We start from the raw sequence: 288,358 nt of genomic DNA on the forward strand, positions 1-288,358 counted from the left end.
TGATTTGTCGCCTAGTTCAATTTCTTTGGAGAACCCCGTTTAACATGCAGGAGACAAAATTATCAGAAAGTCACAGTTTCAAATGTCTACTGCTATAGAATTTTCTATCATTTTGAACAATTTCTTCTTTTCTTCTCTTTTCCTTCTTTTAGTTCTATTTTTTAGGCCACATCTGGCAGTGGCTCAGGGATCACTCCTGGTCAGGCTTGAGAGACGTTATAATATGCCAAGGATCAAACCTGGATCAGCTGCATGCAAGGCAAGTGCCCTCTGTTGTACGATCACTCCAGCCCTGAGAAATTTTTTGAACCTCTATTGTAATGTAACTTATTCCTTTCCAATTTTCCAATTTGTTTTTATTTTATTTTATTTTTTAATTTTTAATTTTTTTATTGAATCACCATGAGAAGTCTGCGAGGGATGGGAATTGAGGGACATTATGCCGCATCCAAAGCTGAATCGTTCTGTGTGCTCTCTGCCACCCAATTCAGGTACCAGCCCGGGTCGGGGCTCCTGCCCAGGGCCATGTTTTTGCCCGGTTCCCAGGAAAGCCAGTTTTTATCCTTGGTCTGCGGGGGACGGGAATTGAGGGACACTGTGCCACATCCAAAGCTGAATGGTTCCGCCTGCTCTCTGCCACCCAATTCAGGTACCAGCCCGGGTCGGGGATCCTTCCATACTCCACAAGAACCAGAAGTTACCCGTTTAGCTAGAACTTTCACCAGGTCAGATTAAGCAACAGAAACACATTAGACAATATCTCATTAAGCCCACCTAAATTAATATTGCATCATAAACAGAATAGTATCAGTGAGTGTGAAGGGCTGAGCCACATAGGTCACAATGGTAAAGCAACGCAGATCCCCAACAAGCTTACTTGTTGAAGAGGCTAGTCCAGAAGACCCCAACAACAATGAAGTGCTATACAACCTCTCTGACAAGGAATTTAGAAAGGAGCTACTGAGAATGTTTAAGGAACTAAGAGAAACAATGGAAAGCAATACCAATAAAATACAAGAAGATTTGAAGGTAGAGATGCGGAAAATACAAACAGAAATGTCAGACGTGAAAAACCTGGTAGGAGAATTGAAAAACTCACTGGACAGCCTCAGCAGCAGAGTAACAGCTGCTGAGGACAGAATTAGTGAGCTCGAAGATGAAGTCCAGAGACTTTCTAGAAAACAACAGAAAATGAAAAAGAGACTGACAATCTGGGAACAGATGGCAAGAGAAGATCGTGATGAAGCCAAGAGGAGTAATATAAGAATTATTGGCGTCCCAGAGGGACAGGAAGAAAACCCTGATGAAGAAGAAACTGTCAAAGACATCATTGCTACAATGTTCCCAGAGCTGAAGAAAACATGTGACCACATTCAGGAGGCCTGAAGGGTACCAGCTAGAAGAAATCCAAATAAAAATACCCCAAGACACATCCTGATCAAAATGACCAAAACATTAGATAGATACAAAATCCTGAAAGCAGCAAGATCAAAGAAAGAAATTGCCTATAAAGGTTCACAGCCGACTTGTCTGATGAAACCCTCAGAGCCCGAAAACAGTGGTGGAATATAGTGAAAAAACTCAATGAAATAAATGCCTCACCAAAATACTTTACCCGGCTGGACTCTCATTCATAACAGAAGGGAAAACACACAGTTTCACAGATAAACAACAGCCCAGAAACTTCATAAACTCAAAACCATGGTTACAAGAACAAGTGAATGGGCTACTTTAAGACAAGACCCTCAAATACACTAAACTAGCAGAAAAATAGGACAAAACCCCATAACGATAATCTCTCTCAACGTCAATGGGTTAAACGCACCAATTAAAAGACACAGAGTGGCAGGATGGATTAGAAAATTGAACCCAACATTCTGCTGCCTGCAAGAAACACATCTCAACAGTCAGAGCAAACACAGGCTCAAAGTCAAAGGCTGGAAAACAATCCTACAGGCGAACAACACCCATAAAAAAGCTGGCGTAGCCATCTTAGTATCAGACCACATTGATTTCAGACTGAAGAAGGTCACAAGAGATAGTGAAGGTCATTTCTTATTGATAAAGGGATCTGTACAACAGGAAGAACTAACAATATTAAATATATATGCACCTAGTGGAAGACCAGCAAAGTACTTAAAACAACTACTCATAGACTTGAAGAAAGACATCGATAGCAACACAATACTAGTGGGAGACTTCAACACCGCTTTATCACCTCTTGATAGATCAACCAGACTCAAGCTTAGCAAGGACATATTTCATCTTAGGGAAGAAATGGAAGAAAGGGATTTAGTAGATATATACAGGATACTTCATCCTCAAAAAGCTGAATATACATTCTTCTCAAGTGTGCATGGAAAATTCTCCAAGATAGACCACATGCTGAGCCACAAATCATACCTCCATAAAATCAAGAAGATAGAGATTATATCAACGATCTCAGACCATGATGCGCTGAAATTAGATATAAATTACACACAAACAGAAAATAGAATCAAACACCTGGAAATTAAAGAGCTCACTATTGGACAATGAGTGGCTTAGAAAGGAAATCAAAGAGGACATCAAAAGATTCCTGGAAACGAACGACAATAAGGACACGAGTTACCAAAACCTATGAGACACAGCAAAAGCTCTGTTAAGAGGAAAATTCATAGCTCTTCAAGAATTCCTCAGGAAGGAGGAGCGAGCCCACATAAGTAACCTAACCTCACAGCTTAAAAGCTTGGAGAATGACCAATAAAAGGAGCCCAATTCGAACAGGAGGAAGAAATAATAAAACTCAGAGCAGAAATTAATGAGATGGAAATCAAAAAAACAAATCAAAAGATCAATGAATCCAAGAGCTGGTTCTTTGAGAAAATAAAAAAGATCGATAAACCTCTAGCAAGATTCACAAAAAAAGGGAGAGAGAAAACCCTAATAAACCAAATTAGAAATGAAAATGGGACATTATAACAGAAATTCAAAGGATTCTCAGAGATTTTTTTGAGAATCTTTATGCCACGAAACATGAAAACCTCGAGGAAATGTATAAATTCCTAGATTCCTATAGCCTCCCAAGGCTGAACCAAGAAGACCTGGAATACGTGAATAGACCTATCACCATCAAAGAAATTGAAACAGTAATGAAAAGTCTTCCCAAGCACAAAAGTCCAGGCCCAGATGGATTTACTAGTGAATTCTTCCAAACCTTTAAAGAGGAATTACTCCCAATATTCTTTAAGCTTTTCCAGGAAATAGAAGTATCAAAAATACTTCTGAACAGTTTCTATGAAGCAAATATTAACCTGATACCAAAAACAGACAAAGATACCACAAAGAAAGAGAATTACAGACCGATATACCTGATGAACACAGACTCAAAGATCCTCAACAAAATATTAGCAAATAGAATCCAAGACTCATCAAAAAGATCATACACCATGACCAAGTAGGATTCATCCCAGGGATGCAAGGATGGTTTAACATTCGCAAGTCAATCAACATAATTCATCATATTAATAAAAGAAATAATAAAAACCATATGATCATATCAATAGATGCAGAGAAAGCATTTGACAAGATTCAGCACCCGTTTATGATGAAAACTCTCAGCAGAATGGGCATTGAAGGAACTTTCCTCAATATAGTCAAAGCCATCTACCAAAAGCCCACGGCAAGTATCATTCTCAATGGGGAAAAACTGAAAGCTTTCCCTCTAAGATTGGGCACAAGGCAAGGTTGCCCGCTTTCACCACTTTTATTCAATATAATCCTGGAAGTCCTGGCCATAGCTGTTAGACAAGAAAAAGATAGGGCATGCAGATAGGAAAGGAAGAGATCAAGTTATCACTATTTGCAGATGATATGATACTATGCTTGGAAAACCCTAAAGACTCTACAGAAAAGCTCCTAGAAACAATAGGTCGATATAGTAAAGTGAAGGCTACAAAATCAACATCCAAAAGCCCATGGATTTCTTATATACAAATAATGAAAGGGAAGAAAGAGACATTAAAAAAACAATCCCTTTCACAATAGTACCTCAGAAAATCAAGTACCTTGGAATCAGCTTAACCAAAGAGGTGAAGGACCTATACAAGGAAAATTACAAAACACTACTTCAAGAAATAAAGGAGGACACTAGGAAATGGAGACACATCCCCTGCTCATGGATAAGAAGAATTAACATTATCAAAATGGCAATACTGCCCAAAGCACTATACAAATTTAATGCAGTCTCTATCAGGATACCCATGACATTTTATAAAGAAATAGACAAAACACTCCTGAAATTTATATGGAACAATTAACCCCCACGAATAGCTAAAGCAATCCTTGGAAAAAAGATGGGTGGTGTCACCTTCCCCAACTTCAAACTCTACTACAAAGCAGTAGTAATTAAAACAGCATGGTATTGGGATAAAAACAGACCTGCAGACCAATGGAACAGAGTTGAATATCCTGTCACAGACTCCCAAATATATGGCCACTTAATCTTTGACAAAGGAGCAATAAATGCAAAGTGGAACAAGGAAAGCTTCTTCAACAAGTGGTGCTGGGAAAACTGGATAGCTACATGCAAAAAATGAACTCTGACCTCTGTCTAATGCCAGGCACAAAAGTCAGATCAAAGTGGGTTAAAGACCTCAATATGAGACATGAATCTATAATTTACATAGAGGAAAATGTAGGCAGAAGTCTCCATGACATTGAAGCTAAAAGCATCTTTAAGGATGAAACAGCACTGACCATGCAAGTGGAAGCAAACATAAACAAATGGGACTCCATCAAACTAAGAAGCTTCTGCACTTCAAAAGAAAGAGTGACCAAAATACAGAAAGAGCCCACAGAATGGGAAAGAATATTTACCCGATACCCATTTGATAAGGGATTAATATCTAGGATATACAAGATACTTGTAGAATTGTATAAGAATCACCATGAGAACAGTTACAAACCTTTCAGAAACCCTTCCCCTCCCAGGGATGCATAGGGCTATAGCTTAGTGCACAGTCCAGGAGCATTTTTGCCAGCAGCTGCTGCGTTCCAAGATTGGTTTGTGTGCCTCTGGAATCATGGCAGTTCAGGGGCAAAGGAGCCATTCCTGGAGCGTTTTTTTTTTTTGTATACCAGGAAAAGAGAAATAGTCCTGGTCCTCGCATGCTGGAGCCATGTTAGTAGAAGTTCAGTGTCACCAGTATTCCATCTGGAGAAAGCCGGGAGACTGCACTTTCTCCACCTGGGGCACCTTGGTGTTATCGGCTTGGTCTGGGGTCCGGAGCATTGTGGTGCCCTCTGGTTAGGATTTTTCACTGCTGAGTGCGGCAAGATGGCGTCGGGGACGGGTTGAGGGCATTATTTCTGGGGTCAGGGGTGGGCTAGAAGCTGGGATGGCACTGCCCAGTTCCAGTGCCCCCATGAGGTTTGGAGAAACAGACCTGGTCCCCACATACCAGAGCCATGTTAGTAGAAACTCAGTCTCGCTGGGATTCCATCTGGAGAAGGCGGGGAGACTGCACCTGCTCCATCTGGGGCACCCCGGTGTTATCAGCTTGGTTTGGGGTCTGGAGCATTCTCCAGTGTGTGGTACCTGCCGGCCAGGATTCTTCACTGCTGAGTTGAGTTTTAAAAATAAAATTAGACTTAAAATGCCATAACTTTTATTTTAGTGTTTGATCTTCATTATACAACTATTGTTTGAGCTAAGTTAAAATTCTAGGTTAAAGACAACCCTAAAATTTATGGTTTGCAAAACCCATTTTCAAGCAAATGAAATTCCACTATGAACATAGTAAAGTCAAAGATTATTATGTCCAGAATCCTTTTTCATAAGGGGCTTAATTTATTTCTCCTTCGACTATAAACAAGACTGATGAAAACCTGTCATGGGAAGGAGCAGAGGGAGAGTCCCTGTCTGACAAGATCTGCCTTTCAACCATTAAAGCTTCTGATATATAAAATAAAACAATGAGAACCAAGAAAGCATCATCTCAAGAACTCTCACATTAAAGTCAAAGTTGATTGTTACAGCAATCAGCTGTCAGTGGTAGCAGTAGGTCATAAGGGGGGCTGGAGTGAGCAGTTACCTAGTGGAATCAGGATTTTCTCATTACTCAAAATTGTCTCTAATCACAGAGCCTATCATTTCAAGAGATTACTATAACATGCTGTAGTACTTAATTACAAGACAGTGATTGATATATTAGGTAATTGCTATCCTGAAAGTCATTTTACTAAAAGTGAAAAATAAGCATCAAAATGCTGCTAAGCTAGTAAGTTACTTCCCAGCATTATAGGAACAACTCAGTATATTACCTATATAGTTTTATGACTTTGTTGCTAATTACCAAATCATCAGTATAGCCTTATTTCTAAAACAAGTGGGAAACCCAGCCTCCAACAATGCTTTCATAAATTCTGTACTGCAGTAACAAAGTCTGAGATATAAATGCAAACCTTTTGTATTAGGGTGTTGAAAGGGTTATACTCTTTCCTCTTACACTATCTCTTTAGAAATAATAAAAATAATTGAAAAAGTATCTTCAACCCTTGGGCTGGAGAAATAGCGCAGCAGGTAAGGCATTTGCCTTGCACTTGGCCAACCTGGGTTTGATTCCCAGCATCCCATATGATCCCTTGAGCACCGTCAGGAGTAATTCCTGAGTGCAAAGTTAGGAGTGACCGCTGTGCAACGCTGGATGTGACCCTAAAAGAAAAAAATGCTGATCTCTGTTCCCAAATTCCCCGGATCAACAAAATTTGAAATTTTGGAAACCCTGCAATTGCTTAACCCCAGAAGTGACACCCAGGTGGCTGGGGAGAGGGGGGTGGTATTAGGGATCACTCAGGCCATCTTTGGAGAGCTCCACCTGCCGCCAACCTGCTGAACCAGAGGGAACATCGAGCTGCCAGCAGGTGGCAGCAGTGAAAAAGAGCAGTTAGCTCCAAGGCTGAACAGGGAAAGAGAACAGGAGAAATGGCCATCCTGAAACCTCCTGAACAAACTCCCTTTAGGAAACTAAAACTGTCAGTGGTCTTACTTTACCTATTCTAATTATTCATTTTTAACCTCTTTTTTGTCATTAGAGATGGTATAATGATGTAATTGAAGAATAAATTCTGTGTCATATCCCAATAAAACGTATGCACAACTGTTATCTTTCATAACTTAATCAATTAGAGAGTAATGATCCGCTTTAATGAATAAGAATTTTAATTTTTTCCAGGAATATTATGGTTATCTTAGCAGAACTTAATAGGAAACTTGGATATTCATGGATAGAAGAAAAGAGAAACTCTGTTTCTCACTTTGCTTATCTTTTTCCTTCTTTCTCTTTAAGTTTTTATGTCATACCTGGCATTGTCCAGGGGTTATTCCTGGCTCTGCACTCAGGAATAACTCCTGGCAGTGTTCCAGGAACCATATGGGATGCTGGGGATGGAACATGGCAGTGTGCAAGGCAAGTGCCCTACTCTCTGCACTATCTCTCCAGCCTAACTAGGCATATTTTTTTTTTTTTGCTTTTTGGGTCACACCGGGCGATGCACAGGGGTCACTCCTGGCTCATACACTCAGGAATCACCCCTGGCGGTGCTCAGGGGACCATAAGGGATGCTGGGATTCGAACCCTGGTCGGCCGCGTGCAAAGCAAACGCCCTACCCGCTGTGCTATCGCTCCAGCCCCTAGGCATATTTTTATTTTTAAAGCGAAGCCATACCTACTTTCATGGCTCCCGTTGCTTCCAAAACAATGTCTTTATATCTCTAGAGAGTTAATAAGTGTATATTTTTATATTTCTCCCATTTAATACTTAAGTGGACTGGAGCGATTGCCTTGCACGTGGCTGACCTGGGTTCGATTCCTCCATCCCTCTCGGAGATCCCGGCAAGCTATCAAGAGTATCCTGCCCACACACAGAACCTGGCAAACTTCCTATGGCTTATTCGATATGCCAAGAACAGTAACAACAAGTCTCTCAATGGAGACGTTACTGGTGCCCACTTGAGCAAATAGATGAATAACGGGATGACAGTGTACAGTGCAATACTTAACTGTAAGTTATTTCTTAATTGTAAGTTATTTTAAGAAATATGGAAACTACCAAAATTTTGGTGCTTATTTTCAATTTAATGTTTATTCAGTGTTTGCTGAAAAACTCATCAGATTATTCACTTTCTGTAAGTACCTCACTTTCACTTCAAATGCACTGAAAAGTTCTGCTAATTTTTATTTTTAATTATCAATCATTTAAGAAACAGATCAAAGTCCATAGCCTTGTTTTTTTCTTGAAAATTTATCTGTTCATCTGCATATAAAATTGGGGGGAGACAGAGTGAGAGAGAGAGAGAGAGAAGAAAAGAAGAAAAGTACTTTCCATAGAGACAGGATGAGGCAGGATGAGGGGCAAAGGAAACTGAGGACATTGGTAGTGGGAAATGTACACTGATGAAGGACAGAACAAGTGTTGGAACATTATATGACTGAGACCCAATCATAAACAACTTTGTAACTGTGTATCTCACTATAGTTCAATTAAGAAAATGTAAGAAAAAAATTTAAAGAATAAAATTCTGTATGTAATCAACAAAAAATAATTATATATATGTATGTATATATGTATCACTGTATCACTATCATCCCATTGCTCATCAATTTGCTCAAGCGGGCACCGGTAACATCTCCATTGTGAGAATTGTTGTTACTGGTTTGGCATAATCGAATATGCCATGGGTTGCTTGCCAAACTCTGCTATGCGCGCGAGATACTCTTGGTAGCTTGCTGGGCTCTCCAAGAGAGGCGGAGGAGTTGAACCCGGGTTGACCGCATGCAAAGCAAATGCCCTACCCACTGTGCTATCGCTCCAGCTCTGTATATATGTATATTTATTTAAATTAGAAATATACCATACTGGGTAAAATAAGAATCCAGCATTCAAAAATCTATATGTTTTTTGTGAGCTAATCCTCAGTATTGCGAGACAAAGAAATATATAGTATGGTTAAGACCTGCATTGCATTAGTCACCAAGAAATGTAATTGAAAAATAGTTGAAAGTGAAGCATTCATACTTTAACTGGGGATTTTGGGGGGAAGAAAAGCAAAAAACCCTTATAACTGTGAGTCCTGTCACAGTTTGAATCCTAGGGCTGTACGGTGGGCCCTGGGCACCTCCCTCCATGCTGTGTGCACTGTCTGCAGGCAGCGCAGTGGCAAGATTGGGCTTCTGACTTTCAGAAGGAGCACAGACTCTTATGGGGTAATAGAAAAATTAGTTGTGTGACAAGGAAGAGGATAAATAGGAGAAAACATGAAGGAGGTAATGGGAGAGGGGGATGGAGTGTGGGAAGTTGTTCCCCTCAGGAAAACACCAAGGCTCGGCAGAGCATGTGGAGAGCGGCCATGAGCATGATGGCAGTTGAGCTGTGGAAGTTTTTGGCTGTGAGTGGATCTGCAGAAAACCCAGATATGTGGGACTGATGACTTTAAAACTCCAGGTTCAAAGGAACCAGAAATGTGTTACCTCCCCCCATGTCCCCAAGTTTCCCGCAACTTGGCAGTCACGCCCACAAGCCGCTTCTGGCTGGTGCAAGATGATTTCATCAATGTCCATGACCTAGAGACTCATTATCCTTCTCTTCGAAGAGATCGCAAAACGACATAGCCATGCCGCCAGGTTGTTTCATTCAGAGCACCCTGTGTGTGTGTGGGGGGGGGTGGCAGGGGGAGGCCTCTCCCCACCCCAAGGGACCCAGCCCTGGCAGCCAAAAATCTCCAGAATTCAACTGCACCCCCTGATTATGACCACTCTCCACATGCTTGTATGAGCCTTACCCACAAGTGAACCTATTCCTGGACATCTCATGTCTCACATCTCGTGCCTACCCACACACATGAGGGATGTGTGTCCACGGGCTCTCCAGGCAGCTCTCTCACCTCCCACGTCTGGTGCTCTCAAGCCACTATGTATGAACAGGATCTGGATGGCTGCAGGCGATGGGCAGGTGAAGGAGAGGACCAGGCTGGCTGCTGATTAGTTACCGTTTATTCCATCTCTCATCTCTCTCTCTCATCTCAAGCACTCATCTTTCCTAGCTCCTTATTCCTCGATTCCTGCTCTCCAGATTCTGCCCTCTGGATTTAGACTCTCACTACTTCTCTTGATTCTGCCTCAACCCCAGCTGCTTCTTATGGATTCTGCCTCTCCTGCTTCTCTTGGATTCTGCTCTCCACTGCAGCTCTCTCCGCCCTACTTCTATCTCTCCACCTTGCCCTCTGGGCCCAAGTTCCACCTGGTCTGGAAGAAAAAAGCAACAGAAGGAAGCCCTTCCTGATGGCCCACTGTCAAAATACCACTTAAGGTGTTTTTCTCCTTTAGTTTAGAGAATCTTTTGGCCCTGCTCCTGCCTGGCTGTCTTCCCCAGGGCCCCTCGGATGGGTTGGGCTTCAGTTTCCTTCCCTGCTCCGAGCAGAGCTCCCGTGGCCAAAGACTTTTCTGAAGCCTAGCTACAGCCATGCTCAAGGCCCCTGTCCACACGTCTGGATGAACCTCACGCATGAAGGAACCGGCAGAGACACCCAGGTGTGTGGGACCCGGGGCTGAGACCTCCAAGTCTGCTCGGATTGGGCCTGGGCCTCTTCCGCCCAGATTTCCCATTTTCCAGTAGCTAGGCAGTCACACCTAGGGACAGCCCGTGGAGCCATGTAATCCCACCAATGGCCAACATCCAGAAATTATAAAACCCGGAAGCTCCCGGAAGACATCTTAGAGCCTAGTTTTCCCTCTGGGAGAATCTGGCAAGCTACAAAAAGTTTCCTGCCCACATAGGGGAGCCTAGCAAACTCCCCATGGTGTATTCATATGCCAAAACCAGTAACAATGATGAGTCTCATCCCCCTGACCCTGAAAGAGTCTCCAATGTGGCACCATTGGAAAGGACGAGTAAAGAGAGGCTTCTAAAACCTCAGGGCTAGGACGAATGGAGACGTTACTGAGACCACTCGAGAAATTTGACGATCAATGAGATGATGATGATGATGATGATGATGATGATGATGATGATGATGATGATGATGATGAAGAAACATTTTGGCTTGTAGGGTAGTTCTCCTGGGAACATCTTTTTTTTTCTTTTTGGGTCACACCTGGCTATGCACAGGGGTTACTCCTGGCTCCGCATTCAGGAATCACCCCTGGCGGTGCTCAGGGGATCATATGGGATGCTGGGAATCAAACCCAAGTTGGCCGTGTGCAAGGCAAATGCCCTACCTGCTGTGCTATCACTCCAGCCCGGTCTCCTGGAAACATCTTGCCACAGACTAGACTACAGAGCTCAGGCCAGATTAATCACTCCTAACCCTAGCAGGGTCCGAATCTAGTTATTACTTTTTGATCATGACAGAATCTATCCATGACCAAGCTCTTAACTTATATTTAAGCATTAGGCACTTTGGCCAGGCTCATCTCGATGCCAGGGTAGCACATAGCTCATTGCTTGCCCTGGACTCATTCAGTCCCTTGTCGGGACCCTGCTTTGGGGGTGTCTAGGAAGTAAAGGCAGCTGAGGCTTAGGTCGAGAGAACAGATGCCCAGGAGGAAAGTGTTATTTAGAGTCAAATGACTCCCACATAACAAAAGCATAGCATTTGCTACTGTCTTCCTGTGCCCATACAAAAAAGGACATTGCTCTGAATGTACTATACAGAGAACTTTAAGGAAAAGAGAAAAACAATATTTGTAAGCCAACCAAGTACAAAGAAAGAAGTTACAAATAAGCACAGAGGAAAGGGAGCACTGTGATGGGAACAACCCAATAAACCTAAACTACCTAAGGCTATGTTATCCTACATCATGCCACTCATAATCCAAGAGTAGTGCACCACATTTGATAGAGTTTAAAGTAGAAGGCAACCAATCTTAGAGGGAAATTTATTTTTACAGGTATATATATGTGTGTGTGTGTGTGTGTGTGTGTGTGTGTGTGTATGAGGCCTATTGTTACTGTTAATGTTACTGTTTTTGGCATATCAAATATGCCATAGGTAGCTTGCCAGGCTCTGCGCTGTAAGCAGGATACTCTCGGTAGCTTGCTGGGCTCTCTGAGAGGTATAGAGGCATTTAGGCCAGCCTCCAATCGCCCTTACAGGTGTTCCCATGGTTCACACTACATTTGAAGCACATCAAATATGGTGTGAAAATTATGGAAAATGTGTAGTAAGTGTTGTATGCTGGTTCGAAAAGCGGCCTGGAGCATGGTGGTGGCTGGGTAGTGGAGGTCTGCCGGTGAGGTATTTATCTGGCTCCAGTAGGGTGAGTCACTTGGGGTTGATCCCTGGGGCAGGGCTCCAGAGAGTGGAGGAGGTAGACAGAGGAATGTGTATGTATGACCCGAAAACCTGAAGAATCTGCCACCAGTACTTGTCAATACACTGGCCCGTCTCTTCACACACTACCTGTCTGAATGCAAGATTCTGTCCCAATGGAAAACCAGCAGGACCGTTCTATTGTACAAGAAGGGATACATCTAGAACATCAGCAACTACTGACCAAACTGCCTGTTGTCCATCGTCTACAGTTGTTCACTCGAGTCATCCTGAATAGAATAGTCAGAACACTAGACGAAAGACAACTATGCGAGTAAGCTGGGTTCTGAAAAGGACTCAGCATGATCGACCATATCCACATAATGACCAAGCTCATTGAAGTTTCACAAGAGTTCAAGATGCCGCCCCATCTAATGTTGATTGATTTAAATAAGGCCTTAGATTCTGTTGAGACTGAAGCAGTTATCGAAGCCCTAGACAAACAGGGCATTCAAACTCAGTACATCAAGATCCTCCAAGAGCTTTATTATGGATTCACCACCAGGATCTCACTGTTCTACAAGGAAATGATCGTTGACGTAAAGAGAGGGTTTCACCGAAACTCTTCAGTGCCACCCTTGAGAACATCATGGGACGACTGGAATGGAAAGGAATGGGAGTGAAGATAGATGTTAGGCAACTGCACCACCTCCGTGTCACTGATGACATTGTTCTCATAATACCGAACATTAGCCAAACAGCACAAATGCTGTCCGACTTCAACCGCGAGTGTGGAAAGGTCGAACTGTAGCTGAATCCCAGCAAAACAATGTTCATGAAAAACGAACTAGTCCATTCCATTTGCTCTCAATGGAACAAACATCTCCGAATGCAGCAGCTATGTGTACCTGGATCGAGAACTCAACATGAGGAACGACTTGGCACCAGAACTGCGCAGGAGGAAGAGAGCATCGTGGAACGCCTTCAAGAGCATCGAAGGAGTGGTTAAGAGGACAAAGAACCTCTAGCTCCAGGCACATATTTTCGACTCCACCATTCTTCCTGCACTAACATATGCCTCAGAGACCTGGGCCCTATGAAAACAGGATGAGAATGCTATTTGGGTCTCCCAAAGAGGAATCAAAAGAGCTATGCTTGGAGTATCATGTTTCACTCAAGTGAGAGAAGGAATCTGGAGTTCCGACCTCCGTTGACGGTCAAGAATCAGGGACGCTGTCTCATTTCCAAGGCATCAAAAAATCAGATGGGCCAGACAGGTAATGCGATTCAGAGATGACTGGTGGACTAGAACTGTTACTGACTGGATACCATGGGACATCAAAAGACCGCATGGCCGCCCACCAACGAGATGGTCAGACTTCTTCATCAAAACCCTGAATGAATGGTTTGAGGCTCTTTCTGTTCCTGGAGCAAGCAGATATAATTGTACTACACTAGTACATGAAAGGGACAAATGGAGACGTTACTGGCACCCGCTTGAGCAAATCAGAGATCAACGGATGACAAGTATGATACAAGTGTGATATATATATATATACACATATATGTATGTATAAATGCACACAAGGCTCAACTTTCAGGAACATATTAGTAATTTCTTATAGAAGAGTTTAAAGGCCCCTGGGTGAAATGCAACAATCTTCACACACTCTCCTCTAAGGAAAGATTTTTGGAGCATTTTCAATGGTTTATTTATAACAAACACTGTAGCACTGTAGCACTGTCATCCCATTGTTCATCGATTTGCTTGAGTGGGCACGAGTAACGTCTCCATTGTGGGACTTGTTGTTACTGTTTTTGGCTTATTGAATACACCATGGGTAGCTTGCCAGGCTCTGCCGTGTGAGCAGGATACTCTTGGTAGCTTGCAGGGCTCTCTGCAAGAGACGGAGGAATCAAACTCGGTTCGGCCACATGCAAGGCAAACACCCTACTCACTGTGCCCTGTGTGAATAGTGAACAATACAAAATAAATTATTTCAGTTCTACTTTGTGCTGGGAGTTGGGGTTAGGGGTGGAAACATCAAAAATATGGTAGTGGGAAGGTGTAATGGTGGGGGAACTGGTGTTCGAATATTAAATGTAATCAAATATTGTGAACTACTTTTTAAAAATAAAATTAAGTTTAAAAAAAATAAAAGATCAAGTTACAGATAGTGCCTTGGGCGAAACAAATTTAGTTCAGTTTAGAATTGAGAGCTACAATATGCACCCAGGCAAAAATAGAATAAAAATCACCATGATTAAATACTATAACGGTGCTTGCTATTTGGATAACACCCTATAGCCACAGGAACGTAAATCTCTCAGGCTTTGCTCCTTTTTGCTTGCTTTTTTTTTTTTCGGGGGGAGGGGACACACCTGGTGGCGCTTTGGATTACTCTTGGCTCTGCACTCAGGGATCACTCCTGCCAGGCTCATATGGGGTGGTGGGGATCGAACCCTGGTCAACCGCACGCAAAATGCACTCTGTACTATTGCTCTAGCCTTTACACCCGTGGAACCTGCTAACTGTCCTTGAAGCTCCTGTCCACAGATTCCCTTTTCCGTGCTCCTAGTCTGGCTTGCAACCTGGAAAAGTCAACTCTGTGACTGACCCTGCAGGACAGAGGTCAAAGTTGCCAATCCAAGTGGTTTTCTTGTGGCCACAGTGGAGGAGTTAAATATCAAGGGGAGGATATTATGCCTGTGCTGTGCCCAGCTGGTGTCACAAAGCAGAGAGGGGAGTGCTGACTCAGTTCCTGTCCAGCCCTATGCCGTTAGCCTTAACCCTGGCCCCCACCACTTGCAGGCTTCTCTGTAAACTCAGACAAATGACGAGACAAGGACTGAGTGAGAGTGAAGAAACTCACTTGAGGCATAAAGAGCCTGCATTAGAATTACCTCCATCAGGAAAGAACAGGCTATTAAAGCAACCAAAGAAAAACTAGACTTTGGACACTTTAGACTCCATCTGAGACTTGAAAGAAGAGTTTTTTTTTAATTAATAGTTTATTTTTAATTAGTGAGTCAACGTGAGGGTACAGTTACAGATTTATACATTTTTGTGCTCATGTTTCTCCCTTACAAAGTTTGATAACCCATCCCTTCACCAGTGCCCATTCTCCACCACCAGTAAACCCAACATCCCTCCCCCCCTCCCCAGTCCCGTCTCCCCCCACCCCACACTGCCACTATGGCAGGGTATTCCCTTTTGTTCTCTCTCTCTGATTAGGTGTTGTGGTTTGCAATAAAGGTGTTGAGTGGCCATTGTGTTCAGTCTCTAGTCTATATTTGGCCCGCATCATCTTTCCCCCACATGACCAACAACCACATTTTACTTGCTGTTCCCTTCTCTGAGTTGCCCTGAATGGGAGAACAGCCTCCAAGCCATGGTGACAACCTCCTGGTACTTATTTCTACTATTCTTGGGTGTTCGTCTTATAGTCTATTATTCTATATTCCACAGATGGGTGCAATCTTTCTATGTCTGTCTCTCTCTTTCTGACTCATTTCACTTAGCATGATACTTTCCATGTTGATCCACTTATATGCAAACGTCATGACCTCATTTTTTCTAACAGCTGCATAGTATTCCATTGCATAGATGTACCAGAGTTTCTTCAACCAGTCATCTGTTCTAGGGCACTCGGGTTTTTTCCAGATTCTGCCTATTGTAAACAGTGCTGCGGTGAACATATAAGTGCGTATGTCACTTCGACTATACTTTTTGGCTTTTCTAGGATATATTCCCAGCAGTGGTATTGCTGGGTCAAATGGGAGCTCAACCTCAAGTTTTTTGAGAATCGTCCATACTGTTTTCCAAAAGGGCTGAAGTAGCCGGCATTCCCACCAGCAGTGTAGAAGGGTCCCTTTCTCCCCACATCCTCTCCAACAGCGGTTGCTTTTGTTCTTTTGGATGTGTGCTAGCCTCTGTGGTGTGAGGTGGTATCTCAAGGTTGTTTTGATCTGCATCTCTCTGATGATTAGTGATGTAGAGCACTTTTTCATGTGTCTTTTGGCCATTCGTATCTCTTCCTTGGTAAAGTTTCTGTTCATTTCTTCGCCCCATTTTTTGATGGGGTTGGATGTTTTCTTCTTGTAGAGTTCAACCAGTGCTCTATATACCCTTGATATCAACCCCTTATCTGATGGTATTGTGTAAATATCCTTTCCCATTCTGTAGATAGTCTTTGTATTCTGGTCGCTGTTTCTTTTGCGGTGCAGAAGCTTTTTAGTTTGATGTAGTCCCATTTGTTGATCTCTGTTTTTACTAGATTGCTTAGTTCCGTGTCATCTTTGAAGATACCTTTATCTTCAATATCCTGGAGGGTTTTGCCTACCTTGTGTTCAATGTACCTTATGGTTTGTGGTCTGATGTTGAGGTCTTTAATCCATTTTGATCTGACTTTTGTGCATGGTGACAGATCGAGTTCTAAGCCCATTTTTTTGCATGTGGTTGTCCAGTTGTGCCAGCACCATTTGTTAAAGAAGCTTTCCTTGCTCCACTTCACATCTCTTGCACCTTTATCAAATATTAGATGATCATACATTTGAGGTTGTGTGTGGGGATATTCCACCCTGTTCCATTGGTCTGCAGTTCTGCTTTTGTTCCAGTACCATGCTGTTTTAATTGTTACCGCTTTGTAGTAGAGTTTAAGGTTGGGAAGGGTGATGCCTCCCATCATCTTTTTCCCAAGAATTGTTTTAGCTATCCGTGGGCGTTTATTGTTCCATATAAATTTCAGGATTGCTTGCTCCGTTTCTTTGAAGAATGCCATGGGTATCCCTATAGGGATTGCGTTAAATCTGTATAATGCTTTTGGGAGTATTGCCATTTTGACAATGTTTATTCTCCCTATCCATGAGCAGGGGATATTTTTCCATTTCCTCATGTCCTCTTTTATTTCATGAAGTAGCATTTTATAGTTTTCTTTGTAGAGGTCCTTTACTTATTTAGTTAAGCTGATTCCAAGGTATTTGATTTTCTGGGGCACAATTGTGAACGGGATTGCTTTTTTCATGTCCCTTTCCTCTGTCTCATTGTTTGCATATAGGAAGGCCATGGATTTTTGGGTATTGATTTTATAGCCTGCGACTTTACTGTATAGGTCAATTGTTTCTAAGAGTTTCTTACTAGAGCTTTTAGGTTTCTCTAGGTATAGTATCATATCGTCTGTGAATAGTGAGAGCTTGATTTCTTCCTTTCCAATCTGAATCCCCTTAATATCTTTTTCTTGCCTGATGGCTATTGCTAATACTTCCAGTACTATATTAAAGAGAAGTGGTGAGAGTGGACATCCTTGTCTTGTCCCCGATCTTAGAGGAAAAGCCCTTAGTTTTTCTCCATTGATGATAATGCTTGCCATAGGTTCATGATAGATGGCTTTGACTATCTTGAGAAAAGTTCCTCCAAAACCCATTTTGGTGAGAGTTTTTATCATGAATGGGTGTTGGATCTTGTCAAATGCTTTTTCTGCATCTATGGATATGATCATATGGTTTTTATCTTTACTTTTGTTGATGTGATGGATTATGTTGATTGATTTCCGAATGTTAAACCAACCTTGCATCCCTGGGATGAATCCCACTTGGTCATGGTGTATGATCTTTTTGATGAGTTGTTGGATTCTATTTGCTAGTATTTTGTTGAGAATCTTCGCATCGGTATTCATCAAGGATATTGGTCTATAGTTTTCTTTGTTAGTGGTGTCTTTGTTTGCTTTTGGTATTAGGGAGATATGTGCCTCATAGAAACTGTTCGGAAGGGTTCCTGTCTTTTCGATTTCCTGGAAAAGCTTAAGGAGAACTGGCAACAAGTCTTCTTTGAATGTTTGGAAGAATTCGCCAGTGAATCCGTCTGGACTTGGGCTTTTGTTTTTGGGGAGACTTTTGATTACCGTTTCGATTTCCTTGATATTTATGGGCCTATTCAGGTATTTCACGTCTTCTTGGCTCAGTCTTGGGAGGTTGTAGGAGTCAAGGAATTCATCCATTTCTTTTAGGTTCTCTTGTTTTGTGGCATACAGACTTTCAAAGTAGTCTCTGATGATCCTTTGAATCTCCTTGGTTTCTGTTGTGATGTCCCCCTTTTCATTTCTGATTCGGTTTATTAGGGTTTTCTCTCTTTCTTTCTTTGTGAGTCTTGCTAGCGGTTTATCAATCTTATTTATTTTCTCGAAGAACCAGCTCTTTGTTTCATTGATCTTATGGATTGTTTTTCGGGTTTCCATATCGTTAATTTCTGCTCTAAGTTTTATTATTTCTTTCCTTCGATCTGGTTTGGGTTCCTTTTGCTGGTCCTCTTCTAAGATCTTGAGCTGCGAAGTCAAACTATCTATATAGGCCCTTTCTTCCTTTCTGAGGAAGGCTTGCAGAGCTATAAATTTTCCCCTTAACACAGCTTTAGCTGCGTCCCATAGGTTCTGGTAGCTTGTGTCTTCATTCTCATTTGTTTCGAGGTATCTCTTAATTTCTTTCTTGATTTCCTCCGTGACCCACTCATTGTTCAATAGTGAGTTGTTTAATTTCCAAGTGTTTGATTTGGTTCTCCGCGTCTGTGCATGATTAACTTCCATCTTCAGTGCATCATGGTCTGAAAAGATAGTTGATACAATTTCTATCTTTCCAATTCTATTAAGGTATAACTTGTGGCCCAGAACATGGTCTATTTTGGAAAATGTTCCATGTGCACTGGAAAAGAATGTGTATTCTTTCTTTTGGGGGTATATAGCCCTGTATAGGTCTATTAGCCCTGTCTCCTCCATTTCTTCCTTCAGGGCCATCGTTTCCTTGCTGAGTGTTGTTTTTGTCGATCTATCCAGAGTTGATAAGGCAGTGTTGAAATCTCCAACTACTATCGTGGTGCTAGTTATGTCCTCCTTAAATTCTGTTAGGAGTTCTTTTAAGTATTTCGCTGGTCGTTCATTAGGTGCGTATACATTTAGGAGTGTGATTTCTTCCTGTTGCACATATCCCTTGATGAATATAAAATGACCTTTGCTGTCCCTTCTGATCTTTTTCAGCCTGAAATCAATGCTATCCGATACTAGTATGGCCACCCCCGCTTTTTTTTTTGAGGGGGCTGTTTGCTTGCAGGATTGTTTTCCATCCTTTGATTTTTAGTCTGTGTTTGTTCCGGCTATTCAGATGTGTTTCTTGTAGGCAGCAGAAAGTTGGGTTTAGTTTCCGAATCCATTTTGCCACTCTATGCCTCTTGATTGGTGCATTTAGCCCGTTAACATTAAGAGAGATTATTGTCATTGGATTTTGTGCCATTTTTCTGTAGGGTTTGCTGTTCTTATAGGTCTTTTTCCTTGTCTTATAGTAGCCCTTTGAGTCCTTCTTTTAAATTTGGTCTTAAGTGTATGAAGTTCCTGAGCTGTTGCTTGTCCATGAAATAATGTATGGTTCCTTCAAGTTTAACTGAGAGTTTAGCCGGGTAGAGTATTCTTGGTGAGGCATTCATTTCATGAAGTTTTTTCACTATATCCCACCATTGTCTTCGGGCTTGGAGGGTTTCTTCTTATAGGTCTGCTGTGAATCTAAGGGGTGCGCCTTTGTATATGATCTCCTTCTTTGATCTTGCTATTTGCAGTATTGTGTCTCTATCCACGGCATCCATCCTGACTATGATATGCCTTGGGGATTTTCTATTTGGGTCCCTTTTAGCTGGCACCCTTCGGACTCCTTGTATCTGGATGTCCACATTCTCTAGCTCTGGGAATTTTTTAGCAATGATATCTTTAATGGTGTTTTTTTCATTGGGATTGGTTCCGTGTGGTTCCGGCATTCCCATGATTCTTATGTTGTTTCTCCTGAGGTCGTCCCCTAGGACTCTAACTCGCTCTAGAGCCATTTTGAGGTCTTTTGCCATTATTTGCTGTTGTCTATATGCTTTGTGCAGCTCATCTTCAAGCTCACTGATTCTGTCTTCGGCTGTAGTCATTCTACTATTGAGGGCTCCTAGAGAGTTTTTCATTTCATCTACTGATTCTTTTAGTTGTGTGACTTCTGTTCGTAACTTTGAAATTTCTACTCTCATTTCTTCCTGGATTATCGTGGTGAAGCGTTCCAACGCGGCATCCATATCCTCCCTTAATTTATTGGATGTTCGTTCCATAGTTGTGTTGAGTTCATGAATCAGCCTCACAATTTCCTCTCTGAATTCTCTATCTGAGAGGAGGGTGTATTTCTGGGAGGTCGCTGCTGAGGTTAGTGAGATATTTTCTTGGCTCTCTCCTAGTGGTGGGGATTTTCTCAGTTTCTTCATGTTGTTATGGGCTTTACTATCTGGAGCTCTCGTTAACTTGGGAGGAACCTCGACTAAAGATTTTTGGCTATGCTCTTTTGACAAAGTACTTTTCTGTGCAAGTTGATGTGTTCATTGACAGTTTTTGTGAAGTTAGGATAGGCTAGGTTAGTTGAGTATCAACATATAGTAACTAAGATGATGAGGGAGTTCTTCGGAGGAATGGGTTCAATCAATTGTAGCCAAAGGACAATGCATGGAATGGTAAGAAAAATATCTGCGGCCGCATTAGCGGCCGCCTCTCCGGAAACAAGCCACGCCCACTTTTGAGGCCACGCCCCCAAATGACAGGACACGCCCCTAACCTGTTCGGACACGGGAGGGCGGGATCAGGCGCGGTGGGCGAATGACTGGGACCTGCCCGGCGGGGCGGGGGTGCTCCGAGCTGTCCCGCTGCCGCGGGCGGGCACGGGACGCGGGGGCTTGAAAGAAGAGTTTGATATGAAAAACAATCTCTAGGACTGGAGCAATGGTACACCAGGTAAGGCACGGCCTGACTTGCAGCCATCTTGGTAAGATCCCCAGCATCAAGCACTACTAGGTATGACCCTTGACTTCAGATCCAGGAGTAATCCCTGAGCAAAGCTGAGTATGACCCCAAACCAAAAACAAAAACATACTAAACGTAAACAGCTGGTCTAGATCAAGCCAAGAAAATGCCTTCCAGGTACTGAAACAACCCAAGAAACAAAACTGACAAACCACATCTCAGTTCAGGCCATAATGTAAGGACTGATGGACTGAAATTTTTGGAGGAAAAAGTTCACAAAGATTCCAAGAGAAGCAGGGGAATCAAGTTGGGAGCATAAAGAGAATAAACTCTAAGTTGGACAGGCATCTTTTGATATCCCAACTCAGAGACTAAAGATTGGATTTCTTTTACCTAAATGAAAGTTCATTTAAATTTCAGAATATGCTCTCTTTCTCTCTTTCTAATTTAAAAGTTGAACTATAAGCCTATATAAGATGCCATGGTTCTAAACTCAATGTTCATCTTGCTCCATTATCACTCTGTCTAGGACACATCTTCTAGTGCAGTAACATTGCAGGAGGATGGAGAGATAGCACAGCAAGCAGGGTGCTTGCCTTGCACATGATCGACTGGGATATTGATCCTTGGCATTCCATATGGTTTCGGAGCAACATCAGGTGTGATTCCTGAGTGTGGAGTCAGGAGTAAGTCCTGTACACCAGTGGGTGTGCCCCCTCCCCCCAAAAAAGCCAAAACAAACAAAAGTTACATTGCTGGCACCAGAGAGATAATACAATGGAAAAAACGCTTGCTTCTCATACAGCCAACCCACGTTTGAGCCTCAGTATCCCACATGGTCCCTGAAGCATTTCCAGGAATGATTCCTGAGTGTAGAGCCAAAAGTAACTCCTGAGAATGGCTGGCTATGATCCTAAAACAAAAACAAAAAGTAACATTGCATTACATTTAAAAAATAAAAACAACCAAAGAAATACAAAATAAAACAAAAATCAGACTGATATGCTTCATGCCTAGCTGAAGGAGATAGTTTATTGCCTACTTTTACAGTTAAGGAAATAATAATTTGAAAGTCTTATATGGAGGAGATAATAAGAAACGTCATACGATAGTTTTTTTCAGTTGTTCCATCTAAGTGTAAAATTCTATTTTAAAAGTTTGAGCTCCCCCTGGTGGTAAAACATTTTGACAGCGGAACTCAAATCCCAAGTTCTGTAAAAACAGGAAAAGCATCTATTTGACAGGAAAAGCGTCTATGCTTTTTTCAGCCAGGAAGGGGGTGGGGGTGGAGAATGCATTAAAGCATCCAACAGGTTGAAGATAGACCTTACCTTAAATAAATAAATATTTAATTATATCAAATTTATATTCAAGCAACCAAAGAAATGTAACACAAATAAAAAAACAGACTGATATGCTTTATGCTAAGCTAAAGGGAATAGTTTGTTGCCTATTTTTACAGTTAGTGGGATAATAATTTGAAATTCTTTGAACTACAGCCTTTGAACAGCATACAGATAGTGAGCAGTGTGTGAATTCTACTTGTGTTAATTATTAACATTTAAAATATGTGGGTATATGGCATTAAAACCCAGCAATCCTGGAGCTGGGGTTTGCGATAATTATATAGAACTGATACTCTCACATTCATAGAGATAGCGTGAGTACAATGTCACTATGTAGTCTACTAGACAAATTCATCTATCTTGTTAGTTTACTAGCAGCTTGTGTTATGATTCTTGTTGCATTATGAGATGCATAGCAGAGACTTCAATGTGATTGAAGGACACAAATATTGGGAAGTAGAATTCTTCTGGTTCTTATCTCTGCTGCTCCCTGGCTAGGTCGCCAGCCTAGCAGGAAATCTGTAGTGCCAAGAGCCTGCCATAAGATAGTGCTAAGGAAATAAGCTGCACCAGGCAATTAAAATTATGGAAATGATTTGTTTCAGCCAAATAGAGAAATAATCTCTCTAGAAATAATAGTATAGAAATAATCTCTATACTCTCAGCCAAACTTCAGCTTGGTGGCTGGAATATTGGAGATTTCTGTTAGGTAAATTACTGTCTCAATGGAAAGGACCTTATCATCTTATCTTTATGTATTCCCAATGCTGTAAAATTTAATAAGATTTCTAGTTGAATTCATCTCTTTTTTTTTGGTTTTTTTTGGGGGGGGGGCTTTTTTGGTCACACCCGGCGATGCACAGGGGTTACTCCTGGCTCTGCACTCAGGAATTACCCCTGGTAGTGCTCAGGGGACCATATGGGATGCTGGGAATAGAACCCAGGTCGGCTGCAGGCAAGGCAAATGCCCTCCCCGCTGTGCTATCACTCCAGTCCCCTAATTGAATTCATCTGACCATGATAAAATCAGTCCCGTCCACTTCAATCAATGATAAGAACTCTGATAGGAGTTGAGTTTTCCTATCCTGTGAACACAAGAGGGCTTAACTCCTTTGGGATAAAAACTGACCTCACTCTAAACGCTAAAGACTTCTAAAAAGCTAAACACCTTTTTTCCCAAGCAATAACTTTTTATAGCAGGCTATAAAAAAAATAGGAGCTCACTCTTCTTTTTGGAAAACTTGCCAGAATGCAAAAGAAAAGAACAAAAGCATATGCTCTGGCTATTATTTTTATATTTCCTTAAACACGGCCCTTCTTGGATCAGAGGAAGCATTTCTTCTCTAGGCCTTAGTAATATGTTTTTAAAATGCTGTCAAATCTATCTGCTTTATCTTCCACTCTGAAAAATCTGAAACACAGTAAACTATTACCTGGGCCTCAGTAATACCGAGTCAGCCTGAGATCTCACTCCCTTATTTAGGCAAGCCCATGCCCTTTGCCAGCAGAAAACAGTTATTGAAGACAGACCTTCACCTCTACCCCTTACAAATTTAAGGAGTTTCAACTCTTTAGTTGAAACTCTTTAGGGGAGAAAGTTGAAAATATTTAGGGGAGAAACTTGCAGACAGATATGGGGAAACCTGGCAATGAGTTTTGGTGAAATAATAGCACTGTAGCACTGTCGTCCGGTTGTTCATCAATTTGCTCAAGCGGGCACCAGTAACGTCTCCATTGTGAAACTTGATGTTACTGTTTTTGGCATATTGAATATGCCATGAGTAGCTTGCCAGGCTCTGCCGTGTGGGCAAGATACTCTTAATAGCTTGCCAGGCTCTCTGAACCTGGGTCAGTTGTGGGCAAGGCAAATGCCCTACCCACTGTGCTATAGCTCCAGTCCAATTAAATCACTCCAATTAAAACAAAACAAAACGAAAAACAGGTCCTAGGTGATCAAGGACTGGAGATTGACGAAAGCTGACAGAAATGAAAGAGGAGAGTTGTTCAGGAGGGTACAGCTGGGCCTGGGAGACGATCCAAAGAGCTGAGCACGGATTCTTCCAGGCAGGAGCCCCGGGTTCGATCCCTGGCACTGCATGGTCCCCTGAGCACCACTGGGATCAAACCTGAGTATGGCACAAAGTGGGCAGTTTGGGTATGGCGAGAAAGAAAGGGAACAAAGGAGAACGAGAATCCCACCGACCCCTGTCAACTGCAGGAGAGAAATGAGCAGGATGGAAGATGGCACAACCGCTCGGCAGAGGCCACCATTCCCCATTGCACCAGCCAACAGAACACAGGCGACGGCAGACAGAAGACAGGAGCACTGGGAGACGGGCAACGGGGCATCAGAGACATCGGACGGCAAGGAGCTGATGGCCACCTTCTAGACACAGCCGAGTGGGAACGGATTTCAATCAGATGCGGTGTGGGGCATTGGGGGAAGACTGGCGTTGGACCACAGCGCAACTGCAGCGAGGCTCCCTGCAGACAAGCCGTGGTCCCCAGGAGTGGACATCTGCACGCCCGCCTTGGGAACGGCCCTAGACGCGCGAAGCTGCATCCTGGCAGCTGGGCTTTCTGGGAGGGCGCCACCCAACAGCACAGCATGGCTGCGCACCTCGTGTGGATATGTAGGAAGATCGTTTTGTAGTTGTTAGAGCCAGAGTCTTGACTAGAATTTAATATGAGGGAGAGTGTGGAGCCATCGATAATGAGTCCGTATTCCTGGTGTTCTGTCCACCTCTGTGAAAGGAAAGCCATGCTGCGTTAGAGTCTGTGACATCCAATACATAGATACTTTTTTTTCTGACAGAAACAAGAGGGGCCAAGACAAAAGCCATCATTACTCTGATTCCTATATCTGAAAATTCTATTTTCCTTTACTTTGGGTTTGTGGGCCAGACCTGGTGGTGCTCAGGGCTTCTAGTCCGGGCTATGCACTCAGGAACACTCTTGGTGGTTCCAGGGGGACCAAATGGGGTGCTGGGGATCAAACCCATGTCGGTCCGTGCAAGGCAAACTCCCTGCCGGCTGTGTTTTCTCTCCAGCCCCTAAGCTACAGATTCTAACAAAGCCACTTTCCTAAAAATGACCCACAAAGTCTCTGCACTATATCTCAGCTGCCCATATAGATGGCAAGAACCTCTAAAGGTTCTGTAGGGTTCTGTAGAACTTCTAAAGGTTCTAAAGGGTCTAAAGAGAATGGAATAACTAGAACGGACTACACTAGAATGGACTAGACTAGAATGACTAGAATAAAAGAATGGAATGATCTCTGGATAAAAAATTCAACAAGATGGGGCAGAGACGCATGTGGGCAATTTCCAGAAAAGTGCCCATGCCCAAGGGCTAGCCACACATAAATCAGCATAGTTGGGGCAGGTCTTGTTTGTACGTAGGTATGGTTTTGTTTTTTTCATTTTGGTTTGGGGCCACACCTATCTGTGCTCAGGCTTACTCCTGACTCTGGGCTTAAGGGTCCAACCTGGTTATGCTTGGGGGATATTTTTTGGTTTCTGGGGATAGAAACTGGGGGGTTAGTAGCGTGCCAGGCAAGTGCTTACTCACTGCACTCTCTCTGGCCTCTTAGGTAGATTATGTTATTCCAAACTCTGCAGCTGGTACTCACGCAGAGCCAGGACCACGAGTTAGTAATAGGTGCTGGAAAGACCAAAGTAACAGGTGTCAACTTATTTCAGAACCACATACAGGGAAACACTGATAAGTGAGAAAAACTTACTAATTGGCAGTGCATATTTTTTGGCAATTATTAGGGGGGGGCAGTGATTATTTAATTTTTTTCTCCAGGAATCTTGGGTACCATTTTTTGAACCACTGTAGTGGAAGCATTAAACCCAGCAGGTCCACATATTATAATTCATTTGTCATTTTCTGCTTCTCAAAGTTTCATATTTGAAAGAATCTTGTTGAGATTCCTGGGGATCTTGTTCAACCAGTATCTGAATAAGGAGGCTTGGGGTTGGCCGTGAGAGTCTGCATTTCTAATAAACTTCCTCAGAAAACGGAGCTGTTGTTCTCCAGGCCAAACTACCTGTTGCGAGCCCCCAGTTCCTCACGCCTGCTTATTCCCTTTTTTTTTTTTTTTGGTGAACATGGCTGACACTACAGTATCTTCAATTTACCCATGTTTTACTTCCTAAATTTTTTTCTGCTGAAAGAGGTTAACGGGGGTAGCACACCGGCAGTGTTCAGGGGCTATTCCTGGCTCTGTGTTCAAAACTAAGCCCGTAGGAGGTACCTGTCTGGGGTCAGCCGCCTGCAAGGCAAGCATGAACCCTGTGGTCCTGCTTCCTAATAGCTCAGGGTGCCTTACTGGCTAATTATGGACAGGGGCCTCCAAGACTCCCAAAGGTCTAGAGCACATGGCTTGCACGGGGTGGCCCTAGTTTGATCCCTAGCACTGCAGGTCAACCTGCGCTTAGCAACAGCTGAGTGTGGCCCTGGTGACCTTTCCGCCCCAGCACTGCTGGGCCTGAGCCGCTGCACGCTCAGTGGCAAGCACCACTGAAGAGACGGAGCCACACTGCTGGACCTTGCTCACTGAGTCCTGCAGTCCTGCTGTCTGCCTCGCAGCCCTGCTGGAAAATTCCCTGAAGAATCAGGCATCGACTGAACTGGCCTTTGCTCTCCTAGCCTCCCTGACCCATCACTGCCCACACACTTATCTCCCCCTTTCTGCTGTCCTTCAAGTTTATTGGCAGGATCACCTCACCAGGAAGCCACTGGCCTTGCCCTAGGTGTGCGTGTCGTCCAGTCATTGTTGCGTTCAATAGAATGTTTGTGTGTGTGTGTGTGTGTGTGTGTGTGTGAGCGCGTGCATGCGTCTCTATTGTCTCTGTCACCCTAACGAGGTTTTCTTTATTCTAAGATGATTCCCTCCATTCTTCTGTATGACCCGAGGCTTGTGTATTCACAGAGATTGCTGGTTATTTGTTTTTGCTTTTTTGGTGCCACACCTGGCAATGCTCAGGGCTTCCTCCTGGCTCTGCACTCGGGAGTTACTCCTGGCGGTACTTGGGGGACCATATGGGAGGCAAATGCCTTCCCCGCTGTACTATTCAGCCCTGAGATTGCTGGTTATTGGGCCGCTGTTCTGTGCAGCCAAGTCTGGGAATAAGGTGGCAAAGAGGGTGAAATAATAAGACCAATTAAAAAAAAATTGCTTAGCCCGGAAGTAGCCTAAAGGCCTGAGAAACACATTCCTTTGAGATTCAAATATCCCTGACACATGAACTGAGGTATCTCCCAGAGGAGAATAGACACATTAGAAAAGCAGAAGCATCATTTTGGGTCATAGTAAGAATATGAAAAGATCAAGAGTCCAGGGCTTTCTGTGAAACAGCACCCCAGTTAACTTTCATGTATATAGTGAAGTCCAGGCTAGGACAATTTGGAGAAATTGCATATAACCTTTCTTACTACTTTAAAAAAGATATCTCAGTTACCTTGATTTAAAATACTGCCAATGATAGGTATTATCCTTGCATTCTACTAAATATTTTCCAGCACCACACCTTCCTTCACAGTGACAACTTCCCTCCACCATTGTCTCAGGATCCCTTCTTTAAATCTGTCTCCACTCTGGCTCTGCCCCCACCATCTCCCTGCCATGGTAAATTCAGTTCTGTAGACCAGTTCTCAGTTCTGTTGCCCTTAGCCACTTGTTACTCCTTTACTCTACTTCTTTATATTGTGCATATGAGATCATTCTGCACCTGCCCCTCTCCTTGTGACAAATTTCACTCAGATCAGTTCACAGAGCAACAAATTACATGGTTTTGTTTTCTCTTATAGCTCAGTGGTATTCCATTGTGCATGTATAGCATCATTTCTTTTCCAAGTCATCTGCTTTTGGACATGGGTTGTTTCCAGATTAGGGCTTTTGCGAATAGTGCTCCAATAATTACTGGAGTGCAAAAGTCTTTACTAGATAGTTTTTGGGCTCTTAAGGTAGATGCTCAGAAGTGGAATTGTTAAGTCATGTGGAAGCTCAATTCTTAAGTTTGTTTGTTTTTTTAATCAAAGCAATTTTTCCCCCTTCTGATTGATTCACTGTGAGGTACAGTTACAAAGATTTCATGTTGGAGTTTCGATCATACATCATCAAACACCCATCCCTTCACCAGTGCACATTTTTCACCACCAAAATCCCCAGTATCTCCCCCCACAACCACCCATTCCACACCTTCTCCTGCCTGTATCCCTGCCCGTGTGGCAGACAATTTGCACAATACTCTCTTTCTCTCTACTTTGGTTACCTTCAATATTTCGAGATCAGTCCCACCACCACTCATACCTGCCGAAAAGGCAATGCTAGACAATGTGTTTTGTATTGCTTGTTATGGATAAAATATAATGTTGCACAACTGTGAGAGAGGCCATGTGCTCTAAGAATTCTAAAATTTTAATAATTAAGGTCTAGAGAGATTGCTGCAGCAAGTTGCTTGGGTCCGAGATCTGTGTGTGTTTCTCTGGATCATGGCCATGTGGACAGTGGCTTAAGTAGACAGTGGCTGTATGTGGGCATCATCTCAGAGTCCCATTGGGGTGGGGGGAAGAAGGGCCGACTCCTCCCTTGTATGTGAGGCCCTGTGTTTGCCACCACCCAGTACCTGAGTTCTAGAAGATGGCAGCCACTGGGATTCCTAGGGGCCAGGCAGATGGACGGCACCTGCCCCGTCTGGAGTGGTCTGGTGAAAGTGGCCTATTGCAAAGTCCAGAGCCATCTCTGCAGCAAGTTGCTCAGTCCAAGATTCATTTGTGTGTCCTCAATTCTTAGTTTTTTAAAAAATGTCTATGTTTTCAAATGGCTGAACATGCAGACATTCACAGTAGCAGTGGATAAGGGTCCCTCTTCCACCCATGTCTGCACTATTACTGTCTGTCTTGCTCTTTGTTCATCCTAATGTGCCAGAGTCACTGGTGTGAGGTGATATCTCATTGTTGTTTTGATTTGCATCTCCCTTATGATAAGTATTGCAGAGAATTCTTTTTTAAAGCATTCCTTGAGGAAGTTTCTGCTCATCTGTCCTCTCGTATTTTGACAGGGTTGTCTGAGCTTTATTTTCTCATTAACAAGTGTTTTAAATAGCTTGTATATTAACCTTTGTCAGATAAGTAGTGGGCAAATATTCTCTTCTAGTCTGAAGGGCTTTCTTTGATTCTGGTTATTATTTTATTACTTTGCAGAAGTTTCTTAATTTAAAAAAAATTATTAGTGAATCACCATGAGGTACAGTTACAAACTTATGAACTTTTGTGTTTGCATTTTGTTTACATCCCTCCACCAGTGCCATTCTCCTCCATCAATGTTCCCAGTATCCCTCCTACCACCCCCACCCCAACCCCCACCACCCTGCCTCTGCAGCAGGGCAATCCCTTTTGTTCTCTCTCCTATTGGATGTTGTAGTTTGCAATAGAGGTATTGAGTGGCCTTCATGTTTGGTCTATAGTCTACTTTCGGCATGCAGTTTTCAACCCAAGTGGGTCCTCCCAACATCCTCTACTAGGTGTTCCCTTCTCTATCTCAGCTGCCTTTTCCCCCAGCATGTGAGGCCAGTTTCCATGCTGTGGGGCAGATCTCCTGGTTCTTATCTCTACTACTCTTGGGTGTTAGTCTCCCATTTATGTTACCTTATATTCCACAGATGAGTGTGATCTTTCTATGTCTGCCTCTTTCTTTCTGACTCATTTCACTCAACATGATACCTTTCATGTTAATCCACTTATATGCAAAGGTCATGACTTCATCTTTTTAACAGCTGCATAGTATTCCATTGTGTAGATGTACCAAAGTTTCTTTAACCAGTCATCTGTTTTTGGGCACTCCAGTTTTTTCCAGATTTTGGCTATTGTAAACAGTGCTGCAATGAACATATCGGATGGGTATTGGGTGAATATGCTTTCCCATTCTGTAGACTGTCTTTGTACTTAGATCACTGTTGCTTTTGAGGTGCAGAAGAGAAGCTTCTTAATTGTATATAGCCCCATTTGTTCATCTTTGTCTTTAGTTTTCACATCTATTTGTTGAGCTTATTTTCTGTTCCTCTCAGAAACATAAAAAGTGCAGTCTGCTTTTTGTTTGTTTGACTTCTAAATTTTCCCTGTGGCTTTAGGATGAGTTATGGAGATAATGACACTAAAATAAACAGTGACAGTCAGTGCTGCTCTGCAAGGCTATTCCGTATAATTTTATATTCTCATATAAAATAGCTTTAAGAGTGGTGCACAACTGTTTTAGAAGCTTCTATACACTGGTAGAGAAATATTAGAAGTTTTATGGAGACTAAAAAAATAAAATATTCCTAATGTGCTTAGTTTAAATTGGGTGAAAATTTAAGTGTCCTAAGAACTTATTTTCTAATGTATAGAGTGATTGAAATGTAGCAAATCATGTTCAAATGCTTATACTATGTGCCTTTGATCAAAAAATCCTGCTGCCTGAAGACTGTGTCATCTCCCATCATTTTCTTTATGAAATAGCTCAAGAGCAAGGAAATATTTTCTATATTATAAACTTGGCAACATACAAATCTTATTACTATGTGGTGATAAAGTGAGTCAAGTATAAATAAGCACTAGATTTTTCTTATTCATCTGAATTATAATTTAATGAGATAATAAACTTGGCTTATCAACAGATAATTCAATTTCCTACATCATAGTAACATTTATTGTAGATAAGACATTTTGTTTCACAGTGCAACTGCTGTATGTTAAATTGATTCAATTTAATTAACAAGCATTTATTTAGTGCCTATCCGTGCACAGCACTATACTAGGCATACAAAAAAGTTAAGAGATATGATCCCTACTGATAAAGAGTTTATAATTTAAGTACAAAAGATGATACATGCATATGCAAAGTAGTACATAACCATTACAAGTCATAAAACAATCTATATAAATAAGAGGCTGAATTAAGACATGAAAGTCCAAGGAAACATATCAAGAGAATGCTGTGGTTTGGAGAAAGTAATCTGTCAAGCAGAGTATACAACATTTGAATCTGGATGGCGGATGTGATAAGTGCATGGGTTGTCATGTGAACAGGACAATCGTAAAGCCAGGAGATTAAAAAGAAAATAAGAGAGTCAGACAGTAACAAATTATCATAGCAAGTCTATAGGGAAAAGCAGTTAAATTGACTGAGATCTGGAAAAGGACATTGTGATTTAGGGGATACAACGAAAGTCACACAAGACAAGCTGGGGACATTGAGTACTGCTACTCTAAGTCAATTCAAACTTTAATTAAATGATAATGCTTAAACACATCTACCAACTAATATTTCCCATAGGGTCTTTCCTTACCTTGCCAAAGAAGACAAAGAAACATAGAATAAAATTAAATTGTGAAATACAATAATCTAAATTCAGAAAATATCTCTGGATACCAAATTTATCAGAGTGTGATCAAATAGCAATCTTTATCAGGGCCTTATTTTTCTTTGTAACATTATAACTCATAGAGAAAGTTTAATACCTATGGCCCAGATATCCTTTTCAATATAAGAGAACTTCAACTCAATGCTGATCAGACCCTTAATTCGCTTAGGAATTTCATTCTAAAAAATACATTCCTTTTGACATTGAAATCAGCATCCCCTGGCCCCACTATCCAAATAAAGGTCTTGGCTATATATCCATTGGTGTCTGGATGGGGAAACAAAAAGAAAACCATGATATTGGTTTTAAAAACTGATTTAATGAATGATTAGAATGAATATTTTATGAAGTTGTTTTTCAACTTTGAATAGAAAAGATGATAAAAAGTTTCTGTTTTCAGACTGAGAAAATGCATATGAAAGGTATAAAATGTGAGTTTATATAAAAAAACAATTATTTAGCTATCTTTTGAGTCAATGAGTAGCTTGTGCTATTGAGTCATTCATATACTATTTGTTTTCTTTAATTTGGGGGCCACATCTGGAGGTACTCAGAGGATCCTATAACTTGCAGGAATCAAACAAGGGGCTGCTGCATGCAAGGCCAGCACCTTAACCTCTGTACTTTGTCTCTGGCCCTTGGATCATATTAACTTTTAAACTTTTAAACTCAGATTTTGGAGGGACAATGGCAGAGAAATGGTTCAACAGAACACATATGCAAACTAAAGTGAAGATCCTTTTTTGAACCAGGAATAATGAGGCTTTAGATGACCAGCATTGATAATCCATCATTATTAGGTGAGGGAGGTGCAACTCCACAGTATCTGTCCTTTAAACCTTCACCAAGCCAGTACTTTTTAAAAAGTGAGATGAGATGTACTTCTGAGGCCCCATGGATCTATGAAAGTTACTGGCCACCAGCAGCTGCAGCTGTTAAAAGAGAGAAAGAGAAAGAGAAAGAGAAAAAGGAAAAAGTTAAAAAAGCAAACAAAAATTTAACTCCAAGTGTAAAAGAGCAATTAAAATTTTGTATTTTCAAAATGTGTTCTATACTGATATAACGTTAAATGGTTTTTATAATTTTTAAGTCTATATTTATTATTGAACAAAATCATCACAAATTCTGTAGAAGAGAAAATGAAATTTATAATTTTGGGGGGTAACACTTTGTTAATGCTTATTTAATTGGTATAGGAATTTATTCCTTTCAAATTTTTTTAATTAAAAGATTCTCCATGGTCAGTTGATCTTTAGTTCTGTATGGAACTTTGAAGGAATACTATGAACAAAAACAGTCTTTGTTTCCTAGAAGTTGTAATTATTTAGGATGGTTATATTTATTTTTAAGGGAAATTATGGGGGAACATCAGGCAATAGCATGTTATAGCCTTGTAATACCATTATATAGCAAAGAAAGAATAGGACGTAACTAGAATTTACGTCCTATTCTTTGCTAGAATTTAGCTCTTAGAAGTCAAAACTTATTCACTTACCAGGGCTGGCTGGGGGGATAGCCCCAGGGTTGGAGTACCTGCCTGGCAGGCCAGGGTCCTGGGTTGGATTTTGACATTTCATAAACGCCCTTTCACCACCATCCCCAACTCACCCCTAAACTTAAAATTGCCTCAAGTAGTCATGTGGGATCAGAGTTACAGCACGACATCAATGGGCCAGAGGGCAAGTATCATCAGGATGGACCCCTGGACACCCTAGCACCATTGGAATTTTCTCCCCCCAAATAAAAACAAAATAAAACAAAGTAAAAATTTTACCTACCATTCTAAAATCTAACTGGTTAATGTTAAATTCTATCTACAACAAAGAGCAGAGACAGATGCAACATCGGCATTGAGTCATACATGAGTCTATGCCCACATCTTCTGCAATATGGTATTATCAAAGTCTCAATAATTAATTTAGACTCAATCCTGGAATTCATATTAACAAAATATCACAGCTAGCAAATATAGAATGGACAGACTTAAAATGGAGATAAAACCACAACTCCTCTTAGTAGAAAAGATACGGTGCTTCACTTGGGCTGAGTAGGAAAAACATAGGATTGAAAGCTTCCTCATAAAATAAGACGTTTAAGGAATTTGGGTGAACATAAACCTACAAGGACAGATATAAGGGAAGCTGCAACAATGGTAAATAGAATGAATCAAGATTATGCTAAGTGACATCATTTGCAACAACCTAGAATTTAAGCCTCCAGAAGGCAAAACTAGGAGACAAAGATAGAAAGTGATATAATTTGCACACCAAAGTCTCAAAAAAACTCAGAAATTGGCTCAGTGGCTAGCACTGTGGAATCACTGTATATCACTGTATCACTGTCATCCTGTTGCTCATTGATTTGCTTGAGTGGGCACCAGTAACATCTCCATTGTGTGACTTGTGGAATAGAGGAACCAATTTACAGAGGTTGTATCAGTTTTAAGCCCCGTTCTATTTCATTTGGCAAACAGTGCTACCTCCTCTGTTTAGCTAAAGATTGGAACAAAATTTCTGAAAGCATGAAATAGAAGTTAGTAGACTATCAACTACAAGAAGTAACAGTGAAAACAGGAGTTTTGGCCAGCATTACTCAGTTGAAAATGGAAGCGTTGCTCTCTTTCTCACTCAGGCTACAGACTGGTGGCAAGTCTTTACACTCTAGATAGAAACTTTTTTAAAAAAATTATTTATTTATGTATTTATTTATTTATTTTTAATATATATTTTTTTATTAAATCACCATGTGGAAAGTTACACTTTCCAGGCTTATCTCAGTTATACACTGCTCAAACACCCGTCCTTTCACCAGTGCCCATATCAAAAACCCCAGTATACCTCCCACCCCCCATCCCCGCTTGTGTAGCTGATAAATTTCACTTCATTTTCTCTTTACCTTGATTACATTCCGTATTTCAACACAATATTCACTATTGTTGTTGGAGTTTCCCCTCAAAAAAAAAAATAAACAAACAGCCCTGCTGACAGAGAAGCATTTGATAGTTTTCCATTGCTGAGAATGAAGAGATATGAAGTTGTGCGGCTGCAATAGAGGCCGCGCCGTTTAGGATTTCTGCATTTTAGTACTTTAGTAGTTAAGTCCAGTGAGATTTAGGTTAGAAATTGCATCATTTCCCTTCCTGAGGGAGCATGGGGCTCGGGCTTAGTTCACAGTCTAGAGACATTGGTGGAAGCAGTTGCTGGTACCAAAAGTAGTCTAGCTGTCCTCTGGATCATGGTCATCAGCAGCAGAGCAGCCGCACAAATAAACATGTGGCCACTCGAGAGTGGCATCTCAGCAGAGCGCGCACTGCTATCGCCCCAGCCTGAGACTGCCCACACACGCCCCGCTGTTTTAAATTCCAACCTCTCTCTCTCCCTTTTCTTTTTCTTTCCCGAGCCACCAAGTTCATACCTGTTTAAAAGTCCTCATAATATGGCAGACACCACACCGCTTTCCCCCGGCAGGGGAAAGCAAACCGAGAAAGATCTTTCTCCTCCTCGGCTGGCATGGGGCTCTGGCTTAGTTCACTGTTTAGAGACATTGGTGGATCCAGATATAAACTTGCATATAAGTTTTCTGCACACTCTGATAAGCCCAGTGGAAATAAACAAACTAAAATGCTGACAAGGACTCCTTGTAAGAACAGGCAGAGTCTTGATATGTGTCTACAGGTCTCCCACACATGCTTGGCCTTACGAGCACCCCTGCCTGTCTCGCCTTCTAGTGGAAGTGAGTGCCAAGCACTGCAATGCAACTGAGAAGAGGCTACAGCAGAGATCAAAGCCAAAAAGAAAGGGCAAAGTGACTTTTTGAAAAGAAAAGATTTTGAAGTCAAAGAAACTTTGAAAGGAGCTAGTGATACTCTCTTAAAGAGGAAACAAGCCCTGTGGAGCCGTTAGAGAAGACCAAGTGGCTACTTAAACAGTAAGTAATGAAGCAACTGTGGAAATGGAAATTATTATAGCAAAAGTGTGAAATCAAGGAAAGGCCAGCGAGATAGCTCAGCAAGTAGGGGGCTTGCCCTGTACTTGGCCAACCTGGGTTCAGTCCCAGCACCCTGACTTTCACCAGGAGTGATACCTGAGCACAAAGCCAAGAGTAAGATTTGAGCACCACCAGCTATGTCTAAAAACAAAACAGAAGACAAGAAGAGAAAGAAAAGAGAATATAAGAGGAAAAGGAAAGAAAAAGTCAAGAGAAATACAGAAAATTTAACAAAATGTTCATCAAAGAGAAGTTATAATTAAGAAAAGTGGGACTGGGGTGATAGTACAGAGGGTAGAGTGTATGTGACATATCTGGGTTCTGTTCCTCGTATCCCATGTGGTCCCCTGAGCACCAGTGGGAGTAATTACTAGTGCAGAGCCAGGAGTAACCCCTGAGCATAGCTGAGTGTGGTACAAAACCCAAAGATGAGAGAGAGAGCACAAGTGAGCAAGCGAGTGAGAGAGCAAGTGAGTGGGAGAGAATGAGGGAAAGAGTGAGAGTAAGAGAGCAAGAAAGGAGGGAGAGAATAAATCAAGGAAATCAATATCCAAATAAGAAGGTTCCATTTCATGGGGGGTGGGGAATAGATGGAAAGAGGTAATTTAGAAACTTTACAAAATTTCCTTCAAATAAAGCACATATGTTTTTTCAAGAAAGGGTGCATTTATGAGCAAACAAATAAGAATAGGTTCACTCTAAGGCATTATCATAAAATCTAATAAAATAAATGGTATACTCTGCAACTTTCCAGAGAGGTAAAACAGGGAATGGAAAATAGAAGTAACTTTAGTAAGAGAATGTAAACAGTAAAAGCAAACAAATAAAAACAAGAGATTTTTCTGGAACTGGTAGGAGGGAAAAAAGAAATAAGGAGAAGCTGGTCAAAGGGCATAAGTGTTTGATCATAATATGAATACTGTTTGTGTAGTTAATGTATAACATGGTGGCTATAATCAAAAAGTTTAATAACATTGTATTTATATAATGAAAAGTTCTAGAATAGTAGTTTCATAGTCTCACCAAAAATCAATCAATAAAATGTGAAGTGATGGAAGTGTTATTTAGCTCTATGGATTCATTTATAAATTATACATATATAAATCCATCATGTTATTATACACTATGAGGGTATTATAAGTTTTCCACTTATACCTTAATAAAGTTGAACAGGGATACGGATACAAAGAAGTAAGTAGCTTAATTGCCAAGAAAAGCACACTTATCTTTTCCTTTTTTAAAAAAAAAGTCGTATTCTACTTTCCTGTGTGTTGAGATCTGAGAATATGGCCTTGGAAGTAGCTACATCCATTTCTGCTGTCACAAAGGTCACCCAATACCCAAGGAGGGTGGACAGAAGTACAGAAACATTGGCTAAGCCTGAGTTCAAAGTAAACTTAGTGCAATATTTGGACCAAAACCACATAGACTGCTCTCCTGCTCATTTGTCAAATGCAGTAACTTTTCCTTTCTACACAAAAGCATTTGTTTACATTGAGTTTGTTATTACTTACAAGTATGAATGAGCCCTTTAATGTAAAGATTTTTTATAGGTATGGATGAAAAAAGTGCTGGAAAAGATTTTCACTGCACTCCTTAATTAGCACTTATCCATGTGGGACACAACTCAGCAGTTTTGGTAAGTAGGGTGTGCTGTAGTTTCATGTTTTCCAAATTAAGGAGGGGAAACAAAAAGAGATGAATGTAGTATAAGTCTGGCAATTAATGGCAATGATATCAAAGGATACCCTTCCAGTGTATTCTATGTAAAAAAATTCAAAATATACAAGGTAAATTATGCATCTATATCTGTTTTCTCTATTATTATATGGATATGTTTTTCATCTTTTATTAGTTTGCAAACTCATCTTTCTGCCCCTACTACTAAGAGTATATTCTTTGTTGTTTGTTTTTGCATCACACCTTGGGATACTCAGGGATTACTCCTGACTCTGCAATCAGGAATTATTCCCCGTGCTCCTCAGGAAACCATATGGGATGCCAGGGATTGAATTTGGGTCAGTTGCATGCAAGGCAAATGCTGTACTCACTGTACCATCATTCCACCCCCTACTAAACTTATATTTTTGATTTCTCTCTTTTTTTCTCTCCATTGGAAAACAACAACCTCCTTCTGGATAAGGTGCAGACAAGATCTCAAAATTTGAACAGTAGGACTTGCTTGCAGAAGTCATGCCAATCAGCATCAAATGTTCCATTTGGAGAAAAAATATATAAAGAATGTACAGTTTGTGGGAGGGATAAGCAAGCACAAAGTAATCTCCAACCTGCTCTTGCAGCTGCCATTTTCTTGTTCCGCATTTTGTTCTCCAAAGCTTGCTGTACAATAACCACAAAAAAAGAGAAGGGGGGAAGGGAGAAAATGAGATTGATTGGCACTTTCTACCACCTAAAATTTATTTAAAAACCATTTCTATGAAATACACTGTTGTCTACCTGCTTCATCTTCTTTTTCAGATCCAAATTTGCTGCCTTTTGCCCTTTTGCAGTAGCATTGAGATAATAGATGGTCAAGCTAAAAAATAATAATAATAATAATAACAACATATGGTGTTTACCTGTTCCTCAATATGTTTTCAAAATATACATTAAACTGTAGATTACTGTCAGTGCAGTACATTCTAATGTATTTTTAAATCGAACTTATTTCATTGATTAAAGACTGTGACATAGAGGACAGAATAGCCTACAGAATAAGATACTGATTAGGGGAACCCAGGAAGTTGGGATCCAAGGCTTTTAATCCAGGAACTAGAGCACTATTCACTGCATATCACGTCTAAATTTCTGCTGCTTCTTGTAAAGGCATTATTATTTCTTTAAGTGATCATTAAAAATAGCATGTTAAATTGATGTTAATAATAATTATTTTACTCTTAATAGTTACAGTTAATTAACATGAATTTTATTCCATGTGGTGTATTTTTCTTATTTCCTTTCCCCCAAGGAAAATATTTTACAAAACAATGGTCTTGGCTTTTAAATGACATTTACATTTCTAGAAAGAACAATTTCTGGCCAAACTACACAAAAATAGCTTGTTCATCTTCACTTAAAGCAAAAGAAACAAGAAGATGCAGTTAAAATCGTAATTAGCATTTCTCTTCATTGCAAATCATTGAATAGTGAACACATATTCTCTGCTTACCAATGTGCCATATTATATTAGGAGCCATCTGGTGCTAGCAACACAATTATTGATATGGTGTAGTTGGGTTTGTTTATCTCTTGTATGAGTGATGGGGAGTTTAAATGAAGTTATATGAAAGCATCTGGTACAATCTCTCGCACAAAGTATGTGTTCAATAAACGTGTGAATGTGTGTGTGTCTGTGTGTGAATGTGCCCCACATTATAAGGATTTTCTTAGAACCACTGTTGCATTGGGGAGAAAAATCAAAGATTTTTATAAGCCATTTATAATTCTGGACTTTTCTATTTATTCAATACATTTTTTCTGCCCCATGATGTACATGATATGAGTCATTATAAATCATTTCCTAAAGAAACGAGCTGCCTGCAGAGAACTAAACTGAATTCTACTCTTACCCCCAAACCATCCAAGCTGTTTTAATATGATCCATTGGGGAAATTAAATGTTTGCAACATGTACCACTTTCTAATTAAAGTCATAAAAAGCAAATCCAGTTGTACAGACACCAATAAAGTAGAAGATGAGATCTCAGAATCTTAAGATTAAATCAACAATAAACTTAAAATTTTTGCTTTAAATCAGAATCTCAAAACGATAATCAATCTTAAAGGACATCTCTTTGACCTTGACATGTTCTCCTGGATTTTTTTTCTAGACAGTCTATATAGGTTCTTGAACAACTTGAAACTTCAGTCAGTTTCAATATGGCTTATTAATTAAGAATACTTTTTACATTTTAACTGTCTACTTGATATAACTTCTTCAGTTTTCACTATTGACTCACGCAGTCTAAAATTTTACTAAATATTTTTAAAGGAAAAGTGTGACAACTCTGGATGTAGACCATTCTTAACAAGTGACTCGATTTCCACTAATCTTGAGTTCAGTGTATGCAGTGTGGTAAATGAGGGAAGGGGATGATAAAAGTCTGGAAATAACTGATGGGTACTTTTACTCTATTTAATAAACTAATAACATAATATCAAAATTATTATGAAGTTGTGTCTGTTGATTGAGATTTCATTTATACACTACTATAGGACCTTGATTCTAAGAGGTCACAAGACCTACAGGGTTCTCTCTGAAGTCTCTGAGTCAGAAAAATATAGATGACTCCAAGAGCCATCTGGTAGAACACACCACATCAAGCATGTCATGTTCTGACACGTGCAGCAAAGATTTTATAATCACTTTCATAACACGACACCACATTACAAATTCTGAAGTCACCTGTTTGATTGTTACCTTAGCTGTTTTGGCCTATTAGCTCCCACTCAAGGAATACCCAGCAGTGGAATGGGGCAGGCAGCATTGTGAATGTTGAAGTCCTACTCTCACCATTTCTCTATGTGGTGATCACTGAGGGAAAATCATTTCAACCATTAAGTAGTTTTTCAAACTCGATAAAAATGAGCAAAGTGACACCTGCCCTCTGTGGTATAGTGGGTGACCGTGACCTTAGCAATGATCATTCTTCCAGAGCTCAGCTCATTTATTTTAAATGTTGGGAGTTCTCCCCCTAACGTTGCCTATTTTTTTTATTTTACTGTTTAAAAAATTTTCAACCTTTTACACTTTCTAAAATACTACTAAAGGTGATTTACAGGCTTTCTGTGTAGGAGGGGCATGGAGATTAGAAAAAGGGGCTAAAGCATTTTTAGTAGTTGTTTCCTAGAAAGTGTGTAGTTGGGGTGTGTGCTTGTGTGTGTGTTTTTGTGTGTGTTTAGAATGTTAATGAATTTCTGATGGCCAAGAGCAGTCTAATGAACTATGAAAATAAAAGCCCTCCCAAATTTTGCTATAGCTGACTGATCTTTCCAAGACCCTTTTAATTATTGTGATGTTGTTATCACAGACACAAGGTTGTGATACAACAACACAAGGTTGTTGATGACCTTATTGGATAAGCCCTGGGTGATTTTTAAAGAACTTTTAAGTCCTTAACCCTAAAATAAAATCTATAGAAACCCCAAGGGGAATATCGACTTAGATGCTCATCATTTCTGTGTGTTCACAGCCATCTGTTCTATGAAATAAGAGTTGGGGGGTTGGGAAGTAGCGGGGAGCTCAGTGTGCTGATTAGATTCAGCAGTTAGCATTTATGTTTCCCTTGCTTTAGCTGTTTACTGATAATTATTTTCGTTACTTGGAGAACAAATCTTATAATCCTAGGCAAACAAAGACAGATGCAGATGGTTATGAATTACATCCAATAGGATCAGAACATGGTTTGTGATTTTAGCCTCTCATCACCATGTAATCAGCACTGAATTTGGATAGGTTACAGCTTAGTCCTTGGAGAGACTGTGAGAGTAGAAAATCCAAAATTTAAAAGTAGAAAGAAAGAGAGAAAGAAAGAAAGAAGGAAGGAAGGAAGGAAGGAAGGAAGGAAGGAAGGAAGGAAGGAAGGAAGGAAGGAAGGAAGGAAGGAAGGAAGGAAGGAAGGAAGGAAGGAAGGAAGAAATTTATGAAAGGGAATAAAAGAAAAGAGGTGCAGTAAAAGCATTAGTAAGTCTCTTTCTAAGAGGCAGCTATGCACATACACCATAACCAAAATGACAGCAATGACCAGTCCGGGGTTAGAAAGCTGTCTCAAGATTTTTGCCATCCAGCTTGGGAAATCATGTTCCAGTGTTTCTCCAATCACTTCAAACATCCTATTTTTGCCACTGGAATACAAAAGAGAAAAGTTTATTTAAAGCATATAGGAAAACCATGGTTACAAGCAAAAAAGTTGAAAAATTTTCTCAAACACTGTCTAGGTGTCCTTTCAGCATAGGAATCTTTTGTTTAGCTGTAATTCTTTATAGCCAAACCTTCTACTGTCTCTATATATGCATATATGTATATACACGTATATATATATATAACATGAGAAATGTTCTTCCTATATACACATGTGGTCAAAAAATTAAAAAATCAGTCACAACCATAGATATCTAAAGGCAGTCATTCGAAGATTATTTAATCCAATTTAAATATTTAAATATTCTTTGTCTATCCTTTAGCCAGCTAACCTTTGTAGGAGAATTCTCTTGGGGCTAAATAAACACTACACTTGGCTTTTTAATTATTCTTGGAAATGTGAATAATTGTTTAACAGAATCAAATCCACAAACAAACTTACATCTTTTTACGCAGAGCTTCTGTTTATACCAGACTATCTTTCCACCAGACTGAAACTATACCCAACTTACCCTTTATGTTCTTTAGTGATTAGTGCACAGTAAGTCATTAGCATTCACTCATTCACACAAATCTGGCTCATTAGATTCTACTGTGCATTGAGGTTTGTTTTTAACAGCCATACCTTGTACTTGAGGGGGCTGTGTGGTGCCTGGGATAGAACACTGAGCCATTTGAACTATTTTCTGCCATTCCTATGCTGTGTTCTAGCTTCACAGTAATAAAAACACCCTCAGGCTCTAGAAATCACCTATACTATTAAGAACAATTGATCTCAGCATCACTGAGTATGACACTAGGTCTCCAAATACCATATTGTGTAGCTCTTGTGAGAGGGCAATAAAGGAACTAAAATGGCTGGAGAGAGAGTGCAAAACCTGTCTTGCACACAAACAATCCCAGTTTAATCACCAGCGCTGAACATGGTCCCCTGAGCTGCATATAGAGTGATGTCTGAGCACAGAGCCAGAAATAAGCCCAGAACACCTCCAGGTGTAGATCCCACACAACAAAAACAACGACAACAAAAGGAAAAGAAAGAAAACTAGACACACAGAGAATGATAGAAATGAGTAATGGAATAGCAGTGTCACATTATAGATAATGTTTTTGTCACGGTTTTGTAACATCATCATGTGTGATCTCAGCTATATAAAAATTAGAATAAAATAAAACCAGAATATAAAATGCTGAGGGCTTTTATTTCAGGTCTTTGAAATTATGAGTAATATTAATTTTCATAAATTCCAAATTTTATAGGGTAAACCCATAATACCTTTGCAATTTAATGAAAATACATAAAAATACAACTGCCAAAGGTTAGCAAGGAGACTAGTGAGAATCTAAAGTATCTGTAAATTCACAGTTACTATTAAGAGACCAGATGAAAAATATCAGGTATCAGGAAATGGGGAAGAACATATATTCTTTTGCTCCAGGATGAAAGAAGTTACAGAAAAATAGTTTATCTAAATTTGAATTGATACTAAGATATAAATATGTAATTTTTTAGCTTAAGCTTGCCAATTAGAAAATGTTTCATCAAAATTGTCTAATGACTTAATACAGAATAATTTAATTTTTGTATGAAATCATTTTCATTCAACGGTACCAAGAGATGACAAATCCTTGGCCTGTATAATAAACTGAGTTTGCTAAACAGGAGTAAAGGGCCCATGGAGAAGCAAGCAAGGGGTTAAATAAGGACCATGGGGGGGGGGGGTTGGGGTACTTTGGGGGTGATCAACTCTGGTAATTGCATATACATTAAAACCATAAATGTTAACACAGATATAAACATGTTCTGTAATCCATTATTGTTATGCATAGATAAAATAAAATCTTAGAGAGTTGGTGTAATGTAACGTAAGAGGAGTTAGGACTAAGAAAGCTAAAGCTAGTCAGTCATTATACATATATAATTGAAAAATGAAAAATGCTATTATATTAATATACCTTTGTAACCACACCTCAGTTTTTTGATATTGTGAAGTTTTCCATTAGACAGTTAAATTCTTTGAATATCTTTTACTAAGAAGGACTGGCTTTCCATTAAAAGGTTGAAATATAATTTAAATTTATCAACATAGTTATGTGGATGATTTGCAATGAATAATGTTTTCGAATGGTTATCTGGCGAACTGTGCACCGTGAGATTTTTTAAGGGTTTATTAAAACCAGTACCTCTTTCAAGCATGCAATTTCATAGTTAGTCTCCAGATGTCACTGTATGCATTATTTATTTCACCCACTTGCTTGGGGGCTGGGGTTGAGGTGGGGCTAAATGAATGAGCAGGATCATCAGCTTGCTGATTATGATGAGCTCTAGCTGTTCTTGCCCTGTATGCTGATTTAACATGTTCTTTCTTTCTCTTCTGGTAGAGGAAAAGAAAAACCCTCAGACTACTGTTAGCATAGAAATGCCTCATTATACTTCTCTGTGGGAAACTCTAAACATTTGGCTCTGACAACACCAATGGGGAATTCTATGTGGCTATTGTCACTGTTGCTCATTGATTTGCTTGAGTGGGCACCAGTAACGTCTCCATTGTGAGACTTGTTGTTACTGTTTTTTGGCATATCGAATATGCCATGGGTATTTTTCTAGGCTCTGCCATACGGGCTAGATACTCTCGGGAGCTTGCTGGGCTCTCCTAGGGGGGCAGAGGAATCGAACCAGGGTCAGCTGTGTGCAAGGCAAATGCCCTACGTGCTGTGCTATCTCTCCAGCCCATATGTCTATTATTGTTTGATTTTAGTTTGGTTCTGGAGTCACACTAAGCACTATTTAGGGGAAACTAGGCACTACTTAGGGACAACCCCTGGTAGTGCTCAGGGGATAAGATGGTGCTGTCCATCCAAGCAGGGTATTCTACATGCAAAGGATTCACTCGGCCCACTGAGTTCTGTCTTTAGTCCTATGTTGCTATTATTGCCTCATGCTTGTCATTCACAAGGCATTTCACATTTGTGTTTCCTTCAAAGTGAAGGTTAAGTAACTCAAAAGCATGTTGACCTGTAATCCAATATGCAGATAATCTCAGGGGAAAATTTGTGGGAGATTCATTTTTTAAGGCTCGTTAGCAAATGAAATGTCAATACTCCAGATCCTAGAAAATTTAATTTCTTGATAGTTTCATAGAGGTAACTATCATAAGGATCAAAGTTTCAATTTGTATCATAACGTCTTCTTGACTAATATTGACATAATGATTTGTCTTCTTTGGAGAAAAAACAGAAACCATGAGGGACGTCTTTCACAAGTGCTAGCACATAGAATTTGGGATTATAAATTGTGTGTTCTTTATATTCAACCTAACCTAATGATTATCTCATTCGCTAATAGTAAAAGTAGCACTGTAGCACTGTCATCCCTTTGTTTATCGATTTTGCTCGAGCGGGCACTAGTAACGTCTCCATTGTGAGACTTGTTACTGCTTTTGGCATATTGAATACGCCACGGGTAGCTTGCTAGTCTCTGCCGTGCAGGCAGGATACTCTTGGTAACTTGCTGGGCTCTCTGAGAGGGAAGGAGAAATTGAACCCAGGTCCGCCGCGTGCAAGGCAAACGCCGTATTTGCTATGCTATCTCTCCAGTCCAATAGTAAAAGCAGTTAACATATTTTATTTCTTATTTTCATTTTCAATTTGGTGAGCTATATGAAAAGTAGGGCTAGAGCAATAGCACAGGGAGTAAGGCAAGCTACTGAGAGTATCTTGCTCCCATGGCAGAGCCTGGTAAGCTACCTGTGGCGTATTTGATATGCCAAAAACAGTAACAAGTCACACAATGGAGACATTACTGTTGCCTTCTCGAGTAAATTGATGAGCAACAGGATGACAGTGATAGTGACAGGAAAAGTAACAATTAATTTCTGATGTCTGGATATCAATGACAGTTTTAATTCCAAAAAACTTTTCTGCCAAACTGACATTATCAAAGCAGCTTATTGTTATATACTTATAATGGAAATAGTTCAAATTTTATCAATATTTTGCCTAGATTGACTATGGAACATTTATTTTTCCTTTTCATGAATCCCAAATAAGGAAATAGATGGAATTTCCCCAAGAATCTCTGTGTCTCATAATGAATCTGAATATCCTAAGTAATTCATACATATGTACTAAAATACCATAGTTTGGGAGAAAAAACAGCATGCCCAACTGGAATTTCAAATGTACGAACCTGAAGGGACCACAATCAAATGATGGAGGGAGGGAAACAATCATGTACAACACGGGCATGGTGGACAGAAAGAGAATGAGCAAGAGCATGCCCAAGTAGAAATTGTTCGATCTGGAAGCTTTGAAGACTCTGGCCTCAGGGACATTGCAACACATAACAGCCCAGCATTGGAAATACATGGATGTGTGGAGTCGAAGGATGTTGATTCCTGGGAGGCTGGGAGCAAAGAAGGAGCCCATCCTAAAACAAAAAACAGACATCTGTTCAGTGTAAGCCTTCTCCCCTTAGCAGAGTCACACAACACCTGTTTCTTTTACAATAGTTCCTTTGCCAAAAGTGAAAAATAGGTTGCTATCAGATCCAAATTTTTGGTTTTGTTTTTGGGCCACACCCAGTGATGCTCAGGGGTTACTCTTGGATATGGAATCAGAAATTACTGCTGGCAGTACTCAGGGGACCACATGGGATGCTGGGGTTTGAACCCAGGTCAGCGGTGGGCAAAGCAAGAACACTACCAGCTGTATTATAACTCTGGCCTCCAATCCAAAATATTTTATTTTTGCTTTTGGTTTTTGGGGGCAATAACAGTGGTGTTCAGAACTTATTTTGTCTTTGTGCTCAGTGTTTAGTCTTGTTAGCATTCAGGAGATTATATGTGGTACTGGGGATTAAATTGGAGTCCAATGAGGATAAGACAAATGCCTTAACCCTTTCACTATCACACCAGCTCTTCATGCAAACTATTTTTATAAATATGGTTGACCAGTCCATTTCCATCTACAATACATATTTTACCATAACCCCATGATTGTATGGATTGCATACATAATTCTTCCATGAAAATATGCTATCCACTAAACTCATCTTTTATCATTAGTAAATTTCAAGTATAATAATGTATTATATTTACTTCTACTTTCAAAATAAACTTCAGTTCCCTTACTGTTCTTAACATTGATTAATCCATATTGATTTTTAAAAGTAATTTGACCATTAAAACTACAAATTTTATTAAATGTGCTCTGTATCTTTATTTTTGTCCTTGCTAATAATTTTTGTTTAATGAAAAAGAAAATAAGTTTAAGTTTTTCTTTATCATTATTTTCTCTTTGTGACTGCTAAAAGTATTTTGGAATCGATAAGAATAATGTATTTGTGTATAATATACTATGTTTTATTGATAATCTCTAGCAAGTTTCATGTTTTTAAGATAAAAATTTAATGTGTTCATTTGGTGTAGGTTATATACTTATATACATTTCCATGACAACTTTAACTTGTCATGGAAATCCACAGCATTGTGCATCTGACTTTTGAAGAGCATTTTAAAAACCTGTTGCATACTAGAACCACTTAGGTGAGATTTCTTTTGCTTCTCTAAGCTGGTTGTCTGAACAAAGAAAATTAATTTCAATTTTCTTTGATGAGAAAGTTCATTATGTTCTCATTACCAAGGTTAATTGAAAGTTATTAGACCTGACCAAAAAGGGGTTAGTTGTAAACTTATGTTGGAGGTATAAACAAAGCCTTATCTCTTAAACATCCCAATTTAATAATTTAGTCATCAATTATAGTTACAAATAACAATTTATAATTTTTTGATATCTAGAGTAATTGCTTTAAGCATTCCAAATGTAAATGTGGTTTATGAGTGTGGAGGGTAGTGAGTTGCATGAACATATTGATTTCTACTATAATTGAGCTTATACAACCCCATTTCTTTTTTTTTTTCTTTTTGGATCACACCTGGCTCTGCACAGGGGTTACTCCTGGCTCTGCACTCAGGAATTACTCCTGGCATACAACCCCATTTCTATGAAATATACCAACTTATCAAAAGATCTGCCTTTGTGGCAGGATTCTGCAAATGTACATCTAAACGTTTTAACATACAGATTGATTCAGAGGCTTCGGAGGATGTTAAATTCTGAAAAATATTGATATGAACTTTGAGTGATAGTGATTGTACCCGTGAATTCATCAATTGTCACAAATGCAGTTTCCACTCAACTTTGCTATGAATTTAACAATTCTCTGAGATGTAAAGCTTATATTTTAGTAAACAACATAAAAGGCTAAGCTTTGCAATAAGACCGTACATCTCGCTTATAATATAGAAAAAGAAATTCTCAAAACCCAAAAATATGAGAAAATAAAAGTCACAGCTAAAGGGTTGGAAATACAGAGCAGCAGATAATATCTCCAAATGCCAGTACTAGCAAAATAATAGGGTTTGGGATTCTGCTACTCAGTATTGGTCACATGTGCTTTTTCAACCAGCAAAACAGAAATAAAAATGAGGTGCCTCACTGCAGGTTGGAAACTTGAAGGACTCAGATTTTTTGGTTCTCTCCTGCAACTTGGACAAATGGTGTTCCAAGTAGATCCTATGATGTCAATTTGAACACTATTGAAGGTAGCCTTGAAGAGCAGTGTTCCCTACAAACCTACATCAAACATATAGAGCAAATAAAAGTCTTTCTTTTCTATAAACCATTAATATTTAGGGGATTTGCTTCATTGCTGTGCAATCTAGTTCATCTTAAGACACAATCTGCATAATTCAAGACTTTTATCTGCATAAAGACATATTTGCAATAAAATAGGATTATTGCTTGTCTGGATGCATGTAACTTATATGTTATATGCACACACTTATATGTAGTCTATGTGTGGGTAGATAAATAAATTTCAAGATAGATTATCACCTTGGCATTTTGAACAAAAGATTCAAAAACACATTCTAGAACAAAAACAAATCCTGGTACACTTATATATGAACCTTAATTCTCATCCTTTCTTTTCTTGTGACTCACTAATTAGCTCCATTCACTAAATTCCTCACCCAGACAATCCACTCATGTCAGTTAAAGATGACTGTAAGGCATTAGCCAAATAAAACACTTTTCTTCCAAGATGATCAAAGGAAATGAAAACCTCTCTCTCCCACTCCTTTCTATGCCAGTGACATGGCCCACATCAGGTGAATTATTCACAAAGGATCAATTGAGAAATGAGGAATCAAGCAGTGAAAAGACTGACAGGAGTGTCCACAATGAGACAATCTTGGGAAATGTTTTAACCTGTCACCTTTATTGTATGCTCTCTGACACACCAGCCTGCTGTTATGGAGTATAGATATAATGTGCTTTAAAAGTATTACTATAAAAGTATAACTATACTTTAAAATGCATAATTACAAAGGTCTATACTTTCTATTTTTTCTATTCATGAAAGTACGTAAATAAGGGTTTATTGATCATCAATTTATAATTAAAAGGATTTTACCAATAAATATATGACTCTAAGAGTATCAGCAAAAATAATTTTCACTGGGCATAGAGAAATCATACAGTGGGTGAGGCACTTGCCTTGCAAGCAAGTGACCTGGATTTGATCCCTGGCACCACATAATTCCCTGAGCAATTTCAGGAGGGATCCCTGAGCTCACAGAGCAAGGAAAAATCTCTGAGCACAACCAAATGTGACCCCACCCTACCCCCTCCATAAAAGGACAAAGAAGTAGACACATGATATCTGTATGGGGTTTTTTTTTGTTCATTTTTAAATTTTTTATTAGAGAATCACTGTGATGTACAATTACAAGTTTATGAACTTTATGGTAATCAAGTAACACTCACAGAGCCTTAGGTTTATGGCACGTTGACTAAGAGTCAGGGAGTTTATGGCTGATAGGAAGTACTGGTTTCTCATTTTTCCACTAACAGCTATTTTCCATCATAGCAGCACAAGTCCCTTCAGAAAATGAAAAATTCAGACCAGTGAAATTGATCAATTTTGTTGGTCATCACTCATTAGGCTGCCTTGACTTTCTTCCTACCTTAGAGAATAAAGGACAGATTTGTTCCTTAATGAGCTATAACATGAAAAACTTACAAAGCAAGGGGGTAGTGGGACCAGAGAAATAGTACAGTAGGAAATGCTCTTGCCTTGCAAGTAGCTGATGTGGGTTGTATCCCTGGCAATTCATATAGTCTGCTGAGCCCACCAGAAGTGATCACTGAGCACAGAGCCAGTGTAGCCCAAAAACAAAAAAAAATTAAAAAACTAAAACAGAAAGCAAAGAGGCAGAAATATTATTTTAAAACATACCTGTTTTTAAAGCATGGAAAGGATGGATCTTTGTTTTTTTTCTAGCCCATTTCATGCTACTGAAGTGGAAATTTTATAAGACTCTGCTTAGAAGATGGGACCCTTGGTGATGACCTTTGTATTACTGAAACAAGATAACTTGGGCATTTTTAATAAGGGTCCAATCTTATAAACGTTTGATAATCCAGGCCAACTATGACAGAATGATTTAAGTAGTATGTGAAGCTTGTGGGAAAACCTATTATAATTACTAGTATGTGTGCTGGTGTAAGAATGAGTATGGAGTCACCACAATATTATATTAGACATGTCAGTAGAATAAAAATATTCAGTTTAACTACTTGTGGGTTTGGTAGTCCTAGTAAAGAGTGACAGATTGATGAGACACATGGTACCTTGATAAATTGCATGTTGTGATTGAATTTTTAAACTAAAAAATGTTCTCTGATATATCAGTTCCTCTTAACCTGTCAGGGTTTGCAGTGAAAATACTTTCACTTTATAAAAATAAATGACAATCTCTTTTACTCACCAAAAGAAATAATTTTTATGTGTAAATGATCCCATGAAAAAAATTATAAAATAATGATCATGTTTTAAACTTGACTTTCCTAAAACATGTTTTATTTTAATAAAGAATGGGGTTTTTAAAAAATATTTTAGTCCTCCCTTTTTTGTGATGTTGGGGATCAAACATAAGATCTCATGGATGCAAAGCTGCTGTTTTTTAAAACAGTTATAAGCTGTATTGTAAGGGCTGGAGCAGTAGCACAGTGCCTTGCATATGACTGATCTGGGTTCGATCCTCATTTTTGTGGTTTTCTCTAATATGATTCCCCAAGTCTCACAAAGAATGACTCCTGAACACAGTGGCAGGAGTAATCCCTGAGCATTGCCAGATATGGTTTCAAAATCAAACCAATAAAAAATTTCATTTTAAATATATTCAATTGTGAGAACTATAAACAACTTTCTTAGAAAGGTCTTAGATTATTCTATGCAAATTGTCTAGCAATAATTAATATTTTACTTTATCACATAGTGTTATATAACAAAATTAAAAGTGTTAAATAATATACCAAATAGAATATATGCTCCTACTATTTAATGTGCTCTGCAAAATAGGCAGATACCTCCATGACTGAGAGTTATAACATAAAAAAGCGAATACTTAGAGTCATCAACGTTATAAAGGTAAATGCTGGGCTAGATATAGGTTATTGTTTTCTCAAATACCAAAGTGGCATTTTTAAACTGTAATAATTCTGTAGACTTGACTGTAAGGGATAAAATGTCCAATCGTGGGCCTACCAGATCATGCCTTGGTTGAAGATCAGAGCCAGAACATTGCCACTGATGTCAAATTCTGTGTATGAAGGCTAAAGGAGACACAGATATTCATTGGGTCAGTATATCAAATGGTAAACATTGAAAAGCAAATGTCTTTTATTTCTACATCAGTATATAACAAGCTCCTCAACCACTTGTAGAACAACTGCAGAATCAATATAATGATTAGCAATAAAAATAATAAGAGTATACTCATTTAACATAGTAAACCACTTTTAAATTCAGTTATTCTTTGTTGTAAAAGTATGGAGAGAGGCACTTTCATTTACCACTGAGGAAAGCAACAATGCAAGCATCTTTTTTTTTTTCAGAGAAAAAAATAATGCTTTATTCACTACTGCATATATTTAGTGCATATTTAACATTATTTCCTCTGACTTTACTGAGTTATTAGACATGAATGAATACATGGATATCTGTAGGATAACATTGGGTTTGTTCTTTCAGTCTTGCCACAGGGAACTTAGGTTTCTCAGGTAACACCCATCACAGTGCTCCCAAGTCACTCCCAGTCCTTTGTTTATCTGTAAACTCTTCTCTGTGCTCTCTCCCCCAATCAGTTAAACCTTTTAACAATGGAAGCATCTTTAGAGTAATAATTTGAAAATACATATTAAAACAAACATTAACAATCCCACCGTCTTTGATCTTCTATAATTCTTTTAACAATGTATTTATAAAGGGCTGATTAATTTTGACAAGCAGAGATAAAGCCATGTAAATGTATGACATTAAAATGAAAGTAGTACCTTTATACTAGAACTTATATTGCAGTGAATTATAATTACTGTGTAAAGAATATTTATACACACAAGAGAAAACTACAGAAAATTGCACATTTTTGAAAAAATAAATGTAAAATTAGGCATTCATGATTGTGATCAGTTTTACCTGAAACTATAAAAGAGAACAGACTTAAAAGTAATCAGGGGGCTGGAGTGATAGCACAGCGGGTAGGGCGTTTGCCTTGCACATGGCCAACCTGGGTTTGAATCCTACCATCCCATATGGTCCCCTGAGCGCCGCCAGGGGTAATTCCTGCCTGCATGATCCAGGAGTGACCCCTGTGCATCGTCGGGTGTGACTCAAAAAGCAAAAAAAAAAAAAAAAAAAAAACCCAGTAATCAGAAAAATGAATCATTGTTCAATGTGGGTGACAGATTATAGATTTAATTTTTATCTTTAAATTTTTCATATTTTAAAGTATCTTTAAGCAAAATGTGAATTACCTACATAATTAAAAATAAGTGAGAAAGAAGTGCCACAAAAGTTTAAGAAATTATTACATTCAAAATGCAGTGTTTTGCTCCTGGATAATATCATCCTGCTAGGGCGGCAGGCCAGGCTGCTCTTTGTAAATTCAGCCACCAATAAGAAAAACATTTGTCCCTGGGTGTCCTCTCTAAAGACTCCTTGGTGACACAGCAATCTGGTAGGAAAACTGCTACTGATGGGAATAAAACTAATTATAAAAGAAAATACTATCTCTGGTTTCACTTGAAATGAAGACTAATCAGTCAGTAGCATAAGAAAAAAGAGTATAGCAAAAAAAAATTAAACATATATGTATACATATACATATATATATATATATTAGAGAGAGAGACAGAGAGAGAGAGAATGAGGACATGAAGGATACCAAGAAAATGACAGGACTCTGGCATTGCTCTAGGCTCTGACATGGTATGCTTTTAGATTCTATATATGATCATCTTACCAATTCCTTTCTCAACATGGGGGGGGGAGAGAGAGAGAGAGAGAAGAGAAAGTAGAAAGAGAAATTATGTTATTTGAAAATTTTTCCTCTTTAGTCATTATTTGCATATAGAAAAGTCATGGATTTCTGTACATTGATTTTGTAGCCAGCCAGTTTAATGAGCAAGTCTATTAATTATTAAGACACTCTATTAGGAGTGTTTTTTTTCTTTTCTTTTGGTGAATTCTTTAGAGTATCCTAAATATAGGAATCCAAAACATCATGGATTTTTATTTTCCCATCCGGATGTCCTTAATATTTCTTTCTTGCCTAACTGTTATGGCTAAAACTTACAGTACTATATTGAATAGTAGTGGTAAAATTTGGTAACCTTGTCCTGCACCTAATCTTAAGAGAAAGGTTTTCAATTTTTCTCTGTTGAGTAAGATGCTAACTGTGGGTTCATGGTAAATATTTTTTAACTATCTTGAGGAAAATTTCTTCTATGCATATTTTTATTAGGAGTTTAAAAAAACATGAATAGGTATTTGATCTTGTCAAATGTTTCCTCTGCATTTATTGATTGAATCATATTGCTTTATTTTTCCTTATACTGATATGGCATGTTATGTTGATTGGCTTGCTTATACTAAGCCATGCTTGCATCCTGAGGATGATTTATAGTTGGTTGTTGGTAAATGATCTTTATAATACATTTTTGCACTCAATTGGCTAAATTTTGTATATATATACATATATATACTTCCCTCAATGATTTTATGAAAAATGGGTAGGTAGTGTCTTATGAGGTGTCACATGGCTGAAAAACATAATAGAAGAAATTTTATTTTCTATGACTGTAACAGGAAGTTGTCTCTTATTGTATTTGGACTAGCCTAAGAGCGTGTCAGCACTAAGAAGATAATAAATCATAATAATTTAAGTGTAGCTTATATCCATGCAGATCATGTTATATTGACCTTATATATGAAGAAAAATTTTCTAGCACTGAAGAAGAAAGCAGTAAGGTATACACAACAATCAATGGCTTAGGAAAGAATGACATTTTATGTCTGCCTCATCAGAGCTGAATCAGGTCTGAAAAATAGGAATAAAACCAAGCCAGTCTAATACTTCATCATAAGGAATGAGAAAGCTGTGTGAGAGCTTCCTGTATCTATAACATTACATCATAGTTGTTCACCAAACAGCATTATGTCACTGCCTTGGCTCATCTGAGAGGCGCTTTCAGAGAAGGTGACTGAGATGGCTTAACAAAATACAATCTCAAAGTCAGACAAAGAAAGGGTCTGGCCTAGCATCCTTAAAATTGTTGTGAGTGCAGGACACTACAGACCAGAGGTCACAAATCAGTAAGAAGGCCATCAAATAATATATCTTTACTGGTAAGGAGAGAAGCATCGTTGGCTTGAGAATGTTAAAGGAATCGTAAGTGAGCCAGAGGTATAGTAGAGGGATTAAGGCACTTGTCTTGCTTGTGACAGACTCCAAGGTGGGATGGTCCTGAGAGCATCACCAGGAGTTATCCCTGAGCACAGAATTAGGAGTAAGCCCTAACTATCTGTGGGTATGGCCCTATGACAAAACAAAGAAAAACAAAAGATAAAACAAAAGTACAACTGACTTCCTGGGTCCAAGACTTGGAATCAGGCATAGTTTTATCTATAGATGTTGTTTGTATTATAGTGCTAAAATGTGAAGGTTCAACATTGAGTTAATAGTTAATACTCAATGTCTGCTATCTGACAAGCATGGTTCAAAGCCAAGAAGTCAGGTCTCTGTTTTAATAGGGATTTCATTTTAACAGAGGAGATGGATAATAAGCACATCTAAACATAGAAATGTCAATATGAAGAAAATAGAACAGGAGCTTAAATAACAAGATGCCTGGTGGACTATGTTAGATTGGATGATCAGATATCTAAAGAGGTGATATTTCACTGAGTCCTTAATATCAAGAAATCAGCCCTCTTAGAGGGAGGAACAGCCAAATCAAGTTTGAGGACCATCCTGTGTTTGAGCATAAGAACTCCAGATTGAACATGAATTTTATAAAGCAAGAGCAAAAGTGGAAGGTGGTTAGAACAGAGGAAAATCTATAAAATCATATAGAGAACTGGGATCCCACAAAGATGCTTAAAATTCATTCTAAGAACTCATGACATCACTGGACTATTTTAATCAAATGAGAACCAATAGCATCTTGAGTCTAATATTCAGAGATTGTTTCATTTGCAAAGAAGGGATATGAGAACTTACTGCAGAGTGATGCGTGTTCCTCTGCCTCTCTCAAGTTTTGTAGAGGGACCTAGGCTCATACATACAGGATGAACGGAAGATGGAATTAATACTAGTGGGTTTCCGAAAACTGTTTTGTGGGAAAGGAAGTCACCTTCTCAGAATTCAGTTTTTCAGACTTGAGCATCAAACTAAACTTTGAAACTTCCGCTTTCCATTTTTGTCTCAATCAAACTCTTATTAGACTGCATTCTATAATACCATAAATATAATTTGCTATTGAATATTTTTATCCCCAAAATATATGGCACACAGACTAGCAGATAGCAAATGTCCAAGAACTGGATATGACTCAAAGGATTGATAGAATGGCACGACACATCTGGCGTTGCTTCTAGAAATGTCAGCAAGATTCCCTAGAAGGTGGGTGATTAACTATGGTTCCAGATTTATTGTGTTATTATCCCATTTTAACACACAGGTTGAAATTTATTGCATTAGCCACACTGAGTTGATTTTACTAGAATGTTGTGAGTGATGACATTCAAATCTATCTGTCTCTGAATTAAAATTGTCCTCACTCATTTTCATTTTTTAGCATCTAAAAAGCAATCCTAGCCATGAATTTCTAATCTCTCTTACTCTTGCAGATGTGTTGAATGACACCACAATGAGTGATCTAATAAGAGAATAATCATGATCTTACTTACATATCCATATTCCAGGTCCCAGCACCAGCAGTAATTGCAGAACCTTACGAAACATGCTCGAAGAAAGTCCCCAATGAGAATTGTGACATAGGTGGTCAGGACATCAGAAACAGTCAGTCGCACGAATTCCTGTTGATATAGTATATGTATTACAATGCACAGTTTCTTCTTTAAATGGCTCTAGTGTCCTCATCAACTGTTTCATGATTCTACATAGTATTGGTTGGAAAACTTTGAGATCACATCCATTGATATTCAGGGGTTACTCCTGGCTCTGCACTCAGGAATAATTCCTGGAGGTGCATGGTAGCGGGACTGATAGGGGGTGCCAGGGGTTGAACTATACGCAAGGCAAGTACCTTACCCACAATACTATCTCTTCAGTCCTTGGAGGGAAAACTTTAAAGAAACTAATTAGCAATATCAAGAAAATGGAAAATGTTTCACTCCTAATTCTCTAGGCTAAAAGTATTCTTTGTCATTCCAAATGACTATATTACAGTCTTGTTACTGAGAAAATTTTCCTAAGATTGAGACAATAGAGTCAGGGAAATAGCTCAAAGAGCTGGATAGCTTGCTTTGTGTGTAGTGGTCTCCAGTTTCAAGCCAGCACTGTTGATGCCTGAGCACTGTTTTGGCGGCCTCGGTATAATTGGGTTTGGACAGCACAGCTTTGCTAGGCTGAGGATTGAACTGCATGGGTGGGTTTTGTATATCAGGAATGGCCCTGGCCCCTGCGCACTACATGGAAGACATTCTATTCCTTACTGACTCTGTGAGACCTGGAGATTTCCTTCACAAAGCCTGCATACTTGAGTTTTTCAACTGTAATTTTTCAACTACTGTGAATGAGGCTTATCTGAGTCTGTGGAGACCAGCCATGAGCATGGCAGCGATTGGGTTCTGATAGACTGCAGTTGCCTGCGCTCTGTTAGGGCAGGTGTTGGGATTCACCTGCCTCGCCAGGGTGCCCCAGATATGAGGTTCAACCTTGTGGGGGTCTGGAGGCATCTCTTTTTTCTATATTCTTAAACTCTCTTGTTTATTCCCCAGGCAATTTGAGTTCTTAATACTTTATTTAGATTTATTTAGATTTTAAATTCTAATAAGTAGCATCAATTAGAGATAGATTTTAAGGTGCTTAGATATATATATATATAAACATAGATACATTTTTATATCTTAAAATATTTTACTTATATATCATGATCACGATCACGATCATGAAATCTCGTAAATTGTTGATTTCTCGAGCTGGCTCAGTAACCTCTTCATTCATCCTTTCCCTGAGATCTTAGACGTCTCTCTTGATTCAGCCCTCCCAACGATGTCCCATTGGAGGCTCTTTCAGGGTTAGGGAAATGAGATCCAGCTTGTTACTGGCTTTAGCATATGAATACACCATGGGAAGCTTGCAAGGCTGTCCCATGTGGGCAGGAAACTCTCAGAAGCTTGCCAGGTTCTCCCAGAGGGAGAAGTAGGCTACAAGATATCGCTTCTCAGCCTTGCTTCTGGGAGCTTGCTTTTAAGTCTCTGGATGTAGGTCTTTGATGGGATTACACACACTTGGGTTCCTCTGTCGGTACCTTCATGCATGAGGCCTGTCCGAACATGTGGAGACGGGCCTCTCGCATGGCTGTGGCTAGGTTCTAGTGGTCATTGGCCGCCGGGAGCTCTGCTCTGGGCGGGGAGGGAAGCTGGATCCCATCCCCTCAGAGGGGCCCCGGGGAAGACAGCCAGGCATGTGGGCAAGACACTCAGTGGTTAAGTCACTTGCCTTGCATGAAACTGAGCTGGGTTTGATACCTGCCACTCCATAAAGCTACCAGGAGTGATCTCAGGTAGAGAGGCAAGATTAAGCCCTAAGCACTGTTGACTGTGGCCCTGTAATCAAAAGAGAAAGAAAAGAATAAGAGAGAGAAAAAAAGAAAGGAAAGGTGTAAGGAAAGATGGACAGAAGGAATGAAGGAGGGAGGGAGGAAGGATGGATGAAGGGATGGAGGAAGGGAAGAAGGGAGGAAGGCAATTGACAACCACCATACTATTTCTACATCTCTGAGCACTATATTTCAGCTATGTTATGTAAAGAAATATGTTACTTTAATCTATTTCATTTTAATCTAGTGTTGAAAGCTTTTCTGGTATGGGCCTCAAAACCATTTGCTGACCTGGCAGTAGAAACCAATGGTTTTATATGCCTATATATATGGAAAATATTTTAAGATATAAAAATATATATGGGCAGAGAGTCTCTTGCCCGCACGCCTGGCTGTATTCCCCAGGGCCCCTCAGAGGGGATGGGCTCCAGCTTCCCTCCCCACCCAGAGCAGAGCTCCTGGTGGTCGAAGACCTCCGGAACCTAGCCACAGCCATGGTCAAGGCCCCTATCTAGACGTTAGGACAATCCTCATGAACGAAGGTACCGGCAGAGGAACCCAGGTATAATGTGTGTAATCCCATCAATGGCCAACATCCAGAGACTTAAAAGCAAGCTCTCAGAAGATATCTTATAACCTACTTCTCCCTCTGGGAGAAACTAGCAAGCTACTGAGAGTTTCCTGCCCACATGGGACAGCCTCACAAGCTTCCCATGGTGTATTCATATGCCAAAGCCAGTAACAAGCTGGATCTCATTCCCCTGACCCTAAAAGAGCCTTCAATGCGGCATCGCTGGGAAGGCCAAGTGGAGAGAGGCTTCTAAAATCTCAGGGATAGGACGAATGGAGAGGGTATTGAGACCACCCAAGAAATTCAACAATCAACGGGATTTTGTGATATATCTCGATGTCTTCTTGTCTTGGTCAATCCAGTGATGTCAGGAGACATCACAAGAGACAACACTATAGTCATTCCCTGATGGGAATTTGGAAATTGATGCTAATGAAGCTTCAGAGGCTGATTCAGCATTATGAACAAGGACACAGACTCTGAGCTGACTCTGTAGGCTGAACTTGAACCCCTGTCTTATGAAATCTTGAACAAATTGCCTTACCTTTCATTATCACAGTCTCCATATCTATAAATTGGTATAAGAATATAACATCTCATCATACCAGAACCCAATACATCAATCTCCATATCATAAATTGCTCCTCACTGTGTACCATGTATGGATGATAAAGACTGCCTGGATGCAAAAATTCAATTTTAGATTTCTGGCATTATTTTTCTGTTTGTCAAGATCTTCCTTCAAGTGTGGTCTATTACAAACAAAAAATAGTTGATTACTAATAAAAGAATAAAGAATATAACATCTCTTGTAAATAACACTTCTTTAATTAAATTTAAAAATAAACTTTAAAATGTGTCTGTCACGTTAGCTGGAGGGGTGATGAGGAGAAGGCAGAAGCTTGGGAATGCTGGTGGAGGGAAGGAGAAACTGGTGGTGGGATGGGTGCTGGAACAGAATATGTCTAAAGCCCAACTATGAACAACTTTGCAAATCATGATGCTTTGATAAAATAAAATTTTAAAAAGTTATAAAAAGAAGATTACATTTCAGGAAGTCATATATAAATTCAGAGATAAATGGTTTTTTTCTTTTTAAAGACTTTTATTTTTTTTTTCTTTTTGGGTCACACCTGGTGATGCACAGGGGTTACTCCTGGCTCATGCAGGCAGGAATTATCCCTGGCGGTGCTCAGGGGACCATATGGGATGCTGGAAATTGAACTCGGGTTGGCCGCGTGCAAGGCAAACGCCCTACCCACTGTGCTATCGCTACAGCCCCTCAGAGATAAATGTTTGTAATATTAGAGGCATTAAGTAAATGCTAGCCATTTAGACTATTCCTTCTTCTTTCCCAGACTTTAATTCAGGAGTTGTTCTATTGCTTCATATAGCTATCTTCCAAGAGTGATTGTAATGTGCCTACAATGCTATTACAGAAGAGACTAAAGACTGCATCCTGAGAATCCCAGGAGAGATGAAAGAGTCACCAGATTATATCACATTCAAACTCAGAGTCTCATAACCTTGTTTAGGGGGAAAAAAGGCAGAGGGCATCCATACAGTAAAAAAAGCAATATTCAAAATGTTCTTACAGAACAATTTCTGAGTCTTTTGGATGAATCCCAAATATTAATTGCAAAAATATTTGTCTTTTTTTTCTGGAGTCACTTTTTAAAAAAATGGCTAAAATACATATTTCTAAGTAAATGGATATAGCCAATAACCACTTAAAGGCCAAAGTCAGACCAGAACTTCCCAGAACTCAGGATTTTAGGTGACTCGTATTCTCCTTGTCCTTAGGAATTTTACCTCCTTTATCAATATTCCAGTAAGAACCACAAATCCCTTCCCTATGACTGATCATTGCAAATACTCCCACAAGAATATAATACTCTTAGGGATGCAGTAAAGGGAAAGAGAAGGGGGGAAATCCAACTATAGATGGCATTAAGGTAAGATAATGTAAGGAGGAAAGGTACTAGAGACAAGATACTTTAAAGGCTGGAGAGTTAGTGTAGGGGTTAAGGTCTTGCTTGGCATGTGACTTACCCAGATTTAATCCCTGGTACTATATATGGCCCCACAAGCACTGTCAGAAGTAATTACTGAGTATCAGAAATAACAAGAATAAGTCAGGAATAAGCCCTGAGCACAGTTAGGTATCTTTCCCCACCCAACAAAAGTAAAATAGAAAATAGAATTTTTTAAAAGTCAATATAAGTCACTTTATCTGGATGGTTTTAAGAACAATAAAATAATATTTTACTTAGACATTAAAAGTAAAAACATGAAATAAAGAAAACATAGGCAAAATGGTCCATAATATTATCGTCAATAGTGATTTCAGAGATTCAACATATGTAAGAAAATGAAAAAATATACAATAAATAAGTAGCATTATGTCAAACTAAAATGCTAGAAGGACAGATACAGAATGATCTCTCTCATATGTGAGATATAAAAAACATAGTTAAGGGACAACAAAGGGTGAAAGGCAACTGAACCTGAGAAGTGGTCTACTGAACTGAGCTTACCATGATGGGGAAGGAGGGACAAGTCTGTAGATGGGGCATACACTCTGGTGGAGGGGCGGGCTGAAGCATGGTGTGCATAAAACCCTAACCTTTATAGTATTGTAAAGCACAGTGTCTAAAATTTAAAACATTAAAAAATAAAATGATCTTCATAGCAAAAGAAACTAAAATGAAAATTAATTGCATCAAATGGGAGAGTATAAAATATTGAATGGGAGAGAATAATTGAATAGATGCTTCTCAAAAAAGACAACTTGATGGAAACATGGACATTTTAAAAATATTCATTATCGGGCGGCGCGGCAGTGGTGGTGGCGGCACCCATGTGGTGACCGCCATCTTCTAGAACCCACTACCTAGAGGTACGAGCTTGCAGTTGGCGCGGAGGAGATCTTGGGATGGAAGTGTTACCAGCACGATCTCTGCCCAAACGAGCTCCGGAGCAGCCGCACACAAAAATGGCTCCTCTGCTCCTTACAGACTATGATTCTAGAGGGCTACTAACCACTTTTGGCACCCAGCGACTTCTTATAGAAATGCATCAAGACTGTGAACTGAGCTACAACTCTATGCCACCCCAGGAGGGGAAAGGTTTTTCTCTTTCCACATTCTCTTTCGGAGGGGGTGGCAGCAGCGGTGGCACCCACGTGGTGACCTTCATCTTCTAGAACCCACTACCTAGAGGTATGAGCTTGCAGTGATGTGGCGCACAGGAGATCTTGGGATGGGATGTTACCGGCACACTCTCCACCCAGACAAGATCTGGAGCAGCCACACACAAAACTGTGAACTGAGCTAAAATATTAGAAATCCATATCAGAGCTCATATATTCCTCATTCTCAGCAATGGAAAACAAATTATCAAATGATACCTTTTCAGCAGGTTTGATTATTGGGAGAAAATTCTAAATAATGATAGTTTTCTGTTGAAATATTGAATGTATTCAAAGTATATAGAGAGTAAAGTGAAGATCATTAGCCACAGAGGTGGGGGTGTCAGAGGGGGGGTATACTGGGGTTCTTGGTGGTGGAACATGTGCACTGGTGAAGGAATGGGTGACTGAGTGACTGAGACTTGAACCTGAAAGCTTCATAATTTTTTCTCACCGTGATTCAATAAAAAAAAATTTAAAAAAAATGTTCATTATCACATTAGCAGTGAGATACAAGCAATATGATAACCAAATAGTGCCTCAGACCCATGAGAATGGGCATGGAAAAAATACAAGTGTTGGTAGTAAATTTAGAGAGAAAAGGAACCCAAATATCTTATTGGTAGTAATGTAAATGAATTCAAATTTTATGGAAAATACTATAGAGATCTAGAAAAATAAATACAAAAAATGCTAACTACCAGGGCTGCAGAGATAGTATAGCAGCAGGTAGGGCTCTTAACTTGCATGTTTCCAGTCCAGGTTTGAGCCTAATATGGTCTGCCAGGATTCATTCCTGAGCCCAGAGCCAGGAGTAAGCCCAGAGCATCACCAGCTGTGTCCTCCTCCACACCCCCCCAATAAATTACCATAAAATTCACTTATTCTACTTCTATGTTCTCTTCAAAGAACAGCAACACATCATTTGAGAGTCTTCTGCATGTGCCTAGAAGCAGCCTAAGTGCCCCCTACTTTGCTCCTATGGGTCCATCTTGCACACCAGAAGCCCCATGAGCCTAAACCAAATGTACAACAACAGATCTAAACACAATGGAACACAATAAAGCCATATGAAAAGGTGAAATCATGCCGTCTGGTGCAATGTGGATGGAAGTGGAGGGAATCATGTTAAGTGAAATAAGTCAATGGGACAAAGACAAATCAGTTTGACCTCATTCATCAGTGGTATGTAAATAAATGAGACAAGGGATTGAAAGGTTGGAAGGATGTAAACTGTTGGCTCCAGAACACAGAACTGAGAATGCCAAATAAGTACCAGAGGGTCAGGGTAGTGAGTGACTGAGGAAATAATGAGCTGGACTGAATATAACATACAATCATTGGTGAAGTATCATGGGATCTTTGGTGGTAGAGTTAACATACAAGCATGAAAATCATGTCTAACATTATTGTAAACATGTGACCCAAGCTATAACAATAAAAATTGAGAAACTGAGCATTGTTGACTTGTGGCTGTGGAATTAGAACATAGTATGCGTGAAGCTCTGTTATTTATAATATTGTAAGCCATGGTGCCAAAATAAACATTGGAAGGAAAAAACCCATAATTTTCATTGAGTGTCACTGTTGAGAAAAACATTTCTTTATTCTGAGTTTAATTTTCTGTGTCCCCTTTGTAATTTCATTAAACTCACCCCTCATGATAATAAATCCTTTACTTAATCAAATCATCAAAATCCATTTACCATGTAAAGGAACATAGTCATAGGTTTTAGTGATTACCAAATAGACAACTTCTAAGGGCCATTATCCTGTTGCCCACACTGTAGATCAATACACCTCTATACTAAATGAAGGCAAATATTGTTTTATTATTTTCTTTATAATAGTTTCTTGCCCCATTTGATGAAGTATGCATGACTGAAAATTACATCTTTTATAGCATATAACTAGCTGGAGACTTTTCTCTGGTTCTTGGTAGCTTACAAAAGAAATTAAATCCTTAATTATACAATATTACTTTTAAGACTCATTCTTCATGATTTGTTCCTAATATAAAACATTCCCCCTACAGTTGAAACAGCAGTTGACTAGTTTAAGTCTACAGTAGCTGATTAAATGTGAAGGTAATTTGTCTAAATTACATTAATTTCATAAGACTAATACTAACTTTCAGTTTTCCTTTAATCTCATAGAAAATAAATATTCAGTAAAAAATTATTCAAATAATTTACAAAGACCACATTACTGCCGAAATTGAGTTGTCATCAAATAGAGGCACATATTTTTAAGCATAATAAAGCAGTGTGTTAAAACACAAATTATGATATGTATATAAAGCATATAAATTACAATGAAATAAAATTAAAGATTTTTCAAAATGTAAATTGGATCTTCAAAAAGATGGGCTAAATTAATTTTGTTTTGTTTTGATTTTGCTTTTAGTTTGTTTGACTTTCTATACAGGAAAGAAAGCCAGTAAGTGGCATTATTTCTTTTATCTAAAAAATACCTGTATGTGTAACCTAAAATAAAATTTTTAATGCTAAATGGACAACTTTTTGACAAAACTTGACACTTATGAAAGTACTATTAAAATATGCTCCCCAGTGTGATATAGTTACAAAATATATCACAGAGTTCCATCTTGGGCTGCATTTATTATGGATGCTTGATTATAACACAAATAGTAAAAATCTGAAATCATTTAAAAATAGTCTTCCTTTATATATAACTACAAAGTGGGTGTATATGTAGTATTTATCTTAATATATGTATTACATGAGTACATATATATGGAATTCATGCACAACACATGTTGTTTAATTTATTGAATATCCAAGTGTTCAATTTATTGAATACCCAATATTTTAAAACTCCTGAGTATATTTTGCTGATAAGAAAAAACTAGGACATACTTATCAAGAAATACTGACTCTGTATTTTTGAATCAATGAAATGAACCCTTGCACACTTCTGCTGTGTCATTACCTGCCCCACCATTGTTTCCCAGCACGGCCCTCGAGGTACATCTGCAGGATGCACAAAAAAGGGTGGCCCAGTAGTATTTCCAGTGAGGGATGCGTTGTAGGCTTTAATCATATTGGCTTCCCATAAGGTAATATTGGCTTTGACTAGCTTCTCCTCTTCAATCTAGAAGTGAAAATAATGAAAAATTGAAGTGAAGACAGAGTTCAATGCAGCCAATGCTAAAACTAGGAATGAAACATCCAGCTGATGGCAAGGGCAATTTTGACACCAGACTTACCTTGTTGTTAATCTCATCCATCAGAGCAAGAATAAATACATACAGGTTGCCTAAAAGAAGAGCAAAAATGCGTCCCAGTAGCCATTTCAGAGCAATGAGGGGATGGTAGTCTTCCAATTCAGCAAATAAATCAAACAGTGTTGGACAGAACATCCCCAGGAGGGACATTACCATGTTCATCTACAAGGACACACAAAGGATGAACTAGGTTAGTGACATTTAAAAATTATTATTATTTTCTTCCAATAGGTTGCAAGATTTCAGCTATGTTCCTTTGATCATAAAGCAGATTATTTTATGTATCTTAAAACTTTACTCTTAAGCTACAAATGCAATATTTAATTCACATTCTTGAGGTATATCTGTATATAATTTCACAAGATCTTATATGTGCCAGTGATAATATCCCTCTTGCTGACATGATAAGGGCTTAAATTACATCATTTTCTATTCAAAGAATATATATTACGCTATATACTAATCATTTTTGATATTATTATGCACTTCACAAGAAGATTTCCAAAGCAAATGGCATATGACCTTGAGTTATAAGGCCCAAACTGGATAACTAACTTAAGAATCATCACAAGAGCACATTAAATCAATTAGAATGGAAGAAATCTTTGAGATAGACTCAAGGCTTAATACAGAGTAGTGAAAATGTAAATTGTTAGTGACAAAATAAAATTCATTTTGTCAAAGAAAACAGAAGACCAATGAGAAGAAATCACATTAGTTAAAGATAAGATAGCAAAGTTCAGAAAATGAAGAACTGATTCATAAAGCCAAAGGTAAGAGAAAATGATGGTACAAAATGGGGTCTGCAGGGAGACAAAGAATGAGAGCACAAATATGAATATGGAAATTAAAAAGCAGTATGTGTTTTTATCTGTGGACTAACAATACTGTGTCCTCATTATTTTATTTATTTTTTGTTTGTTTGTTTTTTGTGTTTTGGGCCATACCTGGCTGTGCTCAGGGCTTACTCCTGGAAGACTCAGTGGACCATATGGAGCAACAGGGATTAACAGCTAGGCAGCATGCAAGGCAAGTACCCTACCCACTATACTATTTCTCCAGCCCATAGTGATTATTAAGAAAAAATAAGTCAAAGAAAGAACCCAAAGTGTGCACTGCTTTTATAATTAGGGAAAGGCCCTTTGAGCTAAAATCAAAAGTTTTCAGGTGACCCTAACAAATGTCTTCCCTAAATACCTGATCAAACTGTAACTACTAAGCATTTCATATATCCCCTTGAGAACTGCTAGGTTATACTTAGAAAATTTTTGTCTATATTTTTCCATTTTTATTCAGAGTCTTATATAAACATGTCCAGTAGAAGCTAACAAACAGGAATGGCATAATATAAACTTAGTAAGGTATAATTTCGGCCTTAAGAAAAACCTGGCAGATGCCCCCTTCTCACTTTGTCAATTGGATTTATGTCTTAAACTCAGGCATACTGGGCATTTGTCTTGTACCCTGAGAGAGCAAACAAGATGGGGGGAGGGATGAAAAAAAAACAACAGAAAAAACTGGCAGATTCTGTGTGATCCTATATTAAACAAACAAACCTAAATTCTATTTCATCAGATTTGTAAAGTTCTTTCTGAATCCCCATCATTGCCCGACATAGTCCTAGGATTCAAGAGTTTCCCAAATAGGGATACCTACTTCTTTTTTTCCTCATATTCTTTGATTTATATGTCGATATTTCTTTTAACTGCAACTTTCTATAATGTCACAAAAAGAAGAGCGCACAGCCAATAGGTAAATTTGAATAATAGAATGGAGTAAAAACTGTGACATCATCAATGATCTCTAATGAGAGGGTGGAGGGAATAAGTTAAGGTAAGTTTATTTAATATTCCAAAAGATTACAGAAGAATAACCAATATTTAATATTACAGAATATCACAAAAGATTAATAAAAGAAAGCCATAAACGTCAGGTTCTAAGCACATAAAAAACATGTACTTCATTTTTTTCCCACCACCCAAGGGAGTCAGGATCCATCTGAGCGAATTCCTGAGATCGCTTCACAGCCCAAAAGATGAGGTATCCACTGCCGCCAAGGGTTAGAAACACGAAGAAGTTAGCAAGAAATCTCAGGAATCTAATCAAATGTACGTTTTCTTCAACCTGAGCCGCTCTTTCTTCGATAATAGCTTCCTGTACCCGGACAACACAAAAAAGGAAGTATATAAGTAACAAAAACTATCATGAACTCAGGAACTATACTTGCAAATATCAGTATGTAAGAGATGAAAGAGTAACTTAATCTGAGTTTCTACAAACAAAGTGAAAATTCCTAAAAGTGATGGCAAATGAGAGAAGATAGAATTCTTCCAAACATATGCTTACCTGTTCCTAGGACAGTCTTCAGTCTAAATTCTCTACTAATACAGTAGGGGGAAACGAAAACTTACAATAATATTGAGCTGAACTTTAAATACTTAGTAAAATTTCTTTCATTAGTTAATGCCTGATACCTATTCCTAATGATTAACAGGTTCAATCCAATAGCTTGTTTAATTACTAATTTAGAAAGGAAATATTCCTTTCATGAATCATTAGGTAATTGTTAGGCAGAATCAGAACTCTGACAAAATCATGTTAAATAGGAATTATGTTACTTTCTTTTAGATTGGATAGTGAATAACTCTAATTTTACTTATAAATAAAATAAAAGCTTCTTAAGTTAACAACTTTACCTTAAAATTCATTGTGATAGAATTAAATTTGTTGTCTGCTGTTTCAGGATTACCAATTAAATAGTCCCAGCTGCAGAAAACTTTCCAGCTGAAGTTGAAAGTATTGTCATCACCACCTCCATCATCCCCAATATTTTTGGTCATCCTATAAAAACACAGTTTAACTGAGCAATCAGAGAATAAAAAGGGAGACTTTAGGAAGAGGCGAAGTATCCTAATTATAGGTAAGTTGAAGAAGCAATAGTTAAATGATGTACGTGCTTAACTAAGTTTCTTCTAGAACAGAAGGAACAGTATAGTGGATTGGGTGCATGCTTACTTTCATATAGTGAACTCCTTTGTCAAGAATCAGTTGACCACAGATCTGGGATTTGACTTTGGGTACTTGATTTGGATAGTCTTTGACCTATTGATCAGAGTGGTTCCTTAGCTCATTGCCATATTTTTTTTTTATTAAGTCACCATGTGGAAAATTACAATGCTTTCAGGCTTAAGTCTCAGTTATACAATGCTGAAACAACCATTCCTTCACCAGTGCACATATTCCACCACCAAAAAATCCCCAGTATACCTCCCATCCCTCCCCCCGCCCCTGCCTGTGTAGCTGATAAATTTCACTTTACTTTCTCTTTACTTTGGTTACATTCAATATTTCAACCAAAAACTCACTATTATTGTTAGGAGTTCCCCACTAGAGTCAGACCTGCTGTGAAGAGATATGAGGTTTTGAGGTTTTGGATTTCTGTATTTTAGCAACTAAGTCCAGGGAAATTTCTTCCAGAAATTGAATCATTGCAAGTTTTTATCTCTCATTAGTGGTCCTTATAATATGGCGGCCGCCACGCCCTTTCACACCGCCCCCCCCCCCCGCCCCAGCAAGGAAAAGGCGAGACAGAAAAACCTTTCCCCTCCTGGGCAGGCATGGGGCCACGGCTTAGTTCTGTCTGGAAACATTCTACAAGGAGCTGCCTATACCAAAAGTAGTTTAGCTGGCCTCTGGAATCATGCTCGTGCAGCTGCGGTGAGGCCACACACGTGCGGCCCCTGGGATCACATCTTGGTGGAGCCTCATTGCCATATTGTTTTGATTAAAATTAGTTTAAAATATAGTTTCAGATTAGATGAGATACCTCCTAACTTCATGTAGCACTGTAACACTATCGTCTTGTTGTTCATCAATTTGCTCAAGCAGGCACCAATAACATCCCCATTGTGAGACTTATTTTACTGTTTTTTGCATATCAAATATGCCATGGGTAGCTTGCCAGGCTCTGCTGTGCGGGCGGGATACTCTCAGTGGCTTGTTGGGCTCTCCAAGAGGGATGGAGAAATCGGACCCGGGTCGGCTGCGTGCAAGGCAAATGCCCTACCCGCTGTGCTATAGCTCCACTTCTCTCTATTCCTCAATATTATTTTAGCTATACTGAGTGTTTTATTATTCTATACCAAATTGGCTATTCCAAATCTTTGAAGAATATCATTGGAATTTGAATGGAAATTGCACTGAATCTATATAACAATTTAAGTATGATAATCAATTTAATGACGTTGATCCTTTCGATCAGTTAACATGTAATGTTTTACCTATTTCCTAATGTTTTCTTTATCTCTTTTCAAAGTGACTTACAGTTTTCATGGCATAGATGTTTCATATCTTTTAGTTGATTCTTAGCTGCTTGATATTTTTGGACACCAATTTGAAAGAAGTGGATGCTGATTTCTTTCTTTTCTCATTTTTTATCTGCATTTAGGAATGAAACAGATTATTGTACAGAAAATTTGAAACTGGCCACTTTGCTACAGTGGATAACTGTTATTAGGAGCTTTTTAGTGGACTTTAGGATCTTCTAATTATTTTATCTGTGTTCTGCAAATAGTATTTGACTTTTCTTTTCTATTTAGATCCATTTAATTTTTTTTTTTTGCCTGATTGCTATTGATGAACTTCTAACACTATGTTGAATGAAAGTAGACGGTAGATATCCTTATTTTATGCCTGATCTAATAAGGAATGCTTTCAGCTTTTCACTGTAGGGAATTAATGATATTGGCTCTGTTTTGTTATAGACAGCTATTACTATTTTGAGGGAGGTTCCTTACAACCTTGTATTAAAATTTTTTTATGATGAATGAATTTTGAATATTGTCAAAAGTATTCTCTGTATTTATGGACAAAGTCATATGAGTTTTATCTTCTCTTTTATATATGTGAAGTGATCTGCATATGTTAAACCATCCTTGTATCCCTGGAATAAATTCCACTTGATTGTGATTTGTAATCTTTTTAATGTGATGTTGGATTTGGTTTGCTAAGGTTTTATTACAAATTTGTATACCTATATCTATCAGAAAATTTGGTCTAAAACTTTTTTTTAACTGATATCTCTATCTGCTTGGGTATCACTTGTATCACTTGTAGTCCCATTAACCTTCGATTGCTCAAGCGGGTGCCAGCAACATCTCCATTTGTCCCTGTCTCGAGCTAGTGTAGCCCAATGATACCTGCTCACTCCAGGAACAGAAAGAGCCTCAAATTTGAGGCTCTGCTTGGGTATTAGTGTTATATAGTTTCATAGAAGCTGACAGTATTTCTGATTCTTCAATATTTTGGAAGAACTTAGAAAATAATGGTAGAAGTAATGGTAGAAGTAAATCTTAGGTTTGATAGGATTCACTGTTAAACCCATCTAAATCAGTGCTTTTGTTCTTGGGGAGATTTTTGATCGCTGTTTTAATTTCCTAGTTTATGATCAGTTCAAGTGCCCTATTTCTTCCTCACTCAGTTTTGAAAGATAACATTATTTCAAGGACCTATCAATTCTTTCAGAATCTGTCCACTGCTCCAGCTTAAAGCTAATCCTAGTGACCTTTAATTTTTGAGGGGTCTGTTTTATTTTTTCTTTTTTCATCTTTGATTTGATATATGTGAACATTTTCCCTCTTGAATCTAGACAAAGTTTCATCCATCTTGTTGATTCTCTTGAAGGATTGGTTTTGGTCTCATTGAATTTTTTGCATTGCTTTCTTGATTTCTAAAACATTAATTTCTGTTCTAGTTTTTGTTATTGCCATTTGTTCTTATTTTTTCTGCTGTTAAAACATGCATTTATGTTGTTGATTTGAGCTTTTTTCCTTCTTTCTTACTGTAGGCCTGTATTGCTATGAATTTCCTCCTTAGTATAGCTTTTCCTGTATCCCTTAGATTCTGGTGGTTTAGTTTCTCATTCCTGTTAGTTTCAAGGAATGGTTTTATTTCTTTTGATTTGTCTTAGACCATCCAGGATAACTCTGTGCGTATAGCCATGAGAATTGTTAGAAGTCCCCAGACTCCTCTCCAGCAGGGACATGAGAACTTCCCCTTCAGTCCTAGTTCTTCAGCTATCCATCATCTGTGATTGCCAGAACCTATTCATTCCCCAAACACTCAGTGGTAGAACTCTGCTCCCCACATTGCTTTTTGAGAAAAAGTCTGTTTCATACCTCACTGTGCTCGCTTTCTATTAAGTTAGACCATCTGGAAGAAACTCCAAATGATCTTATTTATGGCTGTTCCTATACTCTTCAACATTTCTTTTTATAAAATTTTAATTAATTAATTAATTTATACTTTTGAGGTCACACCCAACAATGCTCAGGGTTTACTCCTGGATCTGCACCCAGGAATTACTCTTGGTGGTACACTGGAGACCACATTAAATTCCAGGATTCAAACCTGGGCCGGTCACAGGCAAGGCAAATGCCTACCAAGGAAACTGTACTATGGTCCAGTCCCACTCTTCAATATTTCCGAGATGATCTGTCCCTGTGAGGGTACTGCTTCTCCCACTGTGTGGTTCTTTTTAATGGCCTATATCTCAGTTAATACATTATTTATTGATGATATGACCAAGAGGAGAATTCTGTGCCTTTATGTAGTTACCATGTTGCAAGAATTTTCACCATGGAAGTGGTAACAAGTTCATACAATACAAAGAAATATGACAACATGCAAGGACAATTTGAAAATAGAATCTCAAAGAGTACTCAGGTCAAAGAGAAATCTTTTAAGTCTAGAGTTAGTTTTTTTTACCTTTCCACCATAGGTGTATGCACTTCTGAGAGTAGGTCAGGAACAGAAATTAGAGGGCAATATTCAAGTCTCAGTTCTATAATTTATTGGTTATGCATAGTCAAGTCAGCAAACTCTATTGAACCTTAATTTCTTTATCTTTCTGAAAATAGATAATATTTTCCTCTATCAAGTATAGGAGGTAGTAGAAACAAATTTCATGTAAGAAAATAAAGAGCAATATAAAGAAATCACAGGAGCCATAGTGATAGTACAGCAGATAGGGCATTTGTCTTACATGCAGCCAACATGGATTTGATCCCCAACATTCCATATGGTTCACTGACCCTGCCAGGAGTAAATTCTGAGTTCAGAGCCAGAAGTAAACCCTGAGCTTGCCAGAGGTGGCCCCAAAACAAACAAATGAAAAATTCACAAAGTTTGTCAGGTAGAAAATACTTTTGAGTGGCTGGAGTGATGGTACAGGGAATAAGGCATTTGTCTTGCACTGGGCTGGCCCGGGTTCAATCCACAGCACCTCTAATCTGCTCTCACAAGGCCACCAGGAGTGATCCCTGAGTGCAGAGCCAGGAGAAAGCCCTGATAACCACCTGGTGTGGCCCCAAGCCTCTTCTGCCTTCCCTCCCAAAAAAAAACTTAAAGAAAAAACTAAAAGAAAATGCTTTTGAGTTGGAAAAAGCTAGGTTCAAATTAATTATACAATCAAGTGACTTTAACAAATGATTTAATATTTACTTATTGTATTATCTATAAAATAGTGAAACCACTACCCACTTTGAAATGTTCAAGACATAAAGAAAGTTTAAGCAGATATATGAAGATACTAAGCAAATTTAAATAATTATTAGTTTGAATATAATATAGTGTAGCAAGTAGGGTGTTTGCCTTGCACACAGCTGACCTGAGTTAGATTCCTTTGTCCCTCTCAGTGAACCCAGCAAGCTACTGAGAGTATCTCACTTGCATGGCAGAGGCTGGCAAGCTACCACTGGCGTATTCGATATGCAAAAAACAGTAACAACAAGTCTCACAATGGAGACGTTACTGGTGCCCGCTCCAGCAAATCGATGAGCAACGGGATGACAGTGATATAGTGATACAGTGATAGACCTATAAACTTATATTAACATTTCTCCCTTTTCAAGTGTAAAAATATAAATATGAATATGTTGAGTCTGGTTTGGGGTATGTATAGGCTCAAGATATTTGTAGAATATTCTTTGTCAACAAAATGTTTATGCCATTTAGATTTATACTTAACATATTATTTAGATATTCAATAGTGTTTGTGATTTTTATGAGTATTGTTATAGACAAATTTATAAACAGACAAGATCTATTTCTAGTCCTAAGACACCTACAACAGTAAACAAATCTTGGAAAAATATGTTGGAATGAACTAGACAGCAAAGTTTCTCATTAAAGCACACCTGTCCGAGTGAGTCAACTGTTTCCAGTAGTTTGCTGTTGCAGAAAATGCCAGAATTTTAGCTTAGAGAACTAATATTCATAGGAACGGTTGGGTCTTGAAATTAAACCAATTTTTCCTTTGGTTATACAAAGATTCAAACCAATGAGATCAATATATGAAACAATTGATGGTTTTCCTGCTGTATAATTTGACATTATACCAGATTAATCTGCCAGTAAACAGAACTATTTACAATGAAAATCTATAACTCTTTACCAATATTAGTAAAGTATACATGGAAAGAGTAAGAAGGAAGGATTTCAAACTAGGGCGACCAGTTATCTTGGTTTACCAGTAACTGAGTTTCCAGAATGCAGATTTTCAGTTCTAAGATTGAGGCAGTCATGGGTAACAAAGTTACTAATTCTGAATTAAAGCCTATTTTATTTTACCTTCCAATTTCCTGATTGAGGAATTTAAACTCAGTTATTTGCTTCTATTTTGTAGTCAAAAATGCTTAGATAAATAGTGTGAGCAAGAGGACAAAATTTGTCAATTGTGAGATTTTAGAACTAAGATTCTCTCGTACTTGATTTCATTGATAATGCAGGCCCAGAGAGATAGTGGAGCAGGTAAGGTGTTTGTCTTGCATGTGCTACACCCAGGTACAATGCCGGGCACCACACGTGGTCCCCAAGCTTTGTCAAGAGTGCACCCTAAATACAGAGTCAGGAGAAAGTCAAAAATACAGTCAGGTATGGCCCAAAAACAAAAACAAGACAAACAAAAAAAGATAATGTCACCATGTGGCCCATTCTTTTATTTCCAAGAATATATTCTTATGGCATCAGGAAGGGAAATAAATAATATGCCAGTCTGTTTAATGTGAATAATAATTTAATAGTTTACATTTTATTGCTTCTTCTTCTACCAAGGTGTATTCCCAGGTCTGGTGAATTGTTCCAGAATTGTCTTGCTATAGGTCAATGAGCTTATTAGATTGCAAGCACCCAAAAGTTTAAATCCAGAGAGAAGAATGAAGCTAGGCTGATTTGGCTGTTGTATTGTGAATCGATTTGAAGAGAAAATTGTGGAAGAAGTGACCAGTAGCCTTCTTAAATGGCATCTTTATCCAATTCAGAAAAGATGCTGTTTCCCCTAAATTTATAATATCTACTAATCACTGTGCTCATCCCAGTGGCATGTAGTATGGAGCACTGGAAATGTAAGTCATGCAAAATTCCTCAAAGATTTAGACCCTTAACAGGAGAAAAATATCTCAATAATTTTAGATTCCTTATGTGTTAAGTAAATATTTTTAAGAGAATTACTCTCTAGCATCCTCAAGGTACTGAATTTGGTCCTCAGCACTGTATGACTCCCAATCAACTCTGAGGGGGGCCACATTCTTCTGACAGCACCAAAGAACCAAACCATCGAGTGCACATTTGGCTAAACATCTAGGGAGTGACCCCAGTACCACTGCGTGTGTTTCCTAGTTAAAAAAAAAAATCAAAGAGCAAAAAACAAACATGCTTCTCCATCAGCTCTAATGAATGAAGGATTAACACACAGACACAGTGGTCACAAGCCCCTAATGTACCTGTTACTGTGCATATATGCTTATATGAGTGGGTAACGAGCACTCTAATCTTTAATTCTGCCAAATCAAAATGATTAAGTCTATAAATACTTGAGGTTTATAAATATACCTGCACTTTTACAGATAGACAGATTCATGCTTCAGAACTCTGATTATACTCGGGTAGGATATTAATAGTTTCAATGGGAGGTCTCTGTTTAGGCTTTCTTCAAGTCATGATTAGGTTGATTTAACAGAATATATAGCAGAACTGTGTTGACTTAACAGATCTGTGTTTGCTGGCACAATCAGTACATTTGACTGGTACAGGATTCACAAAGTTTCACATACACCCCAAAGAGTTTCCCACTAAAGATGGCTTAGACCGTGAGACAGATATCTTTCCTGGCAGTGAACAAAGTCCACTGTAAAGTCACATAAAAAGGTTAGGAAAATTTAGGAGTAGTTTCAAATAGTTCAGAAGACTGACTAAGCTGAAGCATGGGCTCTCCATAGCTCCAACACTCTGTTAGATTTATGCAGGGTTGTTAAGAAGAAAAATGAACTGCATTTTCATAGGTGTCCCAATGAAATTCTTCCTCATGCTGTTCTAATAGAACCTTCTCAGAGAAAAATCATGATTTCATGTTGGATTGCAATATTCTCACTGAGGTCCAATTATTTTTTTTACTGTCTTGCACAGTTAAAATTTGAGGGATGAATGATTCTTCTGTTCTGGGGAGGGGGAAGTAAAATTTTAAAGAAATCAGACATTCATCCTATTTGCACTGATTCAGCATTTCTTAAACCTCTTTGGAAGCAAAAAGTGGGATTAACAGATTTTTCCTGTAGCTCTTGTAACATTATCACACTAAAAACACAGAAACTTTGGTACACCTACACAGTGGAATACTATGCAGCTGTTAGGAGAGATGAAGTCATGAAATTTGCTAATAAATGGATCAACATGGAGAGTATCATGCTAAGTGAAACGAGTCAGAAAGAGAGAGACAGACATAGAAGGACTGCACTCATTTGTGGAGTGTAGAATAACATCACATGAGGCTGACACCCAAGGTCAGTAGATACAAGGGCCAGGAGGATTGCCCCATAGCTGGAAGACTGCTTCATGAGCTGAGGGGAGAAGGCAGCTGGAATAGAGAAGGGATCATTAAGAAAGTGATGGCCGGAGGAATCAGTCGGAATGGGAGATGGGTGCCGAAAGTAGATAATGGACCGAACATAATGACCTCTCAGTGTCTGTGTTGCAAGCCATAATGCCCCAAAGTAGAGAGAGAGTATGGGGAATATTGTCTGCCATGGAGGCAGGGGAGGGTGGGGAAGGGGGAGTATACCCGGGATATCCATAGTGGAAAATGTGCACTGATGGAGGGATGGGTGTTTGATCATTGTGAGATTGTAACCCAAACATGAAAGCTTGTAACTATCTCACAGTGATTCAATAAAATTTTAAAAAACACAGAAGGTACTTTTTACAAAATATAGAATTAAGCACATAATAGACATGGGACCAGGCATGGGACCCAGGAAGGTCAGTCCAAGGTCTGCACACATACTCATCCCCATTATTTGGGGGCTGCAATATTCTAACTAGTACCAATGTTAATAGTACATTGCTTACAAACTAAGATGAAACAGCAGGAAAAAATCTGATTTTAGTCAATTCCTTCATTCGATTCTCAAAATCATCATTTTCTCCCCAAGAGACCAATAAAACTTACGCTTTAAGGACAACAAGAAAGCTGTATCCAATGCACATGATCCCCACCAGAAAATAGGAGAGTGGCAGTCGGAAATTCAGCCATCCGATTGTTCGTTTGTTGTCGTAATAGCCATAAAACAAGACGGAATATTGCGCCAAACCCTAAAAATTGAAAAAGAAAGGTACTTAGCACATGCAAGGATAAGCAACTCAGAGACCAAGATTGAATCGTAAGGGGAAAAACAAAGTGACATTCACTTTCAAACTTGGGAGAAGGTTCTGACATGAATCTTGTAGTTTTGTTTCATATACAAAATGTTTCAGCTGACACAGTGATTGGCAGCTTCTTGGTTTACTTACTTGGTTTCAGGGACTTCTAATGGACCAAATTTTTTAACCAAATATAGACTTGCTCAGCAGTGGAGCCATTACCATGAAATTCCCATTGACTGAAACATCAAAACACACTTCATGGTGTTATTAGATTCACAAATTTAAGAGCTTGTGTAAGATTAGGAGGAAAGATCTGGAGCGTGCTTCTACAAAATACAGTGGCAGTTTCCATTTCTAGTTTCAATAAGATTGGTTTTCCTGAAGTCACAGAAGTTGAATCACAGCTGACAGCAAAAATGAGGAGCAGGTGAGGTGACATTGAAGCAATCTGTACAACCTTCTACTCATCCTGTCCATTACAGCATTCTCCCAAAACAAGCATGCTCATTCATGCAACTGCATACTTTTTGCTTAAAATTACTCATCAATGCTGGAATCACCATCTCTCACAAACACCTGAGTACCACTTCTCTCTAAGCAGAATATTGCCAGAATATTGTGAAACAGCTTTTTTTTAAAAAAAAAAAATAACAGTCTTTACCTCCTCTTTTTCTTGTATAATCTGTGGTTTTCACTTTCAACATTGAAGCATTGTTTCCATATTACCATATATCATTTCCCCAGCATCTCTCTAACTTCATTTATTTGGCAATAACTTAGAAACACTATGGTTTGTGAAGTAAGAAAATAATAGCTTGCCAATGTGGGATTTCTTCTAGATATGAAGCAAGTCACTCTTGAATCTTATAAAAAATCCAATTGGCTGCCTTTAACATAATTTATCCCATGCCAGGGGCTTGAAACTGACTACTGAAGAAGGGAAAATATATGGAAAGGGCTGTATGAGGAAAAAACAGATAATACAACTGCAAGCTAATTTCCAGTGGAAGAATTAAGTTAGAAAATTGCCTTAAACAAAGGCATATATAGCTCAAATCAGAGAAATCAGAGACCTAATGGGAAAGAGAGTTCTTTCATATTTTGCAGAAAATTTAGTTTTTAATATTATGAAGAGGGGCTGAGACATAGTACAATGAGTAGGATGCTTTCCTTGCACACAATTGACCAGGGTTCAATTCTTGCACCCCACCTAGTCCTTCAGGTTTGTCAGGAGTGATTTCTAGGTGCAGAGCCAGGAGTAACCCCTGAACACCGCCAAGTGTGCCCCCAAATAAACAACAGAAACAAACAAAAAGAACAAAGGAAAACAAAAACTCTAAAAAAATATTATAAATTTGTAGGCATAAGTAAGGATGGGACTGGAGGAAGAAGGGCAAAATCAAAATAGAAATGTTTCCTGACACCCTCTCTACCTGTATCTGCATTTTCAGTTCCAAAATATCTAAACTCAACACAAAGGAAATTCAAGACTACACAAACAGCAGAAATCACAATCAAGAGAAGTAAATGAACTTATCTCAAGTACATAACAAGAAAGCAAATCAACATGTATTACCAACAAACAAATACCTAGAAACCATCCCAGGAGAGGCACGACAGGGAGAATTTCAACACCCACCGCCAGGGCAATTTCTTATTTACATTTGTTTAGTTAAGGTCTCTGTTTTCTCTCAACTACCTTAAATCTAATATTGTTCTCTGTGCAGAACTTCAGATGAGACCTACTCTCTCAGAGCAACAAAAGCAGCATCTGGGACAGGCCCGGCACTTGGCCTCTAGTCTGGTTTAAAGTACTTCTAAAATGATTTTTTCCTGGGGTTGGGAGATAGTACAGAGACAAGTTTCCAACCAAATTCAATTTCCAACACCACATGGTCTCCTGAGTATCATCAGATGCAGTTCTGGAGAGCTTGACCTCTGCTTGCTGAGGCTCTGAAAGCCTCCAACGTCACAGGGATGACTTGGGTACCTCCAGCAAGGTGGACCAGGTAATCCCTGGCACTGCCACCATATTCTCAGGTCCTTGCATTAAGGTGCAAGATGATGGAGAGTCACTGACAAGGGTCCAAGTTCTCAAATCCCTATTGGGAAGGCTGCCCCTCCAAATTACCTTTTTATTTTCTGAGTATAACCTACCATTTCTCCAAACTACTCTCTTTTTTCCAGCAACAGATGATTTCCTCATTTCCTTGTCACCCTTCTGATACTTGGTGATACATCTATAATTTTACTGAGCACTTAGTGTTTACTGAACACCTTCATTTCACAGAATTACTCAAGAATTCCCAACGAGTTAGGCCTTTGGCTCAGATGACACATACTTACATGCCTGATGCTGTTGGATTCCAGAATGGAATATCCTGCCCTTATGCTCTAGATTACCACATAGAAGCCTCAAAACTCTGAGCAATGACACCGCACCTCACCTGAATAAAAAGGTGCTTAATAATAGGAATATTTTACTTCACTCTCCCATGTTTCTTTCTGCAAGAAGATCCATAAACATAGCCATCTCAACTTCTGAAAGGCCTCACTTGCCCTGGGGATGAGAAACTAACATGATAGCAATGCCTGGATGAAGAAATGTCTAGAAATAGAAATATCTTCTTAGACAGCTGTACTCTGATGGAGTAGGGGAAGACCTTCATGATAGAAAGGTTTGACTATGAAACCTACTTGTCATAAAAAACAATTGTCACATCCTGTTGTCACATTGAATTCCTGTGAAAAACAAGATGTAGATTTCTTTTTTATTATTTTTATTAGTGAATCACCATGAGGTACAGTTACAAACTTGTGAATTTTCATGTTTGCATTTCGTTTACATCCCTCCACCAGTGCCCATTCTCCTCCAACAATGGTCCCAGTATACCTCCCACCACCCCACCCCAACCCCCACCACTCCACCCTGCCTCTGCAGCAGGGCATTCCCTTTTGTTCTATATCCTGTTGGATGTTGTAGTTTGCAATAGAGGTATTGAGTGGCCTTCATGTTAGGTCTATAGTCTACTTTTGGCACGCAGCTTTCAACTTGTGTGGGTCCTCCCAACATTCTCTACTAGGTGTTCCTTTCTCTATCTCAGCTACCTTTCCCCCCAGCATGTGAAGCCAGTTTCCAAGCTGTGGGGCAGACCTCCTGGTTCTTAGCTATAGGAATGTAGATTTCTTATTAAAGTAAGAATTGATCTGCCATAAATTCCAGCAATTCCACTTCTGAGTATCTAATCCCAGGGCATTAAAACATTCATTCAAAGGGACATATGCACATCATTATTCATTGCTGAATTTATTACAGAAGGTAAAATATGGAATCAACCTAGGTGTCCAATAAAAGATAGGTGGATTATAAAGGTGTAGTATATTTGCCCAATGGAATACTATGCAACTGCAAAAAATGACAAAATCTTGCACTTAGCTGCAACTTGGATGGAACTGGGAGATATCATGAAGTTAGAAAAGAAGGAGAAATACAGGATAGGCTCACTTATCTATGATATAGAATAACTGAACAAGGAATTCAAGGTCCTAAAGGGGCACATACATGGATCATTCTTGACACCAGAGTATATGAAGGAAGGCATGGAAGGAGAGAAATTGAAGGGGGATGTAAGAAGAGGCAGGATGGAAAGAAATGGGGACAGGTGTCAAGGGGCTTGGGTATATCAAGAACATAGATGAATGGTATAGATCTATGCCCAAACCACAGAATCAAAAACACTAAAAGCAGAACATTCAAACTATAACAACCAAATTAAAAGTGTGCCTGTCAAGGAAACAGGTTGGGGGGTGGAGGGAGCCTGAGGGTACTGGTGGTGACACAGAAAGTTGATACTGGTGATTATTGTATGCTGAAATTAAACTATGAATCATTTTGTAAGTCATGGTGCCTTAATAAAAAAAAAAGCTTTTAAGAAATTCTGCATTCTTTAATATGAGCTTTAACAATAAGGAGGCAGATTGACCTCCACTTCTCTTAATGCTTTCTGTCATGGCCAGCACAAAGGCTACTTAGACATTTCCCTCCTGCCCCATGCCAGCAATGAGCCAATAGCTTTCAGTCCTGTAAGGCTTTACAAATGAATCAACTGAGCCTTGTAAATGTTACAAAACCTTGTCAAAGTTGACACAGCTCGTGAGAGTCTGAATTGAACTGAGTCTGTCAGATGCAAGTCCTATGCTTAACTACTGTCATGGACAGTTTCCCCAGTGTTTTCTTTGCCTTCCAAGTATTACCCAGAACCATTCTGTGCCATTAACACACAAAAATAAGAAAGCTACCAACCCCACAGGACCCTTTGATTTCTTGTAGTACCAAAGTCCTTTTCTGAAAAGATTTCAGAAAGTCTCATTTCCACATATAAAACCATTATTAACTGAACTACTTTTCCTGATTCATAAGAAGAGTTTTGGAATTCAGAGATACATACAAAATAACATGAAAAGGAAAAGAAGATAAACAACAAGCATCTGGTGCTTGTTAGGTTAGCACAGTAGCTACTGGGGCTACTAACTTCTCTGGCACATATACCACTCAGCATATGTTCAATGGCTGGAACTTCATAAATATTAGATCTCAGACAAAGGGCGTAAGACTTGTGTTTGGAGGGGTTGCTGATTATTTCATAGAAATTTCTTCAGTTTGGCTATTATGAAAATAAGTATATACATTAAAAGAATTGCTATGTGAGAGAGAGTGAGAGAGAGCAGAATTTTAAACATTTTTATCCAATTTGTCCTAAAGAATAGCTTTTAACATGAACCAAAAGGCATAAAAAAGGATCATGGCCTCCTGTGCCCAAAGGGCTCAGCACATATTTCTCTTCCCCGAAGAACTCCAATGGCAGACATCTGGAAATGACTAAAATAGCAATGACTCGTAATCTAGCCAAGGTTCTACTCACTTTCCATGTCAGTACACACAGCTCTCCCTGTGGGGATACTCTCCCTGCCCAAAATTTGTGACAGAGGAAACATAGTCAAAGCCAAATTCCAAATGAGCATAGAAAATCTCTATCTAGATTTTAATTCCATGGTTGCATTTCATCTAATAAGGTTTATTTTTGTAGAAATACTATAGCTGGTCACCACCAACAGATTTAACCAATAAAACAGTATGATTGGGGGCTGGTGCAAGAGTACAGTGAGTACTTGCATATGGTTAACACGAGTTTGATCCCTGTCATCCCATATAGTCCCTTATGTCTGAGTGCAGAGCCAGGAATATAAGCCCTGAGCACAGTCAGATGTGGCCACAAGGTCGGGGATGGGAGTGTGTTTTGATGATGTATGTGGTAGTGACAGAAATCAATTAATGTATTGATCTAACTTTTTTCTAGGGCTTACTACATTTTGAATACCATACACAAAGATGTTGTAGAGATTATATTATAGGACTTCTCAGAGAATTCTGTATGCAATATATTTTCTTAAGTATTTGTCATCTGGAATTATATCACAACTCTATTCTTTATAGTATTCCTGGATTACAAAAAAATATTGTAAAAGACGACACTCTCCTCAGGAGAGTGAATAATGTCATTATCTTTAGAAACTGTTTGAGTTTGTAGCTACTGTCAAATCATTACTTGAGAAGAAAAAGTGGATTCAAAAGTGGTGGGAATGGCAAGCATCATTCTCAATGGGGAGAAACTGAAAGCCTTGTCTCTAAGACTGGGCACAAGACAAGGTTGCTCGCTTTCGCCACTCCTATTCAGTATAGTACTGGAAGTTCTGGCCATAGCAGTTAGACAAGAAAAATGATACCAGGGCATATAGATGGGAAAGGGAGAGATCAATCTATCACTATTTGCAGATGATATGATATTTTACTTAGAAAATCCCAAAGACTCTACAGAAAAACTAGAAACAATAGGTTTATATAGTAAAGTATCAGGCTACAAAATCAACATCCAAAAGTCCATGGCTTTCCTATATACAAATAATGAAAGAGAAGAAAGAGACATTAAAAAAACAATCCCATTCACAACAGTACCTCAGAAAATCAAGTACCCCAGAATCACCTTAACCAAAGAGGTGAAGGACCTATACAAGGAAAATTACAAAACACTACTTCAAGAAATAAAAGAAGACACTAGGAAATGGAGACACATTCCCTGCTCATGGTTAGGGAGAATTAACTTATCAAAATGGGAATACTGCCCAAAGCACTATACAGATTTAATGCGGTACTTATCAGGATACCCATAACATTTTTCAAAGAAAAAGACAAAACACTCCTGAAATTTATATGGAACAATAAACCCCCACGAATAGCTAAAGCAATCCTTGGGGAAAAGAAGATGGTTGGAGTCACCTTCCTCAACTTCAAACTCTACTACAAAGCAGTAGTAATTAAAACAGCATGGTATTGGGCTAGAAACAGACCTGAAAACCAATGGAACAAAATTGAATATTCTGACACAGAGTCTCAAGTACATGATCACTTAATCTTTGACAAAGGAGCAAGAAATGTGAAGTGGAACAAGGAAAACCTCTTCAACAAGTGGTGCTGGGAAAACTTGATAGCTACCTGCAAAAAATGAACTCTGATCTTGTCTAATACCAAGCACAAAAATCAGGTCAAAGTGGATTAAAGACCTCAATATCAAACATGAATCCATAAGGTACCTGGAGGAAAATGTAGGCAGAACCCTCCAAGACATTGAAGCTAAAAGCATCTTTAGGGATGAAACACCACTGACCAAGCAAGTGGAAACAAACATAAACAAATGGGACTATATCAAACCAAGAAGCATCTGCACCTCAAAAGAAACAGTGGCCAAAATACAAAGAGAGCCCACAGAACGGGAAAGAATATTTATCTAATTCCCATCTGACAAGGGATTAATATCCAGGATATATGAGACACTAGTAGAATTGTACAAAAAAAAATTCCTCCAACACCATAAAAAAATGGGGAGAATTAATGAACAGAAGCGTCCTCAAAAAAAAAGAAATACAACTGGACAAAAGGCACATGAAAAAAATCCACATTGCTAATCATCAGGGAGGTGCAAACCCAAATAACAGCGTTATTATCATTTCATACTACAGAGACTGGCGCACATTCAAAAGAACAAAAGCAGCCAGCGCTGGCGTGGATGTTGGGGGAAAGGGACGCTTTCACTGTTGGCAGGAATGCCAACTGGTCCAGCCTTTCTGGAAAACAATATAGACAGATCTTCAAAAACTAGAAATTGATCTTCCATATGACCCCTCAATACCACTTCTGGGAATATATCCCGAGTGTACAAAAAAGCACAGTAAAAATGATATCTGCACCTATATGTTCATTGAAGTATTTTTCACAATAGCCGAAATCTGGAAACAACTCAAGTGCCGGAGAACAGATGAACAGTTAAAAGAAACTTTTAACAAAGTTAAGGAAACTTTGATACATATACACAATGTAATGCTATGCGGCTGTTAGGAGAGATGAAGTCATGAAATTCGCTTATGAGTGGATTGACATGGAGAGTATCATGCTAAGTGAAATGAGTCAGAAGAGAGGGACAGACATAAAAGGGCTGCAGTCATTTGTGGAATATAAAATAACATAATATGAGACTAACACTCAAGGACAGTAGACACAAGGGCCAGGAATATTTCCCCATAGTTGGAAGCCTGCCTCATGAGCCGGGGGAGAGGCAGCTGGAATAGAGAAGGGATCACGAAGACAATGATGGTTGGAGGTATCGTTGGGATGGAAGATACATCAAAAGTAGATAAAGAACCAAACATGATAACCTCTCAGATCTGTCTGGCAAACCATAATGCCCAAAAGTAGAGAGAGATAATGGAGAAAAGTGTCTGCCATGGAGACAAGAGGAGAGTGGGAAAGGTGGAGTATACTGGGGACATTGGTGGTGGAGAATGCACTGGTGGAGGGATGGGTGTTTGATCATTGTATGATTGTAACTCAAACAGGAAAGCTTTGTAATCATCTCACAATGATTCAATAGAAAAAAAAAAGTGGTGGGAAAGGAAGACGCAATCTGTGAATCATGTCTCTAAGGATAGGTGAGTGTAAATGGTTATACAACAATCAGTACATTTCTACCTTTCTCTGAGCTGATAAGTCATTTATACTTTTAGAAATTAAAAGAAATTCCTTTGAGAAGTCATAGGAAAAGTTCAGTGAGTGAAGCACTTGCCTTGAGCATGCCCAGCCTGGTGTTGATTCCTAACACCACATATGGTTCCCTAGATGATCACAGAAGTTATCACTGAGCACAGAGCCAGAAATAAGCCCTGAGAACTGTCAAGTACTCTCAATTGGCCTCCTCCACTATCTTAGCAGACCTACATCCATATTTCTTAACCACTAGCGAGCTCACTTGGCACCTCTACTTATCTGATCAGTGAGATCAGTGAGACCACCTCTCACTGATCACTTATACTTACTGTCACTGGATGAAGACAGGCAGGGCAGGAAAAGAGCAACAGTAATTCTAATCCTGTAGAGAGTCCCAGAGTTATAACTACAAAGATTCAACCTCCTCACAGCAAGAGAACATCAAACACAAGAAGGAGTCTCACCAAGCTCAACGAGTTAAATAATAACCAGGGAGGTTCTACAGTTTACAAACAGCTCTGTAAACTCTCCAAGAATGATCTGAGTCACACCATGTTGAGGATATTTAAAGAACTCAATGAGATGATGGCATGGGAGCACCTGAGAATAGATGACTTGTTAAAGAAACTATGATACATCTACACAGTGGAATACTATGTAGCAACCAAGAAAAATGATGTCATGAAATTCTTTTATAAATGGATGGGCACGGAGAGTATCATGCAGAGTGAAATGAGTCCGAAAGAGAGGGACAGACAAAGAATGATTGCACTCATTTGTGAGAGATAAATAAGAAACATATTATGATATTAATACCCAAGGATGGTAGAAACACGGGGCAGGAGGTTTGGTCCACCTTTGGAAAACTGCCTTTAAGTGCTGGAGGAGAAATCATTTGGGATAGAGAAGGGGCCGCTATGACAATAATAGTTGGAAATGATCACTCTGGATAAGAATTGCATGTTGAAAGTATGTAAAGGGACAAACATAATAACCATTCAGTACACATGTTGCAAATTATAATGCCCAAAAGGAGAAAGAGAAAGAGAAAGAGAAAAAGAGAAAGAGAAAGAGAAAGAGAAAGAGAAAGAGAAAGAGGAAGAGGAAGAGAAAGAGAAAGAGGAAGAGAAAGAGAAAGAGAAAGAGAAAGAGAAAGAGAAAGAGAAAGAGAAAGAGAAAGAGAAAGAGAAAGAGAAAGAGAAAGAGAGAAGGAAGAAAAGTCCCTTCCATAGAGGCAGGCTTGAGGGTGGGGAGTAGAAGAAAGGAAACTGGGCACATTGGAGGTGGGAAATGTACGGTGTTGAATGGATGGGTGTTGGAACATTGTATTACTGAAACTCAACCATGAAAAACAGGAGGAGGGGGAGGAAGAATTGATGGGTAGTTGAGCAAAACATAACATAGCATGAGAGTTTACATGAGAAAACTACAATGACAAGTGACTGAAATGAAGAGTATAGTGGCTACCCAAGATAAAGGGGGAAGAAATCAGGAGGAGTGGGATGAGGGGGCCACTTAACAGTGGGACAGCACTAGAACTTCGGTGGCTAAAATGTTTTACAGATAAGGTAGTATGTGGGCAGACCACAAGGTGGCTAAAATGTTTTACAGATAAGGTAGTATGTGGGCAGACCACAAGGGAATTTATACATCTTTCTGGATCCCACTGGTCTGCAACCTGCCCTTTGTAAAAATGTGCTTCCTTTATTCATTGTCTGTGAAGTTGCTTCTTATGACCATGCAGTTTTGGAGGATAAGAGTTCACATATTCCAACTGGCCAGTTTCTGCTAATAAAACTCTTTCTCAACTGGTCCGTTTGTTTCTCAATTGATTCATCTTTGAGTGGCTGCAAAAACCTGGTTTCTGAGGCCATGTTAGATTGACTTTGTATTTACAGCACCTAACATTCAGGTCGTGTTTGTAAAATAACTGAATGAACAGAAAAAGTACTTTGAGTGTTATTAAAATCCTTTGATTAAACTCGTTCAAATGGCAATGCAAAGCCTCCACATCTATTTTTCTGTTACTGCTCATTTTACTTCTTTTGTTGTTGTTGTTGAAGATGGGAGTTCTCTCAAGCAGTGCTCTAAGGGTCCCTCTCAGAAATTCTCAGCCAACTAGACCATCAGTTCAGAACGAGGGCTCAGGATACAGTACTCAGTTCCTTTGGTGCTGAGGATTAAGTGGCTACCTTAGAGGCCTCCAGAGCTGCACCCAGAAATGCTTGGGGGCCCATGTGGTACTGGGAATCAAACCAATACCAGCAGATATCAGAAGTGGGCAAGGCAAGAGGATTGACCCCTGTGCTACCTCCTCAACACACTGCTGCCCATTTTAATAAAAAGGCAAGTTGTTTTAGAAAAAACAACCAAAAAAAAAGTGTTGAGATTTAATGACTCACACCACCAAAAAAAGTATATGAAGACAATAAAGATGGCAATTTTTTTTACTATATTTTTATTCAAACTGTTAGGAACAATCTCAGTATAATAGATCAAACTGCTCTATATGATTCTTTCCTTGTTCTGGGGAAAAATTGTTTCATTTCACACAGTAAATATTAAAAGCATTATGTTGAATGAGGTTAGCAATTATTCTGTTGACCACTATATTTGCAAATAAACCTACTATTATATAGTAATGCAAAATGAAACATTGTGAATTCATACATGAAAACATGGGACTGGTCCTTCTAGACAGTTTAAATTGTTTAAGTACTACTTTTTGAACAAATAAAACTACAAAAGTGTTTTATTTTAACAATTTTAGCTTAGAAAATTTTAAAACCATTTTAACAGTTTTAACTTAGAAAATTTTCTTTGGCATAAGTCTATATTTTATTTAAAGCATTTAAAATTTAAAAATATAGCTATTTCTAAAATAATTTATAAGAAAATAATTTTCAGGGGAGATATGTGACAGTAAAATATAAAACATAATTTTGTGTGAATTGCTTCCAAATTTTTGTAATTTAAATAAACTGTCACAGCGTATGTAGTAGACTCATAATTTGGTGTTTCTTATTTTTAAATATAATTTAATAGGTCATGAAATTTTAATCTAACTCAATAGCTTAATCTATAAGGTTGGCTTTATGTATTTATTTATTTACCTATTTATTTATGTTAGGGTAAAATTGATTTAAAGAGCATAAATATTCATATCTTTTAGAGGGATACCATCTGCAGCACTGAATTGCCAATATCCCTCTCTCATAGGTTATTGAACCCTATCAGCTCACTTCCCCTGTCCTGTAGTCAGAGTCTAAGGTCTTGTTGTTATTGTTGAATATTGTTCATTTCCTTGCTTTGTATCTTCATATACATCATATAAGGGAGATCATTGACATTTGCCTTTTTCCTTCCAACTTATTTAACTTAGGATGGATGTACACCGCCAACTCCACCTACGTTGTAGCAAAAGGCAATATTTTATCTTTTCTCATGTCTTTATGTACTGCAACTTCTTTATCATTCATCCTTACTGGGCATTTGAGAGTTGTTTTAAATCTTGTCTACTGTTAATAGCACTATAATGAAAAAAATGTGCATATATCTCTTTGAATAAGCAGTTTCTGTTCTTTTGAGAGATACTTAGCAGTAAATGATATCCTAAATCACCTGATAATTCTATGTTTCACTTTTTGAGAAATCTCCATATCTTCCATCAAGGCTACACCAATTTATATTCACAGCACTAGTGAAAGAGAGTTCCATTTTTTTACATATGATCACCAGAACTTACTCTGCCTGACTTTTGTTTTTGACATAAACCATTCTCACGGGTGTGAGGTGCTATCTCTTCATCAGATTTACATCTCTGTGATATTAGATAAAAACTGAGCTATTTTCTCATGTGTCTAATTAACATCAAAATGTCTCAAACTTTTGGAGAAGTGTCTCTTCAGTTCTACTCTACTTTTGTTTCTTTTAAAATTTTTTGATGGAGTAGTTTGTTTTGTTGTTGTTGGATATTACACCTATTTTGGCTGTATGATGTTTTATATATTCTTTAATTGGCATGGCATATTGCATTAATTAATCTTTCCATGCCACTTCACATTCTAAATTTTAGTTTTGCAATCCTTAATTAGATTTCTTGAAAAAGACAGTTTTCTTCCACCATAGGGTCTTTGCTCTTGTCTTTATGAACTAGAACGCCTCTTCCTTTCCTCAACTTGGGAACTTGTAATGACTTCAAAGCTCAATTCAAAAGTCAGTTTTTCAGAAGCAGCTTCTGTGTTACCCCAAACCCCATCTATAATAGACCATGAATCAGACCAGGGGTCCTGCTACAGCCGAATAATACAGTATTCCTTTCTTTTATAACAGCAGAATTGAAATTACATTTGTAATTTTATTGCTCTACAAGATATACATTTCTGATGGCAGGGATCTCTTGAAATTTGTTCACCTTAGTTTGATGTCTTAAATCTTGCAATTACTCATTAAATATGTGCAATAGTAATGAAAAATTATTTATATAATCACATTTCAGGGAAGGATGCTGCTTTAGTTGCATAAGTATAGCATTAGGGATTATAGGTATTTTAATTTCATTTCTTCTATTTCTTTTTTTCCTTTATTTGCCAAAAAAAAGCTTATCTTTGATTTGGTCAGATGTGGTTTCGGGGAGGTTTTGAAAACTGAAATTTTTTACTGAATTAAAAAACAAGCAAACTTGGGGCAGAACAAACAGTACAGTGAGTAGGGTATTTGCCTTGCATGCAACTGAGTCAGGTTTGATCCCTGGCATTCCATATGGTCCTCTGAGCACTGCCAGATGTAATTCCTGAGTGGAGAGCGAGGAGTAACACCAGGTGAGGCCCAAAAGCAAAGAAATAAAAACAAAAAAAAAAACAAGCAAAAAATATAAATGCAGATCCTAAAGAATCAATCCCCCACAGTGAGGGGGAAAGAGATATTAATAGGGGTTGGGTGTTATGGGTCACAGGATGACAATTGCCTTTCATGTGTGCAGGCCTAGGTTTGAATTTAGCACCAAAAGGAAAACTAGGGATGACAATAAAGGTAACAGAAGATGCATAAAATTCTCCCATTACACACTTTAGGTGTGTTATAAATAAATCCAGGAATAGGTAATTAAGAAGCCTAAGAGGGACAAACACAGGATGACAGTAGTATTTAGAGCAACTGGATAAGGAAATACAATGGTTTAAAGGGAAGGAGGGGCAGAGGGTGTCTAGATCACCCTTGGACCCAAAGTATAGGGAGGAGAAGGAAAGACAATGAGGTGGAGGGGAGGAAAGTCAGATAAGAGGCAACAGGGTGGAAAGGGTCAATGCACTTCAGTGGTGTTAAGGAATGATAGTGCTAAATATCCAAACCACAGAGTCGGCAACACTGAAAACATGAGACCAAAATGAAAATAAAGTTAAAAATATGCCGGTTAAGATGGCAAGCTGAGGTGAGCGTGAAGAGAGAGAACCTGGGAACACTGGTGGAGGGAAGATAAATTTGGAGGCAGGATTGGTGACAGAGCATTGATGTCTAAAACCCAACTAAGAATAGCTTTGTAAATCATGAGTCTTTCACAAAATAAAATAAAGGAGAGAAAAGAATCCTGGGAAGAGAAAGGACCTAGAATAAAATACAAAATGCCTATTCTCTTAATCCAATCTAATGAATATTAAACAAAAGTGACCCATACTAGGTATTGATAAAGGGAAGAAAGTAGGGAATCAACAGATGAAAGATTGTAACGTATTTTCAATCCCAGTGCCACATGTCTGAGCACTACCCAACTCTTCTCAATAAAATCTCACTACAGGGCTTGGAAGCTGGCCTAACATGTGGGGGGGAAAGGCAGCTCAGATAGAGAAGGTAGCACCAAATAAATAAAGGGTGCTTAGAGGGCCTGTTCGGGATGGGGGATGCGTGCTGAAAATAGACCGAACGTGATGGCTACTCAATACTTATATTGCAAACCACAACACCCCAAAGGAGAGACAAAGAACAAAAGAGAATGCCCTGCAACAAAGGTGGAGTGGGGTGAGGGGGATGGTGTCGGGGTGGGTGGGAAGTACTGGGATAATTAGTGGTGGAAAATGGGCACTGGTGGAGGGATGGGTACTCCATCATTGTATGACTGAAATGTAAGCACAAAAGTTTGTAAGTCTGTAACTGTAGCTCATGGTGATTCATTTAAAAATTTTACAAAAGGTTTTTTTTAAGTCTCACTACCTTTGTAGATAAGAGGAGACCACACTCTAAATTTTTAATCTCTAATCAAGATAAAGTCATATCTCTGGGTACACTTGGAAATCTACAAGCCTACATTTGTTTACAAACAAATTATACATTTTCTATTACTAAAGGATAATTTAAGATTTAGGAGTTCAGTTTTCTGCTGAGTCAACCCTGAGATAGAATAAGACAATGACTAAGGCAAAGTGGTCACTTAAATTTGGATTGGCCAGAATTAACCATAAGGAGTCATGATCATTTGTAGGATAACATTGACACAGGTAGCTTAGGTTTATTTGGGTTACTCCCATCACAGTGCTCCCATTCCTCTGTGTTTATTTGTAACTTCTTTCTTTGTGCTCTGTTGACTTGTAAATATTGTTTTCCTTTTCTTAAGTCCTTTGCATAGTTTATTCAGAGCCATGTCCTTTTGTATGAGCACAGGAAGACAGTAGTAAATGCTATGCTTTTGTAACCTGGGAGTCATTTGATTCTACATTTGGGAAGGGCTTTGGAATACCTCTAGGTGGTGTTTCCTTTGAACCTGGTGGGCCCTCAGGAAAGGCTTTCTTATGTTGATTTTGCTACTGGACTGGGTATAGCATGGGCCCAGAAGAAAGGTGGAGAGAGACAAGTAGAGGTGGAAAGACTAGAATCCAGAGAGCTGGGATTGAGGAATGAGGAGCAAGGAAGGAGGAGTGCGTGAGATGGGAGAGAGGAGAGATTGAATAAATGTAACTAATCAGCAACCAGCTTGGTCCTCGTTTTTCCTTTGCCTGCCCATCACCAACAGTCATCCCGATCCAGTCCATACACAACGGCTCCTGAGTACCGAATGCAGGTGGTGAGATAGAGCCGCCCGGAAAGCCCGCAACACACACCCTTTCCGCGTGTGCAATTTTTTACAATCATGTTTACCCAAATGGCTACCAATCATTTTTGAGTACCCAGAGTATTACCAGAGTTAAATCATTCTTGAGTTACATGGACTTATCCTGCAAACATACCTTACCTGAAACTCAACAGTCAGGATTTTCAGTTCTATATGGCAACCAAGGGTTCTTTCTACACAACGATTCTCCCCTCTTTTCTTTCATGTGTCAAATCCATTTTGCTGTCTGGACTCTCCATTTCCTCCTGTTTCCTTTCCCCTTTGCCATTTATAGTATTTACCCCTCCTTACCTCTCAATTTCTTCTCTATCTGATGTTGTTTTGGTTTCTGCTTCTTGGTAACCCAAAATTAATTGCCCTTTCAAAAGGTTTCCTTGAAAATAGAAGATTCATTTGAACTACTAAAATATCATTGAAATGCTCTATCCCATGGATATTAAAAATACATAAATAAAAAATTACAATTAGAATACATAAATAATAAAATATTCTTGGAAGAAAAGATATGTTATTCCATGTGTGAACCACAAAAACATCTTTCCTAAATGTGGTCAGTATAATAAGAGACACAGGACTGAATAGAACTAAGATAAGTCTATTCTTAGGAAACACTTGTGCTTTGGAAGATCATCACTAAAAAGAGTTGAATTCAGTAAAAAAAAAAAGAAGAAGAAAAAAAGGAACTGAACTGCTGTTTGCTATTACTCAGTATGAGTGTGACATTCACTTCTGAGGACAACCTCATAGATGAGAGGTGTGAACGTGAGTACAACAGAGTTTGAATGCCAAAGGTGGAAGGATCAGCATAAAACAAGGCAGCATTAAAATCAGCCACACTGCAGCTTCAATTCCAGTGATTCCGAAGTCTCCTCTAGTTATATTATAGTCTTTCACAAACCAACTAGTCTTTTTGAATCCAAATATACTCAGCTTTAATATATATTATTAAATTTTATTTTATTTGTGTTTTATATTTGTATTATATATACATTATACTTTACTGCTGTGTAAGTTTTATGATTGTATATATATATATGTGTGTGTGTGTGTGTGTGTGTGTGTGTGTGTATATATATTTAACAAAATTATAGGTCGGTTCTTCTCTCCTGCTTTTCTAGGATTCCCTACCTTCCACATCCATGAGGACCTTAAGAAAAGAGGAAGCAAAGTTGAATTGCCATTTATTACTATGTAGCTATAAGATGCACTCAAGCTAGAAATTAAAATGTATCTTCTTTAATTCACAATTGTTTGCCCATTTTATCTCACCATCTGATATCAGCTAAAGTTCCTTTCAAATTCTACCTCAGTTTCCTTACCCATTATCTCAAAAATATTTTCTCTTCCTTTGTATCAATCCTGCATCCTTCATGTGTTTCCCTGAGAAACACGATACTATTCTAGCCTTGTTTTAAATAATATTATTCTTGATCATCTAATTCATAGATTATCCCTTCACTTTTTCCTATTTTAATTTATTAAAATGTCTTATTTTATATAATATTTTAAATAGAAAAAATTGCATTTAAAATTATACATTTAATTACATATTGAAATTATACATTTCAAGCATCTAAATTTTATATTTAAATTTTATTTAAAATTAAATTAGTTTAAAATACTTTATAAAATAAAATATCATTTTATTAAAATAAGTTCACGTCAGAAATATGGCACTTTGCAAATGGTAACTTTGAAAAGCCATCAGACTAACTGTCCTTGAATACAAATGATATTATCTACTGTTAAGGGAAATTGGATGAGTTGTTAGATATTCTGATGTGACATTGTACAAATTTCCAAGTAGAGAGATGGGGTCTCCAGATAAAGTTTCAAGGTTCCGACCTGGAACTATACTGTGAGAAAATACCCCTTACCTGCACCCCAGAGGTTTCTGATCCTCTCTGTTGTATAGGCTCCACCACAAGAGGTCATGCTTGTGTTCATATTTGACTGCTCCAGTAACTTTCCATTCTTTAGTTAGCTTGGCTAAACTAGCATATTAACCATCTTAGAGTCCCAGGGCACAATTAGACTATTCAGTCACTAGTCACCTCTGCATCTTTAATCTCGTTAAAATACAAGATTCTGAGTTTTCAGGGATCTCAAGGTCAATGGCTTCCTCCAGGATGCCGTGATGGATAGAATATTGGACTACTCACTTAGATAATGAAAAATGAGCCATTCTGTGAAGTATAGAACAGAGAATCAAGTTAAGAATTTAGGAGATTGTAAATACTAAATATGCCATTCTATTTTTGAAGTGAATTTGGAAATCGCATGTTTATTACAAAAGATAAAATATGGATTCCAATTGCTTTGCCTCTTCTTGTGAAATATATATATATATTATATGTATGTATGTACATATCTTTAAATAAAGATTAAGGAGAAGACATAAAAACTTGGAGTGCATGGTTTCATGAAAGAACCTTGAATTTAATTCCTGGTACCATACTTTATCCCTAGCACCAAAGGTATAACCTTTTAGCACCTCTAAGTACCACCTGAAATAGCCCAAAACTGGCATATCGAATATGCTACAGGTAGCTTACTAGGCTCTACCCTACAGACAGGATACTCTCAGTAGCTTGCTGGGCTCTCCGAGAGGGACAGAGGAATCAAACCTGGGTTGACCATGTGCAAGGCAAATGCCCTACCTGCTGTGCTATCGCTTTAGTCCATATTTATGTACATATATCTGAACTAATTAAGTTAGTCTATATTTGCGAAACAGAAAAAATTGTTGAAAATTATGATGGATATATTATATAGAGAGTCAAAAAACAATAGACTAAGAGCCATTATTACCATCAGACCCTAAACATTTTTTCCTCTAATTTTCCATAGCTTCATAACGGGATTTCAGCTATATGATTTCTATGGACACTTTCACTTATAAAACTTATTTTTGTGATAAATCCAAATAATTGAGTGGTCAAAGAATGCAAAAAATAATAGGAAAGGCTATAGTGAATAATACCAATTTAGAGACTTACTTGTTTTTTCTTGGCCTTAAGCTAGACTATAGTTGTCTTAAAATTGCTTTTGGACAGGCTAACATTACATGGAGAATGAATATGACAGGGTGCTCCAGTTTCTGTCTTCCTCCATCATCCATAATAGTATTTTATCACATTCGACAAGAAAGGTGTGTGTTAAAGGAAGTAACCCAAATCTTGGTGAGTCCAGTTATTAAACCCTTTCCCTGAGTTTCATCTTGTATTTCTCTCATATATGTTTCATCCATCCTATAGCAGGTCTGGACTTTCTCAAAAAGTGAAATTCTTTTGCATAGTCAATAGACATTTCTCAAAAAAACATTTTGAGTTAGTTGCAAGATTTATGAAGACTTAAGTTACAAGAATAGCAACTGCTTCCTCAGTGGTCCTAAATATTCCTACCCTTTTCAGTTTGATCTTGCACAACACATTATATACCAGTTGCCTAAGAATCTTTCTCCTACTCTATTTCTTGAGGTCAAGAATTATGACGTGGGGGTATGGTGCCTCCAACAGTTCAATCTGTACCTGTGGGGCGAGTGCATCAACAGCCTGATGGTATCTTCAGGCTTCCTGATACCCCAAATTGTCGCTGTGCCTTGACCAGACCCCAACAACTTGGGACCGAATTTACTAGGAAATTAAATAGCCAAAATCTAGGTATGTGGGAGTCACACACACAAACCACATCCAGTTCAGCTATACAAGTTTATTTATTGGCCTTATTTCAGAGATCCATAGATAAATCTTGAAAGAGATCAAAAGTTACAGTTAATCTTGGACCCGCACATGACTGAACAGACTGGGGTAAATTGGAGGGGGGCTGGTTGGTTAAGAAGAGCAGAGCCCCCAGCATCCGCTTGCTTCCACAATCCAAAATTGTTGCCATACCCCCTGCCTAGCTCCACCATCTCAGGACGGACCTCACCAAGATATAATCTACTGAAAATTCTTGTATAGGGGTTTTGTGACTGAAGTCTCCAGGCTTTCTCAGAGTTGGGGTGGGCTACCTTCCCCCACTTCCCAGTACACAGGAAAGCACTGGCAGTCATCCCCACGAACCAAATCCAGTGCCACCCTGTAAGCTCTACTACCGGCCTTGCTTCAGAGACCCCTAAATAAAACTCGAAAGAGATCAAAAGCTGCAGAAAAGCTCAGGCCCACACATGGCTGAACAGACCGGGGTAAATTGGAGGGGGGCGGGTTGGCCTGTGCCCATCCAAATAGAGCCCCTGGCAGCCACTTGCTTCCACAATCCAAAATGACCGACATACCGCCAGCCTGATTCCAGTCTCAGCATGGACCTCACCAGGATATAATCTGCTGAAAATTTTGTTATGTGGATCTTAGCGCACTAAGAGCCCTGGTCCAAAGACACAACAGCAAGTCCCGGAAGACACCACAGTGCTGGAGATCTCTCTGGGCCTCATACCAGGCCAATTTCACTGGGGTACCCCAGATGCAGCAGGTGCAGTCTCCCCACCTACTCAAGGTGAAATCCCAATGACCAAGAGCTTCCACAGCAAGCCCCTTCCCGCCACCCCCGTCACCATATGCGGGTTGCAGGACTAAATTTCCAGGCCACATGGTGGCAAAGGACCTGGACAATCCCTCCCTGGGTCCCCGCCCACCCAGCGGACTGGCTGTCACACACACAATTTGCCTACGGGTGCCATCTTAGTGCATCAACAACCCTGGCCCAGAGACTCCCAATTGAATCCCAAAATGGATTAGTGCCATACAGAGACATCTCTGGAACCCAACCATTTACAATCTAGAAAGTTACATTTACAATCAAGGCCACGTGAGCTCTCATGATATTCAAAATAAGCAATGGAAAATAAGTTATCTAGCCTCTGACCCTGGCAGGTAGGCTTGAATGGTGGTAGGAAATGTTGAGCAAAACATAATGCCCAAAATTAGAGAGAGAGTATTGAGGAAATTGTCTGCCATAGAGGTAGGGTGAGGACTGGGATGTGGGGGTGGAGGGATACTGGAGATATTGGTGATAGAAAATGTGCACTGGTGAAGAGATGAATCTCAAGCATGAAGTCTTTGTGGCTCTATCTCACGGTGATACAATAAAATAAAAAAAAATGTGGAGTTCATGCCCAATTCAATCAGTGTAATCAATGGCTAAACAAATAGCAGTGCTCTTACATTATTTTTAAAAAATGAAAATAAAAATAGAATTATGACACGTTCATCTTTGTCAAGTTTGAAGATTTTGTATTTAATAAATAATTGTTGAATTAAATTGAAAATTCTAACTGACAGTGGTGCCTAAAAGATATAAACTGCCACAAAGTGAAGACTATCTCTAGGCCTTATATTTACTCTGTGGTTGCTTTGTTTATCTGAAGTATGAGGACATTTAAAAAAAATTTATTAGTGAATCGCTGTGAGGTACAGTTACAAACTTGTGTTTGCATTTCAGTCATACATTGATCATTTACCCATCCCTCCACCAGTGCCCATTCTCCTCCACCAATGTTCCCAGTATCCTTCTCACCACACTCACCCCATCCCCCACCACCCCACCCTGCCTCTGTGGCAGGGCATTCCCTTTTGTTCCCTCTCCTTTTGGGTCTTGTAGTTGGCAACAGAGGTAATGAGTGGCCTTCATGTTGGGTCTATAGTCTACTTTCAGCACGCATATTTTAACCTGAATGGGTCCTCCCAACATCCTCTACTTAGTGTTCCCTTCTCTATCTCAGCTGCATTTCCCCCCAGCGTGTGAAGTCAATTTCCAAGCTGTGGGGCAGACCTCCGGTCCATATCTCTATTACTCTTGGGTGTTAGTCTCCCACTCTGTTACTTTACAGTCCACAGATGAGTGTGATCTTTCTATGTCTGTCTCTCTCTTTCTGACTTATTTCACTCAACATGATACTTTCCATGTTGATCCACATATATGCAAATTTCATGACTTCATCTTTTCTAACAGCTGCATAGTACTCCATTGTGTAGATGTACCAAAGTTTCAGGAAATCAGGTTTTTTTCCAGATTTTGGCTATTGTAAAGAGTGCTGCAATAAACATACAAATGCAAATGTCATTTCTACTATACCTTTCTGCCTCTCTGGGATATATTCCCAGGAGTGGTATTGCTGGGTCAAATAGGAGCTCAATTTCTAATTTTTTGAGAATCATCCATATTGTTTTCCAAAAGAGCTGAACCAGTCAGCATTCCCACCAGCAGTGAAGGAGAGTTCCTTTCTCCCCACATCCCCGCCAACACCAGTTGTTTTTGTTCTTTTGGATGTGGGCCAGTATCTGTGGTGTGAAATGATATCTCATTGTTGTTTTAATCTGCATCTCCCTGATGATTAGTGATGTAGAGCATTTTCTCATTTGTCTTTTAGCCATTCGGATTTCTTCTTTGAATAAATTTCTGCTAATTTCCACCCCCCATTTTCTGATTGGGTTGGATGTTTTCTTCTTGTAGAGTTCAACCAGTGCCTTGTATATCCATGATATCAACCCTGATCAGATGGGTATTGGGTGAATATCCTTTCCCATTCTATAGACTTTGTATTTTTGTCACTGTTTCTTCTGAGGTGCAGAAACTTCTTAGTTTAAGATAATCTCCTTTGTTTATCTCTGTTTTCACTTGCTTGGCCAGTGGCGTGTCATCTTTGAAAATACCTTTAGCATTAATGTAGTGGAAGATTTTTCCAACCTTGTCTTCCATGTACCTTATGGATTCCTGTCTGATGTTGAGATCTTTAACCCATTTTAACCTCACTTTTGTACATGGTGTTATGTCTGAGCCTTTTTTTTTTTGCATGTAACTGTCCAGTTCTGCCAGTACCATTTGTTAAAAAGGCTTTCCTTGCTCCACTTCACATTTCTTGTCCCTTATCAAAGATTAGATGATCATATATTTAAGGGTGTGTGTCAGGATATTCAACCCTGTTCCATTAGTCTGCGGCTCTGCCTTTGTTCCAGTACCATGCTGTTTTAATTATTACCGCTTTGTAGTAGAGATCGAGGTTTGGGAGGGTAATTCCTCCCATATTCTTTTTCTAAGAGTTATTTAGCTATTCGTGGGGCTTATTGTTCCATATGAATTGCAGGAATGTTTACTTCATTTCTTTTAAGGATGTCATGGGTATTCTTATAGGGATCGCATTGAATGTGTACAATGCTTTGGGGAGCATTTCCATTTTGACAATGTTAATTCTCCCAATTCATGAGCAGGTGATATCTATCCATTTCCTGTGCCCTCTTTTATTTCTTGGAGTATCGTTTTGTAGTTTTCTTTGTACAAGTCCTTTACCTCCTTAGTTAAGCTTATTCTGAGGTACTTGATTTTCTGAGGCACGATTGTGAACGGGATTGCTTTTTTCATGTCACTTTCTTCTCTCTCATTATTTGCGTATAGGAAAATCATGGACTTTTGGGTATTGATTTTATAGCCTGAAACTTTATTATACAAATCTATTGTTTTTAGGAGTTTCTTGGTAGAGATTTTAGGGTCCTCTAAATATAGTATCATATCATCTGCAAATAGTGAGAGCTAGATTACTTCCTTTCCTATCTGAATGCCTTAATATCTTTTTCTTGCCTAAGCACTGTTGCAAGTACTTCCAGTACTATGTTGAACAGAAATAGAGAGAGTGGGCATCCTTGTCTCATCCCTGGTCTTAGAGGGAAGGCGCTTATCTTTTCCCCATTGAGGATGATGCTTGCCGTAGGCTTGTAGTAGATGGCTTTGACTGTATTGAGGAAAATCCCTTCTATACCCATTTTGGTAAGAGTTTTCAGCATAAATGGGTGCTGGATCTTGTCAAGTGCTTTCTCTGCATCTACTGATATGATCATATGGTTCTTATCTTTACTTTTGTTGATATGATGGATTATGTTGATTGATTTCCAAATGTTGAACCACCCTTGCATCCCCAGGATGAATTCCATTTAGTTGTGATAAATGATTTTTTGATGAGTTGTTGAATTCTATTTGCTAATATTTTGATATCTTATAGCCTACTTCTCCCTCTGGGATAACCTGGCAAACTACCGGGAGTTTCCTGCCCACATGGGAGAACCTCGCAAGATCCCCATGGTGTATTAATATGCCAAAACCAGTAACAAGCTTGGTCTCATTCCCCTGACCCTGAAAGAGCCTTCAATGTGGAATCGTTGGGAAGGATGAGTAGAGAGAGGCTTCTAAAATCTCAGGGCTAGGAAGAATGGAGATATTACTGAGACTGCTTGAGAAATTTGATGATCAATGGGATGATGATGATGATGAATGTTTTGTTGAGAATCTTTGCATTTGTGTTCATCAGGGATCTTGTTCTGTAGTTTTCTATTTTTGTGTGATGTCTGTTTGCTTTTGGTATTAGGGAGATATGAGCCTCACAGAAACTCTTTGGGAGAGTTTCTGTTTCTTCAATTTCCTGGAAAAGCTTTAGAATAACTGGAAATAGGTCCTCTTTAAATTTTTGGAAAAATTCACTAGTGAATCCATCTAGACCTGAGCTTTTGTTTTGGGGAAGACTTTTAATTACAGTTTCAACATCCTTGATATTAATGGGTCTATTCAGGTATTCCAGGTCTTCTTGATTCAGCCTTGGAAGATTATAGGAATCCAGGAACTTATCCATTTCTTCTAGGTTCTTTTGTTTCATGGCCTACATATTTTCAAAGTAGTCTCTGATGATCTTTTGAATTTCTTTGGTTTCTGTTGTGATATTTCCCTTTTCATTTCTGATTTGGTTTATTAGGGTTCTCTCTCTCTCTTTCTTTGTGAGTCTTGCTAGTGTTTTATTAATCTTGTCTATTTTCTTGAAGAACCAGCTATTGGTTTCATTGATCTTTCAGATTGTTTTTTGGGTTTTCATGCCATTGATTTCTGCTCTAAGTATTACTATCTCTTTCCTTCTGCCTGGTTTGGGCTCTTGTTGGTCCTTTTCTAAAATCTTGAGCTGTGAAGTCAAGTTATTTATGTGGGCCCTTTCTTCCTTCCTGAGAAATGCTTGCAGGGCTATAAATTTTCTCCTTAACACAGCTTTAGCTGCATCCCACAGGTTCTGGGAGCTCGTGTCTTTATTCTTATTTGTTTCCAGGTACCTTTTGATTTATTCCTTGATTTCCTTCCTGACCCACTCATTGTTCAACATTGAATTATTTAATTTCCAGGTGTTTGATTTGGGTTTCTTTGTATGTGCATGATTAACTTCTATCTTTAGTGCATCATGGTCTAAAAAGATAGCTGATACAATGTCTATCTTCTTGATTCTTCTTGGTATGTTGTGTGGGCAAGCACATAGTCTATTCTGGAAAATATTCCATGTGCACTGGAAAAGAAGGTGTATTTTGAGGGGGGCGGATATAAAGTCCTGTATAGATCTACTAGCCCTCTCTCATCTATTTCTTCCTTCAAAGCCAGTATTTCCTTGGTGAGTTTTAATCTTCTTGATCTATCCAAAGGTGATAGGGTGGTGTTGAACTCTCCAACTACTATTGTGTTGCTCTCAATATCCTTAAGATCTGTCAGCAGTTGTAGGTATTTAGTTAGTCCCTCATTGGGTACATACACGTTTAGCAGTGTGATTTCTTCCAGCTGTACATATCTTTTGGTTAATAAAAATTGGCCTTCACTGTCCCTTCTAATCTTTTTCAACTTGAGGTCTATGTTGTCCGATACTAGTAAGGCTACCCCAGTTTTGGGGGGGAGTTGTTTGCTTACAGGATTGTTTTCCATCCTTTACTTTGAATCTGTATTTGTTCTGGCTGTTCAGATGTGTTTCTTGCAGGCAGCAGAATATTGGGTTCAGTCTCTGAATTCATTTTTGCCATTCTGTGTCTCTTAATTGGTGAATTTAGACCATTGACATTAAGAAAGATTATTATTATGGGGTTTTGTGCTATCTTTCTGTAAGGATTTGTTGTGCTTGTAGGGAGTTTTCTTGTCTTACAATACCCCCTTTGGTCCTTCATTTAAGTTAGTTTTGAGTTTATGAAGTTCCTAAGCTGTTGTTTATCCATGAAATAGTGTACTGTTCCTTTGAGTTTGATTGAGAGTTTAGCCGGATAAAGTATTCGTGGTGAGGCATTAATTTCATTGAGTTTTTTCACTATATCCCACCACTGCCTTTGGGCTTGGAGGGTTTCCTCTGAAAGGTCTGCCATGAATCTAAGGGGTGCTCCTTTGTATGTGATTTCCTTCTTTGACCTTGCTGCTTGCACTATTGTGTCTCTATCCATGACATCCATCATTCTAATTATAATATGTCTTAGGGTTTTTCTGTTAGGGTCTCTTTTAGCTGGCACCCTTCAGGCTCCTTGAATCTGGATGCCTACATTCTCCAGCTCTGGGAACTTTTCAGCAATTATTTCTTTGACTGTGGTTTTTTTGTTGGGGTTCTTCCCTGTCCTTCTGGTACTCCAATGATTCTAATGTTGTTCCACTTGAAATCATCCCCAATGACTCTGATTCACCCTAGAGCTATTTTGAGATCTCTTCCCATTGTTTATTGTTGCCTGTAGGCTTCCTGCAGCTCATCTTCAAGTTCACTGATTCTGTCTTCCACTGTAGCCTTTCTATTGTTGAGGGCACCCACTGAGTTTTTTATTTCATCTACTAAGTCCTTTATTCGTGACATTTCTTTTTGTAGCTTTTTTATTTCTGCTCTCATTTCTTCCTTATTTTCTTGGCTGTCAATTCCATTTCAGGTCCTCCTTTAATTTAATGGATACTTGTTCTATCTTTACATTGAGTTCACTGAACATCTTCAATATTTCATCTCTGAATTCTTTGTTGGAGAGTTCAAGTTTGTGGGAAATGCCAATTGAGGTTTCTGGACTCCTTTCATCCTCCTTTCCTTGTGGTGGGGATTTGCGCTGTTTCTTCATGTTGTTGTGGGGGTATGGAGGAGTGACCTTCAAGTTCACTATTTATATTCCCTCTTGTTGTGAAAAAGGATTCTAGATGGACTCGGTTAATGGTGGTCACCTTTTTATTTTCCCCTTCTAGAATATGTCCTTCCTCTCAGATGTTCCTCTAATCCTTATGTGAGGCCTCAAGTGAAGCTTTTGTAGAATGTGCTCTTTTACATTGGACTTGTACAGCTTCTTGTATTCATTGGTATTTTGGTGAAATTGGAATAGACTAGTGGCCTGTTGGCCTACTGGTTTTTGGATAGCTAGGATGCTACTCACGGACATAGGTAATGAAGACTGAGATGTAACAATAGCTGGGTCTGAGGGAAATAACTTCGGCCCCAAAATAGGCCATGCCCACTTCAGCAGAGGCCACGCCCCCTGAAAAATAGGCTATGCTCCCTGCCGCACTGTAGCTGAATTTGAGATGCTGACTGGGATTCGAGTAGGGGGGTCGGGGGATGTCACACACTTGGGCCAGAAGAGAAAATGGCTGCGGTGCTGGGGAACAGCATGCCGCTGGCCAGGGCAGCAGTCCTGAGTGAAGGGGGGAGGGGCTGGGACGGTCTGGTGAGAACATTTTTACGGGTGAAATTTTGGACTCTGTACACATAAATGATATTCTATGGTTCTTATCTCTATGCTCTACAAGTTCTTTCCCTTACTAAGGACAGCATTTAACAAGATCCATTAGTCCTCTACAGGTTAAGGACTGTATTAAAGGTCTCAGGGGAAATGTAGCAAATGGGATCTGCTCTTTAGACAGCTCACAACAAATTGTGAGGTTGATAGAATCAAGAGCATTTGTGAAATATTCATATTCATATTGACACTGTGAAAACGAAGACTTGCTTTTCTTCCCTCATTGCTCCAATATACCTGAAATATTGCTTATATTTGATTCTTTGAAGTTTCTTGAATTCCTCATCTCCCAATCTCCACCTTATGCTGTGTCTCCCTCTACACTTTTCAATCTCTAATCTTTTTCTAATCTTTTCAATGTTCTTAAAATAATATAAGAAATTAAATGACCTCTCTGTGCACAGCAATGAGTCCCTGCCAAGACAGTATTCCGTACTTAGTACAGGCCAAACGTTAACAGTCACGTTAGTACTACAATGAAGTACAATTTAGTACTACAGTTCATTTGCGTACTACATTAAAGTGTTAGCATTCTAGCACTAGTCAGAAGTTAAAATTCAGTATTTTTAGTATTTTGTGGCTTTTTCTGTATTGTCCACTCAATAGTGGTCAAAAGTGGTCACTTCCTAAACAAGCTTACTTGTTTAAGAAGTGAAGAGTTCAATATGAAATGCCAAGATTTTAATTCCTTCTGACCCCAACAAGATTGAAAAAAATACATTTGCAAAATGTTCTTCGACAAGTTCATTTTTCTTCCAATCTTTGAATTATCAGCTCACTTTCATCCAATAACTTGAGCAAACCATATTTCATTCAGCAAACCATACTATCATACTTAAACCCTACTTACTTTTATTCCATGTTCCCCTGTTTTATTTATCTTTCTTCCTTTTGAAAACTATTTCATATCTTTCATTTAACCTCAGAAGAGAAAGTGAAGTGGTGTCAGAAGATTGAAGACACTTACATTGAAGTCGTACAACACACCAAAATTTGCTGCAGATGCTTCTTCGGCTCTGGGAACGGTTTTCCTAGGTAAACTGCCATATGGTAAACCCCAGAGGTACTATGGAAAAAAGGCAATGAAATCAGTTAACAATTGGAAATAAAGTCTGAGCTACAGATGTGACTGCAGATGGTCTTGTTCCAGTAATTGTTTTATGGGAACTCTTTGGGTTTCCAGTTGGGATCCCATTTTCTGGGAACTGACAGTCAAGCTCAGAGTTAAGAACTAAGGTGAGTGCTAGGAAACAATATTCTGAATTCAGTGAACAAACCACTAGGAGATCACTTAGAAAAAAATCATAGTTTGAGGATGTCAACAAGATTATGTATCATTATGATCATGACTTACCACCAATGCATATTTATTGCCCTGATCTGTGCCACCAAATTAGAGAGAAGTGATTAGCAGTGGAGTCAGCCAGTGAGTGGCAAGATTAGTTCACAGAACTGGAACAGTACCATCACCCCCGTGCCAAGTAGCAGGCATGAGCTTGTTAAGCAGATGCAGCTGTTTCTGTAAGAAGTGATTTTCAGTCCTGGCACTAGAGGTTGGGTATTAATGTGGTCAGAAGTCTGGAGCAGAGTTTTAGTAGTAAAAAGTTAGAAGGCAGCCTTTATGCCCTTCTAGCACACAAACTGGCTGCCTTCCATGGAGGCCCTGCCATCCCTCTGGAATCCTGGGACAGAACAGGACCAGAACAGAACAAGAACCAGAACAGACCTGGACAGAACCAAGACAAAATAGAACAGAACGGAATAGATCAGAGGCTGGATTCTATCCATGCTATCTCACCTCAAAGATGAATGCTAAACCAGACAGTGAAAATTTGTTTTCAGTCTTGCCCAGGAACAGAGGAAATTTGGGCCCAATGGACACATGGAGCATAGGAAAGATGAGTGAGGCCACTGAGATCAGAGTAGCACTTAGAAATGTTGCTTGTGTAGAAGAGGTCAGCCTGACCTCTGATGGTTCTGAAAGTTACAAAACTTCCTCTTTGGTTCTTTTGCTGAACTTGGTAGTCAATAGCCAGAAAACAAGAAGTCCTTCAGACATAAAACACACTAAAAGAACACAAAAACCAATTTTCTTCCTAGTTCTAATGGAACACATATTAGCTCTCTCCTCTGCATATTAGGTATTCTACAATTTCTTCCTTTTATAATTTCCCAATCTTTTTTGGCTTGGGAGAAATCTTGAAGTCCTATTCAGTCCCTGTCTCCCCCCCAAAACTAAGAGACAAAAAAGGATTTACCCTGAATCAGAACTTTTCTGCATGATCAGAACAGGAAGTGAAAATAAGCTTCCTATTGAAATGAATGATTGCAGCCGACTCAGGTTCCATTCCTCCGCCCCTCTCGGAGAGGTGGCAAGCTACTGAGAGTATCTCACCTACATGGCAGAGCCTGGCAAGTTACCCATGGCATATTCGATATGCCAAAAACAGTAAGAAAAAGTCTCACAATGGAGGCTTTACTGGTGTCCACTGGAGCAAATTGATGAGCACGGGATGACAGTGATACAGTGATACAATTTCCAAAGAATATGCTGCATTGTTCACTGCCTCCACAAAGAGGCAGTAGTGAGGATGGAGTGGAGAAAGTACATATACACACAAATAAAATTCTATGTGTAACCTGTATCTGACATTAAGGAATATCATGGTAGCTGTTGATGGGGTTTCAAGTTTTCTTAGGAAATAAGCAAAAGTAAAGCCAGGACTAAGCGGAAAGAAAATAGATTCATGCATTCTATTTCATTTCCTAAAGGTTTATTATTGAGAAATGAACTACACAGAATTTCTAATCTATATGAGAAATATAGATTTTTAGTCTTCCAAGACCCAAATATTCATAAATTCCCAAATTATTTCAGCGTTTAATATACTAATAAATCAAGGTGAAAAAATAGAATTATGTAGAATGATGATCGTTATCCTAGATCAGCTTAAAAAAAATTCACTGTGAGATGTAAAGTAAGTCTAATAAGAATTTCATGAGTCCATTTTCACATTCTTACATAAGAAGAGAAAACCTCATCAATAACCTACCTTATAAATTTGTATTGAGGTTCAGTAAGTAAAAGAAGAAATTTGCACTATTAAAATTCCTTGCACTATTAAGAGTTATTCACTGGTGGGGGATCTGAGTCTTCTGAGCATCACTGGGGAGGCTCAATAAAATAAAGTAAAATTTTAAAATGCATTACATTTTAAATTATTGGTACTATTATTATTATGCTAGTGAGAGGGCTGGATACAAATGGACAATAATGCTCAATAATAATGTTAAACAATCAACCCATTTCCAGAATTTCTGAAAAAACACTGAGTCTGGGAGATAGGCATTGCTGAACAGAGCAAATTACTTGTATCATTTGTCATCCCATTGATCTTAGATTTGCTCAAGCAGGCACCATAACCTCTCCATTCGTCCCTGTTGTGTGCTAGTATAGCCCAATGGTATCTGCTCGTTCCAGGAACAGAAAGAGCCTCAAACAGTTTGTTCAGGGTTTTGCCGAAGAAGTCTGACCATCTCATTGGTGGGTGGCCATGCCGTCTTATGACATCCCGTGAAATCCAGTCAGTAACAGCTCTAGTCTGCCGGTTGTTTCTGAATCACATTACATGACTGGCCCATCTGATTTTTGATGTCTTGGCAAACAAGACAGTATCCCTGAGTCTTAATCCTCTACGGAGGTCAGAACTCCAGATTTCTTCTCTCACTTGAGTGAAATGTGATACTCCTAGCATAGCTCTTTTGATTCCTCTTTGGGATACTTGAATAGAGTTCACATCCTGTTTTCATAGGGCCCAGGTCTCTGAGGCATATGTTAGTGCGGGAAGAACGGTAGACTTGAAAAGATATGCCCAGAGCTGGAGGTTCTTTGTCCTCTTAAGCACTTCTTCAACGCTCTTGCAAGCATTCTGCACTTCTCCTGTGCTGTTCTGGCATGAAGCCATTCCTCATGTTGAGTTCTTGACCAAGGTACACATGGCTGCTGCATTCGGAGATGTTTGTTCCATTGAGAGCAAATGAAATGTCAAGGACAAGTTCGTTTTTCAGGAGCATTGTTTTGGTGAGATTCAGCGAAATCCGACCTTTCCACACTTGAGGTCGAAATCGGCCAGCATTTGTACTGCTTGGCTAATGTTTGGTGTTATTAGAACAATATCAAAAGCGAAGCAGAGATAGTGTAGTTGCCGACCGTCTATCTTCACTGTCATTCCTTCCCATTCTAGTCGTCACATGATGTTCTTGAGGGTGGCACTGAAGAGTTTCAGTGAAATGGTATCAACCCTGCCAAACCTTTCTCTTTACGTCAATGTTCACTTCCTTGTAAAATGGTGAGATCCTGGTGGTAAATCAGTAATACAGCTTGCAGCTCGCAGAGGATCTTGATGTACTGAGTTTGAGCACCCTGTTTGGCTAGGGTTTCTATGAGCACTTCAGTCTCAACAGAATCAAAGGACTACTTTAAATTGATGAACATTAGACAGAGTGGCATCTTGAATTCTCGCAAAACTTCAATGAGCTTGGTCACTGTGTGGATGTTGTCGATCGTGCTGAATCCTTTTTGGAATCCGGCTTGCTCGCATGGTTGTCTTTCATCTAGTGTTCTGCCTGTTCTGTTCAGGATGACTTGAGTGAACAACTTGTAGAGGACGGACAACAGGCAGATTGAGTAATAGTTGCCTATGTCGTGGATGTCTCCCTTCTTGTACAAGGGAACAGTCCTACTGGTTTTTCATTGGGACGGAACCTTGCATATGGACAGATAGCATGTGAAGAGCCGAGACAGTGTATTGATGAGTACTGGCAGCAGATTCTTCAGGTGTGGTGGTGGCTGGGTAGTGGAGGTCAGTGGAAAACCAGCAGGAACGTACAAGAAGGGAGACATCCACGACATCCACATCATATTCAATCGAAGGTTTTGCCTAACCAATGTCGCTGTTTTCCCAAAATTTCAAATGGGATCGGACCACCGTCTCCTTCGTTCAAAATTCCACTTCACAGATTGGGGAGAAGGAACTGAAAAGTTTAAGTTTAAGAAGAAAACTCAGAATGACCACCAACAGGGAGCTCTTTGGCACTATTGTGGCAGTGTGGGAAGATGCCATCCTTAACAACATCGACAAAGAATATGATCGTCTGGTTCAGCACCTCCATGACTGTGTGAAGAATGCCGAGAGTGGGAAAGTCACAGACAGACTCCTGTCTTTGGAAACTCTTGAGCTCATTTGTCAACATGGTTTGGTGTGAGCCTCAGGCAACCACAAGCTAATGTCTGAGCTCGCAAAGCTGTCCAGAGAAGTGATAAAGGAAGACCTCAAAGAGAGAAGAGCAGCAGTGTTGGCCAATGTGGCAGAAGCCAGGAAAAGTATTTTCAACACTTGCCTGTCCTTCAGTAACTACAAGACCAAGATGACTGCCCTCCGATGTCCTGATGGATATATCACATCTTCCAGAAAGGCAACGGAGAGGATTATTCACGACTTCTACTCAGATCTCTTCAACAGCCACGTCCACCTGCCCCAAACCAAATTCTGCAGGATGGATATGTTATTCCCAACGTCCTCCCTTCCAAAATCTGACAAGCCATTTTGTCAGTAAAGACGCGTACAGCACCCAATTCAGAAAGGTCAGACCCGAACACCTGAAGAATCTGCTGCCAGTACTCATCAATACACTGGCTCGGCTCTCCACATGCTACCTGTCTGTATGCAAGTTTCTGTCCCAGTGGAAAACCAGCAGGAACGTTCTGTTGTAAAAGAAGGGAGATATTCACGACATAGGCAATTATTGCCCAATCTGCATGTTGTCTGTCGTCTACAAGTTGTTCACTCATGTCATCCTGAATAGAATAGGCAGAACACTAGATGAGGGACAACAATGGGAGCAAGCCAGGTTCCAAAAAGGATTCAGCATGATCGACCATATCCACACAGTGACTAAACTCATTGAAGTTTCACGAGAGTTCAAGATGCCGCTCTGTCTAACGTTCATAGACTTAAAAAGGCCTTAAAGTCTTTACATAATTAAGTCAATTCTGTTGAGACTGAAGTGCTCATCGAAGCCCTAGCCAAACAGGGTGTTCAAATTCAGTACAATAAGATCCTCCTCGAGCTGTATTACAGATTCAGCACCAGGATCTCATCATTCTACAAGGAAATGATCATTGATGTAGAGAGAGGGGTTCGGCAGGGTGATACCATTTCACTGAAACTCTTCAGTGCCACCCTTGAGAACATCTGGACAACTGGAATGGGAAGAAATGGGAGTGAAGATAGATGGTCGGCAACTACACCACCTCCGCTTCGCTGATAACATCGTTCTCATAACGCCAAATATTAGCCAAGCGGCACAAATGCTGGCCAATTTCAACCGAGAGTGTGGAAAGGTAGGACTGCAGCTGAATCTCAACAAGACAATGCTCATGAAAAATGAACTAGCCCCTGATGCGCCATTTGCTCTTAATGGAACAAACATCTCCGAATGCAGCAGCTATGTGTACCTGGGTCAAGAACTCAACATGAGGAATGACTTGGCGCCAGAACTGTGCAGGAGGAAGAGAGCAGCGTGGAATGCCTTCAAGAGGGTTGAAAAAGTGATTAAGAGGACAAAGAACCTCCAGCTCTGGGCATATCTTTTCAAGTCCACCATTCTTCCCACAATAACATATGCCTCAGAGACCTGGGCCCTACGAAAACAGAACAAGAATGCTATTCAAGTATCCCAAAGAGGAATTGAAAGTTCCTTTGAAATTGAAAGGAATTGAAAGAATTGAAATGCTAGGAGTATCACATTTCACTCAAGTGAGAGAAGAAATCTGGAGTTCCGACCTCCATCGATGATCAAGACTCAGGGATGCTGTCTTGTTTGCCAAGACATCAAAAATCAGATGGGCCGGTCATGTAATGTGATTCAGAGATGACCAGTGGACTAGAGCAGTTACCGACTGGATTCCACGGGACATCAAAAGACCACGTGGCCATTCACCAATGAGATGGTCAGACTTCTTCGTCAAAACCCTGAATGAATGATTTGAGGCTCTTCCTTTTCCTAGAGTGAGCAGATATCATTGGGCTACACTAGCACGTGACAGGGACAAATGGAGATGTTACTAGCGTCCGCTCGAGCAAATTGAAGATCAACGGGAAGTGATACAAGACAAGTGAAGTGATATAAATATATACATACATTCAGAAGACTTGTGCATGCTTTGGAGGAAAGATTAGGATATTTGGCCCATAAGCACTATTTTAGATATTTACCTGCTCACAAATACTGTAGAACTCAGACTGGATGTCTTTCATTTATTTATTCCAATCTCAAGGAAATGGTGCTGTTCTGGCTGGAACAATAGTGCAGCAGGTAGGGTGCTTTCCTTGTATGTGACTAACCTCTGAGTTTGATCCTGGCATCCCATATGGTGCCGAAGAATTGTCAGGAGTTGGCAGTGAGGGCAGAGCCAGTAGTAAATCCTGACTGCACTGGGTGTGGCCCCAACTATTCTCCCCAAAATTTATAGGTGCTTTTCTAGGGGAGTGATAACATGAGCTATTTGTTTTAGTATATTTGTAAACTGGGAGTCAGAGTCTTACCTCTGGCAACATGATGAGACTGAATGTCAGGATAAAGAGAACCATGTTTACTCCATACATCCATCTCAAGAAGAGGAAGTATGAGGCCACTGATGAACCAAACTGACCTATTATAAAGAAAATTAAAAGGATAAAGATGAGGTCAAAACAGACCAAAACAAAAGTTATGTTTTGAACCTTCCAAACAAAATATTTTTATAATGAATTAATTCTCTTCCAATATAGTTTTGCACAATCTTCATTTTCCATGCACAAAGAAAAGATGTTAAGCAAGATTCCTGTGCTCTCTTTTAAAGAAATGAAATTGTGTGCAGGAATTATGATGCATTCTTAGAGTCCATGAGTCCATCCAAGGGAAAGCTGCCTTTGTTTTTTTTTTTATTGATTCACCATGAAATATAGTTACAAAGCTTTCATGTTTGGGTTTCGGTCATACAATGATCAATCACCCATCCCTTCATCAGTGCACATTTTCCACCACAAAAATTCCCAGTACTCCCCCTGCCCCCATTCCAGCTCTTCCTCTGCCTGTGTGGCAGACAATTTCCACAATACTCTCTCTCCTCTCTCTCTACTATGATTACATTCAATATTTCGACACCGGTCCCACCACCACTCAAAACTGCTGAAAAGGCAATGATAGACAATTTGTTTTGTATTGCTTCTTATGGTTTGCATATAATGTCACATGGCAGCAAGAGCGGCTGTGCACTCTACGAGTTCTAAAATTTTAATAATCAGGGTCTGGAGAGATCTCTGCAGAGAGCTGCTCAGTTCCAAGGTTTGTGTGTCTGTCTCTGGATCATGGCCGTGTAGGAGCTTGGTAAGTAGCCAAGGGGGCTACAAAACTGCTCCACAAAAGGGGGCAGTTTGTGGGCATCATCTCAGAGTCCCATCATGGTGGGGGGTGGTGGGGAGGAGAAGGGGAAATCTGCCTTTGATTAGCGGTCAGCATAGATATCTATCTGAAGGGTCTATTTTATTTGTTGAGCTAAATAAGCGAACACTTGTAAAGTGGTCCTGACATTGCCTGCTTGGTAGTTAGCTATCTGTATAGTTACTGGATTTCTTTCTCCCTCTTTTTCAAGCAAACAAAGCCCTTCTCAAGAAAGTTTATCACACCATTACCGACAATTATCTTATAGAACAACCTGTGTTTTCTTCTCATTTTACAAGTATGGTGTAGAAACTGAAATTCATTCGTTCACTTTACACACCATTATTAACTACTTCTAGAAATAAGCCAGGAAAGATTTTCTGTCCTAAAAGAAATTACATGCAGTAACAAATGGAAACAATATTATGAAAATATTTTAATATTAAAGAGATATATGTGTTGCTATGTATAAACTGTGTTGTATATTAATGGGTTGCATATGTTAAATATGTTATCTACATATATTTTCTAGGTAGAAAACATGCATAATTCCTCATAGTTTTTACACCATATTTGATATATACCTCAACATATACATAACTGTGTTAATCCGCAGATAGGTACTAAAGGAATGAGAGGAGCTGCTTTAGACAGGTTCACTGAAGTATGTTAGGGAAGTTGATATTTCAGTAGATAACTGAAGCTGGTCAAAGACACTGCAGCACTGGAGCTGGGGAAGAGGAACTTTAGTTTGAAGTAAAACCTAGAATACCCAAAAGAAGGCAAGACAATTGAGCATCAAGGCCTGTGTGGACAAAGTTGAGACTGCAGTAATATTCGACGATGAAGAGAAAGACCAAGAAACACTGTGTTGGTCCTGTGAAGTAAGACAAGATCCTTAAAACACCACTTTTAAAAAAAAACATTTAGTGGAAACAGACAAGAATGTTGTACCCACTCACACCTTCCCCAGAGAAAAATGATTTGTTCAGTTCTCATTGACTAAAAAAAAATTCACAAAAGAACCTTAAGTCATAGAATGGAAGAGGGAAAAAAAACCCAGATTTTGAAATATCAGTATGAGATTTTATAAATGTTCAAAAGACAAGATTAATTTACTAAGATGTTATATCAGCTTTCTCTCTTTTCCCAGCCGTTATTCTCATTTCCTGATCTTCATTTTCAGTTGCTCAAGAAGAAAATATGAATAACATCAGTCCCTTGTACTGCTTCATAAAACACCCCAGTACTTTGTGGGGGCCCTCTGGCTTTGAGACAATCTAAGTAGAAAAAAGATTATTCCAGAAACATGAAGGTTTGTGTGGAGACAATTGCATCATCTGCTTCCTAAGAGTCCAGCCTCACATTAGTGTCATCACCTTTTTTTGGAACTTAGTCTATTCTTTAGGTGCTGTTTAATTCCCATAACACAGTCACAGTTTCTAAGTGGAAACTTAGAAAATTAATATCTAAGTGGACATTTTGAAAGAAATCAATTCATTTGAAGTCTGAATATTTGTTTTTCTTTGCAATCAGAAAAAGGATTGATACTCATTTCATTTTGTGGAGAACTGTAGAGATCTGTAAGCATTCTAAAATCACGAGGTTTTAATAAATATTCCTCCATTACCTGCCCTCTGGTATTAAAAATGGATGCCCCAGTCCATTTGCAGAAGTGAAAAAGTGAAGGCTCCTTTCCTAGATATCTAATCATCCACTTGGCTCTCGGTGTTTAGATCATTGCATAGCTGTTATCTATGTGCTCTGGTAACCACTACCTAGGATTGCCTCAGCAGTTTCTCTCATCATATTTTATTGAAGAAAGAGGACTTAGAGCTTAAAATTATTATAGTGGTTTCAACTGCAGATAACCTGTGCCTCTGGGTATTGGAGGCAAATGTCTCCTTGGAAACACATGTAAACCTTTTGGTATAGATTTCCAGCACAAGATCCTTGCTCTTCCTTACCTTGTTCTTAATATCCTCCCTCCCTTCTGTACTAATTTTTTATAATACTTTCCTTCCAATAAGCACCATGCCCATTCCTTGCTATATGACCCCTGGAAAATAAGTGTCTTAATTAATTAAGTCACTGTCATTGTCATCCCATTGCTCATCAATTTGTTCTAGCGGGCACCAGTAGCGTCTCTCATTGAGAAACTTATTGTTACTGTTTTTGGCATATCAAATACACCATGGTAGCTTGCCAGGCACTGCTGTGCAGGCGGGATACTCTCGGTAGCTTGCTAGGCTCTCTGAGAGGGACAGAGGAATCAAACCTGGGTGAGCCGAGTGCAAGGCAAACGCCCTACTCGCTGTGCTATCGCTCCAGTTCATACCATAAACAATTTGATAAACCACATTGCCTAAAATTTTCAAAAATGCATAGAGGTCTATATACCACAAATAGGGCATTTACTTTCATAAAATAAATATACACTTTATAGCACTGTAGTACTATCTTCCCATTGTTCATCGATTTGCTCAAGCGGGCACCAGTAACGTTTCCATTGTGAGACTTGTTTTTACTGTTTTGGGCATATAGAATACGTCATAGGTAGTTTGCCAGGCTTTGCCGTGAAGGTGGAATACTCTCAGTAGCTTGCCGGGCTCTCCCAGAGGGACAGAGGGTATCGAACCCAGGTAAGCCACGTGCAAGGCAAACGCCCTACCCACTGTGCTATCACTCCAGTCCATACACTTTATAAACAGTGCAAATGTTTAACCTTTTTATACTAAATTGCAATGAAGGTTAATTGTGCAGATTTCTCAGTAGAATTATATATCTAATTTATCTGTTTCAATTATCTGTTTCAATTATTAATTTCTTAAAAGTATAAGGTAAAAAACTTCACGTACTTACAAATACAGTGAAAACTGATTGTAACTTATAAGCCATAGAATGTTGGTTTGGAAAGGACCTTACATATAACTAGCTAAATCCCAAATTTCTTGTAAAATCTTAAATGTGCAAACCTCCAATAATAGATCCAGTGAATCTCAGAAGAACAAAATAACCTCAGAAAAACAGAGGCAAAAGAACCTCAGAAAAACAGCCTAGAAAACTGTGTGACCTCTTCCCACTTCTATTCACTTTAGCTTCAACTTTTCATTGCAAATATATTATTTTCTTTTTGACAGGCTATTCCCTGAGAATACTTCTACTACAGCGACTGATAAAGTTCTTAGACCGAGAGATAGTACAGTGGATGGTCACAGCATTTGCCTTATGCGTGGCCAATCCTGGTTAGATCTTCAGCATCCCATATGGTCTCCCGAGCACTGTAAGGAGTAACCCCTGAACATTGCCCTTGTGGCCCTCAAACAAGCAAACAAACAAACAAAAGGACAAAATCATAGAAATAAGTGAAATATTGAGAAAAACAACTCACACTTGCAAAATTGTCCAGCCTGACTCTTCCAAATTTTCTAGGGGAAGTCAGGAAGAAGTAACTCAAAGTAATCTATTTTTCCTACTATGGCACACATGAGGGGGTGCATGTCATATGCATATCTCATTAATTTTTTTAAAATTTTGGGTCATACCGAGCAGTGCTTCAGGAGTATTGCTCAGGAATCACTCCTGGTGGGCTCAGGGTACCATATGTGGTGGCAGAGATCAAATTCATGCTGGCAAAGCATGCAAAGCTTGTCATGCAAAGCAAGCATCCCATGGCTGTACCCATGGCTCTGGTCCCCACATTTTTATTTATAATTACTGGAAATAAAATAATTCTCTTCATTCCTATCTTACTCAATATAGGTTATTATCACTGTATTACTGTCATCCTGTTGCTCATAGATTTGTTGGAGCGGGCACCAGTAATGTCTCCATTGTGAGACTTGTTGTTACTGTTCTTGGCATGTCGAATATGCCACAGGTAGCTTGCCAGGCTCTGCCGTGTGGGCGAGATACTCTCAGCAGCTTGTCAGGCTCTCCGAGAGGGACAGAGAAATCGAACCCGGGTAGGCCGCATACAAGGCAAATGCCCTACCCACTGTACTATTGCTCCAGCCCTTATAGAAGAAATAAATTTGACATCAGTATTGACATAGTCTAGAGTTTAGTCTATGGTCCTTTGATAATTTGCTATTATAACTGTAGCTAATTACAAATATCTTGGGATATTTTTAATTGATCAAAACTAGTCCTATCACTTAATAAGTGAGTAGAATCAAGCTCAGGGACTAAGTAGTTGTTTCTTACTTAAACAAATCAGCTGTGGCAAACAGGAACCAAAGTTAGAGATCTTTTCACACAACCCTTTAAGAATGTTAATACTCTTAATGACCCTGCATTCTTAATACTTCTTAAGGTTTGATTTTTTAGCTATGCAGTTAAAACCTAAGAATTTCATGATGTCTGTTCTATACATTTGATTGCACTCAGTATAATTTAATAACATAAAATATATTCTTTCTAGCAATCTAGCAATGAATACAACTAAATTTCTGCTTTCATTTCCAGTGGGAGAAATAAACATAAAATAAAATGAAGTTGTACTATTAAAAGTTAAAACAAATAGAAAATACAGTTGCAGTGATATTGTTAACAGTATGATTACTAGTGATAATGATAGAAAAATTAAGTCAGAAGAAAAACTAAGAAAGAGGTGGTATAGGAGTGTGCAGAATGGAATACAATTAATGAGCTGATGCATTCTATTTAACTCATTGTCATCTGATAATGGAAGACAAAGGACTGAGGGACAGTCACTCCTAAAACATGCCCAATCATGCCAATGAAATTTCCATCCGTTATTTTATCTCCCCGTGAAGCCTCCATTTTAATTACACAATGCCACATCTAACCAGCAGGAAAAGCTGCCCTATTCTGGAGGCACAGAGGAGATCCAATCCTAGTTAAAATTCTTAGAAAACAAAATATGACAAGATTGTAACCCAAAATGTTGAAGTTTCTTATTATAGACTTTCATGTTTAATTATTTACTACATTTCTACAATATTTCATAATTTTATTGACTTTGTTGTAAGCCCAGAGAACTATGTGAAGCAGGCTATGGGTTCAGTATATTATACTGTCTTCTCTGTGAATTTTGTTCTAAATTAAGACACAATGGGATTTTCATTAGAGCAAGTTCCTGGATACTAATTGCTAATTCTACTTCAGAGGTTTAAGGCTTAGTTTCCAAAAATTTATACATATATGTATATATATATATACATATATATATATATTAGCCTCTAAAATAGTTTCACTTTTTTAACATTTATTTATTTAAATCATTTTTTGAATACTCAGTAAAAGCATATCATTTTAATGCCATATTCAGTGGCAAAAGACATTGCCATGTCATCCTAATAAAACAACTCACTGTGAGTTACATGAATTTCTTTGTATCAGAGGGAAAACAAAATCAAAACATGAGAGTGTTTTCGTCTAATATGGGACAACAAAGGGCAGGCTCCAGTGCTGAAGGGGATAAGTGCTAGTAAAACTTCAGAATGAGCAAAGAGGGTGTAAAAAACATTCCTGTTTATTTGTTTTCTGCTTGAAATCTTTGCAATAGTACAGAAACTGAGAAAGGCATCTAAGAAGTTTATGAAACGTTTATCTAGGACATCTTTTCCTGATCTAACAGGATCTGATGAGCACTTACTTTCAATTGCCTTGATTTTATTTTCCCATGGTACACAAGCAGCTTTGAAGTTCTCAAAATCACGAAGAAATTTTGCCCATTTCTGAAAGGAAAGCCGAATATGACAATTAAACCTAACCACTTATCATGACGTTCATCCCCCTTGGGCCCAAATACATTAAGACAATGACTTTTCTAGAGTCACCTATTGCCTTTTGTAAAGTCAACTTGACTGAAAGTTTTAGATCTCCTTCACTCAAAAAAAAAAAAAAAACACTAAGTTTTTATTGCTTTGTTTTATTTTTAGTTTGGGGGGCTATATCCAACTGTGTTCAGGTCTCCTGTTTCTGAGCTCACAGGTGATTTTTGGCAGGCTTTGAGATTTTATGGGGCCTGGGGATTAACCCTTGGTCAGCTGTATGCAAAGCAAGTGCCCTAGCCGCCATACTAACTCTCCAACCTCAGGTGGCCCTCTTCTACAAAAATATGTGGAGAAAAGCCTATTTATTTTTCCAGGCAAAAAGAAATCATGAATTGAGTTAGGACTAAAAAGGCGATTCTCAAGTTGTATATATTTAATTAAGTATTCATTGTGTAAAGGAATTAATAAAATATGGCTAAGATCTAGATTTCGCTTGAAGGATTCCTGGGTCTAGCAGAGTAAGCTATCTATGGCAGAACTATGATGAGAGACACTTTTCAGTCTGGTAGGGACAGAACAGACAGCTAAAAGGAACTGGCCTAGTATCATTGGAAAGGGAAGAAGAAAAAGTATAAGTCTATTTTTATGAAATACATTCCTTCTATATTATTTAATAGTGTTGGGCTAGCTATGGTCAAGAGGACTGTTCAGAAGAATGGTAAATTATAATGTACTCATAAAACCTCGGGGCTTTTTTTTGCAATACATTTAGCATGAAGTAGAAATAATACATACTTTATTTGCCCTGAGAATTAAATATAACTTTAGAGAAGAATTCAATATTGTGCTTGACACATTGTAAATGACAAATAAATATTAGTTCCTATTTTGACCTTTTCCAAATATCTTCATATATATAATTATTTCTATCCAGCTTATAATTGATGTTTCTGGTAGAGACAGTCATATGACTCTGTAACATCACTATTTTGAGAAAAAAATCTTGATCTGTAACCCCTAAACTGTCAGGGAATGAAAATGAAAGGCACACAATGTTTTACATCTGGAAGTGATAAAATCATACAAAGCAAGTCTTTGCCATATATCACTATTTTTAACTTGCCTTGTCATTTTCATATCTCATTTAACTTTTATTTTTAACAATATATCAATGTAATTTTCATAGTATTTTTCTGAGGGAGGTAGAATACATTGTGTTCAGGACTTAACACCCTACCCCACCTTCATCCTTCTCACAACTACCACAATTTTGCTTTTCACTAGAAATGAAAAAAAAAAAAAAAAGGCTAAGCCAAACCCACCTTTGAGCAGCATTTCTTCAAGAAATGGCTAGGAAGGATCCTAATAAACTAGACTAATCCAGATTGTGCCAAGAAAGACTCAGTGATGACCCTTTAGTGACATTTTCTCATTTTAAAACTAAAAATCTTACCTAGAGGTAGAGATTAAACAAGGAAGTGAAACACGTGACACATTTACACAAATGCCTCTACCTCCTGCCCCTCTATGTTTACATAACAGGCCCTTCCCACCTCTCCCTGTAAAGACCCTGCCTTTGTTCAGAGGACCAGCCAGCACACATTGTCCTGTGCTGTCCCCCTAGATCACAAGCCTACAAACAATAAATCGCAGCCTAAATCTCTCCCTTGGCCTCTTCCCAATTCCTAGTCATGCTGAGAGCTGAAGAACCGTGGGGTCTGAAACATATGGAGCCTTTAGGGCAAATTTTTATTGTGTCTTCCTCTGCCCCAGTTTTAATGCCAACCTATGTGCATTTGTGCTTTATATATATAGAGTATAATATTTGTTTCACTTTCTGAAGGGGAAAAAAGACCAGTTTTCACCAACTTGGGAACAAAGTGGCATCTGATGAGAGTATACAGTATACACCACACCAATGATAAAAATACTGACCTTAGCCATCATCATCTTAAATGCAAACCACCGTTTTCCTTTTCCTTTACCAAGAGCTCCTTCATTTTCACTCACAAACTTTTTAGCTTCTCTAAAAAAAAGAAAGAAAAATAAAGGGTAAGTGGGTTAGAGGGGATTTTTAATAGAATATATAAATACAGTGGGTAGGGCGTTTGCCTTGCAAGTGGCCTACCCAAGTTTGATTCCTCCATCCCTCTCAGAGAGACCAGCAAGCTACCGAGAATTCCCACCCTCATGGCAGAGCCTGCTACCCGTGGCATATCCAAAAACAGTGACAAGTCTCACAATGGAGACATTACTGGTGCCTGCTTGAGCAAATCGATGAGCAATGGGACCACAGTGCTACGTTGCTAAATATAAGTAGTAGATTTCTTTAGGTTTGTTTTAGTATATTTTACTAGTAAACTATTATTTTAGTAATAGATTGTTTTAGCTTATTTTAGTAATATAGTAGAGAGGAGTAGATTATTTTAGGATTGTTTTATTAATTGTTTTATGTTGGGGACACTGTACTGCAGATAGGAATATTTTCCCCTTTTCAGCTGCCTTCAAGAAATAATTTCAGAGGCAGTTTTCCTTTTCTCACAGAAGCCTGGCTGGTCTTTGATATGCAGATCTTAGGTGCTAGCCAGGCCTGACTTTTGACATTGTAGATTCCAGGCTCTGGCCCAGCCTAGTCTTTGGGATGTAGATTTCAGGTGCTGCCTAGTTTGTAATTGACATGTAGATTTCCTGTGGCAGCCCAGCCTGGTCTTTGGGATGTAAATCCGAGTGCTTTTAGCCCAAGGAAGGTTTCAGTTTTGGTTTTGTATCTTATATCCAGAGGCCTAGATTACTGGCCTGCAGATGCAAGAGAATAATGTTGCCTCAATGTTCTTCCTGTAACATCTTTTGGTGCCTTTGGTGATGTCAATGTATTGCGCCCTTTGGAAGTGCCATGATCAATAAAAGGAGATCAATGAGGCCCTCTGCCTTTGCCAAGAGCCAGAGCAAGCCTGGTCCTCCATGAGACATATTTCTTTCGAGTTCCTTATCTCAGCGCCTCCGACTGCACGAACATTCACGCAACAGTTTTAGATTTGCAGACTTATTTAATTTGGAATCTTTTAGATGCCAAAGAAGTAAATCTAAGTCATATTTTATAAGTAGAGAATTGTAATAAATTTGGGGTCATCTTAATTCTGCCCAGCAAAACTTAGGCATGTTAGCGTAACTCAACTAGTCATTGAAATACAAAGAATTTATTCTATGTATCAAAATAGATACCTTAATTTTTTTTTTATTCAGCACATACAAAATTAAAAATGGTTTAATTCAGACTCTGGTACTTGGAGTGTTTATTAAAAATAATTCTTTCCTCTTTTTCTAAGTATTACTTCTTTAGTATGGCAGCACATTTAGGGAAAATTGACACAGAACACTGACCTGATGTTTAATCTCATAAAAACAGTTATGACTTGAAACAGAAAAATCGTTATATAAAGCAGATGGAGCTGAGAGAAAGAAAAGAACATAAAGTTTATTGCTCTCATTCAGAAAGGACCTCAAATTTAAATTTCATAATATCCCAAACAAATATGTGCGCATGCATATTAGTAATATCAATGTCTTTGTATTCTTTTTAAAAAACATTAATTAGTGTTTTGTTTTGTTAGGGGGCCACACTGAGTGCTAGGGATACTCCTGACTCAGTACTCAGGGACCACTTCTGGTGGCGCTCAGCGGACCTTAGAGGATGCTGGGGATCAAACCAAGGTCAGCCATGTGCCTTACAGCAAGTGCCTTACCCACTATATTATCACTCTGGCCCCTTAATCTCAATTTTAAGTTTAAAACTGTGTTTGGTCATTTCCCAAACACAGTTTGGTGTTTTCTGATGAGAAAGGAATTTAAAAAGTAGAAGTGATCAATACATGTCAGCTACTCAGATGTTGTAGTGAATATTAAATAACTTGGGAGAAAGACAGATAACCGAAGTCTAGAGCATGATTAGGCAGGCATAAAGCTGTCCTCAGGTGGATGTTCCAAAAATATGTGCAATTGTAAAACAAGACCCTTACATAGCTATAAGTAAACTTATTAACACGTTTAAAAAATATGTCTCTTTTAACAATGGAAGGATACTGAAGGTTTTTTTAACATGCTTCTTAGTAATAAGTAAATAGTTTGTAATCTTACAATAACCAGTCACCCAATCACAGCCCATGCTTGCTGACATAGCCAGAAACTAGAGGGTGGTGTCTCTTCCTCACTCACCCATACTTGCCATAAAAAAGTGAACATTGGAGAAGCTTCTCTTCAATCGGTAAACTTCCCAACTCATTGATTCTGGGTTTGTTTTATTCATTTCTATTTGTTTTTTGTGGGGGTGAGGGGTAGGGGACACACTGGCCTGGCAGTGCTCGGGATTTATTATTGGCTCTATACTCAAGGATCACTCCAGCTAGTCTTCAGGGGAACATATGGGGTGCCCAGAATCCAACCTGAGTTAGCCACATGTAAGGTAAGTATCTTCTTTTTTAAAAAAAATTTCTAAATTTTTAAATTAGTGAGTCACAGTAAGGGTACAGTTACAGATTCACACATTTTTGTGCTTGTTTTTCTCTCATGCAATGTTTGAGAGCCCATCCCTCCACCAGTGTCCATTCTCCACCACCAGTGAACCCAGTATCCCTCCCAACCCCCAACCCCACCCTGCCTCTATGGCAGGACATTCCAATTTGTTCTCTCTCTTTCCTTTTAGGTTTTGTGGTTTGCAGTAGGGGTATTGAGAGGCCATCATGTTCACTCACTAGTCCACTTTCAGCATGCATCTCCCTTCCCGCACGGGATCTCCAATCACATTTTACTTGGTGTTCCCTTCTCTATCTGAGATGACTTTCCCCCAGCATATGAGGCCAGCTTCCAAGCTATGGAGCAAACCTCCTGGTATTATATACTACTATTCTTGGGTATTAGTCTCCTACTCTGTTATTTTATATTCCACAGATGAGTGCAATCTTTCTATGTCTGTCTCTCTCTTTCTGGCTCATTTCACTTAGCATGATACTTTCCATGTTGATCCACTTACATGCAAAGTTCATGACTTCATCTTTTCTAACAGCTGCATAGTATTCCATTGTATAGATGTACCAAAGTTTCTTTAACCAGACATCTGTTCTCGGGCACTCGGGTTTTTTCCAGATTCTGGCTATTGGAAACAGTGCTGTGATGAACATATAAGTGTAGATGTCATTTTGACTATGCTTTTTTGCTTCTTCTGGGTATATTCCCAGAAGTAGTATTGCTGGATCAAATGGAAGCTCAATTTCTAATTTTTTGAGAAGTGTCCATATTGTTTTCCAAAGGGCTGGACCAGTCGGCATTCCCACCAGCAGTGTAGAAGGGTCCCTTTCTCCCCACATCCTCTCCAACAGCAGTTGCTTTTGTTCTTTTGGATGTGTGCCAGTCTCTGTGGTCTAAGGTGCTATCTCATGGTTGATTTGATCTGCATGTCCCTGATGACTAGTCATGTAGTGTAGGAAAACATGGGGTTTGTCCTTTTAGCCTTGCCTTAGGGAACATAGTTTACCTTAAAGCAATGTCCTTTCTGTATGGACACAGGAAGACAATATTGTGCTTTTAACTTGGGAGTTGGTTGACTTAAATAATATTTACTCCTGGGCATCTGCTTTCTTAACTCAGTTGCCCTCAGTTCCGAGCACCCTAGAAGAAGGATCCCAAAGAGGGACAGGATGGATCCAGGGCAAGCGGTGAGTTATGTGCTACCCTGGCATCGAGATAGGCCAGGCCAAAGTGCCACAATACTCAACTATAAGTTGAGGGCATGATCATGGACAATGCTGTCATGATCCAAAGGTAACTGACAAGACTAGGACCCTGCTGGGGTTAGGAAGATTAACCTGGCCTGAGGATTGTGGTCTGGAATGTATAGTGGGATGTCCTCAGGAAGAACCAAACTTTATATCTCTTACTGTGCTCATACAGAATGACACTGCTAGAAATATTAGAAGTAGATTTACTATAACTATTTAAGCAGATTACTAGCTCACACCCTGACACACCCTTGTTTGGAATCACATCCTTGAGAGGATCTCCTTAGATGAGATTTCCTTAGATGAGATTTTGTTAATCTCCTCAAGAAATGGTCTTACCCTTCTTTGTTCATTTGTTGATGTTAAACCCACCTTTGTGCTACTACCCTATGTAATTTGCTATATAAACTGAGACTGTGGGGCAGAGAAAGGGGGGACAGAAGAAGACAGGGGAGAGAGAAGAAGGAGATAGAAGAAGATTCAGAGAGAGATCCCAGACTCAGAAGAAGCAGAGAGAGAGAACGAAATAAACTGATCAAGCAACCAGTTTGGCCTTCTTCCTTCCATCACCCGCCTTTGACCAACAGTACACACAGTGGTTCCGGAGCACCAAACGAGTGCGGTGAGACAGAGCCTCCCAGAGAGCCCGAGAGTGCACGCGCCCCTCGGTGTGATTTAGTTTTTTACAATGTAGAGCATTTTTCCATGTACCTTTAAGCCATTCGTATCTCTTCCTTGGAAAATTTTCTGTTCATTTCTTCGGCTCATTTTCTGATGGGGTTGGATGTTTTCTTCTTGTAGAGTTCAACCAGTGCCTTATATACCCTTGATATCAACCCCTTATCGGATGGGCATTGGGTGAATATGCTTTCCCATTCTGTAGACTGTCTTTGTATTCTGGTCACTGTATCTTTTTCAGTACAGAAGCTTCTTAGTTTAATGTAGTCCCATTTGTTTATCTCTGTTTCCTCTTGGTTGGTCAGTTGCATATCATCTTTGAAGAAACCATTAGCTTCAGTGTCGTGGAGGGTTTTGCCAACCTTGTCTTCGATGTACCTTATGGATTGTGATCTGATGTTGAGGTCATTAATCCATTTTGATCTAATTTTTGTGTATGGTGTCAGGTCGAGGTCTAAGCCCATTCTTTTGCATGTGGTTGTCCAGTTATGCCAGCACCATTTGTTAAAGAAGCTTTCCTTGCTCCACTTCACATTTCTTGCCCCCTTATCAAAGATTAGATGATCATACATTTGGGGTTGTGTGTAGGGATATTTCACTCTGTTCCATTGGTCTGAGGCTCTGCCTTTGTTCCAGTACCATGCTGTTCTAATTGTTACTGCTTTGTAGTAAAGTTTAAGATTGGGGAGGGTGATGCCTCCCATCATCTTTTTCCCAAGAATTGTTTTAGCTATCCGTGGGCATTTGTTGTTGCATATGAATTTCAGGATTGCTTGATCCATTTCTTTGAAGAATGTCATGGGTATCCTTATAGGGATCGCGTTGAATCTGTATAATGCTTTGGGAGTATTGCCATTTTGACAATGTTGATTCTCCCTATCCATGAGCAGGGGATATGTTTCCATTTCCTCATGTCCTCTTTTATTTTATGGAGTAGCATTTTATAGTTTTCTTTGTAGAGGTCCTTTACTTCTTTAGTTAAGCTGATTACGAGATATTTGATTTTCTGGGGCATGATTGTGAACAGGATTGCTTTTTTCATATCCCTTTCCTCTGTCTCATGATTTGCTTATAGGAAGGCCATGGATTTTTGGGTATTGATTTTATAGCCTGCGACTTTACTGTACAGGTCAATTGTTTCTAAGAGTTTCTAAGTAGAGCTTTTAGGCTTCTCTGGATATAGTATCATATCATCTGCGAATAGTGAGAGTTTGATTTCTTCCTTTTCTATCTGAATGCACTTAATATCTTTTTCTTGCCTAATGGCTATTGCTAATACTTCCAGTACTATATTGAACAGAAGTGGTGAGAGTGAGCATCCTTGTCTTGTCCCCGATCTTAGAGGAAAGGCCCTTAGCTTTTCCCCACTGATGATAATGTTTGCCATAGGTTCTTGGTAGATGGCTTTGACTATCTTGAGGAGACTTCTCCAAAAAAAAAAAAAAAAGAAAAAAGAAAGAAACAAGGAAAGGAAAAAAGAAGAAAGAAAGAAAATGTTTAACTGTACCCTCACGGTGATTCTCTAATTAAAAATAAATAAATTTAAAAAAAAAAAAAGAAAGAAAATGTTTTTTGCCCACATGAAGATTGAGTCAACAGAAATGCTCTAACCCATCTCAAAACTAGTGCTCCATGTGTTTAAAGGACAATTTGTGGATATTCTCTGTGGTAGTTTACTGCTGTGATGTTTCTTCTGCAATATGAAATGTAATATCTGGTGATAGGTCATCCTCTACAGTAACAAAAAGAAGAGAAAAATTCCTTATTACCCATATCTGCAGAAATCTGGGTCACATAAACACTTTCCTGGGACTCAGTATCTGTTGCATACTATTTTAATGCTTTGATTGTGTTAAATAATCCTCAACACTAAACATAATTACACTACACATCTTGAATTTACAAACTGGATTTTATATTGCAATGGTAATTAACATTAATGAGTTTTAACTGTCTTGAAAGTCAAATTACTTGTACTTTCTTCCTAATATATATATATGTATATATATATATACACACATACACATACCAAATATTTCAGCATTAAAAAGTGTTGGTCCTTGGTTAAGAATCTATATTTCTAATAGGAACAATAATTTGGGCACTTGAGCTTAAAAGAAGTGTTTTATCTTCCCTCGTGTTCAGCCTTCATTCCAATAGACCCCCTAAGCAAATATGTTGTGAAATGATAGTGTAACAGGAATCTACTTTGTAGAATCTTTCTTCCAGTATGTATTCTTTAAAATATAAGCTAGGCACTTTATTAGAGAAGTTATTTGACTTTTTCTTTAGTCAGTGTTCTCAAACACTATGATCCAACTGGAGCTTTGACAGCATCATTCCTACACTCACCTAATACATGAGGCCAACACTGTACAGTACAAGGTGATCTGGAAGCTCACAATGACTAATTGCTCTAAAGAGGCTGACTTTATCCCCAAGTCAAGGAGTAGTCATCAGTAGGAAATTCTGTCATATGTATGGTATAAGATAAAAGAAAACCTCTGTACTGCCAAACTTTTTAAAAGGTGAGTCCTCTGGAGAGATAGTACAGTGGTAAGTGTTTGCCTTGTATGCAGGCAACTCAAGTTAGATCCACAGCATCCTGTTTGATCCTCGGAATACTGCCAGGAGTAATTGATGAGTGCAAAGACAGAAGTAATCCCAGAGCATTGCCAGTGTGACCCAAAAACAAACAAACAAAAAAAAATAATAAGGTAAGTATCTTCCATGCTGTACTATCTCATTGCCCCCTTAACTATTCTCTTAAATCTGGGAGAGTATTCTGTATATTTCAATCTCGTTCCAGAGTTCTTGAACACTGCTCTTACAATACAAAATTCTTAATAAACATAATCCTTCATAATTCTGGTCATCCTTCATAGTGCTATTCATACCACAAGCCAAGAGAACACCTACTATTTTCCTTATCAGTGAATGCTTAAAGATAAAATCTTTCCTAGGCTGGATAACTGAGCTCTTACTAGTCTTTGAGATCTTAGGGAGAAGGGTCTTATTGTCAGAAGTCTTAACACTTTCATGGTCTCTGTCTGAGCTTTGAAGATTAATTGAAGACCAGTTACTAAAATATACTACATATTCTAAAATGTTCAATAAGCTCTCATCCAAAAATATAATGAACCCATGTACCTCGGTTTTTATGTCCAGGCAATTAGGAAAACATATCACATTTAAACATCAGCCATGTGTTATAGAGATGATCAGACAGGCATAAAGCAACTCGCAGATACTTTATCAAATATTGAATTGACCTAAACAAAGACTCAGGAAACTAAGTCTCCAACCGGATCTGTGACCTTGCCCAGAGTATTTCTATTATTCTTTTGCTTTTTTTTTAGTGTCACACCTGGATATACTCAGGGATCATTTCTGGTGGGGCATAGGAGACCGTCAGGGGTATCAGTATTTGAACCTATGTTGGCTGCATGCAACACACATGCCTTACCTGATGCATTATCTCTACAGCCTCCTGTTCACAGCTTTTTTATTTTCTATACACAAGTTCAGGAGTGTCCTCACTTGCCCAAGACTATCCACACCTGAGTTGTTCCTGGCACAAGCTATTGTGTGTCCTTTAACAGGTCAAAATTCTTCATCAAACAAAAGTAGATAATTTCCTCTCAGTTTGCCAGAATGGCAGCAAAATTGAGGTAAGATTGTACATATCAGTGCTGAGAGGATTATCCCAATCAGTTCTACACTCATAATATGCTTTGAAACTGAGCATTGTTTTAATATGACTAATAGATAATGAAAAAATATGAACAAAATGCAAGTTTTATGTGCACATATTTGTTATATTATTTCTAAAAAAGACTAAGTAACTGCAGAAAACTGTGTCCAGTGTAGCCTTGAGCTATACGAAAACACAAAATTCACATTCCTCATGGAGCAGATACCTCATTTCATCACAATTTAGAACAGTCTCCTCCATTCACACCTGATGTTACCACCTCACAAGAACACATATATTGTGTGCTGTGAAAGGTCTTTTCTCATAAGCAAAGGTCAGAGGGATTTTTTTAGGTAAACTGTCAAACACATTATCTTTGTATTTCATCTCCATCCCTCTCGGAGAGGCCAGCAAGCTACTGAGAGTATCCTGCCCACACAGCAGAACCTGGAAAGCTACCCATGGCATATTCGATATGTCAAAAACAGTAACAGCAAGTCTCACAATGCAGATGTTACTGATGCCCATTCGAGCAAATCAATGAGCAACGGGATGACAGTGATACAGTGATGCAGGAATTATTACACCATTCTACAATATATATAAATAGAGGATAAAACATTATACCCAGTAGTAAAATCAGTGTCTGATTTTCAAATATAATATATTGCTTATTATTATAAGCACAATTACTCTAAATATTTCACAAATAACTAAGAGATATTTACATTGTTCTAATAGCTGTATCTCATCATAGATAAACATTTCTAGAAAATGACTATTCTAAATAGTTAAAGGTAGCAGTGTATCACTGTCGTCCTATTGTTCATCGATTTGCTCGAGTGGGCACCAGTAATGTCTCCATGGTGAGAATTGCTGTTACTGTTTTTGGCATATTGATACACCATGGGTAGCTTGCCAGGCTCTGCCATGCAGGCTGGATACTCTTGATAGCTGGCCGGGCTCTCCGAGAAGGAGCGAGGAATCGAACCCGGGTTGGCCATGTGCAAGGCAAACGCCCTACCTGTTGTGCTATCACTCCAGCCCCAGTAGTTAAAAGTATAAAGAAGTATTTTACTCCTTATTTCTGGAAAGAGTTTTTATTTTGCGAACTAAAAAATATATTAAGGGAGCATAAAGTTGTCATAATTAAGAAAGAGAAAATGAAGTTAGGATTATAGCCAAATTAAAGTCACCATGAAATTAATTACAAATTAAGTTAACAAAATAGAAATCTATTTACATGAGATCCACAATGCTTTTGTCAGCTATTGTAAATGTAATTGGAAAACTCAAAATCAGTTTTATTATTTTCTAAATTGCCAAGTTCTCCCTGTTTCTAGGCATAGTTTCATATTTCTTTCTCTATTATTACCCTCAACATAAATATACTGATTGTTCTCAGATAAAAGTCTGGACTTCATTCTATTCAACATACTTTCAGGTATGACTTTCTTTTTTTCTCTGCTGAACTATCTTCTCCATTCTTCAAGACGTGTCCCCTAAGATCTATTCCATGGGGTCTCCACGCTCTCTTTCTAGCAACTTCTGATCCCCACTAAGCAGCTGTTTGGAATAACTGTGAGACTCAACTAGTTGGGATCTGAGGACAACTATACAGCATGATGAAGTGGGAAAAGAATAATTATACACAAGCACATATTCTTGATATCCTTAGCCAGATGCTCTTGGAATGTGAGTAGGTCATTGCACACCTCTGATAGGGATGCTAGGATGGAAGAGAGCAAACCTTAGCAGTGTTTTCAGGACTGGCCTTTGCAATGAATTGGCAGCAATCTCAGAATGGATGAATACAATCTCTCTGATGACAAATTTTTTGACCCAGAAAACAGCATCTCTCATTTCACTATTGTAAACAAGGTATAAAAAGAGAAAGTCCCACAGGGATGTAAGTATTGACTGATAGTTATTCCACTAAGGGGTCTGCATATATCAACAAGTAAGAAAAAGAAATTTAAAAAGCGCATAGTCAGTGAAAATTAGATAACAAGACTTTCATTAAATTTTTTTCTTAGTCAATCTAATATCTTCCCATTTATATTGATCTGGATAACTCAAAGGGATCCTTTTTTATGGCTAAAATTAAATAGCTCCTTTTGGAAAATTTTCGATTATCTATCTATTCCCTACAAAACCATCCAAATCTGTCTGAAAAATGCGTGTCATCCTATTGAATTGTATTCAACAAAAGCTGCCTGCCAAGACTGTAATCCAGTCCCAGGGCTCTGAGCAAGCTCTGGTACAACATGCACAGCTTTCTGCACTGTAACTCCATACTCAGGAGTAAATAATTGAGTGAGGTCTATTTAATGACAATAATACCTGGCCTCATCATTCATTTATCGACCCTGTGTGTTGGTAATTAGAATAATAAGGTTTCATGGGCTTTCAAGAAAGCTTTCACAGTTAGTTGAAGGAGCACACTCAATCCTAACTTACAAAATAGATAATTTACCCATAACATATGATATAACCCAGATTCTAACGGGAAGTTAGGACATCGTATGCTGCCACTGACACAGACTCAATCTAGGAAATGTGGTCCTTGTTTGGGTTAGGTTAAGTTGACATTGTTCTGCTCTTATTTTCAGTTTGAGAGCTTGATTGAGTAACCAATTTATTGCTCAATTAAACAAAAAACATTTCAAAATGAGTGTTTCAGGCAATTGTGAATACTTGTACTCTTGAATACTTTCCAGTAAAAGGATCAGAATAATAAGGAATTTCCTCGTAAGTAATTATTATTTTTAATTGACCACAAATGGAAAAATATCTTATTCTGACTTTTCCTAAAACATTACCAAATAATTGAAATTTTAAGAAGTAAGAAGTTACTCTTTAAAAAACTTATTTTAATGCAGGCATTTAAAATAAGGAGTATATACACAAAAGTGTTTGCCTTGCATGCTGCTGATCCAGGTTCGATCCTTTGCATCCCATATGGTCTCTGGATCACTGTCACTGTAACTGTCATCACGGTGTTCATCGATTTACTCAAGCAGGCACTAGTAAAGTCTCCATTTGTCCCAACCCTGAGATTTTAGCAGCCTCTCCTTACTCTTCTTTCCCAATGATTGGAGGCTCTTTCAGGGTCAAGGGAATGAGACCTGTTATTGTTACTGTATTTGGCATATCGAATATGCCAGGGGGAGCTTGCCAGGTTCTTCCGTGTGGGTGGGATGGTCTCTGGAGCACTACTAGGAGTAATTCCTGAGTGTAGACCCAGGAAAAACCCCTGATCATCACTGTGTGTATCCCCAAACAAACAAAATATCAACAACTTATATATCAAAAAGAAAAACCACAAAATATCAAAAAGTCAACAACTCTTGCTGCTAATGAAAGCAATGATTCTGAACATTTTTTATAAAGAGTATCCTTTAGTAGTGGTTGTTGTAACAGTTTAATATGCTTAGACACTTTGTCTATAAAATATATATAATAGCTATTTCACTACTTAACATACTTTATAAAAGTTATGTAATGTGCTTACTAATAATATATGTTTTCATAATAAATAATTTGGGCACTATAAATATAGCTGTTACTACAGCACTAATAAGGTCTAGCTGCTTTCAATTTTTGTTCCTTTTCAAAATTACAGTTAAGAAAAGAATAATGGGTAAAATATCCAAGTATTAATCCATATCCTCTCAAATTAACATTCAATAATATTCAGAAATACTGAGAATTCTTGCTACCAAGTAGGAGCGGCTTCAGTTTCAACATATAAGACCCAATGAGGGGGTCTGATTCTGGGACTTTAGACATCCTAGTTGCAAGGTAGCCTCCAAGTAGTCACTCATGGATCTGTGCCTGAGTCCTGCCCTAGCTTTATGTGTTGCTGCAAAGCTTTCAGAATGTGTGCGCAGTGGGAGTCTCTGTGTGAGTGAGGCAAAATGGCTCACTCTCATTTCATAGATTACTGCCCAATTTGTGACCCAGGCCTTATGAAGGATAAATGACTGTCACACACTAGTTGTATACACTAGAGTCAGCATTAATCCCCCATTTTTCATCAACAAAAGTGATCATCAATAATAACAGTTATAGTTGGCATACACTGGATGTTTGTCATATACTAGGCACTATTTCTGTCCATTCTTTTATGCAATCCCACAAAATCCTTCAATATGCTAATTGTTATCCTCCTCATCTTAGAAATGAGGAAATTAAGGATTTGGTGTGTAAAATGTATATTTAAGGTTATCCAAAAAGTAGGTGGTTCAGCTTGGCTAGAATCTGTGTCTCTGGTTTTTCAAAAGTAACACCTTAAAGTGTCTTATCGGACTGGGATAGAGATACAAAAGGTCAAGACAGCATGAATAAAGCAGCGTTTGTTAAGCTGAAGGAAAAAATTACTGTTGATTGTTAGTCAAAGATCCCTATTATTTTTCAGAGGAAATTATTATAGCTGAAACTTCAGATTAAAGAAATATCTGTGGGGTCGAAGAAATAGTACAATGGGCAGAGTGCATGCCTTGCACGAGGTTAACCTAAGTTAAATCCCTGCATCCCATATGGTCCCCAAGTTCACTAGTAGCGATTCCTGAATGCAGAGTCAGGAGGAACCCCTGAGCATCGCTGATTGAGAGAAATGGAAAGAAAGGAAGAAAGAAAGGAAGAAGGAAAGAAAGTAAAAGAAAGAGAGAAAGAAAGGAAGGAAGGAAAGAAAGAAAGGAAGAAAAAAGAAAGAAAGAAAGAAAGAAAGAAAGAAAGAAAGAAAGAAAGAAAGAAAGAAAGAAAGAAAGAAAGAAAGAAAGAAAGAAAGAAAGAAAGAAAGAAAGAAAGAAAGGGAGAGAAAGAGAGAGGGAGAGAAAGAGAGGGAGAGAAAGAGGTAGGGAAGGTAGGAAGGAAGGAAGGAAGGAAGGAAGGAAGGAAGGAAGGAAGGAAGGAAGGAAGGAAGGAAGGAAGGAAGGAAGGAAGGAAGGAAGGAAGGAAGGAAGAAGGGAAAAGGAAGGATCTGTATCATTGACTCTCTATGTACATACAGTGCTAGTGCCCTCAAACTAGATTATGCAAATGATTATTTATCTATTATCTAAACTTATAACATTCTGTTAAAAGCAATGAAATATGAAACACAAAAACATTAATTCAGAAGAATAATTGTCCACCTATTTTCATCGCTGCACATAGTACAATAGCTATATATATGAATATATATGTATATATATATGTAGGCACACACAAAAAAATGGAATGCTATGCAGGTCTAAAAAAAGACAAAATCTAACAAAATCACACAATTTACAGCAACATGTATGGTACTAGTGTATATCATGTTGAGTGATGTCAGTTGGATGAAAAGAGATAAATACAAAATACTCTCTTATATGTGGGACTTAAATATATATATAGCAAGGGCTCAAGAAAGGTCTAGAGGCAACATAATGAGTGAATTGATCCATACAATTGATTTTGGGGATGAGAGAGGTGGGTTGGTGTCCCTGAGAGAGAGAGAGATGGGTACACTGATGATGGATGTGGTGTTGGAAATTATGTGCATGAGAAACCATTATTAATAGTATTGTAAATCATATATGCTCAATTTAAAGATTATTTGAAAAAATAATTTAAAAATTACAGCTAAAACCATGCAGATTTTGTTCTTAATGACTCAGAGTCAGATAACCAGCTAACTCAGTTGGTAAACCTCAGACTCTTAAGAGGCACTGCTACAAAGAAGGAAAAAGGTGAAGGGGGGAGGGGGGAGAGGGGAGAATAGAACCCTCCAAGGATGTCGTCTTTCTATAGGAAACTTACAGTCACATTAGAAAGCTAAACTACAAAGACATATATAAAATATTATACAGTTACTACCAAGGAGTAAAAGTTCTCTGCAATTCTGGTGGGACAGTGGTGTGTTTAGAAGGAACTATGAACAAAGAGAGAGAAAAGTTGTTTCCACAGAGGAAACATGGTCTGAGCAAGGGGAAGGATAAGAATGTGCCTGTGGTCTCCTGGTGGATAATCAAGAGAATATTCTAGAATTCTCAGAACTACTGGCACACTGCAATGCCAGGTTAAGAAGTGTAGAATTTATTCTGATGTCAGCAAGAACCCATGAATATTTCACAGCATGAAAAAATGTTGTATTGATATGTAAGACAAATCATAGGGAAACAAACTGAAAAGATGAATATAAGATGGTTTTTAATGCCTACATTTACATTGTCTTCTTTTAGGAGTACCATTTTGTTATTTTTCTCCCATTTTCTTTTATAATTTCAGTTCAAAAATCAGGCCAATTCCGCAGCAATTTTCTTCCCAACACTGCTCTCCAACCTAAGTCAGAATGATTTAACCTTGGCTCTTCATGCAGCATTATCCCATTATTTTCTGGGCAATTTCACCTATTGCACTAGAATTTCAAGAAAATAATGCTCATGTCTTTTATTCTGATTTCTCAGTAGTTAAGATACAACCTGGCATGGAAGTGAGTTTCACTGAATGTTAGCTGTATAAAGGAGCACCTTGAAAATGGATAATAGCTGGACTAATGATCTCTGAAACTGCCTATACCTACAGTAGTTTGTACCTAAATACTTATGAAATCTCTTTAAATTTCATTGATTAATCCTGCCTACTATCAGATCACTTCATTTCTATCCCTAGAGGGGCCAAAGTGATAACACAGCAGGTAAGGATCTTGCTTTATACATGGCCAACCTGGGTTCAGCCGCCCAGTATCCCATATGATTCCCCAAGGACTGTCAGAAGTGATTCCTGAGTACAGATTCAGGAATAATAAGCCCTGAGCATCATAGGGTGTGACCCCAAAACAAACAAACAAACAAAATATTACTACCTCTAGAGATGGAATATACACATCAATAGTTTAATCATCCTAATGATTTCAAAATATACAAGTTAGAGGCAAAATGTTTAACACAGTACTATTTCATTTGTTAAGGCAATTAAATTTAAGAGGTATCTACACTGTAATTAACTATTGAACATATTGAACTTAAAAATACTACTTTATTATGGTATATGTTTGTTTTGATGTTGCTTTAAATTGGCAGTTTGCTACATACTTGAGGGAGCACATAGAGTTCCGGGAATAGAACCAGGGTTTGCCACATACAAGGAAAATGTCTTCCTCTCTGTACTATCTCTCCATCCCCAGCTCTCCAAAAATCTCTGAGGTTATTATCAACAAATACTATGTACATCTAAGTTGCTATACAGAATAATTTCTTGGCCTCAGGCCTCTCCTTGGACCCTGAGCCACCCCACCTCCCGAGCACCATCCCATCTGCCCCTGAGCTACCCTCCAATGCCACTCCCGTTTTTCTCCCTTTCCCAGGTTTCTGCCCCCCCCAACACCTGGCACCCCACACACACCACGTTATGGATGTGGCCTCTGCAGAAGTGGGTGTGGCCTATTTTGGTGCAGCCGCAGTTATTTTCCCTTTCCTGGAGCTTGGAAATCACATCTTCATTTCCATCACCTAATTCTATGGAGATTATCCTGGCCATCTCAAACACATTAGGACAATAGTCCAGTAGTGTATTCCAATTGCACCATAATACTGGCGTCACTAGAAGTTCTACAAGTTCAATGTAAAAGAGCACATCCTCTGAAGCTTCACTAGAGACCTCACCTAAGACGCTGAGGAACACCTGAGAGGAAGAGGGCAATACTGATAGTGAACTGGAAGGCTCCACCACCACACTACTACAAAAACATGAAGAAACAAAAGCTGCTGTGTTCCGAGCTTTGTTTCTGAGTTTCTGGGATCATGGTCGATAAGCAGCTCGATCAGCAGCCAGAGGGCTTTTGGCAGAAATTCCTCCAGATTTAATTATTAAAACTTCAAAATTCCAAAATCATTATCATATGGAATTCATAATCAGCAATAGAAAACAAATTGTCTAATGTTGCCTTTCAGCAGATCTGAGTGTTGAGGTAAATTCCCAAATAATAATGGTGGGTTTGGTGTCAAAATATTGAATGTAATCAAAGTAGAGAGAGAGTAACGTGGAAATCGTATGACACACAGTAGGGAAGGGTGTGGGATGGTGGGGGGAGATACTGGGGGTTTGGGTGGTGGAAAATGTGCACTGGTGAAAGGTCAGGTGTTTCATCATTATATGACTGAGACTTAAACTGAAAACTTTGTAACTGCTCTCGCAGTGTGTTTCAATAAAAATTTAAAAATTTAAAAAAAAAATGAAGAAACAATGAAAATCCCCACCACAAGGAGAAGATGATGAAAAGGGTCCAGACACCTCAACAAGCATTACCACAAATATGATCTCTCTGATAAAGAATTCAGAGATGAAGTATTAAAGATGTTCAATGAACTCAAAGAAATGGTTCAAGAGATATCCAGGAAGTTAAAGGAGGACGTGAAACAATGGAACGGATAGCCAAGAAAATACAGGAAGAAATGAGAGCAGAAATAAAAAAGCTACAAAATGAAGTGTCATAAATTAAGGATTCTATAGATTAAATTAAAAACTCAGTGGGTGGCCTTAATAGTAGAATGGCCATAGCTGAAGACAGAGTCAGTGAGCTCGAAGATGAGCTGCAGGAAGCTTACAGGCAACAATAAGCAACGGGAAAACCCTCAAAATACCTCTTAGGCGAATCAGAAACCTAGGGGATGATTTCAAGAGGAACAACATTAGAATCATCAGAGTATTAGAAGGACAGGGAGACAACCCCAATGAAAAAGCCACAGTTAAAAATATCATTGCTGAAATGTTCCCAGAGCTGGAGAATGCAGACATCCAGATCTAAGGAGCCCAAAGAGTGCCAGCTAAAAGAGACTCTAGTAAAAAGATTCCAAGACATATCATAGTCAGAATAATGGATGCCACAGATAGATACATAATACTGCAAGCAGCAAGGTCAAATAAGGCAATCACATACAAAGAAGAACCCCTTAGATTTACAACAGACTTATCAGAGGAAACCCTCCAAGCCCAAAGACAATGGTGAGATATAGTGAAGAAACTCAATGAAATGAACACCTCACCAAGAATACTTTATCTGGCTAAACTCTCAATCAAACTTGAAGGGATGATACACTATTTCATGGATAAACAACAGCTCAGGAACTTCACAGACTCAAAACCAAATTTAAAAGAAGGACTAAAGGGGCTACTGTAAGACAAGAAAAACCCCTACAAGCACAACAAACCCTTACAGAAAGATGTCACAAAACCCATAAAAATAATCTCCCTCAATGTCAATGGTCTAAAAGCACTAATTAATAGATACAGCGATTTAGGATAACATAGCCTCAGGTAGTTTAGGTTTATTGGATTGTTCCCATCACAGTGCTCCCATTCCTCTGTCCATTTATAACCTTTTTCTTTGTGTTCTGTTGACTTGTAAATATTGCTATTCTCTTTTCCTTGAGTCCTTTTCAGAGTTTATTCAGAGCAATGTCCTTTTGTCTGGGCACAGGAAGATAGTAGCAAATGCTATGCTTTTGTATCCTGGGAGTCATTTGACTCTACATGATATTTTCCTCCTGGGCATCTGTTCTCTCAACCTAAGCCTCAGCTGCCCTTACTTCCTAGCACCTCCAAAGGCAGGGTCCTGGTGAGGGACAGGATGGAACCAGGGCAAGCTGTGAGTTATGCACTACCCTGACATCGAGATGGGCCTGGCCAAAGTGCCTAATGCTTAACTATAAGTTAAGAGCTTGGCCATGGACAATTGCTGTCATGATCCAAAACGTAATAACTAGATTTGGACCCTGATAGGGTTAGGAATGATTAATCTGGCCTGAGTGCTATAGTCTGAGTCAATGGCAAGATGTTCCCAGGAGAGCTGCCCTACAAGCCTCAATGTATCTCGTACTGTGTCCACTCAAAAATAACTAGTATTAAGATGTTGATTGAGTTATTGGACTGAGGAAAGAAGAAGAACACCTTAAGAGGTATTTTGCCTGAGGGCAGTCGGAAAGGGCTTTGGAATACCTCTAGGTGGTGTTTCCTTTGAACCTGGTGGGCCTTCAGGAAGGGCTTTTTTTAAAATTTTATTAGTGAATCATTGTGATGTACAGTTAAAAACTTATGAACTTTTGTGTTTGCATTTCACTCATACAGTGATCACTTACCCATCCCTCCACCAGTGCCCATTCACCTCTACCAATGATCCCAGTATCCCTCTCACCACCCCTACCCCATCCCCCACCACCCCACCCTGCCTCTGCTACAGAGCATTCAGGAAGGGCTTTCTTATGTTGATTTTGCTACCAGACTATGTGTAGCCTAGAGGACAAGGTGGAGAGAGACAAGTAGGGGTGGAGAGTCTAGGGAAGAAGGGGCAGAATCCAGAGAGTTGGGATGGAGGAAAGAGGAGCTAGGAAGGAAGAGTGTATGATATGAAAGAGATGAAAGATTGAATAAACGGTAACTAATCAGCAACCAACTTGGTCCTCGGTCTTCCTTCACCTGCCCTTGGCCACAGCCATCCTGATCGAGTCCACACACAGCAGCTCCAGAACAGAAAACACGGGTGGTGAGAGAGAGCCGCCTGGAGAGCCCGCAAACACACACCATTCTGCATGCATAGATTTTTACACAGAGTAGCAAAATGGATTCCGAAACTAAACCCAACATTCTGCTGCCAACAAGAAACACATCTGAACATTCAGAGCAAACACAGACTCAAAGTCAAAGGATGGAAAACAATCCTGGAAGCAAATAACTCCCTCAAAAAAGCTGGGGTGGCCTGCTCATGGTTAGGGAGAATCAACATTGTCAAAATGGCAATACTCCCCAAAACATTATACAGATTCAACGCGATCCCTATAAGGATACCCATGACATACTTCAAAGAAATGGATCAAGCAATCCTGAAATTCATATGCAAAAACAAATGCCCACGGATAGATAAAACAATGCTTGGGAAAAAGATGATGGGAGGCATCACCCTCCCCAACCTCAAACTTTACTACAAAGAGGTAATAATCAAAACAGCATGGTACTGGAACAAAGGAAGAGCCTCAGACCAATGGAACAGGGTGGAATATCCCTACACACAACCCCAAATGTATGGCTATCTAATCTTTGATAAGGGAGCAAGAAAAGTGAAGTGGAGCAAGGAAAGCCTCTTTAACAAGTAGTGCTGGCATAACTGGACAACCACATGCAAAAGAATGGGCTTAGACCTCGACCTGACACCATGCACAAAAGTCAGATCAAAATGGATTAAAGACCTCAACATCAGACCACAAACCATAAGGTACATTGAAGACAAAGTGGGCAAAACCCTCCACCATATTGAAGCTAACAGTTTCTTCAAAGATGATATGCAACTGACCAACCACGAGGAAACAGAGATAAACAAATGGGACTACATTAAACTAAGAAGCTTCTGCACCGCAAAAGATACAGTGACCAGAATACAAAGACAGTCTACAGAATGCGAAAGGATTTTCACCCAATACCCATCCAATAAGGGGTTGATATCAAGGGTATATAAGGCACTGGTTGAACTCTACAAGAAGAAAACATCCAACCCCATCAGAAAATGAGCTCAAGAAATGAACAGAAACTTTCCCAAGGAAGAGATAAGAATGGCCAAAAGGCATATGAAAAAGTGCTCTACATCACTAATGATCAGGGACATGCATATCAAAACACCATGAGATACTACCTCAGACCACAGAGACTGGCACACATCCAAAAGAACAAAAGCAACCGCTGTTGGAGAGGATGTGGGGAGAAAGGGACCCTTCTACACTGCTGGTGGGAATGCCGACTGGTTCAGCCCTTCTGGAAAACAATATGGACGCTTCTCAAAAAATTAGAAATTGAGCTTCCATTTGATCCAGCAATACCACTTCTGGGAACATACCCCAAAGAAGCAAAAAAGTATAGTCAAAATGACATCTGCACTTATATGTTCATTGCAGCACTGTTTACAATAGCCAGAATCTGGAGAAAACCCAAGTGCCTGAGAACAGATGACTGGTTAAAGAAACTTTGGTACATCTATACAATGGAATACTATGCAGCTGTTAGAAAAAAATGAAGTCATGAACTTTGTATATAAGTGGATCAACATGGAAAGTATCATGCTAAGTGAAATGAGCCAGAAAGAGAGAGACAGACATAGAAAGATTGCACTCATCTGTGGAATATAAAATAACAGAGTAGGAGACTAATATCCAAGAATAGTAGAAATAAGTACAAGTAGGTTGCCTCCATGGCTTGGAAGCTGATCTCACATGCTGGGGAAAAAGGCTGCTCAGATAGAGAAGGGAACACCAAGTAAAATGTGGTTGGAGATCCTGCATGGGAAGGGAGATTCGTGCTGAAAGTAGACTACAGACTGAACACAATGGCCACTCATTACCCCTATTGCAAACCATGACACCTAATTGGAGAGAGAGAACAAAAGGGAATGCCCTGCCAAAGAGGCAGGGTGGGGTGGGGGGGAAATGGAATTGGGGGGTGGAGGGATACTGGGCTTATTGGTGGTAGAGAATGGGCACTGGTGGAGGGATGTGTTTGGGAACTTTGTATGAGGGAAAAACAAGCTCGAAAATGTGTGAATTTGTATCTGTACCCTTATGGTGATTCATAAGGGTAATTTAATTCTTTAAATTAAAGAATAAACTAAATTAAAAAAAATAAAAGCTAGGGTGGCCATACTAGTATCCGACAACATAGACTTCAGGTTGAAAAAGATTAGAAGAAACAGCAAAGGCCAATTTTTATTAGTCAAGGGATATGTAATGTCACTGTACCACTGCCATCCCGTTGTTCATCGATTTGCTTGAGCAGGCACCAGTAACATCTCCATTGCGATACTTGTTACATTTTTGGCATATCTAATACACCACAGGTAGCTTGCCAGCCCCTTCCATGCGGGCAGGATACTCTCAGTAGCTTGCCATGCTCTCTGAGAGGGAAAGGTAGACCTATTGAAGAGGCTAACCCAAGCTGGGCAGCACCCCCCAGGCCTCCCTGTGCAGCGACAGGAGGGCCCAATCCCTACTGCCATGCTCACCAAGGGATATGTACAGCAGGAATAAATCACACTCCTAAACATGTACGTACCTAATGAGAGACCAGCTAAATACTTAAAACAACTGCTAACAGATTTTAACAAGGACATTGCTAACAACACAATAGTAGTTGGAGACTTCAACACTCCCCTATCTCCTCTAGATAGATCTACAAGATTAAAACTCAGCAAAGAAACACTAGCTTTGAAGGAAGGGATAGAAGAAAGAGGGCTAATAGATCTATACAGGGCTTTACATCCCCAAAAGAAAGAATACACATTTTTTTCCAGTGCTCATGGAACATTTTCCAAAATAGACCATGTGCTGGGTCACAAAACATACCTCAATAGAATCAGGTAGATAGAAATTGCAGAGTACCTTTGCAGACCACGATTCACTGAAGATGGAAGTCAACCACGCACAGACTGCTGGAAGGAATGCCAATTGGCTCAGCCCTTTTGGAAAATAGTGTGGATGCCTCTCAAAAAATTAGAAATCGAGCTCCCATTTGACCCAGCAATACCACTTCTGGGAATATATCCTGGATATGCAAAAAAAGTATAGTAGAAACGATATCTGCACTGAACATGTTCATTGCAGCACTGTTTAAAATAGACAGAGCCTGGAAAAAACCTGAGTGTCTAAGAACAGATGACCAGTTAAAGGAACTTTGGTGGCTTTTAACCAGTCCCCTGGAAAGCTGGTTTTCAGCCTTGGTCTGCGGGGGAACGGGAATTGAGGCACACCGCGTGCACACCCAGAGCTGAAGAATTCCACACATCCTCTGCTCATTGTATCGGCACCTGTTAGGGCTCCTTTCTGGAGCCACAACCGCTAAGGCGGCTGCAAGTTATTTTCTCCTCTCCATATCCCACAAGAACCATAAGTTACACTCTTAGCTGGAAGCTTCACCAGGTTAGATTAACCACCAGAAACACATTAGCCAAAAACTCATTAATCCCACTTAATTAATACTGCATCATAAGCCGAATAGTAGCAGTGAGCATGAAGGGCTAAGCCACATAGGTCACAATGGTAAAGCAACACAGATCTGCACCAAGCTTACTTATTGAAGAGGATATCCCAGAAGACCCAACAGCAATGAACTGCTAAATAACCTCTCTGACAAGATATTTAGAAGGGAGCTACTGAGGATGCTTAGGAAGCTAAAAGAAACCATGGAAAGCTATGCCAATAAAATACAAGAAGATTTGAAGGTAGAAATGTGGAAAATGCAAACAAAATTACATACAGAAATGTCAGACCTGAAAAACCTGGTAGGTGAATTAAAAACTCAGCAGAGTAACAACTGCTGAGGACAGAATCAGTGAGCTCAAAGATGAAGTCCAGAGACTCTGTAGAAAAGAATAGAAAATGGAAAAGAGACTGACAATCCAGGAACATATGGCAAAGAAGATCATGATGAAGCCAAGAGGAGTAATATAAGAATTATTGGAGTCCCAGAGGGACAGGAAGAAAACCCTGATGAAGAATACACTGTCACAAACATCATTGCTACGATGTTCCCAGAGCTGAAGAAAACATGCGACCACATTCAGGAGATCTGAAGAGTACCAGCTTGAAGAAATCCAAATAAAAATATCCCAAGACACATCCTGATCAAAATAACCAAAACCTTAGGTAGAGATGAAATCCTGAAACAGCAAGATCAAAGAAAGAAATTGCCTATAAAGGAGCACCCTTATGATTCACAGCCGACTTGTCTGATGAAACCCTCATGGCCGAAAAACATGGTGGGATATAGTGAAAAAACTCAATGAAATAAATGCCTCACCAAAAATACTTTACCCAGCTAGACTCTCATTCATAACAGAAGGAACAACACACAGTTTCACAGATAAACAACAGCTCAGGAACTTCATAGACTTAACACCAAGGTTACAAGAACAACTGAATGGGCAAATTTAAGACAAGACAGGCCCCTCAAATACACTAAATTTCAGCAGAAAAATGGGACAAAAACCCATAGCAATAATCTCTCTCAATGTCAATGGGCTAAACTCACCAATTAAAAGACACAGAGTGGCAGGATGGATTAGAAAATTGAACCCAATATTCTGTTGCCTGCAAGAAGCACATCTCAACAGTCAGAGCAAATGCAGACTCAAAGTCAAAGGCTGGAAAACAATCCTACAGGCGAACAATACCCATAAAAAAGCTTGGGTAGCCATTCTAGTATCAGACCACATTGATTTCAGACTCAAGGTCACAAGAGACAGTGAAGGTCATTTCTTATTGATAAAGAGATCTGAAAAACAGGAAGAACTAACAATACTAAATACACATGCACCTAATGAGGGACCTGCAAAGTACTTAAAACAACTACTCATAGACTTGAAGAAAGACATCAATAGCAACACAATACTAGTGGGAGACTTCAACACCGCTTTAACAACTCTTGATAGATGAACCAGACTCAAGCTTAGCAAGAACATTCTTCATCTTAGGGAAGAAATGGAAGAAAGGGAGTTAGTAGATAAATACAGGGCACTTCATCCTCAGAAAGCTGAATAAACATTCTTCTCAAGTGTGCATGGAACATTCTCCAAGATAGACCACATGCTGAGCCACAAAACATACCTCCATAAAATTAAGAAGATACAGATTGTATCAACGATCTTCTCAGAGCATGATGCACTGAAATTAGAAATAAATCACACACACAAACAGAAAACGAAATCAAACACTTGGAAATTAAACAGCTCACTATTGGACAGTGAGTGGCTTAGAAAGGAAATCAAAAGATTCCTGAAAATGAACGAAAATGAGAACACAAGTTACCAAAACTTATGGGACACAGCAAAAGCTGTGTTGAGAGGAAAGTTTATAGCTCTACAAGAATTCCTCAGGAAGGAAGAGCGAGCTCACATAAGTAACCTAACCTCACAGCTTAAGAGCTTGGAGAATGACCAACAAAAGGAGCCCAATCCAAACAGGAGGAAGGAAATAACAAAACTCAGAGCTGAAATTAATGAGATGGAAATCAAAAAAACAATCCTAAAGATCAATGAAACCAAGAGCTTGTTCCTTGAGAAAATAAACAAGATCAATAAGTCTCTAGCAAGACTCACAAGAAAAGGGATATACAAAATCCTAATAAACCGAATCAGAAATGAAAAGGGGGAGATTACAACAGAAACTACAGGAATTCAAAGGATTCTCAGAGATTCCTTTGAGAATCTTTATGCCACGAAACAGGAAAACCTCAAGGAAATGAATAAATTCCTAGATTTCTATAGCTTCGCAAGGCTGAACAAAGAGGACCTGGAATACCTGAACAGACCTATCATCATCAAGGAAATTGAAACAGTAATAAAAATTCTCCCCAAGCACAAAAGTCCTGACCTAGATGGATTCACTAGTGAATTCTTCCAAACCTTTAAAGAAGACTTACTCCCAATCCTTTTTAATCTTTTCCAGGAAATTGAAGTTCAAAAACACTTCCGAATAGTTTCTATGAAGCAAATATCACCGTGATATCAAAAGCAGACAAAGATACCACAAAGAAAGAGAATTACAGACCGATATCCCAGAGGAACACAGATGCAAAGATCCTCAACAAAATATTAGCAAATAGAATCCAACGACTCATCAAAAAGATCATACAGTATGACCAAGTAGCATTCATCCCAGAGATGCAAGGATAGTTTAACATTCGCAAGTCAATCAACATAATTCATCATATCAATAAAATAAATACTAAAATCCATATGATCATATTAACAGATGCAGAGAATGCACTTGACAAAATCCAGCACCCTTTTATGATGAAAACTCTCTGCAAAATGGACATCGAAGGAACTTTCCTCAGTATAGTCAAAGCCATCTATCACAAGCCCACAGCAACTATCATTCTAAATGGGGAAAAACTAAAAGCTTTCCCTCTAAGACAGGGCGCAAGACAAGGTCGCCCGCTTTCGCCACTCCTATTCAATTTAGTACTGGAAGTCCTGGCCATTGCAGTTAAACAAGAAAAAGATATCAAGGGCATACAGATAGGAAAGGAAGAGGTCAAGCTATCACTATTTGCAGATGATATGATACTATACTTAGAAAACCCTAACAACTCTACAGTAAAGCCTCCTAGAAACAATAGGTCGATATAGTAAAGTGGCGGGCTACAAAATCAACACCAAAAGTCCATGGCTTTCTTATATACAAATAATGAAAGAGAAGAAAGAGACATAAAAATATCCCATTCACAATAGTACCACAGATTCAGGTACCTTGGAATCAGCTTAACTAAAAAGGTGAAGGACCTATACAAGGAAAATTATAAAACACTACTTCAAGAAATAAGAGAGAACACTAGGAAATGGAGACACATCCCCTGCTCATGGATAGGGAGAATCGATCAAAATGGCAATATTGCCCAAAGCACCACAGAAATTTAATGTAGTCCCTATCAGGAACCCATAACATTTTTCAAATAAATAGACAAGACACTCCTGAAATTCATATGGAACAATAAACCCCCACGAATAGCTAAAGGAATCCTTGGGAAAAAGAAGATGGGTGGCATCACCTTTCCCAATTTCAAACTCTATTGCAAAGCAGTAGTAATTAAAACAGCATGGTATTGGGCTAGAAACAGAATCGCAGACCAATGGAACAGAGTTGAATATCCTGTCACAGACACCCAAATGTATGGCCAACCCCAAATATATGACAAAGGTGCAAGAAATGTGAAGTGGAAACAAGGAAAGCCTTTTCAACAAGTGGCGCTGGGAAAACTGCATAGCTACCTGCAAAAAAATGAACTCTGACCTCTGTCTAATGCCAGGCACAAAAGTCAGATCACAGTGGATAAAAGACCTCAATATCAGACATGAATCTATAAAGTACATAGAAGAAAATGTAGGCAGAACTCTTCATAACATTGAAGCTAAAAGCATCTTTAAGGATGAAACAGCACTGACTATGCAAGTAGAAGCAAACATAAACAAATTGGACTTCATCAAGCTAAGAAGCTTCTGCACTTCAAAAGAAAGAGTGACCAAAATACAGAAAGAGCCCACAGAATGGGAAATAATACTTATCCAATATCCATCTGATAAGGGATTAATATCCAGGATATACAAGGCACTCATAGAATTGTATAAGAAAAAACCTCCAACCCCATCAAAAACACGGAGAAGAAATAAACAGAAGTTTCCTCAAAAAAAGAAATACAAATGGCCCAAAGGCACATGGAAAAATGCTCCACATCCCTTGTCATCAGGGAGATGCAAATCAAAACAACAATGAGATATCATCTCACACAACAGAGAGTGGCAAACATTCTAAGAAACAAAAGCAACCAGTGCTGGCATGGATATGGGGTGAAAGGGACGCTCCTTCACTGTTGGTGGGAATGCCAACTGGTCCAGCCTTCCTGGAAAATAATGTGGACAATCCTTCAAAAACTAGAAATGGAGCTTCTATATGACCCCGCAATACCACTTCTGGGAATATCCCCAGAGGATGCAAAAAAGCACAGTAGAAATGACATCTGTACCTATATACTCATTGCAGTACTGTTCACAATAGCCAAAATCTGGGAACAACCCAAGTGCCCTAAAACAGATGACTGGTTAAAGAAACTTTGGTTCATCTACACAATGGAATACTATGCAGCTGTTAGGAGAGATGAAGTCATGAAATTTGCCTATAAATGAATATATATGGTATGTATCATGTTAAGTGAAATGAGTCAGAAAGAGAGGGTCAGACATAGAAGACTCCACTCACTTTGGAGTATAGAATAACATGACATGACGCTGACACTCAAGGACAATAGATACAAGTGCCAGGAGGATTGCCCCATACTGGAAGCCTGCTTCATGAGAGGAGGAAAGAAAGCAGATGGAATAGAGAAGGAATCACTAAGAAAATGATGGTTGGAGGAGTCAGTGGGATGGGATATGTGTGCTGAAAGTAGATAATAGACCAAACATGATTACCTCTCAGTGTCTGTGTTGCAAACCATAATGCCCCAAAGTAGAGAGAGAGTATGGGTTACATTGTCTAACCTGGAGGCAGGGGGAGGATGAGATACGGTGTGTGTACCGGGAGTATTGGTGGTGGGGAATGTGCACTGGTGGAGGGCTGGGTGTTTGATCATTGTGTGATTGTAACCCAAACATGAAAGCTTGTAACTATCTCACAATGTTTCAATAAAATTTAAAAAAAAAAAAGAAAAGAAACTTTGGTAATCTATACAGTGGAATACTATACTCATTTCTGGAATGTAAAGTAACAGAATGGGAGACTAACATCCAAGAACAACAGAGTTAAGTACCAGGAAGATTACTCCACAGCTTAGAAACCAGCCTCATATGCTGGGGGAAAAGGCAGCTCAGATAGAGAAGGGACCACCAAGTAAAGGGTGCTAGGAGGGCCCGCTTGGGATGAGAGAGGCAGGCTGAAAGTAAACTATAGACCGAACATAATGGCCACTTAGTACATCTACTGTAAACTACAACATCCAAAAGGAGAGAGAGAGCAAAAGGGAGTGCCCTGCCACTGAGGCAGGGTGGAGGTGGTGGGAGGGATGCAGGGACCATTGGTGGTGGCATATGGGCACTGATGAAAGGATGGGTACTTGATCATGGCATGACTGAAACGCAAGCACTTAAAAGTTTGTAAGTCTGTAACTGTACCTCATGGTGATTCAAATGCAGGCTCTGGTACAGCCTAGTCTTGGGATGTAGATTTCAAATGCCTGCCCAGTTTGTATTTGAAGTGGCAGCCCAGGCTAGTCTTTGGGATGTAAATCCAAGTGCTTTTAGCCCAAGGAAGGTTTCAGTTTTGGTTTTGTGTCTTATTTCTGGAGGCCTAGATTACTGGCCTGCAGATACAAGGAAATAATTCTGCTTCAATGTTCTTCCAAAACATCTTTTGATGCTTTTGATGACTTCACTGTATTGTGCCCTTTAGAGGTACCATAATCAATAAAAGGAGATCAACGAGGCCCTCTGCCTTTGCCAAGAGCCAGAGAGAGCCTTGGTCCTCCATGAGACATATTTCTTCCGCGTTCCTTATCTCAGCGCCTCCGACTGCATGAACGTTCACGCAACATATAACTCCTTAAGAATGGATCCCTAGAGTAATAAAAGGGGCCAGAGTGATAGTTTGGTGGATAGGATATTTGGTTTGCACATCACCCACCCAGGTTGCAAACCTGGCACCGTATATGGTCCCCAAGTCTGCCAGGACTGATCTGAATGCAGAACCAGGAGTAACCCTTTTCTTTTTATGAGCCTAAAACAAAAACAAACAACAAGAGCATAAGAAAAACTACATATGAATCTACCTCAGCTACACTCACCACCTGCAGGATGGCAATGTCTCTGCTCCCCTGCCTTAGGGAAAGGACATTATTCTTAGAAGTCGGTAGAAATTTTACTGACAATCTAAATTGCTTGCACAGAGCTTCAAGAGAACTTGCTATGCTATCACTTTTACTCTCCCCTTTACATACCCCTTTCTCCTAAGTATTTACTGTGGGTGTATTTTTTTTCCTTATCAATATGTTAAGTTTTTTGAAATAAATAAAATGTACATTCTTTTCTGAAATTTTAACTCCATTAAGAAAAATAATATACTAGCCCATAAAACTGTTTCAGAGCAGTCCTGTGACAGGTTGTGAAAGTAAAAGAGGGAATAATAGAGGAAGAGTTAACTGAACTCATTGCAGAAGAGACAAGAATCAAACTAGACATTTAAGACTGAGCTCAAATAGGCAGAGACTGGCATTTTGGGCATCAATTTGCAAGAATGTCTCGAACAATAAAAATATTTCCCCAGCATGTCCAAGAATAGTAGAAATAAGTACCAGGAGGTTGGCTCCATGGCTTGGAAGCTGGTCTCACATGCTGGGGAAAAAGGCTGCTCAGATAGAGAAGGGAACACCAAGTAAAATGTGGTTGGAGATCCCGAGTGGGAAGGGAGATGTGCGCTGAAAGTAGACTAGAAACTGAACACAATGGCCACTCAATACCCCTATTGCAAACCACAACACCCAACTGGAGAGAGAGAGATCAAAAGGGAGTACCCTGCCACAGAGACAGGGTGGGGTGAGGGGGAGATGGGATGGAGAGGGGGAGGGATACTGGGTTTATTGGTGATGGAGAATGGGCACTGGTGGAGGGATGTGTTTATGAACATTGTATGAGGGAAAAACAAGTTCTAAGATGTGTGAATCTGTATCTGTACCCTCATGGTGATTCACTAATTAAAGAATAAAATAAAAACAATATTTCCAGCATGAATTTCACAAAAATCTCATATTTTCCAATTACTCAGACACTAATTTTTTTCTGGAACCACTCAAAGGCTTATAGACAAACTGCTAATTTTGTGTGGCTTTTTGTGCATTCTAATCAAACACACTAAAGAATTCTGAATGTAAAACAATGAGTGACGGGAAGTACTTCAGAATAAAGGGGATCAGTCTGTTTAAAAGTCTTGCTAAGGGCCAGAGCTATAGTGAGGAGGGCATTTGACTTGCACAGTGCTGGTCACTGTGCTGGGAACCTCATATGTCTCCTAAGCCCACTTGGAGTGATTCCTGGTCACAGAGCTGGGACTAAGCACTGAGCACTGCTGGGTGTGCCCCCCCAAAAAAAATTCTTGGTAAAGGGTTTCTATACAATAATTAGATTTTTTTAAAAAATTATTAGGATAAAATTGATTTACTAAAGCAAACATTTAGAAGTTTGGTGGGTGAGTGTTACTATAACACTTCTACCACTGAACAACATGTCATTTTCCTTTCACCACTGTCCACAGGACTCTTCATCCACTTCCTTCTTCCACTGTGGTGGTAACCTCAGTCCTGTAGTCAGAAGCTAAGGACTTCTTTTCATTGGACACTGTTCCCTTGCTTTGTTTATTTATAGATCAACCTCTGAGGGAGATCATCCAAGTACTTGTCTTCTGATTTACTTGCTTCACATGATACTGTTTCCACCCAAGTCATATAAATATGCAAAACTTTATCTTTTTTATAGTTAAGTACTAGTCTATTATGTGGACTGGAGTGATAGCACAGTGGGTAAACTGTTTGCCTTGCATGCGGCTCACCCAGGTTCGATTCCTCCATCCTCTCGGAGAGCCTGGCAAGCTACCAAGAGTGTCCCTCCTTCTGCCTGCATGGCAGAGCCTGGCAAGCTCCCCGTGGCACATTCGATATGCCAAAAACAGTAACAACAAGTCTCACAATGGAGATTTTACTGGTGCCCACTGGAGCAAATCGATGAACAATGTGACAACAGTGCTACAGTGCTACTAGTCTATTGTGCATATATAGAACCAAACTTCTTTATCCACTCATCTATCGTTAGTCATTTAAGTTGTTTCTAGGTCTTGAGTATCATTAATAATGCTGTGAACATAGGTATAGCATTTTAAATTAGCATGGGGGTTCTTAGTATGAATACCCAGGAGCAGGGTAATTAGATCAGATTACTAATTCTATTTTTAATTTTTGAGACATTTCCATGCTGTTTACTATTGAAGATGAGCCAGTTTATATTCCCAGCAACACTGAATGAGTATTACTTTACTCTGCAACCTGGCTATTCTTACCCATGCTTTTATTGTCTATCTTGGTAAGCAATTCTAAATATTATGAAATATTTTTTTCAAAATGTGTTTTGAGTGCCTGGAGAGAGAATAGCAGGTGGGGTCACTTGCCTTGCACACAGTTGTTCCAAATTTAATCCCTAAAACCCTATATAGTCCCCAAGCACTAACAAGAGTGATCCCTGAGCACAGAGCCAGGAGTAAACCATGGGTATGGCCAGGCATACCCCTCCCCAAGCAAAAAAAAATATATATTGTGTTTATTTTTTAAAAAATTCCTATTGCAATAGTTATTGTGTCTTTTAATTTATGAATGGGAAAGAAATTTAAATGATGACAGATAAGTGAATTTTAAAACAATCAACAATACTTTGTGAATTTGATTGTGACAAAACAAAAAGCTCCAGAGATCTTGGTAAGCACTGGGCAACAAAGATATCCACAGACCCCCCTCCCCCCACTGTGTTCTTATGCAAACTAGTTCTTTTGCTGAGTTGACATGGAGTCATTATTTTGATGTTCCTTCCATGATCTCACTTCTGTGAGCTGGGAGACAGTTTAACTGGTAAAGCCCATGCCTGGGATGTCCAAGGTCCTGGGTTTGATAACCAGTACCACATATTCTACTAAGGAATCATACATTAGCAAGTAGTGTCTTTCCAGCCTAGCACAGCTAGATGTGGACACTATTAAGAACTCTTTTGAGCTGTAACATTCCTTTTAACTTGTCCTAATTCCAGTGACCAAACATAGGCCAAGAAATGCTATAATAGGGGTCAGAGAGTATATAGTAGTTAAGATGCTTGCTTTGTACATGAGTAACCCCTGTATGGCCCTCAGTATCACCTATGTTCCCCTGAATATACTGCCACTCCAAGAGTGACCCTGGAGCATAGAGCAGGAAGTAGTAAGACTTGAGTACTGCTGGGTCTAGCACCAAAACCAAAGAGAAAATAAAATCCTGGGCTAGAAAGATAATAAGATGCTTTCCGTGCATGATATTGACAGCATTCCAATCCCTAGTGCCACATATGGCCCTCTGAGCACTGCCAGCAGTAATCTCTGAGAGTAGTGCCAAGACTTAGTCCTGAGCACCACTGGATATGCCCCCAAACTAAAAATAAAAAATACTATAAAACTCTATTTGTAAAATATAAGCATGAATTCAAAGGTTTGCATAATTATGTAGATATCTGAGTGTATATATGCAACCATACATATATACATACAAATACACATATATACATGTATATAAACTCACGCATAAATATTGACCAAACATGACTGTAAAGAACTTTAAATTATTGAAAAAAAATGTTTTTTTTGCTTTTTGGGTCACACCCAGCACTGCTCAGGGGTTATTCCTGGCTCTGCACTCAGGAATTACTCCTGGTGGTGCTTGGGGGGATAATATGGGATGCCAGGGATTGAACCCAGGTCAACCTCATGCAAGGCAAACGCCCTACCCACTGTACTATCACTCTGGCCCTGAAATATTTTTAATATCAAAACTGTAGAGGCAATATTAGGCATATTATATTGGACATATAAAATTAGTTCCCTTTCAGGCTAAGAAGATAACTCAAAAGAATGTAGTACATGCCTTGCATGTGTGAGATCCTGAGTTTGAATCCCTGTACTGTGAATCCCTCCTCTCTCTTAAAACATTACTAGATGTAGCTCAGGTAGCACGTGAACATCACTGAGCTGAGTTATGAACGCTAAATAATAAAGGTCTACCAAATATCACCAAGAGTGGCCACTAGACCCTTGAGTACTCCTGAGGACGCATCCCATTCCCCCAAAAGAACTATACCTCATTCTTCATATCATTTAATTTACTATGATCTTCTAACATAATGGCAACATTTTATTTTTAACACTTATTTAATTGTTCTTAAATTAAATGTTTTTACTCTATAGTAATAAGCTTAGTCTAAATCCCCCTGAATAATATTGCACTTGTGTTTCTCAGATATGTATCTCAAGATATCCTCTAAAATGTGTTGGTTGTTCTCTTATTATAGACCTGATATAAACCTGTCATTTATTTTTGTTGTTGTTGTCTGACCTAGATTGCTTTTTTAAAAAAAAAAATTTATTTTATTGAATCACCATGTGGAAACTTACAATGCTTTCAGGCTTAAGTCTCAGTTATACAATGCTGAAACAACCATCCCTTCACCAGTGCCCATAACCCACCACCAAAAAAAAAAAAAAAAAAAACAGCACACCTCCCATCCCGCCCCCCAGCACCCTCCCCACCATGTAACTGATAAATTTCACTTTACTTTCTATTTACTATGGTTACATTCAATATTTCAACACAAACCTAACTATTATTGTTAGGAGTACCCCACTAGTCAGACCTGTTGTGAAGAGATATGAGTTCGCGCGGCCACAGTAGCAGCCTTGCGTAATCCTGTCATTTATATCTTATGAAGAGACCTGAAAAATAGTTCCCCCAACAAGGTCATATTTCTTGAGTTAATTTTATCTTGTTCTTATCAAGTACACATTTCTTCTACTGTTAATGCATTATGTCAAGCACATTTGAAAGCATTCTTAAATAATTTTTAAGTGATAGATAATGGAATTCTTCCTTTAATCATCTTTCAAAATTAATATATTTGTGGATAGTCTAATAACAGGTTGTGAAATCAGCTGTCTCTAATAGCTAAAATTCTAAAGGGTCCAAGTTAGAAAAATTGCTTTTACTCAAAAATTATTAGAGTATGAAAAAAAAGAAAAAAAATTATTAGAGTATGGATGTTCTGACCAGTAGATAAAACAGATTCAGTGTTTTGCCATTTATAATACATTGACTAAGAAGACTGTAAGAAATAAGGCACAAAAAATGTAAATTAAAGGATGATAATAACCATGGTTTATGTAGAAAAAAATCTTAGAGCTTTTAAATATCTGATGTTTATAATTTTTTTATTGTAGCTACCATAAATAAAAATTCCTACCTATTTTTTATTCAGGAATTATCCGAATTCTAGATAAGTGAACCTAAATAGATGGTAACAAATAAGACTGATTGCCAAGAATCTTGAAAAACATTTTTAATACTAGCTTTTATAGATCTACTTTTCCCAATGACTAATATCCTTCAAACTAACCATCTGGGCAACTCTCAGTCTGATTTAACTGGGTCATATGCTTGAGATTTGGAGGTTGATACAAATTATAAATGACTTCACAACTCTCCAAAAAAGGTAAGAGCGGTGGTCTGGTTAGACAGCAGTATAGGTCTGAAAATGTCTGAGAGGCAGAATTTCAGGACCACAGCATGGGATGGACTCCCTGGAAGGAGCAGCTCAAGGCTGAAGGAACAAACATGCATCTCTATTGCCTTCTCCAGATTTAGCAGCTAACACTAGAAAACAGTCCTGGAGAAGCATCTCCCCCACTCTGGTCAGCATCTCATGGGACATCTGAGAGGTTGAACACAGCAACTTCTCATGGTAGTTCCTCAGTACTTGTGTGGGCTTATTGATTTTTGTTTTCAGGGCATACCCAGCCGTGCTCAGGGTACACTCCTGTCTGTGCTAAGGGGCCACCTCAGGTGGTGCATGGAGAGCTAGATGGGACTCCGAGGATAGAACTCAAGTGGGTCACATTCAGGAAAAGCTTCCTATCCGTTGTACTATCTCTCCAAGTCCCATCTTAGTGTTTCTTAACTCCTCTACTACACACACCCAAATTAATGCTAACTGACTTACATGCCCATATTCTTATAGTTTTATAGTATATTTATAGTATATTTTCTCAAATAACTCATTGCAATTATATGTGATTGGGTTGATCCCAGAAAGTTGGTTTCTTGAATGCTGACTTGCAAATTATAGTCAACCAGAGCTCTTAAAAAATGCTACTTCAGTATATTAGAAAGCTCAGGAATTAAAGGAGTCAGCATAATAGCTAAATAAATATTTTTGTTATCAAAGTAACTTTACAGTGCCTGACACAAGAGCCAGTTCCTTGCAAAAGTATACTTGGAGTACTCCCATATATTCATTTATAGACTCATGAAATGAGAAAGCTGTCTTCTTAACCAAAATAAGCTTCTTTAAATATTTAGTCAGATGAAAGATTTTAAAAACTATTTCTTATTTTGACAGGCACAGGGCATTTTCTTTAGAATGTACTTCCATCTAAAGCATTTAGATGAACACATTGTGTGGAAGAGAGAAAACTTCAGTCTCTTTGCTTGAACTGGCATTATGTCCAAACAATCTTGCTTCTGAACTTTTCCCCCCTTCCCTGAAGGGATTTAATGAAGCCATTTGAACTCTGAGGACAGAACTTTGAAAACGGTGCTGTGAGCCACAATCTAATCCCTTCATTTTTTAAATAAATAGATAAATAAATTGGGGCTCAGAGAGATGAGGTTAGAGGTAGAGCTTTGAATGAATCCAAATCTCTTCATTTATTACTAAAATTCCATCCTGTACTTCTCTAACCAAACATAGCCATTACCTACTTGAATTCATTGTTCCCTACCCTAGTCTTCCAGTATTTTGTTTCACCTAGAGGAGTTGCTACCTATTGGCCTAGTTAAGGATTTCTCAGACATTTTACAGCTACTGTCTCCTGCTGATTTTGGTTCCCCTGGGGGCTCCCCAATCATACAGGTGCCACCTGTATCTTGTTCCATGTTTCCCCTTTGCTGAGCTTTTCACTTGTGATGCACTTGGAATATCCTTGAGGCTCACAAGGGGCCATATGACCCCCAACTGAGAAATGCCACCCTAGTCAACTTCTAGAGGTCAGAAAGATCTACTAAACTTCTCAGCTAAACTCATTCATATCTTATGACAAGAGTTAAGGATTTTGTCATGCATTCATTTAACCCCACTTAAATCCCCAGAACTGCATATGGTTCTCCAAGCACAGTCAGGAGTGATCCCTGAGCACAGAGCCAGGAGTAAACCTCAAATTTCACCCCCTATAGCAAAAGAGCAAACAAAACCAAAAACTTGTGTTTAATATTCTTTAATTAAATAAATAATTAAAAATAGATATCAACCTTCAAATAACTAGATAAGACTGAACTAATAATACAGAGAGTAGGGCATTTGCATGGCAAGCAGCCAACCTGGGTTGGATCCCCAGGACCCCATATGGTCCACTGAGTTAGCCAGGAGTGATCCCTGAACAGAGTCAGGAGTAAGCCTTGAGCATGTCTGGGTGTGGCCTCCAAACAAACAGAAAAACTAGATAGTACAAAATTATTTTCCTTTCACCCTCCCCCCTCCAGTATAACTATACTCTCACTCATTCAATAAACAGTGTAAAATATTCTGTTTAAGAAAGTTTTCCCTTTCCTATAGTAGAAAAGTCTCAACTTTCAAAGTACATCAACAATTTTAGAGTAAAATCTAAATATACACATTCTTGGTCTGACCTAGACACATGTGCATTTTTAGACAGAAATCCTTATTCAGTAGCTGCATGAGTATGTGAAGTTCTTAGTACATAATAAATCAGATATTGGAAAACACTGTTTCATGGCAATAATGGAAATGAGGCGATGTTCTTTCCTTCTAAAAAGTCAATTCTACTGCCTTAAAAATGCTTAACATCAGCAGAGCGGCCGCACAAATAAACATGTGGCCACTCGAGTCCCATCTCGGCAGAGCACGCACCGCTATCGCCCCAGCCCGAGACTGCCCACACGCGTCCCGCTGTTTTAAGTTCCAACCTCTCTCTCTCTTTTTTTTTTCTTTCCCACGCCACCTGTTTAAAAGTCCTCATAATATGGCAGACACCACACCGCTTTCCCCCAGCAGGGGAAAGCAAACTGAGCTGATGACCACGATCCAGAGGACAGCTAGACTATTTTTGGAACCAGCAACTTCTTCCACCAATGTCTCTAGACTGTGACCTAAGCCAGAGCCCCATGCCGGCCGAGAAGGAGAAAGAGCTTTCTCGGTTTGCTTTCCCCTGTCGGGGGAAAGCGGCATGGTGTCCACCATATTATGAGGACTTTTAAACAGGTATGAACTTGGTGGCTCAGGAAAGAAAAAAAAAAAGAGAGAGAGAGGTTGGAACTTAAAACAGCAGGACGCGTCTGGGTAGTCTCGGGCCGGGGCAATAGCGATGCATCAATAGAGATGCAACTCAAGTGGCCACATGTTTATTTGTGCAACCGCTCTGCTGCTGATGACCACAATCCAAAGGACAGCTAGACTACTTTTGGGACCAGCAACTGCTTCCACCAATGTCTCTAGACTGTGAATTAAGCCAGAGCCCCATGCTGCCCCAGGAAGGGAAATGATGCAATTTCTAACATAAATCTCACTGGACTTAACTACTAAAGTACTACAATGCAGAAATCCTAAACCATACGGCCTCTATCGCGGCCGCATGACTTCATATCTCTTCATTCTCAGCAATGGGAAACTATCAGATGCTTCTTTGTCAGCAGGGCTTTTTTTTTTTTGAGGGGAAACTCCAACAACAATAGTGAATATTGTGTTGAAATATGGAATGTAATCAAGCTAAAGAGAAAATGAAGTGAAATTTATCAGCTACACAAGCGGGGGTGAGGGGGGTGGGAGGTATACTGGGGTTTTGGGTGGTAAAATATGGGCACTGGTGAAGGGATGGGTGTTTGAGCAGTGTGTAACCAAGATAAGCCTGGAAAGTGTAACTTTCCACATGGTGATTTAATTAAAAAAAATAAAATTAAAAAAAATAAAAAACAAACAAAATACTTGACATCAGTTTCAAAACTATATTTGAAAGTGTTATGCTTCTTGCCTAAATAATAATTGCTAATGTTGCATGTCTTTTAACCCAATCCTGTAGTATACTCATTTTCCTACTGTTGGATATTCCTTCCAAATATGGTAACTCTCTGCAACTAGAAATTCAGTCAAGCAACATCCAAGGTGGACTAATCTGAGAAGGTAGAACCTGAGAATATAGTTGGTCAGTTGCATCTTTTGAAGAAATAGATCCAAGAAGTATCTATGTTGTTGAAACATTAACTGTACTTTCTTTGTTATAGCTTCAAAATCTTATTGTTCATTCAGATGGCCACTAATATATCACCATATTCCAAAGGTATCAGAGGTTGCCTCTGACTAGATATTACTTCCCCCTAGCTTTGACAGATCTTAGGCCTTCCATTCCTCCCATCACATGGCAGGGAATCAGGCAATTTTAGTCTGTCCTGAGATAAAATAAGAACTACAAGTATGTTTCCCAGCTGTGTACTGTGTTCTGGAACCATGCTGTATTTATATGAATTATCTTGCTTTATGGTTTTAAAAACCCTGTAAACTTGCATGCTTTTGTAAGAAAACTGAGGTCAGAAGATGGCACAATTTATTAAAATTTGCAGCTATTAAACAGAAGAACTGTGATTTAAACTCCATTCTGAAACTCTGGGAGATGCAGGAAAGAGAAAATGCAGATATTTTTGGACTACCAAGTGTGTGGACATGGATTACATACTCTAGCATTTTTACTCAATCCTATACATTTTTAAAAGTTCACACTAAAATTGCTTTCTATTTTTTCAACATTATATATCATACATTTATATATGATATATAATGTTGAAATGTATGTGTATATATACATATATGCACAAACACACACACATGTATATATGGTTCCCAGGTTTGGAAATTCACGGCTAGTGTTATTTTAAAATGCGATTTTGGAAACAACAAAAAACTGCCTTATATTTTGCCAAGTAAGAATATTTTTAAAATTCTCATGTAGTATCATCAGTTCCAGAATAAAAGTGTTTACATACACACATACACATACACACACACACACGCACGCACGCATAAATGCACACAAATTGGACTATGAAACCAAGAATGATGGTTGCCTTAGTTTTCCTTCTGTTTTGTTTTTATAGGGCTTTTTACTGCTTCTATAGTCAGAGATCATTCCTGGCAGGTTCTGGAAACCATATAGGATAACAGGGATAGAACCCAGGTCAGTTGCAAGCAAGGCAAGTGATCTACCTGAAGTATTATAGCTCTGGCCCCTTGCATAGCCCCTTGACTGGTGTGTACATCAACATGCAAGGGGAATCACCACCTAAAAACAAGTTGTGTGATGTTGCAAAAGTGTAAAGTACAAATACCATTGTTTGGAGCTTTTAAATCATAATACCGGAGGCTGGAAGGGTAGTATAGGAGGAAGGCACTTGTCTTGCATCACCCAATGCAGGGTTGATCCCCGGCATTCTACATAGTACCTTGAACACAGTCAGGAGTAATACCTGAGTGCGGAGTCAGCAATAACCCCTGAGCACTTCTAGATGTCAATCAAAACCCAAAAATAAATTTTTAGAAATCTTTATACCACAAAATAAAACAAACCATAATAAATGGTTTCACATATCACAGAATAAATGTAGATATATACGTTGTAAAAATTGCATGTGAAGTGAGATCCCATAGATTACTGAATTTCCTAAGCTGTTTCCTTATATGGCCCTTTCTTAATAAATCTTCTGCCAAACCAAGACTAGGAAAAAATTGTCTTGATAACTACTAGTCCTTTAATTTTATCACCAGCAACAATAATACCATGCTATAATTTGAATAGTATATACCATAAAATATACTAGTTAAACAGACTTGTAAAATGATGCATTTGCAAATTTACCTCAATTTGGAAGCACACTTTTGAGGGAAAATGCAATCCATGCTACAACTGAAACCTGAAAGCATGACTAATAACACAGACACATTCCTTTGTTTCATGCTCCACCTTCCTAAACCACTGTGGCATGGAAATATAGTGTGATTCTAAAAGGTAAATCTGCTTCCATCCTCAGAAAATAACACTCATTTGGCTTTTCATGTTGGAAGTTCAAAATCGACATGCCTTTGTGTGTGATTTTAGCATCCTCTCTCAACATAAGACTGAAACTGGGTCACTGATGTTAGAGCCGGGAATAACTATTAGCATAACCCTTAATTGGAATCCTATTTGTTGTCATTCTGTTGGCATAGCTCCTTTTCTCGGCTTAATGAGTGCTGTCACATGAAAATATCATTTGAGACTGGAATTTACAGAGGAAAAAGAGCATGCAATCTATAAAATCTTAATATATAAAAGTCTATAAACTCTTTCAGGGACAGAATAATAAATTTACTAAATTAAAGAAACTCTCAGTACCAGGAACAAGATTAAAGGTGAACAGAAGCATTAAGACCTCTGGAAAATTTGTTCAGAATTGTTTTATCTATAATAATTATCGCAGGCTCTCCAGTGATATGAAACAAATAAATGTACATATATTATATGTTATAATATAAGGTATGTAACAACATGCAAATGCATGTGTGATATATATAAAATCATATATGGTATATACATATATATGCATATAAAACCATATCATTATGAATAACAATATAAGTAGCCCTGTAGCACTGCCATACCATTGTTCATCAATTTGCTCAAGTGGGCACCAGTAACGTTTCCAATGTGAGACTTCTTGCTGTTTTTGGCATATCCAATATGCCACAGCCTTGCCAGGCTTTGCCGTGCAGGAGGGATACTCTCGGTAGCTTGCCAGGCTCTCCGAGAGGGACAGAGGAATCGAACCCGAGTTGGCCATGTGCAAGGCAAATGCCCTACCCGCTGTGCTATCGCTCCAGTCCAATATATGTATATATTAATATCTTTTATATGTAGTATTTTCTGTTCTACTGCAATATTACTCAGAGGATTTAGGAAATCAGTATCAGGAAAAGTATTTCTAATCATAAAAAGAAGCATCATACTTGAGAACTTCAATTTTCTTCTCCATTTTCCAAGGCTTGCATTTGACAGTGGCAATCATTTGTCTATTCTCATCTAACTCTGCTTTCAATCTTTCCAGTTCCTCTTCATCAATTTCTTCTTCTTCTTCCCTTTAAAGGGGGGAAAAAATAAAGTGAGGTTCTGCTTGACTGAAAAAGGAATGCTATTCAAACTTAAAGAACTTTATGTGTGTGTGTGTGTGTGTGTGTGTGTGTGTGTGTGTGTCTTGGCTGTATAGTTGTACAAATAGATACTAATCATAGTATTATTAGACCCCATATCCTGATTTGTTTTGTTTTGTTTTGTTTATTTTTAAAATTTATCAGTACTTTATTAAGCGTTTCCTTCTTCTTTTTTAAAATTGATTTATATATTGTTTTTATTAGTGAATCACCATGAGGTATAGTTACAGGCTTACAAACTTTCGTGCTTGCGCTTCAGTCATACAATGATCGAGTACCCAACTCTCCACCAGTGCCCATTTTCCATATCCTGATTTCTGAGGCAGGGTTTCTAGAATGATTCTAACTTTACGCAGTACCATTTGCATTCTGATCTTTTTTAAACTAGACTGTTCTTTTATGTCCATAGCCTCAAATTCTCAGCGCTGAAAAACCTGTAGAAAGGTTACTGATTTTTCAAGATACATTTAATTTTTTTCCTTCCCCTTATTACATTCTTTGCCCAACTTTGCATTTCATTTTAAGCTTTAGTTTCAATCAGGCTAGTAAAGTAAAGGTGAAGATGTCTTTGAAGTGCTCTTAACAATTTGATTTAGCCCTGTCTGAGTAAAATTGAATCAGGGAGACTTTTTTAAAATCTATTTCTCAAAGGTAACTTAATCTGTTAATTAAAGCAAAACCAAATTGATATAATTCAACTTGAAGTATATTTGATGGGAGAGAGTCCAAGAATCCTTTGAAGAGAAGTTGAAAAGAATTAACACTTTTACTGAGCAAATGAGATGTATGTTCGCTATATTGCTAGTATTCCAGAAACATAATGTTTAACCTCCCCCAAAAGCATTGAAATGTGAGCAACTTGACTTAAAAATCAAGGAATACATTGCAAGAGGTTTCTTTGTCCATACATTTATATAGCAATTTGATAATAATATGATTGCTATCAAAGTTTATTTAGTAATAAATTTGTTTTATTAAATATTCCTTAGTAAGTTATTATTGCTTGACATCAAACTCACCTTTTCTTACTAAATATCAGGATTAGGATTTTCTTACTAAATATTAGGAATACTGGAATTCAGTAGAACACACTGCTGCTTCATCAGCTAGCTATCAGGCTGACAACACCAGATACTTAAAAAGGATTTGCCCTTTCCCAGATTTCACTTCACTTCCAAAAAGATGCATACTACTAAGCAGGACAACCCCTTGGACCCCACCCCCCACCCCCACCATCTACCCAAAACTTTTGTTGAATCTTCCTTGTCAGAGTATAATCATGTTCCCATTCTTCCAGAATAACTTGCAATAGTTGGATGTAAGTACTGAAACTTTGCATTGCTGCTCCAGAGATAGTGCAGTGTGTGGGATGCTCGCCTTGCATGCTGCTCACTCTGGTTCCATCCACTGCATCCCTAAAACTCTCTAGGAGTGATGCAGGAGCACACAGCCAGCAATAAATTCTGAGCAAGCTGGATGTGGTCCCCAAACAAACAAATCAAAAATCAGAGAAAAAAAAAAGCCCCTAGCAAAATATCTGTGACTGTTGCAAGCAGAGTGGGGTCCTGGTATAGTGTAGGGGGAAAACTGTATGGAACCTAAACCAGCCCAAGGGCATAAAGGCCTTTGAAATGGAGATCCTTCTCAGCAGCCCTTTGTATTGCAGAATTTTCTGTCAGAGCCTGGATGGATTTCTGAGAGGAGAGACCCTGGATTCCCTGAGGGGAGGCACCAGCCTTGCAAAGATAAAGCCTTCCATAATTGCTCAGAAAAGGACTACCTGAAGTTCAGTTCTTTCCCTCAAAGAAAACTCTATTACTTCCTACTTCTGTAAAGAATTCCAGACCCAGCCAACTAACCCATACAAAGCCTTCCCTAGCAAAGCTTTTCTGGGCCTATCCACTCTGCAGAAGGCCCCATTCTCTCTGGAACACTCTCTCTTTATCTCCACCTCTTTCCCTGAACAAACTTACCTCTCCTCACTATTTATCTCCTCCTGAAATTCTTTTCTGAGCAGGAAGATGATGGACTTGGAAAACCTGGGTAGAGTTTAGGATTCACTTTCTTGCAAAGAGCAGTTCCTCACTCCAGGCTGAGTCCATGGATCCCCGAAAAATTGGGGGTCGGGGTCATCTCCAACACCCACCAGAACAAGTGCAACTCAGTTGCAGTTTGGAGTTGGTGAGACATAAAGACTATACAATGAAAGTACTCATTAGTCTGAAAATTTCCCTCGCCACTGCCCCAGGGAAGTAGAGAAGGTAGTAGATTCCCTTCTTGAGGGTGCCACCTCTCTTCTCTCCCCTTTGCAAAGTCACTCACAACATATGTATTTCTACTATATGCCAACTTTTAGAAACCATTTCTGGAAAACCTTCCTAACACTGGCTATGAATTTTCCTGCTATCTTAAATGCAATATTTTATATACTTAACCTACCTGAATTCTGTTATTCCTTAGCCCCCAAGTCTTGTAAATGTCCTCTTTAATGCTTCTTTGATTTTCTTTATTCATATGAACAATATTTTCTTCTTTGTGACTCCAAATAACATGCTGTATACTTTTTTGACAGATATTGCCTTGTTTTATAATAATTGGAGTCTGAGTGGCCTTAATTATAAACTTCTGGAGATTACAATTATACATCATAACATCTTCCGAAGAAATTAACAAATTATCTTCCATAGGAGTACAGATTTTTAATTGAATATATTATGTGCAGAGTTTCACTCAGTACACAGTTGTCATGCAACAAATTCTTGAGCTACACTAACTGAACCAATGTATATCCTCCAACATGAGTCTTACACAGAAAGACATTTATTCTTACACTGTGTACTTTAAAGTCCCTTTTCCTAATTGCTAATTGTGCTATAAGGATCCTGCTATGCTATGAGCTATACTTATTATCATTGCTGCTTCAAATATGCAGGTAACAAGATATTACTTTCACTACCCTCTAGGAAAATGACTTTTCTAGGTGTCCTTGAAAGAAAATGCTAATACTCTAAAAGGATATAGTATAGACATTTTCATCTGACAAAATGTTGGGCTAATCTGTACAAAAATGGCTTTACATCTTATAGCTTATTTAAACAGTGGTTAGGAAAAAGAAAAGCTAAATTTCCCACTATTAAGAGCACATTGCTTAAGTACTTCAAACTGGGTCAGGTAAAGCCTACAATAATATTAAAAATTTTCCAAATTTGTTTAACAAAAATATGTTTTTCAGCTGTTCCTAAAGATAATTAGCATTAGCACTCAAGGTTTTAGTAGGTTTCCTGTGTTTTGTCAGTGCTGGAAGAACTCCCTTAGGTGTTTTGCTTAAATATGTAAATAAAAAAGAGGATGAAAAAGTATCATGCTGAGTGAAATGAGTCAGAAAGAAAGAGACAGACATAGAAAAATTGCACTCATATGTGGAATATAAAGTAGCTGACAGGTACAAGCTTGCAATGATGCAATTTCTGGCAGATATTTCTTTGGACTTAGTTACTAAAATACTAAAATACAGAAATCCAAAACCGTGCGGCTGCTAGTGCAGCCACTTGACCTCTTATCTCTTCATTCCCAGCAATGGAAAACAAATTATCAAATGCTTTCTTTTCAGCAGGTCCGACTTTAGGGGGAGAAACTCCAAACAATAATAGTGAGCTTTTTGTTGAAATATTGAATGTAATTAAAGTAAAGTGAAAGTAAAGTGAAATTTATCAGTTACACAGGTGGAGTGGGGGGCTGGGGAGGTGGAGGGAGGGGGGAGGTATACTGTGATTCTTGGTGGTGGAATATATGCACTGATGAAGGGATGGGTGTTCGAGCACTGTATGACTGAGACTTAAACCTGAAAGCTTTGTAACTTTTCACATGGTGATTCAATAAAAGAATAAATTAATTAAAAAATAGACCATGAATTAATTAACCTAAGTAAAATTGTCCTGATTTGTCTACTGTTTATCAAATATATTTGCAAATACATTGTTTTTAAAGCTTGATCTCTAAAAAAATGCTTTATTCCAACATAATAATCAGATATTGATTATCACCAAAAAATGTATGATTCTATCACACAATTTGTAGTAGCAATAATATAATTTGCAAAACATATGGTGGAAAAGTGTACTTTAACCAAGGTTTTTCATACCACAGAGTGGGAACAAAAGTAGTCAGGGGTGCCTCTGAAGTTCTCTCATTCAGGATGAGAGGGGGATCAACTAATGACAGTCACTGTTACTGTCCTGAGGTCCAGATTCTCTTCTGCAAAAAGGACCAAGCAGAACTTCTGTCTTTTTTTTTCATTCATTCTCTTTTTTTAAGGGAGGCTCAGTCACAACCTGCTGTGCTAAGAGGTTATTTCCCGGTTCTGTGCTCAAGCATCATTCTTTCCTGACAGTGCTCAAAAGATTCTATGCAGTATCAGAGATTCTACCAAGGTTGGTAGCATGCAATACTAGGGCCTTACCTCATTACTATCTATTCATGACATGCTTGTGGTTCTCTCTCTAGAGGTTGAGAAGCTGAGGGCTTAAGTAAAACAAGAGAACTAAACAGAAATTACTTTCTTCCTTTAAGAAGACCTCACTATGCTTTCTGTGGGAAGGAACTCAAAGTCTGAAACAAAACGTATATCATACATACATCTGTTAGTGAAGGTTTCTCAATGAAATACCATTGTGAGGAAGCATATGTTTTGCTAATAAGAAGTAAGATCACTTAATAAACCAATAGTTATCATAGTATAGAGAACCTAAACATTGCTGCATTTTATTTTTGAAAATAACAGTCTGAAGATAATTGAAAATGAAGATTCAGTTACCAAATTTAAAACTTAAGGATGATGCATTGAAATTTGGAGAAAACAGAGGAGTGTGGAGAGGCAGGGGAGAAAAGTAAAGAAGAAGACAACTCTTTAAAACAAAACCTCTTAAAAGATAAAGAATTGGTTTGTGTTTTATATTATTATTTCTCATTTATAAAGGGAAATCATCAAGTATTCATATTAAGGATCCCTGATGGGAAATATTCATAGGATTGTATTTAATTACAATTCTTTAGAAGGAAAATAATAGGTAATTTTCTAATACTGCTGTGTGTCATCTGGGGAGGCATCTTATTTGCAGGAGTGCTTGGGAGGAGACCCCTTCCTTTGAGATGATGACATTGCCCTACCACCCAAAATGACACAGATCCTGCTCTTGACATTCCTTACCAAGGGTGTAAGCTTTCTATTATTTGACGTGTTTTACACACAAACCTTTTCTTCCCATCCATCATTTTCAAATTTCCAGCAAGTCAAGACCAGACAGCTATTTTCTTGGAATTTCCCTACACTGCATTAACATATTATTCAACTCATAGTCAACATTCAGTTATATGTTCTAGCGACACTGGAGAAATGTAGTGAATAAGGAAATTACCAACCCAATCTTCTATATCAGAGAGCAGGTGCTTATTTCTCTCTCTCTCTCTCTCTCTCTCTCTCTATATATATATATATATATATATATATATAAATATAACATACTTGGTGTTGAATGTTACATGTTGCTCTGTTTTATGTTAGTCTTTTTATTATTCGGTTCCTCCACCCCTCTCTGAGAGCCTGGCAAGCTACTGAGAGTACGCCCACACAACAGAGCCTGGCAAGCTACCCGTGGCATATTTGATATGCCAAAAAACAGTAACAACTAGTCTCACGATGCAGACGTTACTGGTGCCCGCTCAAGCAAATTGATGAATGACGGGATGACAGTGACAGTGATATTAGTATTATTTGGGCCACATCTGACATTTCTTAGGGATTACTCCTGCCTTTGTGCTGAGGGATCACTCTTGGCAATACTCAAGAGATCACATGTGATGCCTCAGATTGAACCTGGGTTAGGCATATGTAAGGAAAGAGTCCTACCATCTCCCGATCTCTCCATACCCAAGTTGGTCTTTATTATTATTTTTTAATGAACAATCCTTTAAGCATAAAGATAATTGCACATGCCTGGCAATTCAAGGACAGGATTTCAATCCTCTGCATTGCACGGCTGCTGGAGGGTTACAACCGTGGCCTTGGTGGACCCTGGCATTACTGACCCCAAGCACCAAAGAAAGAGGCATGACAGAGACAGCCTCTGGAGTCCACAAACTGCTGCAGAAAGCCATGCAGAAACAATTCTAAGAACCATTCCTTTGTTATTAAGTTTTTTACTTTGGTTTACAAACAATGGGACTAAGGGATTATTTCTAATTTTGTCATTGGCGGTTTCTCCTGGCAGTGCCCAGGATACCATGCAGTGTTAAAGGCTGAATCAATAACAGTTCTTAAAGAATTAGACATAGATTGGAATTGGAATTAGCTTTAATTTATCTAGTCCTGTTCTGTAAAAAAAAATTATTTGGTTTAAAATATTTCTATCTAATAACAATACATACAGTTAATGGGATAACTTAAAAACAGTTGATAATGTAGTCTTTCACAAAAGTGTTTCTCATAGTTAACTCTTAATATATATTCATTTAAATCACTGTCACTGTCACTATCATTCCATTGCTCATCGATTTGCTCAAGTGGGCATCAGTAACATCTTCATTGTGAGACTTGTTACTGTTTTTGTCATATCAAATACGGCCATGGGTAGCTTGCCAGGCTCTGCCGTGCAGGCAAGATACTCTCGATAGCTTGCCAGCTCTCCGAGAGGGGCAGAGGAATCAAACCTGGGTCGGCCACGTGCAAGGCAAATGCCCTACTACTGTGCTATCGTTTAAATATACTCCGTTTTGAAAACTAATTATCTAGCTGGAGAAATTGCACAGCAGGTAGGGCACTTGTCTTACACTCTGCCAACCTAGATTCAATCCCTGGCATCCCACATGGTCCCCTGAGCACCTTCAGGAGTAACTCCTGAGTGTAAAGCCAAGAGCATGCCCTGAGCACAGCCAGGTGTGGCCCCAAAACAAACCAAAACAAAAAGTGAATACCAACCTCAAGGTCAAAGATGCTTATTAAGGAAAGTCTTTTAGCATCAGGTATTTTTGAATGAGTGATAATTTCAGTTTATCAAAATTAACTTACGCTCCTCTCCTCAGCCTCCTTCTTCTCTCTTTTTCTCTAGCTTTCCTTGTTTCTTCATCCTCTGGCTCAGGTTCTGGATCATCTTCATTGATAACATCCCTGGTCCGTTTCCTCTTTGGTCTCAAACTCTCTCTTCGAGGTAGTTTATCTTCCTCTTCACCTAAATGCAGCAGTTAATTATCTCATGAGCATATCAAAAAGAGCTCTCTCCTGCAACCACATATATTCTTACTTTTAAGTTACCATTGTTACTCTTCTCAAGTCACAATGTCGTATGAAATGAGTAACTTTTTTGGTTATTGTTCTTTGGCCTTGTTCCAGGCTGCTCAGGGCTACTCCTGGTTGGCCATCTACAATGCAAGTATTCTACCCAATATATTATATCTCCAGCCCCTAAAACAAGCAACTTTTAAATTATATGGAGTATGCCTGTATGTGAGAGTGTGTAGAATCTAAACTGAATGGAATTTAGATTCCACTAATTGAATGGAATCTAAAGTGGAGAATGCTGGGCTGTAGTTCTTTTGTGAGACTATCAAAAGCCATTCACATTATTCCTGTGCTCATGTATCATATATATACATATATTGAATGTAGATATGTACAACTCAGTAAGGTAAGAGGATGCAACTCCTTAATTTACCTCTTTCCACAGAAAACATATCCTAAGTGACTCCATCCCTACTTACTTGAACTTTCCTCGGTATCATCTTCTTTTTCCTCCACCTGGATTTGTACTGTAAAAGAAAGAAAAATACAGCAACTCTATAACTGATAGTACAATTATTTACAACTGGTTTTCACTGTGACTATTTTTACCATAAAATTTTGTGCAGTTAAGAAAAATTGTTCAATAAACCTGTCAAATGAGTGTTGTTTATTAAAGATATAGTTTCAGCATCTTATATAGTGTTTAGCAAAGATTTATCTAGTCTATTGTCTTTGAGGATTTGCAAAACATGTCAGTTATAAACCTGTCTGCTTAATTCAAAGTAACTTCAACCAAAATAAAATTTTGTATTGCAATAGGTTGACTTGAAGTTTGCTGGGTCATTTCACTCTAGGACAAATTGAATTGTTAGAAAAACTATATCTAAATTCTCAATTCAGTTATTACCAAATTAACATCATAAAATTCAGAATACTTTATTGTAAAATTATCTAGTGCCAAAAACTTTTCAGAAATGCATAAAGGCTAATATAATGCATTATAGAAATACCGTCTAAATAGTCTAACATATAATTCACCTTGACAACATGGATACAGATTATTTATTTTATTGTTCTTTCAAAGAAAATGATCATTTCTTCTGTTTGTACTTTGTCTCTTATTCAGATAGTATTTGATTTTTAGTTATGGACAGTCTTTATAAGATAGTTTGGAAAATGTTTAAAGTACAGCAATATAAGGGAAAAAAACTTAATTTCAGGTTTCCCCCTTATTAACTATTTTCCATTCATCAGAGGTTTAGTTATTAGAAACAGATGTCTGTAACTCACCATGGTAAAAGTGAAAATAAAAATTTTAAGCTATAATAACTTATTTATGAGATATAAATTTTACCATATTTTTATTTAAGGGACATGGGTATAAGTTTTTAAAAAGGATTTTAAAATGCTGCCTTAAACAGAGGAAAGAAATTTCAAATTTGTTTCTGTTCACATGCAGTCAAAGGTTATTATTCAGAACATGATAGGCATATGGAAAAGGCAACACATAACAAGATTTTACATTCTATTTACAAAGAAGATTATTGAGAGCACTTTGCCTGTAAAAAAATCAACTTAAAACCTTTTAGAATATGCAAAAATGTTATCACTCAACATCAGCTATGCTGTATGAAAAGAAATGTTCCTTTGTTTTAAGTGGACACATGACTTCTGTGCTGACTGTAATTGGATTTCCACAGGACAAAGCTCTTTATATTACTACTAAGTGTTCACAGCAGTGAAGGCAGTCACTTCTAGCAAGATAGTCTATGTTCATCAATAGATCAGGGCCTTTTATCTGCAATTAATATTGCCATGAAGCTTCCTCAAGGAAATCCCAAGGAAGGCACTTTAACAATCTAATACTAACCTGTAATCTGGTCTTACCAATGTGTATAATAAAGGAACAGATGAGTACAAGAGCAGAGGTTGATACAGCTTATTCTTCAACATGTATAGTCAAACAAGTTGTTTATCTTGTTTAAAGATTGTTTATCTTGGGAAGTAAGGTTGGCACTTTCAACACAATGCTGGAGAACCAGGCTGAGACCCCTTAAAGATGGCAACTTGTGCAAAACCACAGCTCGGAACACTTAAATAGGAACACGACTGTCTTTTCCTTCTCAGACAGTATTTGATATGGCTTGTGGCTGTCCACTTTCTCAGTAATCCTTAGTAGCTTATTCCCCATCAGATGGCTGTTTCCCAAAGCCTATTGATTATGTACTTGAAAAATATCCTCTCTCAGTCAGAAGACAGTACAGAGGATTTGATTCCCAGAGCCACCTGGTCTTATGAGCATCAATGGGTACAGCCCTGCCCAGACCAGGCATGAGCAGAATCCTTCTGATCTCCCTGTCACTGCAGGCTCAGGACAGTGGGGCATCCTCTGGGCCTCGCATTGAGTGGAGAGCACAGCCGGCAGAGAATCAGCCTGGAGGTACCAGACCTCCTGAGCACCACACAAGGAGGCCCAAACAAAAAAAGTAATAATTTTAAAAGATAATAACAACCTCTCTTCTGGAGAATAATAAGAAGCTAATGAAAGGGGAGGTCCCATCAAACCATTGGCATCAGTGAGCAAAACGGCATTGACGTTTGCTTATTTTAGTAAGAGGAATATGCAATAGGAGCAGATGAACTCCTAGGCAACCCAGATCCTCGCTTCATGCAAATAGAGCCAGTAATTAAAACCAGTAAAAGGAAACAACAGCAAAATGTCACATTTCAGATGCAGTGGAATTCAGATCCAGTGAATCATTCAGGGATGTGGGTATTGCTCCAGCCCATCTTTTTGATCTATAGTGCTGAAATGCTGAAAGTGGTTTAGGATTCTTATAGCTCAGAGGAGCCAACAAGGGGGCAGAAGAATAAAGAGTTCTCAAGATCCAGAGCTGCTGCGTGCGAAACGGACCCTCTGCTCCTAAAGACTATGACCCAGAGGTCTTCTAACCCATTTTGGCACCCAGAGTGGCTTCTTACAGAAATGCATCTAGACTGTGAGCTGTGCTACAACCCTGTGCCACCCAGGGAGGGATTTTCCCTCTCTACCCTATTTTTCTGCGAGGAAAATGGCGGTGGCGGCAACATCCACCTGGTGAGAGCCACATCCTAAGACTCCCAACCCAGAGGTATGAGTTTGCAGTGACACGGCTCTTAGGTGATCATGGGAGTGGGGGGCGTTACCGCCACGCCCTACGCCCAGATAAGATCCGGAGGAGAGAGAAACAGACCCTCTGCTCCTAAAGACTATGATCCGAGAGGTCTTCTAACCCATTTCAGCACCCAGAGCGGCTTCTTACAGAAATGCATCTAGACTGTGAACTGAGCTAAAATATCAGAAACCCAAAACCGCGGGGCCGCTGTCGCCGCCACGGGAGCTCATAGAGTCTTCATTATCAGCAATGAAAAGGAATTATTAAATGATGCCTTTTCAGCAGGCCTGATGGTTGGGGGGAAATTCCAAACAATAATAGTGAGTTCTCTATTGAAATATTGAATGTATTCAAAGTATAGAGAGAATAAAGTGAAGATCATTAGCTACTTAGGTGGGGGGGTGGGAGGGGTATATTGGGGTTCTTGGTGGTGGAACATGTGCAATGGTGAAGGGATCCCCATTATATGGGGATAATATTTAATCATTATATGACTGAGACTTAAACCTGAAAGCTTTGTATATTTTTCACGGTGATTCAATAAAATAAAAACTTAAAAAAAAAAGAATAAAATGTTCTGACTCACAGTTTTTATAGGGAGGTTTGTAATAGCATATTATTATTATTTTCAAAACTGAGAATTCATCTCTTCTATAAGCTATACTATACATTCACATGAGTATATATGCTCTAGAGCGAAAGTTTACGTATTGCAGAAGAAAATGTCACTACCTTTAGGGAGTCTTGGTATTTAATGGGAAGGGATGAATTTAAAAGAATGTGTTGGGGGTTGGGAGCAATAGTGCAGAGGGGAGAGTATTTATGTTGCACATGACCAACCCAGGTTTGATCCCTTGAGCCTTAGATGGTATGGTCCCCTGAACACTGCCAGAGTGATCCCAAAGTGCAGAGTCAGGAGTAGGCCCTGAGCATACGCTTCCTCCACCCCTCACCCGAAGAAAAGCACCAATGTAATCCAAGTTAGATATGAATGACCATTTCATGCAACAATCTTAAGCTATATTAGCAATAAAGTATTATTTATATGTATTTGTCCTCTTCTACATTTCTTTTCAAGATATGTCAACACTGACCCCTTACAAATAAATGAACTAAATTGTTCAGAAAAGGATATCACTCTATACCATGGAAAGCACATTTTCAAATTGATAAATATGTCCTAGATGGTTCTGCCAAAGAAGCAGATTTCCAAGCTCTCTTGTCAAATGACATCAGTGTGAGAAGTGGAGAGCAAGGGAGGTGGTGTGAAAGAGATACCCAAATTGAGAAAATGGAGAAAAAAAATAACTAAAGATAAACACAGGGCCATGAATAATACCTGAGCACCACTGAAAGTAATCTATCCCCACCCCCTCCCCCCAGGAAACAACCCAAGGACTAGAAATGAATAATTAGTGTGGTAGGAGGGAAATTAGTTACTGGAAAAGTGTGATCAAATAATTGGTCTTTTTTACTCCTTCTTTTTCCTTTCCCACTTTAAAAACAAACAAAAACCTGGGCTGAAGAAAGCAAACTTAGTCTGGTCTGAAGCTCTTAGCTTGGAGTCTGTGATAACCACTCTGAGAATAGCTACCTTGTTATCATACTCTGGCTTACATGGCTCAAGACAGAACCTTACCTAAAAATTGTTCTTGCGGGATGGAGCCAAGTACAACTGAGAAAGCTGTACTTGCTTTGCTCACTCCTGACATGATTTCAGTTCCTGTCATCTTCAAGCACCACCAGGTTTGATCCCTGAGCACAGAGCTAGGAGTAAGTCCTAAACACTGTGCATCCCCCACTCCCACCCCCAATCATTCTTGACCTAAATACTTGAGGGTCTACGTCTTGAATAGGAAAGTAGACTAAATTTAGATTGCCCTAGATGTATGATTTGTCTTTTAAAATATTATATATGTCTTCATGGAGGAGAAATTTTTAAAACAGCAAGAAAAGGAAGATGTGGAAAGAATAAGGAGAGAAAGGGAAGAACACAGAAAGAATGGAAGCAAAGATAGAGTGAGAAGCACAGCAAATAGTTAAGAGGAAAATGTAGCTAGAAATATAAGGCAAAAACACATTTTGTTTCTGTTACACATAATAAAAATGAGCGTATATGTTTGGGCTTATGTAATAGGTGATGTAAACATAGCACTGTAGCACTGTAGTCCCGTTGCTCATCGATTTGCTCGAGTGGGCACCAGTCATGTCCCCATTGTGAGACTTGTTACTGTTCTTGGTATATCAAATACGCCATGGGTAGTTTGCCAGGCTCTGTCGTGCAGGCGGGATACTCTCAGTAGATTGCTGGACTCTCCGAGAGGGACAGAGGAATTGAACCCGGGTTGGCCACGTGCAAGGCAAACGCCCTACCTGCTATTTAAACATAAAATAATTATAAACTATAAATTTCATTACTTTATTTTATTTTGGTTTTAGGTCCATAGCTGCTGATGATCCATACCCAGGGGCTACTCCAGGCTCTGAGTTCAGGAGTCAGTACTGGAAATTGCTGGGGTTCAAACCAGGAATGGCCACAACTAACACAAGTGCTTTAATTTTTCTACTTTCCCTTGACCCAATACTATTCTGTATTTTAGAAACATCTTGTTCACAAAAAACACAAACAAATTCAGTTCTTGGTCCAATCGATGTTGTTTTTCATAAAAATTAAGAAATTCTATTTTATTAGAATTGAGGCAACATAGTTACGATGTTAATGCTTTTAGTCTACAAAAGTTACTGCACCACCAATAAAATCAAAATACCAAAGTCTCAACCATTGTCCTTCAGTCACTGCTAGTCCAAGCCATCTGTTCCTATCCTGTCACCTGCGTGGCAGCAGCAGTTCTCTTGTCAGGCACCAAAGGTTTATTTTCACTGGATTCTGTCCATTCTCTTGCTTTGTTTCTTTATATACCACATATGAGTAAGATCATCTGACATTTGTCCTTTAACCTCTGACATTTGTCCTTTAACCTCTGACATTTTGCTTAACATAAACACTGCCTACTTCCATACAAGTTACAACACATGGCAATATTTCATTTTGTTGCTGAGTAGTATTTTATTATATATACAGATAATAATTTCTTTATCCACTGAGCTCTTGTTGGATATTGGGTATTTTCAGGTCTTTACTATTGTAAATAGTGCTACAGTAAGTACACATATACCTTTTCTTTTCTTTATTTTATTCTATTTTTTGTTTGTGTTTTGTTGGGAGGGGGCCGTAGTCATACCCAGCAATACTGAAGGCTTACTCTTAGCCCTGAGCTCAGGGATCAGTGCTGGAGAAAAAAGGTAATTTAAAATAAATAAAATAAATTCTTATTTAAAAAATGATCCCTAATAGTGTCTCCTATGAATTTACATTGTATATTTTTGGTTGGAATATTGTGGGTATGATGCCATTCATTATTCATTCAACTAGTTATTTCTTATAATAGCAATGATAACAATGATAATGATACAAACTATAAAGAAAAGTTTGTATACACATGTAACATATACATATATAAACATAGAAGAGGTAAAGAGCTATATAGATGGACAGAGGGATAGATAAATGGAAAGATAAGTACTGTGATGGATGGATGGATATGGCATAAACAAAAACACATTTAGACATTCTACTTTTCTAAAAACCAAACAAGAGATAAATAAATCCAAATTTCAAAAGGAATGAATATGTAAAGACAAATTTACCAACAGTGAATGCTAGATTAAGTCACAAAAAATGTAATAAATTATCATATATTTACAGAGACTAGTCTCACATTCCATTCAATTATAATAACGTTATTATCAAAAAGCATTATTTAGGGAACAAAATCAATCCACTGTGAAAATTGAGTAAAAATGATAGGATATTGTTTTTCTTCTAGAATAGTATCTATGTATAATATTAAATCTGATTCAGTTAAACTCATCAGTTTCCTTTATTTTTACTACACTTAGGCAAAGATAATAAAGAGTTCATGTCATTTGTCTTTAACAACTCCAAGTTATCAAGATAATGGAACTATGCAGGATACTTTGGAAAGAGTTGAAGTAAAAATTTTATAAATCTTATACCATTCAAATACTTTAATAGCACTGATAGCACTGCCGTCCCATTGTTCATCAATTTGCTCAAGTGGGCACCAGTAACGTCTCCATTGTGACACTTGCTGTTACTGTTTTTGGCATATCAAATATGAGATATGTAGATTGCCAGGCTCTGCCATGGGGGCGGGATACTCTCAGTAGCTTGCTGGGCTCTCTGAGAGGAATGGAGGAATCAAAACCGGGTCGGCCGCATGCAAAGCAAATGCCCTACCCGCAGTGCTATGGCTCTGCCTAAAATACCTTAATAAGTTTGTGAAATTAAAGACATTTTAAGAATCCTTAAGAGTGGAAAAACATAAGCAAGATATCTAGGGTGAAGATTCAATTTCACAGACTACTATTTCTTTTGCATGTGTCAGCATCTTTTTTAATATTCCTTAAAACTAATGAGAAAACTGGGAACACACACATTTTAAGTACTCTTATGACAAACATATATCAAAAAGTCATAGTTTTGAAAATTATATTTTAGATATACAAAAATGATTATTTCAAAGCTCTATGGTTATCAAATTACAAGTCTATTAATAATTTTGCTTTTTAGAAAAACTTACTCATTTAAAAGATGGGAGCAGAAAAAAATATACAACTGCTGTAGTGGTTGCCATTTTCCAATATTTTTATTCTTGATTATATTTATTTTTTAGATGCTGATTTATTTTCATTTAAACACAGGAGAAGATATTGCAATTATAAAATGTAACATAGTGAACAGAAACCTGGTTTTATTGAGTTCCTGAGAAAGGATGGTGAGTCCTGAGAACAGAGAAAGAAAAAATTCTACTTAGAAAAGAGATCCTCCTTTTATCCTGCTTCAGTGAAAATGAATCTCTTTTACAAACACAGGGAAAAGGGGAAGGAGATGGACACCAAGGATTTTTGCACTTTTTCCTTCTGTTTTTACTGTATATGAATTTAAAATTAAACAGAAGCTGAGTAAAGTGGTTAGCTGGCCCACTTTCAACTTCCACCACCTGAGTTCTTCAAATAGTGAACAATATGCTACGAATTATTTGTGATGAACCACTGTCACTGTCACTGTCATTCCGTTGTTCATCAATTTGCTTGAGCAGGCACAAGTAACGTCTTCATTGTGAGACTTGTTGTTACTGTTTTTAGCATATCAAATACGCCAGGGTAGCTTGCCAGCCTCCGCTGTGTGGGCGAGATACTTTCGGTAGCTTGCCGGGCTCTCCGAGAGGGGCAGAAGAATTGAACTGGGTCAGCTGCATGCAAGGCAAATGCCCTACCCGCTGCACTATAGTTATTTTATCACAGCACTGATCTACAGAAAGAATAGACACAGTTCATACTCTGTGTAGTTTGGAAGATTTGCATTTTAAAAATTATGTATGTTCAATAAATAAATAGCTATTTATAAAAGGCATTTGGAGCTCTCACTGTGGGTACAAGTGTAAGTGGTGAGCTTCGACTTTTCTTTGCATTTTAGAGGACCTTGGGGCAGAGCACATGTCTTATTTATTGTTATAAAACATTCAGAGTGCATGCTTCACACCTTAATTACCACCATAAAAGGCGACCACTGTAAATAAGTGTGCTGAAATTAAAAATATATTCTCTTCTCTGTTTCAATGGTAAAAATAACCCTTTTTATAGTAATAGAATATCAAAATAACAACGAAATGAAAATAGTGTGTTCTAAACCCTTGGTGTATCTGCTTATATCCTTGAATTGCTTGGAGGGAGTGGGGGGAAAGAGGAGATCTTTCTGCCATTCTATACCACCCCTATAGATTTTCTGCAATATTCCAAGTCATAAAATGGCTGTCAGGATTCATAGATAAACAAACAAAATGAAACACATAAAAACCTTGAAGACAGAAAAGAATTTCTAGAGGGTAAAGAAACACCAGACAAGGCTGGATAATTTTTTTTTGCCTTTGATCTCTTTTGAGATTTATTTATTATTTTTTTATTTTTTTAAATTTTTAATTAGTGGATCACCATGAGGGTACAGTTACAGATTTATGCAATTTTGTGCTCATGTTTCCCTCATACAAGGTTCGAGAACCCATCCCTTCACCAGTGCCCATTCTCCACCACCAGTAAACCCATCATCCCTCCCACCCTCCCCAATCCCATCTCTCCCCACCCCATCCTGCCACTGCGGCAGGGCATTCCCTTCTGTTCTCTCTCTCTAATTAGATGTTGTGGTTTGCAATAAAGGTGTTGAGTGGCCACTGTGCTCAGTCTCTAGCCCTCATTCAGCCCGCAACTCCCTTCCCCCGCATGGCCTTTGACTACATTATAGTTGGTGATCCCTTCTCTGAGTTGCCCTTTCCCCAGAATGTGAGGCCAGCCTCCAAACCATGGAGTCAACCTCCTGGTACTTATTTCTACAATTCTTGGGTGTTAGTCTCCCACTCTGTTATTCTATATACCATAGATGAGTGCAATCTTTCTATGTCTGTCTCTCTCTTTCTGACTCATTTCACTCAGCATGAAACTTTCCATGCTGATCCACTTATATACAAAATTCATGATCTCCTTTTTTCTAACAGCTGCATAGTATTCCACTGTATAGATGTACCAAAGTTTCCTCAACCAGTCATCCATTCTAGGGCATTCGGGTTTTTTCCAGATTCTGGCTATTGTAAACAGTGCTGTGATGAACATATAAGTGCAGATGTCGTTTCAACTATACTTTTTTGCCTCTCTGGAATATATTCCCAGAAGTGGTATTGCTGGGTCAAATGGGAGCTCAATATCTAATTTTTTGAGAATCGTCCATATTGTTTTCCAAAAGGGCTGAACCAGTCGACATTCCCACCAGCACTGTAGAAGGGTCCCTTTCTCCCCACATCCTCTCCAACAGCGGTTGCTTTTGTTCTTTTGGATGTGTGCTAGTCTCTGTGGTGTGAGGTGGTATCTCATAGTTGTTTTGATCTGCATCTCTCTGATGATTAGTGATGTAGAGCACTTTTTCATGTGCCTTTGGCCATTCGTATTTCTTCCTTGGTAAAGTTTCTGTTCATTTCTTCACCCCATTTTTTGATGGGGTTGGATGTTTTCTTCTTGTAGAGATCAACCAGTGCTTTATATACCATTGATATCAACCCCTTATCTGATGGGTATTGTGTAAATATCCTTTCCCATTCTGTAGATAGTCTTTGTATTCTGGTCACTGTATTTTTTGCCGTGCAGAAGCTTTTTAGTTTAATGTAGTCCCATTTGCTGATCTCTGTTTTTACTAGATTGCTTAGTTCCGTGTAATCTTTGAAGATAACTTTATCTTCAATATCGTGGGGGGTTTTGCTTACCTTGTCTTCAATATACCTTATGGTTTGTGGTCTGATGTTGAGGTCTTTAATCCATTTTGATCTGACTTTTGTGCATGGTGTCAGGTCAAGGTCTAAGCCCATTTTTTTGCATGTGGTTGTCCAGTTGTGCCAGCACCATTTGTTAAAGAGGCTTTCCTTGCTCCACTTCACATCTCTTAATCCCTTATTAAAGATTAGATGATCATACATTTGGGGTTGTGTGTAGGGATATTCCACCCTGGTCCATTGGTCTGCCTTTGTTCCAGTACCATGCTGTTTTAATTGTTACTGCTTTGTAGTAAAGTTTGAGGTTGGGGAGGGTGATGCCTCCCATCATCTTTTTCTCAAGAATTGTTTTAGCTATCTGTGGACGTTTGTTGTTCCATATGAATTTTAGGATTGCTTGATCCGTTTCTTTGAAGAATGTCATGGGTATCCTTATAGGGATCGCGTTGCATCTGTATAATGCTTTGGGGAGTATTGCCATTTTGACAACATTGATTCTCCCTATCCACGAGCAAGGTATATGTTTCCATTTCCTCATGTTCTCTATTATTTCATGGAGTAGCGTTTTATAGTTTTCTTTGTAGAGGTCTTTTACTTCCTTGGTTAAGCTGATTCCGAGGTACTTGATTTTCTGGGCCACGATTGTGAATGGGATTGCTTTTTTCATGTCCCTTTCCTGTGCCTCATTGTTTGCATATAGGAAGGCCATGGATTTTTGGGTATTGATTTTGTAGCCTGCAACTTTACTGTAAAAAGTCTATTGTTTCTGAGAGTTTCTTAGTAGAGGCTTTAGGCTTCTCCAGATATAGTATCATATAATCTGCAAATAGTGAGAGTTTGATTTGTTCCTTTCCTATCTGAATGCTCTTAATCTTTTTTTCTTGTCTAATAGCTATCGCAAGTACTTCCAGTACTATATTGAAGAGGAGTGGTGAGAATAGGCATCCTTGTCTTGTGCCTGATCTTACAGGAAAGGCCCTTAGTTTTTCCCCGTCGAGGATAATGCTTGCCGTAGTTTTGTGGTAGATGGCTTCGACTATCTTGAGGAAAGTTCCTCCAAACCCCATTTTGGTGAGGGTTTTCATCATGAAAGGATGTTGGATCTTGTCAAGTGCTTTCTCTGCATCTATTGATATGATCATATGGTTTTTATCTTTACTTTTGTTGATATGATGGATTATGTTGATTGATTTCCGAATGTTAAACCATCCTTGCATCCCCGGGATGAATCCCACTTGGTCATGATGTATGATCTTTTTGATGAGTTGTTGGATCTATTTGCTAATATTTTTTTGAGGATCTTCGCATCGGTGTTCATCAGGGATATTGGTCTGTAATTTTCTTTCTTAGTGGTGTCTTTGTTTGCTTTTGGTATTAGGGAGATGTGTGCTTCATAGAAACTGTTTGGGAGAGTTCCTGTTTTTTCAATTTCCTGGAAAAGTTTGAGGAGAACTGGCAACAAGTCTTCTTCAAATGTTTGGAAGAAATCACCAGTGAAACCATCTGGGCCTGGGCTATTTTTTGGGGGGAGGTTATTGATTACAGTTTCAATTTCCTTAACATTGATGGGTCTATTCAGGTATTCCAAGTCTCCTTTGTTCAAGGCTGGATAAATTTTAAATAATCTTCCTAACTGGGTTTTTGTTCACTTAGAAGATCTAATTACTGATTTGCATACATTAACAAATGTTAATAAATGTTAATAAAGACTGAGTGGAGAGGGATAGAGTTTGGGGAAAGTCAGTGGTATAGAGCTGCCCAGGACTTGGATTTGTAGTTTCCAGAAATTCAGAAGACCAGCCTTCCTAACAAAATAGTAAAAGCACCACGAAAGAGAAAGTGATTTGCTTATCTTTTTATAAAAGAGAGAGAGACTGAATTATAAACATCCTCATGAGTGTATATGAATTGTGGCAACACCTCCACCAATTCAATCCCCCCACAGATTCATATTGTTCAATAAGACAACCTTTGAGAGATTTATAGATGTTTTCACACACAGACACAAAGATACACACCACACCCCCAAGTCTTTACATAAAAAATTAATTGATATTCTAATTCAGGATCATATCTAATATTTTATCTATACCTGATGGGACTGACTATGGAGATGATTCCTTGAAATCATCTTAACGCTATCAAAGAATATCTGCATGGGGTCATATGATTTGACAAAATCAAGCAACCAGCATAATCAAGCAAAATCAATCATAGCCAGTATTGACTTTTTTATTTTCTGGTTATATGTATTTTTTTCACACAATGGTTCATCAACTACATGCATTGCAAAAGTTCAACCAAAAGGTACAAAATCTCTGTTATACAATAAACATGATGTCACTGTCACTGTCATCCCATTTTTCATCAATTTGCTCGAGCAGGTACCAGTAACGTCTCCATTGTGAGACTTGTTACTGTTTTTGGCATATCTAATATGCCACAGATAGCTTGCGAAGCTCTGCCCTGTGGGCGGGATACTCTCGGCAGCTTGCCGGGATCTCCGAGAGGGACGGAGGAATCAAACCCGGGTCAGCGCATGCAAGGCAAATGCCCTACCGGCTGTGCTATCACTCCAGCCAGATTATTCATATAATATATAAAATGCTTTTAACATAAATATCACTAATAAAATTTAAAATAAAGAAAAAATTTAACTGTATCTTTTTTTTACAATTTACAATTTTACATATGCTGCAATTCACTCTTAATGTACATTTTAATGAGTTTAAATAAAATACCTTGCAATTACAAAATTACCACTGAAATAAAAAAATTGACCACCTCCAAATTATATAATACTGACAGCCTACTAGGAAAAGACCAAATTAAAAAAGTAGCGTAGAAGCAACTAAACTCAACAAATAACAGTAATAATAGAAGGTCCAACTAACAACAGTTTAGTAAAACCTCAGACAATGACTTTAATGACCCCATGATGAATATAACAATTTTCACAAATTTTCTTTTACCGAAGTAATTTTTCAAAACTGTTATTAGCAATTTTGTGTAACAAGCAATATAAGATAAATTATTTTGTGCCTACATAGTTGGCATGCTTGCGGAGGATTGGGAAATGGGATAATGGTCGAGAGAAAATCACACTGGTGGGGGGGTTGTGTTGGAACATTCAATGCCTGAAACAACTGCATTATGAACAAGTTTGTAAAGCATAGGGTTTAAATAAAGTCACTGTCACTGTCACTGTCATCCATTGCTCATCAATTTGCTCGAGCGGGCACCAGTAATGTCTCCATTGTGAGACTTGCTGTTACTGTTTTTGGCATATCAAATATGCCATGGGTAGACATGATGACTCTAAGCAAAACTTCAGAAAGGATCTTAAATATAATATATACCTATATCAAAATAAATTCCTTGACATTACCTTAAATTAGTCCACGGGTAACAACTGGTTAAAAACAAAATGAATGGAAGTCACAGGTATCCTACACTTCGTTCATATCTTAAGACTAGAAAAAATGACTAAGAGTCTTCAAGTTGACACCTGGTTCTAATAGAAAGAATTTGAGCATTTGTGTCAGATACACTCATATTTGAGATTGGGCTCTTCATAATTTTGGAAGTGTCTCCCATGCTGTGTTTAGGAGGCCCATAGGTCCCTTCTTGTGATTCTTTGCCACAGAATTTAGGGGCTTGCAGAACTGCATCTGGCAATGTTCACGGGACCATGTGATGCCAGGGATCAAACCACAGTCTAATGCATGCAAGGCAAAAGCTTTAACCCCTGTATATCTGTCCAGACCCTTTTCCACAATTTTATGCCATTTGCAGGTAATATATTTAAAATCTTTGAGTGTTAATAATAGCCATCATTCAGAATTGTTGTGAGAACTAAATACAATCTCCTGCCACCACGCCAGACCGTCTTCACCAGGGCACCTCAGAGGGGGGGTGGGTTGAGTTTTCCTCCCTGCCCCAAGCAGAGCCCTGGCAGCCAAAAATCTCCAGGACCCAGTCACAGCCATGCTCAAGGCCACTCTCCACATGCTTGGATGAGATTCACCCATGAAGGAACCAACAGAGGAGCCCATGTATGCGGGACCCGTGGCTAACATCTCCAAGCCTTCTCAGTTGGGGACTGGGCCTTCTTCACCCAGTTCCCCAGTTTTCCAGTGGCTTGGCAGCCACACCCACAAACTGTCCCCAGAGCCATGTAATCTCATCAACGACCAAGATCCAGAGACTAAAAAAAAGTTCCTGGAAGAGAGAGATGCAGAATCTTGCATGGAGAGCCTGGCAAACTACCTGTGGCATATTCAATATGCCAAAAACAGTAACAATAATGGGCCTAATTCCCCTGACCCTGAACACAACCGGGACAAATGAGACGTTACTGGTGCCAGCTCGAGCAAATCAATGAGCAAATTAATGATCACAGTGATACAATGACCCAATGCATCTATAATATTTGACTTGGCACATATCCAAATTATAATAGTCTACAAAACAAAATGATTCAAATGCTTTAACACACACCTACATACAAAATTCTGACCAATTTTATCTAAAATTCTAGGAAGGTACACATATATATGCTGAAGCTTGCCTCAATACTTTGAATATCAAGTTAAAATAACATCATCATATTTGGTTTAAAATTAAAGGCTATTTCATCGAAAGATAAAGACAAGGAAAAAATATTACCCTAGGACTACAGAGATACCTCAAAGGGCTAAGCACATGGTTTGCATGCAGGAAGCCAGGTTCCATCCCAGGCTCTGTTTGGCTCCCCAGCACTATTACATAAACCTCCCAGCAGAGAATTGGAAATAGCCATTAAACACCACCAGTGTGACCAAAACTCCAGTACACCTACTGCCCTAAACTTTGTGATGCCGTGTAGGATGACATTACTTTGTCCTCTCCTCCCTTGCCACAAGGAGCGTGTCCCAGTTTTTCCCGGAGTTTAGGCTTACCCCAGTCTCACCCATCAAGGTGTTGCCGAATCTCTCCCATCCCTTTGTTTAGCTGTAATCACTTCTCTATGCTCTCTTCCCCGAAAAGAGTTAATCAGCTTCTCCCCTTTATCTGACTCTGCTAATTTATAAGATCAGAACTTCCTAGGACACTGAATATTATAACATTGCCTTTCTCCCCCTTCATGCCTTTTGAATAATTTACTTTAAGGCTATGTCTTTTTTGTATAGACACAAGAAGATAATATTATGTTTTTGTATCTTGGGACTTAATTGGCTTCGAATATTATTCCCTCCTGGCCATCTGCTTTCTCCACTTAAGTCTCAGTTGCCCTCAGTTCCTAGCACCCCAAAAGCAGGGTCCCGATGAGGGACGGGACGGATCCAGGGCAAGTGGTGAGTTATGTGCTACCCTGGCATTGAGATGGGTCTGGCCAAAGTGCCTAATTCTTAACTGTAAGTTAAGAGGTTGATCATAGACAAATGCTGTCATGATCCAAAAGTAATGATGAGACTAGGACCCTGCTAGGGATAGGAAAGACTGATCTGGCCTGAGCACTGTAGTTTGAGATCGAGATGGCCTCTGGAGAGCAATTCTATAAGCTTTAATGCATTTCTTATTGTGTCCATACAAAATTATTAATATTATGAATTCTTATGTTTGCTGGCTGAGGAAAGGAGAAACACACTCTTGGGACTCCACCCTTGGGTGGATCCTCCTGCTGAAAGAGAATTAAGTCCTAGGAGAAGCATCCCCTGAGGGAAAAGAACCTCAACCCTATTGATGGTGACCACACCTGTGTGTATGCCCCAAACCCCTCATGCTGGGGGGATTTAACTAGGCTGTAAGAGTGGGTTGGGGGGCCAGATCCAGAGATCAATAAAAGAAAAAATTTTTTAAAAATGGTTTAAAAAAAAGTTGTAAGACCATAAGGATCTACAAAGAAAAGAAAGAAAGAAAGAAAATGATGGCTGGAGGAACCAGTTGGGATGGGAGATGCATGCTGAAAGTAGATAATGGACCAAACATGATGACCTCTTAGTGTCTGTGTTGCAAGTCATAGTGCCCAAAAGTGGAGAAAGAGTACGGGGAATATTGTCTGCCATGGAGGCAGGGGGAGGGTGGAAAATGGGGGCGTATTCCGGGGGTATTGGTGGTGGGGAATGCGCACTGGTGGAGGGCTGGGTGTTTGATCATTGTGTGATTGTAACCCAAACATGGAAGCTTGTTACTATCTCACAGGGAGTCAATAAGATTAAAAAAGAAAGAAAGAAAATTAATTCATGGCATGGAATGCCACAAGGGTGTGTCTAGGTGGTCCTTAATACCCATGATGTCCTAGGTTGAGCTATATCACTTAGAATACCAAATAATCTACATCACTACACACAAGAAAATAATCATCTCACCTTTATTTTACTGACCCACCTCAATTTTTAAAATTCTCTTTGTTAAAAAGGTGGAGTAGAAGCTATATTACATCAGGTAGAGTATTTCACCCAGGTTTGATCCCTGGTATCTTATATGGTCCCCTGAGCACTGTGGGAATAATTTCTGAAAATATCTTCTGAATTTGGCCATATAATCTCCAGTTCCTTGCTTTCCAACATGACTGCTTGAGGACAAGAATCTGAGTGCCTATGCTCTTTCTATTTTTTTTTTAAATTTTTTTATTGAGTCACCACGTGGAAAGTTACAAAGTTTTCAGGTTTAAGTCTCAGTTATACAGTGCTCAAACACCCATCCCTTCACCAGTGCACATATTCCACCACCAAGAATCACAGTATAGCCTATGCTCTTTCTAATACCATCATTAAAATGTAGGATCACAAGGGGCCAGAGAAATAGTACAGTGGGTAAGGCCCTTGCCTTGCATGTCGCTGACCGAGGTTAAATCCCTGGCACCCCATGCAGTTCCCTGAGCATGCCATGAGCACTAACCCAGAAGTAAGCTCTAGACACGGTGGGTGAGACCCAAAGCAAACAATAAATTTAATATTACAATACCTAGTAATATTGTATTTTGTACTACCTGTTTTATTTATGCATATGTCTTGGGTTCTAGGTAGACTGAGGCTTTATAAATTAAAAAATACATTATTTGCCTTATGACTCCCCAGGTTTTATTAGATTAATATATACTTGAGTGCCTTCAATATGGCAGACACTGTCATATATATGTATAAATTTTATTTTAGGGTATATGACATGCAATATTTATAGTGGAAGGCAGCTATATTCACCAATATATGACACTAATGCACCATAAATATTAATATTAGTAGAGTTTTATACATTAAACGTTCTAATGCCACACTTCCACCAGAATGTCAGCTTTCTTTCACCTTTGTCCCAGTGTCCCCTGTCCCATAGGATCCCCCAAATCCCTAAAGTAGTAACCTTCCTACTAAAAGCCAGTTCTTAGTTTCTGTTATCTTTCAGCATTTGTTGTTTTCTTATTAATTTTCTTTATATCCCATTAAATATTGTTTTAGCCTGGACTCCACACCAGGCTGTTTTCACTCAGGTTGCCACAGAGTGAGGTGGGTGAGAACCCACCGCACCCCAAGGGACCCAGCCCCAGCAGCCATCCACCACTATCCAACTGCCGCCATGCTCCAGGCTGCTTTCTGGACCTTTAAGACACATTATAAGACACTTCCTACCCATTTTCCATAGTTACCACACCATATTTGATGGAGTTCAAACAGTAGGCAACAAATCATAGAAGTTAATTATATATATATATATATAAAACATATATGCATATATATATACACATACCTCTCGGAGAGCCCAGCAAGCTACTGAGAGTATATCGCCCTCACGGGCAGAGCCTGCAAGCTACCCGTGGCATATGCGATATGCGCAAAACAGTAAAGATAGAGCCTGAAAGAGCCTCCAATTGTTGGGAAAGACGAGTAAGGAGAGGCTTCTAAAATGTCAGGGCTGGGAGCAATAGAGACGTTACTGGTGCCTGCTTGAGTAAATCGACGAACAACGTGATGACAGTGATACAGTGATATCCCATATATGAAGGACATCATTCTGTACTTCTCCTTAACCTTCTAATTTCACTCAGCAAGATATTCTGCAAATCCTCCCAGGTAGCAACAAATTGTGTGTTTTGGTCTTCTCTTATAGCTGAGTAGTATATATTGTGTATTTGGACCATAGCTTCTTTATCTAATTGTCTGAACTTGAACATTGGAGTTGTTTCCAGATTTTGGTTATTGAGAATAGTGCTGTCACATATATTTTAATTATTTATGACCACCATATTCCTATAATATTATTTATTTTTATGATCTGATGAAATGGAAGTTAATGCCCAGAGAGAACAAATAATTGTAGGTGGTCACTTCTTTGAAGGGGTAAAACTAGGCTCTGAGTCAGGTCTGTTTAATTCTGAGAACAAGGCAGTGCTTCTTCAACTACGCTGCACTTCCCTCTGTCATTTATCTCCATATGCATTAATACATTCTTGACTGAACAGAACAATGGATGAACTATCTGGATGTCCTTTCACTTCCGTTCTCTGTGCTAAAATTAGGTTCTGGTAAGTACCTGACTAAGAATATAATAGTTCATAAGTATTTTCATTTTCAACCAATAAAAAGTAGAATGAATGAACTAAAGTTCTGCTTTAACTTCTCTTTAAAGTAAAAAATGTGGGGCCTAGGACATAGTACAGTGGGTAAGGCTCTTGCCTTGCACCCAGCTCCCCAGGTTCTTTCCTGGTATTTCATGTGGCCCTCCTGAGCCTTACCAGGATGGATCCCCAAGCTCAGAGCCAGGGCATTGTACCCAACTCAGGAAAAAAAAATCCAAATGTTCAGGAACATTTTTCTGAAATCCAATACAAGGTTGAATACTTTAGCCACCACTGAATAAAAGCACTATCAACATTTTATAAGTTGATTCTTTTGTACCTAACTTTGTGAGAATAAAATGTATTTTATAATTTGGGCTACTCTTTTTTTGTCTTTTAAGGATTTTGATTTCATGATTTTTTTGTAATGCAGACTTTCTTTATAGGGACACTGTGACATATCTGCAAGGATCAAGCAAATTCAAGGGTTGTTTTGTTTTTTGTTTTTTTTAGATTCTAAGAGCGTTTCTAAGTAGTAACCTCTGACTTTCTGTATTCTTTCCTAAAAAATATACTCCCAATTTTCTTAAATGTCATTCATTAAATACACACATACATGCATACATTTATCTTTTTGAAAATAATATACATCAGCCATAATATCCTGGAAAATTCATAAACAAAAGTCTTAAGAAGAAGATAATCTCACAATCTCACAATCTCATTTTTCCAGAGACAGCTTATAACATTTTGGCATATTTCATTCTAACACCCCATAACCCCTCTTTTATTTATTTATTTATTTTTTTGGCACTAGCAGTTTGTTTTGGATCTTTTTTCTCCCCCGCAGTTCCAGGTATTGAACTCAGATCTCAGGCAGGCAAGACAAATGTTTTACCACTGAGGTATATGTCAGGCCCCTATTTAAGCAGTACAATGTGTAAAAATTATATAACAAACATTTCAAAATATCATTAATATAAATATAAACATGCTCTCTATTTAATGGATGCATTTTTATTTTATATAAACTGGTAATCCCAGACATAATCACCTGGAGTGGGTAAGATGAAAAGATGAAAAACATAAAAGAGTACAAATTAGCCAAGGTGCTTGACATATTTTAATTGAAGGGTTGTTATATTAATCTCCAAGACTATAAAGTGAGGTATGCTGTGACACCAGATGTATCATTCAGATTTCCTGACCCCACATCTTGAGTCACCAGTTGTCAGACTTGTAGATTACGGAGAGGAACTTGCATTCGTTCGTTTCAGTTTTCAGATTCTTGCACTCATCCCAACACAGGACATTTGAATTCAGTGTTAAAGCATCCTGGATGTGATATTTTATGTGTGAAATATCTTTGCATAACTTTCTATAGCAACCTATCTAAATAAGTCATCACATCTAAAAATACACAATCCTTCTTATGTTTTGGTTTTGATCCCATTTAACCTAGTAAGCAAAATACTACCAGAGACATCTTTTTAACACTAACAGGAGCTACAAATACGAAGAGGATTCATGAATTGCCTTTTCTAACATTACCTGAAAGCAGGTCACAGAAGGGTGTCTGAAAAAGCTAGGCTCACTCACTCGTTGTCCTTATGCCTATTCATACAATCAGCCATTTACATAATAGATATTTCTATTGTTTAGTATTTTTATGATAGGGGATATATATATATATATAAATGAGCCATTTTCCTGCTTTTCAGATCATCAGTGATATAACAATCTATCCTAAAATTTATAAAAGTGTCTTGAAAACACATATTTCACTGAACTGAATGTTTTTTAAATTGAATCACCATAAGATACACAGTTACAATGTTGTCCACCATTGGGTTTCAGTCATACAATGTTCCAACACCCATCCCTTCACCAGTTCACATTTCCCACTACCAAAGTTCCCAGTTTTCCTCCTGCCACTGCTTCCTCCACAGCCTGCCTCTGTGGCAGAAACTATTCCTCTCTCCCTCTCTTTCTCCCTTTCTCCCCCTCTCTCTCTTCGTCTCTCTCTCCCTCTCCCCCCTCTCTCCCTTTCTCTCCCTCTCTTCTCTCTCTCTCTCTCTCTTTCCTTTTGGGCATTATGGTTTGCAATACAAGTTCTGAAATATTATCATGTTTATCCCTTTACCTACTTTCAGCACTCAGAATGATCATTTCCTGTTATCACTGTCATTTTACTATTTAGTTGTGCAAATTTTTCTTTGTTATTACAAAACAAAAGCACAATATGGAGATTATTGCATGAATATATTTCTTTCATATCATTTTAAGACAAAACAAAAATCATTTTAAGACAAAAAAATTGAGTGCTATTAAATATGTGAAACTAAAAGATAAGATCTGGGGCTGGAGCAATAGCACAGCCGATAGGGCGTTTGCCTTGCACGCAGCCAACCCGGGTTCGATTTCCAGCATCACATATGGTCCTCCGAGCGCTGCAAGGAGTATTCCTGAGTGCAGAGCCAGGAGTCAGCCTTGAGCATTACCGGGTGTGACCCAAAAAAGCCAAAAAAAAAAAAAAAAAAAAAAGATCTGACCCAGGCAAAGCCTTCCCCAAAACACAGAATGTCTCCCAAGGCAGAAAAATTAGGCAAAGTGATGTTTTGCAACACTTGAAAAATGGTCAAAAAGCAGCACTAAAAATCAGATGCAAAAACAGTTTATATTAGTATTTACTTTGCATCTAGTGGAAAGAGATCTAATTATTCTATAATTTTTTGTTTGTTTTTACTACCAGGGGAGAAAAAAAAAGACTGTTCCATATGACCTGGCTGAAATTTCTCTCAAGTCCATTAATCTATCTCAGTTCTGGCTGTAAGTTCACCAGTGAGTGAATTTTGTTCTCCAGGTAAATTTTCTCTTGGGTAATATACAGGGCAGAAGACATAAACCCATCAATGGGTTTATCAGCTGAGCAGTGACAGTGACAAGTTCAGCTCACCTTTGACTTTGAAAACTCAAAGCATTGTGATTAAAACTTCATGGTACTGGAACAAAGATTTTCAAATCAATGGAATAGAATTGAGGGCCCAGAGATAAACCGTCAAATATACGGGATTCATATATAAGTCATATGTATGACTTAAAACCAAGCTTCTCGGCAAGCTACCAAGAGTTTCCTGCCCACATGGGAGAGCCTCGCAAAGTCCCCATGGTGTATTCATATGCACGGGGTAACAATGGTGAGTCTCATTCCCCTGACTCTGAAAGAGCCTCCAATGCGGCATCATTGGGAAGGACGAGTAAAGAGAGCCTTCTAAAATGTCAGGGCTAGGATGAATGGAGACATTACTGAGACCGCTTGAGAAATTTGACAATCAATGGGATGATGGTGATGATGATGATATGGGAAGTTAATTTATGACTAAAAGGCTAGGAGCTTGAGACGGACCAAAAAGAATCTTTTAAAAATGATGCTAAGAAAATTGGATATGCACGTGCAAAAAAAATTAAAATTGACTTCATCCCAAACCATTCACAAAGGTTAATTAAAAAATGGATTAAAGGCCTTGATATCAAGCAAGTTTTTCTATACACTGAGGAAGACACAGACAGGACTCTACCATATCTTGACATCAGAGAAGTCTACAGTGGAATTGGCAATGGGAACAAAAGCAGAAACAAACAAGTGAAACTACATCAAACTAAAATATTTCTGTATGTGAAAGAAAAGAGACCTAAAATAAAAAGAAACTTCACTGATGAGGAGAAAATATTCAAGTATCAGGCAAAAGGGTTAAAATTTAAGCACTCTCAAAGCTCAACCACAGCAATAAACAACCCCATCAAAATGAGAAGAGAGGTGGTAAATAGACAAGTCTCAAATGTAACTGAAAGCTGCCTGGTAAGTACAGGATAAAGTGTTCATTATCACTGATTATCAAAGAAATGAAAGTTAAAGTAATGGTAAGGTATCATTGCCTCACACAAGTGCTAGTCGTGTATGTAAAAAAAAATCCAGAAACAGTAAGTGCTGATGGGGGTGTATAAAATAAGTAAATAAATAGCCCCCCAAACCAACCACTCAGCTACTTGTTGATTTCCATCAGTACCAAGTGCTGATGGGACTATTGTTTGGTTCGTCTATGTTGGAAAGTGATTATACAATATTAAGAATAGGGCTTCCCTTAGACCTTGAAATCTCACCCTTGGCGATCTACTCCTAAATGAAGAAGCATTCATCTGAAAGAATATATGCACATCTCTGAGACTTAAGCCTGAAAGCTTTGTAACTTTCCACATGGTGATTCAATAAAAAAATATATATATATATAATATATATATGCACACATATGTTGATTGCAATATTATTTATGATAGCCAAGATCTGTAAACAACCAAGGATAGATGAGTGAGAAAAAATGTGGTATATACACACAATGGAAAAACTCTTAAACTATGAGAAAAAATGAAATCAGGCAGTTTTTTGCAACCTGGAAGTAACTGGAAGAGTCATGTTAAGTAAAGTGAGATAGAATATCAAATGATTTCACTCATTTACATAATGTAGAGATAAAGCAAGGGGTCAGACCATTCTCAATGGAACAAGTTTGATAAGTAACCAAGAATCATGATCCAAGGTTATAGGGGCAGGTAATGGTGGCAGGTGGGGCCAGGGGACAGAAGGTATTGGATTAAAGATGGAGAGATTCAGGCCGCCAAGATGTGATCCCGGGGCCGCATGTGTGTGCGGCCTCTCCGCAGCTGCATGAGCATGACTCGAGACGCCAGCTAAACTTTTTGGCATGGGCAGCTCCTCGTAGAATGTCTCCAGACTGAGAACTAAGCTGCGGCCCCATGCCCGCCCAGGAGAAGAAAGGTATTTCTCTCTCGCCTCTTCCTTGCCGGGGGTGAAGGGCGTAGTGACCGCCATATTATGACGACCACAGATGGGGTTTACAAGCTTGCAATGATCCAATATCTGGAAGAAATCTCCCTGGACTTGGTTGCTAAAGTACAGAAATCCAAAACCTCATATCTCTTCACAACAGGTCTGACTAGTGGGGTACTCCTAACAATAATAGTGAGGTTTGTGTTGAAATATTGAATATAACCATAGTAAATAGAAAGTAAAGTGAAATTTATCAGTTACATGGTGCGGGGGAGTGCAGGGGGGCGGGATGAGAGGTGTTTTTTTGTTTTTTGCTTTTTTTTTTGGTGGTGGGATATGGGCACTGGTGAAGGGATGGTTGTTTCAGCATTGTATAACTGAGACTTAAGCCTGAAAGCATTGTAATTTTCCACATGGTGATTCAATAAAATAAAATTCTTTAAAAAAAAAGATGGAGAGATTCAGGCACTCTGGAGGTGAACAAAATATAACAACACTGCACATATGAAACAAAAATATTGGTTCTATTGTTAAAAAATTAAACACTAAATGAGGAATTGAAAGGAATTTTTTTTATAATTTATAAACAAAGGAAGCAGGTCCTTATTTTTGCATTGTATAAAAATTGCGTATGGCCAAATAAGAGCCATATGTCCAACTGGACAACTGATGATAAGTGTGATTATTATTTCCCATATATCTCAGAGTTTGCAAGTAACTTTTACAAACATTAAATCATTGACAAACTGTCAAGTTATAATCTACAAATCATAGAATCTATTTTGCATTTTAAAAAGTTTAAAGGCTTTGCCTATTTACCAACTTATTAATGTTTAAAATTTTTTAAATGCAAAATGAGAATGATAGACAAGAGAGCGATCTAAATATGATTACATTTCAAACTATAGTGCAGAATCAGCACCATTTTTACAAATAACTAGCTTGCCTTGAAAAATTTTTTTTATAATAATACTGAAATTGCTAAGTGATTGTTAGCTCCCTTCTGGAAACTTTCTACTCCCTTAGTTTCTGTAATTCTTTTTCCTCCATAAGTCTTTTTCTCAATTTTTTATTAGTTAATCACTGTGAGGTACAGTTACAGACATACAAACTTTCGTGCTTGCATTTCAGTCATACGATGATTGAGTACCCATTCCTCCACCAGTGCCCATTCTCCTGCACCAATGGTCCCAGCATCCCTTTCACCACTCCCACTCCGTACCCTCCACCCCACCCCACCTCTGTGACAGCACATTTCCTTTTGCTCTCTCTCTTTTTGGGTATTGTGGTTTGCAATGGAGGTATTGAGTGGCTATCATGTTCAGTCTATAGTCTACTTTCAGCCCGAATCTCCCATCCTGAGCAGGCCCTCCTAACATCCTTTACTTGGTGGTCCCTTCTCTATCTGAGATGCCTTTTCCCCCATCATGGGAGACTGGCTTCTAAGCTGTGGAGTAATCCTCCTGGTACTTATCTCTACTATCCTTGGGTGTTAGTCTCCCATTCTGTTACTTTATATTCCACAAATGAGTGCAATCTTTCTATGTCTGTCTCTCTCTTTCTGACTCATTTCACTTAACATGATATTTTCCACGTTGATCCACCTATATGCAAATTTTGTGACTTCATCTTTTCTAATATCTGCAATAGTATTGCATTGTGTAGGTGTACCAAAGTTTCTTTAACCAGTCCATAAGATTTTTTTATCCCCTTAGTCTAAAGTTTGTTTCCCCCCCACAGACCTTAGACTCAGACTCCACTCGTTAAAATGCTAGAGAAGTCCAGGGCATTATTACTGGCAATTTTTCTTGTTAATATATATATTCTTCCAGGGAATTCACATGATTCTAATAATTTACTTTGCAGATGATGCCAAAACCTTTTGTACAAACATCCATTTATTTCTGAGCTCCAGACAAGCCATGAATCAAGTCATACTCCAATTAACTTTCTTTTTTAAAAATCCTATTGCCTCTGTTTTACTTATTGCCATTTTTCTACTTAGTTGATTATGCCAGATATTTAGGAATTGTTCTTGATATCTTCCTCTTCTTAATTTTCCCACAGTTATTCTCACCAAATATTCAGATTATTTTATAGTAAATTTGTTCTTGGAGACCTTTCTTTCCTGTACCAATGTAAACCTAGATCATCAAATTCCTTTAAATGCTTTCTTCCTTCCTAAGGCTGTAATAATAATCATATCCAACTTCCAGCTAATCACTAACTCTGAACTTCACACTTCAGCATTTCAGAGGCAGTCTTCTATCATCCCAGAGTCTTATTGAGAGCTTCTACTTTTTCCAGACTTGGATGGGACATGACACCATGGAGTGTGGGATCTAGTATCTTGTACAAAGACCCGTTGGATGGACTGAATTACACAACTCGTAGATGTGCTGGGTTAACTTTCCATGGGTAAAAATGGGAGACAAGAGGGATCCAGACAGATTAATTTGCATTCTTTCCTCTCTTCCTGTCTAACCTTAGACATAGTTGGATTGTGCATGAGGAAGAAATATACCTGACAGTTGCCTGCCATGGTCCTCTACAGTTGGTTGAAAGTATTAGGCCATTTGTCATCAGGTCACATCGAATTATCATTGCTACTCATAACTACACATGGTATAAAGCTTGGTATGTAACAGACTTAGGATTAAAAGTTAGTGTTATGATACGATGAGATTATGAAACCCCATAATCTTTAAAGCCCAAGAATTGTCTAAAATCTATACTTGTTAAATATTAATTAATTTATAACAACTTTATTTAATATAAACCAACTTTATTTAATATAAACCAAAATCTGTATCAAGACACTCTAGTATCAATGGTAAATGGTCGATCTTCCTGTGGTGGTTCTGTATTTTTTTCTGGTGTCATCATTTAATATATTTTATTAAAGTTCAGATATTTTCCACCATGGTATATATACAAATTATAATATAAGTATAGATTAAGTCTCAAAACATAGGTTGTTAATGAAGGCAACAAAGTTAATTAATAATATGGAATAAATTATTAATAAATATCATGAATAATCAAGTCAATCTTCTTTCTTGAAATAGATGACATTTAATATAGTCTGAGCAGACTTGCAAGTTTTATAATAATTTCTGAGAATCTTAAAAAAGCTTGTCAATACCAGAGCTACCAAAATAGCTAGAAGAGCCTTAGGACATCACTTTGGGAAATCCCAGAGATGTTTAAGTTGAACATCTTATATAACACTTGACGTTTACTCTATTAATGGAAAACTGTCCCCACCTAATAAAAGTTAATGTGCAACTCTGGGTCAGTTACAAAAGCTTCTTTTGAAAAGCACATAAAATATTTTTTAAAGGTTCTTTTTAATTTTGTTTCTAAAAGTAAATGATGTACTCTGATATAAAAATCCTTAAAACTGTCCAGATGTTTGAAGTTAATAACGATAACTGAGCATATTAAGTATAATACTACTCAGATTTTTAACACACAGTCCTGCATCAAATAAATTAGGGAGATTATCCCTAAGTGGGGTTTTCACTCCATTTTCTATCCTAATATTAAGTAGAATAATTTTTAAAATGACATCAAGGCTATTAAGTTTAGAAGTGAGAAACAAATACATATTTCCAAGTTTTTCTACTTAAAATTCAGTCTTTGTAGACTGAAATGTTACTGAAAACAAATCCAAGTGTAAGTAATATAAGCATCATAAAATGACAGCTGAGCATGCCACACACATCTCCATGTCACTAAAAACGCACCCTTGTGACAAGTCAGAACAAGCAAAAGCATGTTTTATCATATTGCTCATACTTTCACATAAACACATCTTCAATCTGAAGTTATGCCTCTTTTCTTCACTTTGCTATTTTCATCTTCTTTCCTTTCCTCTCGCACTTGATTCAGAACTGCATTTAATTCGCCAACTAAAGTAGCATAGGGTCTCTCTATCACAAATCATCCCCCTCACAACAACCCAAGAACAGGCAATTGCTAGGAAATGAATTCGGAGGGAGTTAAAGCACAGGAATCTGTGTATTCTGCTTCCTTCAACACCCCCACCTTCTCATGTCTTCTTAAGTGAAAGAAAATCAAGTTCCAGCATTTACTGCTTGGCAAACATATATACAGTTAATAAACAAAGTTGAAGAATAAATGAGTAAAAAAAATTATCAAGAAATTCACAGAAACATAAAGAGGGGAAGGCCTCAAAGATGGAACCGAGGGATTGTGGGGGGCAGGAGAGAGGGGCTATTTTCAAAGTGCCCAATCTCTAAGAAACGCTGAGAATTTTACAGCCCACTTTATTTTGAGTTACCTTTCTTGGGTGGCATCCTGGGGTGTCTCCTCAGAACAACTCAGCTGCCAACTGACTTAGGAAAGGATGTTTCGTTGAAGGACAAATGTTTCAGAGTTGGCTCAGGATACCCACTCACTTCTGTCTGTCGCTGAGGTGCTAGCTGGTGCCATTTCACAAGCTGAAACATAAGAAGGTACTAATTTCCTCACCATTAAATTTTCACGAATGTTTAGTTTGCCATTTAGGGATGGAGTACCCAGGTCAAAAGGGTTGTATTCAGGCCTAGTGTTTGAACTAAAAACTAAATTCATGAGGTCAATCCTCCTCAGAGCAAATCGGACTTTATTCACCCCTTGTGAGCTTGCTGACCTCATTTGAAAAACCTCTCAGTCTAGGCCTTATTTGAAATGCTTTTCTCTCAGGAGCTCTCTTCTAATTACATTTACTGAAGTCAGTGTAAGAGAGCTCCGGCTTAGAAAGGTGAGAAATGATAAGCATACTAGGTAAATTACATGAGTAAATAAAGATACTCCTACCTTTGGAGTCTAGGTTTAAGCCTAAAAGTTATTGAGCATTCAATTACCTATTTAATTTCTTTCCAATGGGAGGAAATCCATACATTGTATTCATTTTTTCTAGTTTGTTTTAAAAGGAAACTTACCATAAGGAAAAAAATCGTTATTTCCTAGGAAAAATAGAAACACTTTTTCCTTTCTCTCCTAATACTTCTCATAGAAAGGTAGTGATCTTTGCTTTCAAATGAAAAACAAACAAAAATTCAATCATTGAAAAGAAACAGACAAAAGTGCTGAAATTTAATGTTGTTAAAGAGACTGTTTTTTTGGAATAGCACAGCGGCATCTCTGGTTACTTCACTGATAGCCACTGACCTTGGCAAGAGGGAGCGGGATTTTGAAATGGATCCTGATGGCACATTTACACCAGATCAGCTTTTGGCTTACCAAGTAGATGAGTGCACACATCTGACCCTTTTAGAAAATGAAAAACAGAACATAAACTTTACTCAAGCTCTTGAGTTATAGTTTCTGTTATGGTTGTATTGGACTTACGATTTTAAAACAAAACTCTATAGGTCGGGAGATAATAGAATGGTGCTTCATACTGAGTTTGATCCCTGGCACAGAGGTCCCCTGAGCATCTCCAGGTATAGCCTTGGAGGCCCCTGAGAACCAAAGGGGTGGTCCAAGTAATCCCTGCCATAGCAGCATTTATCCTCAGCCCCAGCAATTAACTGCTGGCAGAGTTAACCGAGTATAGCTGTATAACTGAGTATTTACTCCCTGACCTTCTGAGTACTGATTAGGGGAACCTCCCAAAATAAAGAAAAAAAATTCAAATAAGTAAAACAAAGCTAGTTTTTCTCACCTGGCCCAGGCCATCTGAATACTGTTAGGGATCACCCTCCAAAATAAAAATAGTCATCAAAAATATACATGTTACAAAGTTCTACTAGGGTAATTCTCATCTGGTTTTCCCAATTTTGGACATAAGAACCTTCACTCTGAGATAGGTAATATAGGTTAGAGATGATATAAATAATTATATTTATGAATGCCCAGAGTAGTTATTTAGCTTGGAAATTGATAAAACAATTAAGAAATTTTACTGTAAATCCTTGGGGCTGGAGCAATAGCACAGCATTAGGGTGTTCGCCTTTCATGTGGCCGACCCGTGTTCGATTCCTCCACCCCTCTTGGAGAGCCCGACAAGCTACCAAGAGTATCACGCCCGCACGGCAGAGCCTGGCAAGCTACCCGTGGTGTATTGGATATGTCAAAAACAGTAACAATAAGTCTCACAATGAGAGACGTTACTGGTGCCTGCTCGAACAAATCGATGAGCAATGGGATGACAGTGACAGTGACTGTAAGTCCTTAACCTATATTTATGACCAGAAATGATATGTGACTTTATTTACACTCACTTCAGTATACAATATAACACAACTATAGTCCTGACAGAATATAAAACTACAAGTAAATTAACAGATGGCATTCTGAAAGCATTCACTGTATCACTGTATCACTGTCGTCCTCTTGCTCATGGATTTGCTCGAGTGGGCACCAGTAACATCTCCATTGTGAGACTTGTTACTGTTTTTTTTTTTTTTATTGAATCACCATGTGGAAAGTTACAAAGTTTCAGGCTTAAGTCTCAGTTACACAATGCTCAAACACCCATCCCTTCACCAGTGTACATATTCCACCACCAAGAACTACAGGAAACCTCCCCTGCCCCAGCCCCCCACCCTGCCTGTGTAGCTGATAAATTTCACTTTACTTTCTCTTTGCTTTGATTACATTCGATATTTTAACAAAAAACTCACTATTATAGTTTGGAGATTCCTCCCCCTCAAAGTCGGACCTGCTGAAAAGGAAGTATTTGATAATTTGTTTTCCATTGCTGAGAATGAAGAGATATGAGGTAGTGTGGCCACAATAGTGGCCGCGAGATTTTGGATTTCTGAATTTTAGTATTTTAGTAACTAAGCCCAGAGAAGTTTCTGCCAGAAGTTACATCATTGCTAGCTCATACCTCTCTGCTACTTTATATTCCACATATGAGTGCAATCTTTCTATGTCTGTCTCTTTCTTTCTGAATGTTGTTACTGTTTTTGGCATGTCGAATACACCACGGGTAGCTTGCCAAGCTCTGCCATGGGGGCAAGATACTCTCAGTAGCTTGTCGGGCTCTCTGAGAGGGACGGAGGAATTGAACCCGGGTCAGCCACGTGCAAGGCAAACGCCCTACCCGCTGTGCTATCGCTCCAGCCCTCTGAAAGCATCATATACAGGAAATTATATAAATAGCATTATGTAAAATGTTAAAGTCCAAATTATAAAATAAAAACCCAGATGACTTAAACTAAAATTTTAAAATTATTTTTATCAAGATACTTCAAACGAATTGAGAAACACATAAAGTACTTAAACGCAGCATTTCATAATATAAAATATATTAGTTTGTACCTATCAACATAGTATAAAAAATGTTAGTTTGTACCTATCAACCAGAGAACACACATAAAAAAAAATTAGGCAAAAGGGGCTGAAGAAGTAGTATAGGGGTTATGTCCCTTGTCTTTCACACAGCTACCCCAGCTCAATCCTGGCACTGATATTCCACCAAGCAGTGGCATTGTAGCACTGTCTCCTCTTTGTTCATAGATTTGCTCGAGTGGGCACCAATAACGTCTCCATTGTGATACTTGTTGTTACTTACTAGTTACCCTGAAATAGAGCTGGGAAGAGTCCCAGAGAGCCACCAGGTGTGACCCCCCTCCAAATTAAGTAAAGATACAAAATAGGCTATAATATGAAAAAAAATGAACAAAAATGTGAACAGAAATCTCACAGTAAAGGGAGAACATAGTAATACACAGATGACGAAACCCCCAATCACACATATCTAAAGAATCATAAGATCAAGCAGTATGTTTACATTAACTTGTAGCCTTGGGGGTTACAGTGTAACATTAAAACTTGACCCTGTATACAGGAAGCAAAGGAAGACCTCCTCAACAAAAAGCAATTTCAATTATTCTAAATTGCTAGATTTCAATGACAGAACTTACATAGAGTTTTTTCTTGAACATCTGCCTACCAGAATCTTGATATTTATATAGATACTTTACTGGATTCAGTCCCATGTACTGTCCAGATGGCTACAATAGCATTACTCTCTAAAGGCTGCATCCTTGGAATGAACTTAAACTAAAATTTAAAAATCATTTCTATCAAGATACTTCAAATGAACTAAAAAGAGAATTTTGGATAGAATGAACGTTCAAGATAGTTGGAGGGGAGAGGGTAAGGAGATTCTGACTATACAGTGCCATATCCCTCACCATATTTTCACCCATTTGGCAAAATTAACAAGTCTAACAATAATCACAAATGTTGGAGATTAGGGTAAAAAAGTCCAGCAATCATTTGACTCTCAAGATAGTAGATTTGCTCAAGCACTTTCGAAAACAATCCAGTAATATCCTATAAAGATAAATCAATGTTAGTTAAATAGTATAATACAATGTTGAAATATATGAATACATAAACTGAAATATTTATAAGACAGCATGTTGTAATTAAGGTAAACATATTGACAATCTGACTCCAAAAATATATGTATACATGAAAATAACTCAAAGCCAGAGAGATGCATGTCGTTTTTGAGCACAACCAGGAGTGATGCCTGAATAAGAATCAGGAGAAAGACCTGACATCACCAGATAGAGCCCAAATATACACAAAAAATACATAAATAACTTAGAATAAAGAAATCAAATTTGAAAAAAGGAAGTTCATAAGTAGTTTGAGGATTTAAACTGTTCCTGATTTATGAGAAATCATAGTAATCAAGACTGTTTTATTTAATATCCAGGTAAAATGTACTGATATAGCAGAAGAGTGAAATTACAAATGGATCCACACAAAGATAAGCTACAATTCATCAAGATTATAACAGTTTTTTAATAATTTATTATAAGATCATCATATATTTAAAAATTAAACTTGAATTTTATATACAATAATTGCCTCAACATCAACCATACAGCAGTGTGAACCAAGCACTATAAAACTCCTAGGGGAAAATACAATAGATTACAGAGAGATTTTCTTTTAGACAACACAGAATTAAATACATATCAAAAAAGTAATAAATTGAAGTTTACTAAAATGAAAGTAACTGCTCTACAAAAGATTCTGTTTGATATGAAACAAATAATAAAATCATGGAAAAAATTGCAAATTAAATATGAAAATCAGTATATAATGTATATATACATTATAGGTAGCACTCTAGAACTGTCATCCTGTTGTTCATCGATTTGCTTGAGTGGGCACCAATAACGTCTCTATTGTAAGACTTGTTGTTACTGTTTTTGGCATATCAAATATGCCACGGGTAGTTTGCCAGGTTCTACTGTGTGGGCGGGATACTCTCGGTAGCTTGCTGGGCTCTCTGACAGGGATAGAAGAATCAATCCCAGGTCGGCCGCGTGCAAGGCAAACGTCTTACCTGCTGTGCTGTCGCTCCTTTTTCAAAATTGTTTTTTTTATTCTAGAAAAATAAACTCAATATTCAACAAGAAAATATTCAATAACAACCCAATAAAATTATGTACTAAATACCCCATAGTTTGCCAAAGAAGATGACAATGGTAAATAATCACGAGAAAAGTAAACAGTTAGTAAGGAAATACAATAAAAATCACAATGAGATACCTACTTAAAGCACTACACACCTACTTAAAACAGGTGTGGGTAACTTTCAAAGTCCTGTGGTCTAGGCTTCATATATGACAGGCAGACATGTACGCTTTTCTCCAGCTGCCGATGGCTCCTCTGCTTGGATTATATGGCTTGAGAAAAGTGTTCTAAATATCCAAATGGCTCTTGGTATAAAAAATTTTCCCCATCCCTGATTTAAATTTAAAATATGGGCTATATCAAGTGTTGGAGAAGACTGAGGACAGGAACTCTGGTGTACTATTCTTGAGAAAGTAAAATATACTTTGAAAAACAGTGGACAACTTTTTAAACTAACAAACATATGGTTACCACGACATAACTATTCGATTCTAAGACAATAATCGGGGGGGGGGGGCTGGAGAGTTGGTGCATTGAGTAGGGTGCTTGCCTTTTTACATATGGAGGACCAATCCAGGATCCAGGCAGCCCATACTCCTGCCAGGAGTAATTCCTGAGCCTATAGTAAGACCAGAGTGCTGCTAGTGCTGCTAACCCTTCCTCTAATTTTTTTATAAATTACTCAGAAAAATGAAAGCAATATGTCCCTATAAAGGCTCTTATAGGAGCATTTATAGCAATCTAACCTGGTAACAATTTACAAGTAAGTAGGTAAATTGGAAAATATTATACAATAGAATGCTACAAGTACATATTGATACATAAAATAACATACATTGGAATTTAAGGTGTTATGCTGAGTTAAATAAGCCAGAGTACATGCCATAGTATTGTTCAATTGATATTAAATTCTAGAAAATGTAATGAGAGTGATAAGCTGTTTTCAAGTTGCACATTGATGTGTACATTTTTGTCTATCAACTTTATTTCAGTAAAACTATTTTTAAAAAATCATGCATGGGCCAGTAACAGTAATTTGTTATGAAACAACTATAGAGATTATTTCACTTTTGTGCAACAAATATCCAAAAGGAGAGAAATAATTAAGAAAAAAATCATGAAAGGAGGGAGGATGGTAGCAAAGGAAGTTAGGGAAAGAAGGAAGGGAAAGAAAGAGAAAAGGTGAGGAAAAGAAGAAAAAATTAACTGAAAGTTTGGATAGAAATCACTGTATCACAGTCATTCCATTGTTCATCGATTTGCTTCAGCGGGTGCCAGTAACATTTTCATTTGTCCCGGTCTCATGCTAGTGTAGCCCAATGGCATCTGCTCACTCCAGGAACATGAAGAGCACGTTGTTGTTACTGTTTTTGGCGTATCAAGTACATCATGGGTAGCTTGCCAGGCTCTGCAAGATAGAAATAATTCTAGTAAACATAGCAGTCCAGATAAATCTCAAATGTTTAATGCCAAGTGAAGGAAGTCCTGCTCCAAAGTCCACATACCCTATCATTCCACTTGTACGTCTTTCTGGAAAAGGCAAAATCATGGAAACAGAAAGCTTATCAGTGGTTCTCAGAAGGCGGAGAAATTGACCACAAGTAGGCACGAGTGAATTTCTTTTGAAGATAAATGAACTGCCTGTTGTGGCAAGACATAAAATACAGGAATTTGTCAAAATCAGAGAACAGTATGCTTAAGAGAGAATTTATTCCACATGAATTATAGCTCAATAAATCTGACGAGAAGAAAAATTTGAAATTGATGCCTCCTGTCATCCCGTTGCTCATCGATTTGTTCGAGCGGGCACCAGTAACATCTCTCATTGAGAGACTTATTGTTGCTGTTTTTGGCATATCCAATACACTTTGGGTAGCTTGCCAGGCTCTGCCGTGCAGGCTCGATACTCTCTGTAGCTTGCTGGGCTCTCCTAGAGGGGCGGAGGAATCGAACTCGGGTCCGCCGCGTGAAAAGCGAACGCCCAACCTCTGTGCTATCGCTCCAGCCCCTCCTGGGTGCACATTGGTTATTTTCCCCTGCTTAGATTCCTTTTCTTTTTTTAAGTGCAGTTTCACTGTCACTGTCACTGTCACTGTCATCCCATTGCTCATCGATTTGTTCGAGCAGGCACCAGTAACATCTCTCATTGAGAGACTTATTGTTGCTGTTTTTGGCATATCCAATACACTTTGGGTAGCTTGCCAGGCTCTGCCGTGCGGGCTCGATACTCTCAATAGCTTGCCGGGCTCTCTGAGAGGGGCGGAGGAATCAAACTTGGGTTGGCCACATGGAAGGTGAAAGCCCAACCGCTGTGCTATCGTTCCAGCCCAAGTGAAGTTTATTGACAATAAACAGATTTAAAAAAAAATTTTTTTTACTGAATAACCATGAGAATAGTTACAAAGCTTTCAGTTTAAGTCTTAGTCATACAATGATCAAACACCCATCCCTTCACCCGTGCACACGTTCCACCACCAAGAACCCCAGTATACCCCCCTCCCCTCTCCCCACCCTGCCTATGTGGTAGATGATTTCCACTTTACTCTCTCTTTACTTTGATTAAATTCAATGTTTGGATAGAAAACCCACTATTATTATTTGTAATTTTCCCCAACAATCAGACCTGCTGCAAAGGCATCAATTTGATAATTTGTTTTCTATTGCTGGTAATAAAGAATATATGATTTTGGATTTCTGGTATTTTAGTAATTAAGTCCAGAGTAATTTCTACCAGAAGCCGCTTTGTGTATCTCTGGGATCATGGCCGTTCAGGAGTGGAGAAGCCATTTGTGGGTGGCCACTGGAGGTCTTGTCTGAGAGGGGAGCAGCGCCGGTACCGTGCCCCCCATCCCGAGATTTCCAGCCTGCCTTGTCACTGCAAACTTGTACCTCCGTCCAGTGGGCTCTGAAAGACAGCAGTCACCATGCCGCTGCCGCCAAAAGGGAAAGGCAAGAGACAAAAACCTTTCCCTTCCCGGGGCGGCACGGGGTGGGGCCATAGCTTAGTTCACAGTCTAGAGGCATTTCTGCAAGAAGCCGCTGGGATCCAAACTTGGTTTGTGTGCCTCTGGAGCTCTGTCTATAATTTTGTGCATTATATTTTGCTTGGATATTCAACACCGCCATTTCAAGCCTGTCTTCTAGGGGCAGATGCTAGATCATCTATTTTCCATTGCTCACTTTTTATATCAAGAAAGGTCGCATGGCCACATAAGCAGCTGCGTGGTTCAGAGAAATAGTCCTGGTTCCCACACACCGGAGGCATGCTTGTAGAAGCTCAGTGTCAACGGGATTCCATCTGGAGAAGGCGGGGAGACTGCACCTCCTCCATCTGGAGCACCCCAGTGTTATGGGCTTGGTTTGGGGCCCGGATCATTCACCAGTGTTGCATTCCCCTCTGGCCAGGATTCTTCACTGCTGAGTGCGGCAAGATGGCACCAGGGCAATAAACAGATGTGTGTGTGTGTGTGTGTGTGTGTGTGTGTGTGGTAATCTTTCCTAGATTTCCAACTTTTCTTTGAAAAGATATGATATCATGCCTATATTCTCTTATGACAATAGCCTTTGGAGCAAAGCGCTCTTTCCTCTTACCTCCTCTATGGTGGTCTTTTTCATGACATATCACCTAACCAATCCTTGGAGACATCAGCGTGTAAGCTTCTGCTTTAGAAATCCAACAACTAATGCCTACATTAGCATAATTTGTTTACCTGGTAATGAAAAAATGTGTCCGAAGAAATAAAATAGGAAGTGTGTGGGATGGCAATACATCCAGGGAGAAAAGGAACCTTTCTGCTGAGAACCTAAGTTCAGAAATCTTAAAAACCTGGAGAATATAATTTGTAATAGAATAATGATGTAAAAGCAGAGCTCAGCATTTAATTTTAAATAGACAAAAAAAATAGAGCCACATTTGTGTGCTATCTCATTTATTTCATGGGCAACATAGTCACCAGAATCTAAAAGTGTATGGGATATCAGAGTCTAATTTCAGGAATATTTGAATCCAAAATTAAGAATATTTTTACTTTCAATGGCAAACATACTGCTACATGTAATATATGGTGCATAATTGGTTGCCAGCAAAACTAAGGAGTTGAACAGATGAAAGATGCAAGCAGAACTTACTACTCTATGGTACATTATCTCTGCACTTGCATAGCACTATAGCACTGTCGTCCCTCATCAGTTTGCTTGAGCGGGCACCAGTAACGTCTCCATCATGAGACATGTTACTGTTTTTAGCATATTGAATATGCCACGGGTAGCTTGCCAGGCTCTACCGTTCAGGTGGGATACTCTTGGTAGCTTGCTGGGCTCTCTGAGAGGGATGGAGGAATCAAACCCAGGTCGGCTGGGTGCAAGGCAAATGCCTGAACCACTGTGCTAACACTCCAGTCATAGTGCACTTGCATAGGATGCCATAAATACAAGGATCCTGTGCTTAGTTTAATATTCTATTAGTGTTAAAATCTATTGTTGCTCTGTTAAGTTTGCTACTGCCATCTTGAAATTCTTCATTTCTGAAAAAGATGCCCTATGTTTTCAATTTGTACCAATCTTTACCAACTACATACCCAGTACTAAATTCAGGAGCTTTTTGAGATCTCATGGCCATCTGTAATGGAGAACAGTGATGACTATTTTTGGCAAGGTACATTCATTTGACATTGTCATAAAGAAGTAGGAGATGTAGGAAATGTAGAGAAATGTAGTGCAAAATGGAGAAGTAGGAGATGTAGGGAAACACAATTTCAGTTTATAAGATCTTGTTGGACTAGAGAAATAGTACAGTGGGTAGGTTGTTTGCCTTGCATGCAGCCGACCCAGGTTGGATTCCTCCGTCCCTCTTGGAGAGCCCGGCAAGCTACCGAGAGTATCCTGCGTGCATGGCAGAACCTGCCAAGCTACCTGTGAAGTATTTGATATGCCAAAACCAGTAACAAGTCTCACAGTGGAGATGTTACTGGTAACCACTCGAGCAAATTGATAACAGTGGGATGACAGTGACAGTGAAGATCTTATTGAAGTGTGACAACAAACCATAATAGCATAGACTAAACTGGAGGTTGGCAGTCAATTAGACTTTGGGACTATCTTTGAGTTGACAAATTAGACATTCCATAAAGCGAAAAAAAAATTTTTTTAAAAGCAAGAATGGTGATGATACTCACAATCTCAAAATAAATCACAAACACCTGGTGTAGAATAGAGTACTACTCAAAAAGTCACTTGGTTTAGGCTGTGTCCACAAACACAATTATGGGCACTGTAATTCAAGTGCATCTTGTTTGCCAAGTATTAGGATGAACACATCCAAGAAATTTTGTAACTTGGGGGCTGGAGCGATAGCACAGCTGGTAGGGCATTTGCCTTGCATGTGGCCAACCCAGGTTCGATTCCCAACGTCCCATATGGTCCCTCAAGCACTGCCACGGGTAATTCCTGAGTGCATCGCCAGGTGTGACCCAAAAAGAAAAAAAATTTGTAACTCTTCATCCAAATCCAAGTCTAACCTAAAAAATACTTTAACTAGAGGAAGAGGTAAGAATTTGTGGTCTGCATTTCTTCAATGCTGTATCACTTCTCGTTACAAATTGTAATAGTACATAGGAAGTGGAATGTATGTACTGATTTTGCATATACTTTCCCATACATGGGAAGCTTCTGTCAGTCAAGCTAGTCTTCCTTTCTCTAGATCTGTATAAAGTTATTCTAAGTCAACCTTAAGGGTAGGTATTTTTGCACTAATTATCAGTGATCAGACAATTGATTGTGCAGATAAAGTTGGTGAGGACAAAGTTTCTCTCATATTTTTGGCATCAAAATGGTAACTTTAACTATAGTATTGTTAAACAGAACCTAGGAATCCTATTAACCATCATTAATACCAATTTACAATATCATTATTAATAAAATTTACCAATATAGCATTATACATGTGTCAACTGCTGTTTTGGTGTCACATATGCTGCAAAAGCACTGTTTTTATTTTTTTAATTATTTTTAGCTTCTTTTAACTTTTTAAAATTTTTATTTTATAAAGTAGTTTAAAATATTTGATTACATTTAATATTTGAACACCAGTCCCACCACCATTACACCTTCCTACCACCATATTTCAGATGTTTCTATCCTGAACCCAAACCCTTACCCCAAAGCAGAACTGAGATAATTTATTTTGCATTGTTTCTTATGAAAAACTGCCAAAAATGCTACAAAAAAAGTTTCCTTAGAAGAAAGAGTGTGAAGATTATTGAATTTCACCCAGGGCCCATTAAAGCCTTTCTATAAGAAATCACTAACATGTTGTTAAAGGTTGAACCTTGTGAAAGCACTATTTTAAAATTTTAGACTGAAGGCATCAGAATTTTGTCTGTTTTGTTTCTTTGGGGGCCACACCTGGCAATTCTCAGTAACCCCTCCTTGTAGGTCTCACAGGACTATGTGAGTTATCAAGGATTGTACCTGGGTTAGCTATGTGCAAGGAAAGTGCCCTACCTGCTGTATTATCTCTCTAGCCCCTAGGAAAATATCTTAACATAATTGCATAATGCCTTTAAAATTAAGCTATGAAATTGATGTCAATCCACTTTAAATTGTTCTCGTACAAATTGAGATTAAAATTACCATTTTAACTGGGGGGATATACAGCATTAATAAATTCAAAGAAAAGAACAATAAAAACTATTAATACCCATTCAGTTTAATGCTCATTAAAAGACAGGCTAGGGGCCAGAGCGATAGCACAGCGGGTAGGGCGTTTTCCTTGCACGCAGCCGACCCGGGTTCGATCCTCAACATCCCATATGGTCCCCCAAGCACCGCCAGGAGTAATTCCTGAGTGCAAAGCCAGGAGTAACCCCTGAGCATCGCTGGGTGTGACCCAAAAAGCAAAAAATAAAATAAAATTAAATTAAATTAAAAAAAAAATAAAAGACAGACTAATAAAATAATGTAGTAGATATACATGTTAATTTTTAAGGATCATCAGCTAAATTATATAATGTAATGTCATGAAAACACAATATTACTTCAATAAACAAAACAAATGATAATAAAACTAAGATTTAAATAATATGGCAATAAATTATATTTGAGTGAGGCTTGAATATAAAGTATAATTTTGAAAGAGAGTACCCCTATGCTCACTTCATGATATTTTCAATAGCCACAGTAAGGAAATGACCTAAATACCTGTTGATAGATTATCAGATTTTTAAAAACGATGTGATAGGTTTATACAAAGTGGAATAATTAAAATCTTGCCATTTACAGCAGAATAATTGTAACTTTAAAAAACTATGCTAAACTGAAAAATTTAGAAAAAGAAAGGCAAATAAAAGATTACTTTACTCATATGTGGACTATAAAGAAACAAAGCAAAGTGACAGACATATGTAGTTTTGGCTTATGACCACAGAACTGAAATTTTCCTGAGAGGAAGAGGCATGGAAACAAAAGGTTCAAAAGGTCTAAAGAACTGAGGTGGGGGGGTTAGTGAAACTTCAGTGTTAGGTGTGACATAATGCCCTACTGTTCTGGAGATATTATGTCAATAAAATAAAACTTGAAGGTGCTGGCACAACTGGCAACCACATGCAAAAGAATGGGCTTAGACCTCGACCTGACACCATGCACAAAAATCAGATCAAAATGGATTAAGGACCTCAACATCAGACCACAAACCATAAGGTACATTGAACACAAGGTTGGCAAAACCCTTCATAATACTGAAGCTAACGGTTTCTTCAAAGATTACACACAACTGACCAACCAAGAGAAAACAGAGTTAAACAAATGGGACTACATTAAACTAAAAAGCTTCTGCAGCACAAAAGATACAGTGACCAGAATACAAAGACTATCTACAGAATGGAAAAGGATATTCACCCAATACCCATCCGATAAGGGATTGATATCAAAGGTATATAAGGCACTGGTTGAACTCTACAAGAAGAAAACATCCAACCCCATCAGAAAATGGGGCGAAGAAATAAACAGAAACTTTCCCAAGAAAGAGATACGAATGGCCAAAAGGCACATGAAAAAGTGCTCTACATCACTAATCATCAGGGAGATACAGATCAAAACAACCATGAGATACTACCTCAGACCACAGAGACTGGCACATATCCAAAAAACAAAAGCAACTGCTGTTGGAGAGGATGTGGGGAGAAAGGGACCCTTCTACACTGCTGGTGGGAATGCCGACTGGTTCAGCCCTTCTGGAAAAAAATATGGACACTTCTCAGAAAATTAGAAATTGAGCTCCCATTTGACCCAGCAATACCACTACTGGGAATATACCCCAGAGAAGCAAAAAAGTATAGTCGAAATGACATACTTATATGTTCATCGCAGCACTGTTTACAATAGCCAGAATTTGGAAAAAACCCGAATGCCCTAGAACGGATGACTGGTTGAGGAAACTTTGGTACATCTATACAATGGAATACTATGCAGCTGTTAGAAAAAAGGAGATCATGAATTTTGTATATAAGTGGATCGGCATGGAAAGTTTCATGCTGAGTGAAATGAGTCAGAAAGAGAGAGACAGACATAGAAAGATTGCACTCATCTTTGGAATATAAAATAACAGAATAGGAGATTAATATACAAGAATAGTAGAAATAAGTACCAGTAGGTTGGCTCCATGGCTTGGAAGCTGGTCTCACATGCTGGGGAATAAGGCAGCTCAGATAGAGAAGGGAACACCAAGTAAAATGTGCTTGGAGATCCTGCCCGGGAAGGGAGATGTTTACTGAAAGTAGACTAGAGACTGAACACAATGGCCACTCAATACCCGTATTGCAAACCAGAACATCCAATTGGAGAGAGAGCGATCAAAAGGGAGTACCCTCCCACAGATGCAGGGTGGGGTGGGGGGGGAGATGGGACTTGGGGGGAAAAGGGTACTGGGTTTATTTGTGATGGAGAATGGGCACTAGTGGAGGGATGTGTTTGTGAACATTGTATGAGGGAAAAACAAGTTCTAAGATGTGTGAATCTGTATCTGTACCCTCATGGTGATTCACTAATTAAAGAATAAAATAAATTAAAAATATATATAGTTTGGACCCATCAAAAAAATGGGGCAATGAAATGAACAGAAATTTTCTCCAGGAAGAAATATGAATGGCAAAAAGGCACTTGAAAAAATGCTCTTCATCACTAATCATCAGAGAGATGTAGATCAAAACATCCATGAGACACCACCTCACACCACAGAGACTGGCACACAACCAAAAGAACAAAAGCAACTGCTGTTGGTGTGGATGTGGGGAAAAAGGGACCCTCCTACACTGCTGGTGGGAATGCAGACTGGCTCAGCCCTTTTGGAAAACAGTATGGACTCTTCTCAAAAATTAGAAATTAAGCTTCCATTTGACCCAGCAATACCACTCCTGGGAATATATCCTGGAGAGGCAAAAAAGTACAGTCAAAATGATATCTTCACTAGAATGTTCATTGCAGTACTGTTTACAATAGACAGAATCTGGAAAAAAACCCAGTGCCCTAAAACAAATGACTGGTTAAAGAAACTTTGGTACATCTACACAGTGGAATACTATGCTGCTGTTAGAAAAGATGAAGTCATGACCTTTGCATAAGTGGATCAACATGAAAAGTATCATGCCTAGTGAAATGAATCAGAAAGAGAGAAACAGACATAGAAAGATTGCACTCATCTGTGGCATATAAAATAACGGAGTAGGAGACTAACACCCAAGAATAGTAGAGATAAGTACCAGGAAGTTGGCTCCAAGGCTTGAAAGCTGGACTCACACGCTAGAGGAAGGGGCAGCTCACATAGAGAAGGGAACACCAGGTAAAGTGTGGTTTGAAGACCCACACGGGATGGGAGATGCACACTGAAAATAGAATATAGACCAAACACGATGGCCACACAGTTACTTCTGTTGCAAACCACAGCACCCAAAAGCAGAGAGAGATCAAAAGGGAATTCCCTGCCCCAGAGGTGAGGGGGTGGGGGGGATGGGATGGGAGGGTGGGCGGGATACTGGGAACACTGGTGGAGGGGACTGGGCTCTGGTGGAGGAGGGATGTAAACAAAATGCAATCATGAAAGCTCATAAGTATGTAACTGTAACTCATGGTTATTCACTAATAAAAAAATAAAATAAAATAAATAAAACTTGAAGAAATGGAAATGGGCTTCAACTAAGAAAAGATAACTTCGGTGATAAATCTTCAATGCACTCATGCATGAATTAGGTATAGGAATGTTTCTTTTAGAAAAAATGTCAGCATATTTAAAAAAATTTCAAGCATCCTCCATTTGTATAACTGCCCTCATATGTAAAGATCGGCAGTAAATATTATACATTAGGATAAGAAAGATAAAACAGAGGTTAAGGCACTTGCTTTATAAGCAGATATTCTTTTTTAAATTTTTTTAAAATTTTATTGATTCACAGTGAGATACAGTTACAAGCTTTCATGTCTGAGTTACAATCACACAATGATCAAACACCCATCCCTCCACCAATGCACTTTCCCCACTACCAATATCGCTAGTATGCCCCCACCTTTCCCACCCTCCCCCTGCCTCCATGGCAGACAATATTCCCCAAACTCTCTCTCTACTTTTGGGCATTGTAGTTTGCAATGCAGATACTTAGAGGTTATCATGTTTGGCCCTTTATCTACTTTCGGCACACATCTCCCATCCCGACTGATTCCCCCAACTATCATTTTTTTTTTTTTGCTTTTTGGGTCACACCCAGCGATGCACAGGGGTTACTCCTGGCGGTACCCAGGGGACCATATGAGATGCTGAGGATCGAACCCGCGTCGGCCACATGCAAGGCAAACGCCCTACCCGCTGTGCTATCGCTCCAGCCACCCCCAACTATCATTTTCTTAGTGATCCCTTCTCTATTCCAGCTGTCCTCTCCCTTCCTGCTCATTAGGCAGGCTTCCAACTATGGAGCAATCTTCCTGACCCTTCTACTACTGTCCTTGGGTGTCCATCTCATGTTGTTATTTTATACTCCACAATACAGTCCTTCTGTATCTGTCCCTCTCTTTCTGACTCATTTCACATAGCATAATACTCTCCATGACTATCCACTTATAAGAAAATTTCATGACTTTATCACTCCTAACAGATGCATAGTATTCCATTGTGTAGATGTACCAAAGTATCTTTAAGCAGTCGTCTGTACTCCGGCACTTGGGTTGTTTCCAGATTTTGGCTATTGTGAACAGTGCTGCAATGAACATATAGGTACAGATGTCATTTCTACTGTGCTTTTTTGCAGCCTTGGAATGTATTCCTAGAAGTGGTATTAAGGATCCATAGGTAAGCTCAATCTCCAGTGTTTGAAGGACTGTCCATATTGTTTTCCAAAAAGGCTGCACTAGTTAGCATTCCCACCAACAGTGAAAGAGCGTCCCTTATTGTCCCTTATTTCCCACATCCACACCAGCACTGGTTGCTTTTGTTCTTTTGAATATGTGCCAGGCCGGAGCAATAGCACAGCGGTGGGGCATTCACCTTTCATGCAGTCGACCTGTGTTTGATTCCTCTGCCCCTCTTGGAGAGCTTGGCAAGCTACTGAGAGTATCGCGCCTGCACGGCAGAACTCGTGGTGTATTGGATATGCCAAAACACAGTAACAACAAGTCTCACAGTGAGAGACGTTACCGGTGCCCTCTTGAACAAATCAATGAACAATGAGATGACAGTGATAATGACAGTGAATATGTGCCAGTCTCTGGGGTGTGAGATGATATCTCCTTGTTTTGATTTGCATCTCCCTGATAACTAGTGATGTGGAGCATTTTTTCATGTGCCTTTGGGCAATTTGTAATTCTTTTTTGAGGAAGCTTCTGTTCATTTCTGTTCTTTTCTTCTCCCCATTTTTTGATGGGGTTAGAGGTTTTTTTCTTATATAATTCTACTAGTGTCTTGTATATACTGGATATTAATCCCTTATCAGATGGGTATTGGGTAAATATTCTTTCCCATTCTGTGGGCTCTCTTTTGTGTTTCTTTTGAAGTGCAGAATCTTCTTAGTTTGATGTAGTCCCATTTGTTTATGTTCATTTCCACTTGCTTGGCCAGTGGTATTTCACCCTTAAAGATGATTTTTAGCTTCAGTATCATGGAGGGTTCTGCCTACATTTTCCTCTATGTACCTTATAAATTCATGTATGATATTGAGACATGAATCCACTTTAATCCACTTTGTTATGACCTTTGTCCCTGGCACTAGACAGAAATTAGAGTTCAATTTTTGCAGGTAGCTATCCAGTTTTCCCAGCATCACTTGTTGAAGAGGCTTTCCTTGTTCCACTTCACTTTTCTTGCACCTTTGTCAAAGATTAACTGGACATATATTTGGGGGTCTATGACAGGATATTCAGCTCTGTTCCATTGGTCTGCGATTCTGTTTCTAGCCCAATACCATGCTGTTTTAATTACTACTGCTTTGCAGTAGAGTTTGAAAGTAGGAAAGGTGATGCCACCCATCTTCTTTTTCCCAAGGATTGCTTTAGCTATTCGTGGGGGTTTATTGTTCCATATGAATTTCAAGAGTGTTTTGTCTATTTCTTTGAAAAATGTCCTGGGTCTCCTGATAGGGACCACATTAAATTTCTATAGTGCTTTGGGAAGTATTGCCATTTTGATAATGTTAATTCTCCCTATCTGTGAGCAGGAGATGTGTCTCCATTTCCTAATGTCCTCTTTTATTTCTTGAAGTAGTGTTTTGTAATTTTCCTTGTATAGGTCCTTCACCTTTTTGGTTAAGCTGATTTCAAGGTTATGAAATCTGAGGTACTATTGTGAACGGGATTTTTTTTTAATGTCTCTTTCTTCTCTTTCATTATTTGTATATAAGAAAGCCATGGACTTTTGGGTGTTGATTTTGTAGCCTGCCACTTTACTATATAGAGCTATTGTTTCTAGGAGCTCCCAAGTCCTCAATACTGACATCCCAGTGGGAGCACACCAAATCAGATGGGAAAGTAGATACAGAAGTCAACTAAACGCAACAATAAAAAACTAACACAGGAGGCCTAACCAGCATTGAACAATTTAGTAAATTCTTAGACAAGAATTTAACAGCCCTGTATAATCTCCGAGTGGCTAGGGAGGGCCCTGGCAGCTCTCCCTCTCACCACCCAGGTTCGGTGGTCTCGAACAGCATCCCCACCCGGAGTGGCCCATGTCATGGTTGGATGGAGGAGGAAACGAGGGCCAAGTTGGTTGATGATCAGTTGCCATTTATTCCATTCTCCCCATGTGTCTGTTCCAGTCTCTCTGAGCCCCCCATTCTAGTCTCACACTGCCCCTCATTCCTGTCTCCTCCTGTCTCACTCGCTCATCTCTCCGCACTCCATCTCGCAGCCTGAGCTCTCTCTCCACATGCCCGCTCCTGGATTCTTCTTCTATATTCTTCTCCCTCTTTTCCCCTTGCTAGTCTCTCCACGTTCCATCTTTCTGCCCTGCTCTCTCTCTCCTATCTCTCCAACTCTCTTGTCTCTTTCCAACTCCCCAGCACTGGGGGTAGATGCTATACCCAGTCTGGTAGCAAAATCAACATAAGAAAGCTCTTCCTTTGCTCATGGGCAAAATATCACTTAAGGTGTTCTTCTTCTTTCCTCAGTCCAATAACTTAATTAACATCTTAATTAACATCTTGATACTATTTTTTAATATTAGTGGTTTTTATGAATGCATTAAGAAATAGATTGAGCTTGTAGGGGGGGGCTCTCCTGAGAACATCTCGCCACAGACTCAGACTACAGTGCTCAGACCAGATTAATCTTTCCTTACCCTAGGAGGGTCCAAATCTAGTTATTATTTTTTGGATCATGAGAGCATTTGTCCATGACCAAGCTCTTAACTTATAGTTAAGTATTATGGCACTTTGGCTAGGCCCATTTTGATGCCAGGGTAACACATAGCTCACACTTGCTCTGAGTCCATTCAGTTCCACTTCAAGACCCTGCTTTTGGGGTGCTAGGAAGTAAGGGCAACTGAGGCTTAAGTCAAGAGAACAGATGTCCAGGAGGAACATATCATTCACAGTCAACTAACTCTTGTCACAAAAGCATAATATTAACTGTCTTCTTGTGTTCATACATAAAGGACAGTACTCTGAATTTACTATATAAAGGACTTAAGGAGAAGAGAAAAACAATATTTACAAGTCAACAGAGCACAAAGACAGAAGCTACAAATAAACACAGAGGAATGTGGGCACTGTGATGGGAGCAACCCAATAAACCTAAGCTCCCTGTGGCAAGGCAGAAAGAACAAACCAATGTTATCCTATACAACCCCATGATCACATATAACAAATCTCACATTAAAATTGAGTTTTTTAAATACTTGTTGAATTTAATATTGAAACTTTGTTATTTAATCAATTTTAACTCAACAGTTGTGATCTTTGACATTAAAATATATTTAAATTTTTTAAAGTAAAATAGAAAAGAAACGTTATTGTGTGAACTTTTCTAATTCCCACCATAAGCAAATTGATTAGGAATAATCATTAAATTCATTTAAAAAAATAATATATTTATTTTTATGAAGACACAATGGCTGACAAAGTTGTTCATATTAGAGTTGTTTCAGTCATACACTGTTTGACACCACTCCAACTCATCATTAAATTTATTTTAGAAAGAAGAAAATGAAGACCAAGTCAAATAGTAAACCCTGGATTTAGATCCAGACAGCCTGTCTCTAGGTGCCATGATCTTAATGACATATAAATTAATGGCCGTTGGTCAGATGCTCTTGCTGATCCATATTCGGCTGTGACTGAATAGAAAAAAAGTACTTGTTGCAGTGCCCGAGCAAGAAAAAGATGGAGTTGAGGTTAGGGTCACATGATTAAAAATTGCCTAAGGGTGTGGTAGTGAAGTTGAGCTAACAATTGATTTAACATGATAATCATCTCACGAGGTAACCAAGTCTGCACAAATGGGAAGTGATTGGTTTGAAAAAATGTACTTCTGGTGCTATTAAAAAGCAAGAGAATAAATAAAAAAGGAAAAGCTTCCCCTTTACTAAAACAAAAATTAAGTTCTACTGGATCTATCATTTTGTTCAACAAACTAGATAAAGAAAAAAATCTACACATCCTTTTAAATGTTAATATTCGCATAAAATGCTCTCCGTGATTAATGTAGACTTTCAAGACCATCATAATTAATTATATTTCATTTAATTTTGTTGCAGAAAAGTGTACAGACTTATACTTCCTAAATACATCTTTCTGTTTCCTTATTAATGAAATACTTTCCTAATACTTTCCTAATTTTAAATACCTACAACATGTTTCTTGTAGTGCTTCCAAATACACTAAGCACTTTTTGAATTTATCATTAACATTAAAAAGATTACTGTAAGTGCAATTCTTTTCAAATAATTTTTCCCTAGTGCATAAGTGCTTGGTTTTTAAAAATCTTGTTGCTAAAATATTTTAAATAACAGACTTTAGAAGTATTTTTCGTTTTCTTTTAATACTTTTATTAGACTTTGTGATACTTTGCAATATGTACATGAATTTCTTTCAATGTAGAGATATTAGTGCCATTACCTTTATAGTAATTATCCTGTCTATATTTCCTGTCATGCCTTTAGGCATAGTTAAGATTCTTAAATTTACTTTGTCTTTTCCTCTCTATCCATGGCACTTTTATTCATTTTATCATTTGCATCTCCTTATTTTTTTATTTCAGATTCTAGGGATTCTTCTCAAGTTTGTTCTTCAGTATATGCCGCATTATGTCTATTTTTTTCACCTTCTAACAGATGAAGCACTGTTGAAGCACTGTCATCCCGTTGTTCATCGATTTGCTTGAGCGGGCACTAGTAATGTCTCCATTGTGAGACTTGTTACTGTTTTTGGCATATTGAATATGCAACCGGTAGCTTGCCAGGCTCTGCCATGAGGGCAGGATACTCTTGGTAGCTTGCCGGGCTCTCTGAGAGGGGCGGAGGAATTGAACCCCGGGTGGGCCATGTGCAAGGCAAATCCTTACCCTCTGTGCCATCGCTCTAGTCCTCAAACAGATGATTTTTTTTTCTGCATATTGAATATCCTTGCTACTCTTTCCTATCTTGTCTAAATATATTCCAATCTGACCTGTTGTCTTTTCATCTTGGCCTGTTTTAATGACTTTGCACTCCTATTTTATAATGCTCCTGATTTCTTACAAACTATTCGAGTTTCTACAGATCTCACAGACCTGTTTTTTTTTAATGGCTCATCTTAACATTCAATATGAATATTTACAAATAAGCAGTACATATGGAATCTGATGTTTTCAGAGATAATCAACTGCTGTACTTGCCTCTCCAGGTAAGATGAAAGAAACCAAGACTTTCAGACATAATGATTCAAAGAGGTTGTATTTGATGTGAGATTAGTTTTTAGGACATTGAATTAGCTTTCAGTTCACATAATGAAGTGAAATACTCTTTAATAGGCCCCGAGTACATAGTAATTTGTAAATTATAAATTAATATCAAATTAAAATTGATAAATATAAATATAAAATATAAGATTAAAAATTTGATCTCTTCAGAAATTAAAAAGGGAAGTGGATTGAGAAACTATTTCATTTGATTTTACTAGTGCTCTCTCAAGAGAAACTTTGCCCGTATTGTGGTTTCTAAAATGCATAGCTTACCAGTGTCCTAACTATAGGTCTAAGAATGGCTTGCTACACATTAAGTGGCATAAAAAAATGCTATAAAACATCATGCTTTAAAAAGAAAATATTTTAAACAAATATGTTTAAAAACATATTCAGTATCATTTATTTTGTAACAGTTAAAACATAATGAAAAATGTGTAAATGCATTTAACACAAAAAATTACTCAAAAACACAAAAACCATTAACAATTTGTCAACTTACTTTCAGTCTTTTAAATTTAATTAAAATGTCATTGAGGCAAGAATGTCTTACAAGAATGTAATTTTTTTAAAAAACTTTTATAAGGTAGTTCACAATATTTGATTGCATTTAATATTCAAAGACCAATCCCACCATTATACACCTTACCACCACCATATTTTTGGTGTTTCCATCCCTACCACAACTCCTACCCCAAAGCAAAACTGAAACAATATAATATTTCCCTCTAAGATTGGTTGCCTCCTACTTCGAATCCCATCAAAAGTGGTGCGGTTCTCTTGGAATGTGGGTAGAGTGTGTCCTATGAAGTGTCGAGTTGTCCAGAAAATAGTTCACTCATGGGTAAGGGTTGGCCCGAGTGTGTGGAGAGTGGCCTTGAGCAGGGCAGTGCTTGAGTTCCTAAGGTTTTTGGCTGCCAGGACTGGATCCCTTGGGGTGGTGAGGGGTCTCACCCGCCCCCCTCTTGGGCACCTGGAGTGAAACAGTCTGGCGTGGGGTCCAGCAGTTATGGCAAGCATCATGTTATGCTCCCTTCCAAGAGAGAAGGATGTGTGATTTGGATGGTGGCCAATAACGAGATGATCTGGCGCCAACCACAGGTGGCTTATGGGCGTGACTGCTGAGTTGCCAGAAACAGGAGGATATGGGCAGGAGATCTCTGTTTCCAATCCTGTTGAACCTAGAGTTCTCAGTCACAAAATCCCGCTTACCTGGGTTTTCTGGGGACACACTTGCCAGGGAGGCTCAGCCTGAGCATGTGGAGGGCTGCCATGAGCATGGGGTTGGTTGAGTTCTGGAGATCTTCGGCTGTTGGGGCTGGGTCCCTTGTGGTGAGGAGGGTCTCATCCATCATCCTCTCAGGATCCCTGAGTGAAACCAAGAATGTAAATATTCATATTTAAGACATACTATCACACCATGTCCATCACCAAGTTAGACCAAAGTGATGAACCATGGTCCCTTAGGCTGAATCTAAATCAATATAAAAGGGGTTTTAAAATACATTTATAATAAGGTTATTACTGGGGCTCTGGCCGAGTTTCGACCCGGGTGGCCATGCCTTTGCACAGCCGGTGGATGTGGAACGAACAGGAACCAGAGACAGCTTTAGGATTTGGGGTTCCAGCAAGTGCTTGCAGCCATGTATGGAGACTGTGAACTAAGCTTTTGCTACATGCTGTTCCAGGAAGGGAAATGATTCATTTTCCAACTTAAATCTCCATGGACTTAATTACTATAATACAGAAATTGTAAACTGTGCGGCCGCAGTAGCGGCCGCAGTAGCAGTAGCAGCCGCGCGACTTTTATCTCTTCATTCTCATCAGTGGAAAACTTATTATCAAATATTTCCTTGTCAATAGAGCTGTATTCTTCAGGGATAAATTCCAACAAAAATAGTGAGTCTGTTTTGAAACTCCAACAACAATAGTGAGTTGTGTGTTGAAGTCTGGAGTGAGATCAAGGTGAAGAGAAAGGGAAGTGAAACTATCAGTCACGCATGGGGGGGGCGTTTGGGGGTTGAGGGGTGGGATGTATACTGGTTTTTGTTTTGTTTTGTTTTTGTTTGTTTTTGTTTTTATTGGTGGTGGAATATGGGCACTGGTGAAGGGATGGGTGTTTGAGCATTGTATAACTGAGATATAAACCTGAGAACTTTGTAAATTCCCACTTGGTGATTCAATAAAATAAATTTTTAAAAAATAAGGTTATTACTATAGAATGCCCAAACTAGTGCTACTGAACACAAATATATAAATACATAAAATCATATGCATCTTATATAGATTTATAAAAATGTTAAAACAAATTATATATTAATAACTAAAGAATAATATTCCTAGCTCATCTTTTTTTTTTTGGTTTTTGAATCACACCCAGCGATGCACAGGGGTTATTCCTGGCTCATGTACTCAGGAATTACTCCTGGCGGTGCTCAGGGGACCATATGGGATGCTGGGATTCGAACTCGGGTCGGCCGCGTGCAAGGCAAACGCCCTACCCGCTGTGCTATTGCTCCAGCCCCCTCATCTTTTTCTTACCAATATTTGATAGTTTTGTTAATGTCATTCTATGAGTTCTTAAAAATTACTAATTAGCCTATTTTTCCCACATATTTGTATCCTAATGTGATTCCTTTTTTATGACCTTTAAAATGTGTCTTCAAGAGATATATGCCTTCTACAGAAGAATGTATCTTATCAAAATATTTTAAACTTTCGGTTATTACAAAAGTATTATCCTGGTCTCTCTATTCTCAAAATGATTATTTTAATTTTTAATCACTCTGCCATTATTTTTACTATTTTCCAGCCAAACCAAGTAATTAATAGTTTCTCAGATAAGCCATATCCTCTCCGTTCCTTGACTTTGCATCTATTATCCACTTGTGTTACTGTTCTTTACCTTTCTATAAACACATACACAAACATGTACCACATCCTTCTTTCTTGGAAGGAAGCGTAACATGATGCTTGCCATAACCATGCTGCTGGACCCCAAGCCAGACTGTTTCACTCCAGTTGGCCCACAGCGGGGCGGGTGAGACCCCTCACCACCTCAAGGGATCCAGTCCTGGCAACCGAAAACCTTCAGAACTCAACCACTGCCCTGCTCAAGGTCACTCTCCACACACTCGGGCCAAGCCTTACCACACCACATGTACCACAAACAATGCTGTGCAGTACACTCAATTCAAACAAGACACATAACATGCCACAAACATGTTGGAATATGGATAATATTGAATAATAAATACATTTTCCTTCCTAGGAATAGAAAATTATGTCATTCTAGTAATTGTCATAACTTTGAGATAACTTGTTTGAATGAGAATATAAGAATGTAAGTTTTATCTTATATTCTTTTCATTCAAACAAGTTATCTCAAAGTCATGACAATTACTAGAATGACATAATTTTCTATTCCTAGGAAGGAAAATGTATTTATTATTCAAAACAACTATAAGATATCACCTAACACCACAGAGACTGGCACACATCCAAAAGAACAAAAGCAACCACTGTTGGAGAGGATGTGGGGAGAAAGGGACCCTCCTACACTGCTGATGGGAATGGCGACTGGTTCAACCCTTCTGGAAAACAATATGGTCGCGCCTCAAAAAATTAGAAATCGAACTTCCATTTGACCCAGCAATACCACTTCTAGGAATATACTCCGGAGAGGCAAAAAGATATAGCCAAAATGACATCCGCACATGTATGGTCATCGCAGCACTATTTGCGATAGCCAAAATCTGGAAAAAAACCCGAATGCCCAAGAACAGATGACTGGCTAAAGAAACTTTGGTACACCTACACAATGGAATACTATGCAGCTGTCAGAAAGATGAAGTTATGAACTTTGCATACAAGTGGATCAACATGGAAAGTATCATGCTAAGTGAAATGAGTCAGAAAGAGAGACAGACATAGAAGAATTGCACTCATCTGCAGAAAATAAAACAACAGAATGGAGGCCTAACACCCAAGAATAACAGAAATAAGTACCAGATTTGCTCCATGGCTTGGAGATCAGCCTCACATGCTTGGGGAAAGGGTAGCTCAGATAGAGAAGGGAATACCAAGCAAAAATGTGGTGGGAAGACCTGTTCAGGATGGGAGAGGCGTGCACGGAGCAGACTATAGACCAAACACATTGGCCACCCAAGACCTCCATTACTAACCACAATGCCCAAAGGGAGAGAGGGAACAGAGGGGAATGCTCTGCCAAAAAGGCGGGGTGGGGAGGGGAATGGGGTAGGAGGAGGTGGGAGGGATGATGGGGTCAACAGTGGAGAACGGGTACTGATGGAGAGATAGATACTCAAGCTGTATATGACTGAAGCACAAGCATGAGAATGTGTAAACCTGTATCTGTACCCCCACGGTAATTCATTAATAAAAAATTTTTTTAAAAAAGAAAAGAATATAAGTTTTAGTCAGTCAAACCTTGGTTCAGATATTGAGCTCTGCTGCTAATCTGCAGTGTTTTTAGAATAATTACCTTATACCTTTGAAAATATACTGAAACAAATGATAAAACTGCAACATAAATTATAAGATTATCTGACTATAAATGAAATAATGAGTATATGTAAAGAATTCAATATGTAGTAGTGATTCAATAGCTAACATTTTTCTAAGTATTTCAACCATTTGTTGAAATAAAACAAGTATCCAATAATATAAGTATCAAAAACATTCAAATAACCTGATTTTTTTAAAATTTCATTTTCATGAAGTTGTTCACAATAATGGATTGCTGACCAGAGCAATAGTCCAGCAGATAGGGCATTTGTTTGCCTTGCACGCGGCTGACTCTGGTTTGATCCCTAGCATCCCATATGGTCCTCCGAGTACCACCAGGAGTAATCCCTGAATACAGAGCCAGAAGCAACCCCTGAGCATCGCCGAGTGTGACCCAAAAAGCAAAAAAATAAAATAATAGATTACACATTCAATATTTCAATACCAACCCATCACCATTACACTTTCCCACCACCATTATTTCAAATTTTCCCACCACCACTCAAGCCTGCCCAGCAGGCAGATGCTAGATAATTTATTTTGTATTGCTTGTTATGAATAGCATGAGATGACATGTGGCCACAAAAGCAGCTGCGTGCTCCCAGAATTCTAAAATTTTAAATAGTTTGGGTCTGGAGACATCTCTGCAATGAGATGCTGGTTCCGAGATTCACTTGTGAGTTTCTGGACCATGGCCATTAATGCATTTAAATGACACCCAGAGGCAGTTCATGGGCACAACAACCAAGACCCCATAGGGTAGGGTCAGGGAGATGGGAAGGACAGACCATTTCCCATTTCCCATCTCTTGAGGCCTGGAGTTTGCAGTCACTGGTCCTACACACCTGGGGTTTTCATTGGGTTCTGGAAGTTTGCAGCCACTGAAATTCATAGTGGGCAGGTGGAGGGATGACGCCTGCTCCCATCTGAGGCAACCTGAGAGCCTGATTCTTAAGTATGTATTTTTCTTTGAATCATCAAGCCCCAAACAAGGCCATCTTGTATTGTCCATATTATGCTGCATACACAACTATTCTTTTAAGAAAATATTAAGGGAATACTAATTGTAATCACAGTTGGAAAAAAACCTAGGGGCTGGAGAGATAACACCGCAGTAGGGTGCTTTTCCTTGTGCAAGGTCAACTGGGGTTCTCTCCCTCGCACACGAGCTCTCCCAGGAGTGAAGAAGTCCAGAAGCACAGATTCAAGAGAAGTTCCTGAGCACTGACTGATGCTCCCTCCCCCAAAGGCTTATATTTTCCAAGTGCAAGAGAAATAAAATAAAACATCACATGACCAAAGAATTTACTGCTTAAATCATTTTTGTTTGTGTCATCAATATGACCACGGGTGTTTGGGGATTTGGAATAACTATAAATATAAGTCCTATAGTCCCTGATGGCAAAAGAAAATAACTTTTGGAACACGCTAAAAATATATTTACTTGGGCTACAATAAAGAAGCATATAAAATCTTTATAGTTGAAAATCAGACTTAACCTGGTGGTACCTTCAGTATGAGCATGTGCACACATGCATGCACATACACATGTTTGCACCCATAGCAAATACTCTCTGGAACCAATTTTTCCTTTACCACAGCCATTCTCTCTGTGCACTGCTTATATTCTTTTCTTGAAGATTAAAGGCTTATGTATCCATCTGCCAAAAAGATTAACCCAGAGTAAAAGTCACATATAGTGCAAGTGAGGGTGACACAGAAACTGTACAGAGTGAATTTGCCAAATCCTTTTCCCTCTACCCTTACCCCAAACTTCATCCAGGCTGGCTAGAGTTTCTCATGCTGCATACTCTCTCTCTTTTTTTTTCTTTTTTGCTTTTTGGGTCACACCTGGCAATGCACGGGGGTTACTCCTGGCTCTTCACTCAGTAATTACTCCTGGATGTGCTTGGGGGACCATATGGGGTGCTGGGAATCGAACCTGGGTCGGCCTCGTGCAAGGCAAACGCCCTACCCACTGTGCTATCACTCCAGCCCTCTTTTTTAATTTTTTTTTTTTGCCAACTCAGCTTAACGCCCACAGGACGGTATGTCCTTGGGCCTCATTCCATGCCACTCTACATTATTAAATGCAGACTGTGATGTCTCTATCACAGTGCTAAGCACAAAAATGTGTTAAATACATTTGTGCCTTTTGTATCTTTTAAAGCCCTTTTGAGCCCTCTATAATCATCAACAACATTCTACAGTAACGCCTGTGAACCTTTCATTTAAGGTTTCAGACATCCTAAACTATAAAGAAATTCTAAGGCATATTTTTAAAAATAGTAGCTAATTTTAAAGTCTCACAACTAATAAAAGAGTGTTTAAAAATGGCGACATTTGTATATTTGTAAGGTTTATGATATACTTTACAAGGCTATTAAAAGTATACACAGACACTGCATCAACCGTAGTCTACAAATGTAATAAGACTTTGAAATGCATGCTAAGGGGCCAGAGAGAGAAAAAACCAGGTAAAGTGCTTGTTCTGTATGCTGTATACACACAACTGACCCAGGTTTGATCTCTGGTATTAAATTGGTTCCCAAACACCATTAGGGGCAGTTTTTGAGAACAGGCCTAGGAATAAGCCTTGAGCACAGCTGGGCTAAAAAATTAATAATAATAAAGTAAAATGCATGCTACATATTGTCTGCCAAATCTGTTAACGATATTTTTGTTGGTGTGAAAAACCTCATTTGAAAGTGACTTGAAATATAAATTTAAATACCTTTGAAATAGATTTCTATCCTCCTCATAGTGCTTGTCTCTATGAATATGGCAAGGAAACCTCAGGCAAATGAAGAAGGGAATGAGCTAAATTTGTCCCAAAAATAGATAAAAAAAAAAGAGAAGTTCGCAGAGCCAAGAAGACCATTATTATGAAATTATTTATAGGTTGCACAGAGGAATTTCTCTCCATAACTATCTGGAAGTTACTATTGCCAATGAGACCTGCGCACTCCTCACTCTCCCTCCTCACTCTCCTATATCACTGTCATCCCATTGTTAATCTATTTGCTAGAGTGGGTGCCCGTAACGTCTCCATTCACCCCTCCTGCTTGCTAGTGTAGCCCAATAGCATATTGGGGGCTGGGGGATCTTTCAGGGTCAAGGGAATGAGAACCATCATTGTTACTGTTTTTGGCATATTGAGTATGTCATGAGTAGCTTGCCAGGCTCTGCCGAGCGGGCGGATTACTCTCAGTAGGTAGTTTGCCAGGCTCTCCAAGAGGGACGGAGGCTTTTGAGGCAGCCTCTAATCAACTTTACAGTGATTCCAGTCTACCGAATATAAGCTTTTGGTCGACTGGCATGTTGTAACAATCTGCACACTGACAAACACGCACCTGCCTATGTCCCTGGGCAGCACCTGGGACATCTGTGACCTCAGGTTGATCTCCTTGAAGTTGACAGAGTGCACCGGGAGGTTGTTGAGCAGCTGGCAGAGAAGGACCCTATCTTGGAGGCTCTGTGCCAGATTGAAGACCTGCGTCAAGTCCCAGGTCACCTGGTGGGTGGCTGACAGCACCACACAGTGGGTGAGCCACTGTGCACACTGCCGGCACGGTTCTATGTCGGCCAGCGCTGCGACTTGGCCTGTCCAGGGCAGGCGGCAATGCTGCAGCTGCTGCCGCAGTTTCTTCATGCCCCGCCAATGCCATTCTGTCTGAATCTTGCAAAACAGCCAGTGATGTCCGTCAGGAATCACGCGTAGAGTTCCATGCTTGGTGTGCTGAGTTACGTGTTGTCTAAGGCGAGATGGTGAACGGGATTTTGGGAGAGCATGAGGGGTTCAGGTGGCATCGGCCCCATCTTGCCTCCAATCTTGCATATGCAAGGCTCTGAGTTTGGTCCCTGGCACTGCATGGCTCCAGAGCATCCTGAGTGTGACCCCTGAATTCTCTGAGTGCATGTGGAATGATGCTCGGAATCAAGCTTGAAGCTTCGAACTTGCAAAGCAGATGTGTTATCATCAAGCCATTGCTGGGAACTCCTGCACTCCACTTCATGTGTGTCTTGTGTCTCCCCTGCACCCCTTAATATTCCAGCAGGGATGGGAGCCCTGGCAATCAAACCAACGAATTAACAGGCCATCTGTAAAATTGCCCCAAATTTCCCTGGCAGAAGAGAGATATTTCTCCTGCAAATATGCCTCAGGGGTCTGTAACTTTAATGGGTTGTTTTTCTTTAGTAATTACAAAGCAGCAATGAACACTGAACATTGGGTGCTATTTAAAATGACAAATTATTTAAATTGGAAAACAAGAGGCTTAAAATGATTGGGACAATGCACGAAGAGTTATCACGCTTATAACTTGAAATTCTTTTTGATTGGGGCTGTGGGGGGTGTCCACACTCTTCTATGCTCAGAGATCACTCCCAGTGAGACTTGGAGGACCATATGGAATGGTGGGGATAAAATTAGGGTCAGCTTTGTATTAGACAAGCACCTTGCCCACTGTACTCTCTCCAGAGCCATGCTTATAGCTAGAACTGTAAGTTGAAGTATAGCATTGTAAGTTCACCGTGATAGTACAGCAGATAGTGTGTTTGCTTTGCATGTAGCAGACCTGGATTTGACCTCCCACACCCACACGATCCCCCAAAACCACCAGGAGTGATCCCAGAGCACAAAGCCAGGAGAGAGCTGAGCACCACCAGTTAGTGTCTCCCAATTTTTTAAAAGTATATTTGTAACATGGTATGATCTATTTTTGCTATTATAGAATTATAGAATACATGACATGATGTGGTTGTTGTGTGGGTTAATAATTTGAGTGAAAAGAATTATATAGACCCATTGCATGGAGAATGTAATTATGATACATTAAAAGACAATGGCTTTGAGTTTCTCTCCCCTAAAGTCAGACCTGCTGAAAAGGAAGAATTTGAGAAACTCCAAATAATAATAGTGAGTTTTTTTTTTGTTTAAATATTGAATGTAATCAAAGTAAAGTGAAATTTACCAGTTACACAGGCGGGTTGGGAGGATGGGGAGGTGGGGGGAGGGGGGCAGGTATACTATGATCCTTGGTGGTGGAATATGTACACTGGTGAAGGGATGGGTGTTCGAGCGTTGTATAACTGGGACTTAAACCTGAAAGCTTTGTAACTTTCCACATGGTGACTCAATAAAAGAATAAATTTGAAGGAAAAAAAAGCCAATGGCTTGGATAGCCTCCTCTTCAAATTTTCTTCCTTCCTCAAGCCCCTGAAATCTGACTATTCCTCTTAACCTGCTTCATTCCTAGTTTCTCTGAAAACCCTTTTGCCAACAATATGAAGTTACTGTTGCCAAATCCAAATAACATTCTTCAGTTTCTAACTCACTCATCTGCCGCTTCGACCAGCGAAGAAACACGCAACTCAGAGATTCTTCTTGCCACGATTTATTCAGGGACTTTCCATGAAACGGGAACAACGGGAACAGGAGAGAGGGTCAAACGAGGGGGAACCTCTAACTAGGTGACTTCCCCCCTTATATACCTCTCGCTGCTTGTTTACGCCCAAGTGTCTGCAGCTGATAGGCTAGTTACACCTTGTGGGCGTGACAGGACATCCTGTTTCCTTATTAGGAGTTGTTTTCGAAGCACGGTGCAATTAACAAGAAACAGGTGTTGTTTACGAAGCACGGTCCTGTGGAGGCTCTCCACACTCATCTTCCTTCCCAGCATCTAAATTCGTGAATTCCCTCTTTCTTGACTTCCCTGAGATCATCTTTCTCAGGTATCATCTCTTCACTTTAGTCATTTCTTCCTAATATCCTTGTAAATATGTCTTTATTTTTGGTCCCTTTAGTGTTATTACTGAAGGCACTTCTGTAGGTTCTATTGATCTCTCTCAAAAAACTGAACTTTATTTATCTGGCAACTTCATCTATGCAGATGATTTCATGTGCTCTCTCTTTCCTAAAGGATTTCCTGATCTATATAGCTTTAGGCCAAATATCTCTCTGGAGATTTAGTCTTATTCAGCATATTGCATCCTAGACAATAGTATTATTTGCCTATCTACATCAGACTACTTAAAATTGTGACTTAAATCAATGACAATTATTTATTTAACTCACTAATTTAGAGGTTATCTAGGAAGTTCCCACTTAAGTCAGAGCAGCAGTGGAAACTGTGGCAGAGACAGATAATTTCAAAGTTTTCTTTTTTTTTTAATTGAACCACCATGAGATGCAGTTACAATGCTTTCATGTTTGAGTTTCAGTCATACTATGATCAAACACCCATCCCTCCACCAGTGCGCATTCTCCACCACCAATGTCTCCAGTATTACCCCAAACATACCTTTCCAACCCTCCCCCTGCCTCTATGGCAGACAATTTCCCTATACTCTCTCTCTACATTTGAGCATTATGATTTGCAATACAGATACTGAGAGGCCCTCACATTTGGTCCTTTATCTACTTTCAGCACACATCTCCCATCCCAAGAGACTCTTCCAATCATCATTGACTTAGTGCTCCCTTCTCTATTTCAGCCGCTTTCTTCCCTAGCTCATCAGGCAGGCTTCCAACTATGGAGCAATATTCCTGGTCCTTGTGTCTACTGTCCTGGGGTGTCAGTCTCATTTTATATTATTTTATATTCCACAAATGAGTGCAGTCATTCTATGCCTGTCCTTCGTTCTGATTCATTTCACTTAGCATGATACTCTCCATAACCATCCAGTTATAAGCACATTTCATGACTTCATATTTCCTAACAGCTGCATAGTATTCCATTGTGTAGATGTGCCAAAGTTTCCTTAACCAGTTGTCTGTTCTCGGGCACTTGGGTTGCTTCCATATTCTGGCTATTGTGAACAGTGATGCAAAGCCTATATCGTTTTCCAAAAAGGCTGGACCAGTCGGCATTCCTACCAACAATGAAAAAGAGTCCCTTTGTCACCACATCCGTGCATGCCAGCACTGGTTGTTCTTGTTATTTTTGATGTGTGCCAGCCTCTGTGGTGTGAGATGATATCTTTTTGTTATTTTGATTTGCATTTCCCTGATGATTAGCGATGTAGAACATTTTTATGTGACTTTTGGCCATTTGTATTTCTTTTATGAGGAAGCTTCTGTTCATTTCTTCTCCCCATTTTTTGATGGAGTTGGAGATATTTTTCTTTTACAATTCTACTGGTGTCTTGTATATTCTGGATATTAATCCCTTATCAGATGTGTATTGGGTAAATATTCTCAGAGTCTTCATTCAAATATCTGTTGTATGTTGGAAGGCTTGAAGAATGATGTCAGAGAAGCCAGATTTCCTACATAATAACTAAAAATCACTAATAGAGAAAAATAATTATTTGAGATTTAATTAGGTAATTTGGGGAAAGATTTAAGAAAGCAGGGCGTTGGTCTTGACAGGATGCTGTCAGGAAGTAGGAACAATCATGGAGTTGTGTCTTTGTATCTTATGATCTGATACTCCTAGAGTACTAGGTCCCATTATTCTCCTGTAAATCTCATAGAAAATTTAAGAACATTATTCTTATGCCATAGGATTAAATAAAGCAAAGCAAATCCATGATTTTGTATAAGACACACAAATAATGTCACCTACAAAATATCCATCAGTATTAATAAAGCGATCAGTACATCAAAAGGACTTAATATTTACCAGCATTCATGCAACAAATGAAGGTCAGCAAAACAGCTGTTAATAAGTCTGAGGAGATACATTTACAGCAAAAGTAGGACACTAGCTTACAGGAGAAAAGGTTTCAAACTGTAAAGTTTATAGTAGAAAACTTTAATACACCACTCATATTACTGGATAGATTAAGCAGAGAGAAAAGTTAATAAGAAAACAATAGTATTAAATGACAAATTGAAAAAGCTAAGCTTAAGAAATGTGATAAGGGAAGCCACCTCTAGAAAGCTAGATACACATTCTTTGAGAGTGCACATAAAATATCTATAGAATAGATTATGGCAACAAAGCCATAAAGTATTCACAGACTGCAATAATAAGCTACAAGTGGACAAAAAGTATGGACTTTCTCTCACAAAAGATGATCTGACCACTTCTACTGCCCAAATTTCACCTGTTAGCAGCATCGTCTAACAACAAGCCCTTGGTATGGCACCATTCCTCAGGGAAATTTGTGAAGCCACCTGGTTAAATATTGGTTATATCAAAAGTACTTCTCTTATACCACATAACAATTCTGGGTAGAATCCACGTGCAATCTGCATTTATTTTTGCTTGTGACCCTTCTACTAATATCACTATATAAGGGTTTATAGAATTTTTGGCTAATAAATTACTGACAGAGTGGTGCACTACAAAATTACCAAGTATTACCATGTTAAAGTATCAAGCAATGTAATTATTTTTAATTTTTAGACAAATTTAAGACTAGCAGTAACTAGTCTTAAATTTTTCCTATAGTCCAGAAGTTTCTAGGAAGATTAAAGTAGGTGGCTGAAGGTTCTGTTTAGGCACCAGTTCTGGGACAAAACTTTGTGAAGCTGAGTACTGTACCCTAGGATGTTATATGCACACAAATCAGACAGTGATATCTATTTTCCCTCTATCTAAAATACCTGTGTCCAGAACAGAGATATAAAGGATTTTGCCCTACATTTACCAAGGAACATATTAAAGTTTCTATGAACTTGAAATTGTAATTCTCAAAGGATCGTCATATTTTTACTAGTAAGTGGACCAGCAAGCAAAGAAAATAATTAGCATATTGGCAGAGACCATAGATCATGATTTCCTTAAAAAGCTAGTCTGGAGCGATAGTACAGCGGGTAGGGCATTTGCCTTGCATGCGGCTAACCCAGGTTCAATTCCCAGCATCCCATATGGTTCTCTGAGCACTTCCAGGAGTGATTCCTGAGTGCAAAGCCAGGAGTAACTCCCGAGCATCGCCGGATCTGGCCCAGAAAGAAAAAAAGAGAGCTAGTCAATAGAAGCTATACAATGCTGTTATACAAAAAAGCAAAGAGAGAAAAATATGTATGAACTCCAGAGAATTTACTGATATTTCTCTTGTATTTCTTTGTTCAGTGACATCAGCATGTGAGTAATCATAGTAACTGTAAGACAACAAAAGCAAGGCAAAATAGACCTTCTCAACCCAAGGTCAAGGTAACATCACCAAGTACAATAATGGAAGCAACATTATTCCATTATACAGATTGAGAATGATCTCTTAATTGAATCATCGTCAATTACACAGTTACAAAGATATTTATGATTGAGTTTCAGGACATGCATATATTATTTGCAACACCAATCCCTTCACCAGTGCCACTACCTTCCACTAATGTCTGCAGTTTCCCTCCTCCTCCCCAGCCTGCCTCTGTTGTAGGCATTTCCCCCAGTCAATTGTCCTAGTGTTCCCTTCCCTAACTTTTCCCATTCTCCCTTGCCCCAGTGCCAAGCTGCTTACTGAAGACCAGCTCTCCTGCTCATTATTTCTTTTGTCATTGAGCATTTGATATTATCCTGTGAGGTTTCTTTATATCCCCTATTCATCTTCATAATCCTGTTGATCATTGATTTTCTCAAGCGGTCTCAGTAACGTCTCCATTCGTCCTAGCCCTGAGATTTTAGAAACCTCTCTTTACTCGTCCTTCCCAACGGTACTGCATTGGAGGCTCTTTCAGTGTCAGGGGAATGAGACCCATCATTGTTACTGGTTTCAGCATATGAATATACCACAGGGAGCCTGCCAGGCTCTCCCATGTATATCCCCTATTGGAGAGAGAAAATTCTGAGTCCATTCCTCTCTATCTCTGACTGATTTCACTGAGCCATTAACTTCTATAGATCCAATGGAGAAAAAAAATTACTTGTTAAATTGAGAAAATATTTATTTATGTATTTTATTTATTCATTTTTAGTTTAGGGCCACACCCAGTGGTGCTTGGGGCTTAATCTTGACTCTATGCTCAGGGATCACTCAGAGGAACAACCTAATGTGCAAGGTAAGCACTTAATCCACTGTACTATCTCCTCAGCCCCATAAATGTTTCTTTTAAAATTACCCATTCAAAGAGGTCAGATGGATCTCTCAGGGGTTAAGACATGGCACACACTGAAAGAGCAATCACTGCCCCAAAGCTGGAAAACTGCTTCATGAGCAGAGGGGAGAAGCAGATGGAATAGAGAAGAGATCACTAAGAAAATGATGGCTGGAGGATTCAGTTGAGATGGGAGATGTGTGCTGAAAGTAGATAACTGACCAAACATGATGACCTCTCAGTGTCTGTGTTGCAAGCCATAAGGCCCAAAAGTAGAGAGAGAGTATGGGGAATATTGTCTGCCATGGAGACAGGGGGAGGGTGGGAAAGGGGGGGTTTACTGGGGATATTGGTGGTGGGAAATGTGCACTGGTGAAGGCATGGGTGTTTGTGATTGTATGATCATTATGTGATTGTAACCCAAACATGAAAGCTTGTAACTATCTCACTGTGATTCAATAAAATTTAAAAAAAAGAGCAATCACTACCTCCAGTGTGAGGAAAAGGAAAAGTGATGGAACTAGGGAGTTAGGAAAAGCCATTTCTTTTCCAGGGCTGATATACAAACATTTTCAGAGAAGAATCAGATTTCACAGTCTGAAGTGGGAAAGACAATTGACTAAATGAACAGACTTGAATAGTCCTCTAAACTGTATCACTATCACTGTATCACTGTCATCCCATTGCTCATCGATTTTCTCAAGCAGGCACGGTAATGTCTCCATTGTGAAACTTGTTATTGTTTTTGGCATATTGAATACGCCACGGGTAGGCTGCCAGGCTCTGCCATGTGGGCGATATACTCTCGGTAGCTTACCGGGCTCTCTGAGAGGGATGGAGGAATTGAACCCAGGTTGACAGCATGCAAGGCAAACACCCTACTGCTGTGCTATTGCTCCAGCCCTGTTCTTTGAAGTCAACTCAAAATTGCTGGTGATTTTGGGAAGCAGAAGCTGGTTTGACTTCTCTGGACGAACTAGATGGATCAAGACTGACTTGTTCAAGCAATCTGCCATTGCTATGGAATAGTAACAGACTGAAGCTTCTGTGGTGGATGGCCTGAACTTTCCTTAGTATTCCTTTTTAAGGCTATCCAGATATCTCTATCTATCTATATTGTATTATATTATATTAATATATATATATGACTAGAATGATAGCACAGCGAATAGGGCATTTGTCTTTCACCTGGCTGACCCAGATTCGATTCCTCCATCCCTCTAGGAGAGCTTGGCAAGCTACTGAGAGTATTCCACCTGCATGGCAGCACCTGGCAAGCACAGGTGGCATACGCTACCTGTGACGTATTCAATATGCCAAAAACAGTAACAAGTCTCATAATGGAGATGTCACTGGTGCCCGCTCGAGCAAGTCAAAGAACAAAACGGAATGACAGTGCTACAATATATGTATATATAGATGGAGAGAAGGGGGAGGGCTGAGTCCTGGAGAATAATTGTTTTTCTGTCATGTTACACTGCAGTTTTCTTTATTGATAAAGCTAAATATATTTACAGACCAAAAAAGGCCTTTAATATCCCAGCTATGCTAATATAAAACAGGGCAAAGAAAGGTGAATTTTAAGCCTAGTCAATAAACAATATCTTAGAACTTAACTTATAATCATTTTTCTTAAGACAAATTCTGAAAAATGGAATTACAGTTGTCCACGAATTTGACCATTTAAAGCATATTTGAGCAAATAACAATAGGACTTCACAAAGTTCTGGAGAACATGAATTTTCTTTCAGTTATTAATATTCTGATCTAGCGGAATATGAATGCATGAAAGATTAGCAAACTTTGGGTAATTCTTGAAGACCAATGACCTGAAACAAATCCTTGGACAATGAGTAATCTTAGTTGGCTGCACATCTTAGCCAGTTCCTGTTCTCTATTCTTTTTTCCATAAGGTCTCTCTGTAGGGTGATCTTCTTTTGTTTACTAAAATGGTATCAAAACAGAGACCACATTTCTACAAAAGATGATTTTTTTTAACAAAACATGAGAATATTCACAAGCAACATCTGCTTCTTGAAAGAAATGGGAATCAGTAAAGCCAAGAGCTATATAATTTTAGAATAAAGTCCTGGTAGACATTGGGAAAGCCATCACTTCACAAATGCCAAGTTTCTCATATAAAAAACTAATTTTCAGGGTTATTATCAAGATCACTAATAGCATGAGAGCCACACAAAAAGATTCAATATGTAGTTGCTTTATTTCTTAAGAGAACTGCAGTAAAATTGCTGAGAATCCAAACACATATATTTTCATTCATTTACCAAGGTTGTTTTCACTGAGGATGTAAATATGCTCCTCACGCCCAAGCTAAAAATGTGTTACAATAAAGTGTTATACCCTAGTGACTATTACTTATGTATTTGATGGCATTTCTTCTCAGTTTCTCAAGAAATAACATTTGTCTTCTCTAACTGCTTTCAGTGCAATAAAATCTTAATGCAATAAGAAGTCTAAGGGAATCATATTACATGATCTTTGCATTTGTCTTTATTCCCAGTACACTCAATCTATATATCCATTTGGGCACATATTTTGCCCCTATTGTAATAAGTTTTTTACAATTTTGCTCATAAAGCAAGAGGCCATTTAGAGTAAACTATATCAGCATTGTGTTTTGCATGTATAAATTTTCTTAAAAGTAAGGATTGTGGGGCTGAGCAATAGCACAGTGGATAGGGCATTTGCCTTGCACGCAACCGACCCAGATTCGATTCCCAGCATCCCATATGGTCCCCTGAGCACCACCAGGGATAATTCCTGAGTACAGAGACAGTTGTAACCCCTGTGCATTGCCGGGTGTGATCCAAAAAGCAAAAAAAAAAAAAGGATTGTGAACATAAATGCATTTATGAGCTAAGCATGTATCATAAATTAATGAAGTGAGAATAATTAAAAGTAATGAGGATCATATTAATTAGAGAAAGTGATCCCTATGTAAATACATGGAAAGAGGAAAGAAAGGGAGGGAAAGAAAGAAAGAAAGAAAGAAAGAAAGAAAGAAAGAAAGAAAGAAAGAAAGAAAGAAAGAAAGAAAGAAAGAAAGAAAGAAAGAAAGAAAGAAAGAAAGAAAGAAAGAAAGAAAGAAAGAAAGAAAGAAAGAAAGAAAGAAAGAAAGAAGAAAGAAAGAAAGAAGGAAAGAGAGAGAAGAGAGAAAGAAAGAAAGAAAGAAAGAAAGAAAGAAAGAAAGAAAGAAAGAAAGAAAGAAAGAAAGAAAGAAAGAAAGAAAGAAAGAAAGAAGAAAGGAAGGAAGGAAGGAAGGAAGGAAAGAAAAGAAAGAGAAAGAGAGAAAGAAAGAAAGAAAGAAAGAAAGAAAGAAAGAAAGAAAGAAAGAAAGAAAGAAAAGAAAGAAAGAAAGAAAGAAAGGAAGAAAGAAAGAAAGAGAAGAGAGAAAGAAAGAAAAAAAGAACGAAAGAGAGAGAGAGAAAGAGAGAGAAAGAAAGAAAGAAAGAAAGAAAGAAAGAAAGAAAGAAAGAAAGAAAGAAAGAAAGAAAGAAAGAAAGAAAGAAAGAAATAAGAGGAAGAAGGGACGGAGAGAGGAAAAGAGGAAGAGAGGGAGGGAGGAAGGAAGGAAAAAAGGAGGGAAGAAAAAGGAAGGAGGAAAGAAAGAGGGAGAGAGGGAGGGAAGAGGGGAAGGAAGAGAAGGAGAGAAGGGAGGGAGGGAAAGAAAAAATGAAGGAAGGAAGGAAGGAAGGAAGGAAGGAAGGAAGGAAGGAAGGAAGGAAGGAAGGAAGGAAGGAAGGAAGGAAGGAGGGAGGGAGGGAGGGAGGGAGGGAGGGAAAGAAGGAGGGAGGGAGGGAGGGAAGGGAGGGAGGGAGGGAGGGAGGGAGGGAGGAAGGAAGGAAGGAAGGAAGGAAGGAAGGAAGGAAGGAAGGAAGGAAGGAAGGAAGGAAGGAAGGAAGGAAGGAAGGAAGGAGTAAACAGTAGAGCAAAACATATCTAAAAGATATAGAAATAACAGACAGCTCTTATGAATTCTGTGAAATTTTGCATGAAACATTAGAAGCTGAAGTAGTGTCAAGAGAAAATTAAAAGTGGATTAACCTGGGCTGGAGAGATTGAACAAGGTCTGAAGTGCTTGCCTTGCATGAAGCTGGTCCTGGCTCCATCTCTAGTACCACAGTGTTCTACCTGAGCACCGCCAGGAATGACCCCGAACCGGGCTAGCTCCTTACCCCCATCAGGTGTAGCCCAACTCCCTGAACGCCACCATCAGAAAAACGGGGGATTAATCAATGAAAATCAAGTCTCAGTTCTTCGTCCAATGTCCCATTCTTTCTGTTTGGGTTTCTACAACCTGAACACTATGTCTCTGACTTCCATGCTAATACCTCCCCATCTTTTCCCCATAAATTCTCCCTCAATGCACTACATGTGATGTGTGTGTATGTTGAAGGAGTGGTGCTGGTAAAACTCACCTAAAATTAAATATATAATTTCATGTACTTTTTTCTGAGATAGATCCATTCCCAGTGGTTCTCAGTGGCTTACTCATGGCTCAGCCACATGCTAGGCAAATACCCTGCCCACTGTACTGTTGCTCTGATCCCTGTGTAATTTAAAGTGCAAAATTTAATGACACTGAGTACATTTATAAATGCTTTCAACTTCCCCAACATCTAGCTCCAGAACAATTTTATCACCCCAAAAGGAAGCCCCACCCATTAACCAGTCAATTCTTCAGACCACTCTCTCTAGCTTCTAGAAATGATTAATAAAACTTTTTGTGAGACCTTTATTTTTCACATCCTTTGGACCTTCAGTTTAGCCAACATTCAAGGAAAAGAAAATTTCACTGCAAAGCTTTCTGAATTTGAACTTAAGATAAAAGGAAAAATTAGTGACCTCTTCGCTTTTCTCAGTGTCTGTAAAAGAGCCCACCTTTCTACCAGAAATCAAAAGATATGACAGATCTCTTAGTTCTCAAGTTTTAGTTCCACAGTTTCTTATATAATTTTTTAGAAACAAAAATGCTCTAAATTTAATTATAATTAAACTGATTCAAGACAAGTGAGACAATTTCCCTGTTATTTTATTTTTCTATTCCTCATTGGCTGATTTTCCTTTTGTTCCCTTTATTGTTACCAATTATATTCCATTGTCCCTACAAGCACTTTTGCTGTATTCTTTGTGTCAGCTGAAAATGAGTTTGATATACCTAGGGCAAACACTTGCACACTGTCTCCTATGCCCAAGCACTTTTTTTGGTTGTCTCAGGATTATTGATGAATAGTGTCAGTCTTCTTAGTACACTCTAAAATAAGGGTCACCCATTTGGGCAGAGTTTTCCTAAGATGGTAAATTGCCATCTCTCTCTCTCTCTCTCTCTCTCTCTCTCTCTCTCCATATATATATTTATATATATAGCAGTATGTCAATAAATTCCTCTTGAGATACAATGTAATCACTATAAATCTACACTTAATAAAATCCTGCCATTCATGGATGTTAATCCTTGATTTAGGGTCTATGATAAATTCACTTATACTAAATTTGGACAATTTCTCTTATGCAGGTGACAAGTTTTGTGCACACAGATGATACACCTAGATTAGTTCCAGATAATGCAAGTATAAAATTCAGGCTATCACCACACTTTCTAGTTTTTTCTTTTGCTTTGCTTCATGAAGGTAGCCTTGGGAACATTACCTCACATTTTCAGAGTTTTTTATTACCCACCCCATTTTGACATGACAAATGTGACAGTAGATGAAGTAACTTCCTAGCCAGGGTATTGAATCTCTGAGTAGAATCACAACATCACCTAAACCTAGAAAAATAATATACCTTTCCATTTGGATGCAAGCATTAAAAACATTTAAATTTTATTTTTAGTCTAGTAACTTTGTTATATAGATTATTTTATATTAAAAATATAAAATTACTTGCAATAGGTGTAGAAGTTGGAAAACAGAGAAATTAGAATCACTTGCAATTTTGCCACATAGCCATAACCATTCATATTTCATTTTCCTTCTATATGAATTTATATATATGCTATTATAAAAAGTGAAATCTACTGTAGACAGATTTTTTTTATTTTTTGTGCTAAATAAAATGTAATCATTGCTTTTATAAATTGTAAACTTGTTTTCCATTAAAAAAGTTAACTAATATTTGGTTGTCCCTAATTCATTGTTTTCATAATGCTGCTATAAAAAATCTGAATTATTTCACCTTATCTTTGAAAATTAAGAATGGGTACCCTAATTTTTCAATTAACTTCATCTATGAACAATGGAAATATCTTCTTGGTGGCTCAGAATTCCTTAAATGGAATTTCCTTAGACTTCCAGTGCTTCCCTGCTTTCCAGTGTGTTTCGTGTTTCAAGCACTTTTTGTCTGTCTTTTGCCTTATTTCTGAAATTAGCTCATTCTCCAAAGAGCTCTCATTCCTTTTAGTGGAAATGTTATATAGAGAGCACCATCTGGGTAGTAGGAGATCTTATTGTGTGGTAATTGTTGCCAGGTCTTGTCAGGGAAATGAACTAGAAAATAATTCTTAAATGAAAAGCATTATAAGTTTATAGCAATGCTCAAGCTTCAAAATGTGATAAAAATATTTTTACTAATTATTCTTATGTATACCATTTTCACTTGGTCTGAAAATTTTGGTTTTTAATAAAATTATTAATGAAGCTAGAGAAATAGAACAGCAGGTAACACACCTGGCCTTGCAAGAGGCAGTCCTGGGTTTTGGTCCCCAGCACCCCATATGGTCCCCCAAATTCCACTAGGAGATCCTTGAGAATCATTTTATTATGTGTACTTTCACAGTTAAAGTATTATTTGTTAATAAAGAATATGTATGTAATACAATAGGTTTAGACAACCAATATAATTATTGTTAATTGCAATTATTGAAAATGATGTTGCAATTTTTTGTCATTTGTTTATATATCAATAAAAATGTGAGTCTAATTTATGTTTTAAATAATCTGAAATAATATTTGTTTGGTGGTTTTGCCACCAACTCAATTCATAGGTTATTCTTTATTTTACTTGCTTTATAGAAATTGCTTCTTTTTATTTTGCTTTTTTTCTGATTATAGAAAATGTTAGACTGGTTCCAAAGTCAAATATTTTTAAAAGCCATACCCAGGGAAATATTTTATTTCTATTCTCTTCACCCTCTTCGTTTCTATATAATATATGGGTAGTGGGTAGCTAAGAGAGAGAGAGAGAGAGAGTTAATGTTAATGCTCATAATTTTGGAGACTGACAAGTATGAATTTATTTTCAGGGATAGCTTGCAGACTAGAAATTCATATGAGTTTATATTTCAGGGCCTGGAGCAATAGCACAGCGGGTAGGGTGTTTACCTTGCACGAGGCCAACCCGGGTTCGATTCTCAGCATCCCATATGGTCCCCTGAGCACCACCAGGAGTTAATTCCTGAGTGCATGAGCCAGGAGTAACCCCTGTGCATTGCCAGGTGTGACCCCAAAGGCCAAAAAAGGAAAAAAAGTTGATATTTCAGTTCTTCTTAGAGAAACCTGAGTCTTTAGTATTAAGGTATTTGATTGATATGGGTAGGTCTATCTACATCATGAAGGATAATTTAATCAAAGTCTATTGTCTTAAATCCCAATCACTTTCTAAAACACATTAAGCACCTAGATTATTTGACCAAACAACTGTTCACTCTAGCCAAGGTGACAAATTATCCAAAGCACATTTTGGATAGACATACTCATTTATAGGCTGAGAGTTATATATTCATAGACACATGTGCATATATGTTTCTTGATAAATGATAGTCTATAATTAATGTTTTCTTTACCTAGATTTTACAATTAATATATTTTAGATTGGCAGGCAGTGAGCAGAAACAGCCCATGTCCTACCTTTCAACTGTGTTCTATTACATTATGTGAATACTTTATAGACTCAAAGACTTCATTTTGGAAGACATTTGAGTTGTTTCTATTCTTTTACTTTCACATATGAACGGCAATGAATATCTTTGCATGTATTTATTTTCATGAGCTATCATTTTCTGAAATTCAGATGTCTGCATACTTCATGAAATTATTTTAGAACATTACTGAATTCATATTACTTTTTACCATTCAGTATTATCTTTACTAATGATATATTTGAATCATGAAATAGCCATTACATAAGCCTTCAAAAATATGCTTCACATTTAAAATGAGTATTCATACTAGACAAGTAAGCCTGTTCAATGACCAGAAGAAAATACATGAGTGTTCCATAAAGAAAACAGATATTCTCTCTGATTTTTGTAATTACAATATGAGATGTCAGCTGTCTATGGTATATCAGAAAAATAAGCTGCTTATGATTATAGTTCCCATATGACAACTTATAAACTTAAAGAAAACAAGGTACACTGCTAATAATGTTGAATGCAACACCACAACTTAACTTCACAGATGATCATGATTTTTCTGAAGCAGAGCCATCATCCTCATCATCACCTTTGCAAATCTGATTTGGGAGCAGAGTAGATAGAGCAAGTTTTTGGAATTTGGTTCAGCATCTGTGTTTATTTGTTGGTTTGAATCTTTCTTCACTTAACTCTACTCAAATAACTTTGGAAACTGCAATACACTAATCTTATTCTATCATTTGCCTCAGTTACAAATTAGACTGACCTCGGGGGGGTAGGAGGGATACTGGGATCATCGGTGGTAGAGAATGGGCACTGGTGGACGGATGGTTACTCGAGCATTGTACGACTGAAACACAAGCACAAAAAGTTGTAAGTCTGTAACTGTATCTCACGGTGATTCACTAATAAAAAATTTAATTAAAAAAAACAAATTAGACTCTCCTCTCATCTCATGTGTATCTCTCTTACATTCTTGTAAGATGTAGATAGATTCCTTAGTACTAACGCAATTTTCATTTCTCCACTGTGTTTCAGTGTTGAACGCTGAATTAGTTTTGGATCCTGAACATTATATACATATTATATGCCACTGTCACTGTCACTATCATCCTGTTACTCATCAATTTGCTCAAGCGGGCACCAGTAACATCTCCATTGTGAGACTTGTTACTGTTTTTTGGCATATAGAATACACCACGGGTAGCTTGCCAGGTTCTGCCGTGCGGGCTAGATACTCTCAGTAGCTTGCCGGGCTCTCTGAGAGGGGCAGAGGAATTGAACCTGGGTCGGCCACATGCAAGGCAAATGCTTTCCCGCTGTGCTATCACTCTGGCCCACATATTATATGTAATTTATATAATGCATATTACTCTATAACATGAATATGTAATGAATATGCATTCACATAGATACACATCTGTTCTCATTTTATCAAACAATTCACAGGTAGTAAGCAATAGAGCTGACATTCAAATACAGTCTCTCTATTCCATTAAACTGACAAGAGCAGACTTATATTTTTTTATGACTTGGGGAAATAAAGACACTACAAATTTTGGCTCATTGGGTGACCTCTGGTATCTGAATTCAGATCATTGTAGCCCAGTTATAATATGAACTAGCTTGATGACTTTGAACATGGCCCTAAAATTCTCTCTGATCACTTCTTGGCCTTTTGGCTAAGATCAAGTGTAGTATCTATTCTTATCAGTAAAATTCTCTCTGAATTTCTCTCTTGGTCATATGTATGGTGAAATAACTGAGTTAGGTCATCTCCAGGACTCTTCATTTCTAAAATCCTATGACTACTCTATGCTGACAATACATCTCATATATGACACAAGAGTACTTAAACAAGATTTTTTTCTTTTTGCAGTGGAGCTTTCAATATCATCTAAGCATCAATCAATGCAATTTTTTTTAGGCATGGAAATTATTCTGCACAGGACGTGTTTGTTCCAAATTATGCAATGACAGGGGATGAACAATGAACCATAAACCATTTGTTTCATGGATATAGTTTAAGAAAGAATACACTGTATACTGGATTGGAGATTCAATGGACTGAATGCATGCTCTGATTATAGGAAGCTTGGCTTCAATCTCCTGTACTTCCTGATCCCCTGAGTAGTGATGGGAGTGACCTCCACTAAGAGTGGTTCCCAAAGAAATAAAAATCTCTGCACAGCTTTGGAGTTGGAATAAAAACACATTTTAAAATCACTAAGTATTTGGGCCTGGAGAGATAGTACATGATCTAGGGAACTTAGCTTGCATGTGGCCAACCTGAGTTTAATCCTCGGCATCCCATTGGTCCCCTGAGCACTTCCAGGACTGATTCCTGAATGCAGATCCTAGAGTAATCACTGAGCATTGTCAGGTATGGCCCCAGAACAAAACAAAACAAAACAAAACAAAAGAAATCACTCAGTACAATCTCTCATCTTATATGTTATATGGTTTCCTTAAGTCCAAACAGCTAATCTGTGTATTACAGATTTGTTGCCAAATTTATTAAAATCTAACATAATATAATTCCCTTTAAATGATCTTGAATTCATCACTAAAAATACTAGAAAGAAAAACAGCATAGAGAAGGGGGTTAGACAAAACTGTGGCAAAGCCTTGACCTTTGATCATAAAACTGATATTATTTAGCAGTTGGGGGAGGGATATGAGGGATGGAGAATGAAGAGGTGGACTAGACATGACATAGGAACAGAAGGACAGGTGCCAGGGGAAGGGGACTTGGGCACTTTGATGATGGTGAAGGTCTATTACTTTCTACATCAAAACCATGAACTATTGCAATCATGTAGCTAAACTAAAAAAGAAAAAGAATAGAAAAGTGGGACTAAATCAAATTTAAAACTCTCTTCACTGTGAAACTATTTTGTTTTTTAAGAATAAATGCCCTTCTGAAGGAAAAGAAATATTTGGACACTGACAGAAGACTAAAATCTAAGATATAAAAGCACTCACAGCCTTTGATATCAAAGAAACAATTCTGTAGAAAAAAAATGGGGCAGACCCTTGGAAATGGACCAAAGAACTGAGCAGCTGAGCACATGCTTTATGTGCAGAAGCCCAGGGCTCAAGGGAGACGAAGCATAGTCCCCTGAGGACCACCTGGCATGACTCCCACTCCCAGAGCTGCAAGTAGCCGAATACAGCTGGGTGGGTGTGGCCAAAATAAAATAGAGATGCTATGCAATTTCTGGTCATCAGACATATGAAAAAATATTCATCATCACCCATTTCAGGGAAATATAATTCAGAACAATAAGAGACTACATCAGGGAAAATGGGCTATATCAAAAAGATCAAAAACATAAAACAATATTGGTTGTGACCTGGGGGGAATAAACTCTCATCCACTGTAAGAATGATGTCAGGTTTAGCCTTTATGGAAAACATAAGGAGAGTTCTCAAAAACTGTATCTAGAACTTCCATATGAGCCAGCAGTTCTACCACTTGGCATCTATCCCAGCACAAAAATATTGATTTGAAAAGGAAGTCGAGGGAGAGAGGGGGGAGTGTGAGAGGGAGAGAGGGTGAGAGGGAGAGAGAGGGAGCACAGCAGATGAGCCATTTGCTGACTCAGCTGATTCCTGGCACCACATATGGTCCCATGAACACTGCCAGGAGTGATCTCTAAGCACATAGCAAGGAGTAAGCCAAGAGCACAGCCAAGTGTGACCCTCTGAATAAAATAAAATGATTTTTAAAAAATGTATGCAGACCTTGGTTTCAGAATAATAGTAGATCAGGTAGCATGCTTGCCTTCCATATGGCCAAACTGGGTTTGATCTTTGGCACTCCACATTCCTGAGGACTTCCAGGAATGATCCCTGAGCACAGATCCAGGAGTAAGCCCTGAGCATTGCCATATGCAGAGCCAAATTAAAGATAGATAGATAGATAGATAGATAGATACATAGATAGATAGATACATAGATAGATAGATAGATGTATACCTGTATTTATTGCTGCATTTCTTACATTATTCAAGATTGATTTTTAAAAATGTGACCAAAAAGCAAATAAATAAATAAATAAATAAATAAATAAAATCACGGCCAGGGGTAATTCCTGAGTGCAGAGCCAGGAGTGGCCCCTGAGCATCGCTGGGTGTGACCCAAAAAGCAAAAAATAAATAAATTAATTAATTAATTAAAAAATGTGAAAACAGATGAGAGGATAAAGAAATTTTGTTACTACATACAATATAATACTACTTGACTATAAAAAAAAAGATTGAAAATTTGCAGTTCACGCTAACTTGAAATGGAAATGGAGGGAAATCATCTTAAGTGAAATCAGGCAAAAATAGGATAAATGCCAAGTGATCTTACTCATATGTGGTATTCAGAGAAATAAAACAAGGGAATGGACTGCACCTAATGAAAACAGTTCTTGAATTCTGACAACAGAACTGAGGTTAGGGGCGGGGGTTGGAATGAGGAGACCAGCAGTGAGCGGGAAGTGACATCAGGACAGTTGTGGGTGGTCTTTGTCACTTGGTGGTGGGAAAGGCACAGTAGCATGGTCCACTGGTATAACAAAAGCAGAAACATTACCACTCTTGCAACTATGCAAAATAATAAAACATTTTTAAATCTGTTTGGTCTGTTTGGAACCATAAAATACATTAAAGAACTAAAGCATTTCTGAGAAAAATTTTAAATGAAAACATCAAAGAGAGAGAGAAGACTAAAATTTCACTTCCTTGGAACTTTTATTCCAAGGTTATTGTTTACTGTGGATTTTGAGCCAATTATATTACCTTTTCTTGTCCCAGTTTTCTTCATCAGTAAAGTGATTGTGATAATAATTGTACTTACCTCTAGTTATAGAAAGAATGAAAATATTAAGACATGTAAACGATTTAATATATTGCCTTATACATTGAAAATATATTAGGATTACAATTGTACCATATTTAATACATTTAATAATTTTTTATTAGTTTACTTTTAATTAGAGAGTCATCGTGAGGGTACAGTTACAGAACCATACATCTTTGTGCTCATGTTTCCCCCATACAAAGTTTGATAACCCAACCCTTCACCAGTGCCCATTCTCCACCACCAGTAAACCCAACATCCCTCCCCCACTCCCCAGTCCCGTCTCCCCCCACCCCACCCTGCCACTATGGCAGGGAATTCCCTTTTGTTCTCTCTCTCTGATTAGGTGTTGTGGTTTGCAATAAAGGTGTTGAGTGGCCATTGTGTTCAGTCTCTAGTCTGTATTCGGCCCGCATAACCCTTCCCCCACATGACCTCCAACCACATTTTACTTGGATGTTTTAATTACTCTTCTCTCACTTGTAATTGTCAGAATTATTATACATTGATTATTCAAAGATTGTAAATTCTTAAAAGACTTTGATAAACACATTCTCTAGCAAAAATGAATTCTGAAACTAATTTTAAAAAGAATGATCCCAGATTTAGAGAGTTTTCCACTAAAGTACACTAAGATCAAGTTATTTCCTTGAAAATCCTGTCTAAAGTGTTTCAAAATAACATATAAATAACATGTATGCACTGTTTTCAAAACATTTGTTACCAATTAAGCAGTTGATAATTTCATTTTCACCAGTGTTTAGATATTGCTTTAACATCAATGTATTTTAATGAAAGCAATGAAATTTATTTAATACAATTTGCATGAATTTCAAAAGACCTTTATGGTGGTTTAGTTCATCTTTATAAACCTTTAAACTTGATAGCTACAGGAGGCAAGAGCAATAACATAATGTGTAGGGCATTTGCCTTCCATCTGATGGACCCAGGTTTGATCCCTGGTATCCCATATTGGCCCGAGTTCTGACAGGAGTGATTTCTGTGCACAGACAGAGACAGGAATAAGCTCTGGACACTGCTGGGTCTGGCCCCAAAACTAAAAGGGGAAAAATATTCTTAATAGCTTTGGTTATAATAAAAAAAGTTATTCCAAAATTTGAGCATCTTCTCAAGGACCAGACTGTTAAACTAAGCAAAATTACAACATCATGCAGACACAAACCTCCATGTGGCATTGCTCTGCAATTTGTCTGCTAATTAACAGTATGTGTGGTGAGCGAGGATAGAGAGGGGTAAACCACTGTTCCTTCTTATTAAACAAGGCCATAAGTCTTGTTTAATAAGGCCATAAGTCAAAAGAAATATTAACTCAGTTCAAGAAATACAAATATCATAGGTTTTGGTTCAACTGTTTCTTTGGGTAATATATAGGTTAGCTTAAAATTCACAGTATAATAATTCATGTTGGAGTTTTCCATTCCTCTCCTTTTCTGAAACACTCAGGTAGTTCATCTTCAACACAGAGCCCAGGAAGAACACAATCAAATGAATAGGCTCAAGGGCACATTTCCAAACAAATCTTTCGTAACCATTGTTTTCTGGATTGTAACTCCACCTTGCTTTGCCTGTTAATAAAATGTCTCTAGTCTCTCCTAACTCTTAAAACCTTTATAAACCCCACCTCCATTAGCACACCTTCCCACAAACAAAGAAAACATAGCCCTATTCAATAACTCGACCCGAGGCTGAGATCTCCAAGGCTGCTTGGATCAGGACTGGGCCTCTCCCCTCCATATCTGCAATGCGGATGTTGGACTCCAACATCCAGGCCGCAATGCAGCAGCGCGACATCTAATAGCCTAGTTCTCCCTCTTGGAGAACCTGACAAGCTACCGAGAGTCTATTGCCCACTTGGGAGAGCCTGGAAAGCTCCCTGTGGTATATTCATATCCAAAATACAGTAACAAATATATACATACCTCTTGGAGAGCCCAGCAAGCTACAGAGAGTACCCTGCCCACACAGCAGAACCTAGCAAGCTACCCATGGCATATTAGATATGCCAAAAACAGTAACAATAGGTCTCATTCCCTTGACCCTGATAGAGCCTCCTATTGTTGGGAAAGATGAGTAAGGAGAGACTGCTAAAATCTCAGGGCTGAGTGTAATAGAGACATTACTGGTGCCTGCTCAAGGAAATCGACAAACAATGGGATGACAGTGATACAGTGATTCAATATCTATTATTTCTCAGATTCAGCAACTCAGTATTCCCTATCCTGAGAGTACTCATCCCCCACACTGATAGAATAATCATATTTATTTTGTTGTATTAAACCGAGTTCTTTCACCAAGCTACCCTTCATTTTAATCAACAAACCAAGAAGGTCCAACACACAAGTTTAGTATGCTCAATAGACCTACATTATTAGAGGAAGCACATATACTTTCACTATCCAACCAAAAGATACCTACAGGGTAATAAAAGTAAGTTAGATTAATATGACTAACAGTGATTTGAGAGATGGAAAAATTGGTTGGAAAACCATCACTTGTATCACTTGTATCACTTTTTATCCCGTTGATCTTTGATTTGCTCAAGTGAGTGCCAGTAACATCACCATTGATCCCTGTCATGTGCTAGTGTAGCCAAATGGTATCTGCTTGCTACAGGAACACAAAAAGCCTCAAACTGTTTGTTCAGGGTTTTGACAAAGAAGTCTGACCATCTCGTAGGTGTGCAGCCATGCGGTCTTTTGACGTCCCGTGGAATCCAGTTGGTAACAGCTCTAGTCCAGCGGTCAACTTACATATCTGGTCCATCTGATTTTTGACACCTTGGCAAATGAGACAGCATCCCTGATTCTTGATCGTCAACGAAGGCTGGAACTCCGGATTCCTTCTCTCACTTGAGTGAAATGTGATATTCCAAGCTTAGCTCTTTTGATTCCTCTTTGGGAGACCCAAATAGCGTTCTTACCCTGTTTTTGTAGGGCCCAGGTCTCTGCGGAGTATGTTAGTGCAGGAAGAACGTGGAGTCGAAAAGATGTGCCTAGAGCCAGAGGTTCTTCACCCTTTCAACCACTTCTCCGACACTTTTGAAGGCATTTCATGCTGCTCTCTTCCTCCTGCGCATTTCTGGCACCAAGTCATTCCTCATGTTGAGTTCTCGACCTGCTATGCAGGTACACATAGCTCCTGCATTCAGAGATGCTTGTTCTGTTGAGAGCAGATGGAACATCAGGGACAAGTTCGTTTTTTATGAACATTGTCATGGTGAAATTCAGCTGCAGTCTGACCTTTCCACAGTCGAGGTCGAAGTCGGCCAGCATTTGTGCATCTTGGCTAATGTTTAGTATTATGAGAACGATGTCATCAGCAAAGCGGAGGTGGTGTAGTTGCCAACCGTCTATCTTCACTCCCATTCCTTCCCATTCCAGTCGTCACATGATATTCTCAAGGGTGATACTGAAGAGTTTCAGTGAAATGGTATCGCCCTGCTGAGCCCCTCTCTTTATGTCAATGATCACTTCCTTGTAGAATGGTGAGATCCTGGTGGTGAATCCATAATACAGCTCGCAGAGGATATTGATGTACTGAGTTTGATCGCCCTGTATGGCTAAGGCTTCAATGACCAACTTCAGTCTCAACAGAACAAAAGGCCTTCTTTAAATTGATGAATGTTAGACAGAGCGGCATCTTGAACTCTCACGAAACTTCAATGAGTTTAGTCACTGTGTGGATATGGTGGATCATGCTGAATCTTTTAGGAACCCGGCTTGCTCCCATGGCTGTCCTTTGTCTAGTGTTCTGCCTATTACATTCAGATTGGGCGACAGTTGTGGATGTCTCCCTTCTTGTACAACATAAGGGTCCTGCTGGTTTTCCATTGGGACAGAACCTTGTATTCAGACAGGTAGCATGTGAAGAGCAGAACCAGTGTATTGACAAGTACTGATGGCAGATTCTTCAGGTGTTCAGGTTTGACCTTGTCTGGCCATGAGCATTGATTCATTCAAATGCCTAACAACCCAAATCGGATGATTATGCTTGAATAGATGTGGTTCACTGCCGGCAGTTTCTATCTTCATTGTCTATGCACCCACATCTAACTACAATGAAGAAGAAGTTGAGAAGTTCTTCATGGAGCTGAAGAGGTTCTATAAAGAAGACCACACCTTCTATAAGATCATTGTTAGTGATTTTAATGCCAAAATAGGACCGAGAAGGTTGCCCAAAGAACTCCATATCAGGACCTCTGGCCTAGAATGGAATGAACAGGGTGAGAGACTGTCTGAGTTCATCATGTGGACCAAGACCATCCATGATAACTCACAGTTCCAGAAGGCCAAATCTAAACGTTGGACATGGGAGTCTCCCGGTGGACAGTTCCACAATGAAACTGACCACATCATATTCATTCGACGGTTTTGCCTGTTGTCCCAAAATTCCAAACAGGATCAGACCACCATTTCCTTTGTGAAAAATTCTATTTCACAGAGTGGGGAGAAAGGACTGCAAAGTTTAAGTTTAAGATGAGAACTCCCAGAATAACCACCAACTGGGAGTTCTTTGGCACTATTGTGGCAATGTGGGAAGATGCCATCGTTGACAACATCGATAAGAATACAATAGATTGGTTAAGCACCTCCATGACTACACGAGGAATGACGAGAGTGGGAAAGCCACAAACAGAGGCCTGTCTTAGGAAACTCTCAATCTCATTTGCCAACGTGGTTTGACATGAGTCTCAGGCAATCACAAGCTAATGACTGAGCTCACAAAGCTGTGCAGAGAAGCAATAAAGGAAGACCTCAAAGAGAGAAGAGCAGCAGTGTTGGCCGATGCGGCAGAAGCCGAGAAAACTATCACATTTACAAATAAATGTGACAAATTGCATTTTTCCATGAATTATGTTTAAATTAGAACTAGGAGCTGGAGGAGTCAGCCAGAATTAATTCTGATTCTTTCCTCTATCACAGAGACAAACCAATCATTTCCTTAACCTCTTTACCATCAGCATGTGTCAATCTCCACAGTATTGACATTTGGGTCAACTATTCTTTACTGTGGGGGGTGCTCTGTGAAATATAGGATGCTAAAATCTCATCCCTGGTCTCCAGTTTCCTGATCTATACCAATAGTATCCCTCCTGCAGTCATGACAATCCAAAACATCTCCAAGAATTGCCCAACACCATGTGGGGGAGGGCACGGGATAATAAACACTCAGAAACTCTCTCTCTCGTAGGTCAAATCACACCCGAGTCAGAGTCAGCAAACTGTAGAAACTTAAAGGCCACAGGGGAGTTCTACTGTCTGCTTTCATAAATAAAGTTCTTCAGAAAAGTCACACTTGTTATGTACTTCTTCTCTAATATTGTTTTCTCATTAAAAATAGCCATGTCACATAGTAGCTGTAGATTGTATGACCTTTAAAAACAAAAGTGTGTACTGTCTTGACACTTTGGGGGGTGGGGGAGGGAAATTTTTGTCCAAGTCTCTTGTACTTAGATTAAGAACACTTTTTTGTGGTGACTAAGTTTTTATACTGCCACTTACAAAAACTGTCAGATTGTCTTCAGATGGAGTATTCAACTTGGGTAATTTTAAGAGATAAAATATATACAAAATAATTTATGTAGGCAATTTCAAATGTGGTAACATATTGAGAAATCATAATTGTCTAGGAGGACTGAATTAAGCTAACTCAAATGGTAAAGCTTGCATCTACCATGTATGTGGCCTTGAGTTCAATCCCCAACTGCGCTTGACTCTAGAGCTCCCGCTGCCTTCCAGAGCACTGGATTCTGCTAAGCTGTGGAATGGCCTCCAGACCCCCTGGGTATCATTGGGTGTGACCCTTACAAGAGAAAAAAGGGGGAAATCAAACCCAGACCATCTTTACCATCCCTACACTGAGGGAGATGACCAATATGGTCAGCAAATGCTTTCAGAGGAGAAGCAACTAACTTTCTCCCTCCTTCCAATCTGACTAGTGCTCCCCAGTCGTCAAATCCAGTTCAAAAAGAAGCAAGATGGTGAGGTAACCTATTGACAATGTTAAAGGTCAACCTCCCTGGGCAAAGCAGAGAAGAGGAGGATAGACAGCAAACATGGGGGATGAACAAAAGATCCCCAGCATAGATATCTAAAACGTAAAACTGGTTCAAGCAAAGCTTCTGTGTTATTTAATGGAGAAGAGTTTTGAGATCAGCCCAGATTCCCTTTACCTGACCCACAGATCCAAAGTGTAACAAGTGTTTAATTTAGAATATACTCTCAGGCAATCATGTTTGTATCATTTATAAATTTGTTTGACAAAGAATTTCAAATATCTCTATGGCACAAATAATACAACCCTGGAAAATAAAATCCCTATTCAATTATCACAGTTGTTAAAAATACTTAAATGTTGTATTTCACCAATGAGTTGACGTGTTAAGCCACATAAGTACATCCATTTTGCAGTATGGTTTTTTAATTTTAATTCAACTGCAGGGACAGCGTCAAAAACAACAACTAATGATTCATCTCCCAGAATTTCTAATGTTGTACAGTCCTTTCCCATGTTTTATCAGAGAAAGTAGGTCCATCCAAATAGGCTAAGTCATGTCAGCTTAAGATCAGGTTATAAAAACAAGTGTCTATTCTCTCTAAGTGCTGTGTCAGAGATTTCTGTCACTGAGAAAAGACAGCTGCTATGTCATGAACAGTTCACTTAACCTGCTTATGGTGAATCCCATAGGCCCAGAACCAAAGTCTCCAAGAAACCGAGACCTACGAGTAATCACATGAGTGAGCTTGGAAGTTCATTCTCTCCCAATCAATCCACCAGAACTGTAGCCCCTGAGTTAATGACTGCCTCTTGCAAGATGGTTAACTGTGTAATCACTGGGGAGCTAGGGAGAGCCCCGCATGGCGCTCTCTCTCTCTCTCTCTCTCTCTCTCTCTCTCTCTCTCTCTCTCTCTCTCTCTCTCTCTCTCCACCTGCATTTGGTCAACTCGGGCCGCTCAGTCACCTGAGATGGCCAAAGCCATGGGTAAATGAAGGAGGAAATGAGGGCTACCAGGCTGGTTGGTTATCAGTTGCTGTTTATTCCATTCTCCCCATGCGCCAGTTCCAATCTCACCTAAGCCCCTCATTCTAGTCTCACACTGCTTGTCTCCTCCTGTCTCTCCTGCTCCTCTCTCTGAGCTCCCTCTTGTAGCCATGTCTCTCCAAACTGCTGCTCCTGCATTCTTCCCCTACATTCTTCTTCCTCTGTCCTCCTTGCTAGTCTCTCCACACTCCATCTTGCTGCCCTGGTCTCTTTCCAGTCTCGCCAACTCCCCTGCATTGAGGGTAGGCAATAAACATATCAAAGACCCTTCCTGATCACCATTAAGCTCAAGGGCAGAAATATAGCCTAGGGGTGTTTCTCCTCTACTTAGTCCAATAACTTAATTAACATCTTAATTCTACTTCTTAATATTAGTTATTTTGTATGGACACAGTAAGAGATACATTGAGCTTGTAGGGTGGCTCTCCTGGGGATATCTCGCTATAGGTCTCAGACTACAGTGCTCAGGCCAGATTAATCTTTCCCAACCCTAGCAGGGTCCTATTCAGTTGCTACTTTTTTGATCATGACAGAATTTGTCCATAACCATGCTCTTAACTTATAGTTAAGTATTATGGTGGTTTGGCCAGGCCCATTTCGATGCCAGGGTAGTTCACTGCTTGCCCTGGGTCCATGCAATCCCTCGTTGGGACCCTGTTTTTAGGGTGCTAGGAAGTATGGGCAACTGAGGCTTAAGTTGAGAAAACAGATGTCCAGGAGGAAAATATCATTCAGAGTCAATTAACTCCAAGTTACAAAAGCATAGCATTAACTGTCTTCCTGTGTCTGTCTGTCGAAAAGGACACCCTTCTGAATTAACTATGCAAAAAACTTAAGGAGAAGAGAAAAAACAATATTTACAAGTTAACAGAGTCTGATCAGGAGGCAAAGGTAGTTGCCTCCTGATAGGCTGGCGAAGGTTGGGGAAGCAGAGCACAAAGGAAAAAGTTACAAATAAACACAGAGGAATGGGAGCACTGTGATGGGAGTAACCCAATAAACCTAAGCTTCCTGTGGCAAGGCAGAAAGGACAAACCAGTATTATCCTACAGTTAATGGCCTACCTATTCTCTACAGATTTATTGAAGTCCTAACTCACACTACCTCAGATGTATCACTATGTTGGAGATACGATGTCGGAATGATACTTAAGTTAAAATAATTCTGTTAGGGTATGTCCTAACATAATCTGGCTAGTTCATTTATTTTTATTCAATTTTTGTGGTTTGTTTCAGGGCCATATCTGGCAGTCTTATGATCAGGACTTACTCCTGACTGCAATCAGGGATCACTTGAGGAGGGCTGGAGGGACCTTCTGGGATGCCAGGGATCATCATATCACAGAATTATCATTTTCTTTGCACAGTGAGAGTACTTAGGGTCTAGTCTCTTAGCAACTTACAAATATGTAATGCAATATTGTTAGCTATACTCAGCATGCTGTGCATTAGATCCCCAGAACTTACTCATCTTCTAACTTTAAGTCTGTTCCCTTTTGACCAAAATCTCCCCAATCTTGCCACATCTAATACTTGGTTACTGTCATTCCACTCTGTGCCTACTAGCTCCATTCTTTCAGATTCTTATATCCACATATAGGTAATAGAGACTATCTGTGTCTAGCTTACTTTTGTATAAACTAAACAAAGCAGATGCAGACATTTCTTATCCTACTTTCCAGGAGAAATAAAGATCTCAAAGATAAACAATTCTGTCCCATTCTTTCACTCTTATTTCCACATGACTTGAACAATTTTTTCTCCTGATGATTATATTAAACAACATTTTATCTATTCACTGATTTGTCTATCCATTCACTTAACATCTTATTTAATTCCTAGTATGTGTCAGTTATTATTGTAGGCCATGAAGAAAGAAGAATAAATAAAACATGAATATCCTTACTCATGGAACTTGTGGGAAACAACATCTGTAAACACAAAAATAAGTTAAATATATAATATTCATTAATGTCAGTACTGAGAAATGTTTCTTGCCATAACCAACTTCCCTTAGAAATGTTAGGGAATGAGGTGGCAAATAAAAGAGTCCCTTAAAAATCATTCCATATTTAGTAGTCTAAATAATTTCTAACATATCTTGCAAAATTGTAGAAGGATGGGTCGTTTTATTGAGACATCTTTAAGCAGTTCAAATTCAGAATTGCAATAAGAATTAACAGAATAGAAGAATATTTTAAATGATGCAAATTAGTATTAAAATGAGAAGCATAAAGGTATCAATGTTTTCACCTTGATAATGAGATTATAATTACAGAAATGATAAATGATAAAATATTTTCCCATTGTATTTTGAGAACAGAATGACTTTAAATTTAAATATTATTTTTTCGGATACAACATAGCCCATATCAATAAAAAAATACAATATGCAGACAGATAGGCATGCTCTCTCTCTCACTCTTTCACTCTCTCTCACAAACACACATGCATAGCACATATGAGTTTGATGAACATTATACATACATGAAAAAAAGACAAGACTAGGCAAAGATCCAGAAAAATAATAAGTAACAAAAAAATCACTGGTGTGTGGTCAGGCATGATGTTGTAGGTTGAATTGTTAGTGACTCCAGCGATGGGTAGATAAACCAGTAAAATATGTGTCCACTTTATGTGTACAGAAGCTAAGAACATTTGAAACAAAATGGTTTACATGATCAAGTTTCTCTGCGTCAGTCTCATACTTCTGTTCTCCAAGAGCAATCTGTACCATTGAAAAAAATAATCTCCATAAAGCTCTTAAGACCACCTTTATACACATTACTATAAATGGCATTGGATAAAGTGAAAATGAAATAATCTATAGTGGGTGACAATCTAGTCTTCCGCCTACCACCTTCCAAAACTAAAAGTCATAAGCTAATTAGTACATGTTCTTTATTTTCGTTATGAATCAGCACATTGGCAATTTTTCTATAGTCAAAAATGTTCATTTGAGAATAAAGCAAATTTCCATATAAAAATGCAAATGTTTCCACAAAGAACAATATTAACCTCACACAAAAAAATACAAGTCACAAGCACACTACAAAATTTTCTCAGAGTTCTCGTGTTTCTGGATGGGTAACATGCTTAGGAAATTGGAATCTAGCAAAAGGAAAATCACTGCAACTCACTCACTCACTGAATTTTAGGTTCAGTCTTCACACATCACTTATTGACAGAGTCACCTCGAATGAATGATTTTGATTTATCAATCCTTCATTTATTTTGCTGTTGTTGTTTTGGCTTGGTTTGTTTGTTTGTGGCTGTGGTTTGGGGAGAATATCCAGCATGTTCAGGGATTACCCATGACTTTGCACTCAGGAGTTACTGCTAGCAGTGCTTGGAGGACCTTATGGAATGTTGGGTCAGCTGTGTGCAAAGCAGCACCCACTGCTCTATTGGCCCCTATCGCTCTGGCCCCTCAAGTCTTCATTTCTTCATTTGCAATAATACCATAGAACGTGAAAGAAAATTCTCTCTATAGCTCTGAGTTCTAGTTCAGATTCTAGTAATAGGAGACAAATTAATATATATATATGCATATATATATATATATCTCAAGCACAAGTGAAAGAGGACCAGGGAAAAGGAGCAACTCTCCGTTGTAGCCAGAAAGTCAGCGTCAATGCCAGGTTCAGCTATGGACAAATGAAAGGTAGACGAAAGCAGTCAGAAAAAGGTTACAAGGAAAGCCACAGATTACCAACATAAAGTTATTAACATTTAAGTCTGATGCATTTTCAAAGGTAAGACTTTTCTGTGACTAAGTCATTTTTCTTTTTCTGTACATTTCTTTATAAATGTAAGCTTCCCTCAGAAAAGGGTATCTTCTACTCTATGTTCAATTTCTTCTTTTCCTCCTGTTTCTCAAAAGTCACCTCAAAATTATCCCTCTGCTCAAAAGGCATATTTTGAAGAAGCAGAGTTGACTACTACTCAATGAGATACAAAAAAAAATGCTTTTGTCCTGGGATTGTCATGAGGAGCTAACAAGCTAATATAAGTCTGTTTTTCAGAAGTCAGAAAGTGCCCCAGAAAAGTTATCCATCACTCTTCCAGAGAAGCAGTTCTCAATTTGTGGTCATGAGACTAACAGGAGTGATTTTACCTGAAAACTTATCAGAAATGTAGAGTCTCAGGTCTCATCTCAGACCAACTGAGTCAGAAATTCTGGGAATAGGACCCAGTACTCTGTTACAACAAAACCTTCGGTTGATTCTGGTACATGCTGAAGTTTGAGAAGCACACTTAGAAGAAGGGTAAAACAGAAAGCAATTTCTAATATAATTGATTATAAGAAATTCAATTTTTATGACTCCTTAAATGCAGAAAAATATCTGACTTCAATGCAGAAAATGCCTGGCTTTATTATTTAACTAGAAAATAAATTCTAGCAATCACTTGAAAAAGCAGGATTTTTATAGGACTACTCTTAACATCTTATGTTTTGACTTTGCTTGATTGGATACACACTTTGCCATGTTCAAAGAGATCAATTATTAAATTGTGCTATGGTACTTAGTAAAAATAAAAACAATGGAAAAACTCATCTTATTATTTATTTTTGTTTTGGGGGTCACATCTGGCTGTGCTCAGAGACTACTCTTGGCTCTGAAGTCAAAGCTCAGTCCTGACAGGCTCAGGAGACCATATGGGGTGCTGGAGACCTAATCTGGGTCTACCATGTGCTAGGTAAGTGCCCTGCTCACTGTACTATTGCTCTATCCTGGAAAAACTCATTTTAAAATTTGTCTACATGAATCTTAGGCGAACTTCCCCATGGTTGGAAACCTGCCTCATGTGCTGGAAGAGAAGGCAGTTGGGATAGAGAAAGGACCACTAAATCAATGATGTTTGGAGGGATCACTCGGGATGGGAGATGTGTGCTGAAAGTAGACAAGAACCAAATATGATGGCCTCTCAGTGTCTGTATTGCAAACCATAATGTCCCAAAGCAGAGAGAGAGAGTGAGAAGCAGAATGCCTGCTGTAGAAGCAGGGGGTGGGATGTGGTGGGGGTGGCAGGAAGGATACTGGAGACACTGGTGGTAGAAAATGTACACTGGTGGAGGGATGGGTGTTCGATCATTGTATGACTGAAACTCAATCAAGAAAGCTTGGCAACTATCTCACGGTGATTTAATAACAAAAAATTAATGCCTACAGCATTACATATAATTATGAGACTGAATTAAGAGACAATCTCTTATTCATTATTTTTACCCATTTCCAATAAACACTACTGCATGCGGGACTGGGGCATAGGTTTATGCTGTATCAACAGCAAAGCTACACACAAACAGGTGTATAGTACAGGCTTCTAAGTTTGTAAGACCTGTTGCTTGAGTACAGTTAATAAGATGTGTACAGAGTGCAGAGGTAAACTTTAGAATAAAGTTAACCAAAATATATTTTTTATCCCATTTCCTCTACAATCCTGCCGTACAGATTTTTCTAAAATACACATTTAATTGTGTCATGTAACATCAGTAAATGTCTTAAATGTCTTTATGTCTCCCTAAAATGTCTCCTTAAGTCTGACATAGGAGCACCTTTGTAATCTGGTGCCTATAGATTTATTAGATGGACCACAATCTTATAATTACACATCCTCCAAGGAGCCTTCCTTGAGAGTCTATCACCCAAACATTTGGGGATATATTCCTCCAAATTGTTTTCCAAGTATCTTAGCAGTTATTTTTATAGACTCTAAAAGTAATTTTAATAGCTACTCAAGAGAGAACACAGGCTTCGCCATTGTGGAGGGAGCCCCAAAGTACACAGCTCCAGTGGGAATGTGGGAGGGCAGCATGTGCACCCTCAGCAGCACAGGTCACTATCACTGTCATCCCGTTGCTCATCGATTTGTTCGAGCGAGCACCAGTAACGTCTCTCATTGTGAGACTTTGGCATATCCAATATGCCACGGGTAGCTTGCCAGGCTCTGCCGTGCAGGCGAGATACTCTCGGTAGCTTGCCGGGTTCTCCAAGAGGGGCGGAGGAATCGAACACGGGTCGGCGGCATGAAAGGCAAACGCCCTACCACTGTGCTCTTGTTGTTGCTTGTGTGCCCACTTCTCAATAGACTTTTACTTAATTTACTGGCAGAAAGGATTGGGGTCTCCTAGTTGTGTCCCTTACAATTGGCATAAAGTCCAGCACAAAAAGAAAACTTGAGAAAATAAAGACTTAAGTGCATCTAAACTATGATATCAATTCATGAGCCAGAGATCAAAGCAGAAAAACATAGTCATCATCTGGGTCCTCATTCTATGTTTCAATAGTTCAATTTTTTAATTTGAGGGGGGAAATGCTACCACTTTCAGTATCTTCATGTTATCCTTAGTCTAGAAGACACATCCATGCTGCAAGACAGACCATTTCATCTATTGGCAGTATCTTCAGATAGCCAACTAAAATTCTCATTTTATTAAAGATATTGTTCCAGTCCCCAAAGTTACTATGTCAGTTGATTGAACCCCCAATTTTTATTCTAGACTCCCAATCATGAACTTTATAGCTTCACTATTTTAGTGAAAGCTGTGAAAATGATCTGGCTATAACAGTTTAAAAGCATCTCACCCCACATTTGTTGGCTACTGAGTAATTCTCCTGACTCCAAAATTATAGTTATTTGATCATCTACAACCCACTACTCTCCATCTGACTCCTTCACAGTCTGCTACCATTTCACAACTTCTCTGATAGGCATTTTAAATTGCTTTTTCCTTCTCAGTTTAACTCTACTCTGTGCCCTGGATGTTATATTCTTGTTAAATCCTTTAGGCTGAAGCATTTTGCTTGAGGTTATTGAAACATCCATCCTGTTATCTATGCCAGCTCCTACCCTGGAGCACTCAAAGTTTAGGAGCTAAGCACCTTGAATTCTGCACAAATTGTTTGCAAATACCCAATTTGTTTACCTGATTTTGTTTATCACCTTGTCCAGTCCTATCCCATAAAATTCTAGTTTTTAGATCAAAGACACATTTCTAGATTTTAGGTGATTCAGAGCAATAGATGGTTCTGCATTGGATGGATTTGTTTATATCCTGTCCCATAAGTTTCAACTTGTCCATGCCCTGTCCCTTACATTTCTAGTTTTTAGGTCAAAGATACTTTGCTAGTTTTTAGCTGGTTCAGAGCAACAGATGGTTCTGCATTGGATGGATTTGTATGAAATGACAATAACTCTCCTCTTAACATATAGTTAAGCATTAGGCGCTTAACATATAGTTAAGCCAGGCCCATCTCGATGCCAGGGTAGCACATAACTCACCGCTTGCCCTGGGTTTGTCCCGTCCCTCGTCGGGACCCTGCTTTTGGGGTGCTAGGAAGTAAGAGCAGCTGAGGCTTAAGTCGAGAAAGCAGATGCCCAGGAGTGAATAATATTTGAAGCCATTAAATCCCATGTTACCAAAGCATATTAACAACTGTCTTTCTTTGTCCATACAAAAAGGATATTGCTTTAAAGTAAGCTATTCAAAAGACATAAAAAGAGGAGAAAAGGCAATATTAACTTACAATACAAGTTCACTGTCCTAGCAAGGTCTGACCTTACAAATTAACAGTTTGATTAGGGGAAGAGCTGATAAACTAATTGGGGAAGGGAGCATAGAAGTGATTACATATAGACAAAGGAGTGGGAGTGACTCGGGAGCACTTTGATGGGTGTGACTAATATACCTAAGCTCCTAGTGGCAAGGGGAGCAGTACATACCAATGTAGTCTAGAATTGTTTAAAGATTATTAGCAGAGGGGCTGGAGTGATAGCACAGCGGGTAGGGCGTTTGCCTTGCACGCGGCCGACCCAGGTTCAAATCCCAGGTGTAACCCAGGTGTGACCCAAAAAGCAAAAAAAGAAAAAAAAAAAAGATTATTAGCAGATAAGCCCAAACTCTGTGGCAAGGGAGAAAGGACAAACCAATGATATCTTATACTCTCCCCTACAAATGCCCATATCCTCACAGTCTGCTGTGAGAAATCTATTGACAGTCCATGGGTGCTGGCTCTGAGACTCCCAAAGGCTACCCTTTCCACAAACGTCTGTGATGCTCTTTTGCACTGATTAATAAAACCTTCAGTTTTGTCAGTCTGGTAGAGCTTCCATAAAGAATAGTAAAGCTCAGATAGATAAATAAAGCAAAGTGTTGGCATGACAGGATTGTAAATAATAAATGGTAGTAAATAATAAATTGTCTGTTGGAAATTTTTTGATATTTAGTTTCATAGTTCTGTTTTTCATACCAAAAAACAGTTTTAAAACGATAGAAATTTACAAAACACTATCTGAGCTTGTATATTCTTCCTTTTGTCCATTTCTATGATATCTTTATAAAGATATCAGTCATATTGAATCAGGGCCTAATGAGCTCATTTTCTTTATTACTTCTCTAAAGATCACACTATAAATGAAGTCACATGATCAAATATTGGAACTAGGATAAACAGGGTTTTTTTTTAATTTATTTTTTTGACTTTTGGGACACACCCGGTGATGCACAGGGGTTACTCCTGGCTCTGCAGTCAGAAATTACTCCTGGCAGTGCTTAGGGGACCATATGTGATGCTGGGAATTGAACCCGGGTCGGCTGTGTGCAAGGCAAATGCCTTACCCGCTGTACTATCACTCCAGCCCCTGGATAAACAGCTTTTGAAAAAAGATACAATTTAATCCATAAGAAAGTGTGAAGAACAGCAAGAATAGGACACCCTAAATATGATCATAAAAATGTCTAATGTAGGGCTGGAGTGATAGCATAGTGGGTAAGGCGTTTGCCTTGCACGCGGCCAACCCGGGTTCAAATCCCAGCATCCCATATGGTCCCCTGAGCACCACCAGGAGTAATTCCTGAGTGCAGAGCCAGGAGTAACCCCTGTGCATCGCCAGGTGTGACCCAAAAACAAAAAAAAAAAACAAAACAAACAAACAAAAAAAAAGAAATGTCTAATGTACTCTCCCAAAACTTGGAGCTTCAGGTAATTAAAAACAATTAACACAGAGAGAAACTTTCTCTGTACTCTTCCTTCATCTAACTAAAGTCAGATTCTCCAAAAAAAAAAAACCTATCATCATAAACCCCAACAAAATTTTATCCACAAGGGAAGACTGATACTCAGAGAAAAGGAGAACAGAGGTTGACACTGTGCCAGAAGCACATTTGTGTGAACACACAAAAAAGAAGGGGACCAGTGGGGCTCTATCTCTCCTGCCACCCGAGTTAGGTAGTCTCACGCCGCTTCCCCCACCCCAGGGAGGTTGATGGCGATGATGAGCCAGGCGAAGGAAGGAACGAGGACCAAGCTGGTTGGTCTCAGTTGCAGTTTATTCCGATCTCCGTTCCCGTTCTGCTTCCCTCTCTCTCACCCCACCCCCCACCCTGCTCACTCTCATTTCTTTTGCCTTGAGCTCTGCTTCGGTGTCTCCCCTGCTTCTGTCTGTCTCTCTCTCTCTCTCTCTGTGTATCTGTAGTCTCTCCTCTGATCTCTTCCAACTGCTCTGTCTCTGCTTCTGTGTCTTCTTCTGTCTGTGTTGTCTCCTTCACTTCTGTGTCTTCCCCTGTGTCTTCTGTGTCTTCTCTTGTGTCAACTTCTTCTGTCTCCCCTCAGTGCCCCACTGTCTTAATTTATATGTTAAATTACATAGGGCAGTAGCACAAAGGTGGGTTTAACATTAACAAATCAACAAAGAAGGGTAAGACCATTTCTTGAGGAGATTAACAAAAATCTCATCTAAGGAAATCTCATCTAAGGAGATCCTCTCAAGGGTGTGATTCCAAACAGGGGTATGTCAGGGTGTGAGCTAGTAATCTGCTTAAATAGTTATAGTAAATTTACTTCTAATATTTCTAGCAATGTCATTCTGTATGAGCACAGTAAGAGATATATCAGACTTAAAGTTTGGTTCTTCCTGAGGACATCTCACTATATATTCCAGACCACAGTCCTCAGGCCAGGTTAGTCTTCCTAACCCCAGCAGGGTACTAGTCTCGTCGTTACTTTTGGATCATGACAGCATTGTTCATGATCATGCCCTCAACTTACAGTTGAATATTGTGGCGCTTTGGCCTGGTCCATTTAGATGCCAGGGTTGCTCACAGCTTGCCCTGGGTCCATTCCGTCCCTCATCGGGACCCTGCTTTTGGAATACTGGAACTAAGGGCAACTGAGTTGAGAAAGCAGATGCCTGGGAGTAAATATTACTGGAGTCAATCAACTCCCAAGTTACAAAGCATAATATTAACTGTCTTCCTGTGTCCATACAGAAAGGACATTGCTTTAAGGTAAACTATGCAAAAGATACTAACTTACAGTACAAGTTCAGAGTCCTTAGAAGGATCTGATCTTACAAGATAACAGAATCTGATTAGAGAAAAGGTGATTAACTGGTTGGGAAGGAGGGTGCAGAGAAGGGTTTACAAATAAGCAAAGGAATGAGAGTGTCTCCAGAGCACTTAAACCTAAACTCCTTGTGCCAGGGGAGGAGGGACAAACTAATGTTATCCTACACACGTTGTCAAAAGTTATCATACTGCCACATAAAAGGCCCATGCTTCCACTCTAACACTTATTTATCTTCACCTTTGAGTCCTCCCTGCATTCATGTTCCCCTTTCTCTCGTAAGATATTATTTTTGTGGGGAGTCCTGCCCAGTGGTGCTGGGTTTAGGGGTTTGGGCTGACCTTATGGTGAAGGTGTGGCAGTTCTGTGTGCTCAGCTCAGCTTTGCTGTGATGCTGAACTGGCCCAGCAATGTGAAGGGCCACTCTATAGCACTCAGAGACCATACAGTATCAGGATCAAACTCAGATTCTCAAGTGTGAAAGGCATGTGCTCATTCCCTCAGATATCAATATATTATTTAAATCTGAATTCTAAGCCACATTTGCCTAGTTTTCTCTTTTTAACTTCCCTTTTATTATAAGGTCTCATTTAGAATTATTAAAGGTAAGTATAAATTTTTTCTCCCTTAAATGAGTATATCAATCCATTGTGATAAAATTATAAAATAATGCTTTTTTCCCTAAGCAATGACACAATTTTATTTGGTTAACTTCCCTTTCTTTCATTTTCTTACAAGGCAGCAGGTATCCCCAGTTATATATTTTTTTTTTAATTTATTTATTTTTAATTAGAGAATCACCGTGAGGGTACAGTTACAGATTTATACACTTCTGTGCTCACACTTCCCTCATACAAAGTTTGGGAACCCATCCCTTCACCAGTGCCCATTCTCCACCACCCGTAAACCCAGTGTCCCTCCCACCCTCCCCAATCCCATCTCCCCCCCACCCCACCCTGCCACTGTGGCAAGGCATTCCCTTCTGCTTTCTCTCTCTAATTAGCTGTTGTGGTTTGCAACAAAGGTGTTGAGTGGCCGCTGTGCTCAGTCTCTAGCCCTCATTCAGCCCGCAACTCCCTTCCCCCACATGGCCTTCGACTGCAATGTAGTTGGTGATCGCTTCTCTGAGTTGACCTTTCCCCGGAACGTGAGGCCAGCCTCGAAGCCATGGAGTCAACCTCCTGGTACTTATTTCTACAGTTCTTGGGTGTTAGTCTCCCACTCTGTTATTCTATATACCATAGATGAGTGCAATCTTTCTATGTCTGTCTCTCTCTTTCTGACTCATTTCACTCAGCATGAAACTTTTCATGCCCATCCACTTAACTACAAAATTCTTGACCTCCTTTTTTCTAACAGCTGCATAGTATTCCATTGTATAGATGTACCAAAGTTTCCTCAACCAGTCATCCATTCTGGGGCATTCGGGTTTTTTCCAGATTCTGGCTATTGTAAACAGTGCTGCGATGAACATACATGTGCAGATGTTGTTTCGATTGTACTTTTTTGATTCTCTGGGATATATTCCCAGCAGTGGTATTGCTGGGTCAAATGGGAATTCAATATCTAATTTTTTGAGAGTCGTCCAAATTGTTTTCCAGAAGGGCTGAACCAGTCGGCATTCCCACCAGCAGTGAAGAAGGGTCCCTTTCTCCCCACATCCTCTCCAACAGCGGTTGCTTTTGTTCTTTTGGATGTGTGCTAGTCTCTGTGGTGTGAGGTGGTATCTCATGGTTGTTTTGATCTGCATCTCTCTGATGATTAGTGATGTAGAGCACTTTTTCATGTGCCTTTTGGCCATTCGTATTTCTTCCTTGGTAAAGTTTCTGTTCATTTCTTTGCCCCATTTTTTGATGGGGTTGGATGTTTTCTTCTTGTAGAGCTCAACCAGTGCTTTATATACCATTGATATCAACCCCTTATCTGATGGGTATTGTGTAAATATCCTTTCCCATTCTGTGGATAGTCTTTGTATTCTGGTCACTGTATCTCTTGCGGTGCAGAAGCTTTTTAGTTTAATGTAGTCCCATTTGTTGATCTCTGTTTTTACTAGATTGCTTAGTTCCGTGTCACCTTTGAAGATACCCTTATCTTCAATATCGTGGAGGGTTTCGCCGACCTTGTCTTCAATGTACCTTATGGTTTGTGGTCTAATGTTGAGGTCTTTAATCCATTTTGATCTGACTTTTGTGCATGGTGTCAGGTCAAGGTCTAAACCCATTTTTTTGCATGTGGTTGTCCAGTTGTGCCAGCACCATTTGTTAAAGAGGCTTTCCTTGCTCCACTTCACGTCTCTTGCTCCCTTATCAAAGATTAGATGGTCATACATTTGGGGTTGTGTGTAGGGATATTCCACCCTGTTTCATTGGTCTACGGCTCTGCCTTTGTTCCAGTACCATGCTGTTTTAATTGTTACTGCTTTGTAGTAAAGTTTGAGGTTGGGGATGGTGATGCCTCCCATCATCTTTTTCCCAAGAATTGTTTTAGCTATCCTTGGACGTTTGTTATTCCATATGAATTTTAGGATTGCTTGATCCATTTCTTTGAAGAATGTCATGGGTATATTTATAGGGATCGCATTGAATCTGTATAATGCTTTAGGGAGTATTGCCATTTTGACAACATTGATTCTCCCTATCCACGAGCAGGGTATATGTTTCCATTTCCTCATGTCCTCTTTGATTTCATGGAGTAGCGTTATGTAGTTTTCTTTGTAAAGGTCTTTTACTTCCTTGGTTAAGCTGATTCCGAGGTACCTGATTTTCTGGGGCACGATTGTGAATGGGATTGCTTTTTTCATGTCCCTTTCCTCTGCCTCATTGTTTGCATATATGAAGGCCATGGATTTTTGGGTATTGATTTTGTAGCCTGCAACTTTACTGTATAAGTCTATTGTTTCTAAGAGTTTCTTAGTAGAGGTTTTAGGCTTCTCTAGATATAGTATCATGTCGTCTGCAAATAGTGAGAGTTTGATTTCTTCCCTTCCTATCTGGATGCCCTTAATCTCTTTTTCTTGTCTAATAGCTATCGCAAGTACTTCCAGTACTATATTGAAGAGGAGTGGTGAGAGTGGGCATCCTTGTCTTGTGCCTGATCTCAGAGGAAAGGCCCTTAGTTTTTCCCCGTTGAGGATAATGCTTGCCGTAGGCTTGTGATAGATGGCTTCGACTATCTTGAGGAAAGTTCCTCCAAACCCCATTTTGGCAAGGGTTTTCATCATGAAAGGATGTTGGATCTTGTCAAATGCTTTCTCTGCATCTATTGATATGATCATATGGTTTTTATCTTTCCTTTTGTTGATATGCTGGATTATGTTGATTGATTTCCGAATGTTAAACCATCCTTGCATCCCTGGGATGAATCCCACTTGGTCGTGGTGTATGATCTTTTTGATGAGTTGTTGGATCCTATTTGCTAGTATTTTGTTGAGGATCTTCGCATCGGTGTTCATCAGGGAAATTGGTCTGTAATTTTCTTTCTTAGTGGTGTCTTTGTTTGCTTTTGGTATTAGGGAGATATGTGCTTCATAGAAACTGTTTGGGAGAGTTCCTGTTTTTTCAATTTCCTGGAAAAGTTTGAGGAAAACAGGCAATAGGTCTTCTTTAAATGTTTGGAAGAATTCGCCAGTGAAACCATCTGGGCCTGGGCTTTTGTTTTTGGGGAGGTTTTTGATTACCGTTTCAATTTCCTTAACATTGATGGGTCTATTCAGGTATTCCAGGTCTTCTTTCTTCAGTCTTGGGAGATTGTAGGAATCAAGGAATCCATCCATTTCTTTTAGGTTCTCCTTTTTTGTGGCGTAAAGACTTTCAAAGTAGTCTCTAATGATCTTTTGAATCTCACTGGTTTCTGTTATGATGTCCCCCTTTTCATTTCTGATTCGATTTATTAGAGTTTTCTCTCTTTCTTTCTTTGTGAGACTTGCTAGCGGTTTATCAATCTTATTTATTTTCTCAAAGAACCAACTCTTTGTTTCATTGATCTTTCGGATTGTTTTTTTGGTTTCGATGTCATTAATTTCTGCTCTAATTTTTATTATTTCTTTCCTTCGGTCTGGTTTGGGGTCCTTTTTCTGGTCCTTTTCTAGGGTCTTGAGTTGTAGAGTCAAGCTATCTATGTGGGTCCTTTCTTCCTTCCTGAGGAATGCTTGGAGAGCTATAAATTTTCCCCTTAACACGGCTTTAGCTGCGTCCCATAGGTTTTGGTAGCTCGTGTCTTCATTCTCATTTGTTTCTAAGTATCTTTTGATTTCTTCCTTGATTTCTTTCTTGACCCACTCATTGTTCAACATGGAATTGTTTAATTTCCAGGTGTTTGATTTGATTTTCCGTATTTGTGGGTGGTTAGCTTCTATCTTCAGCGCATCGTGGTCTGAAAAGATGGTTGATACAATTTCTATTTTTCCGATTCGATTGAGGTATGTTCTGGGGCCCAGTACATGGTCTATTTTTGAAAATGTTCCATGTGCACTGGAAAAGAATGTGTATTCTTTCTTTTTGGGGTGTAAGGCCCTGTATAGGTCTATTAGGCCTCTCTCTTCAATTTCTTCATTCAGGGTCAGTGTTTCCTTGTTGAGTTTTGTTCTTGTGGATCTATCTAGAGGTGATAAGGCCGTATTGAAGTCTCCGACTACAATTGTGCTGTTAGTGATGTCCTCTTTGAAGTCTGTTAGGAGTTGTTTTAAATATTTAGCTGGTCGTTCGTTAGGAGCATATACGTTTAAGAGTGTGATTTCTTCCTGTTGTACATATCCCTTGATAAACAGAAAATGACCTTCGCTGTCCCTTTTGATCTTTTTCATCCTGAAATCTATGTTGTCGGATACCAGGATGGCCACTCCAGCTTTTTTAAGGGGGTTGTTTGCTTGGAGGATTGTTTTCCATCCTTTGACTTTGAGTCTATGTTTACTCTGTTTGTTCAGGTGTGTTTCTTGCAGGCAGCAGAATGTTGGGTTTAATTTCCGGATCCATTTAGCTACTCTGTGTCTCTTGATAGGTGCATTTAGGCCATTGACATTGAGAGAGATTATTGTGATGTGGTTTTGTGTCATCTTTCTGTGGGATTTGTTGTTCTTATGGGGCTCCTCCTTGCCTTACAGTAGCCCCTTTAGACCTTCTTTCAAGATTGGTTTTGAGTCTATGAAGGACCTGAGCTGTTGTTTATCCGAGAAGTAGTGTATGGTTCCTTCGAGTTTGAGTGAGAGTTTAGCCGGATAAAGTATTCTTGGTGAGGCATTCATTTCGTTGAGTTTTTTCACTATGTCCCACCATTGTCTTCGGGCTCGGAGGGTTTCTTCTGACAGATCGGCAGTAAATCTGAGGGGTGCTCCTTTGTATGTGATTTCCCTCTTTGACCTTGCTACTTGTAGAATTGTGTCTCTATCTACAGTATCCGCCATTCTGACTATGATATGCCTTGGAGTCTTTTTATTTGGGTCTCTTTTTGCTGGCACTCTTCGGACTTCTTGTATCTGGACGCCTGCCTTCTCCAGCTCTGGGAATTTCTTAGCGATGATGTCTTTGACTATGTTTTTTTCATTGGGGTTACTTCCCTGTGGTTCTGGTACTCCAATGATTCTTATGTTGTTCCTCTTGAAGTCATCCCCCAGGGCTCTGATTCGCTCTATAGCCATTTTGAGGTCTTTGGCCATGATTTGTTGCTGTCTGTAAGCTTTCTGCAGCTCATCCTCAAGCTCGCTGATTCTGTCTTCGGCTGTAGTCATTCTGCTGTTGAGGGCATCTAGTGAGATTTTTATTTCATCTACCGATTGCTTTATTTGTGAGACTTCGGTTCGAAGGTTTGAAATTTCTGCTCTCATTTCTGCTCTCATTTGTTCCTGTATTTTCTTGGTAGACCGTTCCAGCGCTTGATTCATCTCCTCCCTTAATTTATTGGATGTCTGTTCCATATTTGCTTGGAGTAGGTCGACTCTCCTCCATATTTCCTCTCTGAATTGTTTATCTGAGAGGTCGTAGATGTTGGGAGACTGTTTTGAGGTTTCTAGTATCTTTTCTTCTCCCTCTCTTGGTGGAGGGGATTTTCGCTGTTTCTTCATATTGTCACGGAAGTGCAGAGTTGGCACCTTGTAGTTCTTTATTCCTCTTCCTTTTTGTGGGAAGAAGGGGCTCCGATTGTGCTAAACTTCCCTTATTCACTGATAGGTTTTATAGTGTCAGCCTAAGCTAATGGGTATTTTGCGTAAATGTTTGAGATCGCAAAAGTGAGTTTTCAAAGGAATCCACAGTACGGATTGAGCTGAGGTAGCAAAGAATAACTGCGGCCGCGTTAGCGGCCGCCGCTCCGGAAAGAAGCCACGCCCACTTTTTAGGCCACGCCCCCTGAGATGAGGACACGCCCCTAAGCAGCAGAGTGGGGATTGGTCAGGATCCGACGGCGGCGGCGGACAGGTGCCAGGCAGGGGCTTCAGGAGAAGCCCCGAGCCGCGGCGGGCAGGGGGCGGGGAGGGGACTTCTCCGCGCTGAGGCAGGCTCTCCAAGGGATTGCCTGTTTACCTGCAGGATGGAGATTGGTCAGGATCCGACGGCGGCGGCGGACAGGTGCCAGGCAGGGGCTTCAGGAGAAGCCCCGAGCCGCGGCGGGCAGGGGGCGGGGAGGGGACTTCTCCGCGCTGAGGCAGGCTCTCCAAGGGATTGCCTGTTTACCTGCAGGATGGAGATTGGTCAGGATCCGACGGCGGCGGCGGACAGGTGCCAGGCAGGGGCTTCAGGAGAAGCCCCGAGCCGCGGCGGGCAGGGGGCGGGGAGTCCCCAGTTATATTTTATTCTATAGAATCAGTGCTGTGTTTCTTCAGTGTCTTTTGATTACTAATATAGACAAATAACTTGCCAACTACAAATCTGACTCTTTCCATAACTATACCTCTTTGGGATGCAGAAAGGGCAGTGCAGTTTGGTAGACCAGTTCTCCCACAAAGAAAAATCAAAAGGTCTTTATATGCATCATTTTCTGATTTTTTAAATATATATATTTTTAATTAGTGAGGGTACAGTTACAAATTTACCCATCTTCATGCTTGTGTTTCCCTCATACAATGTTCAAAAACCCATCCCTCCACCAGTGTCCATTCTCCACCACCAATGAACCCAGTATCCCTCCCACCCTCCAAGCCTATCCCCCCACCCCAACCCCACCCCACCTTTGTTCTCTCTCTCCTTTTGGGTGTTGTGGTTTGTGATAGGGGTATTGAGTGGCCATCCTGTTCAGTCTCTAGTCTACTTTCAGCATGCATCTCTCTTCCCACGCGGGATCTCCAAACACATTTTACTAGGTGTCCCCTTCTCTATCCGGGCTGCCTTTCCCCCAGCATGTGAGGCCAGCTTCCAAGACATGGAGCCAACCTCCTGGTATTATATACTACTATTCTTGGATGTTAGTGTCCTACTCTGTTATTTTATATTCCACAAATGAGTGCAGTATTTCTATGTCTGTCCCTCTCTTTCTAACTCATTTCACTTAGCATGATACTTTCCATGTTGATCCACTTATATGCAAAGTTCATGACTTCATTTTTTCTAACAGCTGCATAGTATTCCATTGTATAGATATACCAAAGTTTCATTAACCAGTCATCTGTTCTCGGGCACTCGGGTTTTTTCCAGATTCTGGCTATTGTAAGCAGTACCACAATGAACATATAATTGTAGATGTAATTTTGACTATACTTTTTTGTTTCTCTGGAATATGTCCCCAGAAGTGGTATTGCTGGATCAAATGGAAGCTCAATTTCTAATTTTTTGAGAAGCGTCCATATTGTTTCCAAAAGGGCTGAACCAGTCGGCATTCCCACCAGCAGTGTAGAAGGGTCCCTTTCTCCCCGCATCCTCTCCAACAGCGGTTGCTTTTGTTCTTTTTGGATGTGTGCCATTCTCTGTGGTATGAGGTGGTATCTCATAGTTGTTTTGATCTGCGTCTCCCTGATGATTAGTGATGTAGAGCACTTTTTCATGTGCCTTTTAGCCATTCGTATCTCTTTCTTGGGAAAGTTTCTGTTCATTTCTTTGCCCCATTTTCTGATGGGGTTGCATGTTTTCTTCTTGTAGAGTTCACCAGTGCCTTATATACCCTTGATATCAACCCCTTATCAGGAGGGTATGGGTAAATATCCTTTCCCATTCTGTAGATTGTCTTTGTATTTTGGTCACTGTATCTTTTGCTGTGCAGAAGTGTCTTAGTTTAATGTAGTCCCATTTGTTTATCTCTGCTTCCACATTGTTGGTCAGTTGCATGTCATCTTTGAAGATATTTGTAGCTTCAATATTGTGGAAGGTTTTGCCGACTTTGTCTTCAATGTACCTTATGGATTGTGGTCTGATGTTGAGGACTTTAATTCATTTTGATCTGATTTTTGTGCATGGTGTCAGGTCGAGATCTAAGCCCAATTTTTTTGCATGTGGTTGTACAGTTATGCCAGCACCATTTGTTGAAGAGGCTTTCCTTGTTCCACTTCACATTTCTTGCTCCCTTATCAAAGATTAGATGATCATACATTTGAGGTTGTGTGTAGGGATATTCTGCTCTGTTCCATTGGTCTGAGGCTCTGCCTTTGTTCCAGTACCATGCTGTTTTAATTGTTACTGCTTTGTAGTAAAGTTTAAGGTTGGGGAGGGTGATACCTCCCATCATCTTTTTCCCAAGAATTGTTTTAGCTATTCGTGTGCTTTTGTTGTTTTAGGATTTTATGAATTTTAGGATTGATTGATCCATTTTTTTAGGATTTTATGAATTTTAGGGTTGCTTGATCCATTTTTTTAAAGAATTTCATGGGTATTTTTATAGGGATAGCGTTGAATCTGTATAATGCTCTGGGGAGTATTGCCATTTTGACAATGTTGATTCTCCCTACCCAAGAGCAGGGGATATGTTTCCATTTCCTCATTCCCTCTTTTATTTCATGGAGTAGTGTTTTATAGTTTTCTTTGTAGAGGTCCTTTACTTCTTTAGTTAAGCTGATTCCAAGATACTTGATTTTCTGGGGCACGATTGTCAATGGGATTGTTTTTTTCATGTCCCTTTCCTCTGTCTCATTGATTGCAAATAGGAAGGCCATGGATTTTTGGGTATTGTCATTTTCTGATTTTCATAGTTCACTGAGTTCTATCCTGAGTAGTCACACCTATGATGACACAAGAAACCAATAAAAAATAGCTCGGTTCCTAAAAATTTAAATTTTATTCTGATGTGCAGGTATCAAGCCATTTTAACATACCACTGAGTCACAGACTGTCTTCTCAAAATTCTCTCTCCCTTGTACTCCCCAATTCTATAGTCTGTGCCCATTCCTAAAACCAGAAAATTGGGGAGAGAGGGGGAACATTAACTTATGAGAAATTGTAAGCTGTGGTTGGAACTCTAAACCCTCTAATTGGTCTCAGGTTTGGAAACCCAATTTTAACCCATCCTCCTTGTACCCATCTCCTCAGATTTCTCAATAGGAAATCTAACCTACAAATATCTTGGTAAATGTGGAATATTTGCACTGTGATCAATCCTTAGGAAAAGTACCCATTAAGACTTTTGTATGGGTCCCAAAGAGATTGTAAGACAATTAACTTGTATGCACTTGACCTGGTTTTGATCCCCAGTATACTTGAGTCTCACCACAAGTGACCCCGGAGTGCTGAGCCAAGTAAGTCTTCAGCACTGCCTGTGTGCCTCAAAAAACAAAAACAGGCTCAAACAAAAAGACTTTTACTTCAGCTATTTCTTAGATGTCCAACTAATGGAGATAAGTCTAGTATCTTTCAAATTAAATGAAGTAAAACACAGGTGTTTCCAAGTATTTCCTCTTTCAATTAAAATATGTCCCTCCTACCTTATGATTTTTGACAATTAGCATCAAAGCTATGTGGCCCCAAAAGAACAACTTCAAGACAACAGATTATTGTAATCCCTTAAGCAAATGGAGAGAACAGGTAGCCTGACATTCTCAAATGTACATCCAAAGTCCTCCTCCAAAGGGAGAAGGAATAGTTCCCATACTACAACTTCTGCTTTTTCTCAAAGGCATCATATTCCCCGACTGTTCATCCTTCAATACAAAGAACTGATGAAAATTATGAAATCAATTTTGCTTTTCAGGCATTAAGAGGCTAATGATTAGAATTCTCATGACCTAAATCAGGTCTTAACCTTGGAGAATTCAATGTTTTTATGAATAGGGCTCATGTTCAATACACTTGCTACACTATTTAGCAACCTCTGAGAGCACAAACAGACAGAGAGATTAGTACTAATAGATAGCATTACGGAGCAGAGAACAATCAATGCTGCTCAATGCCCCTTAACATTGTTATTGTAGTAGTGAAATAAAAACTGGCCATAATCAACTATGCCTTCCAGATGGAGGAACTGAAGGAAGAAATTACTTTTGTCACTTGAAAAATAAATATCTATGCTGTTCCCTTTGGTGGCAAGAAGGCAAGAGACCTATGGTAGATGGTTTTACACAACAAGAGAGCAACAATTTGTCATTGGATAAATGAGAAGTTCCCTGAATAAAGACTGAATCGAGGGTGTATTTCTGTTTTTGAGGGGCACCCACAGAAGTGAAGGAGGGAGTAAACAGTACCGCAGAAACTCAGGATTGGTTGACTTGGGGTAGGTTGCTTGGTTTCTATTTAAGATGTTTACTCTTCTAGAATACAAGTTTCCATTTATGTTATTTTTTTCAAGTGTGAAGACAGACTGCTATGTCAATTTGTGATTATTTCATGTGATTCAAAGAAAAGAACATTAAGCATTGCATTTTATTCCATGCTGGACAAAGAGTAGGAACATGAGAAGCAGGGAATATAGAAGAGAAAGTGACCTGAATGACATTAATCCACAGGAAGACGGAGAAATTCTAGACAAGGTTGAAGAGAGGGTCTTTTTTGATACACTGGCTGTTGTTAATATGGCTGCTACTCTTATTCTCCCTTAGGGAGCCAAAAAACATACAACATAGCTTCCAATCATATATGCATCACAGTCCCTACATCAGGCCGGGAGCTTATGAGAAGTATAAGATGATCATGGTGCTTGGCAGGCATGGGCTGCCAGCCCAGAACCCCATATGATTCCTCCAGCCCCATCCCTGAGTGCAAAACCAGGAGTAAGGTCTGAGCATTGCCAGGTATTGCCCCCCACACACATATATGAGAGAATATTATTATCAGCTCACTCTCTCTGTTTCTATCTCTCTCCCTCTCACCCTCCCTCTCTCTGTCTCTCTCTGTATTACTCTGCTTCTTTGTTTCTCTCTCTCTGTCTCTCTCTCTCTGTCTCTCTCTCTGTCTCTGTCTCTCTCTCTCTCTCTCTCTCTCTCTCTCTCTCTCTCTCTCTCTCTCTCTCTCTCTCTCTCTCTCTCTCTCTCTCTCCACCACCCCAAGTAAGCACATTTTTCTCATTCTCAAGGCCAGGTGGTGAAAGGCTTAGAAATTTAGCCCTTTTCTGGCACTGACATGTGGGTAGCTGGGATCCCCTCATGGCAAGTGTTACAAATGGCTATACCCATTGTTTATCCTTAATCTAATACAGGGGGAACAGCAGGTACCCTCAAGGAGGCCCTTCCTCTTCCAGAAACCAAAATCGGTCAGAAAGTACTGCAAGTCCACAGTCTCTCTAAGCCAATTTGTAGGAATTGTGAGTCTTGCAGTTTGATCTCTTGCACAAGAACATGCTTTCTGCCCCAGATCAAGAGCTCTTGTATCACTTTTTCTTTTCTGTGCAGGAAAAAAAAAAAACGACTAGAAATTTAGTCTGTAGCAGATGTAAAAAGTGTCTCCCTAACAAGGCAACATTAGGAAGCCTTTTTATTTTTTTTTATTTTTTTTAATTTTTTTTTTTAATTTATTTTATTGAATCACCAAGTGGAAAGTTACAAAGTTCTCAGGCTTATATCTCAGTTACACAATGCTCAAACACCCATCCCTTCACCAGTGCCCATATTCCACCACCAATAAAAACAAAAACAAAAGCAAAAACAAAACAAAAAAAAAGTATACATCCCACCCCTCACCCCCCAACCCACCCCGTATGTGAGTGATAATTTCACTTCCTTTTCTCTTTACCTTGATTACATTCCAGATTTCAACACATAACTCACTATTGTTGTTAGAGTTTCAAAACAGACTCACTATTTTTGTTGGAATTTATCCCCTAAGAATACAGCTCTATTAACAGGGAAATATTTGATAATAAGTTTTCCACTGATGAGAATGAAGAGATAAAATGTCGCACGGCCGCGGTAGCGGCCGCGCGGTTTACAATTTCTGTATTATAGTAATTAAGTCCTCGAAGATTTAAGTTTGAAAATGAATCATTTCCCTTCCTGGAACAGCATGTAGCCAAAGTTAGTTCACAGTCTCCATACATGGGTGCAAGCACTTGCTGGAACCCCAATTCCTAAAGCTGTCTCTGGTTCCCGCTCGTTCCACATCCACAGGCTCTGCAGAGGCATGGGCACCCGGGCTGAAAACCCGGTCGGCCAGAGCCGAGCCACTGGCCCCGGCTTAGGAAGCCATTTTAATAAAGGCTTTTATTAGGAATTCCACATCTAGTCATCTGAGAAAGTTCATGCATAACCGTTTTGAGAATGTTGCAACAACAAAAATTTTAGCAGCAAACAAAGTCCTCTGCAAAATCTATTTCTTTTGTGAAATTCAAATTCATACATCCTTCCCAGAGTGGCAAGTGGTCACTTGCCTTTCACATCATCATGAGAGGAAGTATGAAATTTTTTTGGTGCATTTTCAAATATAGTACATGTTCTATAGGCCATAGATAGCCAAGTATCTCACATATTTCCTTTCACTGAGTGCAGTAGGTTTTTCCCTACTGCACTCAGCTTCCTCCCCATGTCTAAACATGTGTTTCTTTAGTTAGTTCTGCCTTTTCTTCAAGATAGAAGGAAAGCCTTCACCAGTTGTATTCCAGCAAAGGAGGCTTATATACAACTCTTAAAATACTGAAGACTGCCCTGTATGACTATGCTAAATGCAGAGTGCACCTGTTTCCAGAGAGGACAATGTATAACTTCTTATTGGGGTGCTTTGGTGTAAGTTTGCACCAGGCTCCTTTGACTCACTTTCTTCTTGGAAGAGTCTCTGGAGTTTTTCAGAATGTGCCGTGCTGGATACTTGGAGCAGAAAACTTTTTTCCCCTCAGGGTCCATCCAGTTGTTGCATACACCTGAATAATTAACAAGGTTTTATGTCTGCTTTTTCTTTCGCAAAATTAATTATTGTATTGTCTGCTATCACAAATCACAAATATGGGTATCACAAAGCACCCAGAGAGACAAATAAGAACAGGTTTTTGTCCCATACGCTTAAAGTGATTCTCAACACAGCTGACACATCAAGAGGATGAAATAATTAAAAGCATGAATAGGGAAAATGGGTGGGAAAACAATGGAATAAGGAAGAGACAGTAGGAGGTAAGGTAATTGCATGAAGCCAACATCAGGCAAATTGCAGGTTTCAATCATATTTTGCATTCATATATTCCATGGCTGGAAGATCACCTCCAAAATACAGACAACCCATATTTGGGGTATTGCATTAAATAAAGATATATAAACAGTATCTATTCCTGTTTTAGCCATTATTGGGACTTCAGTATCTTGTACAAGAAAGGCATTCTTTATTTGATAAATATTTTAGAATAAATGTTGAAAGCTAGTGTGTAAAGCATTAGATAAAAGGTTGATGAGAAAATGTTGAGATTAAACTATAAATATTTTAATTTGAAACTGGTCTTTACATCATTAAAGTGGAATAGGCAGATAAGATATATCTCCCAAAAGGACACAGTGTGAAGTACACTTCATTTAAGAAATAAACTTGAAAAAAAATTGAACCTGAACTGTAAAAAACATCTGGCAGGGGGCGACCAGGGGAAGAGCCCTAGCAGCTCTCCCCATAGACGGCCCCGGGTTCAGGGCGGGGTCGGTCCCAGGCCACTAGGCCAGCATGAGCAGCCCCAGCCATAAAGCAGACGGAGGAGGAAGTGAGTGCCAAGCCAGTTGATTGATCAGATGTCCTTTATTCCATTCTCTCCACGCACCTGTTCCAGTCTCTCTGAGCTGCCCATTTCTCCTGTCTCCTCTCTCTCCCCCAGCACTCTTCCTCTTTTGCTCCTCACTCCTTTATCCCCCTCTCTGGATTCCCCTCTCTTCACTAGTCTCTCCTACTTATTTCTCTCCACCTTACACTCTAGGCTACACCCATCTGGTAGCAAAATCAACATAAGAAAGCCCTTCCTGAGGGCTCACCAGATTCAAAGGAAACACCACCTAAGTCCATTCCAAAGACCTTCCTGAGGTCCCAAGGCAAAATACCTCTTAAGGTGTTTTTCTCCTTTCCTCAGTCCAAACATTCCATCAACATCTTAATACTAGTTATTTTTGTAAGGACACAGTAAGAGGTACATTGAGGCTTGCAGGGCAGCTCTACTGAGAACATCTTGCAGACTCAGACTACAGCGCTCAGACTAGATTAATCATTGCTAACTCTAGCACGGTCTGAATCTAGTTATCATTGTTTGGATCATGACAGCATTTGTCCATGACCAAGCTCTTAACTTAAGCATTAGGCACTTTGGTCAGGTCCATCTTGATGCCAGGGTAGCACATAACTCACCACTTGCCCTTGGTCCGTCCCATCCCTCATCAGGACCCTGCTTTTGGGGGTGCTAGGAAATAAGGGCAGCTGAGGCTTAGGTCAAGAGAACAGATGCCCAGGAGGAAAATATCATGTAGAGTCAAATGACTCCCAGGATACAAAAGCATAGCATTTGCTATAGTCTTCCTGGGCCCATACAAAATGACATGGCTCTGAATAAACTATGCAAAGGACTCAAGGAGAAGAGAAACACAATATTTACAAGTCAACAGAACACAAAGAAAGAAGTTACAAATAAATACAGAGGAAAGTTCTCAATAAACCTAAACTACCTGAAGCTATGTTATCCTAACTGAACTGAATAATCCTTTAGAGCTGACTTTTAATTGAAAGAGAAAATGGCTGGAGGAACATGCCAGAAGAAAACCACAGGTCAGGGAAACATACAAACTCAGAGTTGGTTACTGGACATGTTAACACAGAAAGAAGAATTCAAGGACAGAGAAAAGAAAGAGAGAAACAAAAAGACAAATAAATAGTGAGGCTACTATTCTGGACCTTGCATCTGAACAAACAAATAATACAAAGACAACTGAGGAAATTGGAATGATGGGTACTATGTACTAAATAATTCCAAGGATTCATTGTCTAGCCATGTGTAGTAGTCACTTGTTCCGGAAGAAAATGTCCAAGGCTTTAGAGATGCATGTTGGAATGAGATGTGATATATGGAATTTGCTTAAAATTAACATACACACAGAAACACACATATGTACGCATGTGCATGCTCTCACATATACACACAAACCTAAAGAAAAAGAGAATAGATATACCTTGTGTGTTAAAAATCTTAATAATTGCTAGATTTTAGTACTGTTGTTACCCAGGATGATATGTGTATGTGAATATATTTTTTTAAAAATATTTATAGCAAAACTCAAAAGTAAATGGCTCAGAGAGATTCTGACAAGGAAAAGGTATAGGAAGCTTTGGGGCTGATAAAATACTTTCTCTTATCCTGGATAGTAATTGCAGAAAACTCTAAAACCTGTATCAGAACTGGGTAGTGCAAAATCAAGGTATCAGGAGACTCAGTGTCTGATGAGGGTCCTTCCAGCTGGCTGTTACTCAAATAAGTAACCCTACAGGTGGCTCTCCTCTCCTGGCCTCACATAAACCTCGCTGATCCAGATTTGCTTGGTTAGAGTTAGAGTTAGATTTATGTTTCAATTTTTCCAAACCTATAAATATGGGAGAGATCGGAATGCAACCAATTCATCCATACCATTACTGTGGCATAATCTAGTTCATTCTGACAGAAACAAATCATCATCATCATCATCATCATCATCATCATCATCATCATCATCTGTAGCTAGGCGGTCACACCCAGGGACTGCCCCCAGCGTCCATGTAATCCTGTCAACGGCCAGCATCCAGAGACTTAAAAGCAAGCTCCGGGAAGCACACCTCGCTGCTTTGTGGCCGCCCAATATCTCATAGCCTACTTCTCCCTCTGAGAGAACCTGACAAACTACTGGGAGTTTCCTGCCCACATGGGAGAGCCTCGAAAGGTCCCCATGGTGTATTCATATGCCAAAACCAGTAACAAGCTGGGTCTCATTCCTCTGACCCTGAAAGAGCCTCCAGTACGGCATCGTTGGAAAGATGAGTAGAGAGAGGCTTCTAAAATCTCAGGGCTTGGACGAATGGAGATGTTGATGAGACCTCTCAAGAAATTCGAGGATCAATGGGATGATGATGATGATGATGATGATGATGATGATGATGATGATGATGATGATGATGATGATTAATGAATCATCGTGAGATACAATTACAGGCTTACAAACTTCTCTGCTTGCAGTTCAGTCATACAATGATCGAATACACATCCCTCCACCAGTGCCCATTTTCCACCTCCAATGATCCCAGCATCCCTCTCACCACCCCTCCACCCAGCCCCACCTCTGTGGTGGGGCATTCCCTTTTGCTCCCTCTCTCCTTTTGGATATTGTGGTTCGCAATTGAGTTATTGAGTGGCCATCATGTTCAGTCTATAGTCTAGACTGAAGGACTTTCTAATAGTAGATTTTGAAGGACTTTCTAGTGGTAGATTTTCTACTTATAAATAAAATAAATCACCTGAGAATTAAATCCACTTAACAGATACAGTGATTATGCACTTTGTTATGTGACACTTCCATCCCCCCCAATAGTGGCCATATCTAAATGGATTAGAAGAGGACACCACATCTTTGAGTACACAACATGCAGCTTGAGTAGTGGGCTATGTAGTAGCAAGATACAGAAATTCGGTCCTAGAGAGAAAACATTTCTAGAGAAGTGATGACCAAAATCAACTCAACTAGTTTCAAGTCTTTCAGCAGGTAATTGATGTAGAAGAAAAGCAAAAGTATTGCCTAAGGTGGGGGCTGGGGAATCTATCTTTTTCTAACCATCTACGCACCATACCTCCAAACCATGGCAACCCCCTCCCGCAAAATTCCAGAGAGGAAATTACAAGTTAAAAACCATAAACTTCAACATGAAATCCATCTGTCTGTAAATTGTGAGAGTCGAGTTCGTTTTCTGCTACAGCATTAAGGTGTTATGTGTCTTCCCTATTGTAAAAGAAGTGAAAAGGAAACAAAAATTGTGAGTCTACTTTCCTGTCTTCCATGATGCTGTTGCTCAGACCCTGCCCAGTAACCCAAGTGTGCCTCTGCAGGAGGAAAGAGTGCCACGGGGGAGGTTCAGCAACCCCCAGAGACCAGCAACATGCATTCCGCTCCCGAAGGCAGAGCCATCTGAGAAGCCCGTTAGATGCCTGCTTGGATTTTTTATGACACTGATTTCAGATGCAGACCTCAAACTCCCTTATTCCTGTGTCCCCTTAATTACAAATGAAAAGAGAATACTCCTTTCAAAGAAACTATAGCTTGTTTCAGTTTTCCCAAAGAGAAGGTCTGTTATCCCTCTAATGAATTTTTATGATGTTTTTATGTAAAAATGAATCCTCTCTGCCATTTGCATTCTTCTCTCTAAGCCTTTGTTTCAACAACCCTAAGCCGTGAGCATCATAGCTGTCGCATAACTTGTTTCCACCAGGTGGAGCTGTTTCCAGTGCTCGCAGGGACGCCTACAAAATTGTTTTCTCAGTTCTGAAGAAAACCTGGAGAAACTGAATAGTGGAATAATAAATGCCCAAAGGCTACAGGAACTGAGAATTTGACTTTAGTAGGAAGTTTACCATGGGGATGGGGAGAATGAGTGAAAGACCCAGGAACAATGGGGGAGGAAAAGTATCACATGAGTAAGACGATGCTGGAATAGTTCGTGTATGAAATCCTACAAATAACAGTTTCTAAACCACAGTAATCCCCCACCCCACCCCTTTTTTTTTTCTTTTTGGCTCACATGCGGGGATGCTCAGGAGTTAGCCCTGGCTCTGCACTCAGGAATTACCCATAGTGGTGCTCTGGGGATCATACAGGATGCTGGGAATTGGACCTGGGCCAACTGTATGCAGAGCAAATGCCCTCCCTGCTGTACTATCGCTCTGCCCTCCTCTCCGCCAAAATTTTTTAAAATAAAAGAGTGAGAGAAACCTGGCCCTTCACTGAGATATATTGCTTCTCCCCATTCCTGAGAAATTACCACTGTTTTACCATCTCTGCTAGCCACTAGCCTCTGTTTCAGGGACTTTATCAATGTGAAATGTTGAGTTAAACCCTCAGAATCTCTTAGGATGTAGATGAGACAATCACCATTTTAAAAAAAATCATGTAGGCCACACTCAGCAGTGAAGAATCCTGGCCAGCAGACACCACAATGCCGGAGAATGCTCTGGACTCCAGACCGAGCTGATAACACTGGAGTGACTCAGATGGAGCAGGTGCAGTCTTCCTACCTTCTCCGAATGGAATCCCAGCAATCATGAGCTTCTACAACATGGTCCTGGTATGTGGGGACCAGGACTGTTTCTCCAAACTACATGGGGGCCCTGAAACTGGGCAGTTCCATCCCAGCTTCCAGCCTGCCCCTGTCGCCAGAAGTCATGCTCTCAACCTTTCCTAATATACAAAAAAAAAAAAAAAACACTCAGGACCGGCTCCTCTGCTCCTGAATTGCCATGATCCCAGAGGCACACAAATCAATCTCCGAATGCTACGGCTGCTGGCAGAAATGTTCCTGGACTGTGAACTAAGTTACGGCCCCGTGTGGCTGGGGAGGGGAAGGGTTTTTGTCCCTCAGCCTTTTCCCCTATGCAGCAGCATGGCCACCTTCCAGAGCCAATTGTACAGAGAGGTAGGAGCTTGCAGTGATGGGGTGCACGGGAAATCTTGTGATGGGGGGAGCAGAACCGGCCCTGCTGCCCCCCCTCAAACAAGACCCCAAACAGCCACCCATAAATGGCTCTTTGGCTCCTGAACAGCCACGATCCCAGAGGCACACAAACCAATCTCGGAACGCAGCAGCTTCTGGCAGAAATACCTCTGGACTTAATTACTAAAATACCAGAATTCCAAAACCGAGCAGCTGCTGTCATGGCTGTGTGACATCATATGCTCTTCATTATCAGCAATAGAAAACAAATTATCTAATGATGCCTTTTGGGCAGGTCTGATTGGGTGAAAATTCCAAATAATAATAGGGGGTTTCCTGTCAAAAATTGAATGCAACCAAAGTAAAGAGAGAGTAAAGTGAAAATCATCTGCCACACAGGCAAAGTGAGGGTGGGAGGGGGGTATACTGGAGTCCTTGGTGGTAGAACATGTGCACTGATGAAGGGATGGGTGTTTGATCATTGTATGAATGAGACTTAAACCTGAAAGCTTTGTAACTGTTCTCACGGTGATTCAATAAAAAAATAATAATCCCTCTTCTAAACTATTCGTAGTAAATTTTTAAAAATCATGTAAATAATCGCCATCTTTGACTTATGCTACCCTATGCTACAGAGGAAAGCAAAAGTACCTTGATGCTAATACTCATGACTGAGTCTTTGGGGTAAATTTCAAAGAGGGTTGATAGGAACTAGATGATGGGAGGATAGAGCATCATTTGCCAAAAAGAAGGAAGAACAAACAAGAAAGAACCATGGCTGGGAAGAAGGTGGCCCTTTGAAAGGATCAAGGAAAGAGAAGTCAGAGCTTTCAATCTGAGGACAAGATAAAATAAAAAATGAGAATGATACTCTTAGTACTGGAATCCATATAAGAGAAATTAAAAGCTGATTCAAGAGCTGAATTTTAAAAATTTTAAAACCAGGGACCAAAGAGGTGGGTGATATGGCAGCTAAGGTACTTGCCTTGTTCCCCCCCACTCTGACCCCAGTTCAAGTCCTCGGCACCCCTACATATGGTACCAGAGCACAGAGCCAAGAGCAGCCCCTGAGCACCATTCCAATGACCTAACAACAACAACAACAACAAAATTTAAAAGCTGGCTGACCTGTGATAAGCAGCTATCTTTCTTTTTGTCCTTAAGATGATGGTCTGATTGAACCCTTAATCAAAAAACCTTTGCTTAGATTTAGAAATAAAATGTCACCGGAGAGCAGTAAGAAGCCAGGCCAGCAGCACCGCAAGCCAGAGAATGCTCCAGACCCCAGAACGGGCCAATAACACTGGGGCGCCAGACGGAGAAGGTACAGCCAGCACGCCTTCTCCAGATGGAGCCCCGGCGACACTGAGCTTCTATTAACATGGCTCCAGTATGTGGGACTGGGACATCTCTCCTAAATGCGTGGGGGCACGGGAATGGGGCAGCACCAGCCCAGTCTCGCCCTCAACCTGCCCTCGGCGCCATTTTCCCACAACAGTCAGCAGCAAGAACCCGGGCAGGTGGCACTGCAAGCAAGAGAATGCTCAGGACCCCAGACCGGGCCAACAACACCAGGGTGCCAGACGGAGAAGGTGCAGAGTTCCCACCTTCTTCAGATGGAGTCCCGGCGACACTGAACTTCTACTAACACGGCTCCAGTTTGTGGGACATCTCTCCAAACCCAAAGAAAATGCTCAGGAATGGCTCCGCCACCCCTGAGTGGCCATTATACAGAGGAACAGAAATCCAGAGGCTGCTGGTAACTACACTCATAGACTTTGAACTAACCTATGGTCCCGTGCAGCCCCGGGAGGGAAAGGGTTTTTGTTCTCATTCTTTTCCCCTCTCAGCAGCATGGCAACCACCAACGTTTAGTGCCAATGGGACAGAGAGGCAGGAGCTTGCAATGATGGGACACATGGGGAATCTCGCGATGAAGGGGGCAGAACCGGTCCTGCTTCCTGTCCAAATGAGAGCCCAGTGGCCTCCCAGGAACAGCTTCTCCACTCCTGAATTAGCCGTGATTCCAGAGGCACACAAACCAATCTCGGAATACAGCAGCTGCTGGCAGAAATACCTCTGGACTTAATACCAGAATCCCAAATCTGAGCGGCCAATTTCACGACCATGCAACATCATATGCTCATTGTTATCAATAATAGAAAACATACGATCTAATGATACCATTCTGACAGGTCTGACTGTTGGGGGGAAAAGTCCAAATAATGATAGTGAGTTTTTGGTCAAAAATTGAATGTTACCATAGCAATGAGGGAGTTAATTGAAAATCATCTGCCACACAGGCAGAGGGGGAGAGAAAGGGAAGGTCTCTGGGGTTCTTGGTGGTGGATCATGTGCACTGGTGAAGGGATGGGTGTTTGATCATTGTATGACTGAGACTTGATCCTGAAAGCCCTGCAACCGTTCTCATGGTGTCTCAATTAAAAAGCATTTAAAAAAAATTTTTTTTTAAGTCACCAAAGGAATCTGTTTTGTTTTATTTTGGGGGCACATCAGGTTATGCTCAAGGATCATTTCTCACAGGGCTAGAGGAACCATATAGGATGTCAGGGATCAAACTGGAGGGAGTATGCAAAGCCTTATCCTTTGTACTATCTCCTGGTTTATCTAAAAGAATTTATTGACCACCTTGCACGTGCAGTTTGAAACGTGATTTTAAAATTTTTGCTCTGAAAACTGCTTATTGGGAGATGCAGACAAGATAGCTCTACAGGGGACTGGAGCAATAGCACAGCGGGTAGGGCATTTGCCTTGCATGCAGCCAACTGGGTTTGATTCCCAGCATCCTATATGGTCCCTGAGCAACGCCCGGAGTGATTCCTGAGAGCAGAGCCAGGACTAACCTCTGTGCATTGCCAGGTGTGACCAAAAAAGAAAAAAAAGAATATAACTCTTCAGGACAGAAGTCCTCCATCTTTCAAGCTGCCAGACTGTTTCTAAATTAAGTTCTTTCCCTGCTATCATTGTTTGTCAATTGATTAGACCCCAGAAGTGGCATAGAATTGGTCCTTCAAGGTCACAGTAAGCCCCTGGCTTCAATGTCTGCCTATACAATCACCCCATAGTTTTTATCTCTAATCACTTTCCCTTCCAAGTTTCACAAATATATCGACCACTCAATATATTCACTGAGTTGTTACAAAAGCACCTCCTCATTCATGTGTACCTAATGTATGTATTTATTCATAAATGCATTATATTCTATGATCAGACCAGCTATCCTTAAACATTCCCTTATAAAATCAAAACACTGAAAAGAGTTCTTGAAACCTCCTTCATCCTAACCACATGACGGGGTACTAACAAATTTTAGTGAATTCATTTCCCAAATCTGATAGCTTTTCTTTAGATCCATGGTGTGATATTCAAATAAGCAGCATTTCAGGGAATTCATTAGGAACGCAAATTTGGGGCGGCTGGAGAGATAGTACAAAAGGTAAATTACTTGCCTTACATTCAGCTGACCTGAATTCAATCCCTGACATCCCTGTTGGCCCTCTGAGCTCTGCCAAGAGTAATCCTTAAGCACAGAGTCAAGAGAGAGCCCTGAGCATTGCTGCAGGTGGCCCAAACCATCAAAGTTAATCAAATAATTAATTAAAATGTAAGGGACTGCATCTACTACAGGTTGATACTGCCCTACCTCTGCAGACAGGTTCATTTGCCCTTTAAAAATGTAAATCTGGTCTTGAAACTCTTTGATTTAAAATAAGTCAGAATGAAATCCACATTCTTGAAAGGCAAGAGATTCAGTCCTCATACTTGAAGCCACACGGTCCTCAGGTAATAAGTATACCACATTAAACTCCAGGTTTCCTCTATGCCTAATAGTTTTGTGTGTGCTTCTAGCTCTCTTGACATAGTAATACTCAGTCTCTATAGTTCTCAGTTCTATTATCTCTTCCTCAAGGCAAGTCATTGCCTACCTTTGTCTTGGTTAGGGTGGATGAATGAGGTCATGGAAGAATCCAGATACCTCAGTTTGCCCAGAATCTCCTGAATTATGAACTTTTGGCTTAGGAACTTATTTATAAATTTTTTATGTTGGTGATTCTTTTCTATTTTTTGTAATTAAAATATAGGGTCACACAGTGATTGTGATTTGTATAGTGTTTACGCATCTTTCTGAATCACACAGCTAGTAAGTGTTGGAAATTGAACCTACGTCAGGGATGTTTCTAATGTCCTAATCCCAAAGCTGTGCTTGCAGAGAAATCACATCGCCTTATTGGTACCTGTGTTTCCACAGTAGCCCATGATTGAGTTTTTCTTGGTCCTTTTAATTATTTATTTTTTTTTTTATTGTTTTGCTTTTTGGGTCACACTGGGCGATGCACGGGGGTTACTCCTGGCTTAGCACTCAGGAATTACTCCTGGTGGTGCTTGAGAGATCATATGGGATGCTAGGAATCAAACCCAGGTTGCCCGTATGCAAGGTAAATGTACCAGCTGTACTATTGCTCCAACCCCACTTGGTCCTTTTTAGACCCAAGCTCAGCTTGAAGGCTACACAGTTATTTCCTTTCTATTGAAATCGCAATATGCTTCAAGGAAATGAGGGAAATAGTTCTCAGGGTATAAAGGGCAAATATGTGAGAGAAGCCAGAGATCAAACAGGCAAGTACATTTGTTATAGAATTTTTCATGAGCTAAATTCAAATGTTATCAGTGGAGCAACTCCCCCTTGGATTTAAAAGAATGAGAACAAAGAGTGAGGCTAAAGACAGCTGCCAGTGTATAATCAGGAGACAGATGGAGTGGTCCAGGCTTGGTGGCATGGAATAGATGCAGTCAAGGTCTGGGACAGAGGTCACCAGAGAAAATCAATGCAACAGAAACTAAGAAGCTGTTTCTCCCTCAGTGCAAACACAGAGAAAAACAGATTCCCTGTCATTCATCAGGGGCCTCGCCATTGCAACAGCTGCCCTTCCTCTCTCTGCTTAATAGTGAAGTGTAACTCCAGGTCACGTTTCCTCTTGAGTTCTCAAGGCCCTCCATGCAAAGTAAGAAAGTTCAAGTTAAATAACTTTGAAAGATGCTCTCAGCTCAAACATTCTGACTGTGATCCACTCCCAATGATTTTACAATGGGCACTAGAGAGACATACACATAGATTTACTCCTCATTCCCTTTCAAAATTAGAAAAGAGGAAAGATGACCCCCTTTTTTTTATTTCTCAAGCCCTATTGCATTTAATTCTTGAAGAATATCTTAAAGCACTTCAGGTCACATTCAGCTGACTTTGAAGCTTCAATTGAGCTGGAAGTTCAAAGTAAAATGATTCTGAAGCATATGAAAACCAGTAAATATCTACTGAATCCCAAATCTGAGGTTAAGTACACTCACCATGGGAACAAATATTGAACAGAAAAAAATTGATGATCACCATTTTAAAAGTTCTATTATTTTGCACTGTAATCATCATGTATTAACTAAGACGATTAAATCAGAATAAACCCCAAATTGTAGTTCACATTCATAAACTACAGGAATTAAAGGCAAATTTTGCTATTTAAGATAAATTTTGTGGTTGGATTAAACATTTTATATGACTTATGTCAGCACTAAAAGTGAACAATTATGACCCAGTAGAAGATATCAGAGGACCCAGTAGAAGATATCAGAGATATCTTTAGTAGAATATATCAGAGATGAATCCCCTAAGTCCACCAGGAGTTCTGTGAGGGCAGAGCTAATAATCATCCCAGAAGACCACCAGATGTGGACCGAATAGTTTTTAAAAAGAGCTTTAAGAAGAGACTACACAGCCATCTCCACACACTTGGACGAGCCTCACCCATGAGTGAATCTATTCCTGGGCTGTGCAGACATCTCATACTTTACACCACTGATACACCAAGAGTAGTACACCACACTTGATATGGTTTAAAGTAGAAGACAACCAATCTTAGGAGGAAGTAAATATATATATATAGTTGTAAATATAAATATATATAAATATATACATATAAACATATAAAAGTATATATATGTATATATATATATATGTATATATATATATATATGTGAGCCTCAAGCATGAAGGAACCGGAAGAGGAACCCAGATGTGCAGGACCCGGGGCCAAGATCTCCAAGGCTGCTCAGATCGGGACTGGGCCTCTTCCACCCAGATTCCCCATTTTCCAGTAGTTAGGCAGTCACACCCAGAAACTGCCCCTGGCACCGTGTAATCCCATCATCAGCCAACATCCAGAGATATAAAACCAAGCTCCCAGAAGTGGACGGCCACAATGTGTCTAGATGTCTGATAGCCAAGATCTCCCTCTTTGAGAACCTGACAAGCTACCAAGAGTTTATTGCCCACATGGGAGAGCCTAGCAAGCTCCCCATGGCGTATTCATATCTCAACTACAGTAACAAATATATACATACCTCTCAGAGAGCCTGGCAAGCTACCAAGAGTATCCTGTCCGCACAGGCAGATACTGGCAAGCTACCCGTGGCATATTTGATGTGCCAAAAACAGTAATGATAGGCCTCATTCCTCTGACCTTGAAAACCTCCAATCCAATATATGTGTGAGGCTCATCCAAACATGTGGAGAGGGGCCTTGAACATGGCTGTGACTGGGTTCCAGAGTTCTTTGGCTGCTGGGGCTCTGCTCGGGGTGGGGAGGGAAATTCAACCCGCCCTGCTCTGAGGGGCTCTGGTGAAGACAGCCAGGCGTGGAGGCAAGAGAGTCTGAATGGCTCTCTTCCGGAAGCCTTGTTTTATAGTCTCTGGATGTTAGCTGTTGATGGGATTACACGGGGGGGGGGGGGGGCAGTTAGTGGGTGTGGCTGCCAAGTTACTGGAAAATGGGGAATCTGGGTGGAGGAGGCCCAGTCCTGATCTGAACAGTCTTGGAGATCTCAGTCAGCCCTGGGTCCTATACACCTAGGTTCCTCGGGCATTTCCTTCATGTGTGAGCCTTTTCTGAGCTGTGTAGAGAGTGGCCTTGAGCATGGCTGTGGCTGGGTTCCAGAGGTCTTCGGGTGCCGGGGCTCTGCTCAGGGCAGGAAGGGAAACTCAACCCGCCCTGCTCCGAGGGGCCCTGATGAAGACATCCAGGTGCCTGGACTGAGATCTCCAAGCCTGCTCAGACTGGGACTGAACCTCTTCCACCCAGACCTCCATTTTCCAGTAGTGTGGCAGCCACACACACAAACTGCCCCCAGCACCATGTAATACCATCAATCACCAAGATCCAGAGACTATAAAACAATGTTCCCAGAAGCACACGACCTCGACCTCTTATAGCCTAGTTCTCCCTCTCAGGGAACCTGGCAAGGTACCGAGAGCATCCTGATCACATGGCAGAGTCTGGCAAACTCTCTGTGGTGTATTCAATATGCCAAATACAGTAACAATGATGGCTCTCATTCCCCTTACTCTGAAAGAGCCTCCAATGTGGCACTGCTGGGAAGAATGAGTAAAGAGGCTGCTAAAATCTCAGGGCTAGGATGAATGGGAA

General features: G+C 39.1%; 1 protein-coding gene and 1 pseudogene across 1 annotated transcript; one reads left to right on the top strand and one right to left on the bottom strand.

The window, feature by feature from the left end:
• Nucleotides 1-32,755: 32,755 nt before the first annotated feature.
• Nucleotides 32,756-195,867, bottom strand: TMC1 (transmembrane channel like 1). Its single transcript, XM_055122337.1, has 20 exons — nt 195,761-195,867; nt 168,003-168,050; nt 167,314-167,473; nt 160,050-160,178; nt 119,477-119,567; nt 117,421-117,502; nt 110,924-111,030; nt 104,284-104,382; nt 76,395-76,537; nt 67,591-67,735; nt 66,854-67,048; nt 64,877-65,056; nt 64,600-64,761; nt 56,010-56,138; nt 51,306-51,373; nt 45,882-46,121; nt 41,551-41,676; nt 38,291-38,369; nt 38,122-38,173; nt 32,756-32,778 (listed from the first exon to the last, which is right to left on the bottom strand). The coding sequence occupies exons 1-20, from the start codon at nt 195,774-195,776 to the stop codon at nt 32,756-32,758; spliced, it is 2,274 nt and encodes a 757-aa protein (XP_054978312.1). The 5' UTR covers nt 195,777-195,867.
• Nucleotides 195,868-241,310: 45,443 nt separating this feature from the next.
• On the top strand, nt 241,311-241,438 carry LOC129401120 (U2 spliceosomal RNA; annotated as a pseudogene).
• The last annotated feature ends 46,920 nt before the right edge of the window (nt 241,439-288,358 follow it).

The sequence above is a fragment of the Sorex araneus genome, chromosome 1, assembly GCF_027595985.1.
Source record: "Sorex araneus isolate mSorAra2 chromosome 1, mSorAra2.pri, whole genome shotgun sequence".
In the NCBI taxonomy this organism is placed as follows: domain Eukaryota; kingdom Metazoa; phylum Chordata; class Mammalia; order Eulipotyphla; family Soricidae; genus Sorex; species Sorex araneus.

What these genes read in the sequence shown, in the direction of transcription:
- TMC1 (XM_055122337.1), bottom strand. An exon ending in GGGACCTGGAATATGGATAT is followed by an intron (nt 51,374 to 56,009) that starts GTAAGTAAGATC and finishes TGTCTCCTTTAG; the next exon opens with CCTTCATACACAGAATTTGA. An exon ending in GCTGTCATTTTGGTTATGGT is followed by an intron (nt 38,370 to 41,550) that starts GTATGTGCATAG and finishes ATTATTTTTTAG; the next exon opens with CTTGACCATCTATTATCTCA.